The 288,358-nt window shown below is 40.1% G+C and overlaps 1 long non-coding RNA gene and 1 other non-coding gene across 5 annotated transcripts; both read right to left on the reverse strand.

The window, feature by feature from the left end:
- Positions 1-14,974: 14,974 nt before the first annotated feature.
- On the reverse strand, positions 14,975-182,468 carry LOC141580565 (uncharacterized). 4 transcript variants are annotated; one of them, XR_012512807.1, is made up of 7 exons: positions 181,569-182,468; positions 59,725-59,828; positions 57,230-57,278; positions 55,568-55,810; positions 46,757-46,907; positions 44,775-45,449; positions 14,975-25,897 (listed from the first exon to the last, which is right to left on the reverse strand). It is a non-coding gene; the product is annotated as an uncharacterized LOC141580565 (long non-coding RNA). The 4 variants fall into 4 exon arrangements; XR_012512806.1 differs by having other exon boundaries at positions 46,773-46,907; positions 181,466-182,468; XR_012512804.1 differs by having other exon boundaries at positions 181,466-182,468.
- LOC120367529 (U6 spliceosomal RNA) lies at positions 99,285-99,391 on the reverse strand. The gene has a single exon (XR_005581897.1). It is a non-coding gene; the product is annotated as a U6 spliceosomal RNA (small nuclear RNA).
- Positions 182,469-288,358: the final 105,890 nt, after the last annotated feature.

The following is a 288,358-nucleotide window of genomic DNA, read 5'->3' on the forward strand; positions in this document are numbered from 1 at the left end:
TCTAAAAAAGGGATAAACCAAAACAACAAAAAAAAATTAATGGTTACCTGTAAATAGCATGAAGAAACAGAAAGGCAGGCATCAAAGAGAAAAATTCCATTTCTTAGGTTTATAACTTTGACTGGAATTCTGTAAAATGTTTACAGAATTATTAAACAAAATTAAATTTAAAAAATTTTTAAAAGATGAATAAAACAAATAAGTATGACTTTATATTGAGTTGGTGTCATAACCTCCATGGAGATATAATACAAAGTATTTTTGATGATTTTAAAAGAAATAATTTGAATGGATGCAAAATAAACACAGTTCACTAAAATCCTTGTAGTCTTATATTTGAACCCATGATGATTTTAACTTTAAATAATATTTCCTATCTTTGCTCACTGAAAAAAACAGAAATAAAGATAAAGTAAATTGTGATGAACATCCCAGTCCTCAGATTGTAGTCTCTAATACTTTCCACTAAAAAGAAGAAAGGTTCTTGATTTCAGATCTAGAACAAAAATGTATAAGGTGTGCTGGACATTTTTTTTTAAATACCTGAAGCAAAGAATGTCTTAAAACCCATTGAGGGCTCGCCAAAAGAATGGAAAACCACCTTGAAGAGGTTCCCACTGATCCATAAAAGCACAACTAATTTAATGGTTTTAATCACTTCAAATACTAATAAATCCATGAGTTCAAAATTATAGACAAGGAAAAAAAATATCCTCAGTTGACAATTTTGGACGATTCTGTGTAACCAAATCAAATTTTGATATCTGACAATTAAAGGTAAGTAGTCAAACAGTTATCCTGCCTTTCCTATAGAAGATCTATTTCTGGATAAGAAAACAGTTGATGAGGGAAAAGTTTTCTTTAGAGATATGTTCCAGCTAGTAAATGAAGAAGGAATAACCAAGTTTAAAGGCACGATTTTGCAAAGCCCTGATGAAACAATGGATCTAGGAAATGGTCATCAACATATCCTAGCATCATAAAATGAGAATCAACTTCATGTTATGTACCTGGTGACAGAAATACACATCACCTCCTTGAAACTAGTCTTGCAAAAAAAAAAAAAAAAAAAAAAAAAAAAAAACTGATTTGATCATGGCCCTAATCTCTTACAAATTAACAGGAAATACAGACAACAGAGGAATGTGTAATCTGCAAAATTGAGACTACAGAAAATTCTATAAAATAAATGATATGATTTCTTCAAAAAATAAACTGCATAGGGGAAATCAGAGAACAAAAGCAACTATAGATTAAAACAGGAGTATGCAAGCTATGGTCAATAGGTGAAATCTGGCCACTATGTTGTTTTTGTAAATAAAGTTTTTTTGAAACATAGCCAAGTCCATTCATTTATGCACTGTCTACGGCTATTTTTGTATCATAGCAACAGAGTTGAGTAGTTGCAGCAGAGATCATATGTTCCCTAAGGACTGAGATATGTATGATCTGGGCCTTTCCAGTAAACATTTGCCAACCAACGGACTAAAAGAGACTTAAGAGACATATGAAGCAATCAAAATATATAGACCTTATTTGATTATGATTAAAACAATCAAAAAATTTTAAAATAAAGCAGTCAAAGAAAAAGTTTCAGAAAAAAATGTTAGAACACCATCAAGAGGATGAGAACAGTAAAAAACAGAGGTAAATAATAGACAATGAGATTAAAAGACAGGAAGTGCGTGGTCACAGTGTGTATTAGTCCATTTTCGTGCTTTTATAAGAAGAAATATCCAAGACTAGATAATTTATAAAGGAAGGAGGTTGACTTGACTCATAGTTTTGCATGACTGGGAAGGCCTCAGGAAAATTACAATCCTGGCAGAAGGGAAAGCAAATATGTCCCTCATCACAAGGCAGCAGGAGAGAAATGCCGAGCAAAAGGGGAAAAGCCTCTTATAAAACCATCAGATCTTGTGAGAATTCAATCACTATCAGGAGAATAGCGTGAGGGTAATCACTCCTGTGATTAAATTACCTCCCACCAGGTACCTCCCACAACACGTGGGGATTATGGGAACCACAATTCAAAATGAGTTTGGGTGGGTTCACAGCCAAACCATGTTACAGTGTGACTGTGCCAGGAAGTCAGCGGGAGACAGATCTAAAATATCTCAGTAGGTTAGTGACTAGACACCATGCGTCACCTTAGTGTGAGCACTGTCAGTGGAGCAATAGAACTCAAAGTGTGCAAGTACTACATGGACGAGTACTACATTGGAAAAGAAGAAGTACAGGCTGCTCCTGTCAGGGTTTCAGCAGCTGAGAAGGAGAGGGATCATCTGTAGCTGGAATGAGAAACCCACCTAAGACTAAGAGGGACTTGAAGCAAATGAATATTGCATCGGTAAACTGATTTTACAGTGCATATTATAGACCCTGAGGCAGGAGAATGCTGCCTACTTTGGTTGTGCCAAAGTCACAACCAATCAAAACACACACACACAAACACTTTTGAATTTCAATCTTTTCAATCACTTTGGGTATCAAAAATAAGCCCTGTCAAAGTATCTGAAGTGGACAAGGGAGCCAGTAGCTAGCACAGACACTAGTACATAGAAAGTTGGTAAATCTGAACTGGAAGCCCAGGTGATATAATTTAGATATTTGTCTCCAATAAATCTCATGTTGAAATTTGATCCCCAATGTTGGAGGTGAGGCCTGGTGGGAGGTATTTGGGACGTGGTAGCAGATCCCTCATAAATGGCTTGGTGCTGTCTCTTGCAGTAATGAATGAGTTCTTGCTCTATTGGTTTCCACAAGATCTGATGGTTAAAAAGAGCTTGGCATCTGGGCACAGTGGCTCACGCCTGTAATCCCAACACTTTGAGAGGATCATGAGGTCAGGAGTTCGAGACCAATGTGGTCAACATAAGGAAACCCCGTCTTCACTAATAATACAAAAAATTATCTGGGTGTGGTGGTGTGCACCTGTAATCCCACATACCTGGAAGGCTGAGGCAGGAGAATCTCATAAACCTGGAAGGTGGAGGTTGCAGGGAGCCGAGATCATGCCATTGCACTCCAGATAGGGTGACAGTGCGAGACTCCGTCTCAAAAACAAAGAAACAAACAAAAAAAGAAGAGCCTGGCAGCTTTCGCACCTCTCTCCCACCATGTGATGCCTGCTCCCCTTCCTCTGCCACCATGAGTAGAAGCTTCCTGACACCCTCACCAGAAGCTGGTGTTGGTGCAACACGTCTTGTACAGCCTACAGAACTAAAAGTCACATAACCCTCTTTGCTTTATAAATTACCCAGCCGCAGCTGTCTCTTTATAGAAATGTAAACAAATGAAGATACCAAGAAACTGCATACTTCTACACACATAAGAGAATAAACAACCTATCTGACACCATTTGGACAGACTTCATGCAGTGAGAGTCCTCTAAGTTAAACCTTGTGAACTTCAAAATCACAGAGACGGGCCATCTTCAAGCTTTTTTTATCCCCTCCAGGGACATCTGATCTTCTCTTTAGACATAACTAATAGAGACCTCTCTTTGCATCCCAGCTTTCTTCCTCTACTATCCAGGACAAACTGCAGCCTAGTAAGGTCCCAGAACACCTTCTACCCTACAAAGGTAAAATAGAAAGCAATTTGCAAATGAATGGCTCTGCTTTGATGATTTGGGATCCCTCTTAACATTGCCTTTGATGGGCTTCTTTCTGTCAGCAGCTACAATACCACTTTCTCTAATTAACTCTGATGTTTCCTTTGAGCTTCTCTTTCCTGAGAAGGAAAATCATGTTTAATTCAAAAGGGCTGTCATTGTTTTGATGAATGGAAAACAGCTATAAGCCACAGGTTTGGAGAGAAGTAATAAACTCAAAACGATTACATCCCTTTAACATGGCTCCATTCCAGAGTCCTTCCTACAGGTAGTTCTCTGAATAAGAAGTAGAAGTATTGGCGTAGGAGGCATAGGTGGGAAGGAAAATGTTAATAAAGGTAGCATCTTCTGCACCAAGGTTTGGCCTGGAGGTGTAGGGCCTCACTAATAAAACAAGTGATTTTTCTTTGTAGTACGGTACCTCTGGAGCAAAGTTGTGACCCAACACTAGATTCAAATCCACACTCTTGCCACATATCTGCACACAAGCTCTTAATCTCACTGTTTCTTTACCTCAATGAATTCTTTTGGGAATATATTGATAAATAACCTAGTTGGTGTAAAGTACTTGACATCAGATAGACACATAGTAAATATTATCTCACTGCTCTCTGATTGAGTACCTTTACCCAAGCAAGCCCTGCTGGACCTTCCTTTTCATACACACGGCATGCCAATTCATTGAAGTGTCACATCCAATACAAATCAAATTCATACCTTAGTCATCAGTATTTCCAATTTTAACCATGCATAAAGGGAGTAGGAGTATGGATAATTTCAAAATCAGATTACAAGGCATCATCTACATTTGGCTTAAAAGACTATATGAAAAGAACCTTTTCTTAGCCCAGAATTCCTTGACTCATCTTTTGGGTAAGAATTGTAGTCTATTGGAATAATCTGAATAGACTAACTGCCTAAAAGAGATAGGCCAAACTCCCACTGGAGCAGCCACAGATGGCTCTGGGAATGTTTAACCATTATCCTATGAAATTATAAATTTCTTCACCTTGGAGGGTTACTGTTCAAGATCTGTGTGGCAAAATCAAATTTTGCTCTCTCATTCACCAGGCCAAAAATGTCATCACAGAATTTTCGACAGCACTGAAGGCATGAGCAGGGTTTCTAGATCGGATTACTGCCAGCATTTCCTTAGGCCTGGACCCCAGACCAGTGTAAAGGGTTTGGCAGACACACCAGAGGCACTGTGTATGTTCAGTCCCCTGGGGGAAGGGTGCTTTCACTCTGCAGAATAAATATGTCATTAGAAATATATTATGACATGAAAACTTCGAAATGACCCTTTTAAAAAATATCTCTTCCTTCAGCATCTAGTTTTCAATTTGAAACCAAGACCACGACTTCTTGCAATGATCTGCCAATTGCCCAGTCCCTGCAAATTTGGATTTTTCACATTAGAAATTACTTGTCCACTTCCTTCACCGGAGGATTTGACCATACTGCAGGTTCCCAGAGCCATCTGGCTCCCAGAACCCTGCTATAGGGGAGGGGTGTGGTGTCTCACTATTACTCCTACTCTAACCTTGCTGTCGCTGACACCAAAACCTAGATTCAGATGTGATTTTACAGATCAGAATGAAATTACACCACGCCCCCTCTCTGTTTCTAATGAGCTGTGATCAGCCTCAGTTCTATGAAGAACTAACAGGTCAGTTCTCTTGCTTTCTGTACTTGAACAATCACCTATTGTTGATTTGCTAAATTGTTTAATTTTTAAATTCAATGAACACTCAGCCTCATTTAGCATATTTTTTTAGAGGTACCCAATGAAGCACTGTTTTTTCTGTATATTATTTCCTGAGACACTTTGAGGTTAGTAATAACCTGGGGACACAAATTAGGAAGTTAAGACTCAATTCTAGTTAACTTTTACTGTATATTCTTTGGTTTAACCTGCAGTCACATAAGTATGAACTCAAGCTGCTCAAAAAACTACTGTGCAATTTTGCAAAGCAGCATATCACTATTTCACTGTGGAACAAAATTTCCTCAGAGGACACTGAGCCTATTTTCCTCCATTTCTCCCATGGCTGTGTGATGATTCCTGCCATTATCCAGCTAGTTTAGGTCCAGGTCAGCTATTCCGCAAACACAATCATTTTATAATTTCTCCATTTTTTTTTAGTCATTAATTTTGCTTCATCTTTAAGTCCAATGGGGTGTGTCTTCAAGTATTTTTTCATGAAAAATATACATATGTTTTAGATTTTTTGAAACCTTTCATATCTAAAAATATCTTTTGGCTATGTTCACATTGACAGAAAATTTGGTTTGATTTGAAATTCTTGGATTAAAAAAATATATTCTTCCCTTAATCCTCTGCAGACACTGTTCTATTGTATTCTAAATTTCATTGATGTGAAATAGTGCTTTGTGCCAGGGGCTCTCAGACCTTTTACCACAGATTGAAGGCTGCTCTGTCGGCTTCCCTGCTTTTGAGGTTTTGAGACTCAGACTGACTTTCTTGCTCCTCAGCTTGCAGACAGCCTATTGTTGTACTTTACCTTGTGATCATGTAAGTCAGTACTCCTTAACAAACTCCCCTTTATATATACATCTATCCTATTAGTTCTATCCCTCTGAAGAACCCTAACTAATAAAGGTATATGCATTGTTTTTAAGACACAATTCTATTGCACACTTAATAAACTATAGTGTTGTAAAAAACATATATGCTCTGGAAAGCCAAAAATATTGTGTGACTCACTTTATTGTGATATTCACTTTATTGGGAAAAAAATTCTGCAATATCTTTGAGATATGCCTGTACAATGAAATATAATTCTTCCTTAACAAAGGAATGAAATTTTGACACATTCAACATGGATGAACTTTGGGAACATGATGCTGAGTGATATAAACCAGTCACAGAAAGACAAAATACTGTACTATTCCAATTACACATGCGGTATCTAGAACTCAGTGGTCAAATTCATGGAAACAGAGTAGAATAGTGACTGCTAGAGACTGAAAGGACAGAGAAACAGGGCTAAATGGGCACAGAGTTTCAGTTTTGCAAATGAAAAAGTTCTGGAGATGTGTTACACAACCATGTTTATGTGCTTCATATTATTGAACCACACCTTTAAAAATAAAGTAGTGAATTTTATGTTATCTATACTTTAACCCTCCACACAAAAAAATAATAATTTTAAGATGAAATAAAATTCTGACACAGGCTATAACATGGATGAACCTTGAAGACATTATGTTATGTGGAGTAAGCCAAACACAAAAAATAGCTATTGCATGATTCCACTTACATAAGGTATATAGAATAGACAAAGTCATAGAGACAGAACATAGAATGGTGTTTTCTGGGGGCTGGAGAAGGGGAAGATGGGGAGTTATCATTTAATGGAGTTGGGGAAGAAGAAAAACTTTTGGAGATGGATGGCAGTGATGATGGTACAACAATATGAATGTACTTAATGCCACAGAACTGGACACTTGAAAATGGTTAAGATGGTACATTTAATGCTATGTATATTTTGCCACAATAAGAAGAAACAAATAAAAGAAATAGAATATGTTGCCAGCATTTAATAATCAACAGATTTAACATAAACAAAAACAGACTATCTGATAAGAGTGTGCCCATATTCAAAGATAGTGACAACTGGACTGAAGAGTGGCTACCAGACTTGGACAGGAATCGTGATTTTTTTTAGCATCTTCATTGCAGTTCCTCTCTGCTATACTTGACTCCAGATATTGCCTGCCCCGCCCCTGGAGTCAGCTGAGTTTATCGCACTGATACAGAAAGATGTAAGTAGGAGGCAATAACTTTTGACTGTTTGACCACATGGAGTCAGCCTCCTTGCTGGAAATTGACAGTGACGGCTCAGATGTTTTCAAATTTGGTCAAACCTAGTGTAAGAGTGAAAAAGCAGGGCAGTGAAGGCACTATAAAGAGTCTTCTTACCTTTTATTAAGTAGTCATATCCCGAGGCCAAACTGGGATAGTTTTTCAAAATAGTTTTCTTTGCTTTGTGGTTAGTGGCAATTCTCATCAGATTGTGTCTTGCTGTTACAAGTTATTGTCTTCCTGTGTATATGGCTGTGATTTTTGTGTCTGCAATTGACATTTTAAATGGTTTTTTTCCTTGCATATTTCAATTCATTTTTACTATCAATTGAGGATATCTGGATATTATTTCTGTCACCCAAATATGTTCTATACCTTCTAGTTTTATGTCATAGATAATGTTTATAATGTCCTTTTAGAACTTTATTTAACATTACGAAAGTATTTTGAACAGGATGGGAGAGGGGGAAAAGCCCAGGAGCAATTTCTCAGAGGCCTCCTCCAACATTGCCATTTAATGAAATAAAGCCTTGAATATCATTGGATCACCAGTTATGGTGCAACTAACCACTGTCTGAGCCTGTTCTTATTTCTCCAAAGTGTCCATAAGAACCATATGGTCGTATTTGTCCACTGTAATTTTCTGCTTTCTTAGTGCAGCATTCCTATCAAAGTCAGAGATTTTAAAAACGTAGTAACTCAGCAGCATTCTTGGGGTACCCATGCTGTGATGGGTAAGTCTGGACATCCGGAGCAGTTGTGTGTGGCTGTGGCTGATGGAGGAACTGTACAGACTTCAGACTCAAGAATTAAGGGAAGCCAGGTGGAGGGTTTATCGAGGGAATGGAGATTTTATCATTTTATTTTGTGTTTTGGAGGCTAGAAATATGTCTTGGTGGTAACAAAGAAAAGCTTTTAGAAGTTTCTTTAACATTTTTTTTCCAGTGGTTAAAAACTCAGCAATTTTGAATCTGTAAGAAACTGTGAATAATGCTTTCAGCCAGAACATTAAAGCTGCCTCTGGATGGGATTAGCATTTATTAAATAACGGCATCCTATGACTCTTACCACCAAATATCCAGCCTTATTAGATGCAGCCATCTACTCAAGAAAGAAAAACCAGAATCCCACCATGCAGGCCTCTTTTCCACTCACTCTGCTGCCAGGCAGCCCCAATAGTTCCACAGACCTGGCAAACATTCAAGCAGCCAGAAAATAAACAGAGCCTTTGCTCCCCATCCTGGAAGAATTACACAGAGAAAGAATTAGAGCCCAAAGGAGTCTCTCAGCTGAGAAAGCAGCTGACATCTCATTCTATGAGTGTCAGAGACCTAGAGACCCACTGCACTAGTGTTGTTCCCAGACCAGGGAAGCCAAAAGTTCCTGTTCAGATTAGAACATTATGTCAAATGGCAAATTAGAGATGTAGCTGAAAAGCAGAGAGTCATAGCCCTAAATGAACGTGTTCATGGCAGAGAGTTGCCCAGCCAACAGTCAGGATGGCTGACGGGCCAGATGGGAACATCTAGATGAGGCAGTAGCAGACTCAGTGATCCCTGGTCCCTACAGGGGGATGATCAGAAAAGAAACAAACACGTGACTCTCTCCCACATACACATGTACTGAATGTGTGTGTGAGTGTGAGTGTGTGTGTGCGTGTGTGCGTGTGTGTGTGTTTTCAGAAGAGACTATGGAATTAGGTCTGAGACACACTAGTGATGGTTTCCATCAGCCCAATTCTGGAAGAAATAGATGACATGTCCAGACTAGAATAATTCAGAGTGCTTAAAAAACGGACCGTTGACCAGAGTGTTAGTAGAGTGTACAGGAACCACAAGTGGAAGCATAGTATAATACCTTAAGAAAGTGGAGTTACCGATTTGGGGCTGAAGAAGCAAAAGGAAGGAGCAGTTATAGAAACTCAGGGGCAGAAAAGACCCCCTGCAGAGGATCTAGTATCACAGCTGAGACCTGTAGATGAAGGATGCGGGCCCCTCTGGCCATCCTGCAGGGAGAGAGCTGAGGAACGTATGTCCTTCCCCTGCCTCTGCCAGTGCTCCACATCAGCCCCAACCAGAGGATTGGGGGCTGGTGGTGTGACCCATACAGTCTCTCTGGTCAAGAGCAAAGTGGACAAGGGCAAAGAAGAGGTGCTAGGAGCAAAGAGAAGATATCACAGAAATAGAGACCTTTTCCTCTCTAGTGAATACTGTGCATCCCCCAAATTCGAGGCAGGTCTTAATTAATTAAAGTTCGGCCCAGAATGGTGGCTTACGCCTATAATACCAATATTTTGGGAGGTGGAGGTGGGTGGATCGTCTGAGGTCAGGAGTTCAACACCAGCCTGATCATCATGGAGAAACCTTGTCTCTACTAAAAATCCAAAATTAGCCAGACGTGGTGGTGCATGCCTGTAATCCCAGCTACTCGGGAGTCTGAGGCAGGAGAATTGCTTGAATCCAGGAGGCGGAAGTTGCAGTGAGTCAGGATCGCGCCATTGCACTCCAGCCCGGGCAACAAGAGCAAAACTCAGTTTAAAAATAAAAATAAATTTTAAAAATTTTAAAGAAGGAAGAAAGAAAGTTTATTTTGCCAAACTTGAGGATGCACATGCCTATGACACAGCCTCAGCAGGTCCTGACGACATGTGTGCCCGAGGTGGTCAGAACACAGCTTGGTTTTATATAGTTTAGGGAGACATGACACGTTGATCAACATATTATAAAATGAACATTGGTTCAGTCCAGAAAGGCAGGACAACTTCAAGCAAAAATGGGACAACTCAGGTAGGGCCCTTCCAGGTCACAGGTAGATGAGAGAAAAATGGTTGCATTTTTTTGAATTTCTGATTAGCCTTTCTGACAGTCAGATATGCATTTATCTCAGTGAGCAGAGAGATGACTTTGAATAGAATGGGAGGCAGGTTTTCTCTAAGCAGTTCCCAGATTGAATTTTCTTTTTAGCATAGTGATTTTGGGGACCCGAGATATTTTCCTTTCACCATACAAAGGGAAGCAAAAGGGGTGGGGGGTAGTATTGAGAGCTTACTCCTAAATTCGAAATATCCTGAGATTAGTTTTACATAACTTCTAGCAATTTTATTCCTATTTTGTGCCACACACTTTTAGATACTTTACACGTTTTAGTTCTTTTAATCTTTACAAACATCCTGTGATATAAATATTAGTATTGGCACATTACAAATGGGGAAAATGAAACTCAGAGATGCCAGGAAAACAGGTAGGAAAAGTTGCATGTAAGCCTGAAGCTACTGGACTCCAGGGTCTGTTGACTATTTTTTCCAGTGCTGGTCTACCACAGGCCACCACTGGGAAGGAAAAGAACCAAAGTGGCTATTAGCAGTAGGGTCTGTGTGGCCTCTTTTAATCTAATGAAGACCATGAACTCTCTGCCCAGATGCAGGAAAATGACCTGGCTCCAGTGAGCTAGTTTTCATCCGCAATTCTGGTTGGAGAGAGTGGCCAGCAGTCTATCGTTGTAAATGGTTGAGTTGCTTGGAAACTGGTGGTGATATTCTTGGATGGACCACTTGCAGAGCCAATCTTTCTAATCTACTTTCTAGGCATAAGAGAGTTTCATGCTGCCTTCATTTTTAGGAAATGGAACATGTCGCCATGTCATGTGTGAAATTAGGTTTAGCCTAAGGCTGCCTTCTTACACATTTTAAGTTCTACCTAAAGGTTTCTCCGTACGTAGTAAACTGTAACCAAACTGGTTGTGTAATAGACTATAACCTATGCCTGTACCAATCACTGAGTTTTGACAAAAGGTGGCCAACTATTTAAACCATGTTCACATAAGGCAAACAAACACTGAGTTGTAACCAATGCAGATGTTTTTGGACCTTATTTCGTTTTTACTATATGTCACTTTTTCTGTCTATAAATCTCCACTGACCATGCACCAGCACCTGAGTTACTCCAAACGTACTTTGGTTTGAGGGGTTGCCCAATTCGCCAGTCGTTCCTTGCTCAATTGAACTTCTGCTAATTTTAATTGGTCTGTTTTTCTTTTAACATATGAGATCTCTCTTACATATTGGTCTACTTTTTACTGAGTTTACCCTGAACGATGAGCATGGAAATGATTGAAAGCTGGACTGCTATCATGGGACTTGCTAATTCAAAGAATATTTATTGAACATCACTACCTGCTAGACACTGTCATAGATCTTGGAGATGCAGTGGTTTAAAGACAGAAAAGGTCACTACCCACACAGATGTTAGAGTCTAGCTATGAAATATGTGAAAAAAAACCTTCAAATTCAATTATTAATAGACAGTAAGCAGCATGAAATGATAGGCTGTAACTGGAAGGCAATGTGGCTACTTTACACAGATAAGGAAAGATCTCTGTGAAAAAGTTGTGTTTAAACTCAGATCTGGGACAGGCGTGGTTGCTCACGCCTGTAATCCCAGCATGTTGGGAGGCCTAGGTGGGTAGATCACCCGAGGTCAGGAGTTTGAGACTAGTCTAGCCAACATGGTGAAACTCTGTATCTAAAAAAAATACAAAAATGAGCTAGGCGTTGTGGCGCACACCTGTAATCCCAACTATTTGGGAGGCTGAGGCAAGAGAATCGCTTGAACCAGGGAGGCAGTGGTTGCAGTGTGCCGAGATCGTGCCATTGCACTCCAGCCTGGGCAACAAGTACAAAACTCCATCTCAAAAAAATTAAAAATAAATAAATAAACTCAGATCTGTAGGATGATCAGAACCAGCCATGCGTGGCACTGACTGGGCATCCTGGTCAGTGGCACCAGAAAGCAGTGGGCCAGAAGGGGTACCGTGTGAGATGATCATGAAGATGTAGGGTCTAGGTTGTGTGGGGCTCCAGATGCCTTTTTTGTTCTGTTAATGGAAGTCCTTGAAGATTTTAAGTGGGGAAACACATGATATAATTGACATTTTTGGAAGTTCACTTATGCTGCTATGTGAGAAATGGGATTAAGAAAGAGGAACCAAACAAGGGAAAGCCTTTGAAAAGCTATCTTTGTGGTCTATGTGAAAAGCAATTTGTATCACAGCCGTGGGCATGCATTTTGGGTGAAAATGAGGGATCTGAGGGTATTTTGCAGGTAAAACCTCGAGAATTTTGATTGGGTTGGATGGGGTAATATAAAGGAAGAAAGCAAGAATTACATTTAGGTGTTGTGCTTGAAAAACTGTGTGAATAGCAGTGATATTAACTGAAAAGAGGAAAACAGGTTTGAAACTGCAAGAATTCCATTTTGCGAATACTGAGCTTGCAATTGCTTTTTTGGGCATCCAAATAGAGTTGTCAAATCATGTAGATGGTTTACTAGTCTGGAGTGCAAGTGAAAGCTGGAGACACACATTTGGGAGCTGTTTCATTTTATATGATACAGAAAGCATGAGGCTGGATGAGATTCCGGAAAGAGAGAGGATAGACAGGAAAAAAACAGACCCACAGCTAAGTTCCGAGGTTCTCCAGAGCTTGAAGCCTAAAGACAGGGAAAGCATGATTGTCATTAAGCTACATTCTCACAGTTTCAAATCCTCCGCTTTGTGATGCTAGAGCTAAAACCCTAGAAATAAAATGTCTTCTTGGCCAACTGTTTCCTTTCAGGTTCTGCCAATAGAAGGCACAAGAAGAAAACTATAAAGGTAGAGAAAAGAGAAGGACCCTCTACTGAAATATCTGGTGTGGTTACTGTGTTCCATGACTGATAGGGAGCCAGCAAAGTATCCTGAAATGACAAGGAAAGAGGAAAAACAAGTAAATGTGGCTTATAAGCCAAAATAAGTTGGATATATTAATTTACCTCACTCCAGGAATCATTTTGTTATCTATATGTATCTCATAATATCATGTTATATACTATAAATACACACAATAACATTTATTTAGAAAAGGAAATGTCAGGCCGGGCGTGGTGGCTCACCCCTGTAATCCCAGCACTTTGGGAAGCCGAGGTAGGCAGATCACAAGGTCAGGAGATTGAGAACATTCTGGCTAACACGGAGAAACCCCATTTCTACTAAAAATACAAAAGTTAGCCAGGTGTGGTGGCACACACCTGTAGTGTCAGCTACTCAGGAGGCTGAGTCAGGAGAATCGCTTGAACCTGGGAGGTGGAGGTTGCAGCGAGCTGAGATCGCACCACTGCACTCCAGCCTGGGTGACAGAGCAAGACTCTCTCTCAAACAAAAAGCAAAACAAAACAAAACAAAAACAACAACAAAAAAGGGAAATGTCTCCAAAAATTAAATTAATGTGATTAGGAGGAGAATTTTGCCTCAGAGGTCAAAAAAAAAAAAAAGGGAAAATAAGCAATTTATTGACTTTAACTAAATGTTAAAGACCTTGACTCTAGATATTTAATGGATTTGTTTCCTAGGTAAGGGTAGGAACATTACACTCTGATTCATACTAGCTGCCTTAAAAATTGGCATAACATGTTTTGCATTAGATTTGGAGCAACTTTTTAACAAAACCTAGAAACATAATTGACTGAGTCATTTATTTTAATACTTCATCTTCAAATATGTTTTATTTTTAAATAATTTCACATATGGAAGAGATAAAACATAGCAATTAGATACCCATGAACTCACCACCTGATTTAAGAAATAGAACGAACTTTTTTATATGAAAATCTGCAGTTATATACCTACAAGTAACTACATTCTCTAATTCCTAATTTTTGTATTTACCACACCTTTGTTTTTCTGCATAGTTTTAATACATGTGCATACTCCTAATATTTTGCTTACTCTAAGCTTTGGTTTCTTCTCATTTTTCTAGTTCTTGTATGTGCAATTTTAGATTGTTATTTTGAGATCTTTCCATCTTCTTGATGTAGATATTTTGCACTATAAACTCTCCTCAGAATATTGCTTTTACAATTTCTCAGAGGTTTTGGTATGATGTTTCTCTCATAGAGAACTTTTACCTCCTTAGTCAGATGTATTCATTTCAAATAATTTTTTGCTTTCTGCCTTAATTTTGTTATTTAACCAAAACCAATTCCAGAACAAGTTGGTTAGTTTCCATGTAATTGTGTGATTTTGAGAGTTCCTATTGGTATTGATTCCTATTTTTATTCCATCGTGGTCTGAGAATACGTTTGATATAATTCCTTCTTTTTAACATATTAAGGCTTGCTTTACAACTAAGCCTGTTATCAATCATAGAGCATGTTCTGCATGCAAAAGAGAATAATGTATATTCTGTAGTTGTTGCATGAAGTGTTCTTTAGATGTCTATTAGGTCCTATTGGTCAAGTGTCAAATTTAAGTCCAGACTTTTTTTGATTTTTTTTTTTTTAAATTGTAGTTTAGGTTCTTCCATACATGTGCAGTCATTCAGGATTGTTGCATAGGCACATACATGGCAATGTGGTTTGCTGCCTCCATTCCCCCATCACCTATATCTGGCATTTCTCCCCATGTTATCCCTCCCCAAACTCCCCACCCCACCACTGTCCCACCTCTAGCCACTCCCAACAGACCCCAGTGTGTGATGCTCCCCTCACTGTGTCCATGTGTTCTCATTGTTCAACACCCAACTATGAGTCAGAACATGTGATATTTAATTTTCTGTTCTTGTGTCAGTTTGCTGAGAATGATGGTTTCCAGATTCATCCATGTCCCCGCAAAGAACACAAACTCATTGTTTTTATGGCTGCATAGTACTCCATGGTGAATATGTACCACATTTTCCTTGTCCAGTCTATCATCGATGGGCATTTGGGTTGGTTCCAGGTCTTTGTTGTTGTAAATAGTGCCACAGTGAACATACATGTGCATGTTTCTTTGTAATAGAACGATTTATAATCCTCTGGGTATGTACCCAGTAATGGGATTGCTAGGTCAAATGGAATTTCTATTTCTAGATCCTTGAGGAATCGCCACACTGTCTTCCACAATGATTGAACTAATTTACACTCCCACCAACAGTGTAAAAGTGCTCCTATTTCTGCAAATCCTCTCCAGCATCTGTTGTCTCCAGACTTTTTAATGATCGTCATTGTAGGTTTACTCTAATGATTGTTTCTTTTGCTGTACAGAAGCTCTATTTTGTTGATCTTTTCAAAAAAACAGCTCTTTGATTTTTTGAAGGGATTTTTATGTCTCTATCTCCTTCAGTTCTGCTCTGATCTTAGTTATTTCTTGGCTTATGCTAGCTTTGGAGGTTTTTTTTTTTTATCTTCCTCCTCTAGCTCTTCCAATTTTGATGATAGAGTGTCAATTTTAGATCTTTTCTCACTTTTCATGTGGGCATTTATTACTATAAATCTCCCTCTAGACACTGCTTTAAATATGTCCCAGAGATTCTGGTACATTGTGTCTTCATTCTCGTTAGTTTCGAAGAACATCTTTATTTCTGCCTTCATTTTATTGTTTATCCAGTGGACATTCAGGAGCCAGTTGTTCAGTTTCCATGAAGTTGTGCAGTTCTGAGTTAGTTTCTTACCTGAGTTCTAATTTGATTGCACTGTGGTCTGAGAGACTGGTTGTTATGATTTCTGTTCTTTTGCATTTGCTGAGGAGTGATTTACTTCCAATTATGTGGTCACTTTTGGAGTAGGTGCAATGTGGTGCTGAGAAAAATGTATATTCTGTGGATTTGGGGTGGAGCATTCTGTAGATGTCTATTAGTTTCACTTGGTCCAGATCTGAGTTCGAGTCCTGGATATGCTTGTTAATTCTGTCTTGTTGGTATGTCTAATATTGACAGTGGAAAGTTAAAGTCTCCCACTATTATTGTGTAGGAGTCTAAGTCTCTTTGAAGTTTGTTGAGAACTTGCTTTATGTATCTGGGTGCTCCTACATTGGGTGAGTATATATTTAGGATCGTTAGCTCTTGTTGCATTGATCCTTTAACCATTATGTAATGCTCTTCTTTGTCTCTTTTGATCTTTGTTCGTTTAAAGTCCATTTTAACAGAGACTAGGTTTTCAATTTCTGCTGTTTTTCTCTCTCTCCATTTGCTTGGTAAATATTCCTCCATCCCTTTATTTTTAGCCTATGTGTATCCTTGCATGTGAGATGGGTTTCCTGAATACAGCACACAGATGGGTCTTGACTTTTTATCCAATTTGCCAGTCTGTGTCTTTTGATTGGGGCATTTAGCCCATTTATATTTATGGCTAATATTATGCGTGAGTTTGATCCTGCAATTTTGATGCTAGCTAGTGGTTTTGTCCATTAGTTGACACAGTTTCTTCATTATGTCAATGGTCTTTACCATCTGGTACATTTTTGGAGTGGCTGGTACTGGTTGTTCCTTTCCATGTTTAGAGCTTCTTTCAGTAGTTCTTGTAAGGCAGGCCTGGTGGTGACAAAATCTCTCAGCAATTGTTTGTTCATAAAGGATTTTATTCCTCCTTCACTTATGAAGCTTAGTTTGGCTGGATATGAAATTCTGGGTTGAAAGTTCTTTACTTTAAGGATGCTGAATATTGGTCCCCACTCTCTTCTGGCTTGTAGGATTTCTGCAGAGAGAAGCGCTGTGAGTTTGATGGGCTTCCCTTTGTGGCTAAACTGATGTTTCTCTCTGGCTTCCATTAGCATTTTTCCTTCATTTCAACCCTGGTGAATCTGAATATGCCTTGGGGTTGCTCTTCTTGAGGAATATATTTGTGGTGTTCTCCGTATTTCCTATATTTGAATGATGGCCTGCCTTGCTAGGTTGGGGAAGTTCTTCTGGATAATATCCTGAAGAGTGTTTCAGCTTGGAATCCTTCTCTCTGTCACACTCAGGTACACATATCAAATGTAGATTAGGTCTTTTCATATAATCCCGTATTTCTTGTAGGCTTTGTCCATTTCTTTTTGTTCTTTTTTCTCTAATCTTGCCTTTTCGTTTTACTTCATTGAGTTGGTCTTCTATCTCTGATATTCTTTCTTCTGCTTGGTCAATTTGATTATTGAAACTTGTGTATGCTTTGCAAAGTTTTGTACTGTGTTTTTCAGCTCCTTCAAGTGGTTTACATTCTCTAAGCTGTTTGTTCTAGTTAGCATTTCATCTAACCTTTTTTCAAGGTTCTTAGTTTCTTTGCATTGGGTTAAAACATGTTCTTTCAGCTCAAAGAAGTCTGTAATTACCCAAATTCTGAAGCCTGTTTCTGTCAATTCATCAGACTCATTCTCCATCCAGCTTTGTTCCCTTGCTGGTGAGGAGTTGTGATCCCTTGGAGGAGGAGAGATGTTCTGGCTTTTGGTGTTTTTATACTTTTTGCACTGGTTTCTTCCCATCTCTTTGGATTTATCTACCTGTGGTCTCTGTAGTTGGTAACTTTCAGATGGGGGTCTCTGAATGGACATCAACAAAGCTATTTCTTTCTGTTTTTTTAGTTTTCCTTCTAACAGGCCCCTCTGCTGTAGGACTACTGGAGGTCCACTCCAGACCCTGTTTGCCTAGGGATCACCCACAGGGGCTACAGAACAGTAAAGGTTGCTGCTGGTTTCTTCTTTCATTATCTTCATTCCAGAAGGGTATCTGCCAGATGTCAGCATGAGCTCTTCTTTATGAGGTACCTCTTTGAATATATAGGGGTCAGGGAGCTGCTGGAGGAGACAGTCTGTCCCTTATAGAAGCTCAAGTGCAGCGCTGGGAGCTCCATTGTTCCATTCAGAGCTGCCGGGCAGGTACATTTAAGTCTGCTACAGCGGAACTCATAACCGCCTCTTTTCCCAAGTGTACTGTCCTGGAAAGGTGGGGCTTTATTTATAAGTTCCTGATATGCTGCTGCCTGTTTTCAGAGATGCCCCATCCAGCAAGTCTAGTCACAGTCTATCAGCAGAGGTGTTGCTGAGCTGCTGCAGACTCTGCCCAGCTGCTGTGTAAACTTCCTTGCCATTTTGTTTACAGAGGTACAGTTAGCCTTGGTAATGGCAGTCTGCCTCAGTAATGGTAGAATGCCTCAGTAATGGTGGACTGACTCAGTAGTGGTGGACTGCCTTGGTAATGGCAGATGCCCTTCCCCCTACCAAACTAGATCATCCCAGATCCAGCTGTGCTTGCTGTGAAACTCTCAATCCAGAGCATTTCAGATTGCTAGTCTTGTGGGGCTTTGACCCACTGAGCCAGATCACCTGGCTCCCTGTTTCAGCCCCCTCTTTTTCAGTTGAATGTGTGGCTCTCTCTCCCAGGTATTCCAGGCACCAGTTGAAACAGCCACCCAGATTTGTGTGAGTTTTTGTGTGTAAACCCATGGCACCAGCTGAAACAGCTGTGCTGGAAACTCATGGTGCTTTCGGCCCAGGAATCTCCCTTGGTCTGCGGGCAGTAAAAACTCATTTGGAAATGCGGTGATCACTCGCCCTCTGCATTGTTCTCACTGGGAGCTGCACTGCAGAGCTGTTTCTATTTGGCCATCTTGGATCCTCCCTTTTGTTAATTTTCTACCTCAGTGATCTGTCTAATGCTGTTACTGGGGTGTTGAAGACCCCACTATTATTGTGTGGCTGTCTAAATATTTTTCTAAGTCAATAAGTAATTGTTTTTTGAATCTGGGTGCTCCAATGTTGGGAACATATATACTCAGAATAGTTAAATCTTTCACTGAATTGAACTCTTTATCATTAAGTAATGTCCTTCTTTATCCTTTTTTTTTTTTTTTTTTTTTACTGTTGTTGGTTTAATGTCCATTTTATTTGGTACAAGGGTAGCGACCTCTGCTCTTTTATATTTTCCATATTTATGATAGTTTTTCCCATCCCTTTACTTTGAGCCTATTTGGGTCATTACATGTGAGATAGGTCTCTTGAAGAGAGTAGAAAGATTAAGTCTTTTTAATTCAATTTGACACTCTATGTTTTTTAAATGCAGTGTGTAGGTCATTTGCATTCAAGGTTAACACTGATATGTGAAGCTTTATACCTGTTGTAGTGTTGTTAGCCAGTAGCTTTGCGGTCTTAATTGTGTAGTTGCTTTATAAGGCATGTGGACTGTATGCTTACATGTGCTTTTGTGGTGGCAAGTATCATTCTTCTGTTTCCATGTTTAAAACTTCCTTAGGCATCTTTTTTCCGGCCAGTTTGGTGGTGACAAATTCCTTTAGCAATTGCTTGTCTAGGAAAGATTTTATTCCGCTTTCATTTATGAAACTTATTTTGGTGAGATATGAAATAATTGTCTGGCATTTATTTTCTTTAAGAATGCTAAAAATGTGCCCTAAATGTCTTCTCATTTTTAAATTTTCTACTGAGAAGTCTGCTGTTAGTCTGACAGGCTTTCCTTTATAGGTAATATGGCCCTTTTCTCCAGCCACCATAAAGACTTTTCTCTTTGCATTAACCTTGGATAGTCTGATGATTATGTGCCTTGGGGATGCATCTTGCACAGTATCTTACATTCGTAAAGCTTCTGCTGAGAAGTCTGCTGTTAGTCTGACAGGCTTTCCTTTATAGGTAATATGGCCCTTTTCTCCAACCACCTTAAAGACTTTTTCCTTTGCATTGACCTTGGATAGTCTGATGATTATGTGCCTTGGGGATGTATCTTGCATAGTATCTTACAGGAGTTCTTGTGATTTCTTGTGTCTGCATGTCAACCTCTCTATCAAAACCAGGGAAATTTTCCTGAATTATATCTTCAAATATGTTATCCAAGTTGTTGGATTTATCTTATTCTCTCTGGAGTAACAATAAGTGGTAGATTTGATCGCTTTACATTATCCCATATTTCTCAAGAGATTTGTTATTCTTTTGTATCTTTTTTTCTTTATTTGTGTCTGAATGGGTTGATACAAAGGACAGGTCTCAGAGCTCTGGAATTCTTTATTCTGCTTTCTCTAGTCTGTTGCTAAGATTTCCAACTGTATTTTGAAATTCCTATAGTAAATTTTTCAATTCCAGAAGTTCTGTTTGATTCTTTCTTAATATAGCTATGTCATCTTTCAAATCCTGAATCATTTTTCCGTTTTCTTTGTGTTGGATTTCAGCTTTGTCTTGGGTCTCATTTTCTTGCCTCCCAAGTTCTGAGTTGTGTATCTGTCATTTCAAACATTTCATTTTGATTAGAATCCATTGCTAGGAAGGTATTGTGTTCCCTCAGAGGTGAAAAAACACACTGGCTTTTTGTATTTTCAGAGTTCTTGCACTGGTCCCTTCTTATCTCAGAGAGCTGACATTTCTATTTTGAATTTGCCATCATTTGGATCGGACTTTTTGATTTTTTATTCTTTTTTCTCTTGAGGGTGTAACTGTGGTGTGTGTTGTATACGATTGATAGGCTTCATTTCTGAGCACTCTCAGAGGCCCACAGCTATTTTTGGATTCCTTGGTTTCAGATTGTTCACTATGTTGACTTTCTCAGACATTGCTTGGTGTAGGAAAATATTTTTGCTTGATGGTGTGATTCAGGCTGCAGTCCAGTGGATGGCACTTAAGAATAATAGCCAGTTGGAGACTTACTCTGCATGTGCCTTAGTGCAGATGGTGGTGCTATGGGAGAAGTCAAAAATCGCCCTCCCCAGCACAGCTGGTCTTCAGCAGAGATAGAGCAACTGGAAAAGCCCAGTAAGTGCCTCTTTCAGCTCACACTCCTAGAACTCTAATGAGAAGAACTGCTGCCGTGTCCATAACAGTATACTTGCCAGGAGGGCTGGGGTCAAGAGATGACCCCCACTGCAAGTCTGCTCCTGGCCTTTGGTGTTGCATCTTCAGCAGTTGGTGCTGTGCTCTTGTTTCCTTGGGCTTTGGTGGGTTGTGTCCACCTCCCACCCTTAGAGACAGTCCTCACAAGGATTAGATTTCAAGAGAAATGGGATATGCCTCCCTCCCTCTCCTGATAGCTGGTGCAGCACTCTCCCCCAAACAACCAAGGGAGCAGGCTGGCGTACCCAGCAGTGGCACATGAAGACTGGCTCCATGTGGCAAAGCTGTCCCTGACTGCAAGTCACACCACCTAGGAGAACCATCCTTTATTATCTCTCCTCCCTTTCCAGTCCTGCAACAGGAAAGAGCCTAATTCCATACGTACTACTGGGACACTCTCCATACTTGCCACTCAATTCTGACTGTAGGGGTCCTTCCCTGCTACAGAGCAAGCACTCTAATCTCTGGCCAAAGACTAAAACGTCTGCAGTGGCCACCATTGCCAAACATTGGCTGTATGATCCCAGATTCAAAATGGCATCCTTCTCTCAATCCGTATCCACGAAAATGCCTGCAGCTTTTTCTGGTATCTTTTCCTCTCTGTGTCTCTCAGCCCTTCCCCATGCTAATTCTTGGGCTTGGGAGAAACAGGGTGTTCTCCCTTGGACTGGGTTGCACCGATCCCTAGTGAGACTGGCTGCTCCTCTCACGTACTGAGGCTTCACTCACTTTGTCAGTGAAACACTATACAGTGGTTGCATTGCCCATCTTCTCTTTACAAGCTTTGAGGCGTCCTTCACTATTCTGATGAATTTCCATTGTCTTTCTTGAATTAAGTCTTGTAGAGTTGATCTTTACATACTATTTTGCTATTTCCAAGTGGCTGAAGCACACTGAAACCTCTAATTTGCCATCTTGGGGAAAAAAAAAATACTCTAAGCTTTCTTAAAAGTCTGAAATGCTGACTCTATCACAATTCAAATTTTTCTGTTTCTGGACTCTAAATTATATTCTGTTGATTTTGCTGTGTATCTCTTCACTAGTAATACTTATTGCTCAAGCATACAAGTTGTAGTATCTACTAGGGCACTATCCATCAACATTTTTCTTCCTTTTGAAATATGCTTTAGCTTTACATGACATTGTTCTCTTAAAAAAAAAATTAGAATCAGCTTGTCAGTTTCTAAAAAAAAAAAAAAAATGATCCCAGGATTATTACTTAGGTTAAAAAAAAAATGTATGTCCTTTGTGGGTGAATTGACATTTTAAAAGTATTGAGTCTTCCTTTCCATAAACTTGGTATATCTCTTCATTGAATTTAATGTGATTTAATATCTTCCCATAAAATTTTATAATTTTGTCAGTGTAGATCTATATAGTCTCTGTTAAATGTATTCTTGGTTCATTACATTTTTGGTGGCTCTTATTAAATCCATCTTTTAAAATAATGACTTTTTTATTCTTTGTTGCTGACATAAAATATGATTTATTTTTGGATCTAGAATATATGTATAGCAAATTTTCAAAATCATTCTTATTATTTATAAATATTCACCTATAGAATCTTTAAGGTTAGCTATATTTACATTTATATCATATATAACTGGTAACAATTTTCTTCTGCTTTTATAAATTTTAATTCTATTCTTGTCTTACTGTACTGGCTAGGATCTCCAGAAGACTAAAGCTATGTATATTACTTCTGATTTTAAAGGAAACTGTTCTAGATTTTTATTACTGAATAACTTACATGCAGTCAGTTATTAATAGATATCCTTTATGAGATTCAGGAGCTCCCTTCTATTATTAGTTTTCTAAGGATTTTATTACTGACTACATGTGAACAGTATGGGTAGATTCTCTGAATCTATTGATGTGTTTTTCTCCTTTAGATCTTCATGTGGTGAAATACAGTAACAAGTGCTCTAATGTTAAGTTATCCATGCTTTCCTGGATAACCTGTATCAGACATGATACATTATCTTTCTATATACTATGGATTTATTTGACAAATATTTTTAGACTTTTGCTCCCAATTCATCAGTGGGATTGGCCTATAATTTTGTTTCTTATACTGTCCTCATAAGGCTTTGTTGTTATTCTTATAAAATAAGATTACATTCTCTAGTGGAATATGTTTACTCTTAGAATTGTCTGTTACTTCAGTATTTGGTAGAATTCAAATGCAAAACTGTCAGTGTTTTGTTGCTGCCATTGTTTTTTGTTTCTGTATTTTCAGTGCAGATATTTTTTAGTCGCTGGTTTAATTTATATTTTTTTCATTTTTGACTCAATTTTAATGAATTGTACTTTCTAGTAATTTTGCTTTCTTTTTTAAGTTTATAAAGTACCCTGTGTGACCTTATTAATTTGTAATCTCTATTATATATTTTGGCATGCCCTCCTTTTTTAAAATCTTAATATTAATTTTATTTCTCCTTTATTCAATCTTTCTGAATATTTTCAAGTGATGTTTTAAAAAAAACTAAGTGGGCATTATATTTCTTTTCTTTTTTCTTTTTCTTTTTCTTGGTCTATAGTTTGACATTTACTTTCAAATTTCTTAAGTTGAATTTTTAGTGTACAGATTTTCACATTTTCTTTTTTCCTAATATGAGCATTTAAACTTTCAAGTTTCTCTTGAATTACTGCTTCTCTGCATTTGACAGACTTCAATATTTAGTAGTTTTATTTTTCCACTCTAAATATTTTCTAATATTTATGATTTTTTTGACCTATGTATTATTTAGAAGTGTGTATTTTTAATTTCTAAACATGTAGGACTTTTGAAGTAAAAAAATGTTTTTATTGTTGAAATATAATGTAATTGCATTGTTGATAGGAAATAAGATTTGGGTGCTAATCATTCTTATACATTTGTTGGGTGAGGTTTGATTAATATCCCAGTACATGGACAATTTTGGTAATTATTAATGTGTGTTTGAAAAAAAAAATGTAGTTTCCAATTACTGAGTGCATAGTTCTGTTTCTCCATCTGACTGAACTTGTTAATTGGGCTATTTGCATCTTCTATATTCTTTCTATCTTTGCCCATTTGTCGTCTCTTTGACCTTGTAATATCAGTTTATACAACACTAGAAGAATTATTGACACAGAGCTTTGTTCTCAACTGGCTACGCATGAAAATCATCCATGAAATTTTTATTTTCATTTGTTTACTATTTATTTTTTAGAGACGAGGTCTTACTTTGTTACCTAGGCTGGAGTGCAATGGCACAATCATAGCTCACTGTAGCTTCAAACTCCTGGGCTCAAGCAATTTTTCTGCCTTAGCCTCTTGAGTACCTGAAATGTGTATGTCCATGTACTCAATGCCTAGACAACCCCCATAAAATGAAGATAATTGTTACCTTCCCCCATTCTGATTCAATATCTCTGAGTTGAGGCCCAGAAAACTGCATTTGTAAAGTCCCCATATTATTATAAAAATGATCAAGATCAAGAAGCCCTATTTTGGGAGAAGCCCTATTTTGGGTCTGGTGCAGTGGCTCATGCCTATAATGCCAGCACTTTGGGAGGCTAAGGTGGACAGATCATTTGAGCTCGGGAGTTTGATACCAGGCAAAACCCTATCTCTACAAAAAATACAAAAATTACCTGGGTGTGGTGGTATGTGCCTGTACTCCCAACTACTCAAGAAGCTGAGACAGGAGAATCACTTGAGCCCAGGAGGCAGAGGTTGCAAAGAGGTGAGATCACACCATTATACTCCTTCCAGCTTGGGTGATGGGAATAAAATTGTATCTCAAAAAAAAAAAAAAAAAAGTGGCCATATATATATATATATATTTTTTTTGCTTGTTAGATTATTCTTGATTATACTCCTACTGATGTCCTGCAAAATAAATTATCCTATACATTAAGAGCCAGCCCTCTCTTAAATCTGTGCTACAAACAAGATCATTAAACACTTCAGGATAGCTACGGGCAAATGTGATTTGTGACCCTTTGTGAATTCCTAATAATACCAGCAAAGGGAAATCTAGTCTAAAACAATCACAGCAGACAGTACCTAGGCCTGGGTCCTCAGAAGAGTAACAGGAGAGTCTCTCCAGTTATGGCACCTTATTACTCTTGTTAGGTATTTATAGAGAAACACAGGACACTAGTTTGCCAGGGGATATAAGAAAAGTCTTTAACAAATACTCAGGAAGGGAATTGAGCATAAGTAATCTGGTGTGGTACAAAGACCTGCAGGAATGAAATCACCTGAGAGCTTGTTAGAAATACAGAATCTCAGGCCCCACCCTAGACTTCTGAACCAAAATCTGCTTTTTAATAAGATCCCCAGACACTTTGTATGTATATTCAAGTTTGAGACACACTTTAAAAATGCAGACAGATTTCACATTTCTAACAAGCTCCCCGATGACGCTGATTCTTCTAGTACAAGGACACACTTTATATAGTAGGGTTTATAGTACATGAAGTTAAACAGAGGGATTTACTTAAAACCATTCAGGATTTTACCTGAATATTACCAGCACCAAAAAATGCTATGTGGGCTTTGGATGTTTATGAAATCCAAAGAGCACATCCTCCTGCAAATTTAATATAATATGGAAGGGTACAGAATGCTGTCTTTGTCAACCAGTAGAGGGATTCAAATACCCAAGGGAAGAATGCCAAAAACAATTAGAATCTCTCACCTTCTTTGTTGATTTCTCTGCACAAGACAGTCTGCTCCTGCCTGTCTGCCTGAAATTCACAAATTCTCCTCTGCAAATTTTCATGGGCAGGCTGCAGCTTTCTGCCCTCTTTGCTTTTCATTGCTGTCATTGGACTGTCTGCTATCTTAAGCAGCCACAGCTGGGGAAGGAATCCACGAAGAACATATTTTCCTATAGAAATGAGCAATATGTTTTTAGTTTGTTTTTTACAACTGAGCAGCTTGCACACAGCCTGCACTCACATCCCTGCCTGGTTCATCCTAGGTCTGTTCGTTTGGGCTGCATTTCTGAAAGTCAAGCTGGTTTAGAGGTCAAGCAAAACAGAGCCTAGATCTTCCTTGGGACAGGTTCAATGCTCATGTTCCTCACTGGTCTTTTGCTGAAGTACAACCTATCGCTCTTGATAAAGGCTTATCTCTCAAGGTGTGTTCAGGAAGAGCTCTGTGATGGTATTCCTGGAGTTTTGAATATTTAAAAAAAAATTTTTTTAAAGCTCTGATAACTTGGAGAACAGTGTATGTGGACATAAAGGCTTTGGCTCTTTCTTTCCTCATGTTTCTTGAACACATTGTTCCTCTTTGTTCTTGCTTTGCACATTTCTGGAAAGCATTTTGATGCCAACATGATTCTCATTCCTTCCTTCGCCATATGATCCCTTTTGCATGGAGGCCCAGAGGATTTTTTTTTATCCTTATCTTTAAATTGTAAAACTTTCACAAGGATATATCTCAGAGTTGAACATTACTGGTTAATTTTCCAAACATACAAGGTAACATATTGATATACGGATACAGATCTCTTTCATTTACAAACTTTTAAAATTACAGTTGTAAATATTAGTTGCATTTCATATTTTGTCTTTCTGCTTAAGAGATTCCAATAATAGGTATTCTGGATCTTCTTTGCCTATCTTCCATTTGTATTTTTTTCTGATCCTTTTAACCTGTATCTTAATTGTATTTATTTCTTTTCATTCTGTTTTATTATTTCACTTCATATCCTATGAAAACATATTATTTATTCTTCATTTCTTAGACCGTCCTCTTTTTACACATTCTGTCCTGAATTTGATCAGTTCTTATTTTACATATATATATATATGCCATTTTTCTTCTGGGTTTTTAATTTTAACTCAAAGTCTTAAATTTTGAACCAAGAAGCTCTTTAATATCTGCAAATTCTTGTTTAATAGTATTTCATTTTTGTTAAAGTATTATGTTACAGTTTTTTTCTGTTTCATTTTTGTTTTAGGGAAATATTTTATCATTTATTTAATGATACTGCATCTCACTTTCTATTTATGCTTGTTTGTGTGAATTCTGCCTCTTATTTTCTTTCCTTTTAAAATGTCTCCTATTTTACTAAATCAGCAATGGATCCCCTCTAAATGGGAAGATTAAAAACTTTTAGAAAGGTTACTAGGTTTCCCAATCGAAGAGCATTCTTCTCTCTTAGTACAGACAGAATTCCTTTGGGGATAAAATCATGAATGGAGGAAGCTAAAATGTCTTCTGATTGATCAGTTCTCTCTCTCTCTCTCTCTCTCTCTCTCTCTCTCTCTCTCTCTCTCTCTCTCTTTCTCTCTCTTTCTTTGATAGACTTGTGAACTCCCTCTACCTGCTTCCTTCTTCATTTACCACCAACCCACCTAGAGGTAGCTTTCCCTTTCTAGCCACCTCCTCTTTAGTAGAACAGCGTCTTCCAGGATTACTTCTTTGATTCTGCACATTTTCAAGTCTGTTTATTTAAATTATTTAGTAATCAGTGTTCCAATTTATGAGGACTCTGACCTGTTTTATAATTTCTCACCCATGGCGAAGTCCTCTTTCTAAAAATAATATTATCATTGTCCATTGCCACTGCGACCTGCTGCACTCAACTCTTTCCTATTGATTTTCTGCCTACCCACACTGAGCTGGGCTCCAGACAAGCTCTAGGGTGGATGTTTATTCCCCCATTTGCATTTAATTTTCTCTCTAAATTGTGCTTCTAAATAATGCATGGGTAAAAAAGAGATCGAAATGGGAAATTGGTAATTTAAAACTGAACGATGATGAAAACACAGCATATCAAATTACAGTCATGATGGAAAACAGTATGGAAGCACCTAAAGAAATCAAAAATAGAACTACCATAAGTCCCAGCAATCCTTCTTCAGGGTTTATGCCAAAAGGAAATGAAATCCTCTCCTATCATAAAGATATCTGGACTCCTGTATTCACTGAAGCATTATTCACAATAGCCAAGATGTGGAAATAGCCTAAATGTCTCTTGAGGAATTAATGGATAAAGAAACTGAAACTGGGCAGGGCATGGTGGCTCACACCTGTAATCCCAGCACTTTGGGAAGCCGAGGCAGGCAGATCAGAAGGTCAAGAGATCAAGATTATCCTGGCCAACATGGCGAAACCCCGTTTCTACTAAAAGTACAGAAATTTGCTGGGCGTAGTGGCGCTTGCCTGTAGTCCCAGCTACTCGGGATGCTGAGGCCGGAGAATTGCTTGAACCCAGGAGGCAGAGATTGCAGTTAGCCAAGATTGTGCCACTGCACTTCAGCCTGGCACCTGGTGACAGAGAGGCTCTGTCTCAAAAAAAAAAAAAGAAAGAAAAAGAAACTGAAACTGTAATACATATATAAAGAATGTGAGCTTACCATGTACCACATCATAGATAAACCTGGATGGCATTATACTAAGTGAAATAGTGAAATAAGCTGGACAAAGAAAGAAAAATATTGTATGATCTCATTTATATGTGGAATCTTAAGAAAAATCAAATATACAGAGATAGAGAACAAAACAGTGGTTACCAAGGATGGAGAGGGAAGGAGTTTTGAAAGAAATGGGGAGATGAAGGTCAGAAGATAGAAAGTAACAAATATGTAGGGTGAACAAGTCTTCCGGTCTAATGTACTACATGAGGACTATGGGTAATAAAATTATGCTGTATTTGAGATTCATGCTAAATGAGTAGATTTTTGCTGTTCTTGACACAAAAACAAAAAAAGGCAACTATGTAAGGTGATAGATATGTTACTTTGTTTCAATAGTAACCACGTTACTATCTATACGTATACCATAACCTTATGTGGACTATCTTGAACATACACAGTAAAATTTATATTTAAGGGCAGTTTATCATTAAACACTGATATTTTAAAATAAGACAGTTATCAATTCAATGATCACAGCTTCTATTTTTTTTAAAAAAAAAACAGATTAAAAAAATAATCAAAGTAAAAACTAGAGTTAAATCATTTAAATAACTGAAAAACAGAGAAAACAACTAGTGAGCATAGTACCCAGTAGGCAGTCCTTCAACTCACACTCCTCTTCCTCTGTCCTGTCTCTGACAATCTTCAGTGTCTATCATTCCCATTGTCATGTCTATGTGGGCTGAATGTTTAGCTCCCACTTATAAGTGAGAACATGCAGTATTTGGCTTTCTGTGTTAGTTCACTTAGGATTATGTCCCTCAGCTCTACCCATGTTGCTGCAAATGACATGATTTCATCCTTTTTTATGACTACAGGGTACTTCACGGTGTGCACTGGGCACTATGTTCACTACCTGGGTCCAGTATTCCCATGTATCAACCCTACTCATGTACTCCCTGCAACTAATATAAAAGCAGCTGAATTTTTTTTAAAAAAGTTGAACAAATGATAACTCAAGCTTTCACCTTAGCAAATGACAAAAATAAGAGCACACAAAACTCAAGGCAGGTAGAAGAAAAAAAAAAAAAAAAGACTAAAAGCTTCTTCGAAAAAGTCAGTAAAATTAATAATCTTTTAGCCAGACTGGCCTGATGAGGAAAGAGGAAGAAGACATAAGTTACCAATTTTAGAAGAGGAAGGTGACATCACTATGTGTTTTAAAGGGGTGCTAAATATTTTGACAAGTTACTGCCAGTAAATCCAGTGACTTAGATACAAGAGAGAAATTCCTGGAAAGACACAAGCTGCCAAAACTCACTCAGGAAGAAATAGATCATTTTAAAATTCCCATATTTTTTAAAGAAATTCAATTTGTAGGGTTTTTTTTTTTTTAACATTCACACAGACACTCACACACATGCAAACCCAAGCACTGATGATTTCATAAATTTTATCAAACCTTCAAGCATAAAATCATGACAATTTTGCACAAACCCTTCCAGAAAATTGAAGGAAAGCGAATACTTCCTAGCACATTCTATGAGGTCAGCAATACTCTGACACTAATACCAGATAGAGACATCATAAGAAAAACAAAAGTTGCATACCACTATCCTTAATAAATTTATATATAAAACTTATTAACAAAAATTTGAGTAAAGCAAATACAGTAATGCACAAACAGAAAAATGTGTTATGACCAAGGAAGCTTTTCACAGGAATGCAAGTTCTATTCATATTTAATATCAATTAATGTGATTCACCATAATAACAGACCTATAAAAATTATCTTAACAGATGCAGAGAGAGCATTTGACAAGAATCAGCATTCATTCCTGACAAAAGTAGGATAGAAATGTTTTCAAGAGGACAATGAAATGTATTAAAAACCTACAGGTAATATCATACTTAACGCTGAAAGACTGAAAACTTTGTCTAAAATTAGAAACACAGTAAAGATGTCCATTCTCACCACTGTTTTTTAAAATAGTGCTGAAATTTCCAGCCAGTACAATAAGACAGGAAAAGGAAATTAGAGGCAGCAAAATTAGAAAGGAACAATTAAAATTATGTCTCTCTGCAGACCTCATCTATTCGACATTATTCAGGAGACTCTAGTTAATGCAATAAGTCAAGAAAAAAATTAAATACATCTTGATTACAAAATAAGTAAAAATGTCTTGTTTACAAGTGACATAATGATTTATGTAGAAAATTCTGTGGAGTTGATACAAAAGTTTCTAGAATTAATAAAGGAGATAAAAAATTTTGCAGCATAAAAAACAATTACTTTACAAAAATCAATGATATTTCTACAGACCAGCAGCACATATTTAGAAATTGAAACAAAATATAGTATCACTTATAATTACATTAAAAATATGGATACATCTGGAAAAATACATGTAAACTCTGTGCACTGAAAACTATAAAATTTGGTTGAGAAAATGTAAAAATTTCAATATGGAGATATATATAGGGCCTTGAAATGGAATATTATTTATTTATTTATTTATTTATTTTATTTTTTGAGACAGGGTCTCACTCTGTCACCCATACTGGAGTGCAGTGGCACAGGAACTGCTCACTGAAGTATCAACCTCCTGGGCTCGAGCAATTCTCCCACCTCAGCCCCCTGCATAGCTGGAACTACAGGTGGGCACCACCATGCCCAGCTAAATTTTTGTATTTCTTCATACAGTTAGAATTTGTCATGTTTTTCAAACTGGTCTTAAACTCCTGAGTGATCACCTGCCTCATCATTCTTTTTAAGACTTAAATTCGTGTTTAAAAAAATCTGTAGATTTACTGTGTTCCAAACCAAAATCTCAGTAAACTATTTAAAAGTATAAATTGAATCCTGAAACTTTGCTGAAGTTGCTTATCATCTTAAGGAGATTTTGGGCTGAGACAATGGGGTCTTCTAAATATACAATCATGTCATCTGCAAATGGAGACAACTGGGCTTCCTCTTTTCCTAACTGAAGACCCTTTATTTGTCTTGTCTGATTGCTCTGGCCAGAACTTCCAATACTATGTTGAATAGGAGTGGTGAGAGAGGGCATCCTTGTCTAGTGCCAGTTTTCAAAGGGAATGCTTGCAGCTTTTGCCCATTTAGTATGATATTGGCTGTTGGTTTGTCATAGATAGCTTTTATTATTTTGAGATATGTTCCATCGATACCTAGTTTATTGAGAGTTTTTAGCATAAAGATCTGTTGAATTTTGTCAAAGGCTTTCTCTGCATCTATTGAGATAATGACGTCACTTTTGTCTTTGGTTCTGTTTAAGTGATGGATTACATTTATAGATTTGCATATATTGAACCAGGCTTGCATCCCCGGGATGAAGCCTACTTGATCGTGATGGATAAAGTTTTTTGATATGCTGTTGGATTTGGTTTGCCAGTGTTTTTTTTTTTTTTTTTTGAAGATTTTCACATCAATGTTCATCATGGATATTGGCCTGAAATTTTCTTTTTTAGTTGTGTCTCTGCCAGGTCTTGGTATCAGGATGATGTTGGTCTCATAAAATGAGTTAGGGAGGATTGCTTCTTTTTGCATTTTTTGGAAGAGTTTCAGAAGGAATGGTACTGAGGGAATGTGTTCTCTTTCTCGGTCTACAAGGGGACATAGTTTTAAGGACAAGAACTTCCCAGTGCCCATGGCCCTCCCCCATCTCTCTCCATCCCAGAGATTTAACTGCCTTTGTTTAAATTTGCACTGGCTAGGGAAAGGGTCAAAAGTCAATCACCCCAGGAGAAGTTCTAAAAAACTTCTTTCATTGACCAGGTGTCTTGGAGAAGGTGAGGGTTCCTCCCAGGTTAAAAGTCCCCTTCTTCCACACCCCTTTGGACTCCATGTTTAAATCCCCTTTGACACACTCTCTCTCTCCTGGAAGCTCTCTCTCTTCCTCTCCTTTTTCTCTTTATCTAAATAAATCACTTTCTGCAAACTCTGTTTGGAGTCCAGTGTTTACTTTACAAGCACACTGCACCATAGTCTCCTCTCCCATTCTTAAGAGAGTAATAAACCAAGAACCTGAAAAAAAGTCCTCTCAGGGGAGCTAAGGGCACCCCTGAACCCCTAAACCCCTCAACCCCAACATTTTGGTGAGCCAGCCAGGAGAAGGGTACAGCCAGAAGAAAGGTATAGCAGAAGAAAAAAAATTCAAACCATGAGTAAAACCAGCCCCATTCTGTCCTGTCTCTTTAAAAGCATTGGAGCATCTGGGCGCAGTGGCTCACACCTGTACTCCCAGCACTTTGAGAGGCTGAGGCGAGTGGATCACGAGGTCAAGAGATCGAGACTATCCTGGTCAACATGGTGAAACCCTGTCTCTACTAAAAATACAAAAAATTAGCTGGGCGTGGTGGCACATGTCTGTAATCCCAGCTACTCAGGAGGCTGAGGCAGGAGAATTGCCTGAACCCAGGAGGCAGAGGTTGTGGTGAGCCGAGGTCGCGCCATTGTACTCCAGCCTGGGTAACAGAGTGAAACTCCATCTCAAAAAAAAAAAAAAAAAAAAATACTGGAGCAGTGCGGGTCAACCAAAATTAAAAGTGCGGTTTTTATCTCCAAGCTCTCTCTCTGCTTTCCCTCTATCTCTTTCTCTCTCCTTCTCTATCCTTTGGCTATTATTTCTGGGACAAAGACCTGGGGAAGTCTGTGGAGCAGAAAGGGTGAGCACGCCCCCCAGCCCTTTCACACCTTGCTGGCCTGGAACTGGGAACTGGGGCCACCCACAGCCCAGCCCCACAGCAAGCTGCAATCCGGTGGGGAAAAAAACAGCAGGAAAGGGGTGGGTTATAGCCTAAGCTTGTGTAAAACTGAAGCCTGCATGGGACCAGGGAGTGTGGTGGCCTGGTGCATGGTTCTGGTTCCTCTCTGGCATGCCCTAGTTGCAGGCAAAAGTGTAAAAAAGGTTCCCCTGGGGCATTCGCCCACTGACTGCAGGTCCCTGTGTGGGCAGTTGTTTGGGGAGTGGCCCAAGTGCACACGTGGTTCTGGTGGGGTCAACATGGCTACCAAAAGCTGCGGGGGCAGGGCACAGTTCCCAAAATGCATAGCAGCTACAAACATGGCTTTTAAACTAACAGCGGCAAGCAACTTTTTTTCTCTGGGCCCGCCAGCTGAAAAAGGAAGGGCGGCTGCTAGCCGTCAGTCAGCTTGGCCCAGCTTTCAGCAGGCCACACCACCCCAGGGTGCAGCATTCGCATTCAAAACACAGCTTTAAAAAGCTTTCTGTCTTACCTTAACACAAGTGGCCTGTTAGCACGGTTGGTTTAGGTGTAAATCCTGCAACTGCAAAGCTGCTGTTCAAATCCCCGGTGAAGCCAGTCTTAAATTGGAAAAATCTTTTGGGAAATTCAAAAGCTAAAGATGATGGGACTTTGTGTTTTGTGGATAATTTGCCTTACTTAAAATTGGTTCTCTCTCTCTATGGCAAAACTTTTCCATCTGGAAAATCATAGTTAAACTGGTTCCAGGGCCAAATAGTCAACAGCAGGTCTCACAACCTTAAGAGCATTTTCCTGCAAAGGAAAGTGGATTGGGGAGAGGAGGCTCAGGTTCTAAGGGTATTGCTCCAGCCTCAGCCACGCCCAGCCCACCTTCTTTAAATTGTGTGCTCTAATGGCCCCTGCCTAGAAGTTGACTCTTCTAGGACAATTTTATAAATTGGCTTGTGTAAATTAAACATTTGCTGGGGAATATTGGTACTCATCTCCTAAGCCTCACTAGCCTGGTTCAGGGGCACGCTGGTATAAAACACTCAACCCAGCAACCCTTCATGCCTCTGTAGTGGTCACTGAAGGTCATGCAAACAGTAATTGAGTGATCCCATAATACCAGTAGAGCGTAATTCAAATCCAGTACATGAAAGGCACCACCTCTCCCCGCCAAAAAAAAAAAAAAAAAAAAAAAAAAAAATCACGCATCTCGGGCACCAAAATTTCAAAATGCTAACTGAAGAATGCTCCAAGTATCTTTACCTGGGGAATGCCTCAGGTCAAGCGGCTGTAATTATTCATCAGGAATGCTGGCATTTCTCGTGTTCAATTTCAAATGGGTGCCAATATTCCCAAGATCAAGTCCCCATTTAAAGTGTATACTGGAAAATTGGGACCAATTTAACATACAACCTTTAAAAAAAAAAAAAAAAAAAAAGGTAGCTCATCCTCCTCTGCCAAACAGCATGGTCAAATTACCCCCTGCCAAGTAAAAAAATACCTGGCATCCAAAAAAACCATAAGGTCACAAATGATCCTGCTGCTAAAACCCCAAATGTCCTTGGCTCATAAGCTCTATTGTAAACCTCTAAATCAATCTATGCCCCTAAAAGGCCCCCCTTCTGGAGAAAACCTCAACTGCAGGACCCCTTCTATGTCCCATTTCAGCAAAAAGTAGTTAAAAAGCAATCAACACCCATGTTCCAACAGAAGTTAAAACTTTCCTGTTCAAAGAGGAAAATGAGGGAATGTGTTCTCTTTCCAGGTCCACAAGGGGGCGTACTTTTAAGGGCAAGAACTTCCCAGCACCCATGCCTCTCTCTCATCTCTCTCCATCTGGGAGATTTAACTGTCTGTCTAAATTTTTGCAGGCATGGGAAAGAATCAAAAGTCAATCACCCCAGTGGAAGTTCTAAAAAACTTAAAAGTTCCCTTCTTCCACACCCCTTTAAACTCCACGTTTAAATCCCCTTCCACATACTCTCTCTCTCTCTCATGTAAGCTTTTTCTCTTCCTCTCCTTTTTCTCTTTATCTAAATAAATCACTTTCTGCAAACTCTGTTTGGGGTTCAGTATTTACAAGTGCACTGTGCCATAGTCTCCCCTCTCATTCTTAAAAAAGTATAAACCAAAAACCTAAAAAAAGTCCTCTCAGGGAGCTAAGGGCTTCCCTAAACCCCTATATCCCTAAACCCCAAAAGTACCATACGTCTGGTAGAATTTGACTGTGAACCTGTCTGGTCCTGGACTTCTTTTGGTTGGTAGGCTATTAATTGCTGCCTCAACTTCAGACCTTGTTATTGGTCTATTCAGGGATTCGACTTCTTCCTGGTTTAGTCTTGGGTGGGTATAAGTGTCCAGGAATTTATCCATTTCTTCTAGATTTACTGGTTTATGTGCATAAAGGTGTTTATAGTCATCTCTGATGGTAGTTTGTATTTCTGTGGAATTGGTGGCAATATCCCCTTTATCATTTATTATTGCATCTATTCAATTCTTATTTCTTTTCTTTTTTATTAGTCTGGCTAGCAGCTTATCTATTTTTTTTTTTTTTGATCTTTTCAAAAAGCTACCTCCTGGATTCATTGATTTTTTTGAAGGGTTTTTTTTTGTGTGTGTGTGTCTCTATTGCAGCACTGTTTACAATAGCAAAGACTTGGAACCAACCCAAATGCCCATCAAGGATAGACTAGATAAAGAAAATGTGGCACATATACACCATGGAATACTATGCAGCCATAAAAAAGGATGAGTTTATGTCCTTTGCAGGGACATGGATGAATCTGGAAACCATCATTCTCAGCAAATTGACACAGGAACAGAAAATCAAACACCGCATGTTCTCACTCATAAGTGGGTGTTGAACAATGAGAACACATGGACACAGGGAGGGGAACATCATACACCGGGGCCTGTTTGTGGGTGGGAGGGCTAGGGGTGGGATAGTAGGGGGTGAGAGGATTGAGGAGGGATAACATTAGGGTAAATATCTAATGTATGTGACAGGAGGATGAATGCAGCAAACCATCATGGCATGTATATACCTATGTAACAATCATGCGCAATCTGCACATGTATACCAGAACTTAAAGTATACTTTCAAAAAGAAAGTAGAAATTGAATACTTGTTGCTAAAATGTATATGAAAATGTAAAGGACATGGAATAGCACCCCCCAAAAAAACTGTAAGAGTTATACATGTAGACCAACAAAATATAATGGTGAGCCTATTATATATATATATATATATATATATATATATATATATGATTTCTTAGATCCAACAAAAAAGCACAATCCAAAATAGGAAAACGTGATAAATTGGATTTCATCAAAAGTAAGCATGTCTGCTGTTCAGAGGACACTATTAACATAATAACAGAATAAATCACACAACTAGGAGAAAACAGTTCAAATCACATAAAGAATCTCCTATATAATATTGAATTATATAGAATTTATATAATTCTATATAAGACAAGGTCTGCAGGTAGACATCTGATAAAGAACATGCAACCAAAATACACAAACTCTAATACAGTGAAAAGGAAAGATTTCTTTAAATCTTTAAAATAAAAGACATGCAAACAAGATTTCACTACACACCTATTGGAAAGTCTAAGATTAAAAAGCTGACCATAACAATTGTTATCAAGGATGTGGAGCAACTAGAACTCTCATTCATTTCTGAATGTAAAATGTGCAAACACTTTGTAAAACAGTTTGGCAGTTTCATTAAAAACTTAAACATATACCTACCATTCTACTTCAAGATATGATAATTTCCCAAGAAAAATTAAAGCATATGTTCATAGAAATACTTGTATGTTAGTGTCAATAGTAGCTTTGTTTGTGGTAGTCAACAACTGGAAACAATACAAATATCCGTCCACAGAATAAAGGAATTGTAAGTCTGCATGATGGAATGCTACTCAACAATAAAAATAGGGGAAAAAACTACTAATATACTACACAATGACACAGGTGCATCTCAAGATAATTATGGTAAGTGAAAGAGCCCAGAAAAAAACAGTGCATACTATATAATTTCATTTATGTTAAATCCCAGAAAATGCAGAGTAATTTACAGTAACAGAAAGCAGATTACTTGCCTGGAGATAGGGAGTTGGAGAGGCAGAGGATGAAATGATTAACAGGTAGAAGGTAACCTTTAGGTTTGATGGATATGTTCGTTACCCTGATTGCAAAATGGTTTCTGGATGGTTTCATAGGTATATACATATATGCAACTTACCTTTTATACTTTTTGTATACTTTTGTATATGTATACTTTTTACATGTGCAGTTTATTGTAAATCAAATATACCTCCATAAAGCTGTTAAAAAGTTTGAAAATGCAGTAGCACTCATTCTGATGTTGTAAATGTAAATAAAGAGGCAATTTAAGTTAAGTGATGATATAACTCTATCTGCTGGGACAAGTCAATCTGCACCTACAGTGATTTAGTCAAAGTAGCTAACAAGTAAAATATGGCTAGAAAATACAAACATCTGAAATTTGGATTGATTGAAGCAAGCACTATTAATTCCTAGACTTCAGTGTGTTATTCCACCTCTGGAAATGGGTTTTGAATTTGTGAGCAGAGAACACACATGCATATATTCATATGCCTATATAAATTCCTAGCTTTCATGGCATAGAGTACAAACCTTAACAGAAACATAGTGGTGGCCCCAGGTCAGAAACAGGCACACTCTGTCATTGTTGGATCTTGACAAAAATACTTACACAGTTGATGATTTCCTGCCTCCTGAACCCAGTTAAGCAAGAATTGCAATTGCAAAGACACAACAAGTTTATTGAGGGTAGAAGGAATAGTCAGCAGGAGCAGTTTCTAGCACACTTCTTTCTCCAGCTCCCCAGGGACCGGGAAATACCATCCTACAGCTGTGAGGAAACCTCATCTAATAGTGGCACAAAGTTGTCAATGTTTTAAGTTCATTTTCAAGGAAGGTAAAATGTCTCCTTTGAAAAAAAAAAAAAATGACGCTTTATGTCCTAAAATTAGTCAAGTAAAACACCTAGGAGACCAAAAGTAAAGAGACATTTTTCAAAACCATATATCATATAAAGAAAAAAGATAGAAACCATTCAATTTCTTGGTAAGACTCTTGAAATTAACACAGGACATGTGCTCAGAAAAATCAGAACAGGAGTTTGGTAAATTTTCTATAACAAATAAAATCACACAATATCAGTCACTATCATGTGTGTATGAAAAGGGAAATGCCTCATACTATTGGATGAAACTGACAACTTTTAAAGGATGAATGGGTTCCAGGCATACGTGCGTAATATTTATAATGGAGAAATACTTGGCAAATATTTGTGTTCTTTCAGAAGAAACAGTTGTTTTATTAAATGATTTTATAAGACAAAATATAGACAGAAAAATATGTTTGGCTTAGCAATGTGAAATTTGAAAGTACAAATCTTCTGTTACTTAAGAAAATTAGAAAATCAAATACTAAAATTGTCTCTCTTTGACCAAGAGAAATATTTTTTGAAACAGTGAATTTTCCTTCTAAGGAGAGAAACAGCATCTGTAATAGGAAAATTGTAAAGAGTCTGAAGTACTTTGTTTGTTCAAACCCCATTTTACGAATTGCTTTTCTTTGCTGATAAGAAAAGCTAAGAATTCAGAATATTCATGATCCAAGAAGGTAAACAAAAACCTGCCCATGAACTTAATCAGTTTGAGTCAAATATGTAAAACTAAAATGTGATTCTGTTCAATCATAAGTTACGAATTCCCTAAGTTGTGTTTTCCTGTCATTCAATATAAAGAGAGAAGTATTTTCTTGTCAATTTTACTAATTAAGACTGTTACATCTACAATGCAATCTTTATCTTTCAGTCTTGAGAGAATTGTTAGGCATCGCAAAAACATTTTCAGAGGAAAAACAGCACTGTGAGTTCAGGAAGGGCCTATTCTATTTTTCTCTTTGTTCATTTGTATTACAAAGCTATCAGGAAGTATTTTTCCGTCTTCCTTTACTCCAAAAAGATACAAAGAACAGAGCAGATTCTAGTTTAGAGAACGGCCATCAGAATCAATAATCTTCTTTTTGCCAGAGAGTCAAAAATAATTAAAAGCATTCCTAACAATATTAAAACCTAAGTATATTAAAAAAAACATTGCTTACTGTTTGAAATTCCCAATGGACCATACCCTAAGTGTGCAAAGTCATATAAGAATTTGCTCTTAAATTCCAGTACAGTCTCACTTTGTTTTACTCTTAGAGCAGAGTTGGGATTAATGTTGTTTCCTGATCTTGATTCATCTTGAAGAAACTATGAATCTGATGCTTCCAAGCACTAAGGTACATGCCCTTTTGGTGTTCTACGTGAAGGAAAGGGCAAGATAGAGGATTCTGTTTTCTAAAGAGAAAGATGCTCACACAAGTCTTTAAAATGAAGGATGTGATAAAGTGGCTTTTTCATGGTACTGATAATGCCAGAGAAGAGGAATGCTAGGACTTCAGGTGGCTCACTCAACTGGCATATCTCAGTTATCTCAAATAGTCTGAATCTAGCATATCAGGGCTGAAAGAGCTTATGTTTAATGTGGAGAATGAAATTTCCACGAATTCTTAGAGAACCAAAATGTGGTGTAAGTCATTCACTAAGGGTCTGATTCTCCCTCAAATATTTCAGTGTCTTTTTTCCTCGGGTAGGGGAAGAGAATTAGTGATGTCATTTTTGTAAATTACATGGGAATTCTGCAGTAGACTATGACAATGTATTCCAGGGCTGAGCAAAAACAACAAATGGATTAAGAATCCATGACCAATTCCTTCTAAACTGGAACTCTGAATTTTCCAGTATTTGAAAGTAATGCACTTATTATGAAAGCACAGAATTTCTGGATTTACTCATTCAACAAATATGCTGAGGACCTGCAATTTTCTAAATCCTTCTCAATGCACTTATGACACAACAGTGAACAAAACTAATAAAAATCCCTACCCATGCAGACTTTACATTCTACTGTGACAAGGGGAGAGGAGGATCAAAAGGAGACACACAATAAGCATGGTAAACAGCAAAGAAATGTTAAGTTAGAAACTGACCGTTTCTATGTTTTTAAAAAAAGAAAAGTCCAACTGCTGGTCCCCCAAGATGAAACGAGGGAGGTGGAGGTCTCAGAATTCCTGGTGCTGAATTTGTAGACCACTACAACATAAATGGATCACCCATTGTGTGTCCTGTGTCATTGATTCCATTCTGGGTAGATTTCAAGAAGAAGCTGGCATCGACAACTGTGACTTGCTTCGTTGTTATGTTGACTCTACTCCTTATTAGAATGAACTGGTGAATTGCACATAGAGCACACATGAGGATAACCCTTCGGTAAGAGTCCGTGGAAGTCTTCAGTATTGCTACCTGGAGGAGCGCCCCTCAATGAGAGATTTCCCTTGTAAGGGGCCTGGAACACATCCCGTTCTCTCATACTCACTGTTAAATTTATGACAGTTACGTGAGGTCTCACCAAGAAAAGGATCATCCCTACACCTTTCTCCGTCTCTTAAATTTGTTGTCTTCATAATCCATTCTGTCATAATAACCAGATTGTTGAGAACAACTTCCGTGATCATAATCAAGCACTGGATTGAGACTAGGACCTCGATCATCAAAACTGTCTCTTCTAAAACACCTTTTTCTTCCCAGTCATCCCTAGATACTCTGTATGGTGGCTCCTGCGTAGCAGACCTGCCATCTCTACCGTAACTCAAGGTAGGGCCTTCTTCAGTTCTCCTCCTTTTAAGCTGTAGAAGGATTTGGGGCAAATTCTCAGTAGTAATCTTGTCCTCCAGATAACAACTCAGTTCATGTAAGTCTCTAGCAGGCAGACCAAAGCTGGCCAAAATGTTACTGGCCTGGTCTCTATCTCCATGGTGTTGAGAAGATAAAAGTATCAAACTGGACCATATTAGTCCAACATTCCTGTTGGTATAGACTATGTGATACCTAAAACAGGATTTTACTGTAAGCTGTGTTCATTCTTTTATACACATGAAGAAGTTGCAAAGAATACTCATTGCAGCAGCCTTCCTCATTATCAGAAATTAAAGAAATTTCTGAATAAATTGACAGAAGAATGCAGATAGAAGAAGGAAACTTAAGATGTGCAAGAAGATTAAATGATTTCAAAGAAAATAATGGTTCTTTGTTTTTAATGTTAACCTTTTAAAAATACAATACTGACAGAAGAAATTTATTGTACTCTTTTGTTTTAGTAGAGAAATAATAGATTTCTGTTCATGTGTTAAGTGTTATAGCAAAAAAAACTACACATACAGTTAAGTTAATGAATAGTTTTCGTTTTATCAGAATGGCAACAGACTGAAGTACTCTGTAGAGATTGACTTGTAAGCTACATAAGACAACTTGCACCACTAAGAAAAAAATGTAGAACCATTTGGAAAAATGAAATTTAGTGGTTCCAAGTTTCAAAGAAATGTCAACATTTCATTCCATTCAATAAAGAACAAAACCATAGAAAACGAAAAGAAGAAAGAAGAAAAAAAGTCAAGCAAAGTACCAGCAATCAGGAATATCTGGCAAAGAAGGGTGGTGGGGAGAGGGGATGCAGGTTGCAATTTAAAATCGGGTAATCTAAGCAGGGCATATTAGGAAGTCGACCTCTGAGTAAAGACAAGGAGGTAAGACAGGGATGTACGCAGATAACGGGAGAAAAGCAGAGGATATGACCAGTGCATAGACGAGTAGGAGGCTGCCTGAGGCCTGCAGGAGCCAGGGAGATGGAGTGGAACCACTGAGCCTGAGAGCTTCAGGTTTGAAAGGTCACTAAGACTGGATCATCAGGTCCCTCATAAGGCCACTGGTTTTAAATGAGAAAGAAATAATGTCATTGCAAGGTTTTTAATGGGTGGCATGACTGGCTGAGATATTATTACAGGATCAACAGATTTGTTGGCCTGCTATGCAGTAACAGAACAATTACACGGAGACAGCAGGATATACAGCAGAGAGAGGGTTTAATGATTGCAGGGTACTGAGCAAGGAGATGGGAGGAGACCCTCAAATTCATCTCCCCAAGAAGTTCAGGGCTGGGGTTTTAAGAGGATCATGGAAGCTGAGATAGGCTGGGAAATTGGGGTCATTAATTCATCAGGGAAAGTGGGATGAAATTATCAGGACATGAAAACTGCATTCTTTAGTGAGTCAGCTCCTCGTGAGGTCCTGGAGACCAGGTGAGTCAGTAGTTTCATCAGTATGCAGGACCTGAAGGAATAGCTCAAAGTTAATGTTTTATAACGTTCAAATTTCTACCGATAGAACATTGAAGAGGAACTATAATCTAGGCTCTATGTGATTCCAAGACAGGAGGCACTAGGCAACCGTGAGGAAGCAGGTCAGAGCATAGGCGGACCTAGTGATTAAGGCTGAGTGTGCTGAAAGCGGAGTTTAGTTTCATCTCTCCCACTCTCTTCTTCACTGATCCATTTTATATAGTTTATAGGGACAGTTTCAGTATTATCTGAATAATTCTGGCTATAGGATTGAAAATTATGTAGGAGGGGCAGAGCAAGAGGCGATTCGGAAGTTATTGGCATAATCCAGGCCAGAGATGTGGATAATTCACCCGAGGGTGATGTCAGAAGAGATGGTGAAAAGTGTTGAACTCTGAATATATTACAAAGGTGGAGCCAACAGCATTTCCTGACAGATTGGATGTCTGTGTAAGAGAAGGAGAGGAATCAACATGGCTTCATGGCTTCTTTCTCTGAGCAACTGCAAGATCAGATTTGGCATCAACTGCAACACAGAAGGTTGCAGAAGGAATAGGTGGAAAGGAGTTCTACGTGAGCCTGTTGAGTTTGAGACACCCCTGTGGGATGCTGAGAAGCCTGCAGGCTAAGTGAGTCTGCAGTTCAGGACAGAAGCCTCGGTTAGAAATGGACATTTGACAGCTGCCAAGATATAGATGCCCTTCCGTGCCAAGAGACTGAATAAAGGAGTGAGTGTCAACAAGGAGGAGAGAATCAAGTACTGAGCTCGGGGTATTCCAGCATTAAAAAGTTAAGAGAGAATGAGGAACCAGTAAGGGAGAATAGGAAGAGTAACTATTGAGGTAGAAAAGAAAAAAAAAAAGGAACTCAAGGCATTTGTTGTCTCAGAAACCAAGTGAAGTACATATATGAAAGAGGGTAGAGCGATCACTGCAATGAAACCATGCCCCAACCCCTACTTCTTTGAACAGGATGCTCAAAGTGACATTTATATATAATCTACATTGGCCCTTGTTTCAGGAAACAGATTCCTGGCTCACTAGCCCTAACCAATAGCAGGGGCCATGTCTACATAAACAAATCATGTATTTCAAGGTATTCCCATACATAGAACATCAGGGATCAGCCTGGCTTAGAGTTACATTCATTTGAATACTAAGTACAAGGTATTGGAACACCTTCCATGCAATATAATGCAATGGTGGCCAACTATTTAGAGAGGAATATCCCACAGCAAGTTCACATCCATAATTTTAGCCTTGACTGGCTCCCTTTCCCCCATTATGACTCTCTCCCTTTCTCCACGTGCAACTAAGTCCCAGCATGTCTCATGTCAAATCCACTCAAGTTATGAAACCAAATGCACAGGGGCTGTCTTATCTCTTAATTATCTCACCAATCCCAGTGCAGCAGAGTCTTAATAAGTGTTTTATCAAATTAGACTGAATGGTACTTTGATTATCATTTTTCTCTCTACTGCTATGACAAAGGGAAAAATAAATTGTACAGAAGAAATCTGCAATTCATACATATGACCTTGCATGGTTAAAGTAAATTTTGCACTTCTATATTGGCCTGTGATCAGTGAACTTCCCTACATAGAGGCAAGCAATTGAGAAAGAAGCAGAAATGCCCCCAAAGCATGCCAGCAGCCCACTTTGGTGTAAGGTCATTCAGCACCACTGGCTCCTTGACAACAAGGAGTGTCAGTTTCAGCTGGAAACATACAGGGAGGCAGCCACATCTCTGAGATTGATGCCCTTCACACATCCTGAATGACACTCCTGCTGAGTCACCACATAGCCATGATGGAGCCACAGCAAAGCCATGTTCCTTAACAGCTTGGAAGCTTGACTCACTCTCAATCCAAAAACTCACTTTCATTTTCATGGAGACAACACAAAGGTACCTGGAGGGCAGCATTTTTCAAAAGTATCAGCCTCAGTTATCTAAGACAAACATTTCTGCTCTGTGATTTAGGAATAGATTGTAAATGTCATTTGCATGGCACAGAAAAAAATTGCCTTTGTTCCATCCCTAACAAAACTCAATGAAGAAGATTGGTGTTAGGAAAACTGTTCGTCAGAGAATATGGCTGAATTCTAATTTAGTAAAAGGTATATGATCCCTGAGTTCTAGCAAAGGCAAAAAGGAGACAAGGCCATAGTAAAGAAAAATGTCACTTGTGTTTCTCTCAACTAATAGGATCATATAAAAATGAAATAGAGAATAAAAACACTGTGATGTTGATGGATTATGATAAGAATTGAGTTGAGAAAAATAAATGCTTTAAGTCATCCTATTCTCTAAATAACATTGGAAACCAGGGAGTCAAATGTGTTCAAGCTTATCTGCACCAAATCTGGAAAATATTGGCAAGCTTACCTAACTGCAATTTCACGATGACAAGATGGGGCCCCAAAAGCAGTTCTGAAGACAGCTGGTCTCCTTGCAGAGATAACAGATTCAGACATAATCCAGGTTCCTTCAAAGGGTCAATTCAGGTGTCACAGCCAAGATCAAGTTTGTAATTATTTTAATTTCACCTTCTGCTGCAGAGAGCATCAAGTCAGATGAGGCATTGCCTAAAGAGGAGCAATTTTCTCTATAAAATTATTGTCATTAATAGAGCTTATAAGTAAGGTGACCAAGCCTGTATTATTTTTGAAGGTCTAATTTTGTGCTACCATATCAAGTAGTAAATCACAAAATTTTAAAGTCTAAGCTATTACCATGTTGCCAGCTTTACAACTTTGCAGTCCTACAAATACCAACTGAAAGACCCACTCATAGCAACATATCTCTTCTTTTCACACAAGAATATTTAGGGGAGTATGTTAGTGAGAGCCCTTCCTGGACAATTCTTTCTGTTGGTTTGAGACAGAGGTGTTCAAACTCTTGCCAATGCTGTGTAGAAGCAGAGCAAATGTTCTAGTCCTCATGCGTCCTCGTGGTTAGGCAGGGAGGCTATAGCACAATCCTGCTGGCAAGGGTCTCCCTTGTCCATCTATAAAGGAGGCATTTGCTATGGTCCTGAAGGCAAAAGGGGAAACTTTGCACCTGGAAAATCAAAAAGAAAACTTGTGATTAATTAGTTCAGCTTTCTCATAATATCGGTGGTAAAACTGAAAGCCAGGCAGTACAAATGACTTTCCCAAGATTAGACAGTTAATTAGTGGCTGGGTCCATATTAAGTCTTACATTCTGACCATTTTGCAACGCTTCCCACTTTAATACAAATGATGTGTATAATCATTCTGCCAACCACCATTTGCAGAGTGTGATATTAGAGGAGAGAGCTGTGTGGGGACAGGTATCTGACTAGGGCTTGATGTTTCCTGTTTTTACTGTGCTAATTACCACAATTACTGTTACTATACCAAGAAGGGGTTTCTTAGAATAATCTTTATCCAGGGCCATGAAATATACATACTTTGGGAATCTGTATAAATATTGCTCTGCAATTCAATCAGTGAGGCTGAGCAATATCTGTGCCTTTCCATATCAGTATCGTTCGTTTCTTTGCCACAAGTAAAGATATGATAATTAGCAGATGCAATCAGATCCAAACCATAAAATGCAATTTTCAAACATTGCAGAAAACCAAATGTAGTAAAGTTTGCTACATTCTTATGAGCCAAACTGAACTGGAGAAGTAACAACACTATGGTTTCTGCTGACCTACTTATGATTTGACATTTAAAAGAAAAGTAAAAAGAGTAGGATGCTCTGAGCTCAGAAGTCAAGGAGACACCAGTCTTTGATTCGCAACGTGGGGAACTGGATTTTCAACTGACATTTGGATTTTCAACTGTCATTTGACTGCCTAATGGGTTGGGTAAAGACAGACTTGATTGGAATGGGCTTTCAGCTCTTTGTATGTGTCTGACATTTTTCATGAACACTGGAGCCTCAGTTCCCAATCTAGTTTGAATTGGTGTTCCCGGCTGGGCACAGTGGCTCAGGCCTGTAATCCCAGCACTTTCGGAGGCTAAGGCAGGCGAATCACAAGGTCAGGAGTTCGAGACCAGCCTGACCAATATGGTGAAACCCTGTCTCTACAAAAAATACAAAAATTAGCTGGGTATGGTGGCACATGCCTGTAATCCCAGCTACTCAGGAGGCTGAGGCAAAAGAATTCCTTGAATACAGGAGGTGGAGGTTGCAGTGAGCCGAGATCGTGCCACTGCACTCCAGCCTGGGTGACAGAACAAAACTGTCTCAAAAAAAAAAAAAAGAAAAAAGAAAAAGTAAGTGTTCCCATCTCTCAGTCAGTCATATCTATGATACAAGATATGTATGTTTCTTCTGCAAAATATAACTCAAAAATGTCATGTTTAGGTACAAATAAATACATATACACATACCTATCTATATACATACATTCAATTGAAAGCAAATAGCAACAGCCAGTCTTGAAACCAGCTTCTCTTTAGAGTGTGATTTCTGTGTTGACCACTGATTTGTGTTCTTAGGGACAGTCAGATGCCAGCAACTGGCCTCAGATGGCAAGTCAGCCTAAGGAAAAAAAAATATGATTCCTTATTCTTCAGCATGTGACATTTGAAGAGACTGATGTCTAATGAAGTTTTCTTTTCTAAGCTGCCCCATTAAAAGTGCCTATCAGCCAGTCAGTGTAGGTGCAAAATCCCAAAGAACTCTCAGGGATCTAGTTTGAGAGGCAACCACAGGAAGGGGCCAGCAGGACCACCCACCCACACTGTGATGGAAATAAGGGCCGGAGGACTGAAGTGCCTCTTGAACAGCCTGAATGAACCACCATCGGTGACTCTCCTAATTGTGTTTCTGCTAAACACTGGAGGGCCTCACTTTTCTCCTTTAATGTGGAGAAAGAGAGAGAAAAAAATCTGCCCTGTCAAAGCCACACAAGGGAGTTCTCTTAAAATAAACAGCTAAACTTAACCGCAGGCTTTTCTTCCCATGGAAATATTTTAAATGTATATAATGTTAGATGGCTGCTAAAAAAAATGACAAGTGTCTGTCTTCATTAAACTCCCCAAGAGTATGGATCTAATTGACAGCCTTTCCGAGGCCGGGAGGAGCTTCCACCTTCAAGGTTTCCATAGCAACGTGTCCCCATTGCTAGAGCTCTGCTGCTCACAGTCACCATTCACAGGGACCCACATTTTAGACACTCCTTTAAGTTATCCAGGAATTTCACTATCCCAAAGGGTAACAAATTCAATTTTCCAAGCAGGTAAAATTTCCCACTTTGGGGGCTAAGCTTCCACTTCCAATTTCTAAGAATTCTTTATTCAACTTGTGATTGAATGAAGATCAGTCTGATTTTTCGATTTATGCATTTCTTTCTTCCAGTCTGGCTCTGTAGCATACTTATTGTACACTTTAGGCTATAAGTCTTAAATTTGATGGCTATCTTTCATCTTCTTCCAAAGGAGTAACATTGCACCAGGACCTGTCCTCTTGGGAAGTAACCTTGCCATGCCTAGTCGTCAAAGTCACAACAAACTCCAGGTTCACCAGTCCTCAGGTAAGGTAGGGAGAGGCTAAAGGCAGGACTTCCACCGGAGTGCCTGGCCCATAGGCTTGTAGGGGCTGCATTCCAGCCCATTCTCCACTCACAGGTCAGTCTGAGGGGCTGTGTCAGCCCAGAATGATGTCCTATTCTAATGCCAAGGGAAGTGTGCAGACCCGACAATATGTAATGTACTCAGCGTACATTATTTCATTTAGTCTTCAGAGCCTGATGACAGACTTCTTATTAATCCTGAATTATATTGAGCAAAATCAAGGTTAAGTATTACACTCAGGGCCACACAGCTTGTAAATGGCAAAGTCAGGATTTCAAATGAAGTAGGCCAACTCTCATACTCGAGTTCTCCCCATCGCACTGGGCAATAGAGAAAAATATGCAGACTGTGAATGCCTTGACCTTTCCAAAGCGGAAGGCCTGCCGGACACAGAAAAAGTGGGCTCTGCTCTTCAAGCCATCCAATTAGAGGATTTTTTCTCACAGATTGCTACCTGCATAGGGCTCAGTGGCATTTAAATGTCGAGTGTCCCTTATATGTGTATGGCGCCACCTTCTGGGCCGTGGCGCACACAGGCGCCTCAGATTTCTCCAGTAAGAAGTGACAGCCACCCTGGTGGTTATTTTTATACAATGCTCTGTGTTCATTCAAACAAGATGGCCTGGATCTGCTAATGGATTCTTATCAGTTAATTGAATCAGCCTCTGCTCATTTACCTGGACACCTCTGATGGGGTCTACAAACAGCCCTTCACAATCAAGATCTTCCCGAAATCACAGGGAGGACTGGATGGCTTCCCTCACACTGTTGCCCAACCACAATGGGAAAGGAAAGTTCAGGTCTCATATTCCCATGTGGGAAAACAAACAGATAAACAAAAACTTGGAAGCACGGGGCAAGTGCCAGTTTGGGATTTGTTCAGTTTCATTCTGTTAATTGAAATATTTTCTTACAAGGACTTTGTATTCATTGCTTTAAGGAAGGAGTATTTTTAAATATTAGAGAAATATGTAGATCTGAATTCAGTGACTCAGTGAATTGGGGAGATTCACCAGTAAGTAACTGGTCCTCCAAAGTGACGGTGTGTAATCCTATGGCCAAGCAAAGGGCTGCTAATCACTGTGAGTGACAGTTCAGCTCCCTCCTTGTAATTCACACATAATTGACAGTGATGAGGTTAAAGGCAAAAGGGCTATAGTCACAGAGATCAGTGTCCAATGCTTTGATATATGACAGCTCAAATATAGCAGAGGAAAAGTTTTCTTTAAAAAAGATTTAAAAGGAACAAGCCAGAAGATTATTTACCCCACTCTCCTGGGAACATGGGCTTTGTCCAGACGTTCTTTCAAAAGTCCTATCTCCCCCACTTCTCCCAGGCAAGCAACCAAACCAGCAAGTCAAGAACATACTACAGGGTATGCTGTCTCCAGTTGGAAATCCCAGCCATCAACCACAGCCAAACAGAGAAAAGTATGGAAAGAGAAAGTACTTGCAGATGTAAAGCAAGAAAGCAAATAGAATTCTTTCATTATTCATTCTTTCAACAGATATTTATTTGGTTTTTACTCTGTGCCAGACACTGGGGATAGGGTAATAGGCCAAATATTTCCATGGGACATACATACCGGTCAGGAAAGACATAGTAAAACAGAAAATCTTTGTGTCAGATGCTCATATGGGTTCGTGGGAAATGAAATAAGGTAACGAGCAAAGGGTTTTCCTTTTATGTTGGGAGGCCTCAAAGGCCTGCTTGATGAGGTGATAGTTGACCAGAGGCTTGAAATGAGAAAGCCGGACACCATCCTATGCAAAGGGAGAGCAAGACTGCAAAAGACAGAGCTCATGCAAAGGCCCTGAGGTTCTCTCATGCCTGGCATCATTTGAGCCAAGCAAGGGGGCCAAGGGCTGAGGGAAGTGATCAATTATGTTGCCTGGGATCCCTAAGAGGCAGACTCTGAGAATGACATTATCATGCCAGCAGTTTAATTAGGGGGTACTCTCGGGGTCAATACATATAAAGAGAAAAGGAAGAAACAGGACTGAACAAAAGAAATTGGGCCATGATATAATTTCAACCGAGGACTCAGCTCCTCAGGGAACTCTCAAAGTAGGATGGCTCTTCAGGGTTGTTCTGATTTTCAGCAAACAGGCCAGACTCCATGCCCTTTCATTCACCATTTGCAGGATATATCTGGGATCTTCCTGGGGGCACAGCCTCAGAAGAAGCAGCTTTCTCCATCTGTGGGCAATTTTCACAGGGGCCTGATAGCCACAGGAAATAATTATTTCAGTCTTTAAGTGGGATTTGGGCCGCACATCAAAGCATCCACTACACCAAGGGGGGACATGTTGGCAGATAAGGACAGAAATACATCAAGTACCAGATTATTTCAAAATTCGAGATAGAGTTTGGGCGTATCATATGTAGTCATTGGAGAGCTTGAGGAGACATATTTTCAAAGGATTGTTATAGCTGTTGGTTTGAGACTAGACTGCATGGGTGGGGAGTGGGGGTAGAAGGTTAAGAATAATGACATCAATAGCACAGAACTTAAAGGAAACAAAAATTGCAAAAAAAAGAATAATTTTTCAATAAGGGCAGCAAAGTCACCACAGTGTGCCAAGTGTCATCGGGGAGCCCCTGCCAGCAGCACACAGATATGGGAAGAGAAAGCCAAGAGCAGACCTAGGCAGAGAAGACACAAGAACAGGACTCAGCCATTCACATCTGGAAAGACATAAAAACAAGTTGACTCTTTGATGCCGATGAATCAGAGTGTCAAACTTCTAAGGATGTTTGGGGCAAGAAAAATCAAGAGGAGTAGAGTCTTTGAGGGTTCTCAGGAGAGCTTACAAGGTAGATCATGGTGGTGTTCTGGAAAGGTGAAATTCATCAGAGAGTTGATAAAAGAGAATGGGACATCCTTATGACTTAGCAGTGCTTCTCAGATTTGAGATGCATCACAACCACCTGGGGAACTTAATACTAAACACAGAGGGCCAGGTACATTAACATAGGATAGGTTCAGTGTTTTGTACATTTACTGAGCTTTCCCGGTGCTGCTGACACCCACCAGAGTAAGAGAACGGCTGACGCCGAGGGTGCCGCCAAGTGCACCAGAACCCGATAGACTCCCTACCAGGGAAAGACCAGCCAGGAGTGCCATTCTCCTTTTGTTTCCATTCAAAATGGGTGTGCATTAGCATTTCTGCCCTCTACCTGAAGGTGGATCATTATTTACAAGATCCTGAGCCAAACTGGTGATCTCCTTGGTGAAAGGAGCAGATGAGAGAAGAGTTGCCAAGGCCCGGCAGCAGAGCGTTCATTGACACAACCCAGGGACGCAGGGATTACACTCAGGGAAGGGACAGCAAAGCTTATGTTCTGAAGCTTTTTAACAATTTATTGGGGCAAAAGTTAAATTAAATTAAATTAAATGGACCACAGATACCCCTCCAATCATGAAACTATTTTGGGGGCATGAAGTGAAAATTTCTCCTTATTCTTTGATAGAAAAATAAAGCTCAAACACCATGATTGCTAAGCAGAGGACTCACAGCAGATCATACAAGCTTTTCTCACATTTTACAATTGCAGCAACTTTAAAGAACTGGAAGCTGGGCAACAGCCCACTCATCGTACCCATTCCTATGAAAAAGTAACACTCCTACCTGGTGGTGCCATGGGTCTCAGGCTGCATAAATAAATGTTCCTGATAGGTTTCCAGTAATAGGAATGCACCTTGCTTTTTTAATTGACAAAGGTGGGCATGTATTAGTGAGGGCTCTCTGGAGAAACAGAACCAATAGGATATTTGTCTATATTAACAGGCCTGCAGATACCCAAAGATTCAACCAACTGTGAACCAAAAATATTCAGAAAAAAATAACAATAAAAATAACGATAAAATAGTACAGATGGAAAACAATAGCGTATAACAACTATTTATATAGCATTTATAGTGGATTAGGTATTATAGGTAATTGGAGGTGATTTAAAACATGCAGGAGGATGTGTGTAGGTTATATGAAAATAATACACCACTTTATATAAGGAACTTGAGCCCCACAGATTTTGGCATCAGAGGGGAATTCTGGAACCAAACCTACATAGATCCCAAGGATGACTCCGAGTGTGTGTGTGTGTGTGTGTGTGTGTAAAAAGAGGTTTATTATCACAAATAGGCTCACATGATTATAGAGGCAGAGTCCCCTAATCTTCTCTCTGCTAGGTGGAGACCCAGGAGAGCCCAAGGTGTAGTTTGAAGACAGAGTGGAATTTCAGTCTGAAGCTTAAGGCCTCAGCACCAGGAGCACTGAGAGCAGAAGATAGTTGTTCCAACTCAAGCACCAAACGTTTCTCTACTTTTTTGGCCTAATCAGGCCCTCAGTGGATTGGATCATGCCCATCACAGCAGTGGAGGCCATTTGCTTTTCTCTGTCCACCAATTCAAATGCTGATCTCTTCCAGAAACACCCTCACAGACACCTAGAAATAATGTTTAACCAGATATCTAGGTACTGCATTGGCCCATTCAAACTGACACATAAACCATAAAATAAACCATCACGGGGGGCTTCAAAAGTTTATAACTGATCTAATTTAATTTTCGGAAAACCTAAAGGGGAAAAGTTTTGACCCAATGGCTACATTGTGGAATCAAACTGGCACTGGTAAGTAAAGCTTGCAGAGAAGAAAGTGTTCACATTAACTTCAGAAATATATTAACCAATTATCCAGAAGGCTATGGGCTAAATTAAAGCAATGTTGCCTTGGAGACTATTTTGATAAGCAGGTAAAGAAACTATCCAGTACAGACCAAAATCAAGATGAACATAAACAGAAGACAAGGGTTTTTGCCAAGGGGTATAACTATAATGATTTTAAAACAAAAATATCATGCAAGAAAAAAAATTCAACAATTTAAGCCAAATTAAATGAGCAAAGAATGGGAAAGAATCAGGAATTACAGAAATAAGCTAAAAAGCAAGAGCTTCTAATATTTGATACAGGGGAGTATAAAATTATTGTGTTTTCATCACACCTGGCTGATTATATAAGAATCCTCATTAATGTGAAATAATCATTTTAATTCTTAAAAACAAGCATATTATGTTCCAACCTTTCCTATGAATTCTTTAAAAAGTACCACACAACAGAAGACAGACTAGAAGAAAGAAAGAACGTTAAATAAATGTGAGATGGCTTATGGGATGTAAAATGTATACCATGTGTAGAAAGAAAGAGCTGTCTAGGTACGGGGAGGTTGTGCTCCATAAAGAAGACATCCGAATAAATGCACAATACAAAGAAAATACCAAAGACAGCAGCAGTGGATAGAGGAGCCTAGCACAAAGTGCAACACCTCTGTAGAGACTCCTGCATTCATAGGCAGTACCTCCGCCACGCCAAATACTCAGAGATCCTTCAGTGTGCCCAAAGGAACTTCACCATGAACACATAAAGTGGTTTAAACAAAACACTTCCCATGGATCAGCTACCCAGTCCTTACTTTACACTTCCAAGCAAGGTCACATGCTGGTTAGTATAGAAACAGGACTCTAACCCAACCAGTCTTCTGATAAAGCCACACTTTTAACTTTCATGCTATACTGCGTAGTATAGTGCAGAAAAAAGTACAGTAACTGTAAAGTTATAACTAAAATAATTTTTAAAATAGCAAAATATGTTGGATCCTGATATAGCAAACCTTATTTGTAAAACTAGAGCATTAGATGATTCTACAAAATTTAAAGAAAACATCAAAAATGATGGTTCTAAGCATTCCACTTAAAAATATTAGGGAAAAATAACACAGAATTATAACATAAACAAAAGTAAACATAAATGAAAAGCAAGAGAAGAAATCACAATGGGGTACAATCTGCTCTGCTGCTTAGCCTTGGAACCCTAAGGTCTCTCTGGGCTTTTCTTCAATACAGGAACCTAACTGCCAAGAAAGGGACAGTGGGAGCTGCCTGCATTTGTAGCATGACAGTCTGACAGTTACTGGGTGGAGAGGTGGATGCTGGACTCTGCCAATCCCAGACTCTGAACAGAAGAGTAGCAGGAGACATGAATAGCAGGCAATCATTTTTCTCAGCTCTTACAAAATGTAGAGAAATAAAGACCCCCAAATTAGATTTTCAGTCAAGTTTCTGAGTTGTAGACAGTGGGAAGCTTTTTCTGGAATTAAAAAAAAAATTATCTACTCTTTGGAAAGGCAGGGACAACAGGCACTAGGTGAAACTTTCAGGATTATCACGCAAAACCACAGTGGTTCCAGTACATACGTTGCTGCTGCGGGAATCTACAACCATGTTGCATCTGACCACATTCCCACCACAAAGTGGGTGTCACAGAGCCTGCCTGGCCTCCCAGATGGCTAGCATCTAACTGGTAGAATCTAAGCCGTACACTTGTACCCTGGCAGCAAGGAAGTCTGGAACAGTGAGAGATTGGTGGTGGTGGTTTCAAGACTCTTGTGTTGGAAACGCAGGATTTACAAAACAGGTAATTGTCTAACAGGGAGGGGAGTACAAAAGATTTAGCGCACCATGAATAACTAACGTCAATGTCGGTGGCTGCAGGCAAGTCACCTCAGTCTCCTGTCCCATAAAAAGAAGGATGAAATCATAACTTCTTTTAGGTGCTGTAAGAATTAAATTTAAAAAACGTATGCACATCACAGAGGCTGGCACATAATTCCCCCTAAGCGTCAATTCACAAAGATACCTGCTTAAATATGTAGGTAAGACTGTTTGCTACATCCTGAATATGTTCCCATCACAAGGATGCTGAATTTGAAAATGTGGATTCATATCCCGTTCTGGTGTGGGACCAAATAATTACCAAAATATTTGCAGCATGTCTGTCTCAAAAATCAAAATATCCAACTAGTGACTCAAGAAAACACCAGGAGCTGAGTGAGAAGCCGAATCTCCTCTCCTTTAAGAGCAGGAAGACAGTATGAAGCCAAACCTCTTTTCCTTTGAAGAGCAAGAAGACAGTGTGCTGAGATGCTCCATAGTTAGCTCATGTCTGGTAAAGACACCAGAACAGCACCGTGACAGCAATGACAAAGACCCAAGCAGTCAGCCTGTGCTGAGACTGTCTGTCTGCCAAGCACATAGGCACTTTTTTTTTTTTTAGACAAAGTTTCACTCTTGTTGTCCAGGCTAGGGTGCAATGGCATGATCTCAGGTCTGCAACCTTCACCTCCCGGGTTCAAGCAATTCTTCTGCCTCTGCCTCTCAAGTAGCTGAGATTACAGGTATGCACCATCACTCCCAGCTAATTCTGTATTTTTAGTAGAGATGGGGTTTCTCCCTGTTGGTCATGCTGGTCTCGAACTCCCAACCTCAAGTGATCCACCTGCTTTAGCTTCTCAAAGTGCTGGGATTACAGGTATAAGCCACCACACCTGGCCTACATTTTTAACAATATTACAATTTTGTGGCACCAATCATATGGAGTGGGCATTATGGTTCCTCCTTTGACAGATAAAAAGAGAACCACTAAGCAGAGGCTCATCACACTTGAGGATCACCCAAATGAATTCATTTAAGTCATGCTGTGGTCAACTTGCCCCCAAGCCTCTCTTTTTCTCCAGGTCCTGGGCTCCTGGCCCAGCTCATGCCTTTCTATGGTTGGACTGTTCCTACCTTTGCCTTGTCCACGTTCTACTTGTGGCTTGGCAGGGCCTGTGTGCCAGCCCATTCCTTCAGCTCCCGCTTCTTCAAAACTCCACTCGTATTCATTTTTCTGTTTGTCAATGTTGGTGTGAGCATGATATAGTGAGCCTGCCCCTTCCTTGAAGTTGATCTCAGTCACCCTTCTTTTCTGAGTTCCATCAGGGCTCCACCTTTGGCCTGGACCCTGGATGCAGGGACACCCTTAGCTGGCCGCTGACAAAAAAAAAAAAAAAAAAAAAAAAAAAAAAAAAAAAAAAACGATGGATTAAAACATAAAAAGGGCAAAGTCCCCAGGTGTTCTTCTGATTCCAGGGCATCTGCATGTAAAACAGTTAAGGACACTGAGTGGAACCTGTTGGTGCCTTTCCAGGTTCAATCACTCCCCTACCAGGCAAATGTTCAGTGCTTTTTCTCCTTGTGATTTCCACCTTATTAGGACTGTTGTGATAGCAGTCTGTGCTTCAGATCATTAGCTACTTGCTCTTTAAACGGAATCCATTAGCTAAATATAACCAGGAGCCTTTGGTAGTTTGCACTAATTGTGTTGAGTTGCTTTGTTAAGGTAAATAACAGAAGAAACTATCAGTGTATAAATATGAAAGCCGTAATTTTCCTGCTTGCCCCAGACAGGAAGTGCTTTGGGCATTGTCTAACAGGCTTATTCAGTTTTCAGATAAATGGGATGATTGATCAGGGGGTCCTGCTCCAATCAGAAGCCCACAGCTGGGCAGCATTCAATCACACCCTCCCCTCCTGTTGAGCAATGAGGAGCCGGGCTTCATCAGTGCACACATTTCAAGTTGAGAATCCAGCCACATGCTTCTCCTGAGTGAGGCCATGCAGTAGGAGACTGGTCTGACTGTCACAGCTCTACCCGGTACTGGAAAAGCCCAGACCCCATAGAAAAGGAAAGGGACATAGGTCCTCAGCTCTCAGCTCTTCCGTGAAGGGCAACAACTGAAGAATTGCCTGGGAGAGCTCTCTTTTCACCGGACCAGTGGTTTTTCAACCTCCTTTGAGCCATAGAATCATGGGGTGTCAGGAACTCATAAATGAAAGAGCAGAATGTAAAGAGACAAACTGCACAGGGCGAGGTGTGGGTGCCACATCAATCTATAGGTCTTCTCCACTTTGTCACTGAGTAGACTCCACAGGGCAACCAGTTTAAAAACTAGCATTTCATCCAATAGTTTGTGTGAAAAGAGAAAATTAGAGTCAAGCTTTTCCCAAATTTACACAGAGGTCAAAAACTGTGACACTACACAGCCCATCAAATATTTTGCCAGTTTATTTCACTGGCCTCATATTTCACACATACGCAGTGTCTCAGGAAGCAATGACTTAGGTTGGTGCACAAGTAAATGGGATTTTTGCCATTGAAAGTAATGGCAAAAACCTTTACTTGTGCACCAACCTAATACTTAGCTGGTTTATGTTCAGTCACAATGCAATCAGATCAGTCTTGTATTACTGATTTGCACTGTACCTGTTTAGATCAGTTACATTTTCTATCTGTCCCTGCATCCTGTGGGAATAAGAACAGACCCTATGTCTCCCTCAGAGCCTCCTCTCCATCCAACTTGCAAAACTGTCTCTTGATTTCTGGAACCTCTATATGTCTTGTGAACTCACCCTGCTTCAGTTTGGCCCACGATTGCTGAATAACTCCTCTTTTCCAAATCTGCAATAGATATAAGGATATAAGAGATACTAAGGTGCTGTGAGAATTTTTGGTTTTTGTTTTTGAGATGGAGTCTCACTCTATTGCCCAGGCTGGAGTGCAGTGGCATGATCTCCTCACTGCAACCTCCACCTCCTGGATTCGAGCCATCCTCCTATGTCAGCCTCTCAAGTAGGAGTTATTACCGGCATGTGCCACTACACCCAGCTAATTTTTTGTATTTTTAGTAGAGACTGAGTTTCACCATGTTGGCCAGTCTGGTCTCGAACTTCTGATCTCAAGTGGTCTGCCCACCTTAGCCTCCCAAAGTGCTGGCATTACAGGCATGAGCCAATGTGCCTGGCCCACTGTGAGAATTTGAAGAGTCGCTTTACATGGGCAGAAAAATGAGTGAGAAAGCCACATCCTGTGTCCCGCCAGAGGCTAGCATTGTACCTAAAGCAGACTGTGGGCCTTCCTGAGCACTTCATTCTCAGTAGATTACACTAACAAATTAATTTTTTTTTACTAGACTCGACATGGTTTGTCATTATGTAAGAAAAATTGTGTAATTTTTAGAGACACATACAAAAGGAAATGGGGTGAAGTGATATGATATCTGGAATTCACTTTAAAATATTTCAGCCACAGGAAAAAACATCAAGGGATACATTAAGTAAATGTGAGCAAATCTTGATAATTGTTAGATCTTGGAGATGGATAGGGAGGGATCCTTTTTAAATTTTTAATTTCTTTTTAAATATAAAATTTTAAAATCTTCCTTCAATGACTACATGTGTATACCCAAGCAATTCTTGGAAAGGTTAATCTCACCTTTAGAAGTGAAGACTGAATAATCTGAAATGCACATGGGCAAAATACTTTGTGAAATGCTCGTGAACATTTGTGCCTCTGAAAACTCAAATGGTTTTGAGGTGGATTTCAGACCAGGCAACCAGTGTGTGGTGAAGAGACCAATGTGATAAAGCAGCATTTCCCTAAAGCTCTTCTGCACATCAGACTAGTACATGACATTGGGACCAAGCAAGAAATGGTCCCAGTGTTGTGTACGCTTAAGAAACAGCTACACACACGGGATCCCTGCTCAGCAAGTCAGCACATACATTAGCACTTTAAAGTCTCTGTTGAATCCTACAAAAAAAAAAAAAAAAAAAAAAAAAAAAAAAGGAAAACATCCTATTACTTTACCCTGTTAGTTTGGAATAATAGGGAGAGATCCAGGCATGAGCAAGGGAAGAGAACTGACATCAATCCATCCTAAAGGGTCTTCTGTATATTACTAGACATTGCGCTAAGTGACTTTCCTGATACCTACAATAGGTCCTCATATTATGCAGTCTTACAGCACTCTGTACTTCCCAACTTTAACATGCATGCTCCACTGTGGCTGCTGGTTCAATAATTTATCGTTCCTGTCATACTGTGAATTCTGCATGGGAAAGTCTGTATCATCACTTATTCATCTGTTACCTACCACCTGTATCTTTTTCACTTAATATGATTCTTAGCAAATTATAGATAAATGTTTGTAATGTAAATAGATCTGCTATCTCATTTAATCATCAGAACGGTCATAGAGTTATAACTCTCCCAATTTTACAGATAAGGACATGAGACAAATAGAAGTCAAATAATTGTTCCTACTCTTTAAAACTAAAAAGTGGCATATTTGGCATTCAAAATTAATTTTGTTGACTCAAAATTCTTGCATACCTTCAGTAATGAAGACTGTGAAATAAAAATTGCAGCAATTCTGAGGAATAGAGTTTAGAAAGGGAAATAAAAGAAATTTACAGTGGGGAAACTTACAGACACTATCCTATCCAAAATAGAACATGTTGATATTACGTAATATCCTCTGATATGATGTGATGAGATGGGCACATCCCCTCTGTGGTTTTCTTTCTCCAGGTCCACACTTCACTCGAACCACAAGAAAACATCAGACAAACCTAAACTGATATATATTCTAAAAAACAACTGACATGTATTCTTCAAAAGAACCAAGATCATAAAAGCAAAAGACTGAGAAGCTCTTAGGAATAGCATAGACTAAAGAGACCTAACATTTGAATACAATGCAGTATCCTGACTGGATCACAGAACAGAGAAGAACGTTTAGTGGGAAAACTGGGGAATCTGAAAAAAGTTTTCATTAACAATATTGAACCAATGTTAATTTCTTAATTTTAATAATTGTACCATGCTTATGTAAGATTTTAACACAAGGGAAAGCTGAGTGAAGGGTATTATTTTAGTTTCCTATTCGTGCTGTAACAAATTAACACAAATTGCTTAAACAATAAAAACATATCTTACAGTTCTGGAGATCAGGAAATATTACTGGGCTAAAATCAAGATGTTGGCAGGTGTCTTAGTCTACTTTGTGCTGGTATAACAAAATACCTGAGGCTGAGTAATTTATAGAGACGGTTTGATTTCTTACAGTTCTGGAGGCTGGGAAATCCAAGGTTGAGGAGCCCACATCTGGTAAGGGCCTTCTTGCTGCATCATCCCATCCTATCCCAAAGCAGAAGGGTAAGAGAGCAGCTGCAGAAAAGAGATAGAGGAAGGGGGTCAAAGTCATACTTTTATCAGGAACCCACTCCCACAATAACAGCATTAATCCATTCATGAGGGTAGAGCCCTCATGACCTAATCACCTCATATAGGTCCCACCTCTCAACATGGTTGCATTCGGAATTAAGCTTCCAGCACATGAACTTTGGGGGACACCTTCAAACCATTATATTACATTGTTGCCCCCCAAAATTTATATCTTTCTTACATGCAAGATACATTTATTCCATCCAAATAGCCGTAAGGTCTTAACTCATTTGAGCACCAACTCAAAACTTCAAAGTCCAGCATCTCATCTGAATCAGATATGAATGACAGCACTAGTGTTACAGCACTAATAGGAACAGGTGAGATTCATCTGAGACAAATTCCTCTCCAGATATGAGCCTATGAAATTAACAAGTATGTGCTTTCAACATCCAGTGGTGGGACTGGAATAGGACAGGCATTCTCATTCCAAAAGTGATAAATCGGCAAGAAGAAAGGGGTAACTGGTCCTAAGTAAGTTCAAAACCCAACAAAGAAAACAACCTTCAGTCTTCAAGCTGGAGGATAATATCCTTTGAGTCTATGTCCCAATTTCTGGACACACTGGGGCAGGGCTGGACTCTCAAGGCTTCAGGCAGCCTCATCCCTAAGGCAATGTTCACAGGTTGAAGTCATAGGATGAAGTCACATGCCCACATCTTTCCCAGGCTAGAGTTGCATGTTTTTAAATTCTTTACATGATCAGCCTAAGAGTTTTCCAGATCTTCCCATTCTGCTTCCATTTTAATTATAAATTCTATCTTTAAATAATTTTTCTCTTCCCCCTTTTTACTATTAACAGCCAGAAGATATCATGAAGAACCTTGAATGCTTTGCTACTTAGATATTTCTTCTGGGTAATATGCTAGATTATTGCACTTAAATTTTGCCCTTTATGAAGTCCTAGGACATGGACACAACTCCACCAAGTTCTTTGCAACTTTATAACAGTGATGATCTTTACTCTAGTTTCCAATGCTATGTCGACAGGTACACAGGAACTCTTCATATTACCTTTGCAACTTTTCTATAAATTTAAAATTATTTTGAAATAAAATGTTAAAAATAAGAAATCAGCTGGGCACGGTGGCTCATGCCTGTAATCCCAGCACTTTGGGAGGCTAAGGCGGGTGGATCACAAGGTCAAGAGATCAAGACCATCCTGGCCAACATGGTGAAACTCCATCTCTACTAAAAATACAAAAATTAGCTGGGCATGGTGGCATGCGCCTATAGTCCCAGCTGCTCAGGTGGCTGAGGCAGGAGAACTGCTTGAACCCAGGAGGCGGAAGTTGCAGTGAGCCGAGATCCCGCCACTGCACTCCAGCCTGGCACCTGGTGACAGAGTGAGACTCTGTCTCAAAAAAAAAAAAAAAGAAGAAGAAGAGGAAGAAATCAATAACTCTATGTTAACCTATAATAGACACATTGCATGAAAATCACAAATCCATAGATTCTCAAAGTTGAAAGAGAACTTAAGGACATTACTCCTGTTGATGAAATTTTAGAGGCCTTTATGAGATATAATCTGTTACATACTAGATAACTTTATCTGAAAACATACCTGGAGATCTTTCTGAAAAATGCTTGACGAGCTAGCTGACAACAAGATCCCCTCCAGCACACCAATGGTAGGTGCTTGGCCTGAATCCGATTGTCCATCTCCTCTCAGTAATAAGACCTACAGCTTGCCACAGGTTCCCAGTATCTCCAGATTTATATCCCAACTCTCCCCGAAACAAATGGTATCTAACCTCAGATTTTGTGACACTAGCACCCAAACATCTTATTCCTGTAGTAACAAGGCTACTATCAAAGCTCATTAAAAGTGTTAGCAACAAGAAGGTGGTAACTCTGCTGAAGCCTCCCCTGCAGCCAAGATGTATCCTGAATGCCCTGGGCCAAGTGTGTCTTGCTACAGGAAGTAGAGATTAGGGACAAAGAACCTTATATTCCTGATCTTTATCTTATAACCTTCCCTAATAATATCTTTTTCTTAACTAATACCCTATAACCTTGTAACATTTACTCTCACTTCATCCTATAAACATTATGAGAAAGACACTGTGGAGAAAAGTTCTACCTGTTCACTACCTAAATCATGCATTCATTTGCTAACAATGAAGAAAAACATAACTCAGTAGTTATATTTATGTTTCTTTTAGCCTCAAGCATCACCGTTTGAAGACCATCCCTTGCTGAAGGCTTTAAAAAGGGCACTAGGGGGTGTCTTGCAATCTAGGATGAATTAAACTCCGATGAAAATGACAGATTCAGGAAATTCATGTGTCACCTTTTTTGCCGAAGGGTGTTCTTTTTATGAACTGTACCTGGACAAAAATGAACTGAATGTTTTCTTGGCAAAATGCTGGGACTGAATAAATGGCTTTGCAGTGAAGAATAAGTAAACAGAGAGAAAAAGGCAAGGAGGGAGGTAAGGTGGGGGAGGGGGCACAAAGGTCTTTATAAATCGTAAGAGAATTCAAGGAAAACCAACTCTCTAAAAATAACACTCTATGAGAAGGAAAAGCTTTTAAATTATCTGGTGTATGTTCCCAATAGAACCCCAAATATATGGTTCTTAAGAAATGATAACAAGCTTCCATAAAGAGAAGGATGAGAATCTACTTTTTTCACAAGACATTTGTCAGTATAATGAAACAAGAAGAATGTTTGAATAATTTTTGGGTCATTGAAGGCAATTTCTTCATGCCCCAAAACTTATTTTTAAAATTTCAAGAATATAGACACTAGCTAAAAATTGGATTGACAGAGAAATCAAAGTAGTAAAAAATAGATCAAAACAACAGAGATAAACAAAATTTGTTCTAAGATAACCCAGGGGAAATTCAAAGCTCAAGACTAAACAAAAATACACACACACACACACACACACACACACACACACACAGCCACAGTAGGCCAAGGTGCCATCAAGATAATTGATTTAAAACATAGATCTTGCCCATTTGCAGAGACCATTCTCTCCCAATAAACCCTTAAAACAACAGAGCCTCTGGAAGCAGAGGACTTTGACCTCAGGCCGAATCCAAAGAAGAACTCTCTTTAAAAAGGTAGTACATCTGCGGGAGACACCTCCTAATACAAGGGTGGTATATTAGAGAAAGAAGCTGAGCAGAGGGAACCCACCCCAGAGCTCTCCAGGAGATTTTGAGAAAAGAAAGAAAATGAAAGCCCCAGAACAGCTGCATTGAAGGAAGTTCACCTCCCAAGCAAAGCCCATTTTATTATTTTGGCAGTTGAGGGCTTGTGTCCAGCCTGCCAGCCCTCTCTACTCCCACAGACCCAACGAGGTAGCCAGCCTAGGCAATGGCCTCTCCTGCTTCTACAGAAGCCATTGTCAGTGCCTCCAGTTTTTTTTTTAAAAAAAGATGCTTGTTGAAAAAACAGATCCACCTTTCCTCATAAATCTGTATCAATATGGCTGTGTGGTAATACAAATTAAGGAGGTAAGGAAGATGAGGGTGTAAGGCCAGTTGCCTAGCCAGGAGCTCGGACACACCCACCCATCTCTGTGCCCGATACCTACGTCACATCTCTATGCCCGGAACCTACCTCAGGAGCACACACTCTCCTGGAGGGATCCGGTTAATGTAACCCTAGCTGGATCTTGCATTAGGGAAATCCTGCCCAACAATCTACCTACCAATAGCAGCTTTCCCCGTCTACATACTGCTCCCCCATAACCAATCAGAGCACCCTGCTTCTCCTCACTCACTATGACTATAAAGACCCTAGGCCTCAGGAAGTCAGCGCGGCTTCTCTGGTCCCCCCTTTCCAAGACCATAGAACCTCGCAGGGGAGCTGAATAAATTGGAATTTAATTGTTCTTATACTGGCCTCAGTTTCCTCTTTTTAAACTCGGCAATAACCCTTACAGAGGGAATATTAGTTTCAGGGAAGTGGTAAGACTTGGGGAAATAGACAGAGGAAATCCAAACTATTTTAGACCGTTTAATATGGGTATGAGGCAACACCATATGTCCACTGTGGAGAAAATGCAACGGTTTTAAACTCTTCTCTTGAAATCAAAATCTCTCAGATTAAGTCGCAAACCAAATATAGATATGTGCTGCTTTTATAAGACATAGCCAAAACCAAATGACACTGAAACATTAAAATAAAAAGGTTACTCAAAGTTATAGCAGCGGCCCACAAATAAAAGTAATCCAGCCATTTTAGTAACGAAATAGAATCCAAGGCAAAATGCATTAAGTAGAGAGAAAGTTACTTGACATAGATAAAAAGTATAGCCCATAATGAAGCCCTAACCATCACGATCCTTTGGAAATGAATTACATGGCATCAAAGTGCAGGGCACAGACCATTTAGCACGCAGGAGAAAACTGACAGCAATTACTACGGTAGAAGGCTCTTAGTGCTAAGAATGGTCAAATACAGATTATGTAGGCCAAAAATAAATGAGGAAGAAAGTAAATAAACAAGCAGACAAATAAGAACATGGAAGTTTTAAACAATATAATGAATATGTACAGAACATTTTTATGGCATGCACTTTGGATTTTAATCTTAACCCAGCTCCTTCTCTTTTCTCTTATCCTGTTTAACCCTGACCCTCTTTCTCTTTCACTTCTGGTTTTCTCACTTACTTTTTTTTACTCCGCTTACTTAACTAGAGCATGTAGATATGTATTCAAGTCACCTCACATCCCTTTAGAATAATGAAGAGCGTAAATAAATAATCAAGTCAGAAGAATGTCCTGAGGTTGTGCAGGAAGTCGGTCTTGCTGCAGGAGGTGTGAGCTGCAGACCCTCAGGAGTGCCTTTGTCCTTGCTGGAGGCAAAGCCCCGAGCCTTTGAGTAATAGTTTTAGAACATGTCTGTGACCCCATTATTTTTATTAAAGAGGCACAGCCTGCCTTGCCCACTGATGGAGATTCACAGCCCATCAGCCTTTGACTCTGGCATAGTTTGTTAATATTTTAGACTTGACTCCCTTTTTTTCCTCTTATTTTTATGTTTTGTATGTATTTTCTAAGCATTCTGGACAGTTCTTCTCAATCTAGTGTCATCCCACATGAGACCTGGGAAGGTATATTTGGGGAGTTTTAAAGTAAGACAACTGGAAAATTTGAGAGAAGAGTTCACAGGGCCACACTCACTTCTGACACCAGTTGCTAGTTGGAGGGGTTCTCAAAACAACTCTTGGGTTTGATAATTCACCGGAAGAACTTAGAGAACTCACTGAAAGTTATTATAGTCATAGTTAGGGTTTATTACAGAAAAAGGATACAGACTAAGACAGCCAAGGGAGGAGGCACATAGAAGAGAGTCCAGGAAAATTTCCAAACACAGAGCTTCCAGTTGTCCTCCACCTGCAGGGCTAGGAGGCTGTTACTCTCCAAGCAATCCAGTGCAGCAGTACTCACGGAGTATCATCAACCTAGGAGGTTCACTTGAATTCCAGGGTTTGGGGTTTCTATGGGGGCCCCAGCATGCGGACATGATGACTAATTGCCTGCATAGTTGATCTCAGCCTCCCATCCCCCTCCAGAGGCTGAATATACTGCATGACCCAAAGCCCCCACACATCACATTGTGGGTCTTTCTAACATGGCCATTTCCCAACCTAAATCATACTGTTAAACTTTCTGGCATAACCTAAGGCCCCCAGGTAAACAAAGAAACTCGTATCAGTCATGACCTTCCAAGAGCTTAGAGTTCACCTCCTACAAACCGATGACAAATGCCAGACTTCCTTTTGGGTAAAGTTAAATTCTTTACTACATAGATGCTGAGCCTTAGGCTCAGGAAATTTTTATGGAGAGGTGAAAGAGATCAGGGCCAGATGATAATAAAGTGACTATTAATAGAACGAGCTGTCTTACTAGGAGCTTCTGGGTGTCAGGCACCGTGCTACACCCTTAATCAACTACCACACTGAGGAGTTGAACCCCCAGTGGAACAGGTACAGAGGAGTCAGGACACCATGTGTTCTGTGTATGCCAATGCTGAAAAGTGACTCCTCCCTCCGTTGCCTCCAGTTTTAAGGAAGGCAGACTGAAAGTGACGAAAAGCATGGATCAGCCTCAAAATTCCACTACAGGCCACTTTGGGAAGCTCCTAATAGAATGAAAATCCACGAAAGCAAGTAGTTTAATCTGTTTTGTTCATCACTGTATCTTCAGCACTGAACAGCTGAATAAATGAAATATCTATAATAAACCTCATTCCCTAGTATTAAAACAGTAGAAAATATGTCTACCTCCCAGGGATGTTGTAAAGATTAAAAAGCTGATGCAGCAAGGCCACTGGTTCCTAGTAAGTGCTTAGTAAATATAGCAATTACTATCATTTATTATCATCATTATTCTCAAGCTCAGCAGGACAGCAGTCTTAGACACTGACAGAAGCCCTGTACAGAAATAGAATGTGTATCTTATTAAATGGGTCCATCTTTGTGGCCCTCAGGGCCTGCACTTGAAAGTCTTGGCAGGGCCCTGGCAAGGTGCTCCGGGAATGCAGAGAACAAACCACCCCCCACACAGCACAGACTTTGTTCCTCCTTTGTAAATTGTGCTTCATGCAACTTCCATTTGGTTTCTCTTTCATTCATTTCTGCTAACATCTTAATGCTTCCTTCCATTTTACCTTGACTTATCTTGTTCTTTGAATTTTAGATGCATAGTAAGTTTATTGTTAGTTTCACTTTTAAAACAATGTAGATGTTGGAGGCTATACAATTTCCTCAAAGTATAGCCTTAGCAATCTACCACAGGTTTTATCACGATAGGTTTCCATTGCTTTCTAGCTTAACTGCATATTTTATTTCCCATCTTATACTGTGATTGACTGGATTAATTTTTTAAACTAAAAACTCATATTTCCTGATGATACGGCATTTGGAAGTATTGACTGAGCTGGACTCCTGGTATAAATTGTAAGTCTTATGAAATCTAAGTATCTGAAATTAAGTTTAAGAAAAATGAGGCTTTCCATATTCTGAAGCATAGCCTCTGGTTTTGCAGTCTGAAAAGCCCGTGTAACTAGGTTGGCAAATGCTTTGTGTAGATTCCTCCTCCAATCCCTTTCTTTGACAGCACAGACACCAGGCTCAGCACCTCTTTCTAAAGTGCTCCCGCATTACATGCAACCTTCCCCACCATGGGCATTCCTAGATTGATATCTCAGCTCACCCTGGTGCATCTGTTAGTATTTACAGTTTGCCACTGGCTGTGAGAGCCAGAGAGACAGCCGAGAGCCACTCTGCTAAACCTGAAGAGCATTCTTACCTTATGACTTTGCCACTGTAAGTTACCACTTTTTAAATGCAAGAAAGTTGTGAGTTTATTGTTACGTGTTTTAAAAAAAAAAATGTTTAGGAGAGATTCCAGTAATCTACCTTCTCTATGATGATATTTCATTTCTGGGTTTGTTGTAAAACAAGTTATTTCCTTTTCCTGCAAGGCTTCATTGTATCACACCAACCCTAGGTGGGCATGGACTCTCTGTTAGAGGAAAGAGCAGCCTTGCAGTTACAAGGCCACTCAGGAATCACGCCCCATGAAATCGGCACAGCTCATCTTGGCAAGATCTTCTAATTTCCAAAGCACGTGGACCTAGGAGTGGAACCATGAAATGATTCCATCATTGCCTCACACTGAGAATATCCCTCACCTCCATAGCTCCCCCGTTTACTCACTGTGTGAGCTTGAGTAAGTCATATAACTTCTCCAGATCCCAGTCACCCCATCTGTGAACTAGGGAAAATACTAATCCCACTGAACTGCTGGGACAATCTAGTGGGAAAATGGATGTAAACACTCAGCCCAGTATATGGCGTATAGTAAGCAGTAAACATGAGTTTCTATTGTTGTTACTGTGCTGGTGATGGCTATGAGATTGCTAGACATTCTTCAATGTTTTCTCAGATACTGACTATTGGGAACAAGCCTGATAAACAATGTAATAGAGGAAAATGGAAGCATAGGTGTGCCTTCCAGGTAAAGAAAAAGAAAAAGAAAGGTACCTTGTATTTCTCTCTCTAAATATATAAATATTATATATATGTAATATTATACATACTCTATATAAAACCCAGAATAGCATATATAATAATATAATTAAATATGTATTAATATATAAGATATTAAAGCTCTCTCTAACATGTTTTTACTTTATAAGCTTTATATCTAAGTGATTATCTCAGTGAGGAACTGGGGATAATTGGTGTTCTTTAAGCTGGTATCATGTGTAAGCCTCTGGCAGGCTGGGAGTTAACGTAGATTATATCTGTTCACCTTGTGTTTGTTCTTATGGACACCAAGCTCTGTTTCTGACCCTCACATCCCATACTTCTGTGGGTGACGGGGAGGGTCCATGCTGCAGCACCAGCTCCGTGCCAGACAAGGCTGCTTCTGTTAGCTGGTGACTCACAGACACATTCCGTTCCCAAGTGTATTTGATCTCAGAATGTACTTGAAGAATGTTTTATTCATTTGCTAACATAAAAATCAGACTTCACTTAATTAGTAAAGCTTGTTGTTGTGATTGTGGTGGTGGTGATTATTTAATGCAAAATATAAAATTTAAGAAAATAGGTTTGGATAGATAAATGTATAGGACCCTTTTAGAAAACAATTTGGTTACACACACACACACACACACACACACACACACACACACACCTCTTGTTATGTCAAGAATACTTAGTGAAAGGCAACAAAGTTACAATTATATAAGATGAATAAGTCTAGAGATCTGATGTACAGCATGAGAAATATAGTTAATAATACAATATTGTATACTGGAAATTTGCTACAAGAGTGGATTTCAGGTGCTTTCACCACACACACACACACACACACACACACACACACACAAGTTAACCATGGAAGAAAATAGATATAATTAGCTTGAATGGAATGATCATTTCACTATGCATATGTACTTTGTGTTTGTATATGTATAGATGTTTAGTATGTATACATGAAATATATCAAACATGTTATACACCTTAAATATACAGAATTGTTGAAAAGAAGAGAAAGGAAGAAAAGAGAAAAGAAAAGGAAGAAAGAAAGAGAGAAAGAAAGAAAAAGAAAGAGAGAGAAGAAAGAAAGAAAGAGGAAGGAGGGGAGGGAGGGAAAGGAAGAGAAAGAGAGAAAGAAAGAAGGAAAGAAAGAAAAAGAAAGGAAGGAAGGGTAGGAGGGAGGGAAGAAGAGAGGATGGGAGGAAAGGGGGGGAGGGAGGAGGGGAGAAAGGGAGGAAATAAAATGGAAGGAAAAGAGACAGTAGTAAGTATATTTATATACTTAAGCAGAGTAATTGTACTTTTAGCACTCCATCCTCAGGGAATATTTTTAAATACAGTGAAGTATTTATTTGCAAAGATATCTATTGTACTCCTATTTATTTATGAAAATGAATGTTGAAAATCCCTAAATGTTCAACAATAAGAGAATTACTAAGTAATTTATATTATTCCCATCTGTTGGACTATTTTGTAGCCATTAAAGTTGTTTATAAAGAATTCATAACATATAATGTGCAGTAAAAATCAGGTAAAAAAAAGATAATTAGGAAAAAGTAGGCAGAGCAGAAAACCAAAAAAGGCTCAAATATTATTATTGCTTGTCTTTGTATAGTAAGATTATGAGTAACATTTCTCCGCTTCCTTTTTTCTAAAGTTTATAAAATACTTTAAAAAATTAAACAATAGCTTTAGTTTAAAAAATGAAAGAAAAAAGCATAAAAACTGAAGAAGAAAAGATGAGAAAAGGAAGAAAAAAGAGAGGACATTTATTTTCTTCTCTCTTCTTTTCTTGACCCTTAGACTTATCCCGAGAAAGGTAAATTATGCCTTGTTGGCTTATTTCCTGTCACCAACAGTGTTCCCTCCACATCTAGCTACTAAACTCTTAGCGTCTGGACAGGTAAAGCATAAATTCACTGCCTACCAGCCCGAGTGCTGAATACTCAATAAATGTTAGACTAAACTGAGCAAGACCAAACAACACTGGCCTCCTCCAAGTCCTTTCTCTCCAAGGGTATCTTTAGTTTCAGTCTTCATCGCACATCCCTCTTGCAAGACAGGATCAAAATTTCTCTCCGCTTCTTAAACTTCAGCCTTATTCATCGAAGAACTCTGATGTTTAATCTCTTAAATGGTCCAGTGTCCTAAGACTGCAAACCAATCCAATCAGTTGGAGCATACTGTGAAAACTACAAACTATGGTTTGAGGAGGTTGAATATAAACTCGGGAATTCAAAAAAGGGAGCAATTCACTGTATTTCAGAGTTGACTCCACTGCTCTCTCACAAGGTAAACCTAAGTTCCTTCTCTCCAAATCTGATAGTTACCACACTTTTGCCTCTGCTCCCCAAGTCAAAAGCTTCCCTTGGACTGCTCACATTCTGCAAAGTGGTGTCTATTTGTAGCAATTTGGTTTATTATCACTGGTTCAGGGACAATTTAGAGCAGACCTTGGCAAGCTCTTATGATAACAATCTGCCCCGTTGTGCTCCTTATGGAAGACACCTTCTTTGCCAGGAAGTTGCATTAGCTGTGGGTGACTAAGTAAGAACACAATTAAGCTGTTGAAGTTTCCACTGGCCCCTGCTGGGCCTGGGCACAGTAAATCTCAGGCCCACAAATCTTGCTTGATGGCCACTGTGCCAAACAGGCACAGTGGTCAGAGGGCCCTAGTGCCTTCCTTCCTGCATTTGGTATCAAAATGTCAATGACCTATCACATAGATCACTTATGAAAGAAACCAGGGCTTGAGAACCATAGTAATAGTCTCTAGGTTGGTTATTTTGCCCCCATCCTTTCCAGAATTATTCTAACCCAAGAGAACCCTGGAGTCATCCTGTAGCTGAAACAGTTCCCAGAAGGCTCAGCACTGCTGGAACAGAATGGTCTTCATGAGGATCTAGCCTTGCTCCAACTTGAGTCTTGTTCTATTGATGGTCAAAATGATAAAATAGAAATGTTCATCTATCTCCTCAATAGAGAATGACTGTCCTGGAGGTAGAGGAGGTAATATGTAAGATTTTATGTACCAATAAATTATGTTTCTCTATTCACTAGGCCAGTCTTTCCCACCAAGAGCTATTGCAATTATAATTATAGAGAACTTTAGATTAAAAGTCAGGAGACAACTGTGGTCCTTGGTTTTATCCTCTCTCACCAGTGCCAAACTCTCCAACCACTGCAGCTCCTCTGCCCCTGGCCTATCAGCCCTCTTTCATAGGTTATTATGAGATTTGATGGAAAGAACAGACTTTGAACCTGCACCCACCTGGCCACAAATTTGGTTCTGACTCATAAGCTACAAGACCCTGGGCAACTTACTTAAACCCTGTGAGTATGAGGTACCACCTTACACCTTGTAATGTGAGTTAAATAAAATTACATCCATGAAATACCTGACAATGTCTCAATAGATACTAATTCCTTCCTTATTCCTCTACCAAGTCATTACAAAGTCATTCAGGTCATTCAGGTCTCCAGCACGGTCTTCTAAAAAGAGACTTCTCTGACCACTCACTCTAAAGCACCTGCCAATTCAGTCACTCATGAGGACATCACTTTTCAGATCTTATTTACCCACTCATCTACTTGATCACTTGTTTTTCTTCCTTGCCAATTTCTAGGAGCTCCCTGCCCTCACAGAGCTCTTCTTGCTGACCACTATCTGCAGTGCCTAAAGCAGTTCCTGAAATACCACAGTAACTTAGAAACATTTGTTGGATCAATAAATTCTTAGCACAGGCTCTAGCTGAGAGGATCTCACGGTGTGGAGAGGGCAGCACTGACTCGGCTTTTCTGTGGGTCAAGGGCTTCAGGGAGGAATCACAGGCAGACCATGAACTTCCGGCTCCATAGGTGGCTCAAAGTGCAGAAGGAAGAGCTTTTTAGCACTGAACTCACTTCATGTGTATCCACAATCTCTCAAGTCTCTGGTGGGCAGCTGAGCAAGGTCAGATGCTTCCATCAGGGCAAATCAGGCTGGGCATCCTCCCCCGGTTGGTTCCTCATAGGACATACTCTGGACTCCCTGGAGAAGCCCAGAAGTGACATGGAAAAGCAGGGGGAGTCCTTCTCAAAAGGAAAGGTGAAAAACATGCAGAACCAATTACATGTTTTCCCAGCGACAGAGACTGAAAGCACAAGTCTTGGGCATGTGCCGTGAAACACCTTCTGTCTAGCTTGGAGCCAGATCTGGCCTTAGTAATCCACTTCTGCTTAGCACCTCTTTGTTGAAAAGAAAAAAACAAATCCTATCTCTGGTATGAGTGTTTTGTTCCTTAGAGAAAGCTACAACAAATACATTGACTACTTTAAAACTCATTAATAATCTAGCTAAATATAAATTAAGATAAAGTGATATTTCCCTTATAAAATTAGAATAATATAATTCTCCACATGGGTTAAGGTGAGATAAAATGGCATACCCACAGATCCCATTAAGAGAATAAATCACTATAAAAATTTTGGAAAGAAATTTGGAATCTTAGAAATATTTACATTAGGTCTGCCACTTACAGTTGCACAAGTTGTGTTTTGTACAACTCCAAGAGGCACCATTCACCACCCAGGAACTGTAAGCAAAATTATGGAGGCAATTTTCCTGTAGATGGCAGCTGAGTGTCTAGTGGAAAGGGTGCCTCTTTCTAATTTGCACAGTTGCTGTATCAGCTACTGGCAAGGGTGATTTACATACACGAACAGAGTGGCTCCATTTCCATGAAATATACACTGAGCAAAAAATCCCCAACGTGGGAAATGTTTTATTTACAAAGATGTTCATCACAGCATTTTTCAAAAAGTACAAACAATCTGTATGTCTAACAGTAAGGAAATGATTCAATCAAGTGTGCTAAACACAGTTGATATTTATGAACTGCTTATAATGATATGGGGAAAAGCTTCGGCTGCGTTATCATTATAATTTTATACTTAGGGATACAAAAGTGTGGATACAGCATGATTACTACTAAGTAAAGCAAACAAAAAAAATTTAAAAGCTATTCATAATAAAATTGCAAGATGATAATAAGCCAAAATATTAGCAGAAATTGTTTGGGGGTATAGAATTACTAATGCTATTTTTGCCTCTCTAATTTACTGTATTTTCCAAATATTTTAATAAGCATGTCATCATTTTTCATTGAAATTTCCACCATTAAATTTTTAGAAGCAGAGAATGGTTAGAAATGAGAAGCAGAACTAAAACCTTTTAAAATTCTGTTGCTGAGACATGAAGTCATTGAAAAACCTGATGTGGTATTTCAGTATTTGTGGAAGATGTTTCAGTATCTGGGCCAAAAAAATTTTTTACACCACCTGCTCCAGAAACTCTCATCAAGAGCAGAAACCAGGGGCATGGAAAGTTCTAAAGAAGGAAAGAGAAGAATCTCTGCCACCAAGAATGAGTCTTATGGTTGCCTACAGAAATGCCTTATTCTCTCCAGACCCCCAAACATCTCAGGGACAGTCTTTGACAGGGCAGAAAGGCCTCCTCCCAGTCAACATATGACGGTTATGTTATAAACGTTCATAAATATCTCCATTTCATGTCTATAAGTGATAGATAGCAATCATGAATTTATCACAAGTTTATTTGAAATCATTGGTCTTCATATGTCCTCTGTCTGTACTTTTACTACCCCCGACAGACAGTAAGATATTAGTTACTTGGAGCTAAAGTGATTTATTATGTTTTCCTAGGGCTCTATTCCCAGTGACAAGGGTGACTTTGAGAAGGCTTAAAGGTTGAGAGAGAGGATTCTTGGCAAGATGGCCAGCTATAGGCAGCCAGGAGGGGAGCATCTGCCACCCAGGGAGGAGGATGTTGGAAAGACTGGTGCACTCCTAGCAGATCATTGGAAGGAAGATATTGACAAGGGACAGAGGGAGGACACAGATGCTGGTCTGAAGGAGGAGGAAGCTAGGAACTCTGCCCAGGGCTACCATGCACTGGGACTCGTTCCTGATCCTCAACCACTCGTGGGGAAGAGGTCAGTTCAACAGGCAAAGAGTGACCTGCTCTAGCCATAGACCTCTGGAATCCTGGCATCAGGAGACCCCATGATCCCCATGCACACTTGAGCTGGCATGAAGAGCTGTTTGGAGAGGTGGTAGGAGCAGGAATCCAGCCTGAGCAGAGCCCAAAGAGCTTGGTGTGAGAATGTCTGCAGTGGAGCATGGCCAAGGACACTGATTCCCCAAAGCTCTCTATCCTTCCCTAGGAGGCGTTAGCCTTAGGCGAACTGCTGGGCCTGAACAGAGCAGGGAAGTCTTGCTGGTGAGATGGTGCCAGTCCAATCTGGGACTCTCCTATCTGCTGACCTCCCCCAGGGCCTAATCCTGTCCATGCCTACCTGCAGTGAAGCCTCAGGTGCCCAACTGGAGTGATTCCTTGAGACCTACATACCAGCCAACTGCACCTGGCTGTCAGAGAGCTCCAACAGAACAGCCCCTGCTAACACACACCAGCCCACCCACCCCCTCCCCCCATTGCACCTGCCCCCATTCTATGGCTAACCCCTACCACCACAATCCCACCACCTTGCTAGTGAGTACATGCTTGCAGGGATCTTGCCTCTACTTCCCTACTGGTGCACATGTGAGTATTCACGCCACTGCACCACCGCTGCTGGCCTGAGCATGTCTCCCTCCCCTTGCCACCATTACTCTCATGAATGTGCACATGGAGGCCAATGGCCCTGCACCCCACCCCATGCCACCACTGCTGCCAGTACAAACACATGCAAAGAGGCCAGCACCCTGCACCTGCTACCACCCTGCACCTGTGCCAACACCGTAACAAGCACATGGATGCCAGCAGCCCTGTCTCCTGCCCCAGACCTTGCACTGCCACTGCCACTGACGTGATGGATGCATGGAGACTGGCAGGACCACACTCTCCAGCACCAAGCTTGCTCACCCATGCTGCTGCTGCTGCTGGAAACTGGGAGTGAACATGGACCCTGCTGCCACTTCCCTGATGAAAAACTTTGGCTGGCACAACCCATCAGAGTGTTGTGACCAATGGTCCAGGAGCACATAGGTTTCTCCAATGTAGCAGATGCTTAAACTCCAGGGACCAGAGAAAAAACCTCGGGCTTGATACCAGCCCCTCAGAGTTATAGGATGGATCCCAGAGGGGCTGAGCTAAGCGTTGGGTCCCTAAAACCTTCAATAAATGAGCCCAGTTGACTGAATCCACTTTGTACCACAATCAAACCCCCAACAACATCAAAGAAGATAAAGGAGAAACCCATTCAAAGGATAGCAACTTTATGGACTGAAAGAACGTAAGTCCACACAGATAAGAAAGAGCCAGTACAATAACTCTGGCAGCTCAAAAAGCCAGAGTGTCTTCTTACCTGAAAACAACCACACTAGTTACTAGTTCCCCCACAAAGTTCTTAACCAGGCTGAAATGGCAATAATAGAGTTCAGAATATAGATAGGAATGAAGATCATTGAGATTCAGGAGAAAGTTGAAACCCAATCAAAGGGTTCTAAGGAATACAATAAAACAATACAGGAGATCAAAGGAAAAATGGCCATTTTAAGAAAGAACCATATTTAGCTAATAGAGCTGAAAAACTCACTTTAAGAATATAAGAATACAATTGCAAATATCAATATCAGAATTGACCAAACTGAGGAAAATATCTCAGACCTCAAAGGCTAGTTCTCTGACTAACTGAGTTGGACAAAAATGCAGCAAAAATAGTTAAGAATAAACAAAACCTTTAAAAATGTAAGATTATGTAAATAGACCATATATGATTTATTGGTATTCCTAAAAGAGAGAAAGAGAAAACAAGCAACTTGCCCATAAAAACCAGGCTGCATAGCAGGAAGTAAGTAGCAGACAAGTGAGAATGACCACCTGAGCTCCAACTCCTGTCAGATCAGTCATGGCTTAAGCTTCTCAGGAGCATGAACCCTATTGTGAACTGCACATGCAAGGAATCTAGGTTGCCCACTCCTTATGAGAATCTAGCTAATGCATGATGATCTGAGGCGGAACAGTTTCGTCCCAAAACCATCCACTTACCTGCATCCATGAAAAAATTGTCTTCCACAAAACCAGTCCCTGGTGCCAAAAGGTTGGGGACAACTGAACTAGGTAATCAAGACCAAACCAACCCTAAAACTAGCAGAAAACAAGAAATAACCAAAATCAGAGCTGAAATGAAGGAAACAGATGTGAAAAATCATACAAAAGATCAATGAATCCATAGTTGGTTCTTTGAAAAGGTAAATTAGACAAATAGACCACGAACTAGACTAATGTTTTAAATAAAAATGAGAAGATCCAAATAAACAAACACTAATGACAAAGGGGACGTTACCACCAATTCCACAGATACACAAAAACCACTCAAAGACTATTATGAACACCTCTATACAGACAAACTAGGAAACCTAGAAGAAATGGATATATTACTGGAAACATACAGTCTCCCAAGATTGAACCAGGAAGAAATTGACACCATGAACAGAATAATGAGTTTCAAAATTGAATCCATAATTTAAAAACTAACCAGAAAAAGCTCAAGACCAGACAAATCCACAGGCAAATTCTACCAGCTATATAAAGAAAAGCTGGTACCACTCCTACTAAAACTATTTCAAAATATTGAGGAGGAAGGAATCCTCCATAACTTATTCTGTGAGGCCAGCATTATCCTGATACCTAAACCTGGCAGACACACACACACACACACACACACACACACACACACACAGACAACTTCAGGCCAATATCCTTGATGAACATACACACAGAAATCCTCAACAAAATCTAGCAAACCAAATCCAGCAGCACATCAAAAAGTTAATCCACCATGATGAAGTAGGCTGTATACCTGGGATGCAAGGTTGATTCAACATACATCAATAAGTGTGATTCATTACATAAACAAAACTAAAAACAAAAACTACATGATTATCTCAATAGATTATAGAAAAGGCTTTTAATAGAATTCAACATCCCTTTATGTTAAAAAAGAAACCCTCAGCAAACTTGACAATGAAGGAACATATCTCAAAATAAGAGCTATCTATGGCCAACCCACAGCCAACATCATACTGAATGGGCAAAAGCTAGAAGCATTCCCCTTAGAAACCAGAATAGAACAAGGATGCCTTCTCTCACCACTCCTATTCATCATAGTACTGAAAGTCCTAGCCAGAGTAATGAGGCAAGAGAAAGAAATAAAAGTCATCTAAATAGAAAAATAAGAAGCTAAACTATTTGTTTGCAGATAATATAATTCTATACCTAGAAAACAGCAAAGACTCTGTCAAAAACGTTCTTTATCTAATAAACAACTTCAGCAAACTTTCAGGATACAAAAATCAATATAAAAAATCAGTAACATTCTTTTATATCAACAACATCCAAGCTGAGAGCCAAATCAAGAATGCAATTCCATTCACAATTGCACAGAAAAAATAAAATACCTAGGAATATAGCTAACAAGGATAGTGAAAGATCTCTACAATGAGAATTTACAAACACTGCTCAAAAAAAAAAAAAATCAGAGATGACACAAACAAATGGAAAAACATTCCATGCTCATGGATAGGAAAAATCAATATTGGTAAAATGGCCATACTGCCCAAAACAATTTACAGATTCAATACTATTCCTATCAAACTACCAATGACATTCTTCAGAGAATTAGAAAATACTATTTTAAAACTCATATGAAACCACAAAAAAGTCTCAATAGCTAAGACAATTCTAAGCAAAAAGAATAAAGCTAAGCACACTAAGCATGATCAAGCTAAGCATGATGATCTATTGAGATGATCATGTGGGTTTGATTTTTAACTAAAAAGAATAAATCCTAAGCAAAAAGAATAAATAAATAGAATAAAGAGGCATCATGTTACCCAACTTTTAAATATACTACAGGGCCACAGTAATCAAAATAGCATAGTACTAGTATAAAAACAGACACATAGACAAATGGAACACAATGGAGAGCCCAGAGATAATGCCACACACCTACAACCATCTGATCATTGACAAAATTGACAAAAAGAAGCAATGGGGAAAGGACTCACTATTGAATAAATGGTGCTGGAATAACTGCAGCCATTGCAGAAGGCTGAAGCTAGACCCCTTCCTTACACCAAATAGAAAACATGAATTCAGATGAATTAAAGTCCTAAAGCTATAAAAATCCTCAAAGACAACCTACGAGATACCATTCTAGGCACAGGACCTGGCAAAGATTTTGTGAAAAAGATGCAAAAAGCAACTGCACAGAACAGAAATAAACAAGTGGAACCAAATTAAACTAAGGAGCTTCTACACAGCAAAGGAAAATACCAACAGAGTAAACAGACAGGGGAAAATGTTTTCAAATTATGCATCTGGCATCGGTGTAATATCCAGAATCTATAAGAAACTTAAACCAGTCAATAAGCAAAAATACCAACCAACAACTCAATTAAAAAGTGGGCAAAGGACATGAATAGACACTTCTCAAAAGAAGACATACACATATCCAACAAGCATATAAAAAATGCTCAACATCACTCATCACTAGAGAAATGGATATCAAAACCATAATGAAATACCATTTCATACCAGTCAGAATAGCTATTATTTAAAAGTCAAAAAACAACAACAACAACAACAACAACTACATGCTGATGAGGTTGTGAAGAAAGGGAATCCTTATACCCTGCTAGTGGGAATGTAAATTAGTTCCATCATTGTGGAAAGCAGTTTGGTGATTTCTCAAATAATAGAATTACCATTCGACTCAGCAATTCCATTCTGGGGTATATACCCTCCCAAAATATAAATCATTCTACCATAAAGACAGCTGCAAGTTTATGCTCATCACAGAACTATTCTCAATAGCAAAGACATGGAGTCAACCTAAATGCCCATCAACAATAGAATGGATAATAAAAATGTAGTATGTAAACACCATTGAATATGACACAGTCAAAAAAAACAATGAGATCATGCCTTTTGCAGCAATAAGGATGGAGCTGGAGGCCATTATACTAAGCAAATAACACAGGAACAGAAAACCAAATTACCTTATGTTCTCACCTATAAGTGGGAACTAAACATTGAGTACATCTAGACACAAAGAAGGGAATAAAAGACCTACTTGAAGGTAGAGAGTGGGGGGGGGGGGTTAAGATCAAAAAACTATTTATCAGGTACTATGCTTACTCTATGAGTGATAAAATAATCTGTACACCAAACCCCCATGACTCTCAACTTACCTGTATAACGAATCTACACATGTACCCCTGAAACCTCCTTTGCTTCTTTTTTTTTTTTTTTTTTTTTTTTTTATGTTTTGCTTCTAACCTCCAAGCTGTCTTTATTCATTCATGGTCATAAGATTAAACTAACTTTGGGAGAAACTCAGTTTGTAGTACGTAGTTTAAACAAAGACGGTAACAGCCCTTTCCCAAAGCAGATCTTCTTCTTGCCTAAGGACGATACTAACATTAGCTATAGGATTAGAAATTACATTTTAGGAGTTATCCAGTTGGAGGTTACAAGATTCTGATCCTCCCTAAACTGCTCCTAAGATCAGTACTTGAGATATTTTCCAGACCCTGCACTTCATGGATCAGCTGGCACCACCTAGATCGATAAACTGGCTCAAGTGAACTTGTGGCCCCCACCCAGGAACTGACTCAGTGCAAGAAGATAGCTTCAACTCCCTATGATTTCATCCCTGACCAATTAGTGCTCCTAGCTTACTGGCTTGTCCCCCTCCCCCATGCCCACCTACCAAGTTATTCTTAAAAACTCTGCTCCAGGATGCTCCAGGAGACTGATTTGAGTAATAATAAAACTCTGGTCTCAGCTCAGTGTGGTGGCCGACGCCTGTAATCCCAGTGCTTTGGGAGGCCTAGCTGGGTGGATCACAAGGTCAAGAGTTCAAGACTATCCTGGCCAATATAGTGAAACCCCATCTCTCCTGAAAATACAAATATTAGCCAGGCATGGTGGTGTGTGCCAGTAGTCCCAGCTATTCAGGAGGCTGAGGCAGGAGAATTGCTTGAACCCAGGAGGCAGAGGTTGCAGAGAGCTGAGATTGTGCCATTGCACTCCAGCCTGGTAACAGAACTAGACTTTGTCTCAAAACCACAAAAGCAAAACAAAAGACACACACAAAAACACTCTGGTCTCCTACACGGCTGGCTCTGCGTGAATTACTCTTTCTATACTGCAATTTTTCTATCTTGATGAATTAGCTCTGTCTAGGCAGCAGGCAAGGTGAACCCCTTGAAGTGTTACAAATTTGTGGCTACCTGCCCATAGTCCAGTGGCCCATCTTCAGCGATGAATCCAGAAGTCAGCCCAAGTTGCTGGCTGCCTAATTCTCTTGGACTGGGGACTGACTCTGGTACTCTCTCTAATGGCAGGGCACTGCTGATCCAATGTGCATGGATTTACTTGCAATGGAGAAATAGTCATGGGGAGACGTCCTTTAAGTAGCCCTATCATAGGGTAACTGTCTGTAGCCCCATGGTGGGGTTGGTGAGTATCTTAGGTGCTGCCAACAACTCCTTCCTTCTCCCAACTGGTTCTGTAGCCCTATGGTGTGGTGTCTGTAGCCCCATTGCAAGGTGTCTGTTTGTAGCTCTGCCATGGTGCCTGTAACCCCATTGTGGGGTGTCTGTTCAGCTCCTGGGGGGTCTCAATTGGTTCTTTCTAACTAGTAGGAAGATTCTTAGTTTGGTACACTTAGCCTCAATCAGGAAGGTTTTGAGGAGGTTTCTCAGATGGAGAATAGTTTGGAAGGGATACTCTTGAACTTCTTGGTTAGGGATCTGATTTGGAAGACCTTCTGTCCATCTCATCTTTGTGTGTGTTTGTTTATGTGGAAAGGATCTTAGAAGGGATTGCTAACAGAAGTCCAACAGGCCTAACTCAGAGAACCCTCCTTATCTGTCTGGTTACATTCAGTGAGCCCTAAAGAAAGCTCAACAGGCCTGTCTCTCTCAGGGTGACCCTCGGCTATTCACCTTGCCCAGAGACTCCATTGTGAATTACTGTTCAGAGGTCATCCCTCCCCACCTGGAGTGGATCAATAACAGGGACCAACAGGAAAAAGTTTGAGCCTTACCAGGTTGATATTGGATCCTGAACGAGATGACTCATGTTTGTTTTGTTATTTGTATTTTACTGGGATGAAAAATGTTAATCTGGTTCCCCATGGAGCCTGTTGGGCAGCATCTTGCAAATTAAGAATCTTGCCTATGGTTCCATAAAACAAGAAAGGGTGATTTTCCCTTGTAAAGTGGCTTGAACCCCACACAGCTACGACATAATGAGCAGGGTCATCGGAATCCACTCTGTTCTTCTGGAAGCTGCAGAGAGAGGGAGCCCAGAAACCTGGCATGCCAACAAAAAGGGAAAGAAATTCTTACCAGCCAATTTTCTGGTCTCTCTCTCTTTCTTTCTCTGCCTGGGTAAACAGTAAATGTCACTATTTGTCTACCTGGGTTTGATTAATAGAAAAAAGATTCATATGACTAGTCTTAAGCAGTAGCAAAGCTGTTGTACTTTATGCTAGTAATTTGTCTTTCTCTGTTCCGTAATTTAAAAAAGGAGTATCATAGGGTAGAACGTGGGTTTAGGACCCCTATAAGCCTGCTTTTCAAGCCAGCCTGGCATGCTGGTCAGTTACAAACTTTGCTACGGTTCCCCGAAACCAATACTGGATGAAATTTCTCTGCCTTTTTTTATGTCCTTAAGAGCTTAACCTCGTGACGATGTGGGGATACTTTCTCTTGGTTTCTGCCATCTAAAAGACAGGAATTTGGGGATTCATGTCATAGCCCGAAAAATGTTCTTAAGCAGTTAAAAGCCTTTGCAGGCTTGAAATTGGCTTCTCTAGGCTCCTTCTGGAGAGAACAATACAAATTGTTGTAACTCACTAGCTAAGGCTTTGCCTTTTAACAATGGCACCCTGGGTTCTGTTCTTGACTTCTGCAATGATTCCTTTCTGGTTATTTCTTTATGTAACTTCACCATTTATTAAGATTCCTCCACCTGTCCCCCAGCATGGGTAGCTTCTGATTTTACATCCTGAATTTTCCTTTCTCTAAACTACACTGGGGGAGATTCTAAATCTTGGAAAAGAAAAACAAAAAACAGAAACTGCTTATCATCTCTTTGAGACACTTACTTGTCCATGGTTAAATTATAACCTTAGTTAAAACATGAATTTCATGTTGGAAGTTACCTGTAGTAAAATTCAAAAACCAAATATATTGGCAGCTTGACATGGCTAAAGTCAGATAATAAAAAATTTGAAAGGATTTTTTAAAAGAAAACTATGGTTAAAAGTCAGCTTAATTAAAAGTGGATAAACAAGCTATAGATATATTTAAAAGGCTTTTATGTTTTTCGATTCTTGAATCTTGTTTTTTCTGGAAAAAGTTTTTTTCTTCTCAACTGAATTATTTTTCTTCATTTTCTTGTCTTGCCAATCTTAATGCACACATGAGAGGCCCTAAGACAACTTTTCTGGTGCCTGGGACTCCTTGGAAAAAACAGGAGGCACCACAGACCCTGTTTTGGTGAAAAAAAAACAAAACAAAACAAACAACAACAACAAAAAAAACTCTATTTTTCTCATAAAACTCCAGGAATTAAAAGCAGGTCCATCCCTTTCATAATCAAAGGCTTGGTTCTGTTTCTCATCGTGTTATCTGACAGTTTTGAGTTTTAGAGGTATCAGAAATTACTTCTTAAGAGAGCTTTGGTGTGTAATAACTAGTGTAAAATATACTTTAGAAGAAGATTAACATTAGTTATGGTGGGATCTTGACTCTTGGCACACTTGGATCAGAGAAGCATGCTCTTGGCCACCTGGAAGATATGGAAACATCTGCACCCCCACTGAGAGATGAGACTCCATATGGGGGGTGGCCTAATTACAAAATGGACTGACTGACCTAAGGTTGCCTTGCAGTAAAATGCACAGCTGGTAAAAGCACTGCAGTGTCTTCTCCTGAAGTATTTCCCTCCTTTTGGGGATTCAGCATCCAGTATAAAATGGCACACTTAATTTTGGGGCTCTGTCTTTGCCTTCAGGTCTGATTAGGCCCTAGAAACGCATGCTTTCCAGATCCTATTCCTCCAACGGCTCCACCCTGGCCAGTAGCCCAACTAGGAAACTGGCAAATGAAAAATATTGCAAGTGCTAAATCTTCTGTCTGTCTGTATTTATATGTGTTGTGTGTGTATAATGTTGACATATTAAAAAGTTCTGATTAATTGGCTTAAAAAGCGCTTAAATCAAACATTTTGCCAAAAAAATAAAAACTTTTGTGCCTTTTTGTTCACATGACTTCAGTAATCTTTTGGAAATAAAGACAGTTTTAAAGATTATTATAAAATGTCTTGAAAATATAGACATTTGGTCTAAATTAAGGTCAGATATCAGATTTGCTAAATGCTTTAAGGTCAAACTCTTTCCTTAAATTTTGAAAATTGTTCAGTTTACCTACTTTAAAGCATTAGACTATAGATAAGACCTGGGGACATGTGGAAAGCCATGCCCCTACCTATGTTGAAAATAAGTCAGATCTTATCTTCATTTCTGTCTGATGTCCTAGGCTCCACCATAGTATGTAATTAAAATAGCTTACTTATCAGGTTTTTCACTAAAAATAAAAGTTGCTAAGAGTTAACATTATAACATGAAATTAAGGTTACTAAAGAAACAGTTTTACATACAAGGTGTATAGGGATGTGTTTTTAGCAACAGATTATAAAAAGGCATGAGAATATGGTTTTTGTTGAGGTGAATGTCATTTTACCTAGTTTAGAGGATATTAAAGACCGCCTTAAAGTAACAGAACAAAACTGAAGGTTTAAGCAAAGTAAAGGGTTTATAAAGGGTTAATCTTGAAAAAAATTCTATGGGTATAAACAAGTTGGCTAAGATTTAAAAAAAAAAAAATAGCTTTTTCCACAGGTTAAAACATTAAAATAATACTGACATGGGCCAGAATCTGAGCCCATGTGTCTGAATAATAGGGTTTTCTTAAAAAACTGATCTGCTATTTGATGGAAAATCATACAGGGTTCTAAAAAGTTTATGAAAATCTTACCTTATAGGCAAACTAATTAAAACTAAATAAAGATATAAAATTTTATTTTAAAAAACTAGCTTTAACACTGAAGACACCTAATGCAAGCATAAAATTTTGTTTTCTCTTTTGAAGACAATTTTTTTGTAATATTAAAAAATAATGAAAGGGATTTGTTTTCTCCTGTGGATAAATGGCAGAGGGGAAAGGAAGAAGAAAAAAGAGACAAATTCAGTTAGCTTCATGTTATCTTGGTTGGGTCTTGTTTGGAAAGCGAAGTCTCCACTATCAGAGTAAAGGTTTTTCTTTTTAAGATTTTGAAATTATCATTTTGGTCCAATGAATGACTTATGGTGACCTGAGATTCTGTTTCATGATATCCAGTGTTTTAAACCTTTGATATTGACAAACTTTCCAAAATCAAATTATAAATTATAACTCTTTCTAGCCTAATCTTTTAAATATTAGGCCCTCTAAAACCCAGAAATAACATCTGGCTTATTTCATGTAAATTCATACAGGAAACATTGGCAAATATGAAATGATGTTTAGCTTTCTTTGGGCTATATTTGTATAAATGTATTATTGGCATATGTTCCAAAATTACGTCAAACTCCTTTAATTCTAATATGACTTAGTATATGTTATCAGTAATAATTATAATTATGTTAAATGGCTGTGTGCCACAGAGGTAACAAATTTCCATGTTAATCCTGTCCTTAACTGTGGCTGCCCTAAAGAGTTTTTGTCTCATTTGTTGTCTTATTTTGGTCCTCTTAAAAAATGGTTTTATGATCAGCTATAAAATTTAACAGGTGCTCTTAAATGCAAGTTTCTGATTAATAACTCTGGAGATTGTGACACTAAAATAAAAGGAAAACTTTCAAATAAAAAAGTGAATGGTGTTTGGTTTTCTTTATATTTGTATAAATATGTTATTAGTATTTACTCTAAAAATTATGGGAAACTTCTATAATTTTAATATGCTTTAGTGTACATTATTAATCATTATAATAAATTGTTGCATGCCACAAAATTAGCCAAAATTTCTAGTCAATTGTAGCTTTAATAGTGGCTATAGACTTTTGTCATCCACAGACCTTTTGTCTTGCTTTGGTCCTTTTCAAAAGGCAGTTTATAATCACCTATAAAACTCTGAATGCAAGTGTCCAATAACTTTAAAAATTGTGCTATTGAAATAAAGAAAAAAGAAAAACTTCTAGAACTCTCATGGAGAGCTAATGTGTTAAACATTGCTCATCCTTTTGTTTTCAGAGTCAAGATAACTTATTTCTTTAAAGTTATTTGCTGCTTTTAACAGGTGAGTACTATATACTCTTGTGAACAATTTTGAAGCACTTGTTTTCTCTCTACTTAATTTCTCTACAATTTGGAAATCATTTATGAGTATTCCAAATTTATGGCAGTATAGTTAATTGCATAAGTGCAATAAGAATCTGTTTGTTTGCTTGCTTGCTTGCTTTTTGTAACAGGACACCATTAAAAACATTGGTCATTTTACCAAGGCTTTGACTAAAATGGCATGCATCCTTTAAAGAATCAGAGTTGACTTACAAAGCTAATTAAAGCCCATTGAGAAATCTAGCCTCATACCTTGTCCACACAGAGTCCCTGTACAAGGTTCCTGACTTGTGGTAAGTAAAAAATGTCACTTTCTAACAGGCCCAGGAACCCTAAGTTATCTTGGGACGTCAAAAGAAAAAGACTTTGCTCAACTCCTAGGTATTTAAGGATACAAATACATGTCTGGGATTGGCTTTTAGAAAGTCTTATCTAAAATTCTTTATGGAATGGAGTTCCATCAAAGCCAATTTTAAAAGCCTAGGCTGCAATTCCCCTGTCTTGATGAATCAGCTGTGTCTAGGCACTAGGCAAAGTGAACCCCTTGGGCGGGTACATGCCTCAACCAAAAATAAAATATTTTTTTAAAAAGGTTGGGAGAATTTTCTTATGGTTCCACACTGAAAACTATATACTTCAGGCTTTGGCCTATGCATTTTTTAATTGACTTAGCCAAATAGAGTATGTAGGCACAGCCTAAGCTAGTCAGAAGCACAATGACATCTCACCTAAATCCACCATCTAGCATGCTGTGGGCCAGTCCAGTTTATTTTTCCCATAATCTCTATTACATTTCTTCAATGGCCTCTGACTTGGTTCAGACCTCTGCTTGGCTCAGAGCTCTACCCTGGATCCTAGCCACTCAGCTATTCTAAGTGGTGCCTGGACACTGTTCTGATTTTCCCACAATTGCTGAGGCTTAACTTCAAACAATATAAAGAATTTCAATCCACAAAACCAACTGGTGTCAGCCTTTAGGTCATTACCAGAAGGTTGCTATAGACATACCTCTTCCACTAGATTATTTGTGCATTTTTTGGCAAATATTTTTGAATATCTGTAATATTACAGATGTGTGTTAGGCTCTGTGAATGTCATGGTGACTTTCCTCAGCAGAGTCAAAGCCCTTCTTCTCCTCATGGAATTTAGCTTCTAATTGGATAAGCAGACAATTAACACATCAAGCAAATAAATAAATAAATAAATACATATTTGAATAAATACTATGAAGGAAATAATAAAGATGATGAAATAAACTAGAGCAGACTACATAAAAACTGAAGGATGGGAATGGGTCAGTCATGCCAATTGCTGTGCCAATTTAGAGCTTTTCTAAATGAGCTTGAGTTTCTCACACATTATAAACACAAGTATGAACTTCACATATTGCTTCTCCTTGGCCATGCCTGTTCTTAGATTCTTCCTTCTCCACTGAATCTCCTTTAATTTCACCATATGTCATACTGTTTAGCCTATAAAAATTATGGCTGTTGTAAGAACAATAAGGAAATGACCAAAGAATTGAAGACAAACATGAAGATGGGAAATCCTCCTATCCCCTGAACAATGATTCTCAGAGTTTAGTGAGAGACATATGATTCAACTCTACTCCCAAAGTTTCTGATTCAATACTTCTGAATAAAGCTCAAGAATCTGAATTTTTACCATAAAACCCCACGCAATGTTGTCATAGGTGGTCCTTGAACTGTATGTTGAATAACAATGCTCTAAAAACAGAAAAAATGGCTTTAATATTGAATACTTGGTAAATTATTAGTGTCAAAGTGCTTTGGGAGTCAGGCAAATCCAATTCAAATCTTGGGTTTGCATACAATAACCTCAGCCTCATGATTTTCATTTGTTAAAAAAAAAAAAAAAAAAAAAAAAAGAAAATAAGGAAACCTGCCCTGTTGTGAGATAAAATGAGATAATGTTTTATTATTAAGATAAAATGAGACAATGTTTAGAGGCACTTTCCAAGGCCCTGGCACATGTTAAGTACTCAAGAAATGAGTGTATGATTATGACCATGATGATGATGATGTTTACAACAGTGATAGCGATGATGGTGGAGGAGATGGAGATGATGATGAAGATGATGATGCTGTTGATATGCAAGAGGAATGCATAAAGCTACATTTACTACATTTGGTTCCAAACAAGTCTTGTGCATTCTAAATGTATTACACTTTTCCCAGAAGAGGCACAGCTCTTCTGACATTTGCAATCTGGGGACAAGAAAGACATAAATAAAAGAAACAAGAAAGCACAGAAAACAAAGACTCAGCATTAAGTCTAGTGCTCAGATAACTCCAAACATTGCCCCAGAAGACAAATGGTCAAAGCTGGATAGAGTCATTACACTGATTATCTGTTGTTTTGTCTGCCAGTCACTAGGTATCTTCTTTTGTAGTGTAAGAACTTTCATTTTCTTTTGAAAAGTCTTCATCTCCCACATTCTTGTTCTAGATGTTTTAATGGCACTAAGCACACTTCCAGATCAAAGTGAGGGTCTTCAAGTCAGTCCTGATTTATCTGAGTCAAAGGTTAGGGCTGGCCAGAAAACCTAAGCCAAAGGTTTTCTGGATTAAGCTTCAGCACTCTTGATGATATTTTAGGAAAATAGAATTGCTACTATCTGTGGTTGGATTTGATTATAATAAGCCTAAAGATACAGGAGCCCATCTCTGCCACAAAGCAGAATATGCTTTCCTGAGTAGGGCAACAAGTATAGAAACAGAAAGATGGAAAAAGAAAAAAAAAAAAACTTGGCTCATTTTGAGCTTTTGATTTGTTTCCTAACGATATATTGATATTTTGATCCTATTTCCATCCAAGTCAATTCTATCCCTTGACTTCCCACATGCAAAAGCTACTAAATCCCACTCCCTATTTGTTTTTAACATAAACTGGTCTAGGGAGCATCTATTTTACTTAAAACTAAAGTATTCCTGCCAAATATTGAAATTATAAAGGAGAATAAAGACAACTGAGGATAGAATGGATAAGAATAAGAGCCTGCAATGTTGCAGATTATATAGAGTTATTCATTGCTTAATGATAGGAATACATTCTGATAAATGCATCGTTAGGTGATTTAGTTGTGTGAACATCACAGAATGTACTTATATAAACCTAGATGGTATAGCCTAATACACATAGAATATATATTATGGCCTACTGCTCCTAGGCTACAAACCTGCACAGCATGTTTCTGCACTGAATACTGCAGGCAATTGTAATACAGTGATAAAATTTGTGTACCTAAACAAACATAGAAAAATACAGTAAAATTATGGTATAAATGAAAAAGTGGTACACCTGTATAGGGCACTTATCATGAATGGAGCTTGTAAGACTAGAAATTGCTCTGGATGAGTCAGTGAGTGGTGAGTGAACGTGAGGGGTTAGGACATTACTGTACATTATGGTAGATTTTAAAAGCACTGTACACTAGGGCTACTGTATATTTATTTGGAAAAAAATCTTTAATAATAAATTAGCCTACTATAAATTTTTGGTTTATAAACTTTCTTTAACTTTTGACTCCTTTGCAATAACATTTAGCTTAAAACACACATTGTACAGCTATACAAAAAATATTTTTTCTTTATATGCTTATACTATAAGCTTTTTCCTTTCTATTATTTTTCTTTTTCATTTTTTAACATTTTTGGTTAAAAACTAAGACATAAACACACAGATTTGCCTAGGCCTACACAGGTTCAGGATCATCAGTATCACTGTTTTCACCTCTACATCCTATCCTGCTTGAAGAGCTTCAAGGGCAATTACATGCATGGAGCTGTCATCTCCTATGATGGCAATGCCTTCTTCTGAATACCTCCTGAAGGAGCTGTCTGAGACGATTTACAGTTAACTTTCTTTTTTATAAGTAGAAGGAGTACACCCTAGAATAATGATTAAAGGTATAATATAGTAACTGCATAAACCAGAACATAGTCATTTATTATCATTACCAAGTATTGTGCACTATACATAATTGTGCTCTCTTTTTTTTCTCTCTCTCTCTCTACTTTTTAAGCCTTGCAGTGCAGTAGGTTTGTCAACACCAGCATCACCATGAACATGTGAATAATGCCTTGCGCTGGTGACTAAGACATCACTAGGTGACAGGAATTTTTCAGCTCCATTGTAATCTTATGGGACCACTATTGTATATAAAGTCCATCATTGACCAAAACATCATTTTGTGGCCACTGTCAATGGATGAAATTCAAACCCACTTGACTAGGCTTCAACACTCACACTTTGACCCTTGCTCAGACAATTCCACCCTCCGGACATTAGAGAAAGTTGGTCAATGGGCTAGAGTGATGAGGAATTGTGCCATGAACAGGGACGTGAGAAATGGGTAAGGTTTCAATGGGCAAGTAGTGCTGGGATGGACTATGTAAGTGACACATCACAGGGTTAGAAATGGAACAGTGGACTTGCACTTTTTGAAAGGGAGTCTCAGATGGACAGGAGACTGAGTTAGACAGAACATGTTTCAGCTCATACTTTGATTCAGCACACATTTGAAACTTTTAAGAACTCCTTAGATGTCTCTCTATAGGGATTGTGAAACAATCTTTAATAATACTTCAACCTATCAGAGATCAGATAGATATATTCTAGAGAATAAGAAGAAATACATTCAATATAACGTAATGAAAGTCTACTAGATCAGAGTTTTGCTTTTTAATAATAGAATAAAATAATTTTAAAGGATTTTAAATGATTAAGCTCAAAAAGGAAAATTGGCAGTGTAGTGACAAATAAAAAATCAGTGGTTCTGCTGCAGTAAATATCTCAGCCTTTTATTTGCACCTGTGTTGAGGGTCATTACTTCCATTCAGCTCATTCCCTGACCCGACCACCACAACGCTGGCCAAGAAAGATCAACAAAAGAAATCCCATAAAGAGAGATAAGCCAACACTCTAGAATGTCTGTTCTGATGCTGACTCAGCCAGAGAAACAAGTTATTCTTCCTTACGTCTAACCTAAATCCTAGTCTTTGCAGGTTAAGCTGTAGCTCTTCTCCTTGATCTGTACTCCTGGATTCAACAACATGACCATTGCATCTGACCAGAGTAACTACAGACCCCACTGAGGCTCTTGCTCAGTGCTGCTGAAGATGTAAGCACATGCATGTACATGAACCTCCATGAAAGGTGTGCAGTGACTACCAAACATGAGGAGCAGCCCTTGTGAGAACAGTGTGAACCACCTCTCAGAAAGAACCAGGTGGAGGTTCCTGCCCAGTCACTTGCCAGTGAATGAGTCATCAGGAGGGGCCACATGCTGGCTTTTATCAAGGTGGGAGGCACCGTGAGAGCCTCTCCTATCTGCTCCAGCAGCCCTGTTCTACCTGGCATGAAGCAACAGCCTGTTAATTGCTTCAATCTAGAGGGAATGGAAATTCAATATGCACAATTCCAATTTAGGGTACCACGGCAAGGCTTTGGGTCAGTGGATCAGTTGCAGCCAAACACAAAGAAAGGGGACAGGCACTTTATCTGCACGTGACTGTCACTGTACACAGGGCAGGCTTATGTTCCTCTGGCCAGGTCAGAGTGCTTCAAATCCATGAACCAGGAATTGCAATCTGTGTTAATAGCTCCTCTGCACCTTCCTGCTTTTCTTGTGCATGTCACCAACTAAGACAATTTTGACTGCTTTACTTTAATGGATATCATGAGGACAGCAAGTATGTGAACACACTTTCACAAAACTCCATAAATTGCCTACTATTCAACCTATTGATATGCCTGTTTTGAGGGCCATTTGCTCCTCCATCAATTGAGAATAATGACACAAAATTTGAGGTATGCCTTTCCGTTTTCAGGGAGAGGGAGCAGTGTATAACGAAGGAGAGCTGAAATATTTGTTAATTGCCTTTTCTGTACCAGACATCTGCAGATGCCTTATATTAATTACTACACATAATCCTCACAAAGATGCCTGTGAAATAGGATTAATTATTTCTATTTGCAGATGAGAAAACTGTGGCTGAAAGATGTAATGTTGCTTGCTCTGCTCAAGATCACAGGGCTAATAAAAAGAATTTTCTGGCCGGGTGTGGTGGCTCATGCCAGCACTTTGGGAGGCTGAGGTGGGCAGATCACATGCAGTCAGGAGTTCAAGACCAGCCTGGCCAACGTGGTGAAACTCTACTAAAAATAAAAAAATACAAAAAAAAAATAGCCAAGTGTGGTGACAGGAAACTGTAATCCCAGCTACTCAGGAGGCTGAGGCAGGAGAATCGCTTGAACCCAGGAGGTGGAGGTTGCAAAGAGCCAAGATCACACCACTGCACTCTAGCCTGAGTGATAAAGTGAAACTCCATCTCAAAATAAAAATAAATAAATAAATAAATAAAACTAAAATCCAGAAGCCTTTTACCTATGTACATGCACACACACACAATTTGTACTTGTGAACACATGCAGGCACCCACTTAGATGTATACACAGAACACATGAACAGAAGTCTGCATCACTTTGTGTATACACACTAGTTAGTGTATACATTCTCTTCAAACTGACCAATGGGAACATGGATGACTCAAGTTCTTCATCTCTCAAAGTATTATTATTAGCAAGCGGTTCCAGTTAATTCACCCAGTACCAGAAAAACAAGTTAGGAGTGGACAAAGCAGCCCCTCCATCTACAGAGTCCTGGACTCTTGGCTGTCTGAGTTGGCAATTGGCACAGGGGCTCCAAAGAGCCCTTGAACATCTGCCTGCTTGATGGCAGAGACTAGATCAATGGCCAATCAGAGACTTTCCAGGACCCTGGGTTTGTCATTCTCCAATATCGTGTAACCCAATTCCTGTCCTTAGGGAAGGTATGCTTAACTTCTGAGTGTGGATGATGAGTTAAGGTGAGGATACTGAGATTGAACGGAAGAATAGCATTTTAGAGATACCATCTCATGCCAATCAGAAAGATATTATTTAAAAGTCAGAAAACACCAGATATTGGTGAAGCTGCAGAGGAAAGGGAATGCTTCAACACTGTTGGTGGAGATGTAAACTAGCTCAGCCACTGTGAAAAGCAATTTGGAGATTTTCCAAAGAACTTAAAACAGAACTACAATTTGACTCAGCAATCCCATTATGGGTATATACTAAAAAGAAAATAAATCATTCTACCAAAAGATACATGCACACACATGTCCAAGGCAGCACTCTTCACAATAGCAAACATGTTGAATCAACCTATGTGCCCATCAGTGGTGGACTGGATAAAGAAAATGTGGTACATACACATCATGGAACACCATGCAGCCATAAAAAGACAAAACTATGTCCTTTGCAGCAACATAGATGTAGCTGGAGGCCATTATTCTAAGTGAATTAACACTGGAACAGAAAAACAAATACCGCATGTTCTCACTTATAAGTGGGAGCTAAGTATTGGGTGCTATAAACATAAAGATGGCAAAAGTAGACACTGGGTGCTACTAGAGGGGGAGGGAGGAGGTGAAGGTAGAAAAACTACTAGGTTCTAAGATTATTACTTGAGTGAGAGGATCGATCATTCAAACCTCAGCACTACACAATATACTCATGTAACAAGCCTGCACACGTACCCCCAAAACTAAAGGTTGAAATTGTAAAAAATTAAAAATTAAAAAAAAAGCATTTCAACCCTTAGGCACCTTTATCCCTTTAGCACTGGCATGAAGTGAAAACTTTTGACTGACTGACTGATTGGGTAACCAATAAGGAAAACCAGAAGATCCAATGACAATTCCACTTCTGTGAATAAAGACGTTTTACATACATCAAGCCTGTTACTGATCAGAAGAAAACTTTTGCAACCAATTTATCCTTAAACACATCATTTCCCTCTGGATGGGAATAAGCCCCAGCTCAGCAGCCTGGCTGGCTCTTCCACTTCCCAGATGATAAAGGGATTCCTTGGAGAATCAAGGGATTCAAGGGCATCCTTGAGCTTGATTTCCCCGAGTAAATGAATTCCACCAGTCACACAGGCACCACTCCCAAGAAGCAGGCTGCAAATGTGAGTCTTTTCTCGAGGTAAGGCTCTAATCTGCATACCATATACTGCTCCTATCTTCCTCATCCTCAGACTGCTGACTCCCTCTCTGTCATGTCATTGCCAGCGCCGTACGTTTGTCTACCCTTCCCATTTCCTTTAGGCTTTGCAGATTTGGCTTTCTATTCAGATCAGACTCTGGTTTGATGCAATTTACAGCATCTGTTGAGAAACTCGTAATTCAGGCCTGACCCCTCAAAATCTCACTGGAAAAGGCTCTTTTTTCTGTTCCTGATCAGAATCTCAGTCTTCTGAATATGTTACGGGCTGATTCCACACCCTTTCATCCCCGCTACACACACACAAACATTGAGAAAGGGCAGGAGGCAGGAGTCTTCCCAACATCCCGCTTGCAAAGGGAACACATGTTCATCCATTCTCTGGCAGCCGTTCTTCATTGTGATGCCTCCAATCTAAATGTCAGTACAATTTGCCCTTATAAAAATACAGCTCCCTCCCCTTCCTCCACCAGGGACTGCATCTGTAACCACGGTAACAAAATCCAGGTGCAGCAGCACAACCACAGTTTCCATGAGGATGGAGAGCACAGAGAGGCAAAAGGGAAAAAACGGTGCTGCAGTGTTCACATACAACCTGGGGTCTGCCGAGGGTCCACGTCTTAGCCCTGCCCAGAAAAGGTGCCACTCACATCCATTTTATAAGGCAAATATTACCCCTTACTAGGAGTTACACTATTCTACCTATTCTTGTACCTAATGTCAAAGCCTCTGCTTTATACAGTCAGTTCAGCAAAAATAAATGGTCACTTTCAGGAACAAAATTGTCAAAGCAATATGTTGAAATGCCTAAAGCCAAGGAATTCCTGTTTTTGGAGTGTTTTGTTTTTGGGGTTTTTTTTTCTTTGAGGTTTCTTTTTCAATTGAATGAGTTACTACTGCCTTTCTCTCTCTGACACACACACATACACACACTCACTCGCATGCACACACACACGAAAGCAGAAGGCAAGTAAGAGGGAGAAAAAACTAAGAGGCTCTCATTCTTTGAACATCACAGTACTAGCTCTTTACAGATAATGTATTTGATAATTGCATCAGCCACCCTCTAGTATATATGTGCCAGTATATGCATCTACGTGTAGGTGTTCATGCTTACATGGCTAGTATACATGCATACGTGCATATGTACACACATAGAAGTTTAATGACTTGCCTAAATTTCAGCAGCTTTTAGAGGTAGGTGTGCTCAGAGTTTAGGAATCCAATGGCTTCTTTTTATTATATCATGTTGTACCCCAAGCGGAATCTCAAGAACTTCCCACAGGCAATACATACATACATGCATACATAAATTTCCAAGCAATTTGGCTGGCATACAAGACACACCACAACCTGAGAAGAACAAACAGGAAGGTCCCTTAGTTGAGTCTCTTCTATGAGCTGGAGGCAGTGCCAGACACTCAGCCAACTTGGGCCCCACAGGTTCAGTGTGGCCAAACACAGGCATCCACTTTCTGCAGGCACACAGGAAAATCCCTGATTGTTAAAAGTCCTAGGTACTTTTAAACAGATAAAAACATCCTCTTGAGGACAGAGCATAAGTAAAAGCAGCCCAAAATAAGGTATTGGGAAGGACTCTGCCAAAATCAAGGTACACTCCCAGAAAGAATCATTTCCTTTGACTTGGGGGATTTCCTGACCTCTACTTTGACAACTACCCAATTTATCTTTGACACAGTGATATCCATTGTCCCCACTTAGTTTTTCATTTTCAACCCCACCTGGACTACACTGGCCATGCTGACTTCAACAAGTTCAATTTCTACCTTTATTATTGACCTATAATTGAGATCCACTCAGCAGACATTGATACCTAATCAATCCTGTGACTGGACAATACCCCCTAGATTGACTCAGTCATGCCCAGAGCTCAGCTGCTGCTTCCTTCTCTGCCTGCTGTCATCTGATTCATCATGACACTTCAGTAACAGGATGTTAAATGAGAACTTTCCTTTTGATTTAGCACTTTAGCTAAGGCTCTCAAGTTGAGAGTAATGAAGGGAAGAAATGTCCCCAACAATTAAAGCCAAGCAAGGAGCCAGTAAGGGAGCTCCCAGAATTGAAAAACTGTATAGTTTTTAAAAATTTAACTTATTTTGTTTTGAGATAATTGTACATTCTCATACAGTTGTAAGAAATAATACATATCAACAATAATAGTCGGAGACATCAATACCTCCACTTTCCATAATGGATAGAACAACTACACAGAAAAATAATGAGAAAAGGGAAGACTTGAATAGCACTATATACCAATTAGACCTAACAGACACGTGCAGAGCAGACTCCCTTATTCAATATTAGCAAAATACACATTCTACTCAAGTATGCATGAGACAATCTCAAGGATAGACTCTATGTTAGGTGATAAAACGAGTCTCAGTAAATTTAAAGGATTAAAACCATATAAAATACATTCTCCAAAAACAATGGAAAAGTTAGAAGTTAATACCAAATGGCACCTCAGAAATTCAGAAATATACAGAAATTGCATGAAACACCCTTAACTAACCAGTGGGTAAAAGAAAAAATTTAAAGGAAAATTGGAAAATATTTTGAGATAAATGAAAATATAACATACCAAAACCTATGAGATTCAGCAAAAGTGGTACTCGGAGGAAACTGTATAGCTATAAATGCATATATTAAAAAAAGAAATCTTAAATCAATAAACTAAACTTTTACCTTAAGGAATCAGAAAAGCAAACTAAATGTAAAGCAAGCAGAAGGAAAGAAAAATAAAGATTGGCGCTGAAATAAGTAAAACAGAATAGAAAAGCATTATAGAAAGCCAATGAAACAAAAGTTGGTTTCTTAAAAAGATTAGCAATGTTGAAAAATGTTTAGCTAGAATAAACAAGAAAAATGTCAAATTGCTAAGAATCAGAAATGAAAAGAAAGGAAATTATTAGCAACCTTCTATAAATAAAAAGGATTTTAAAGGAATACTATGAAAAATTATGTGTCAATGAATTAGAACCTAGATAAAAAGATTTTTTTTAAAGTCTTATGAAGAAAAGTACAAGAATTCTACATAGCTTCATTGATTAGCTCTTTCAAACATTTAAAAGCTAATGAAAACTAATCCTTTTCAAACTGCTCCAAAAAAATAAATGAAGAAAAAGAACGCTCCATCTTACTCCACTTACTACTTGGATGCCAAAACCAGACAAACACATTATGAGTGAAGAAAATTTCAAATGAATATCTCTCATGAAATAGATGCAAAAATTCTCAACAAACATTACACAATTGAATATAGAAGTATACTAAAAGGATTCTACACTGCGACACGACCCACTAAGATTTATCCAGGAATTTAATGTTGGTTAACACACAAAAATCAAACAAGGTAATAACGTTAATAGAATAAGAACAAAAAATTCACAAATTCTCTCTATAGACATGGAAAAGACATTTGACAAAACTTTCTTCCCTTTATGATTAAATTTTAAAAAACCTCAACAAAGATAGAAATAGACTTTATCTATCTACAGAGTGAGAGCATGTAAATGATAAAGTACATGGTGTAAAAAGTTAACAGTAGGTGAATCTGAGTAAAGAGTATACAGGTGTTCTATTACTACAGTATATAGTATACAGGTGTCCTATTATACAGGCATAGCACTTTTATTCTAGCAATATCTCTTTTTCTTTAAGGAAGAATAAAAAGAGATCCAAGGCTGTACTTCCATGAAAAGGAAGTTATCATCTTATTCTCTGATTAAACAATACTTTCTGAGCTGCAGAAATACAGCAGTTTGACTAGATCAAGCCTGGAAAATTCTTGGAAGAACTTAACATGTACCCCCTAAAGTATGGGTTGCCACAAATAGTTTGTGGACTCTGACCTGGAGAGATCTGAATCAACCACAAGGGTTGAACATGGAGAGGGGAAAGCAGGGAGTCAGCTCTCCACCAAGCACAGGAAAGAATGCAAAATTCCCAAGAGGCATGTGAACGCTCTGGGAAGTGTAAATAAAATAAAATCTCAAGTCACTTTGAAAGGATCCTGAATAAGGTGGTGTCCTGCCAAGATGCAAGATCCCAGAGTTGTTTTGTCTCATAGGGATTGACAAGAGTCACAAAGGGGATGAGTGATATTAGATGTCCCCATACAGGAGTCTCCAAAGAACCCATAAAATTATGTTTTGGAAAAACTGTTCCACACTCAGGCAGCAGAATGTCACCTAAATAAAATGAAGTCGACTTGTTTTTGTTTGAATTCATGACCACTGCCTCAAGGGTTCACTAGGACTGCTGCACTTCTGCAACCATACTTCCCTAGTTCCTTCCCTTCCCTACTCTCTTCCTTCACATTTTCTCCCTGCTCCTTAAACCTTCACCCTCCTGTTTACCTTCAGAAGATAGTCTATCATGGATCATGCCAGGCTCTGTGCAGATCTCCTCATGTTCCTAGATTACTGCAATAATCGCTCAACTGGCCTCTCCACTTCTGACCCTGACATCTACATGACATTGCCCCATCTCATCCTCACCGCTTCTCTGCCTCAATGTTCACACCTTGTGTCCTTTGCATATGAGGTCTCCTCTGCTTGGGTTTTCTTTCCAATATTTTTACATGGCCCACTCACTCATTTCCCTTAGATTTTTTTCCCAGATGTCACTTAACCAGAAAGTCCCTCATTGACCACTCTATATAAAATGGCAACCCCTTCCCAGAAATCCCTCTTCCCCTTTTCTGCTTTACTTTCCCCCACACCTCCTATTGTCTTAAGATTCAATATATTTTTATGAATATATTTTGCCTCACGCTGCTTGAAAAAAGTTCCATGAAGCAGGACATTGTCACCCAGGTTGATATCCAGAACCCTGAGCAGTACCTGACATAAATTTAAAACACAATGAATATTTGTTGAATGAGGGAATGACTCCCTCCTCCAAGCCCGAATCCAGCAGGATGCAGAGGCACTCAGACCACATGAAGGATGTAAGACAACGATTGTGCAGGGCGCAGGAGCAGACCCAGCCCAACCCCAACTCTGATCCATGAGCAGAGCCAAGCCTGCGCAGGTGAGGAGGAGAGGTTTTCCTCTGCATCTGGGAAGGAAGCTTTAATTTAAATATATCTCACTTGCTAATACCTGAAGACATGACTATTCCAGTATCTAAAACAGACCAGAAACGCTGTGAGACCATCCCTAGATTCGGTCCTGTGGTGGGGAAGGGAGAGTAAACAGAATGGAATTGTATGCAGTAAAAGAAAATAATAAAGCCATTTCCTGGTCTCCCTACATAATTAAGTCTGTTCAATAAACACTTAAATGAGATGCCCTTAGTCACTGCTGGCACAGATGGCTGTTCTGCAGGAAAGTGGTGTAGCCAATTGGGATATGAGCAAGTCCTCGCTAGAGTGAGAAGATCCCTTTTCTTCACAAGGTCAACAGCATCTTGCTCAGTGTGAAATAAAGGTATGTATGTGAACTGAGCTCATGGGGACAGATGCCTGCCCTCATCTTCCATCCAAGGCAAAGCTGGGATTTGCCCACAAAGCCCTGGATCTGTCTTGAGCCTCCAAGAACTACAGGCAGTATCCCGGCTTGCAATTAAAGTATCATGGCCTTAAAGGCGCCCAGGGAAGAATGGCTTTATTCTGCTGATGACCCAAGAAAAGCATTCCCCAAACATGTGGGAAGAAAGAATGACACAAGGAAAGGGAGTACAGTGTGCACAGAGACACCCAGGCGGTGTAGCCTAACATTAAAAGGAGAGCGGTGTTAGGAGCTGCGGTGAGACAAGCAAGAAAAGTTTAAGCTGAATGACACCTTTTGGGATCTGAATTGGTTGTTTTTTTTTTTTGTTTTTTAGTTTTTTTTTTCAAAAATATAGAATGCTTCACAAATTTGCATGTCATCCTTGGGCAGGGGCCATGCTAATCTTCTCTGTATCATTCCAATTTTAGTATATATGCTGCCGAAGCGAGCACCTGAATTGTTTTAAACAAACATGTACTATATACATGCTATATACATATACTATATACAAACATATACTATATACATACATGTTTGTTTAAAAACATGTATGATCACACCCTTTATATCTTCACCCTGGTCCCTGAAGAGCCTGTGTGGTAGGAGAGCGGCTGTCAGAGACTGCACAGAACCCCTGGAAAGCCTTCTCCAAGTTGATCTCAATTAGTTATTATAGACCATGTGGAGTGGACGATCTATATAATTCCCTTGCAACTTTAAGTTGCAGTATTTTGCTGAGTATTGCACTTTTGAAATCTCCTCAGTGACAGGACCAAACTTTACATCTATACATTTGCATCAGGCACCTCCATACTCACAACATAATTCAGAGCAAGAGATGCACAATTATGTAAAATAACATTCATGTACTTGATAGTGCTGACAACATGACAACATACCAGGCAGTATTCTAAGAGCATTATAGGTATTACATAATTTAATTTTCATAATAACTCTAAGAACAGAGTAGTTAAGTAACCTGTCCAAGGCTAAACAGCTAATAAGTGGAAGAACTGGTTTGAATTCTTAGCATTCTGGCTCCTGAGGATATACTGCTAAGGATAATTAGGCACAAGATTGAGAAGCAAACCTTGGCTTGTTTATTTCTCTTTTTTTCCTTCTGAATTACCTTCCTCTGAAGGTGATGCATGTCCAACTCACTTCCAAGTTCGCACCAACAACTAGGCTTTTTTCAATCAGCCACAAACCATGCCTTATTTTCTTACCTTTATTCATTCCTCCTTTGCAAGATATCTGCCATTCCCTTCCACTCAAAGTCAATGCAATGCCTTCTCTTTTTACTATTTCCTTATTCAAGGATCTTGGATACTTAATACTATATTTAATAAATTACTGAAGCTCTGAGCAAAAAGGCTAGAGTTAGACTGGGTAAAGATGCAGCCTGGATCTTATAACTAGATTCCTGGGATCCTTGGAGGGCCAAGCACTGAATAACAATTGCTAATCTTTTTAAGTTTTGAGTTTGCACAAGACAGTACACCATGGTAACTGAGATTCTAAGGACACATGTTTGTCTCAGTGTTAACAGTATCACCCATCACAGTATCACCTGTGATCAGTGTCCAGGCTGTTATGGCTCCATCATTAGACAATGTGCTGGCCTCCACAGAGGCATGGCTCTGGCATTGCCATTTCAAAAACCAAGACTGCTGACTCACTAGGCTGCAGCAGTTACTTCTGAATAACATCCCACTAAAGCCAAAAAAGGAGACCTTATATGTTCATTCTGTCTACAGCAAGATCCCTGTGAAAATTAATGAAGACTGAAATGGTTCACAAGAGTATAAGCAAAGCATATTAACAACAATGGAAAGCAATGCCCTAAACGCTAACATATCAAGTGAAGGGATACTTAGTAGCTTCCAGTCTGTCTCCTATACAGTTGTATCAGCACTTGGTAAGTGAGTAAATCATCCCCACAGGAGAGTGACCTTCAAGTAGTGACCTTCAGAAGGGATCCCTGAGAGCCAAGCCATCCTATGTTTGCCCTACTGTTAACACAAATTAAATGTACCGTAAGATCATGAAAGGTTCTTTCTTTTGGAGGGGATGGATGTGTTTATGCATAGATTGTGGTGATGATTTTACTGGTATATACTTATCTTCAAACTTGATCTTGTCATCAAGTTGTGTACATTATATAGGTATAGCTTCTTGTATGTCAGTCATTCTTCAGTAAAATGTTTTTTTTAATAAGAGATTATTTGAAGAAAGAAAAAAGATAGTCTTTCTGATTCATTATGTAAAAGGTCTGGGACAGGCTCCAATATGATCATCAAGGTGATTCCAACACAATGCACCTGTCTGGTACACCAGTACAGCCAGCCTAAAAGGGGATGGGCCACTTTTCCCCTAGCAGAAATACCAATACTGACATGCCTGAACCAGAGAAGAAATCTCCCCAACTCTTAACACAAGGAAAGAAAAGAACAAGATGAAAGGAGAAGGAGAGAGGAAATAAAGGAAGATGAGAGTAAAGAGAAGGAAGAGGCAAGAGGAAGAGAAAGATGAAAAGAAAATAGATTCGTATTTTTGATTAGGTCAAAATATAATTCTAAGCCATCATCAAAGGATGAGAATTTCCTTTCTTTATTTCCGTTTACTGATCCCATTGATCATCTTCCTTCTGTCTTTTTAACAAGGATTTTTTTGGTATTAATTTCTCTCCTTTGCTTTCTTTGGGGCTAAGTGTATAATGATCTGAATAATTTCCCATTGAAAGAACTTTAGACCCTTATTTCTAATCCAGTATGCAAAGAGCTTGGAAGTTGCCACTTCCATCTTTGCAAGAAAACCTGAAAAATCAACAAATCTTTGGCCAGTTGAGGGAACAGGGCAAATTGCTTCCCACAAATCTGGAGATAAAGGTGAATACAGAAAACAGGAGCTTCTTAGGGGCAGAAACCACATGTGGAGCCTGTGGGTAGGAGCACTTAAAGAGTAATTGACTAATTTCTTGAGGCTCAGTATGGAGTAACTTGAGAGATAAAACCTCTTGGGGGGCCACGGGGTGGGGATATGTTCTTGAGTATTGTCTCCAGGAAAGTACTCTTCTGGAGTATATTTCTCCAGGAAATATATCAGGGCAAAGATAAGAAAACAAATGCCCTATACTTTACACAGAGAAAGGAGAAATGTAACCATTTTTAAATACACTCAAATCCTTCTGTTCCTGTTAACTAAGGCCAGACCTCAAAAGAACCTATTTCGCCAGAGTCAGACCATCATGAGTTTTACCTTAACTGAATCAACAATAGAAGTGGGAAATACCCAGCCATTCTGTATCAACTAAGAAAGGAAAGGAGGGAGCTGAGAAGCACTTAGAAAGGTCACAGCATAGAGGCACACACCACCAGAAGACTGATACTTGGGACTTCTGCCACGATGTCCAAATAGGAGCAACTCCAGAGTTCAGTTCTCAGTGAGAAGGTTGCAGAAGGCTAGTGATCTCCGTATTTACAACTGAGGTACCAGGTTCATCTCAATGGGACTGGTTGGACAGTGGGTGTGGCCCAAGGAGGGAAAACTGAGGCAAGGTGAGGTACTGCCTCACCTGGGAAGTGCAATGGGCTGGAGGGCACTCCCTCCTACCCAACGGAGGCCGCTGGGGATGTCTGGCCACTCCGGAGCTCCGGTTCCAATGCTGCGCTCCTCTTGAGATCTTTGCCACCCACAGACCAGAAGATCCCTGCATGCCTACAGGTACCACAGGTTTCCAGGGCAAATCTAGGTGGCTGATTCAGCTGGTGATGAGTTCCCAGCACAAATCAGAGGAACCATTTTGACTGGCGCCTGGAGCCTCTGTGAGACAGACTTGCCCACACACCTGAAAGAAAGGGGGCTGAAGGCAGGGAGCTAGGTGACCTGACTCTGTGGGTCCCACCCCCATGGAGACCAGCAAACTGAATACCACTGGCTTGGGATTTTCACAGCCAGCATAGCAGTTTGAGTTCGACCCTGGACAGTCAAGCTTCATGTGGGTAGGGGCGTCGGCCATTACCAAGGCAGCTCTAACCTTACCTGTGTAAATAAAAGCACAAATAACTTTACACAGCAGCTGGGGGGAGCCTATGGCAGCTCAACAATGCCTCTGCAGGCAGATTATGACTAGAATCCCTTCTTGCTGGGCAGAGTATGAAAAAAGGCAGCAGCCTGTCAGATACTCATAAATAAAGTCATACCTTCCTGAGACAGAGCACCTGGGAAAGGAGCAGTTGTGAGTTCCACTGCAGCAGACTTAAACATCCCTGCCTAGCAGCTCTGAAGAGAGCAACGGAGCTCACAGCACAGCACTAGAGCTCTGGCAAGGAATAGACTGCCTCCTCAAGTGGCTCTCTGACCCCCGATATGTCCAAAGAATTACCTCATACAGGAGAGCTCTGGCTGACATCTGGCAGGTACCCTTCTGGGAGGAAGCTACCAGAGGAAGGAACCGGCAGCAGTCCTTGCTATTGTGCACCCCCCACACATGATTCCTAGGCAAGCAGGGTCTGGAATAGACCTCCAACAGTCCTGCAGCAGAACAGCCTGTTAGAAGGAAAACTAAAAAACAGAAAGAAATTGTGTCAATATTAACAAAAAGGATGCCTGTACAGAGACACCATCCAAAAATCACCAACTTCAAAGACCAAAGGTAGATAAGTTCATTAATATGGGAAGAAACCAGTGCAAAAAGGATGAAAGCACCAAAAACCAAAATGCCTCTTCTCTTCCAAGGGATCACAACTCCTCACCAGAAAGGGAACAAACCTGGATGGAGAATGAGTTTGACAAATTGACAGAAGCAGGCTTCAGAAGGTGGATAATAACAAACTTCTCTGAGCTAAAGGAACGTGTTCTAACCCAGCAAAGAAACTAAAAATGCTGGAAAAAAAATTAGACAAAATGCTAACTAGAATAACCAGCTTAGAGAAGAATATAAATGACTTGATGGAGCTGAAAAACACAGCACAAGAACTTCATGAAGCATACACAACTTTCAATAGCTGACTCAATCAAGCAGAAGAAAGGATAACAAAGATTGAAGATAAACTCAATGAAATAAAATCAGAAGGCAAGATTAGAGAAAAAAGAGTGAAAATAAATGAAAAAAGCCTCCAAGAAATATGGGATTATGTGAAAATACCTAATCTATGTTTGATCAGTGTACCTGAATGTGATGGGGAGAATGAATCTAAGCTGGAAAACACTCTTCAGGATATTATTCAGGAGAATTTCCCCAACCTGGCAAACCAGGCCACCATTCAAGTCCAGTAAATACAGAGAACACCACAAAGATATTCCTCAAGAAGAGCAACCCCAAGGCACATAATCGTGAGATTCACCAGGGTTGAAATAAAGGAAAAAATGCTGAGGGCAGCCAGAGAGAAAGGTCAGGTCACCCACAAAGGGAAGCCCATCAAACTCAGAGTGGATCTCTCGGCAGAAACCCTACAGGCCAGAAGAGAATGGGGGCCAATACTCAACATCTTTAAAGAAAAGAACTTTCAACCCAGCATTTCATATCCAACCAAACTAAGCTTCATAAGCGAAGGAGAAATAAAATTGTTTATGAGCAAGCAATTGCTCAGAGGTTTCATCACCACCAGGCCTGCCTTACAAGAGTTCCTGGAAGAAACACTAGACATGGAAAGGAACAACCAACCAGGGTCAACCACTGGAAAAATGTACCAAATGGTAAAGACCATCAAAACAATGAATAAACTGCATCAACTAATGGGCAAAACAACCAGCTAGTATCAAAATGGCAGGATCGAATTCACACATAACAATATTAACCTTAAACATAAATGAGCTAAATGCTCCAATCAAAAGACACAGATTGGAAAATTAAATAAAATGTCAAGACCCATCAACATGCTGCATTCAGGAAACATATCTCATATGCAAAGACACACATAGACTCAAAATAAATGGATGGAGGATTTACCAAGCAAATGGAAAGGAAAAACAAAGCAGGGGTTCCAATCCTAGTTTCTGATAAAATGGACTTTAAAGTAACAAAGATCAAAAGAGACAAAGAAGGGCATTACACAATGGCAAAGGGGGCAATGCAACAAGAAGAGCTAGCTATCCTAAATATATATGCACCCAATAGAGTAGCACCCAGATACATAAAGCAAGTTCTTAATGACCTACAAAGAGACTTAGATTCCCACATAATGATAGTGGAGATGTTAACACTATACTGTCAATATTAGACAGATCAACAAGACAGAAAATTAACAAGGATATCTTGGACTTGAACTCAGATCTGAACCAAGCAGACCTAATAGGCATCTACAGAACTCTCCACCCCAAATCCACAGAATATACACTCTTCCCAGCACGACATTGCATTTACTCTAAAATTGACCACATAATTGGCAGTAAGTCACCCTCAGCAAATGCAAAATAATGGAAATCATAACAACCAGTCTCTCAGACTGCAGTGCAATCAAATTAGAACTCAGGACTAAGAAACTCACAAAAAACTTCACAACTATATGGAAACTGAATAACCTGCTCCTAAATGACTACTGGATAAATAATGAACTGAAGTCAGAAATAAAGATGTTCTTTGAAACCAATAGAAACAAAGATACGCCGGGTGCGGTGGCTCAAGCCTGTAATCCCAGCACTTTGGGAGGCCAAGGCGGGTGGATCACAAGGTCAAGAGATCAAGACCATCCTGGTCAACATTGTGAAACCCCATCTCTACTAACGGTGCAAAAAATTAGCTGGGCATGGTGGGGCATGCCTGTAATCCCAGCTACTCCAGAGGCTGAGGCAGGAGAATTGCCTGAACCCAGGAGGCGGAGGTTGTGGTGAGCCGAGATCGCGCCATTGCACTCTAGCCTGGGTAACAAGAGCGAAACTCCATCTCAAAAAAAAAAAAAAAGAAAAAAGAAAAAGAAACAAAGATACAACCTACCAGAATCTCTGGGATAAATTTAAGGCGGTGTCTAGCAACAGATTTATAGCAATAAATGCCCACATGAGAAACAAGGAAAGATCTAAAATCAACAACCTATTATCGAAATTAAAATAACTAGAGGATAAGATCAAAAAAAATCAAAAGCTAGAAGAAGACAAGAAATAACTAAGATCAGAGCAGAACTGAAGGAGATAGACACAAAAAAATAAACCTTCAAAAAAATCAATAAATCAAGGAGCTGGTTTTTTGAAAAGATCAACAAAACAGAGAGACCACTAGGCAGACTAATAAAAAAGAACAGAGAGAAGAATCAAATAGATGCAATAAAAAATGGTAATGGGGATATCACCGCCAATTCCACAGAAATACAAACTACCAACAGAGATTACTACAAACAACTCTTAGCACATAAACCACTAAATCTAGAAGAAATGGATACATTCCTGGACATGTACACCTTTCCAAGATTAAACCAGAAAGAAGTTTAATCCCTGAATAGACTAATAACAAGGTCTGAAGTTGAGGCAGCAATTTATAGCCTACCAACCAAAAAAGTCCAGGTCCAGACAGGTTCACAGCTGAATTCTATGAGACATACAAAGAGGAGCTGGTACCATTCCTTCTGAAACTATTCCAAACTATACAAAAGAGGGAATACTCTCTAACTCATTTTATGAGACCAACATCATCTTGATACCAAAACCTGGCAGAGACACAACTAAAAAAGAAAATTTCAGACCAATATACATGATGAACATTGATGCAAAAATCTTCAATAAAATACTGGCAAACCAAATGCAATGGCACATCAAAAAGATTATCCACCACAATCAAGTCAGCTTCATCCCAAGGATGCAAGGCTGATTCAACATATGCAAATCTATAAACATAATTCATCACATAAACAGAACCAAAGACAAAAACCACATGATTATCTCAATTGATTCAGAGAAGGCTGTCAACAAAATTCAACAGCTCTTTATGCTAAAAAACTCTCAATAAACTAGGTATTGATGGAAAGTATCTCAAAATAATAAATGTTATCTACCACAAACCTACAGCCAATATCACACTGAATGGGCAAAAACTGGAAGCATTCCCTTTGAAAACTGGCACTAGATAAGGGTGCCCTCTCTCACCATTCCTATTAACAAAGTATTGGAAGTTCTAGCCAGAGCAATCAGGCAAGAAAAGGAAATAAAAGATATTCAATTAGGAAAAGAGGAAATCAAATTGTCTCTATTTGCAGATGACATGATTGTATACTTAGAAGACCCCATCATCTCAGCCCAAAATCTCCTTAAACTGATAAGTAACTTCGACAAAGTCTCAGGACAAAAAATCAATGTGCAAAAGTCACAAGCATTCCCATACACCAATAACAGACAGAGAGCCAAATCATGAGCAAACTCCCATTCACAACTGCTATGAAGAGAATAAAATACCTAGGAATACAACTGATGTGAAGGACCTCTTCAAGGAGAACTACAAACCACCGCTCAAGGAAATAAGAGAGGACACAGATGGAGAAACATTACATGTTCATGGTTAGGAAGAATCAATATCGTGAAAATGGCCATACTGCCCAAAGTAATTTATAGATTCAACACTATTCCCATCAAGCTACCAATGACCTTCTTCACAGAACTGGAAAAAACCACCTTAAACTTCATATGAAATGAAAAGAGAGCCTGCATAGCCAAGTCAATTCTAAGCAAAAAGAACAAAGCTGGAGACATCACGCTGCCTGACTTCAAGCTATACTGCAAGGCTACAGTAATCAAAACAGCATGATACTGGTACCGAAACAGAGATATAGACCAATGGAACAGAACAGAGGCCTCGGGGCAATGTCACACATCTACAACCATCTGATCTTTGACAAATCTTACAAAAACAAGCAATGAGGAAAGGATTCCCTGTTTCATAAATGCTGTTGGGAAAACTGGCTGGCTATGTGCAGAAAGCAGAAACTGGACCCCTTCCTGACACCATAGACTAAAATTAACTCCAGATAGATTAAAGACTTAAGTGTGAGACCTAACACCATAAAAACCCTAGAAGAAAACCTGGGCAATATCATTCAGAATATAGGCATAGGCAAGGACTTCATAGCTAAAACACCAAAAGCAGTGGCAACAAAAGCCAAAATAGACAAATGGGATCTAATTAAACTCCAGAGCTTCTGCATAGCAAAAGAAACAACCATCAGAGTGAACCAGCAACCAACAGAATGGGAAAAATTTTTTGCAAACTAACCATCTGACAAAGGCTAATATCCAGAATCTACAAAGAACAAAAACAAATTTACAAGAGATAAACAAACAACCCCATCAGAAAGTGGGCAGAGAATATGAACAGACACTTTTCAAAAGAAGACATTTATGTGGCCAACAAACATGAAAAAATGCTCATCACCACTGGTCATTAGAGAAATGCAAATCTAAGCTACATTGAGATACATCTCATGCCAGTTAGAATGGCAATCATTAAAAAATCTGGAGACAACAGATGCTGGAGAGGATATGAAGAAACAAGAAACTTTAACACTGTTGGTGGGAGTATAAATTAGTTCAACCATTGTAGAAGACAGTGCAGTGATTCCTCAAGGATCTAGAAATAGAAATACCATTTGACCCAGCAATCCCATTACTGGGTATATAACCAAATCATTCTATTATAAAGACATATGCACATGTATGTTCATTGCAGCACTGTTTACAATAGCAAAGACTTGGAACCAACTTAAATGCTCATCAATGATAGACTGGAAAAAGAAAATGTGGCACATATACACCATGGAATACTATGCAGCCATAAAAAAGGATGAGTTCATGTCCTTTGCAGAGACATGGATGAAGCCAGAAACCATCATTCTCAGCAAACTGACACAAGAACAGAAAACCAAACACTGCATGTTCTCACTTGTAAGTGAGAACACTCATAAGTGGGTGTTGAACAATGAGAACACATGGACACAGGGAGGGGAACATCACACATCGGGATCTGTTGAGGGGTGGGGGGCTAGAGGAGTAATAGCAGGGTGTGGGGAGGTTGGGGAGAAATTCCTAATGTAGGTGAATGGGGGATGGAGGCAGTAAACCACCATGGCATATGTATGCCTGTGTAACAATCTTGCAAGATCTGCACACGTACCCCAGAAATTAAAGTATATTAAAAAAAAAGACTGATACTTGATCATTAAGTAAACAGGCTCCCTCTCTCCCAATATCTTACCACATTCTATATTCTCTTATATAATAACAGATTACTGCTGAAAAGAACTGCAAGGTTCAGAATCTATTCAAGAAGGAGTCTCCAGGGAAATTTGAAGGCAATGGTGGAGATTAAAAAGAGAGAGAGAGAGAGAGAGAGAGACAGAGAGAGAGAGAGACAGAGAACACTAGAGGAAATGTTTGCCTCTGACACTTATAGCTATAGCAAACAGCCTAACTGCTAGCCATATAAACATAAAATCTTGTACTAATAGTTTATTTACCTTAATTTCTTTTGCCCAATACATCAGGTGCAGCCTTCAAAAAAAGATTATAGGGCATGCTAAAAGGAAAAAAGAAAAATTAAAAAAAGGTTCCAGTTCGATATGGTTGACTACAAGTAGCTAGTGCATGCCTCTCTCACAGAGAGAAAGCAAAGTAACAAGTAAATACTAACTCTTCAAGTGGATCTTCTACGAGATCACACTGGGATTCACCAGGGAAGCAACAGGACCCACAGAGAGCAGAGAGGAGTGAAGCAGGGCAGCTGCTTACCCAGAACCACGAGGGAGGCTCCCTAATGTGGAAAATGAATAAGCGAATGAGAGACCCCCAGGGATATACATCTTCGTCATGGACCTTTATAATCCTGGGCATAGAAAAGTACACTCATTCCCCATGGGCCTCCAGACCAACACAGAGCTCCCTGGAGCCTGTGCAGAGGCACCACTCAATCCCACAGGCCTTTGAGAAGCATAGCACCAACTGTCACCAATCCATCAAGAAGGGAGGACAAGCATTTTTGTACATTCCCAAAACGGATGCTGCAGCCACAGTACTGAGGAGCTTCCAGACTGTACCATGCAGCTCCCCACCTGCACTTTTCCCTGCCAAGTGTGCCTTGCCAGCTTGGGACCACGGAGCACCTGCCTCACCTCTGCCTGAACACTGTGGCCACAGCTCTGCATCACTCTAAGACTGTAACTCCCAGAGGTCACAAGCCCTTTGCAATCATTGCCACTGCTGCATCCTTCCTTGCCATCCCTGGGCCAAGGAGGGAACAGGGAGAGTGGGCATTTTTTTTAATGCCTCCAGTACAGATACTGTATGTAGCACAAGAGCAATAAGAAGATTATGCACCCCATGACTTCCCACCTCCATTGCTCCCTAACAAAAGGGACTTGCTGGCTTCAGTGGCAGGCCCCTAATGCAGCCTTCTCATCCCTATCTGAACACTATGGCTATGGCTCAGCATTATTCTGAGAGCCCAACTCCCAGAAACCAGTGACAAGCCTTTCATAGTTGCTGCTGCCACTGCCTCTGCCCCACCATCCCAGGTCAGGGAGGGAATGGGGAGGCCTGGCACCTTTGTGTGCCCCTTCTCATCTCCCACCACCTGAGCATTTTGCCTTTCTCGGCCCGAGAGTTCTGCTAGAGACCCAGAAACTAGTCCACCTGTCTCCACCTCAGCCAGCACCTGAACTCTGGGCTAACCTGACCCTGGTGCAGCCCCTTCCTGACTCATACACACCAACCAGTGGGCTATCTAGGGCCCTGGGAAGTAAGGAACTACCTAGCCCATTCCAACGCTGCTCACACCTAACCACTTCTCTCAGGGGCTGAGGTTGGACTGGTCCAACCAGTCAACAACACCACAATTAACACCCATCTGTATGGGCCAAAAGGCAGAAGCCCTCCCTAGAGAAAGAAGCAGTATTTCTGCAGCAGGTGAGCCATAAAGCTATCTATACCATGCTGAGTGAAGAAGTTTCACCCCAAAACCACTCCCATGGAGAGATTCAAGGACAGCCATTTATTTTCCAAGGTTCTCAGCTATACTGATTTCTAGAGATAGGATGCAGTGTGCATCTGAACTGAAAGTGATGAACCCTGAGACACAGACGTGATAGAGATACAGATTGCATTCCTGCCTGTCTAGGAGATTGAGCCAGTGAGGCCACCTCACTCCCCTCCCCACAGAGACCTCACCACATTTCACCAGGGTCTTTCCCCAGCCACCCTCCTTAGGGCTGGTGACTGCACTTGTCATTGGGGAATTTGTGGCCAAGCCAAAGGGTCCACCTCCACCCAGCTGTGTCCTCTGCTCTGCTGAACAGGAAGCTCAGGACACCAGGCACTCCATTGTCCAGCCCGTCACATGAAACAACAGAAAGCACCTCACAGTAAACAGAGATTCCATACATACCTGTCTACTTGTGGTGCACTTGGCTCTGATTTTTGTCAATCAGGCAAAAATAAGGGAAAAAGAATTTTAAAGAATAAACAAAGACTTTAGGAAACATGGAATTATGTAAAGTGACCAAACCTATGACTTATTGGCATTCCTGAGAGAGAAGAAAACATAAGCAACTTGGAAAACATATTTAAGAGAATAATTCAAGAAAATGTTCTTAATATTGCTAGAGAGGTAGACATTCAGATACAAGAAACCCATAGAACACCTGTGAGACACTATACAAAATGAAAATTACCAAGGCATATAGTCATCAGACTATCCAAGGTCAATCCTAAAGAAAAAAATTTTAAAGGCAGCTGGAGAAAAGGGTCAAATCATTTACAAAGTAATACCAATCAGAATAACAGTAGAGTTTTCAACAGAAATTCTGCATCTAGATAATATTGGAGGCCTATTTTTCACCTCTTTAAAGAAAAAAAAAGTGCCACCCAATAATTTTACATCCTACTAAACTAAGCTTCATAAATAAAGGAGAAATAAAGTCTTTCCCAGACAAGTAATTGCTAGAGAATTTGTTACCACCAGACCAGTCCTACAAGAAATGCTCAAAGAAATGTTGGTTCTTTAAAAAAAAAAAAAATAAGCAAAATTGACTGATAACTAGCTAGACTAACCAACTCCCCCCACCAAAAAAAGAAAAAACTTAAATGAGTAGAATCGGGAGTGATAAACACGACATCACAACTGACAACTGACACACTCTGACGATATCAGAGACCAATATGAACACCTCTATGCACAAAAACTAGAAAATCTAGAAGAAGTGAAAAAATTCCTAGAAACATACAACTTCCCATGATGGAACCAGAAAAAAAACAAAAGCCCCGAACAGACCAATAATGAATAATGAAATCAAATCATTAATTTTAAAAAGTCCTTCTTAAAAAATTCCAGAACCAGATATATTCACAGCCAAAATTTTATCAGATATACAAAGAACACCTGGTACCAATCTTACTGAAACGATTCCAAAAAATCAAAGAGGTTAAATTCCTTCCTAACTCTTTCTACACAGTGTCACCCTGATACAAAATCTGATAAGAACACAAGACAAAAAAGAAAATTACAGGCCAATATCCCTATTGAACACAGATACAAAAATCCTCATCAAAAAACCAGCAAACTGAATCCAACAGCATATCAAAAAGATAATTCTCCATAATCAAGTGTGCTTAATTCCAGCGATGCTGTGCCTCCCAACTGTTGATTGGATAAAGAAAATTTTATATATTTTTATATATATAATTATTTCTGTCTATTCTTTCAGAATGATGAAATATACATGATATTGAATATATCATGTATATTTCATTGGATATACAATGATTGCATCCTGGTGGAAGGGGACAAGGTAGCATTGGGGCATAAGGAAACATAGGACACTGGCCCAATCCCACTCACTGCACTTGGAGCTGAGAGAATAAATGTCTGCAGATTTAGCCACCTTCACACTTTCTGCACTCATACTTCCTAAGTTAAACAGAAGCAATCAGAAGGCATCTCGAATAAAAGCCAACATCTCTATGCCTTACCAGAATCAGGGCCTAAGTACTTTGTCTTCCCTGCTGATACCAGGAATTAACTGCTCTAATTCCTAGCTAGTGACAACCCCTTTACTTTTGCACCAGATCACTGCCCTTCTCACCTGTTCACTAATGGAGCTCAGTGCTTCTCCTCCTCTCCTCGTCATTACTTTCTACCTCTCTAGTGGATCATTCATAAACCTGATATTATTTCTTTCATATTAAAAAATAAATAACAAAATCAAAGAGCTACCTTCACACTGATTCCCCTTCCAACCACTACTCGATTTTTTCTGCTTATTCTTTAGTATGCAGTTCACAAAAATAATTGTATTTGCTTGCTGTTTAAAAATTTCTGTCCTTCGATTTTCTTTTGGACCCTCCACAATCAGTTCTGCCATGTCCAGCACTCTTGTCAAACTCACTGGTGACCTCTAGGTTGCTAAAACCAATAGTCAATTCTCAGCATTTTACTTGACCTTTTAAAAAAAATCTACACACATTCCTTTAGTGTTCTCATTCCACATCATGGGTTTAGATACCATTATTATGCTGATAACACTCATATTTAGAGCTCCAGCCTCGATCTCTTCTTTGACTTCAAGACTCTTACATATGATTGCCACAAGACCTCTCTACTTGGATGCCCAAGAGGCAGCTCAAACTCAGCAGTTAAAAAGCTAAAGTGGGGACTCCATGTTTGGGTCCCCTTCCATGAACATTGTCTCATGGAAGCTGCTTTCCCTCTCCTAAACTCCATCTCTCTCAATTCTCTACCACTCAGTGTGGAAGCTATCTTTCCTCTCTTGGATTCCATCTTTCTGGATTCTCTCACTCAGTGTGAGAGGAGTTTTCCTTCTCTGGTTTTCCCCCTCTGGGAACCCTTCTCATTCAGTGTGAGAGTTAGCTGTTTCTTTCTCTCTCCTCCTATCTCTCTCTCTCTCTCTCTCTCTCTCTCTCTCTCTCTCTCTCTCTCCCTCTCTCTCTCTCTCTCTAAATAGGTCACTTTCTACAAACAAAACAAAACTAAACTAAAAAGCTGAAGTGATCTTCTCTATCACCCACAACTTCCCAGTTTTCTCTAGTCAATGAATGGCACTTCCACTCTTCCAGTGGTTCAGACCTAAAAGTTCAGCCTCATCTTTAATTTCTCTGCTTCTCTCACTTCTCATCCCCATCTGTCAGCAAATACTCATAGATCTCCACAAAAATATACCCAGAATCTTATCCCTGTACCCAACTTCATTGTTACCACCTTAGTCCAAAGCAATGATCATTTCTCACCTGGAACCTTTCCATAGCTCCTTAATAGGTCTTCTTACTTGCACTCCTGCTGGCTTACAACCTAATTGCAATATTTTATCCATAATAAACCTATTCAACGAAAAGTCAGCTTAAGCCACTGCATCCGAGTTAGAGAAGCCATGAGCATTTTACAATGACATGCAAGGTATAAGGCTCAGTGCATGCTGCTCCCACAATCTCTCTGTCCTCTCTCTTACTGCTCCCACCTCATTCCACCAAACCACAGTGTCCCCTTGCTGGTCTGCGGACGCACACAGCATGCTCCAGGGTCACAGCTTTTGCAACCTCTATTCTCTCTGCCTGGACCATCCATTCTTCAATATCACTTACTTCCTTGCATTGTGACATCATTGCTCAAACACTATTTCCTAGAATCACTTTTCCTTGCTACCCTATTGAAAACTGACTCCTTGCCCACATCATTCAGTATCCACATTTCCACTTAGCTCTTATCTACCCAATCTGTGATTTTCTCCTTTCTATATATTTTTCACAATCCATCTCTACTCACTTGAATGCAAGCTCCATGAGGACAGAGATTTCTGTTTTAATCACTGCTTTGCCCCAGCTCCTGGAATAATGCATGACACATGGATAAGAATAAGAAGAAATTCATTTAAAAATAATGAGTATTGGATAAATTAATGCCTCAATCCTTTGCTATTTATTTCTATATTCCTATCCCTCTATTCTAACATTTTTTCCTAAAAATCTCTTAACATTTTCCTGGATATTTCTGGCATCTGTTGAAATGCAAACAATTAGAAGCTGATAATTGCTTAAAATCCACATATTGATTCCTGCTCTGTGCAGGAAACTGATCACTGGTGTCAGTTCCAATTTTAAATGGAAATTATTTTGCTTCCACGAAGATGGTGCCATTGATGAGGGCCTAGGAAGATGCAGAACAGCCTGCTTACCTCTGCAGTTCAAGAAGTGTTCCCACATTCCATTGCTTTCAGACACACCCCGAAATTATTTACATTGGTTCTCAGTCACCTTTGGAACAACTCTGAAATCTTTTCCAAATATAGCAAACACACATATACACACAGTGAGAAAATTACAGAATCAAAATGATATCGTACTTCTCAAGAAATTCCATCAGAATCTGGTAGCAGGTGTTTCCAATAGAGCCTGCGGCTTTGCATCCACAGTTTTAAGTTCTATTCTTCCTTCATTCACAGCCCACGAAAGAGTCTATAAAATTTCATAGCGATTGCCCATAAAAACTTTCCCCACCCAAATTAAGAGCAAGTAAGGCAATTGCCCCACTTAAGAATGTAATTATAAAGTTGAAATTATATTAATATGGCCTAATTTCCATTCCCCAATGGTCACATACCATTTTATTACATGGTGTTATTCTTCTTTCTTTTCCTTTTTGTTGGCAAAGGAAATGCCAAGTTTAAATACATCCACTTATGGGAACACAAAACCCAGCTCTCACCTCCCACAGTGCCCTCAGCTGTAGCCTGTCATTGAGCATCCCTCCCCTTGTGGCGTCTTTTGCTGCTGGATTTACCAGAGACTTGCTCTGCCCTTGGAAGAGAACAGCCTCCAGGAATCAAGCCCTTACAGATGCCCCTCACTTCAGTACAAAGACATTTCTAGAATGTGTTCTGCTGTGTAAACACAGAATTTCCCCCAGAGAAGTCTATCCTGCCACTTCTCTCCATTTGGCCAGGTGTCACCATCAGCATCTAGTCTGACTTCACCCACATCAAAGCTAGGAAAGCTGCTGCAGGTTGGAAATCCTTCAGCCCCCTTCCGGAAATGTAATGAGAAGACATTATCCTGAATGTGACATAAACACATAAACACATTTTATTTAAATGTGTTTAAATAAAATGGACATAAACACATTTTAATTAAATGTGAAATCTTAAAAAGTTTCTTCATACGTTATAAACAAAGTTCCAGTCATACCAATTTAAATTTCTGAACAGATGTAATTTGGTCAGTGTATTTGCTGTAACGAAAGGAAATGGAAATTATGAGAGGTGAAATAGTCCAGGCACAGAAAGACAAACACCACATCATCTCACTTACATGTAAAATGTAAAAAAGCCAATCTCATAGAAGCAGAGAGTAGAAGAGTGGTCACCAGGGACTGGGGTGGGAGGAGGAACAGAGTCCGGGGAGACGCTGCTCAAGGGGCACAAAGTTTCAATTAGTCTGAAGGAATACGTTTTAGTGAGCTATTGCTCTGCACAGTGACTACAGTTAATAATAATCTGCTACTACATGTTTCGAAATTGCTAAAAGATTTTTGACATTATCACCACCAACAGTAAGTTGGTAAGAGTGGATACATTAATTAGGTTGATTGTTTTGGTGTATACATAGACCAAAACATTACATCTACCATATAAATATATACAAAATTTGCCAATTAAAATCAATCATCAATCAAGTCTACTAAAAGTACATTGAAAAAAATAAGTATTGAAAAAACTCTATCTTGACACACCATAGAAGGGACAGTTGACCAGAAGCCAACTACCTTGTTCTCCTGACTGCTACACTGCCCACCCTCCTGCCCCCTATATGGAGGAAAAAGGCCAACACCAAGAGGTGCTCAACCACCATGTACTCTCAATGGCCACAGCTCCTCCAGCCTAGGGAACAGCCTCTGTGACCACGATAACTCATCCTCCCATCATCACTAAATTCTCAGGCTTTGGCCTTTGGCTGAACTTTCCTTTCCTTGATTCAGCAGAATATGTCGTTTGTCTACTGTGCCCACCTGCAGCTCTCTTAGTAATGGCCACCTTTCTCTTCACAGCCTTGTATGCTCTGCTTGGAGGTGGGGTCAGGATCCTTTATTCTCTCCACTGATGCACCCTCTTTCCTCTCTCATAAACCTCCATTCTTTTGAAGTTCAAGTCATTGGACTTTACACTCAATGCTCTTTATAGTTATGGTCAACTGCCGACCTCATGGTCACTCTTCCTCAGGGCCTGGATCACTGTCTTCCTTTTCCTCACCAAGTACATTATCATTATTATCATACACATAGGTAATCCAACCAACAACCTAATCTTCCCTTCCACAGCATTTCAATCACACACCCTCCAGACCTGATTGCCACCAGTAACCACCCCACCTTCAAACGATCCCTCCTTTATGCACCCCTCTCTATCTCGCCTTCCCCTCCTGTCTTTCCAGGTCACTGATTTGGTATTGCCACTACTGACATTCTCTCATCTTTTTGAAACCTGGAATCCTTGTTCATCATTGCCCTTATGTGTTCACCTCCCTCCTTGCCCAACTTGAAGCCTGTAGTAAAACACATTTATCAAAATCTTAAGCCTTCTGAATCTCCTGGTGATCCAGGAGTGCTGAGAAGGGAAGAGCATGGTCCCTTTAAATGATAGGAAAGACAGAAAGGAAGTGTTGGGTAGAGAAAGTGGGTCCCTGTCTAGGCCTCCACCACCACAAACCTAGGTGAGAACAAGTATTTCTTCCTTTATGCCCAAATGTTGCATTTTCCAAGACCACCCTGGCCTGCCACACCCCCATCCTGAGCCTATGGTAACCTGAGCAAGGCAGAAACAGAAGCAGCTGGAGGTCTTGAGGAACACATCAGCAGAAGAAGACACAAGTGGCTAGCCGTTGAGAGCACAGCAGCAGAAGAACATGCCCACAGGCACCAGCAGGCCATCAACAGGTGGAATGACAAAGAGTTTGACCCCAGCCGCAGAGCTGTCAGAGAAGAGCAGGGCACCAAGCGGCCTGACTCCAGGAGAAAACCATCTCCCTTCTGGCTTCCCCCATCTACTAAGAGATACTTCTACTCAATAAGACATTGTACTCATTTTCCAAGCCCACATGTGGTCTGATTCTTCTGGTATATCAAGGCAAGAAATCCTGGGATACAGAAATCCTCTGTCCTTGTGACAAGGATGGGGGTCTAATTGAGCTGGTTAACACAAGCCGCCAACAGACTTATAAACCCCAAAAAGCACCCTGTAACACACACCCACTGGGGCTTCAGCTGTAAACATTCACACCTAGACACTGCCATGGGGTCGGAGCCCCACAGCCTGCCCATCTGCATGCTCCCCTGGAGGTTTGAGCACCAGGGCACTGAAGAAGCGAGCCACACCCCATCGCACACCTTTCGAGGAGGACAAGGAAACCTTTCCCATTTCACCGGCACCTCTTTCAATCCATATACTCACTTGGAGAAAAGACTATTGCTATCCACATATCTTCCTGCTTCACATGCACACCCACACGCCTAAACCAGGAATCAGCAAACTATAACCTTTGACCAAATATGAAACTCTGTCTGCTTTTATAAATAAGTTTTAATTGGAATATAGCCACATTTATTAATTTCTGTGTTATCTATTGCTACTTTCATGCTACAATGGTAGAGTTGAGTAGTGAGATGAAAACTGTATGGTTCAAAAAGGTTAAAACACTTTACTATCTAACCCTTTACAGAAGAAATTTGCCTGAGCTATTTATGCCCAAGTGTTTTAATCATTCTTTAAAAAAAAAAAAAAAAAACTCTACAACCATGTTACTGTCCTCACTTTTTATTTATGTCCTCAAGACTCATGTTAACACCCAACTTCAGTCATGACTACTTCATTTCCCAGTAAGATATGTTCCCTCTCTCACCTAATGACCTAGCCTCAAAATAAAAAAAAATAAAATATTTATCATCAAATAAAACTAATCTCATCTTTGCATCATCTAATCCACCTCCTCACCTACATGCCTACATTCTTTCTCTCTCTTTCTCTGTCTTCTCTCACTTTGCAGATCATGCATTAATATTCCTCATCTTTAAAAATAAATAAATAAATAAATTAAAAAAACACTTCATGTGACCATGCATGCTTTTCCAGCTCTTTCCCACTTCTCTGTTTATCTTCATAGGAAATTTTCACAGTCACTGTATCTACTTTCTGTCTTCTATTACCTCTCCACCACTCCACTGAGATGGTTTCTATCAAGGTCACCTAAACCATTTATACCATAAATTCAAGAGTTTATGCTGAGTTCTCATTTTATAAGCCTTCTCAAGCAGCACCGGATGAAGTTGACAATAAAGTCCTTCAAACACTTTCTTTTCCTGGATCCCACAACTCCACAGTCTCCTGGATTTCCTCCTACCTCAAGTACAGCTCCATCTCAGTTTTTCTGTGGTCTAGATCTCTAAATGTTAACAAACACTTTTCTCCTTCTCTCTTCTCTCCCTAGATGATTTCATCCAGTCTTGTTGTTCTAAGTCCCATCTCTAGGCTGCTGACTCCCAATTCTATAACTCCAGGCTCAATTTCCACCTTCAGCCAAATATCCAAGTGTCAAATGAACACCTTCATTTAGACATGTAATCGTCTGTCTAAACTAGCCTAGACAAACATTAACTTCCACACCCACCCCCCTCATTCCAGTCTTTCCAGAGAATGTTATGGCCATAAACTCAGTTCCTTGAGCTAAAAAACTAATAGGTATCCTTGATCTTTCTTTCCCTCACTATTCACATCCAAACCATGTGGTAAATCCTACTGGTTTAACTTTACAGCATAGCAGAAGTCATATCACTATTCACCATCTCCATTGCTACATCTTAGAATCAGCCACCAACATCTTCTACCTGGACTAAGGCAGCAGCCTCCTGATTCCAAACTTGTTTCTCTACAGTCCATTCTTCACGCACAGCAAGAATGACATTTCTAAATTCTAAGATAGCACTGCCCTCACACTGAAACACTCCAGTAGCTTTTAATTGTTATTAAAATGAAACCAATCTCTTCACTATACACAGCCAAAAGATACTGTGGTACTGCAACCCTATCTACCTCTCCAAAATCCTCCCCCTCCCCTCACTCCCTTGTTCATTGTCCGCAGCCAGCCTATCCTTCCAAGCTGCCATATTCATCTCACCAAGATCTTCTCCATGGAATGCTTCTCGTTCAGGTCTCCCAATGGCTATTTCTTTCTCAGACACCACTCTTCGGAGAAGCCCGCCTGATGGCCTGAGTTCTCTTCTATTATACCACTAATTTTGTTTCCTTCATAGCACTTACCAGTTTCTTAATTTATTTAATTTATATTCATATTAATGTTTGCACATATTTGCATGTTTATTTTCTCACCAAATTAGTCTGTAGCTTCTCAAGGGCAGAGACGTGGTTATTTTTCCACCAACTGTCCCACATCTAAACTAGCATCTGAAACAGAGAAAGCTCTCAATAAATACTCCTCTGACTGCCTGACAAGTATAATTAAATAAAAGGTAAAGTTTGTAATTTAGCACCTGAGCCTAAGGAAGCTACTATTTATACTATTTTATGTTGAAGTGATGCTTGAATTTTCTAATTTTTTTTGGCCGACATGTAGAGATTTTGCAGCTTTGAAAAGGCACAGAATCATACTCTCTCAGGTTGTTAAGATCCAAGAGGAAAAACCACATATCTAAAGTGCAATTTACTCTGCATACCCACATATTCCTCCCAACCAGGGGCAGGCCCTCACAGGTACAGATACACTTAACACCCCTGAAAGCTGATTTTCCCCACTGAGCCACAGTAGCTGTTTAAGAAGTACCAGTTTCTTAAACAAATGGACCATGTAATTACTGATTCACAGGGCATTTATCATTCCCATGGCTGTGAACTTCCCTAACCCAATATTCTTCTCCATCTTACTTTTTCTCTTGAACTTAAAAGCAAAAACAAAAATTATGTTTATGGAAATAAAAGTTAACAGTTTTAAAAAGTCTTAACCTGGCCTCAGCTCCATTTTACTAGAGCTGTGGCTTCCCAAGAGACAAGGGGAAACAGCTGTCACCTGAAGCTTCTTCCTGCCCACAACAGACCTCATCAGGCTCAAAGGCATGGATGAACTTCTCTATGGCTCCATCTATAGCATTATTTTTGTTCTGTGGGCTCTAGGGCCTGAACTTTTTTGTCCCAGCATCTGGGCAATGCCCAGATCTTCCCACATTGTTGAATCAGTCCCAACAGCTTACAGTTTGTAGCAATTCCTGGCCTTTATATACTCCAACAGGTCTGTGGTTAGTATCACTCACTTTCTGGAAGGCATGGGTGCAGACACACAAACACACACACACACACACACACACACACACACACACTCATGACATTCTACACAAATTCTTTTAAAAAAAAATAGAGTCAGGGTCTCCTTCTGCTGCCCTGGCTGGAGTGCAGTGGTGTTATCACTGCAGCCTGGTACTCCTAGGCTCAAACGAAACTCCCACCTCAGCTTCTGGGACTACAGCTATGCACCGCCACGACTGGCTAATCTACACAAATTCTTTAGGACTTCTTCTGCCATTTCTCCAATTGGAAGAGGCCTCCAGTTCACTCAGACGAGACCAGAATAAAGACAAATTCCAGAATTGTACCAAAGCGGTAAGGAGATCGCAATAAGCCATTAATCGGGCTACCTCTCTCTCCAAAAGTTTCACTGCTCTTAGCAAAAACCATGCTACCTTTTCTGCAAGCTTTTCCAACATCAGTTAATCACCTCGTGGGAATAATAATCCATTCAAGACAAAGCAGAGATCCTGAAGCCAAAGTCCAGGAATACATTTTGCAGCCTCTTCTCTCCTTTGGACTCTCGGTTAGCTCTGCTGGCAGACTGCATTTTCTAAATATGGCCACACCAATGTCTTCCATCCCACATGCTCTTCTTACCACATGATTTTGACACCACTTTCGCCAAGAACTGAGATCTACGTGACCTCTCCTTGAATGAAGTGGGGCCCCTGTGACTTACTCCACAAGTCAAATGTGGCAAAAGTGACGTTGCAGAAGCCAAGTCACCAAAGGTAATGAAGCCATGCCTGGTTGTTTGGGACACTCACTCTTGTAACCCAACCACCATGCTGTGAGGAAACCAAAGCAGCCTGTGGAGGTGCCTGTGAAAAGAGGCCTACAGAGAAAGGATGCAAGGTCCCAGCCCTGAGCACCACTGAGCTCCCATCTGACAGCCAGCAGCAGCTCGCCTGCCACATGAGGGAGCCCCTCAGAGGTGGAAAATCCAGCTATGGTCCAACCCCAACAGGTGGTGAGTCAACAAACACAAGCTTCCCCCACTATCTCCACTCAAGCTGCAGGTTTTTGAGCTACATAAATTATCATTATTTTGAGCCACTCTACTTGGGGCTGAATTGCTACACAGCGACAGCCAAAACAGCTGCTGCCTCTCCCACATTCTCTTCCTCACACAGCTGAGCTAGTGCCTTCTTTATCCCCTCTCTCGGTCACACAAGGGGATGTTTCAGCCGGCTCACTTACTCAGTCAATACATCGCTTGTCCTTTCACTTAGGAAGCTCGGCTCTGCTGCCCGGTCTCTCTACATCCACGGCCGCTCTACTACCGTCTCAGGAACCCACCCTTGCCTATTTACACACTCAAAGTAGTTGTCAGGTTTATCTAAGAACTTACAAGTGATGCCGTCCTCAGCAGAGTCTGGAAGAGAGAGCAGTCTTCAAAACGGGAAGGGTTCTTGACAGTTACAAATGCAGAAGAGAAGCCAAAAAAAAAAAAAAAAAATGTCGGGAGGAAGCAGTGTTAGTCATGAGCAATGCGTCAGGAGCTGGGACCATAACACAGACTCAAACTGATTCCAAGCAATCAAATCTAAGCCGGGTCACCAGCAGGCGTTCAGGGTCAAATAAAGTGAGGAAATGCTTGCAAAGGTGCAGGGATCAGAATAATGTTCTCCTGGTAATCTGCTCATCAGAAGCGATCTACAGCGACAATTGCTATGTGCGCTAACAATTATTAGGGTCACTCCTCACAACTTGTTATATTCAGTAACCTTACCAACAACAACAACAATAATAATAATAATAAAAGGTTAATCAAAAAAGGTTTGTTCTCAATTGACCCATCTGTGTCCTAGTAATCACTTTCTCTACAAATGTTCACAAGTCATTGTTTGTTTATGTGTGTGTGTGTGTGTGTGTGAGAGAGAGAGAGAGAGAGAGAGAGAGCAAGTTTATCCTATACAGAGGGTCATCGTTTGGTTAAGATTAAAGAGACAAGACACATTGATCTGCCCCTCCAAAGCATGGGCCGTGATGTCAGACCCAGGTTCTGCCACTCATCAGCTCTGTTATCTTGAGCTACTTACTGAGCCTTTCTGAGCTTTTGTAACTCAGTTTATGAAATTTGAGTAATAATAGCAGTTCTCATTCTCAAAGGGTTTTTTAAGAGTAAGTAAAATAGCAGGATTCAAGTACTAAGCCCCTCCAGGAGGTGACTAATGCATTTTGAATTCCCTCCTTCTTTCCATGGGTAGGATGTAGGCGAGCCTGCCCAGGGTTGTGGAACTAAGCCATTGTCCTTAGACATTATTTGGAGCTTAACCCAGGCATATCCTGACTTATGGGTTTGATCCAATTAGTCACTTATAGGCTGTAGCTTTAGGGTTCCTGACACCATGCTAAAAACTCTCATCAGAAATTTCTCTCCTTTCCTATTTTCCCTGATGGTTGCAATCTTATTTTATCACCAAACAAAACCACATTCTCCTTCTTGGCCATGTCTAAAACAATGGGTTTGCTACAAAGCCTCTTGAAATACATTCCTGCAAAAGCAATCCCACGCCAAAGTCAGGGGCCTGATTTGACTCGACAGGGACGTTCTTAATGAAAGTCAAGCCGCAACGCCTTCAGAGAGTCTTTTTCAGTAGCAGCACAGCAGGAAAGAGATTGGGTTAATCCTCTATATGGCTCCTGATTTTCTGAGCTTTAAAGCATAGCAAAGTTAAAAATAGCCCATTTCCTCATATTCTCACATAGGCATTCCCTTTTAAACCAGCTCTTTTCCATAAATGTTTCATCTCTAGGGACATATATGGAAGGTGAGCCAGGAACACTCTGATATAACCTTCACCTTCTTCACCTCCTGAGTCATACAGCCACATTCTGCAGGTATTGGGACAGGACCATCCTAAACAAGTTCTCTTTTAGGAAGAGAACAATTACATCTTAAAGTAAACATCATATAAAATGGAAAATAGAAATGCGATTTGTCCCTGGCAGTGTGCAGGACTCAAGCCTGGACCTTAATAAGGAATCTCTTTAACCCCTGCCTTACATAAGAATGAAATCCAAAGGTCAGTTCAGATGGTGCTTTGCATTCAGGGAAACCCTCCAATGGTACACTGACTTTCTGGAGAAACTGACAGCTTGTGCTCCCTGGAACAATGATAAGACCCTCCAACAGGAAAGCTGCACAAGGTTGTAAAAACAGCAGCCCCTTTGGTGTAAATTTCTCCTAGATCGAAACTCTAGCTTCTTCAGAGACTAGCTAGGTCACTGGCGGAAACTCAAAACTCACATCAATAGAATGAAGAGTACTTGAGTAGGACCCTGATATCTAAAGACAGAAATGAGACTCCAAATCACTAGGAAGGCATGCTTAGGAAACTCCCTCCAGAAACAGTGCGAGTCTTAAGAAAATAAACTGGAAAAAAACAACAACTTATGGTTCGGTAAGGTCTACAATAAGAAGGCAGGTGGTCTAGAAGGCTGGGTGAAGGTTTGAAGCTGGAAAGGAGAGAAGAACACAGGAACTGTATTAATGAATATAATTTGGATTTCTGGAGCAAAACTTAAGATAATAAAACTGTAAGCTCTTAGCCAGGGTGATACTTTACTTCCAAGCCAGCTATTCTCCACAAGAGGATGTTAAGCTGAAAAAGGAGGAAATGGCTTCAATGATCAGAGAACCCTGTCTTTGCTAATGTACCTGTGTGTATATGCATGCACACGCCTGAGCGCACGCGCACGCACACACACACACACACACACACACAAGCGTGCACACCATGGAAAAGTTCAGATTTTTTTTCTCTCATAAACACAACTGTGCTACCCCTTCCTTCCCTGTTGCTGAATTCAGATAACAGACATGATAGCCTTATCCCATGTCAGAATATTTTAAAGCCCGTGAACCTAAATCCCAATGTTTATGTATCTTTTTCACATTTCTCTATGTCAACGTGAAAAAAAAATTAAATAAATTAAAAAAAAAAAAACCTGCAATGAAGGATAAACTTGTGATAACCATCTGGACTGCCCTCTAGTGTCCAGCATCTTGCAAAACCCACTCCCAACTTGGAGAAGGAAGCAGGGAATCAGCCATGTAAAGTCTTGATTCTGAGCTGGTGTTAAATACCATTCTTTCCATCTTCAGACTGTTTTAGTTATGGGTAATGGAATTGTTGTTTTTGGTAATCCCAAAAGCAGAACATTCAATTTAAAAATCCAAGTACACTATGGGGAGATAAGTCTTTTAAATGGTTATTAATCTAAGACCAAAAGAGAAATATCTAAAAAAAAAAAAAAAAAAAAAAAAAAACTCATGAAACAAGCACCTACAGAAGAAAGCAGCTAGGACTTTTAAACAGTGGCCATGATTTATTCAAATAAATCCACTGATTTGGTAATAAACAATATTGCTATCAACATCCATAAAACAAAACACCTAACATGTTAGGAGAACTTAAAATAGTACAGGACATATGCTTATATGGTATCCCAAAGTTTAACAGAAAGGAACATTGAGAAAGAACAGTGTAACCTACACGAAAGATACCGAATTGGAGAGAGGGGGTGGCAGATGGTGAAGGAAGTGATCAAAAGTGTCACCTTAGCCTTTCTTCTGACCACCAAGTAGAAATGGTTAGTGAAGTGGAAATTACAAGAACTTGAAAGAACATTACCATATTACTCCGTGGTAGCAAAAAGAGAAAGAGCTCAGCAAAAGTGAATGTATATGCTATGTTTGGGAAGGCATATTTCAGACATTTAAGAGAAAAAGTAGGCAGGATTATAAACCATGATACTTTGCGAAGGAAGATAATTTTCAAAACTGCGATTCTGTGTTGCATTTGTAAATGACCCTGGTGAGAAAGAGGGGTTGGGTGTTCAACATAATGGTCATACTTAAGACGCCGCAGTGAGTAAGACAAAACAGCATAGTGTCTAAGAGTCTGGTCCTGGACTCTAGCCAATAGCATTTAACCCCAGCTCCACCACTTCACATTTGGGATCTTGGGCCTGTTTACCAACCTCTCTGCATTAGAGATATTTAATACATAAAAATGGAGCGGTAACAGGATTTATTCCATGGGATTACTGTGATGATGCAATAAAACAACATACTTAAAGTGCCTGGCACCTAGTGAAAGCTCAGTAAAATGGTGCCTGTCATTATCTTTAAGTAACAGGCTTCATTCTAGGTAAAGGAGATATACGAATGAGGCTTGGTACCTGCCCTCAAACAACTGTCTGCTATTTAAAATGACTAAAATGCAATAGGTCATGATTAGTACAATATAGCTGTAGCTGCTTCAAACTCTACCCAGAATCAGATGTGGAATAAGTAAATTATTTCACCAGTTAACTAACAAAATTGTTAACTAAAGGAAATATTGGGCCTGCCTGCTGAGCAGTAATCAATTCAAACTGTAAAAGAAAACACTCCAAAATGCAAAGGAGGCACATGGTGGACAGAGACATGAAAGACAGGAACCATGGTGAGCTGTGGTTTATGAAAACACTAAGACTCCCAGGAAAGGAGAGCTGGAGATGTCCAAGAGTTAAACTTGGGATCAACTATGTAATATTGACGGAGAAAGGGAAGTGAATTCCCTTACATTCCACTGGCTTCTTCAAGAGCCTGGTATTTGGACTGAAAAGAATAGGACTGAACCACTGTGAGAGAATTAGAGCCTTAAATTTATTAGGAGATGGTACAAACATCCATTTTCTCTTAGTGTTTTCAATTCTCTTGGCTGAGACATCAGAGCTCAAGGCACAATGAGAATTTGCAAATAAAATCAACAAGCTTGTGTCAATGGTCTTTGAGAAGCTAATGCAAAATGGAAAGTTTTTGATAGACTGAAAATGCACAAATGCTATTCCAATTTTCAAGGAGCAGAATTCTTCAAACCAGACAGGGGCTTGGCAAAGGCAGTGTGCTACTGAAAAAAAAAGTAATAAAGAAAGGAAGCCAGGAAGAAGAAAAATAGTTCTAAGGACGAGGGATAAATCGGTGTCCAGTGCAAGAATATAATAGACTATGGCTCAAAATTATTTGAGTGTGTGCCATATGACAGGTACAATTCTGGGTACTTTTATATATATTATCTTATTTAATTTCCCCATAGCCAGAGGTATCATTATGTCCATTTGTTAGAGATAAGGAAACTGACATGCAGGAAGAAGGATTAAAGAATAAAGAATCTGTGACCTATTTTAAAGCTAAAAACCACATATTCAAGATTCTGCCCTTGGAGGATGAGAACATTCTGGAAAAATAGAAACAGTTCAAATTCTAAGCAGGAGTTGGGTGAATAAACTAGAGAAAAAATTACACTTGCCATGTCCAAGACAGCTTGATAGTCAGTGAAGTTCTAAAAAGGATACATTGTGGCAGATCCTTTTCTTAATTTCTTTCCAGCCTACATACTTCTATTTCTAAGAACTACCACCCTACTCAGAGATGCACCTTTGAACTCCTATTTGATATAAGTGATTGGACCCAATCTAGGCCAATAGACTTTTCCTCCCAGGAGTTGGGAATTGGTATTCTTAGTCAATTTCTGCTGTTCATTTGAACTAGAAATTGATGAGAAACTCAGCTGGAAATGGCCACTTTGGGGCCTTATTCTTATGCACAAAAGAGAGGGAAATGTCTGGATAATAGACAAGCACAGAGGTGAGGCTATACAGTCCTAAAGAGAAGAAAGAAGAACCCTGGCTGCAGATTAGGTCTTGATTCTAGTCTCCTGTGAGAATATACATATATTTCTTACTCTTGGGTGCTCCTGAGATATTATTATAGATCCTCTTACAATTTTATCTTTAGTGCTTAAAGTAACCTGGCCAAGTTTGGGGAAATAGTAACCTAAATGCCTCATTTAGATGTTCATATATTGCTGTGACAGACATGCTTTCCTCTTGAAACGTGAGTCTGGTACATGATGGAAAGTCTGATGATGTGACCTCAGCACTTGGACCATGAATTTCTCCCACAGCACCTGGGAGCAAGTTAAATCAAAATGAAATGAACAGCACATATAGAAATTTTAGAGAGCTAAGGAAAAACTGAAGAACATAGCAATGTTTGTTATATTTCAATTATTGTCTACCTAACCATCATAACTTTATAAAAGAAAGGGGTATGGAATGTCAAGAAAGGAGAAACTAACATAAGACTCAATCTCCCAACTCTCAGTGACTTTACATAGAGAATAGCAAAAGGCAAAGGGAATTTTATAAGGATAGGAAAGAATGTGAGACAGTAGATTCACATTCAAAAACAGAATAAAAAATGATCATGGGGAGTATTGTCCAAAAGATGAAAACATCATCAAAAAAGTATAAAACTGAAAACTAAGAAGCCATCAGACATGACACAGAAAGCATTCTCAGATAAAAATAAGAGGCATGGAAGTTAAGATAGAAATATATTATCATTCCAAAAAGATGGCTCTCAGAGGGAATTTATATAAGGCCTTTTTTCTCTTAAAATATCCATGACATTTTCTGTCAAAGGGTAGGAAAAAATCCACATTAACACCCAAAATGTTTGACAAGATTTTGAGCATATTTCATATTCTGCAGCAAATGTATAATCTCTCTGACAAGACTGGAGAGAATTAAAAGTTGGCACCAGCATCCTACCCAAGCCTAGAACCCTGTACAGAAGGGACAGTAGACCAAGAGAATAATCTTCTAGGCCACTTCTGCAGCCAGCTCACGGTGTACATTCTACCTACAGAGAAACAACGAGGCCAGGGCTGACTGGACCCTCACAAGGATGAGTTCCAACTCAGACCCTGATCCAGTAGGGACATGTTTTGTCTCAGCTGAGAGGCTGAAGGGGCAAATGTGCCAACTGGCCTGAGCCCCAATCCCAGCCCTAATACAAGGGTAGGAAGGACTTTGACAATTTGATAACAAAAGACAAATGCTTTTTGACCCTCATTCCAAATGGAAAGGAGCTCTTTCTCATGAGCTCTATTCCTTGTTTGCAAATATTTGATACCTGAAAAGTGGGAAGATAGAAATAACAAACTTCTTCCATTTGGCACAGACATCAAACCTCAAATTTAGAAGCAATATTGATGATCATTTTTTCTGATTATGAAGGAAACTGAAACCAATCACTTTAGCAGCCCAGAGAAGCCAACATCACTCAACCCCAGTTGGACATGAAAGTTAAGAATGTTCCTTCAAGAATGTCCCAATCACAAATCCTGGACTTAGACAATTTAAGCTCTTACCATAGATAAGCAATGAAAACAGAACTGCAAAACAGCCTGTCTGGAAACCTGATCTCTCAGAAAATTTGAACAAACATGTAAAATCTTAAAACCACAAGGAATTATTTATTTGGCACCTTTGAAAGAGAAACAGAATAAACTTGAATCTCACTATGGAACCATTTAAATTAGTATGGGAAGTAGTTAAAAATACAACTGATGTTGCAGAAAAATCAATTAGTAAGATAAAAAATAGATTTGAGAAACATACAGAATGTCAAAGAAATTAACACAGTGGAAAATAATATGAATAAGTATTTTTGTATCCACATTCTGCCTGGTTGTTCTGGCTGCTGACAATATAAACATGAAGAAACTATTTCCACCTGCTTCAAGGTGGTCACAGCTCAGTAAAGAAGATAGAGAAATAAATACATAGCAATCTAGATGTCATTAATTGATACCAACTCACTATCCCAAAGTCACAAAAATATATTTTTTTTATAGTAGCCACAGATGGTATATAAGAAGAAAGATAAAAAACAAGACACATTAAGAATATTCTATTGCCTTAAAAAGAAAAAGATGTATAGGCTTTATTCTCATGATACTCACTAGTACATCCAAAAATCTGAATATATTAGCATTAGTCTCCTAAATAAAAGGATAAAAATTAGAATTGTTAACAATCTGTTTTGAGAGAAAAGATGAAATGTATAAAACTACATATTACCATATGTGAGATAAAGGACAGCTATACACAGAGAGAAACATAGTTGCCTTCAGTGTTTTTGCCATTTCAAATATTATGGTCCCATTAGGATATGGGGTAGTAAATAAAGTATTGGAAAACAGAAACACAGGAAATACTACAATGTGAATAAAAAGACCATAGCAAATATAGTCAGGATTAAAGGAAAAATTATTTTAAAATTATAAAGACTTCTTTTATGTCTTGGTTGCAAAAGTAAGTCTTTACCTGGTTGAAAGGTAACATCATTTATATTAATATTATAAACTATTAAAAAGAAACTAAAAAGTCTTGGAAGAAATGAATATCTTGAAAATATACAAAATGTTGAATTGTTGTACTAAAAATTAAATAGAGGAATTACGGTTTGGGATACGATAGACTAAGTTTAGTACCCCCTGTATCTCCCACTGAATGCAACTGTAAAACCTAAATGAAGACTTGAAAAAAAAAAAATCTGAAATCCAGAATTAGGCACCAGCATGTAAAAATAACTCCAGGAAAAGCCCTCTAGTTCTGGTTCAATAAGCAGAAAAGGGATTTCTTAATGCCTAGAGAAAGTATGGAAATCTTCTTGGGTTAATTTTTTTTTCTTCCATCTTCTTGGGTCCCAGGCCCCATGCAATCCTTGGTCATGGCAGCAGAGATGGAAATGAGAGCCCACAGAATCCAAGCTCTGAGGGAGGAAAACTGCCTTTTGCAATCCATGGAGATCTGATCCCAAGAAGGGGAGTCAACCCCCTATTGACTTTCTTTCTCCTTCTATCTTTTTGCTGTTTGTCTCTGGATGCAGAAGTATATGTGGAGAAGCAACTAAATACCCAGTTTTTTGGCACAATAATTAAGAATCAGAGACCCAGGAAACTACATGAAAAATAATAGGCAGAAATAGCTTGGGAAAGAGACACCATAAAGTTGTTAATGCATTTCTACTCTCACCCCAAAGTTGGCCATGGGTGGATCTGATTTAATTAATATAGCAAAGAATTCAAGGATGGAACTCACATATTATTGCTCAGGTCTCAGACTGGCCACTGGGTGGTACACACACACACAGGACAACTGCAAATAGCATTGCAAAGATTTTGAAAACAGAATTAACTTTGGGATAGCAGTCCGCAGAAGGCAGGCTGGACTGTGTGTCCTAAACCTAAATGGGTTGATTGCTTGCCAAAACAAAAATAACATTTTCCATAAAAATTTTTAAAGACTCAGAGCCTCATGACATAATATTCACGCCTAGGAAAAAATCCAAAACTACTCAGTATATGAAGAACCAGAAATATATCACTTCACACAGGGCAAAAAAAAAAAAAAAAAAAAAAAAAAATCAACAGATGCTAATGTTAAGATAACATAAATTAAAAATATCTGACAAAAAAACTTAAAGCAATTGGCCAGGCATAGTGACTCACACCTCTAATCTCAACACTTTGGGAGGTTAAGGTGTGAGGATTGTTGAGGCCAAAAATTTGTAACCAGCCTGGACAACATAGCAAGACCTCATCTTAATTTTTAAAAAATCAACTGGATATGGTGGTTTATACCTATTGTCTTAGCTACTAGGAAGTCTGGGGCAAAAGGATCCCCGGAGCCCAGACGTTTGACATTACAGTGAGCTATGAACACAGCACTGCACTCTAGGCCAAGCGTCAGAGAGGGACCCTGTCTCAAAAAATAAAAAAGAACCTAAAGCACCTATTATAAAAATGTTCCACCAAGTAATTTCTAATATTCATGAAACAAATAAAAAATAGACAGTTACAGCAAGAAATCAAATTGGACGGAAATATTAGAACGGAACAATACAATACTATAATTAGGAAAAAAATCTCACTGAAAGGTCTCAATATTTAAATGGATATGAAAGAAGAAGGGATCAGTGAACTCAAAGATATTTTAATAAAAAACTATCCAGTCAGAGTAACAGAGAAAAAATAGATTGAGAAAAATTAACAGGGCCTTCAGAACATGTTGGATAATAAAAAGGTCTAACATTGTATCATCAGAGTTCCAAAAGGGATGAGAAAATAATGTAGACCTGAAAAAAAAAAGTTTGAATAATTAATAGCTGAAAAATTCCTGTTTAGCAAATGACATAAACTTAAAGATTCAAAATGTTCAACGAATCTCCAAGAGAGCAAACCCAAAGAAACCCATACTCTGTGACATATATGCAATCTGCCTTAAGAACAAAGGGCAATTAAAAACCTTTAAAAAGAGACAAGCAATGCATTTCTGCAGGAAAACAATTATTCAAATGACAATGAATTTTTTATCGGAAAGCATGGAGTTCAGAAGAAAGTAGCACACATTTTTTAGGTGCTGAAAGGAAAGAATCATCAGCCTACATTTCTTTATTCAGTGAAAATGTTCTTCAAAAAACAAAAGAGAAATAAGATATTCTCAAATAAAGAAAACCTAAGCGAATTCTTTGCCAGCAAATCTGCTTTAGAAAAATATAGTTAATTCAACTTTTTCGGATAGAAGCAAAATAATACCAGAAAGAAAAATGGAACATAAGGAATGAAAGAAGAAAACAAAATGGTAAATATCTAGGTAAATATGAGAGACTATTTGCTCCTGGGAACCTTAAGATCTGTTTCATGGTTGAAAGTTAAAATTATAACAAAGTAGACTAAATATTTTATGATAAAGTTAAGTAATTATCTAGAACAATTACTAAAAAAAATTTCAAGGAGATATAGTCAAAAACTCAGTGGGCCAGTAAAATAGAATACCGAAAAGTGTTCAAGAAGTACAAAAGAATGCAGAAAATAGAGAATAGAGATACAAAACTGAACGGAGCAAACAAACCCAAATAATAAAATGGTAAAGTTGGATACAAATATATCAATAATTGTATTAAATGTAAATGATCTGAGCATACCAATTAAAATACAGAGCTCATTAGGATGGATAGCAAAACATAATACAACTATATGCTGTCCATGTAAAACTCACTTCAAGTCTAATGCTTCAGATAGGTTAAAAGAAAAAGCATAGAAAAACATATACCGGAATGCTGGGAAGATGGCCGCCTAAGAACAGCTCAGGACTTCAGCTCCCAGTGAAGGTGCAGAGGGTGAGTGGACGCCGCATTTCCAGACGAACTCTTATTGCCCACAGACCAGGAGATACCCAGGCAGAGGGGTTGCCAGTGTCGCAGTCCCAGCCGGTGCGGCTGTTTTGGCCCCCGTGGGGCTGATTCCACCCGTGTGGCTGCGGTGACCACTCCCTGTTGCTGCGGTTCTCCGGACAAAAGCCACTGGTCTGGGAGCCCTCTTAGCTGGCGAGCAGAGCCCTGAGACGGCAGAGTTGCCCATTCATCTGAAATAGCGAGTCAGGCCAGGAGATTCCTAGGCAAAAAATCCACCAGGAGCCGGCGCCGCAGTTCGAGCCGACTCCGTGAGTCGCAGCGCGGGAGATCCCGGCGCCTTTTCAGCAGGTGACCCGAACGCGGGGTCATTCAACTTACAAGAAAAGACTCTGAGTCAGGGAGCCAGGTGATCAGGCTCGGTTGGTCCCACCCCTCCACCACCAACAACAAGGAAAACAAAAACAGTAATTGGAAACCCTCTGGGTTGAGCCCTCCAAACCAAGCACAGCTGAACCAGGATGGTCCCGCTCGGTGGGGGAGGGGCTTCCGCCATTACTGAGACTCTCCACCGCTACGGAGGCAGGCTGCCGTTGCCGAGGCAACCTGCCACAACAGAGAGAGTCCGCCATAACAGAGGCGGGGCCACCATTGCCAAGACAGTGCTAACTACGCCCATATAAAAAGGACTACAGGGAAGAGCTCAGGGCAGCTGGGCGGAGCCCACAGCAGCTCAGCAAAGCCCCTGCGGGCAGGCAGTGGCTAGGCGTGCTGCTAGCTGGGCAGGTCAGACCTGAAAGAAAAATCAAAAAAGGCAGTAGTGCAACGGAAACTCATAAAGCTCCAATTCCCTGGGACAGAGGCAGACAACAGGTGGATAAACCCACAAAAATGGGAAGAAACCAGCGCAAAAAGGATGAAAACTCCCGAAACCAGAACACCTCTCCTCCTAAAAGGGATCACAACTCCTCACCAGCAAGGGAACCAGACCGGATGGAGAAGGAGGGTGATGAAATGACAGAATCAGACTTCAGAAGGTGGGTAGTAAGAAACTACAATGAGCTAAAAGAACATGTTCTAACCCAACGCAAAGAAAATAGGAACCTTGAAAAAAGATTGGATGAACTGCTGACGAGAATGGACAGCATAGAGAGGAGTATAAGTGAATTGATGGAGCTGAAAAACGCAACACGAGAACTTCGTGAAGCATGCACAAGCTTCAACAGCCGAATTGACCAAGCAGAAGAAAGGATATCAGAGGTCGAATATCAACTCAATGAAATAAAAAGAGAAGGCAAGAACAGAGAAAAAAGCGCAAAAAGGAATGAACAAAATCTTCAAGAAATGTGGGACTATGTGAAAAGACCTAATCTGCGTCTGATAGGTGTACCTGAATGTGATGAAGAGAATGAATCCAAGCTGGAAAATACTCTTCAGGATATTATCCAGGAAAACTTCCCCAACCTAGCAAGGCAGACCAATATTCAAATCCAGGAAATACAGAGAACACCACAAAGATATTCCTCAAGAAGAGCAACCCCAAGGCACATAATCATCAGATTCACCATGGTTGAAATGAAAGAGAAAATGCTAAGGGCAGCCAGAGAGAAAGGTCGGGTTACCCACAAAGGGAAGCCCATTAGACTCACAGCAGATCTCTCAGCAGAAACCCTACAAGCCAGAAGAGATTGGGGGCCAATATTCAACATCCTTAAAGAAAAGAACTTTCAACCCAGAATCTCCTATCCAGCCAAACTAAGCTTCATAAGTGAAGGAAAAATAAAATCCTTTGTGAACAAGCAAGCACTCAGAGATTTCATCACCACCAAACCTGCTCTACAAGAACTCCTGAAAGAGGCTCTACACATATAAAGGAACAAACAGTACCAGCCACTCCAAAAACACACCAAATGGTAAAAGAGCATCAACACAATCAAGAATCTGCATCAACTAACCAACAAAACAGCCAGGTAGCATCAAAATGACAGTATCAAATTCACACATAACAATACTATCCCTAAATGTAAATGGACTAAATGCCCCAATCAAAAGACACAGACTGGCAAATTGGATAAAAAGCCAAAACCCATCAGTGTGCTGTATCCAGGAAACTCATCTTACATGCAAGGATACACAAAGGCTCAAAATAAAGGGATGGAGGAAGATCTACCAAGCAAATGGAGAGCAAAAAAAGGCAGGAGTTGCAATTCTCATCTCTGATAAAATAGACTTTAAAGCAACAAAGATCAAAAGAGACAAAGAAGGACATTACATTAATGGTAAAAGGATCACTGCAACAAGAAGAGCTAACGATCCTAAATATATATGCACCCAATACAGGAGCACCCAGATACATAAGGCAAGTTCTTAATGACTTACAAAGAGACTTAGACTCCCACACAATAATAGTGGGAGACTTTAACACCCCATTGTCAATATTAGACAGATCATCCAGACAGAAAATCAACAAGGATATCCAGGACCTGAATACAGACCTGGAACAAGCAAACCTAATAGACATTTACAGAACTCTCCACCCCAAATCCACAGAATATACATTCTTCTCAGCACCACATCACACCTACTCTAAAATTGACCACATAATTGGCAATAAATCACTCCTCAGCAAATGCAAAAGAACAGAAATCATAACAAATGGTCTCTCAGACCACAGTGCAATCGAGTTAGAACTCAGAATGCAGAAACTAACTCAGAACCGCACAGCTTCATGGAAACTGAACAACTTGCTCTTGAATGTTGACTGGATAAACAATGAAATGAAGGCAGAAATAAAGATGTTCTTCAAAACCAATGAGAACGAAGACACAACATACCAGAATCTCTGGGACACATTTAAAGCAGTCTCTAGAGGAAAATATATAGCAATGAGTGCCCACATGAGAAGAAAGGAGAGATCTAAAATTGACACCCTATCATCAAAATTGAAAGAGCTAGAGGAGCAAGATCAAAAAAACTCAAAACCTAGCAGAAGACAGGAAATAACTAAGATCAGAGCAGAACTGAAGGAAATAGAGACACAAAAAACTCTTCAAAAAATCAATAAATCCAGGAGCTGGTTCTTTGAAAAGATCAACAAAATCGACAGACCACTAGCCAGATTAATAAAAAAGAAAAGAGAGAATAACCAAATTGATGCAATAAAAAACGATAAAGGGGATATCACCACAGATTCCACAGAAATCCAAACCATCATCAGAGATTATTACAAACAACTCTATGCACATAAACTAGTAAACCTGGAAGAAATGGATAAATTCCTGGACACTTGCATCCTCCCAAGCCTAAACCCGGAAGAAGCCGAAACCCTGAATAGACCAATAACATGGTCTGAAGTCGAGGCAGCAATAAAGAGCCTACCACCCAAAAAAAACCCAGGTCCAAATGGGTTCACAGCTGAATTCTACCAGACATACAAAGAGGAGCTGATACCATTCCTTCTGAAACTATTCCAGACAATCCAAAAAAAGGGAATTCTTCCCAAATCATTTTAAGAGACAAACATCATCCTGATACCAAAACCCGGCAGAGACTCAACAAGGAAAGAAAATTTCAGGCCAATATCCATGATGAACATAGATGTAAAAATCTTCAATAAAATACTGGCAAACTGATTACAACAGCATATCAAAAAGCTCATCCACCATGATCAAGTAGGATTCATCCCGGGGATGCAAGGCTGGTTCAACATACGCAAGTCCATAAACGTAATTCACCACATAAACAGAACCAAAGACAAAAACCACATGATTATCTCAATTGATGCAGAGAAGGCTTTTGACAAAATTCAACAACCCTTTATGCTAAAAACCCTCAATAAACTAGGTATTGACGAAACGTATCTCAAAACAATAAAAGCTATTTACGACAAACCAACAGCCAATATCATACTGAATGGGCAAAAACTGGAAGCATTCCCTTTGAAATCTGGCACTAGACAAGGGTGCCCTCTCTCACCACTCCTATTCAATATAGTACTGGAAGTTCTAGCCAGAGCAATCAGGCAAGAAAAAGAAATAACGGGTATCCAAATTGGAAAGGAGGAAATCAAATTGTCTCTATTTGCAGATGACATGATTGTATATCTGGAAGACCCCATCATCTCAGCCCAAAATCTCCTGAAACTGATAAACAACTTCAGCAAAGTCTCAGGATACAAAATCAACGTGCAAAAATCACAAGCATTCCTATACACCAGTAATAGACTTCAAGAGAGCCAAATCAAGAACGAACTGCCATTCACAATTGCTACAAAGAGAATAAAGTACCTAGGAATACAACTAACAAGGGACGTAAAGGACCTCTTCAAGGAGAACTACAAGCTATTGCTCAACGAAATAAGAGAGGATACAAACAGATGGAGAAACATTCCATGTTCATGGTTAGGAAGAATCAACATCGTGAAAATGGCCATACTGCCCAAAGTAATTTACAGATTCAACGCTATTCCCATCAAGCTACCAATGACCTTCTTCACAGAACTGGAAAAAAACACCTTAAACTTCATATGGAACCAAAAGAGAGCCCGCATAGCCAAGTCAACTCTAAGCAAAAAGAACAAAGCAGGAGGCATCACACTACCGGACTTCAAACTATACTACAAGGCTACAGTAATCAAAACAGCATGGTACTGGTACCAAAACAGAGATATAGACCAATGGAACAGAACAGAGGTCTCAGAGGAAATACAACATACCCACAACCATCTGATCTTCGACAAACCTGACAAAAACAAGCAATGGGGAAAGGACTCCCTGTTTAATAAATGGTGTTGGGAAAACTGGCTAGCCATGTGCAGAAAGCAGAAACAGGACCCCTTCCTGACACCTTACACCAAAATTAACTCCAGATGGATTAAAGACTTAAACATCAGACCTAATACCATAAAAACCTTAGAAGAAAATCTAGGCAAAACCATTCAGGACATAGGTGTAGGCAAGGACTTCATGACCAAAACGCCAAAAGCAATGGCAACAAAAGCCAAAATAGACAAATGGGACCTAATCAAACTCCACAGCTTCTGCACGGCAAAAGAAACAGTCAGTAGAGTGAATCGGCAACCAACAGAATGGGAAAAAATTTTTGCAGCCTACCCATCTGACAAGGGGCTGATATCCAGAATTTACAAAGAACTAAAGCAGATCTACAAGAAAAAAACAAACAAGCCTATTCAAAAATGGGCGAAGGATATGAACAGATACTTTACAAAAGAAGACATACAGGAGGCCAACAAACATATGAAAAAATGCTCATCATCACTGGTCATCAGAGAAATGCAAATCAAAACCACATTGAGATACCATCTCACACCAGTTAGAATGGCGATCATTAAAAAATCGGGAAACAACAGATGCTGGAGAGGGTGTGGAGAAATAGGAACACTTTTACACTGTTGGTGGGAATGTAAATTAATTCAACCATTGTGGAAGACAGTGTGGTGATTCCTCAAGGACCTAAAAATAGAAATCCCACTTGACCCAGCAATCCCATTACTGGGTATATATCCAAAGGATTATAAATCATTCTACTACAAGGACACGTGCACAGGAATGTTCATTGCAGCACTGTTTACAATAGCAAAGACCTGGAACCAACCCAAATGCCCAACGATGATAGACTGGATAGGGAAAATGTGGTACATATACCCCATGGAATATTACGCAGCCATCAAAAACGATGAGTTCACGTCCTTTGTAGGGACATGGATGAACCTGGAAACCATCATTCTCAGCAAACTGACACAAGAGCAGAAAATCAAACACCGTATATTCTCACTCACAGGTGGATGTTGAACAATGAGAACACATGGACACAGGGAGGGGAGCACTACACACTGGGGTCCGTTGGGGGGAAATGGGGGAGGGGTGGGGGGTGGGGAGGTGGGAAGAGACAGCATGGGGAGAAATGACAGATACAGGTGAGGGGACGGAAGGCAGCAAACCACACTGCCAAGTGTGTACCTATGCAACAATCTTGCATGTTCATCACATGTACCCCAAAACCTAAAATGCAATAAAAAAAAAAAAGTATACCATGCAAACTCTTACAAAAGAAGTTGGAGTTGCTATATTCATATCAGACAACATAGATTTCAGCACAAAGAAAATTGTCAGAAATAAAGGGAAACTTTACATAATTATGCAACGGTCAGTTCACCATGAAGATATAATAACTCTAAATGTGTGTGCACTACCAACAAGCTCCAAAATACAGAGCATAAAAACTGAGAAAACTGAAGGAGAAATTGACAAATTTATTGTTACAGATAGAGATTGTCATAGATTGTCTACCAGAAAAAAATATAAAACTCAGCAATACCATAAATCAATAGGATCTAACCAACATTTATTGAACACTTCATTCAACAATAGAAGTCACATTCTTTTCAAGTTCACAAGAAACATTCACCAAAATATACCATATCCTGGATAGTAAAACAAATCTTAACAATCAGTTTTCTTTTTTTTTTAAGAGTCAGGGGTCTAGCTATGTTGCCTTCTCTGGTTTTGATCTCCTGTGCCCAAGCGATCCTCTTGCCTCAGCCTGCCAAACTGCTGGGATTACAGGAATGAGCCACTGCATCTGGCCAAACCTTAACAAATTTTAAAGAATTAGAATCATATGAAGTATATTCTGTGATTATAATGTAATTAAAGTAGAAGTCAAAATAGGGAAAATTCTCCCTGATTTGAAAATTCTCCCTGTGTTTCAATAAACACTTGAAAATTTAAAAGTACCCTTGTAAAGCCAGTCAGGCAACAAAAGAGTAAAAAAGCAGTTAAGAATTTGCTAGAGGGGTATGGTAGAGAGCACAGAGAGATCCTTTCTGAACAGATGCATAGGGAAGGCCTAAAACCAAAGGTGAAGCTGCAACAATGTTAATATTTTTCTAGTATCCCAGTTTCCACTCTATGCACAAGATAAGATCAAAGTAATTTCAAGACAGTGGTACATTGAAGGTAACCAGAGCAAATCAAACATATCTCAGTTCCTAAATATAACTTAACTGTTTATACTTCCATGAAAATATTAATCAAAAGAAAGACAGATAAGCTCCATTCCTATTAGGCAACACAGATTTCAGAACAAGGAATGTTACCAGGAATAAAGAGAGGTGTTTCATAAGAAAGGGATCAGTCACAAAGACAACAGAACAATCCTAAATATCTTTGTGGCTAAAAACAGAGTATCAAAGTAAATAAAGCAAGAATTGATGGAACTAAAGCCTAAACTCTAAAATCCACAATTTTAGTGGCAGACATCAAAATCTTCTCTTAGTGATCAATAGAAACAAAATCAGAATATACATTAGACTTGAAAACATTACAAGTTAACTTGACGTAACTGACATTTAGAGCAATCGTTCATGAACAACTACAGCATACACATTTTTTTCAAGTGCACATGCAACATTTACCATGATAAATTATAATCCAGGTCATAAAACATACCTCAACAAATTTAAAATGATTAATGTCATGTAAAGCATGTTCTCTTATAAAAACAAAACTACACTAGAAATCAACAGCAGAAGAATAGCTAGAGATATCCAAACATTGAGAAATTTCAAAACATACTTTTACATAACCTGTAGGCCAAAGACCAAGCCACGAGAGAAATTAGAAAATATAACTTGAACCTGGAACCAACCCAAATGCCCAACGATGATAGACTGGATAGGGAAAATGTGGTACATATACACCATGGAATATTACGCAGCCATCAAAAACGATGAGTTCACGTCCTTTGTAGGGACATGGATGAACCTGGAAACCATCATTCTCAGCAAACTGACACAAGAGCAGAAAATCAAACACCATATATTCTCACTCATAGGTGGGTGTTGAACAATGAGAACACATGGACACAGGGAGGGGAGCACTACACACTGGGGTCCATTGGGGGGAAATGGGGGAGGGGCGGGGGGTGGGGAGGTGGGAAGAGATAGCATGGGGAGAAATGACAGATACAGGTGAGGGGACGGAAGGCAGCAAACCACACTGCCAAGTGTGTACCTATGCAACAATCTTGCATGTTCATCACATGTACCCCAAAACCTAAAATGCAATAAAAAAAAAAAAGAAAAGAAAAGAAAATATAACTTGAAAGAAAATGGAAACACAGCATACATAAGTTTGTGAGATGCAATACTTGGAAATAACTTTAGCATTAAATGCTAATATTACAAAGGATGTATGCCATTTATTTATTTATTGAATCTCATCTTCACATTTATTTTTAATGTATGTTTTGTGATAATAGAAATAACTAATTTAAGCATCTTTCCTTTAAATTCAGCACATTATACTTTCTCAATAGAAGTCACTGGAGGGACATTGCAGGAGGAAATCCCTCTCCTGGGAGGAAGACACTCTCCAGCTGCCGCAAGGGAGAAAGTAGGGGAGTGGGTCAAGTGTGTACCCCAAGTGTGCAGAGTTTACAAAGTTGAGTGTATTACAGCAAAAAATAATAATGAAATAGAGACCAAAGGGAAAAAAGTCTCAATTTGCTAAAGACATGATTGTCTACACAGAAAATCCAAAAGAATCTACAACAAAGCTTCTAGGAATAAGAAAGGACTCTAGCAAGATCATGGGGGAAAAGAGAAATGTAAAAAACTTAATCGAACTTCAATATACTAATAATGAACAAACGGAATTTGAAATAACATTTAAAATAACATGAAACATAGGTATAAATCTAAAGGACAAAATACATAGGTTGAACCTGTAAGACAATAATGAGAAAATTTGAAAAGATATAAGTAAATAAGTGAATAAAAGAACAGACTATGTGCAGGATTGGTAGACTCAAAATTGGTAAAATATTATTTTTCTTCAAACTGATCTATGGATTGAAAGCAATAAAAAGAAATTCCAGCAGGATTTTTTATTCAGAAGTCAGCAACATAATTATTAGATGGAAAAACAAAGACACTGTAATAGTCAAGCTGGTTATGAAAAAGAAAAAAGTTGGTGAAAATACGCTATCTAACATCAAAACTTACAATGACTTTACAGTAACCAAGACAGCTTCTATTAGTGAAAGAACAGATGCACATGTCAATGAAGGGGAATAATGAGTCCAGAAATAAAACTCAGGTGAAAATACGTAAGGCAACAATTGCTAGAACCACAAAAAGAAATAGACAGATACATTACTATATTTGTAGGCTTCAACACACCTCTATGATTAATTGAAAGATCAGCAGGTAGAAAATCAGTAAGGAAATACAGTCATGAGCCTCATAATACTGTTTTGGTCAATGACAGACCACATATACAATGAAGGTCCCATAAGATTATAATGAAACTAAAAATTCTTATTGTCTATTCATAGCCATAATGTCATTAATGTCACAGTGCAGCGTATTACTCTTATGTTTGTGGTGATGCTGGTGTAAATAAACTTACCACACTTCCAGTCGTACATGAACTTTTAAAAAATATATATCTCTGTTTCTTACAGAAAGTCACTGCCTCTCTTTCCTTGTCCTTTTCTATTTCTAATACTGTGTATGTGAACTTTATCCTTTTTATTGCATATTTTATTTTTTATTTTTATATTTATATTTTTATTCTTATTTCTCCCTTTAAATTTATTTATTATTTCTGCTACCTTCTGTTTTATAAACATAGTTATTCATTGATATCCACGGGGGATTGGTTCCAGGAGCTCCTGTGATGCTAAACCCTGCAGATGTTCAAATGGTATAGCATTTGTGTGTAACCTACACACATCCTCCCATATACAGTACTTTAAATCTCTAGATTACTTTTAACACCAAATAATATGTAAATGCTATGTAAATAGTTATCATACTATATTGTATTGTAGTTGTATTATTTTTATTGTTGTCGTTTTTCCGTTTTTTTAGAATATTTTAACTCCACAGTTTGTTGAATCCACTGATATGGAACCCACAGATATAAAAGGCCAACTGTAGTTTCAATCTTCAGCCACATAGCAATCTTTTGGTCATGTTAGACCACATATGTTATGGTGATCTCATAAAACTATAATATAGCTAAAAATTCCTCTTACCTAGTCAGTCACATGTTTGTCATATAAAAGTATAGCATATATAATTATGTGTGGAATATATTATTTGATAATGATATTAAAAGACTATGTCATTTGTTTATGTATTTATTATATCATTTTTTTATCATTAAAGTATACTCCTACTTACATAAAATAAGAAATTAACTGTAAAGCAGCCTCAGGTAGGTCATTCAGGAGGTATTCCAGAAGAAGGCATTGTTATCGTAGAAGGTAACAGCTCCATGTATGATATTGTTTGGGAGATCTTCCAGTGGGACATGAAGTGGAGATGGAAAATGATAATATTGATGATCCTGACCCTGTGTAGGCCTAGACTAATGAATATGTTTGTGTCTTAGTTTTTAACAAAAAAAGCTTAAAAAGTAAAATAATTAAATGGAAAAAGGCATACAGAATAATGATATCAGAGGAAAATATTTTTGTACAGCTGTACAATGTGTGCTTTAGCTAAGTATTATTATAGAAGAGTAAAAAAATTTAAAAATACTAAAAGTTTATAAAGTAAAAAAAATACAGTAAGTTAAGGTCAATTTGTTATTGAACAAAGAAAAATATTTTTATAAATATATTGTGGCCTGAATACAGTGTTTATAAAATCTACAGTCGTGTACAGCAATGTCCTAGACATTCATATTCACTCACTTTTCATTCACTGACTCGCCCAAAGTAACTTCCAGTCCTGCAAGCTTCATTCATGGTAAGTGTCCTATACAACTATACAATTTTTTGTCTATTATATTGTATTTTACCTTTTCTATGTTTAGATGCACAAATTCTTACCATTATGTTACAATTTCCTACAGTATTCAGTACAATAACATGCTATACAGGTTTGTAGCCTAGGAGTAATAGGCTATACCGAATAGCCTAGGTGTGTAGTAGCCATACCATCCAGCTTTGTGTAAGTACACTCTATAATATTTGCACAACAAAATCACCTAACAATGCATTTCTCAGAATGCATCTTTGTAATTAAGGAACACATAACTGTAGTTGAACTTAAAAGCACCATCAATCAACTGGATCTAATTGACATTTGTAGAATGCTTCACTCAAGGACAGTAGAGTACTTACTCGTCTCAAGCTCACAATGTACCTTCACCCAGATTGATCACATTCTTGACCATAAAACATACAAGGACAAGTACAAAAGAAGAGAAATCACGTAACGTTCACACTCAGACCACAATGCAATTAAATTAGAAATCAATAACAGAAAGACAGCTGGAAATTCCCAAATGCTTGGAGGTCAAACAACAAACTTCTAAATAAAACACACTTACAGAAGAAACTTCAAAATAAGTGTAAAAATATTTTGAACTAAATAAAAATGAAAATGCAACTCATCAAAACATGTAAGCAGAGAAAGCAGTGCTTAGAAGAAAATTTATACTATTGAATGCATATATTAGAAAAGAATAAAGAACTAAAATCAATAAGCGATACATTCACCTTAGAAAACTAGAGAAAAAAACAAAGTAAGCTTGAAACAGGCTAAAGGAGAGAAATAATAAAAATTAGAAGCAGAAATCAATGGTATTAAAAACAGTAAAAATTATAGAGAAATTAACAAAGCTAAAACCTGATTCTTTGAAAATATCTAAAAAATTTATAAACCTGTAGTTGGGCTAACCAAGAATAAAAAAGATATAAATTGCTAATATCATAAATGAAAGTGGTACCATCATTACTGATCCCCTGGACAACAAAATGATAATGAAATATTACCAACAATTCTATGCCCACAAATTTGATAACATAAATGAAATGGAGCAATTTCTTAAAAGGCATAACCTAGCAAAAATTCACACAAGAAAAAATAGATAATCTGAATAGTTCTATAACTATTAAATTTATTCAATAATTAATAACATTCCAGAATAGAAAGTGCTAAACCTAAACGGTTTTACTGGTGACTTCTGCCAAACATTTGAGGACAAAATGATTCCAGTTCTCTATAATACCTTTCCAGAAACAAAAGCAGAAAGAAGACTCATTCAGTGAAGCCAGCATTATCCTAATACTAAAACCATGTAAGGACATTAAAAGAAAGGAAGACTGCACAACAGTGTCTTTCATGAACATACATGCCAACATTATTAACAAAATCTTATCAAATTATTAATAAAATCTTAGCAAAATCAAAATTAAATATAACTACATGTAAAGTGAATAATACACCACAATCAAGTAGAATTAATTTCAGGTATGCAAGGCTAGATCAAGATTTCAATTATCAGTTTATAGAATTTATCAACAAGCTACAGAAGAAAAATTACATGATTACATAGATACAGAAACTTATTTGCCAAAGTCTAACATCCTTGCGAAGTGAAAATTCTCAGCAAATGAGGACTAGAGAACTTCCCCAACTTAAAGAACAAAAGCCTACACTAATATCATACTTAATGGTAACAAACCCGATAATTTCTCACTAAAATCCGGAAAAAGGTACGGATGTTCCTTCTCACCACCCCTATTGACTATCATACTGGAAGTTCTAGCTAATGCAATATGACCAGAAAAAGAAAGAAAATTTGTACAGATTAGGGAGGGAGAAATAAAATTGTCTTTTTCACAGGTAGCATAATTGTTTATGTAGAAAAATCTCAATCAATGAAAAAAGAAACTCCTGGAATTAATATGTAGTTAAAGGAAAGTTGTAATTACCAAGTTAATATGTGAAAGCCAATTACTTTTCCACATAAAAGCAATAAACAATTTTTACATTAAAGATATAATATTTATATTAGCACCAAATAAAATGAAGGGCTTTGGAAATACATCTACCAAAATATATGTAAGTTCTATACAAGCAAATTTACAAAACTCTGACGAAAGAAATCAAAGAAGACATAAATAAATGACATTTTATGTTCATACATAGGATGAATCTATTTTGTTAAGATGTCAGTTCTTTCCAACTTGACCTGTAGATTCAAAGCAATCTCAATCATAATATCAGCAAATGATTTTGTGGATATTAACAAAGTGGTTCTAAAATTGATATGGACAAGGGATCCAGAATAGCCCACACCTTACTGAAAAAGAAGAAAGGCCAAGGACTGACACTACCCAACTTCAAAACTTAATAGAAATTACATTAATCATGATGGTGTAGTATTGGTAAAATAATAGACAAATAGATCAATGGAACAGAAGAGACAGCCCTCCCCACTCCCTACCTCCACCCCATGCACACACAAACATGCAAATAGAGTCAAATTACCTTTGACAAAGAAGTTAATTGGATGGGAAAATGGTAAAGGGTCTACCCTGTCTTCAGTCCACAGAAGCCAGATTTAAGGTGGGTTCTGGGATCCACGGATGCCCATGGACAGGCAGTGGCACAACTCAGCTGGCCTGACAGAAAACAGATGCTTGGTCTGCCATGGTTTTCTCACATATGTACATGCATCAGAATCATCTGGAGTAACAGATTCAGTAGGTCTGAAGTAGAACCCAAGAATTCAGATGTCTCACAAGTTCCCTGGATATAATGATGGTACCAGGACAAATGGTGCTGAGATAACTGGATATTCACATGCAAAAAAATAAGTCTAGACACTAAACTTATTTCATTCACAAAAATTAATTCCAAATGAATTATAGACCTCAGCATAAAACATAAAACCTTAAATTTCCAGAATATAACATAGGGAAAAATCTAGGTGACTTGGGTTTGGTGGTGAGTTTTTAGATAAAACACCAAAAGAACAATCCATGAAAGAAAAAATAGGTAACTTGGACTTTGTTAAAATTAAAGACTTCTGCCTTGCAGGAGAGACTGTTAGAAGGAAAAAAGCAAGCCACCGACTGGGATAAAATACTTGTAAAACACATCTGAAAATATTTTTTAAACATATTGTATCCAAAATATGCAAAAGAAAACTATAGAGAGGGGCGGGGGAGAGCTGTTAAAACTCAATGTTAAGAAAACAATCTTTTTTTTTCTTTTTTGTTTTTTTTTTTTTGAGATGGAGTCTTACTCTGTCACTCAGGCTGGAGGAGTGCAGTGGCATGACCTCAGCTCACTGCAACCAGCGCCTCTTGGGTTCAAGTGATTCTCCTGCCTAATTTTAAAAATGGAAAAATGATATAAATATGTATTTCACAAAAGATGATATACAGATGGCAAATAAGTATATAAAGAGATGTACAATATCCTATATGATTAGGTAATTGTAATAACATATGACTACACACCTATAAAGATGGCTAAAGTTTGAAAAAAATACCAATACCAAATGACGGTACCAATGTGAAGCAATAGGACCAGAAACTTCTCATTCATTTGGTGGGAATCCAAAATGGTATAATCACACTGGAAGACAGTTTGGCAGTGTCTTACACAGCTAAAAGTCTTACCACACAATTTAGTCTTTCCACTCTGAGGTATTTCCCCTAATGAATTGAAAACTTACATTCATATAAAACCTGCACATGAACATTGATAGTAGCTTTATTCATAATTCTCAAAATCTAGAGGCAATCAAATAGTTCTTAAAAAGATGAATGGGATATATACACATTATATACCCATGGTAATTGAAAATTAATATTTTCAAATATGAATGGATAAACAAACTGTTAGACATTCATACAACGGAATATGATTCAGTGATAAAAGAAATGAACTATCCAATCCCATAAAGACCTGGAGGAAACTTAAATGCATATTGCTTGGTGAAAGAATCAATCTGAAAAGACTATATATTATGTTTCCAACTATCTGGAATCCTAGAAAAGGCAAATATGATAGGCACAGAGATCAGTAAATACCAAGGACTGGGGGAAAGAGGGAGAGGGATGAATAGTTAAGAGCACAGGGAATTTTTAGGGCACTGAAACTATCCTATATAACACTATCATGGTGGATTCATGACATTGTGTATGTGTCAAAACCTATAGAATGTACAACACAGAGTGAACCCTAATATAACCCGTAGGCTTTATTTAACAATAATGTATCAAATATTGGCTAATCAGTTGTAACAGATGTATCACTCTAATGCAAGATGCTAGTATCAGGAGCATCTGTGAGGTGAGATGGGAGTATATGGAAACTCTCTATATTACTTGCTCAATTTTCTATGTACTTAAAACTGTTCTGAAAAAAACCTCTATTAATTAAAAAAGAAAAGCATAGACAGAAAATGTTTGTAAGTCAGAGACTTGATAAAGGAACTGAATCTAGAAAACATAAAGAACTCTTGAAACTCAATAATAAGAAATTAAATAGCACAATAAAAAGAGAAGAGGTATTTAAACAGATAAGTCACTAAAATATATAATCAAATGGTAAATGAAAACATGAAAGGATTCTCATATTATTCATCATTAGAAAAAATTGATTAAAGCAACAATAAGACCCCACTATATACCTATAAAGATGGCTAATATTTCCCAGAAGGAAAATGACAATACAAAATTCTAGGAAGATTATAAAGCAACTAGAACACACATACGCCATTAGTAGAAATTCAGAAGGACAAAGCCACTTTAGAAAAGGGCTTGACTATTTCTTTTAAAATGAAACACATTTGGTAAACAACCTTGCAGTTTCATTCCTAGATGTTTACCTAAGAGAAATGAAAACATATTCACAGAAAAACTGGTAACAAGGGTTTATAGTGGCTTTATTCGCAATCACCAAAACCAGGAAATGCCCAAAAGTCTCTAAACAGGAAAATGCATAAACAAGCTGTAGTTCATTATATAATGGAATGCCTCAATTTAATTGAATACAATATATAATAAAAAAGATTCATCTAAGTCTGATAAACAGGATGAAGATGAATCTCAAGTGTATTATGCTACATGATAAAAACCCAGGCTCAAAAGATTATATACAGAATGGTTCCATTTATTACACTTTTTAAAGTTAAAAATAGTCAAACAGATCACTGGTTTTCAGGACATGGAGGTATGGGGAGAAGGTGGCTATGTATGGGCACAGGACAGCTTCTTAAGGTGACAGATTTGATCTTGACTTTATTGGGCACAGGATAACTTCTTGAGGTGACAAAAATATTCCTTATCTTGGTTTTATTGGTGGCTACCACAACCACATGCATTTTCATCCTTTAGTAAACTTGATTTGAAAATATATGCTTAGTCAAATCCTGAAGGAGACCACATTTGCTCATCTAGAAGGAAGTCCTCTCTTTCCAGGCACTCTGAGTGGCACACCTCAATGTCTACCAATGTCCACCTTTTGTGCATTGCACTTTCACTTTTCCATATATGTCCGGAGAGCCATTCCTTCAGGGTTCTAGTGAGCCTCTCTTCCTTAGAAGAAACTTAGGCAAGGGAAGAAAGTAAGATGAACCATAGACTTCATTGCTAAAGTTAGGCTTCAGGTTGCAATTGGTACTCATCAGCTCCCTTCTGTATTATCCATTCTAAATTCTCTTTGCCCTCAGTTATTACTCCTGTTGACTTCTGGATAGCCTTGAAGATCAGAATCAATTACAAGACCAGGACTCCCTTCCAGCCTGCCGATTTCTGGACACAGTTAACCCAGAGGGTCCAGACATCATCCATAGATTTTAGTTCAATTGTACCCTCCCCGGTGATATGTATCTTTTTGGTGGACAGAGCTCTCTAACTCTAAAACTCTGAGGTACTCATAGAAATCACAAATTCCTCCACTGAGTCATTAGCAATGGTATCATGTAGGGCCTCTCCTTCTTCCACCCCTTATTTCTCTGACTTATCTGTTGCTCCTATTGAGGTCACAGCATTGCATAAAATTCTCTGTTTCAATGCATGTACCGCTTTCTGGAGAATGGTACTCCATCTCTGCAGAGTATTTTTCTTGAACAGTGCTTCATCTGTGCCTTCAGCAGGTCATTCCAACAATCTATCAGGATGAAAGCTTCTGAGTGGTGATGTATGTAATACAGCTGGTAGATCCCAAGGTCAGTGGTCTACTTCCAAACCTCCTAGATTAGAAAGTTGGTTCCCTGGTCAAATGTTATTTTATATGAAATCCTATGGATAATTATCTGACAAAGGCTTATGAGTTGCAAAGACTCTCCTTAGATATCCACTCCTGAGAGGATGAAATTCCAGCTCTTCCAGAATAGAAGGGAACAATGCAGTCAACTTACCACCAAGTGGAAAACTGATCTCTTCAAAGAATACCATCATCTCAGGAGCAGGGAATAGGTTCTCTTGCTTGCAGGACATCCAGAGAAGACAGTTTCTTGACTGGCCATTTTAAATCTTAGTCCATGACACCGTATATAGCCTCCATGTCTCTGTCATTGTGGCCACCTCATTTGTGTTTCCATTGTGCCAGCACTGTGGTCAGCTGCAAATAAAACTACATCAGCTGGCTGAGTAATTTTGTCCAATTAGTGGCCCGGTGTCTTTTCCAAGGTGGAATATCCTGTTTTAAAGAGGAGCTATGTAGAGATTTTGGATATATTGATGGCCACTCAGACCCTTTTTCCAAAGTTCCTCAAAATGCCCGGGTATTTCCTTTCTCCCAGTATACAGTCATTGGCAACTGTATAGCCATTGGCCCTTTGGAGAGGATACAAGATGAATTTCAGTGCCTATTTGTTAGTGTTTCACTGTCCTTCTCCTGGTGTCCTGACTACGTCTTCGGTAAAGAGGTCTAAAAACTGAAAAGCTGACTCAGAACGAGAAATTGAAAAAAGATTAGTGTTGTTTATTGCAGCAACCTCAGGTTCCCGCTTCTCTATTTTTGTCTTCTGGTAAAGAGGTCAAACAGTGCCCTTCTCAGCTGCCCAACTACCTTGGCTTTAAAGATGCAATTAACGCCGGGTGTGGTGGCTCAAGCCTGTAATCCCAGCACTTTGGGAGGCCCAGGCGGGTGGATCACGAGGTCAAGAGATCGAGACCATCCTGGTCAACATGGTGAAACCCCGTCTCTACTAAAAATACAAAAATTAGCTGGGCATGGTGGCGCACGCCTGTAGTCCCAGCTACTAGGGAGGCTGAGGCAGGAGAATTGCTTGAACCCAGGGGGCGGAGGTTGCGGTGAGCCGAGATCGTGCCATTGCACTCCAGCCTGGGTAGCAAGAGCGAAACCCCGTCTCAAAAAAAAAAAAAAAACAAAACAAAAAAACAAACAAACAAAAAAAAAAGATGCAATTAACATACCCTGTTAACCATATCCACAACTTTCTGTAGGTCAAGTTTTCTTAGCTGCCCCTCCTACCTTCTAATTGTTATGTTAACTAAAGCTTCACCCACCCCATACCTTTCATAGAACATAATCCTCTAGTGACCTTCTAGCCTCAGATAAAGCATGCTTACTTCCCTGATCATTCAGTCCCTTTCTGTAACATCTGCTACAGAAGTCCAGGTATTTCAGTATCATGCGTGGTGGGCCACTGCTTTTTCCAGACTTCTAGGAGTCACGGTAATAGGAGTTCGCATGAATTCCTAGTTTCTTTCCAGACATTGAACTCTGTATCCCTTATCAAACCTTATGCTCTACCTGCCCATTGGATCAAGAACATTCAGAACTCAGTCTCACAGATATTCCCCTGGCTCTTGACCAGGCTACACAACTCCCTAGGTATAAGTGCTTCCTTCCTTTCTGAGGTGCAGCACATCCCTACTGATGATGGTGCAACTCAGTGCTGGTTATAGGCCTGGAAGCTAGGAAAGAAAGTGAATCCGTTCCTGAGGGAGTAATTGTTTCATTGAAGGGGAAAGAGCACTGTATTTCCATCATACCTTGGGTTTGGCAAGGACGGGTAGTAGCTTTTAATGAGTAGCATTGGGACGCTTCTACAAGCTCAGAAGATTTATAGAAATCGGGAAATCAGTCTTCAGAGGCATCCATCCAGATTGTCTCAGAGTCCTAGGTTTCCCCAGTCAGGGTCCTGACTTCGGCATAAGAAACCTGCTTTAGCTGAGCATTCAGTCATCTTTGAAATACAACCACTCTTAGATCTTGAGTTTGGCCTTTCAGCTTTTTCTTTGCTCCTTGCATGAGATAAAAGCTTTTTCGTAAACTACCAAGGAGACTGTCTAGCTCTAACATTTAATATTCAATTGCTTGTCAATTGTTCAGTCTTTCATTATCTATCTGTTGGGTGTCCATAAAACTTAGTAACAATGACTCAATTCCCTACCCTAATAGTTATCATTCCTGAATCATCACACTGATATCAGTGCATGCTTATACACTGGGGCAATTCTCCCAAGTAGCCACGTTGAAGTTTTAACAATGTGTCTGTCATTATTCTGCCTACCACCCAGGATGGAGCATCAGTGGTTTGGTCACAAAACTCCATCTACTGCTTGATTTCTAGTAGGCAATAGGGTCAGTTAGAAAGCAGATACTGAGATGGAGATAGAAGTGAAAACAATGTGTTGGGCAATCACACTTAAGGAAAAATAAAAGAGAAAAAAGTGAGATTGGGCCTGGGGATTAGGCAAGTGGCAATGCTGAGGTGAGGAAGTCTCCACCAGCCCGTTAAGAAGTTGCAGAACAAACGTGCATTAGAGGAGTCCCAGGCTAGGCAGAAATTTCCAGGCTCTTGTACAAATGTCTTGCTTAGTCATTGGCCAGAAGTTACCCCAAGAACAGCATGATCTCAGCTACCACTGCCTTTTCCATTTATTGGCTGAGGCTGTTGAGAAGAGTTATGATCTCAGTTCAAAAGCTGAGGTGGGACCTAACAGAGCTAATAGCTGGTGGTTGTCTATTCACCACACTCCTCCCAGATAAGCAATGAATCTTTTACAGAAGATCTGAGCAGCACATTTCCATGTCTATCATAGCTGAAAATTTTAAAAATGTAAAGAACAAGAATAAAGCTGTAAGACTTAGAACAGTGAATTTGCCTATTATTGTTAATAGATTTGTTATCAAGACCCACAATAAATCTATAAAATAAGAGAGGGTAGTATAGAAACAATAGTAGTCAAATAGATTAGTGAAACAAAATAAGTCCACTTATACTCACAATTGATTTATTTAAATGCACTAATGTATAGCAGATGAGAAAAGAAATTTTTTTTTCATCACATGATGATGGAACAGTGGATATCCATTTAGAAAAAAATAAGTCTAATCTCTACCTCAATCTTGCACAAAAATTATTTTGAAATAGACTAAAAACCTAAACTTAAAAGCCATAAAGCTTCCAAAAGAAAGTATAAGGGAATGTCTTTGCAACTTCAGATAAAGCAAGGATTTCTTACACAAGATCCAGAAGGTGATAGATAAACCATAAAATGAAATCTTGATAAATTATACTACATTAAAATTTAAGACTTCTGTCATCACAAACACTGTAAAGAGGAATAGAAAACTGACACGCTGGGATAAAATGTTGCAACATACATGCCTGATAAATCGCTCATATCCAGAGAATAAAGATATGTAGATATACCAATAAAAAGAAAAAATAATTAAAAATGGACAAAAGTCTTAGACACCTCATGATGGAATATATGTAAAAGACCAGTAAGCACAATAAAAAGTTATCAGCATCAATAGTCATTAGAGGAAATGCAAATTATAATCACAATGAGATAATATTACATACCCACTAAAATGGCTAAAATAAAAAAGACTGATGATATTGAATTTTTGCAAGAATGTAGAGCAACCAGAATTCTATACATGACTGGAAGGAGTGTAAAATGGTACCACTTTGTAAAACAATTTGGCAGTTTCTTCAAAGTTAAATATACACCTACTCTGACATCAAGACTCACTGAAACAACTAGGTTCACCTGCCTCTTACAGAACTAGTTGTGTTAGGAAGAAAGAATGCTTTAATTGGCTAGGTCTCCAGCATGTGCTCACCCATGGCATCTCATCCAAATCCCATGAGCTGAGAGTGGAGGAGGAATAATTTTCCGAAAGGTAATAGAGGTGCTGTTACTAAACACATAAGAAATGGGATATCAATGATTAGAGTCTACTATTACCCAAGAGCAGGTATGAGTCTGACTACCTTCCAGAGACTGGGTGTAGCTTGTCTTGCTTTATTTGGTTTTATAAAAATTATTTATGTATTTGTTTATCTACTTGATTTAATTGACAAATAAAAATTGTGTATATGTATGCTATAACATGATTATTTTGAAATGTGTATACATTGTGACTAATAAACATGCATTACCTCACGTGCTTATCATTTTTTTTCTCGTGGGAACACTTAAAATCTACTCTCTTAGCAAATTTTATATATACAACACATTGTTGTTAACTACAGTCATTGTGTTGACAATGGAATTTATTCTGCCTATCAAACTGAAATTTTGTATCCTTTGACCAACTTCTCCCCAACTCACTCCCCCATTCCAGCCCCTAGTAACAATCATTCTACTCTATTTACATGAGTTCAATTTTTTTTTAGGTTCTACATGTGACCGAGTGATGCAGTACTTGTCTTTATGTACCTGGTTTATTTCATTTACCATAATGTCCTCTAGGTTTAACTACATTGTCACAAATCACAGAGTTTCCTTTTTAAAGATTGAAGGGTATTCTGCTGTGTGAATATATACCACATCATCTTCATTCATTTATTTATTTGTGGATACTTAGATCAGTTCCATATCTTGGTTATCGTGAACCAGGAAGGTAGATACCTCTTTGACATACTAATTCTCTTTCCTTTGGATATATGCCCAGTAATGGGATTGCTGGATCATATGGTAGTTTTATTTTTAATTGTTGAGAAATCACCACAGTGTTTTTCATAATAGCTGTACTAACTTGTATTCCCTTCAACAATGTACAAGCGTTTCAATTTCCCCACATCTTTGCCAACACTTATCCTTCTTCATTTTGATAATGGCCATCCTAACAGGTGGGAGGTTATGTTTCATTGTGGTTTTAGTTTACATTTCTCTGATGATTAGTGAGGTTGAGCATTTTTTAAATATATCCTGGCCATTTGTATGACTCCTTTTGAAAATTTTCTCCTACTTGTTTGCCCATTTTTAATTGGGTTGTTTTCTTACTATTGAGTTTGAGTTCCTCATATATTTTGGATATTAACCCCCCTATCAGATATATAGTTTGCAAATATTTTCTCCAATTTTATAGTTTATCTCTTCACTCTCTTGATTATTTCTTTGGCTTTGCAGAAGGTTTTTATACTATTCTGTTGAAGATTTTTGCATCCATGTTCATCAGGGATATTGCCCTATAATTTTCTTTCATTGCAGTATCCTCACCTGGCTTTGGAATTATGGTAAGTGCTGACCTCATAAAATAATTATGGAAGTATTCCCTCTTCTTCAATGTTTGGAAGAGTTTAAAAAGGATTGGTATTAGTGCTGCTTTAATGTTTGGTAGAATTCAGCAATGAGAAGCCATCAGGTCCTGGGTTTTTCTTTCATAGAAGACCTTTTATTACTGATTCAATTTTTATATTCATTATTTTTCTGTTCAGATTTTCTATTTTTTCATGCTTCAGTCTTAGTAGGTTGTATGTGTTCAGAAATTTATCTGCTCTTCCATGTTATCCAATTTTTGATATATAGTTGTTCTTAATAGCCTCTTATGATCCTTTGCATTTCTGTGGTATCAGTTATGATATCTTTTCTTTCATTTCTAACTTTATTTACTTCATTATCCTATCTTCTTTTCCTTGTTGGTTTTGCTAAGAGTTTGTTGATTTTGTTTACTTTTTTTAAAAAACTAGTTTTATTGATCTTTTCTCATTTTATATTTTTTGTTTCATTTATTTTGGCTCTGATCTTTATTATTTCCATCCTTCTGCTAACTTTGGACTTATTTTTTTTTTCTTATTTTTCTAGTTTCTTGAGGTGTAACATTTGGTTGTTTATGATATTTCCGTTTTTTTAATGTAAGTGTTTATTGCTATAAACTTCCCTCTGGATCTGCTTTTCCTGCATCCCATAAATTTGGTATATTGTGTTTCCATTTTCATTTGTCTCTTTTTAACTTTCCTTTTAATTTTTTCTTAACCCATTAATTGTTCAGGAGCTTTTTGATAAATTTTCATGTATCTGTGAATTTTCCAAAATTCCTCCTATGTTGATTTCTAGTTTCACACCATTGTGGCTAGAAAAGGTACTTAATATAATTTCAGTCTTCATGATTTTCTTAACACTTGTTTTGTGTCCTGACGAAGGATCTACCCTGGTGAATGTGCACTTGAGAAGAATGTGCATTCTGCTGCTATAGGATGGAATGTTTTATCTATGCCTGTTAGGTTCATTTCATCTAAATGTGCAATTTAGAACCCATATTTTCATTATGGATCTTCTGTGTGGATATGTCCATTGCTGAAAGTGGAGTGTTGAAATCTCCAACTATTATTGTATTACACTCTATTTCTGCATTCAGATCTATTCATATTTGCCAGACACATCATGTGTCCCATTGGTGGATACATAAACATTTAAAATTTTATATCCTCTTGATGAATCAACTTGTCAATGGTTACATAATGACCATCTTTGTCCCATTTCACAGTTTGACTTAAAGTTTATTTTAGCTAATATATAGCTAAGGAGAATAGCTACTCTTGCTCTTTTTGGTTTGCTTTGGCATGAAGTATCTTTTTCTATCCCTCCACCCTTTTTTATTCATTCAGCTATTCTATCTTTTGATTGAAGAATTTAATGTATTTACTTTCAAGGTTATGTATTAGTAGAAAAACAAACTCAGTGTCTCCTATTACATTCTCATAACACAACTGTGACACCAGAAGTATGTGTGTGTTTCCCCTACATTAAGGAAGCAATTAAGCCTGCAGCAGAGCACCAGCTGAGTGTTCTCCCATTCATGTTCAACACTACCTACCTGGAGATAGCATCAGATCTCTTAGAGGTTGAGGGCTCAGTCCCCAAGACTGCCTCCCACTTCCCATGCTAATCACAAGCCCTAGGTTGTTTATCTGTGCTTCTGACCAACCGGTTATAAATCAGGATTCTCATGACTCTCTCCTAGGGGTTGAACAACTTGCAAGAGCAGCACACAGACTCAGGGAAGCACTTACATTAACTTGTCTATCAAAGTATATTTAAAAGGATAAAAATGAAAAGCCAGATGAAGACATACATAAGGTGAGATCTGGAAGGGTCCCAAGAAAAGGACATTTCATCCCATGGAGTTCAGGTGTGAACACTCTCCTGGTGCATGGAGATGTTCTTGTTCACCTTCATAGAAGCTCCTTGAATTCAGTCCTTTTAAGTTGTTATAGAGGCTTCATTATGCAGGCATAATTAATTAAATCATCATCCATTGGTGATCAATTCAGCCTTCAGCCCCTTTTCTCCTCCCCTGAGGTGAGGATGGTGCTATGACTTCTAATCCTCTGAGCACATTGTTGATTCCCCTGGCAACCCACCCACCATCCTATGGTTATCAAGGGAATTTGCAAAAATCATCTCATTAACATAAACTCAGATGTGGTTGAAAGAGGTTTGTGATAAATAATAATAAAGGACTATATCTTACCTATATTGCTCTGGAGCTGTTCTAGACCTGTCTGAAGAACCAAGGACAAAAGACCAAATATTTTTTTTTTTTTTTTTTTTTTGAGACGGAGTTTCGCTCTTGCTACCCAGGCTGGAGTGCAATGGCGCGATCTCGGCTCACCGCAACCTCCGCCTCCTGGGTTCAGGCAATTCTCCTGCCTCAGCCTCCTGAGTAGCTGGGATTACAGGCACGTTGCACCATGCCCAGCTAATTTTTTGTATTTTTAGTAGAGACAGGGTTTCACCATGTTGACCAGGACGGTCTCTATCTCTTGACCTCGTGATCCACCCGCCTGGGCCTCCCAAAGTGCTGGGATTACAGGCTTGAGCCACCGCGCCCGGCCAAAAAGACCAAATATTTTAAGAAAAGATTTTTTTTTTTTTTTTGAGATGGAGTTTTGTTCTTATTGCCCAGGCTGGAGTGCAATGGTGCAATCTCAGCTCACTGCAACCTCTGCCTCCTGGGCTTAAGCAATTCTCCTGCCTCAGCCTCCCAAGTAGCTGAGATTACAGGCATGTACCACCTTGCCCAGCTAATCTTGTATTTTTAGTAGAGGTGGGGTTTCACCATGTTGGTCAGGCTGGTCTCAAAACTCCTGATCTCAGGTGATCCATTCACCTCAGCCTCCCAAAGGGCTAAAATTATAGCTGTGAGCCACCATGCAGGAAACAAAAGATACTCTTATTGCTCTCATCACCTGGGAAATTATGAGAGTTATAGGAGCTGTGAGCCAGAAACCATTGATAAAAACTAAAACATTTATATATAGATGCCACAAAGGTGATTATCAACAGATAAGAACTTGCTACTGCCATTTTGTTCATTGTTTCCTGGTTATTTTGTAGATCCTTTTTTCTTTTCTTCTTCTCTTGTTGTCTTTCATATATATATATATATTGCATTTTAGATTTTGGGGTACATGAGAAGAACATGCAAGATTGTTGCATAGGTACGTACATGGCAATGTGGTTTGCTGCCTTCCTCCCCATCACCTATATCTGGCATTTCTCCCCATGTTATCCCTCCCCAATTCCCCACCCTCCACTGTCCCTCCCCTAGTTCCCCACCCCAACAAGCCCCAGTGTGTGATGCCCCCCTCCCTGTGTCCATGTGTTCTCATTGTTCAATACCCGCCTGTGAGTGAGAACATGCGGTGTTTGTGTCAGTTTCCTGAGAATGATGGTTTCTAGAGTCATCCATGTCCCTACAAAGGACACAAACTCATCCTTTTTTATGGCTGCATAGTATTCCATGGTGTATATGTGCCACATTTTCCTTGTCCAGTCTATCATCAATGGGCATTTGGGTTGGTTACAAGTCTTTGCTATTGTAAACAGTGCTGCAATGAACATTCGTGTGCATGTGTCCTTATAATAGAGCGATTTATAATCCTTTGGATATATACCCAGTAATGGGATTGCTGGGTCAAATGGAATTTTTATTTCTAGGTCCTTGAGGAATCGCCACACTGTCTTCCACAATGGTTGAACTAATTTACACTCCCACCAACAGCGTAAAAGTGTTCCTATTTCTCCACATCCTCTCCGGCATCTGTTGTCTCCAGATTTTTTAATGATCACCATTCTAACTGGCATGAGGTGGTATCTCAATGTAGTTTTGATTTGCATTTCTCTAATGACCAGTGGTGATGAGCATTTTTTCATGTTTGTTGGCCTCATGTATGTCTTCTTTTGTAAAGTGTCTGTTCATATCCTTTGCCCACTTTTGAATGGGTTTGTTTGGTTTTTTTCTTGTAAATCTGTTTTAGTTCTTTGTAGATTCTGGATATTAGCCCTTCATTAGATGGGCGGATTGCAAAACTTTTTTCCCATTCTGTTGGTTGTTGATTCACTGTAATGATTGTTTCTTTTGCTGTACAGAAGTTCTGGAATTAGGTCCCATTTGTCTATTTTGGCTTTTGTTGCCAATGCTTTTGTTGTTTTGGTCATGAAGTCCTTGCCTATGCCTATGTCCTGAATGGTTTTGCCTAAGTTTTCTTCAAGGGTTTTTATGGTGTTAGTTCTTACACTTCAGTCTTTAATTCATCTGGAGTTACTTTTACTGTAAAATGTCAGGAAGGGGTCCAGTTTCTGCTTTCTGCACATAGCTAGCCAGTTTTCCCAACACCATTTATTAAACAGGGAATCCTTTCCTCATTACTTGTTTTTGTGAGGTTTGTCAAAGATCACATGGTTGTAGATGTGTGACATTGCCCTGAGGCCTCTGTTCTGTTCCATTGGTCTATATCTCTGTTTTGGTACCAGTATCATGCTGTTTTGATTACTGTAGCCTTGTAGTATAGTTTGAAGTCAGGTAGCATGATGCCTCCGGCTTTGTTCCTTTTGCTTAGAATTGACTTGGCTATGCAGGCTCTCTTTTCATTTCATATGAGGTTTAAGGTGGTTTTTTCCAGTTCTGTGAAGAAGGTCATTGGTAGCTTGATGGAAATAGTGTTGAATCTATAAATTACTTTGGGCAGTATGGCCATTTTCACGATATTGATTCTTCCTAACCATGAACATGTAAAATGTTTCTCCATCTGTGTCCTCTCTTATTTCCTTGAGCAGTGGTTTACAGTTCTCCTTCAAGAGGTCCTTTACATTCTCTGTTAGTTGTATTCCTCGGTATTTTATTCTCTTTGTAGCAATTATGAATGTCAGTTTGTTTTTGATTTGACTCTCTTTGAGTCTGTTACTCGTGTATAAGAATGCTTGATTTTTGCACATTGAATTTCTATTCTTGCTGTCTTTCTTTATGATTAATTGATTTTTTTCTAGGGGTATGCTTTGAATCCTGACATTTATGTTTTGCGTATCTACTGTAGGACTTTGCTTTGTGGCTACCATAAGGCTTACCAGAAAACATTTGATGGAACAGACTATTTTAATCTGATAACAACTTAACTTTGATGGCATAAAAAAACTTTACACAGTTCCTCCACAACTCTCCCACACTTTAAATGTTTGATGGTGCAATTTATATTATTTTCCATTGTGTATTTCTTAACAAATTATTGTAGCTATTGTATTTTTAATTGTTTTATCTTTTAACCTTCAAACTAAGAAAGTAGACAACCTTTTAAGAGGCCGGGTACCACTTTCTTGCTTTTACTCCGTTTTGAAGTGGCTCTTTTTTCCCTGAATAATACATTCTCACCTACTTCTCAGGATAGCTGGATACCTTTTCTTCAATGATATAACAGAACAAATGTGTTAGACTCCTTATCTATTATAATGTTCCTTGTTATTTCTTATCTAAATCATAACTCTCTATGGTAAATTTTCTGAGTCTTTTCTCAAAGAGAAGCTCCCAAGGGAACTCTTTCTGCCCTTCTACTTAATAGTAGAAATTCATGGAGTTACTTAGGATTTACTGTTTAAGCTATAAGCATCCAAAATTAGAATAATGCCAGGATTCAGTTCTGTAATTAATTAAGGGCTCAGCTCTCTTTGCCCTCCCACAGTCACTCTACCTTCATCAGGAATGTGCATGTTTCACAAGACCTGGCCCATCCTTAGAACTTTAAACCAAGGAAAGGTCAGAATCAGTGCCAGGGGTCATTGATGAAGGCATGACCCACCTAGGAATTTGTGGAGTCACCCAGGGTTGAAGATGAATAAGTGCTTCAGTCTGTTTGGCTGTTATAGCAGAAATACCATAAACTGGATCACTTATAAAACAACAGAAAAGTTTTCCTCACAGTTCTAGAGGCTGGGAAGTCCATGATCAAAGTGCCAGCAGATTCAGCATCCACTATGAGCCCACTTCCTGGTTTATTAACGGCATCTTCTCATTGTGTTCTCACATGGCAGAAGGTGCAAAACAGCTCTCTGAGATATCTTTTCTAGGGGCACTAATATTCTCTAGTGCTCTTTTATAAGGGCACTAATCCTACTGATGATGGCTTTGACCTCATGACTAATCACTTCCCACATTGGAGATTACATTTCACCATATCAGTTTGGGGGTGACACAAACATTCACACCATAGCACTCAAAAATCTAACCTGCCCCTTTTCTAGGGAACACCAGTCCTAAAATTTCAGAACAGTAACTTTAGAAAGAGTAATTCTGTCTCCACTGGCTCCTAATTGTTAATTTTGAATTCTCAAGAGTTTCTATAGGAATGCTTTGGCATTGATTGCCCCTCTCTCAGTTGACTGTAGATTGCAGGGAACCACCTCCTTTCTTTCTAGGGCATTCCCAACCTAAGAGCTGCATTCAGGAGTAGGAAGAAACAGTCTAGTATGCTCCACACTTCTGGGCATATTTTTTCAAAAGTACTGATTTTTTTTTTTTTTTTTTTTTTGAGACGGAGTTTCGCTCTTGTTACCCAGGCTGGAGTGCAATGGCGCGATCTCGGCTCACCGCAACCTCCGCCTCCTGGGTTCAGGCAATTCTCCTGCCTCAGCCTCCTGAGTAGCTGGGATTACAGGCACGCGCCACCACGCCCAGCTAATTTTTTGTATTTTTAGTAGAGACGGGGTTTCACCATGTTGACCAGGATGGTCTCGATCTCTCGACCTCGTGATCCACCCGCCTCGGCCTCCCAAAGTGCTGGGATTACAGGCTTGAGCCACCGCGCCCGGCCAAAAGTACTGATTTTTTAATTGTCTCCTCTGTGGGGATTAAGACCTGACATTAACATCCCCCTTTGAGCCCCCAGTTAAGGCAGAATGGAACACGAATGAAAGTTTGGGCATGCTAAACACTCTGCTGGGTGCATCACGAACATTTTTACACTTACTCCTCACAATGACTCTATGAGGCAGATTATCCCTAATTTATAAATAAGCAAAGGCTTAGCGTAATGATTATAAATTCATGCATGAGTGGCAGAGCAGCAATTCAAGCATGGGCACACCTAACACTAAAGACATGCCTTTGCATTTATCAGTCAATACCTATTTATATTTCTCTCTAAGGGCCAGACATTGTTAGAATGTAGTAATAAACCAGATGAACCTAGTGCCTGCACTGGCCTCATGAAGTCCGCTGGAGAAGGTAGAAAAAAAAAAGAGGAAAGGCATGATTTAGATATGAGGACAGATGGAGCTCAAGGAAGTCTGCTTTCATGTTGGATTTTTAAACAAATTTGTGTTGTGATATCATTCACATACCACAAGCTGCACATGTTCAAAATATAGTTTCATAAGTTTTGACAAGTGTTTACTCCCCTGAAACTATCACCACATCAAAATTATGAATATATTCAACATCTCAACATCCTCCAAAGTTTCTTCTTGCCCCTTTATAATTTCTTCCTTCATCCCTTTCCTGGTCCTCCCTTTTCTGTCATCACCAGTGTTCTGTCATAGTAGCTTAGTCTGCATTTTCTGTAACTTTATGTAATTAGAATCACAGACTATGTACTCTCTTTTTGTCTGGCTTCCTTCACTCAACACTAGTTTGCAATTCATCCATTCTGTTCTGTGGATCAGTAGTTTATTCACTGTTATTACTAAGTAATATTCCATTGTATGGGTGTACTCCATTTTCTTTATATACTTATCTATTGATGAATATTTGGATTGTTTCCAGTTTGGGGTTATTCCAAATAAAGGTACTATTGGACATTTACATATATTAAAAATGAGATGAACCCAGGAAGCCAGAGGTGAATTCTCTACTCTCAAAAACTGTAATCAGGATAATGCCTGGCCATTGTTTAATCACTTCCCCCAGGTCTCATCCCATACTATGTTCAGGTAATTCATATCTTCCTCCCAGCCAGAGCACCCAACATGTGTTGTTGTGAAGGTTTTGCCAGTTAACACAGCCACCAATTCCCATGGTGTGGTGATTCATGTGTTAACTTGACTGGGCCAAGAGATTCCCAATAGCTGGTAAGACATTATTTCTGGGTGTGTCTATGAGGATGTTTTTGGAAGAGATTAGCATTTGCATTGGTGGACTAAGAAGATCCACCCTCACTAATATGAATGAGCATCATCCAATATGTTGAGAGTCTGAATAGAACAGAAAGGTAGCGAAGGTTCAGCTTCAGTCCCTCTGCTTAAGTGAGGCATCCATCTTCTCTTGCCTGAAGATATGGGTGCTTCCCATTTTCATGCTTCAGATTTGGTCTGAATTATACCAGCAGCTTTTCAGGGTCTCTAGTTTACAGACAGCAGATTATGGGACTTCTTAGTCTCCATAACCACATGAAACAATTCATGTAATAAACCTCCCCATATGTATATCTGTATACGTCCTATTGATTCTGTTTCTCTGGGGACCCCTGACAAATATACGTGGTAGTGTACATTTATGCATCATAATTTCATTTCTACCATCTCACAGAGATACTCCTATGAACATCTCCCATTAGGAGCATGAATCCAAGTTAAAGCAGAGTCAACATCCAGTCACTTATGTGGGCAAGATCAGGGCAGTCAGAGGCCAGAGCCAAGCAAACTGTCAATCTAAAGATGGGAGAGCTGGCTGTAGGTGTCAGGATCTTCTCCAGTCGGCCTCAGCATGGAGTCTAATGATTTTGATCAAGAGCTGAGTGTACACTCCAGATTCTGCTCCTGCTTGCCACACACATGTCCTGGAAATTCAGTGAGCAGGCACTGCAATAATCTTCAACAACAGAGACTTGCTAGAAAGTGCAGAGGAAGTTACCTGGTCAGCCACAACCACAACCCCACTTCCCACCTAGTTCTTCCATAACTGTCATCTGTCAAACTAGCTTCCTTGGAAACCAGAACACATTTTCACATCCTTAAAGATAAGAATCTGAACTCCAAAAAAATTTTTTTCTCATGGTACACCTAACATTCATTGTCCCCAAGAGAGCAGATTTGATCAGATCTGATGCTTGCTACTCCGCCAGAACCATCAAAATTTCAGCTCACCCCTCATTTCAGAGTTGGTAGGCCTGCCTTCTGATCATCCCATACATGGTTTCTTTCTCGTTTATTTTACATATAGTCAGTCCCTGGTTTGACCAGCTGATACAGTACAATGCAATTGATTTTAATAATAAATCAGGCAAACTGCAAATGAGAAAAGAGCTTGTTGGGAGCACTTCTGTAAAAGTTGGCTCTGTAGTAGTCACATAGGCATTTGGGTTTCATGGACTCTCTTTCTACACAGCCCTCTCTGAATATGGTTGCTCCAAAGGTTGAGCTGCAAGGAGTGGGTAAGTTAGTTCAACTACGAGGAATGGAGAAATACGGGTCTGCAAAAAATCTATGACATACCCGACACTCAGCACAAAGACACCTTACTTCATTCCTACCAATAACAGCTGCTCTAAGTTATTAAATCATTGGCAGGACTTCCAACCAGTTACCTGAGCCAAGAGCTTTTGGTTTTGTCAACCCTTTAGTGCTTCAAGTGAACACAAGAGCATCTCAGCCCCAAGTACGTGCACCCCTATGTGGTCACTGAATACAGACATAGCTTCTCTCATGTTCTAGTATAACAACTTGAAAGAGAGCTAGTTTCACACTTAAATTTCAGCATGAATGTTTGACAGCAGTGTCATACATTCCCTCACATGTAGAAGAGACTGACCTCAGTGCCACAGAAACTTCATTTGCAGATGTGCCAAGTAGCAGGCATGTCTCAGTGAGAGGTAGAAAGAATTGCACAGGTCTTAGTGTTATCTTTCTGGGATTTTATTGCTGGCTACCTCTCATGCTAGCCACATAGCTTTGGGCAAAATATATATCGTCTGATTCTTGAGAAAGACAAAAACAATAGCATTTCCTCAAAGATTCTAAGGATTACATGAGATAGCATGTGAAGGGCCTACCAAAGGGCGTGGCATCAGCAGGTGCTGGCTGCCTGTGAATTTTCTCCCCTGCTACCCTTCCTCCTCTTCTCAGTTCTCCTAGATCTAAGCTGGAATCAGCCTAATGATATATTCCTGTTACCTTGACTATGAAAAGAAAAATGTTCAAAAAACAAATAGGATGCTGAGCACACTTGATGCTCTGCACTAGACAGCTTGTTTACAGCATGTACAAGCCCAGCTGGGGTTGGGAAGAACTGCTCAGGCCCCTCTCCCATCGATCTGGCACTAGAGATCTCCCCAAGATGCATTACACTGATAAGCACCCTGCTTAGGGAAGCAGAGCCATGAAATCAATGCCAGAAACGGGCAAGAATGATAGGATTTCATCAACTCTTGATGCCACAGGGCTGAGAAGGACTCTGGAAATGCTGTACATCTATGCAGAAGGGCAGGGGTGTCAAGAGTGACTCTGAACAGCTGCCCTACCTTGATCATGCAAAACAGATTATAGGCAAAGTAAGAGATTATTTTCCATGCTTGCTATGTTGACAATAACAAGGAATTCATAAAGCTCATGAAGAAGGGTGAGAGACACTTAGCAGTGAGAAGAGACCACCCTCAATTTTCTTGTATTTTTCCCTCATTCCAGTTCTGCTATCTTTTCCCAACCAGCCACTAACCTCCCTCTCTCTCTGTATTCATAGTTATGTTTCTCTTAGCAGGGGTAAGCAAACTATGGCCCATAGGCCAAATTCAGCCCACCACCTGATTTTGTAAATAAAGCCATACCCATTCATGTCTACATTGTCTATGCCTGCTTCTGGCTACAATGCCCGAGTTGAGTAGTGGTGATAGAGACCATACAGCCTGTAAAGCCTAAAATATTTACTATATGACCCTTTGTAGGGAAATATTTGCTGATCCCTGCCCTTGTAATAGACTGCACAAGCTAAATTCAATCTGTGTTCCAAAGATTGTAGAATGCTAAAATCCTTGGAGTTGAATTACTGTAATATTAAAAAAAAAAAAAAAAACAGAGTCTCAAAGTTTAATAAGCTTAGGGCCCTCTGGATTATGCAGAGGTTTTTCTGGAAGAATTCTTAGAAACTATATTATAGTTACATACTCTGTGAATCTCTAAAGGAAGGATTATTATGGCCTGCATGTATGAGCTTCATTTCCAAAAGAAATAAGCCTGAGGCAGAAGCCGTCTGCACTATTTAGGAAGACTTATGTGCCTTGTTAGGAAGCACAATCCCAAGAAGCACGACAGGGATGAGGGGGAAAAGCAGGGGAAGCAAAGAGGGAAAATGAGGCTGCACTACCAAGTTGTCTGCTACCAGTGGGCAGATGCCGACTTCTGCGCACACCTCATTGCACGATTGTGTGGAGTGCAGGAGTCAGGAGGAAATGCATCCAACAACCTGTGGGGGCCCAGAGAAGAGACCCATCAAGCACAGGTGCATGTTTGAGGTGAGGTGCTGTTGGGTTGCCCCTGCCTGCAGCCAAAACCCATGCAGAGCTGTTGGCCAGCGATGCAGCTCCAATAAGAGAGGGTAAGGAAGGAAACAGCTACTGTTGTGCACATGAGTTCTGATACCAAAACACACAGAATGCTGGACTTCCTAGAGCTATCCGATCATAGAGTCATCTTTCCCAGGAGTAGACAACATGTCAGAGGGCAACTACATTCCTCACAATGGTCTAAGATTTGCCAGGCTGCCCTTCCGTACCTCACCATGTAACCCACACCCTGAAGCCTACGCTTCTTTTTCTCACACCACCATTGACACATCCCTAACCAGCCACTAACCTCCCTCTCTCTTTTTAGTCACAGTTATGTTTCTCTTAGCAAGGGTCAGATAGACCTTGGGCCTAATTCAGCCCAGCACCCTTTTCTCATACCATGATTGACCCATCCCAAAACTCTTCCAAGCCTGTGACCTCTTCTGAACATCGACCTTCCACCAGGAGGGCAACTGAGCACAGTGGAAACAACAGACACCTTGGGATCAGAAACTCGCATTTGAAAACTGGCTCTCCACTAATCAGCTGGGGAAGCTCCATCACATTACTCAGCTTCTACCAACTTCAGTTTCCTGAACTCAAAAAGGGAGCTGACCGCACAGGGAGACATGAGGAATGATCAAGCAACTCATGTAAAGGGCCGCCCACAATAGTTACACATGGCATTGTAGCTCTTTTTTTATTATTATTATTACTGCATCATTTGACATTGTTGGCCTTGCATTTTCAAGAACTTCTCTCTTCCTCATTTCCCTCCTGTCCCTCAAATTCTCCCTTACCTCTTCTTTCTATTTTTCTAAGTCATATTCTGCTATGAGCTGAACTGGGTCCCCTCTCCTCTAATGTGAGTTAAGGGAGAAGGTACACAATTCAAGTTCCAACCTCCAATGTGACTGTGTTTGGAGATAGGAACTTTATGGGGATAGTCAGTGTTAAATGAGGTCATAAGGGTGGGGCCCTGATCAGACAGGGTTAGTGGTCTTATGAGAAGAGACATCAGAGAGCTCTCCCTCTCCCTTTTTAGTTTTTACCCTGATTCTCCCTCCCTCTGTTTGCACACAACGAAAACAGGTCATATGATGATATAGTGAAAAGGTGGCCATCTGCAACCAGGAAGAGAGTCCTCAACAGAAACTGACCTTATGGACCTTCATTTTTGGACTTTCAGCCTCCAGAGCTATAAGACAAGACACTCTTACTGTTTATGCTACTCAGCATTTGGTATTTTGTTAAGGCAGCCTATGTAAAGTAATATACTTTCCCTCTCTTCTCTTGCTCTTTCTACTTTGAAGTGGAGAAGTTCCTCAAGGTACTAATGTCCTGGTCTTCTTTATTCTCAATCTCATCTCCCATTCTAATCTCATTCCCTCCATTTACTTCACCTGTCACTCACAAATCTATGTCTCTAACTCTGACCTCTACTCTCAACACCTGGAACTAAATTTCCAAAATCTCTGCTTGACATCACCACTTGAATATCACACACACACAACAGCAAACTCATAATGTCTAAAATTGAACTCATCATACCCTCCCTGAGAGCCCTTCAATACCTTTTTCTTCTGCCAAATCCTTTGTACAAAAGAGAAGACATAAAGAAAAGTGGATGGTTGTATAGAAGGATGAAAAGATAAACAGGTATGTAAAATTAAAGCCAACATTGAGCATTTATCCTATGTGTCATATACTGTGCAAAAATATTTGCATGAATCAGTTTATTTGTATAATCTCTCCTGTTTTACAAATAATGAAGCTGAAGAAAAGGTGTATTAGTCCATTCTTGCACTGCTATAAAGAAATTCCTGAAACTGGGTAATTGATAAAGAAAATATTTTTAATTGGCTCATGGTACCACAGGCTGTATGGGAAGCATGGCTGGGGATGCCTCAGGAAACTGACAACCATGACAGAAGGGGAAGGGGAAGGAGGCATGTCTTGCATGTGGCTGGAGCTAGAGGAAGACAGCAAAGCAGGAGGTGCTACACAATTTTAAACAACCAGATCTCATGAAAGCTCACTCATATCACAAGAACAGCAAGGGAAAATTTGTCCCCATGATCCAATCACCTCCCACCAGGCCCCTCCTCCAACACTGGGGATTACAAATAGACATGAGATTTGAGCAGGAACCCAGAGCCAAACCATATCAAAGGGTAAGCAACTTTCCAAGAGTCACAGGGTCTGTAAATGATAAAACTAAGTTTGCAAACCAGGTAATCAAACTCCAGAATGTGGCTTTGACCAGGTAACCAGCCTATGCTCAGCCAACCTTCTCTCTTCTACCAGGATAACCCCTTTGCCACCACGCCTATCTATGTTCCTGACATGCAGAAAATAGCAACACATGTTCACTGTGCTTCACTGCCTACTCTCCCTCTTCTCCCACTCTCCTACATAATTGCCCCTTTGCAAACACTATTTCCATAGCCTAGAACATTCATACTTTCCCATGAGAACTGACGCATGTACCACAGTGTGTATGAAGCTTTCCCTAATCCCTCCAGGCAAAATTCATCACTCATTCCCTGCATTCCTTCCAGCACATTTTATTTTCACTGCTATCAAAGAACCTATTTCTTAGTATGATACTGAGCTCTGTGTTTGTCTTCCCTGCTGGATCACTAGCTTCAGGACAGCAGGCACTTGACTAGTTCATCTCTGTGTGCTGCATGTGTTAAGAGAGCACCTGCCACCAAGTAGGAAGTCAGTAAGTGGCTGTAACTGAAGTTGAATTCAGCACAAGACCTGCCAAGACATTAGTCTTTTACACCAGTGGGATGAGAAGGAGTGTGACAGCTGGCAATGACCTGTGTCTGTGCCCAGAAAACAAAGAGGACACACATGGAAAACCTCCACCAGAGGGAAAAATTGCAAACATGGGGTGCACTATATCCTAAGTAACCCCACAGACTCATAAAATCAACCATGCCACTGGCAGAAATATGCCAGATGCATGGGCCAGTTTCTTCCTTAAGGAAAAGAGGATATTCCCAGTAAGGAAGCTAACACTATAGAGATTAATACTCTTCGCAAGATCAAGTAGCTCATTAATGTGTATGTGGCGGGGGTGGGGGGTTGAGGAGTCATTTTCTGCTTAGGAAAGATGCACATATTCCCAAAATCTCCACATTACAGAGAGACATGTGTAAATTCCTCAGAGACATAAGAATATGTATCAGAACATATGAAATAAGTTGTATCCACAAGTTTAGTAGTACAAGAAACATTCATTTCTCCATAACCTATGATTCAAATTAAATCTGTATTCACACCAGGGTGGTGAAAACTTACATCCCAAGATTTTAAGGTAAAGATGGCACATTGAATACATGCCTCTAAAGCACCCTCTCTTGCAATCCCACTGAAACTACAGCGAGACGATTTTGTTTTAAAAGAGTAAACTCAAAAGGACAGGGAGACAAGGAGAGAAGATGACATCCCCCTAATATTGGAGGCTGGAAAGCAGATGGGTGAATGGTAACTGACTAGGCAGTTCTAAGCCAACAGTAGGGAGAGCCAAGAAACAATCCAAAAAAGAATGCGAACCCTCAAAAGGCTTCAGAGTTGGCAGCACCAGGTATCACCTCTGGAAGTGGGGTAGAATGGAGGAGGTAGCTAAGAAAAGGAGGCTCATTTGAAAGTTGTGTAACTGTCAGACCTGGAGTTGACTGTGCAGTATTGTCAAGACGACACATTGAGGAGCCCAATTCCAGCTGGCCAATTACTGGCTGAAAAGCGTTGGACATGTTATTTTACCACTCTGTGCTTTAGTTCTTGTATCAGAGAAATGGGGTGTTAACACTTCTCTCTTTGAACGTTAAGATTTATAAAGTATGTATACTCATGCCTGACACCTAAAAAATTCTTTAAAAAAAAATAGGTCCCGACTCCCAATTACAAACCATTGGGAAATTGCTTCTTCTCTGTCTCAGCTGGTCTGAAGAATTTTTATCCAGGGAGAAGAAAAGAGATTGTCTGTGAAGAGAAAACACCATGCACAGTTAAGGGCAGAGTAGCACAAGGGAAACAGATGCGTTAAGGAAACTCACAACTAAACATTGACCACTGTTCCTGGTCTCCAGAACTCTGGGCACACCTTCCCTGCAGAAGTTTGGAAGATCCTTTTCTGGATAACCCAATCAGTCCATAGGAAGACACTGATAGCACCAATCCCAGAGGTTCCTAGACAAATATTTCAAGCTGATCCTTCAAGCTCCCAGTCCAGAACTACATCCAAGTATTCAAAGCATGTGATTATCTCTTAAGTCACTTGACTCTCAAGCCTGAACAAACAACCAAGGACTACCAGATGTAAGAAGACAGCCTCTAACATGGAATGCAAAGAACTAAGTGGCAAGCAAACAGAAAGAAGCAACTGGTGGAAAAGGAAAAGACATTGTATTCATCTTTGAAGAAAAAAAAGACATGAGAAGAAGAGAAAGAGGAAGAGAATCAAGAGGAGGAAGAGGAAGAGAAAAGGAAGAGGAAGAAGAAAAGGAAGAAGAAGAAGAAGGGGAAGAAGGAGGAGGAGGAAAGAGGAGGAGTAAGGAAGAGGAGAAGGAGGAGGAGGGGGAAGAGGGAGAGGAGGAGAGAGAGGAGGAGGGAAGAGAAAGAGGAATAAGAAGAAGAAAGAAGGAGGAGAAGAAGGAGAAGAACGTGAATAAAGTGAAGAAGGAGGAGGAGAAAAGAGGAAGAAAGAAGAAGAAGAGGAAGAGGAGAAGGAGAAGAAGGAGGCAGAGGAGAAGACAAGAAGAGAAGGAGGAGGAGGGAAGAAAACAAGAAGAAGAAGGAGGAGGAGAAGCAGGAGGAGAGGGAGGAGGAGGAGAAAGAGAAGGAAAAGGAGGAGAAGAAAAAGAAGGCAAAGAAGAAGGAGGAAAGGGAAGAGGAAGAAAAAGGGGAGAAGGGGAAGAGAAAGAAGGAAGAAGAGAAGGAAGAGGAGAAGGAGGAGGAAGGAAAAGGAGGAGGAGGAGATTAGAAAACAAAAGGGAACTCTTAGAAACTGGAAACATGATAGCAGAAACAAAGAAACTTAATTCATTTCCCGTTCAGAAATAAAAGAAAATGCAGCTCTCTGCCAGTGCCGTTTTCTCAGGGCAAATGGGAAATGAGGTAATAGAAAGTTTAGAAGATAAGTTTTTAAAATCACAGAAATTAGAAAAGAGATGAAAATATCATTTCAGTTTAAAAAGATAAAATTATTAGGTCATGAGGTCTAATATCCAAACAATGTGATTTCCAGAAAAACAAATGACATTAAAATTATGAGCAAAAGAATTCAATCAAATTTTTAAGAACTAAAGGACATGAATTTCAGATAGAAAGTGTTTATCAAATGCTCAAGGAATGTGTAATAATAGAAACATACCTAGATTCAGTATAATAAAATTTTAGAAAAGTGAGAACAAATAGACAATTCTAAAACATTACAGGAAGAAATAGCAGGTCACACACAAAGGGTTAGGAAGCAGATGAATTTGGAATTTTTACAAGCAGCACCAGAAGCTAGAAGCAATAAGATAATACCTTCAGATCTTGAAAGAAATTTTTTCCAATTCATACTAGAGCTTAGGCCCAGAAAAACTATCAGCCAAATATAAGGGTGGGAAAAAATTTGTTTTAGGATATGTAAGTTCACAAATACCTTCCCTTCTTAGTAAACCACTGGAGGATGCACCCCATCAGCGTGAGAAGGATAAGCTTGTAATTCACAAGACATACACAGAAGAATATGACCTCAGCAGTGGAGATAACTAGTCCTAGAATAAGTTCTAATCTGTCTGGTCCTACCTAACAAACATTAAAAGCAAAAGAACCAAAAGAATCAAATGCTTCCAAGTAATTTAACCACATTCCTGAAAAAGCTTGGGACATTTATAGGTACATAAAAATTCCTGGTTTCCACAGACAAAATATACAACTCCTGACATCCAATAAAAAATTATCAAGCATTTAAAGAAGCAGAAAAATAGAACCCAAAATGAGCAGAAAAGTCAATTAAAATATAACTGAAAAATGATGATGATAGAACTAGCAGTCGATGACATTAAAATGGGTATTGTGATTGTATTTCAAATGTTCAGTGCAACAGAGGAAAGATTTGGTATGTTAAGTAGAAATACAGAAGTACAAAAAAGCCAAATAAATATTCTACAGATGAACACTAAAATGACTGATTTGAAAAATCCATTAAATGGACATAACAGTAGATTAAATTCTAGGGGTCGAGGTGTGAGACACAAAGGGTGAGTGATTTGAAGATGTATCAGTAGACAATGTCCAAAATGAAACCCAAAGGGAACAAATACTGAGAAAATGAATATCATGTTAATAATCTGTGTGACAATTTCACATAGAATAATACTCATGTAATTAGTGTCCCCAAAGAAAAGGAGAAAGAATTGTAGATAAAAATATATATTTGAAGAAATAAAAATCAAAAATTTCCAAATTGATGAAACTACCAATCTACAGATCCAAGAAGCTCAAAGAACTCCAAGCACAAGAAAACTACACCATAGCACACTACTATTAAAAACCAACAATAAAGATGAGATCTTAAAAGTACCCAGAGAAATAAAGATGTACACATAAAGAGAAACAAACATAAGGTGGCAGTGGGTTTTTAAGTCAGAAAAAATACAGAACCCAGCAAACGATGGAGCAACAGATTAATTTTATTATTATTATTATTATTACTGAGATGAGTTTCATTCTTGTTGCCCAGGCTGAAGCACAATGGCACTATCTCGGCTTACTGAAACCTCTGTCTCCCAGGTTCAAGCAATTTTCCTGCCTCAGCCTCCCAAATAGCTGGGATTACAGACACACACCACCACACTAGGCTATTTGTTTATATTTTTAGTAGAGATGGGGTTTCATCATGTTGGCCAGGCTTGTCTTGAATGCCCAACCTCAGGTGATTCACCCACATCAGCCTCCCAAAGTGCTGGGATTATGGATGTGAGCCACCACACCTGGCTGGCAATAGCTTTATAGTACTGAAAGGAAAACAAAAATAAGTCAACCTAGAATTCCATAACCAGGGAAAATGGCCCTCAAAAATGAAAGCAAAATGAAAACATGTTAAACATACAAATGCTGAAAGAATCCATTGTCAGCAGAGCTGCACTGTAATAAACATGAAAGAATATTTTTCACACAGAAGAAAAATTATTCTAGATAGAAATCTGAATGTACACGAGGGACCAAAGAGCCCTGAAAATAGCAACCATGTGGAAAAACAATTCTTATGATTTAAATCTATCTGAAAGATTACTGATTATTTAAAGTAAAAAATATGCCACTGTACTCCAGCCTGGGTGACAAGAGCGAGACTTGTCTCAATAATAATAACAGCGTAGTAGGTGGTTTTAACATAAGTAGAAGTAAAATGTTTAACAACCAAAGTACAAAGGCTGGGAGGGGGAAAATGAAAGTACTACAGTGTCATAAGGTTCTTATACTATCCATGAAGTGATATAATATTCTACTTGAAGGTAGAATGTGATGGGTTATAGATGTATACTATAAATTAATTCTAAAGTAATCACCAAAATACTATAAGAAACAGATACAGCTAATAAGATAACAAAGAAAAAAATGGAATCATAAAATATGCTCAACCAGAAATAAGGCAGAAAAAAGAGAACAAAGAACAGATGAGAAAAATACAAAATCCCAGGAACTACCAAATGCTTGTCATAAAGCCTGCAGAGCGGGCAGGGTGACCACCTGGCAGCCAGCAATGAGGAAGTGTACAGCATAAGGAACCCCACCCCACCTGCTCTCACTGAGTGTTGCAGACCAGAGGCAGCTGTGGTTCGAATGTCCATGATATACATGGACCCCCACACACAGGTCAAATGCAAGAATTAGCAGTAGGCAGTCAGCATTCTAGATCCCTGAATTCATCCTGTATGAGTGAGAGTCATCCCAAATCAGCATTTTCATACCATTCTGGTACCCCAGTGCCCATAAAACAAGCAGACCTCTTGAGTGGTGGCCAGCTGGAGTGTTCACTTTCCAGACCTGTCTCCTGGAACCTGGGCCTGGCTGCTGAGTTCAGCACGACCCCATAGGTGCAAGGCTGAGGTGAGATGGTCCTTGGGGCATCTGGTTGACCCCATAAACTTGATAGATGGTCAGCAAATACTCTCACAAAAGGAAACATAGACTGGGACCAACATTCATCTCAGAGGTGTCCCCAGAATACACCACCAAGATAGCTCTTCCAGCTCTGGCCCTGCCTGTCCTAGGTACTGCATGGGGACTTAGAAAATTTCAAGGTATGCATTTCCAACAACTGGGACACACGTGGTAGCAGATTCAAACTCAGGGAATCCTGCCAGCCCGGGCTGGTCACAGCCACCCGAGTGAGACACACACAATTTCAAGGAAGGCCCTCAAAAGCTTGGAGCTCTCTGAAACTTAGAAAGCAGAACAGTGGTCCACTTCCCAGGGAACTATGAAGAAGGAACCTCCCTCCCTGCCTGAGTGAGGTTGACACAAAGCAGAGCCTCCAGTCCAAGTGCAGTGGGGATGTCACGTGAGAGAGAAACAAATGTTATTGTTTTAAGGCACTGAGATATGACGTTACTGTTACCACAGTAACTTAGCCCATTCTGACTGATGCTCAGGGCTGTCACTGTGGCCCGCACAGAGCTGTCAGCACACAGAAACACGGGGAATCAAAAGGAAGACACGTGGAGAGTGACAGCACCAACGTGTCTTCTGTTGCTGTTGATTCTTAAATATTTTTAGCTGATAATGTTTGGCTGAGCCTAGCCCAGATTCTTATTCTTATTTTACTTGACAGAATCATGAGATGATGGAGTTCTCTCATTAGAATGTTAATATGGCACATATACACCATGGAATGGTGATGAATTTATGTCCTTTGCAGGGACATGGATGAAACTGGAAACCATCATTCTCAGCAAACTGACACAAAAACAGAAAACCAAACACCTCATGTTCTCACTCATAAGTGGGTGGTGAACAGTGAGAACACATGGACACAGGGAGGGGAAGATCACACACTGGGGCCTAGGGGGTGGGGTGGTAGGGAAGGAATGCCAGTGGGTAGGGGGATTGGGGAGGGATAGCATTAGGAGAAATACCTAACGTAGATGACGGGGCGATGGATGCAGCAAACCACCACCATGGCACCTGTATACCTATGTGACAAACCTGCAGGATCTGCACATGTACCCCAGAACTTAAAGTATAATAAATAAATTTTTTAAAAAGAACTTTAATTTCACCCCCACTGAAGTGTTCTGCTTTGTCCTTACCCTGAAAGCCCATCACTAGCCATGGTGAATTTAAAAGCTGAACATTGAGAGCAGTCCAGTCCTCCTGACCACATTCCTGAGAATGCCCTGCACCTTTGCCATGTGCCCCTGCAGGGCCTGGAGCCTCCTGTGTGGCCTTTCCCATTGACTTCCCCAGACGGTCCTTTTACAAAACCTCAAAGACATAGAAGCCAAACGATGAACCAGAAACCCCACTCAGCTGGTCTCCTCCTGGAAGCCTTTATCTTTTGGGAGTTTAAATACCTTTCCTCACCCAGCTTGCTATTCCATATTTCTGTTAATTGGCCTTCACATCCATTTAAATATGCTTTTGAAAAAGTAAAAAAATAGTTATTGACAACAAATTTAATCTCATTTGTTACTGGAGTCTCCTTCCTTCCCAAATTTATAGTAAATGGACAAATAAATGATGTTTCTAAAATAGCAGGGAAACCTCCAGCTCCCATCATGGTTGCTACTCATATCTTCATGGTTTCATGCCAAAAAGTAGGTCCCTGGGATCCAGCAACTCTTCCTTCCATGGTACATGACAGGGTATGGGAGTTTCTGCTAAGGCTGGAAATTCCAAGGCTAATGGGAATTGTCTGCCATTTTTTCTGGTCATACAAAGCAACAATTTCCTTTGAGGTCTTGCTCTCTCTACAGAGCTGCCACCAGGCTATGGGCACTCCTACTCTCACTAACCCTGTCATTCCAGTCCTTACCTACTGATCTCTGATCCCATTTCTTGGACTCCGGAAAACACTTCCCCCCTCCTCTTGTTACCCTGAAAGGTCTTTAACAACATTTCTTCACAGCTTCAGGCTACAGAAAATTCAAGGCCAGAGAAGGCAATGTCATCAAAGCCACTTCTGCTTTAGGCCCTGGAATGAACTCTCTCTCCTAACTGCCACATTCACCAATTAAGTCAGGGGACAGAATCTCCTGTCTACCTTCATACATTGGTGTGCAAGGGTGGAAAAACGTGGAAAACTCCGAAATGAATATCCCATTCAGCAAGTAAATAAATAAAGTAAAAGTACCTGAGATTAGCATACATAAAATATACACAACTTGGGGACCCACACAAACAAGCATGAGAGAGGAAAGAACAAACCATTTGTACCCATAATTTCCAAGGGCAGTCAAAATCAAGCAGAGTTCCTTGTACTATCTCCTATGAATTTACATAAAGAATCTAAGTGTGGCTGGGCGCCGTGGCTCAGGCCTGTAATTCCAGCACTTTGGGAGGCCTAGGAGGGCTCTTGAGGTCAGGAGTTCGAGACCAGCCTGGCCAACATTGCAAAACCCCGTCTCTACTAAAAGTAGAAAAATTAGCCAGGTGTAGTGGCAGGCTAATCCCAGCTACTCAGGAGGCTGAGGTACGAGAATTGCTTGAACCCAGGAGGCTGAGGTTGCAGTGAGCCAAGATCGTACCACTGCACTCCAGCCTGGGCAATAGAGTGGGACTCCATCTCAAAAAAAAAAAAAAAAAAAAAAAAGTAAGAAAGAATCTAAGTGCTCAGCACATGTTCTGGAGGATTCAGAGCATTTAACAGCTACCTATTATAAGTGGTTCTAGAAACCAGTGTCCCTTTGTCTAATGCAGTTACTTCCCTGGATTGAATCCCATTTGGGGTCTGTGAAATGTAGAGCCAACAATGTAAAATGTGCCTGCAAAGTGAAGTAAAATAAGGTTTATTCAGGGTCTTCTGAGCCCAATGGTCTATAATGAAATGCTCGCTTCTGCCTCTCCCTGGCCTCAGTTCCGACTCCAGAACATCACTAGCCTGCGAGCTGTCTCTGCGTTTAGGCTATCATTAGTTACAGCCGTTTTTGCCTCAAGTTCTGTACTTCTGGGCTTCCTGCATTTCCCAGTGAATGGCTCAAAGAAAGAACATTTTGCAAATTACTACTCTGTAGGTCAAAATTGTCAATTCTTCCTTAAAAACAACTGCAGTACCCCATTTTGAAAATGACTATTGTTATATAGCACTGTTAGGAAAAGACCAACATTATTGAATAGAGCCATCAAGAGCAATTTAGACTCATTTCATGCCTGCCATATTTATCCTTGCTCCTTGGCAGAGCTGTGGTGTGTGAGTATTTAACACCATCCACAGAGCAGAAGATCAGACTGGCTATGCATTCTTAACAAGCCTGCCTCTAGAGTCCCAGGAATGAATGGAGAACCTCATTTCCAGTGAAAGCACTGTCTTTGATACACACAGAAAATGAGCTGCCACGAAGCTAGGCAGAGCCTGGTGAGTGTCTATGTAGAAGTGTATGCAAATAAACACAACTGACTCTGTGTATGGAAGCAGGAATGACTGGGCAGGTGTGCAAGGGTGTGCATGCAAGGGAGCCTGAAGCTCAGGAAAAGCAGAGGTTGTATGGGACTGCTGTCTGGACAGCACAGTGAAAGTGTAGCACATTGCCTGGTCCTCATAGCAAATTACTGCACAGAGTCAACCTACCCTTTGCTGTGTGCAGACAGACAAGTCATGGCAGAGAGGCCCCACGAAAGCCATGGCAGATTTAATTTATTCCCATCTTTAGGAGATGAGAAGGTGAGAAAGCATGTCCAACAGCCAGGTCCCTGGGGAAGCATGTGAAGGAAACCCTGATGCTTCTCTAATTTTAGAGAAGAAAGCTCTATGTATTTGTGGTCATGGAAAGTCAGCTGGGGTCTGGTTTGTATCTGATGCCTCCCCTCATTCATGTGTCTGGCAGTTGTGGTAGGGCTGGGGGGCATCTCAGTTCTCCATGTGATCTTTCTGCATGGCTGCCTTGGCCTCATCACATGCTAGGCCCTGGGAGGGCTTGCCGTGCACACATATCAATTGAACCTCTGCTTACATCACGTAGGTTGGCATCCCAATGGCCAAAGCGACGTCATACACCTGGGAGGATTCTACACAAGGACATGAATATGAGAAGGTGACTCACCAGAGACCGTGAATACTAAAATAATCAGTCCTTCAAGATGGATTCTGAGTGGCTAATGGGACCTAAATTCAAAATAGAGCCAAGAAGCCATTTGCTTCCTAGAGGTCACACATGTACTCTGCATTCAGGGTAAAAACTCCAGGATTGCTTAACTTTGGGACTTTCATAGCTATCTGTTCCTATTTATGATTCCTTAATCAACCAAGACTATGACCAATCAGAAATCAGCAAGCCTCAACCAATCACCAAATTTACATCCCTCATTTGCATAAGCACACCAGAGTGGGAACCTGGGTGGGAACTTTCTAAAAGACAAACCCTGGCTTTGTTCACTTGGAACCCACCTTTGTTTTGTACTGAACTGTGCATCTTTCCAGTTTGCAAACAGTTCACTGGAATAGTCTTTTTCCTTTTTTTTTTTTTTTTTTTTTTTTTGAGACAGTGTCTTGCTCTATTGCCAGGCTGGAGTACAGAGGCGCTATCTCAGCTCACTGCAACCTCTGCCTCCCAGGTTCAAGCGATTCTCCTGCTTCAGCCTTCCCAGTAGCTGGGACTACAGACACCTGCCACCACACCCAGCTAATCTTTTGTATTTTTAGTAAAGGCAGGATTTCACCATGTCGGTCAGAATAGTCTTGATCTCTTTACCTCATGATCCGCCTGCCTCAGCCTCCCAAAGTGCTAGGATTACAGGGGTGAGCCACCACATCTGGCCTCCTTTTTTTTAAATGAAAATCATTTTCAGGGCATTTGCTGATGACGCCTCTCATGTAACAACCCACACTGTATGGTGCTGTCTCCCATTGCCTGGGAAGCCCCTTTGGAACAGGCCTGTGCCTACCTCCTCCTTACCACTCAACACTTGGCTTGTTGTCCTGCTGTCTGGGGACTGGCAGAAGCTGCTGCAAAAAGCTAGAGTTTTTCCAAGGGGCTGTGCAGAAGAGGCTCTCTGTAATGATGTTTCCTGATTCCTCTGTCACAGCATTTGGGTAATTATTAGCAAGGAGAGATATTTCCACGGCATTTGTCCAGGGTTGCTTCCAGCAGAAGCAAAAGTAGCCCAGAACAACAACTTGCTACAAAGGCTGTAGCTTCCTGCACATCTCAGTAATAAGAGCTTTCAGCCATTGAGCTTTCATGATCAACATTTGAGGTACCATATTCAGTGTTTGTTATTTCACACAAAACCCTGCAAAGTAGCAGTTATTAAGCCCATTTTATAGATGGGTGAACTGAGGTTCAAAGTATAACAACTCTTCCAGAGCCACAAGGCTGATGATTTCAAAGCATGTTTGTCTCACTCCAAAACTTGTGTTCTATATTGCACCCCTCTTTACTTTTGACAGGCTGCTCTGGATCAGAGTCCCTAAGCTCCAGGAATGCTTGACGTTCTCCTGTCCCATGGCCCAACCTGCATTTGTGCAGGATTTATGTGCAGGGAAATGGAGCAGACAAAAGTCCTGGCCTGGGAGTAAGGCTGCCAGGGTTTGAATCCTGCCTCTACCAGATCTCAGCTGGATGACCATAGGCAATGTTCTCGTCTGTAAAATGAGGATCATCAGTGCCTGGAGGCTGCAAGAAGTTAGATGACAAAGTATTTAGAAAAGGCCTCAGGAAACTCAGGAGAACTCAATAAATATCTATTATTACAGTCATTATAGTCAGAGTTCCATCCTGTCATTCAGGGCAGGTGAATGGCATCATATCCCAAGACACAGCCAAGCTCAGCAAGTCAGCAGCAAACGAATTGGTGCAGAGCAACAGTGTTTATGCGGGTGATGTTGAAAATAGTTTCTGACTGCAGCATGGGCAGGGCCCATTCTGAATGAACCTCAGTGTTCACAATCAGCATGTCAGGCTTCTGCTGACCACTAAACTTGAACTTCAAGCTACAGATCTGACCTGGAGGAGGAACTGGAGGGCAGGGCTGGCCAGTGGGGTTGGGAAAGGGATTTCTCAAAGGCTTCTGTAGCTCAGCGCCAGCCCCAGTAAAGGAGAAAGGGTTTGGGACCAGAGCCCCAGGCCTGAGAAGCAGGTGTCCTGGGCAAGGACCCTTTTTAAAGAAAGGATGGGAGAGCATCAGCAAAAGGCAAGTTCCACTCACCTGACCTGAGTCCTGGGTGAGTCTCAGACTGAGAACAAGGCTGGAACGACACCAAACAATATCCAGAAATGAGCCCCGAGGCATGGTGAGTTATTTGTCCTACCTGGCTCTGGATTGCCTCCAGATGGAGGCAACGCTTGGTGGCAGAGACATGGAAAAATGTGGGCTTCAGGGCTGGAAATCCTCTGAGAAAACAGATCCATGAGATGCAGATCTCCCCCTCTGAGGAGCCACTGTGGGGCAGCAGATCTTGTGCAGGTGGGGACCTCAGTGGCCCAGCTTAGCCAGGACAAGGTCCACCATGTCCTTTCCTTCCTCCTTCATGTAAATAAGCCCCAATCTCCCAGAGTAGAAGCCTTCTGTGAGACATAAAAATAACAGGAGCTTCAACAGGACAGCTTCAGAATTCCTCCTGACCACTCCCCTTTGCCTACTCTGACCCTTCCTTCTCCCTCCTGCTGCGCTTCAACTCCCACCCATCATCTGATCTCACTTAACTGATGACCCTTCTCAGAGTCTTTAGTCTTTCCAATGAGGGCAGGCCTCTGGAGCCCTGTCAGCCAGCACTGTCAGTCTCTTCATTAAGCTCATAGGCCTGAAGACTCTTTAATGCCTCAGGGGGCCCTTCCTTCCAAAGTTAACAGCTGCTCAGCCTCTTGCCAGGAAGGGTATCCCACCATCCATTTGCAATGAGGTTGAGTGGAAGCTTCCTGCTCTAGCAGAGTTGCCTCGGCACTGCTTAGTCCTGGTTGCCTGTCTTCTGCATCCTTTCCACCTCGTCTTCAGGCTGACGAGGTATTCGGGTAGAGAATAGAGTTCGCCAAAGAGAAGAAGACCCAGGGATGGGTCTTTGCATTTCCGTCTGGATGCATTTAGGAAAACCTGCCGTGGCTGAGCTCCTCCCGCTGCTGCAGATGCTGATGATAACAACCGGCAGGTGCTGGAGCCCTCGAAGATCCTTCAACCACCATCTCCAGGAGAAAATGCAGGGCAGCCTCGCCAGCAGGCCAGCCCTCAGCAAATGCAAAGGGCCCAACCTCACATCCTCTACTCATGGGGCCGCACTTGGAGTCATATGCATCTGGGCTCTAGGCCAAAGCAGTATGACCTTTAGCGTGCTACTTAGCTCTCAACCTGCTCCTTTGTCAGCAAAATAGAGATAAAAATGCTACCCTCCAAGGATCTAAGGAGGATTAAATAAGATAACCTATAAGAAGTATCTGTTCTGCAGTGGGTACCCAATATAGTTTTACTCGCTCCCCTTCCCACCCCTACATCAGTGGCAACAAATCCTGCCCTTTGTCTCCTGGAAAGTGCCATGGAGCCAGAAAGTTAAACAGTGTCTCGAGCTTATGCTGGCCAGTATTCCACTGCCCACGCTATTCATCTGGCTCAGCGGAGGCTCCTGCACCCCTCCTCCTCCCATTATTTCGCATAGTTTTCATCTCCCATCCAGGCCATTTATGCAGTGCCCTGTGAATGCATCTTACCTCCCTAACCCCTCCTAAGCCACAAACCAAAAAGAACTGTCTTTTTTCACTCTCCCTGATCACCTCTGAATGTAAAAGGCACTTAGCACCAGGAGAAATAATGAATTTTCTCCTATTCTGCTGAGGTTACCCACTATGGGCCATTAAAAAGATACTCATTTCTAAAATATACTTGACAGCCTGGAAGATATATTTGAGATATCAGAAAACTGAGCCCATTAGGTGACATTTAGAATATATAGTATGGCGATATATTTCTAAAATGTGCAATATACCTTATGAATTTATATTGCATACATGGCACTTAGATATTTGTATTATTTTCCCTCTGTGAATTCAAAGTCTCCAGATGATTTCCCTGTCTTAGCTACTTATTATTGAGCACCTTGCCAATATAACATAAAAAAACTAAAAAGACATGAATACAGAGTTCAAGGTCAGTTAGTTCTCTACTTCACAGCAAATAGCACCACAGGAACCCAGAGGCACAGAGAATACAGGGAGGTGCTTCAGTTTCCCGGGCACACTCACATGCACACCATCACTGACCATACATGTCAAGTGGATGCTGATTTCCCCATTTTAAAGATGAGATCACTGAGGCTGGAGCAGTGACATCCTTGCTTATGGTCATGAAGCTAAAAACGAGCAAGGGCAGGATTACAGCCCAGGTCAGCCAGGTTCCCAACCTGCACATCTGCCCACTGCACTTCCCTGCCTTTGAGGAAGAACCCAGGGTGTGAAGGCCATCAGCTTGTAGAAAAGATGGTGATAGTAGAATAGGATTCAAGTCTGAGACACAAGGGCATAATAAGACCACTCATCAGGACTTATGGAGCAGGAAACTTCCTCCCAACAGAGTAGATGGAAGGAAACTGATGCTGCGGCTAAACATGAGATGCAGACTCCTTCACACAGCATGCAAAGTCCTTCCCCATTTAGCCCCAACTTTCCTGTCTACGTCCTCTCTCTTCTGCATCCATTATGCCCAGATGGGTCTTTCAATCTCTCAGAAATGCTTTGTCAAGTCCTATGACTGAGCCTTCGTTGGTGTCATTTCTACCTCTGAAAGGTCTCTTCTACCCTCTCCCTATGTGGGTCCAGCCCATCATTCTCCTGCTTCAGATGAGAAGAACCTCCAACCACAGTTGCAATGTTTGTCCTGCTAAGGTGGCATCTACACCCCATTCCTGTTGTCAGTACTTAACTTTCACACATTGATGGGTCATAACCCTGAGATCCCATTCACCCGTCCAAAGACCACAGTTATAATGTGTGCTCAGTAAACACAAATCAGCTAAAATGAATAAACTTCTGGAAACTGGCAAGCTTGTCTTCACATTTTTGGCTTCTCTCTTCTCTCTCAGTTTTTCAGAATTGTTCTCCAGGGCTGCCTTGAGCAATGTAGATATTTTAGCAAGACCTTTTTTCTCTGGGTGGTATATTCAGCTCCAGTTTCTTCCTTGGTTGCAGCGAAGACACTCTCTTATCCCACAGGGACTAGAATCCAAGGCTAACGAAAATGGAGAGATGGAAGGTATAGTATGCAGTGGGAAAACCTGTCTGCCCCACATGGTTCTGCTATTTCACAGCCACTCCCCAGCCCAGTGGAAGCTGCCTTGCCCTGCAGAAGAAGAACTCAGCCACTAGTTCCCGTGCTCCCCCAGCAGTTCACTCCATCTCTGCTTGTTGTATATGAACCCTACGTTATTGGCCCAGCCTCTTTCTCCCTGAATGAGCCTGTGTCGTTGAGGGCTCAGGATGCCTTCAGGGTCCCTGGCCACCTGAGTTGTGACAAATGAGCTGCTTCATGATGTAATGAACTCTCCATCATTGGGGATCTGGAGAATCTGTCATGGGACATAGATCGCATAGAGAAGTCGAGTTTTATCAAATTCACCTTCAAGCTCCTTGAGACTCTTGGCTGAAACAGAGATGGGACTCAGACATTTCTGGAAAGTGGAATCAGGTTTGATATCTTGAATTCCTAATGAGAATAGAAGCTCCATAAGTGCAGGGTCTTTCATCTTAACCTGCTTAGAACACCAGGCAGCTTTAGACAAGAAGAAATCACCTCCCTCTTGCCTCTTCTGCATCCTACGCAACATTCGGGCTTTTGCTATTTTCCCTTTGTCTCTCCCTGAGCTTCATTATGTGACTGAATCAACATACACACATCTTCATTCCCACTCCTCTATTGGTGGTTTTCTCAGTTATATTTAGCTAAACCATGCTCTCTGCTCCTAGAAGCAACACTGCTGAATTCACAACAGGGCCTTGGTTCGTGGCATCTACCTGATTCCCTTACTTTCCCCAGCTTCAGATATTCGCTGCCCTTTTCTAGAGCAGTGAGCCATCAGTAAGTAGCTCAAGGCCATGTCCTCCCAGACTCAGTTCTCACCAAAGGTAGGCTCCAGCTCATGCCTTCCAAATTCAAGTACTAGATAAACTAACTTGCTGAAAAGTCCAGTCTGTGCTGTTTTCTCTTTCTCAATCTCTCTCTCTCTCTCTCTCTCTCTCTCTCTCTCTCACCTAGCACTTTTCTTCTCAACCCCACTTTTCACAAGAACAGCCTATTCCTAAAGGCTAGATCATTAGCCCCAGCTCCCTGGGGTCTATACCACTCATGGCCAAAGCCACAGGAGAGGAATGCTAGGGCCTCTGCCATTCTCAGAAGGGCCCTGCTCACCCCAGGGTCCACCTCTCTAAGAATGTTCCCTGGCTTCAGTCTGGTTCTGCCAGACCCTGACCTGGCCTACTTTCTACTTGGTTTTCCATAATCAGAGATTGCAGCAGTTTAGACATTGGCACTAAAACCTAAGATTCTCAATTCAAATGGACCAAGATAGCACCAGGTAGACACTCCACTCTCAGCCATAAGCAGATACAACTGTCATTTCCGGTGGTTTTAAAAAAAAATCCAAATTTCCCAAATATAACATTGAGCCCAAATCCAAAGCTGGACACTTCCTAAAGATCTCAACTCCAATAACAGATCAATTTTAACACTCTAAAGTGCGTAGGAACTGAGAATTCAATTGCAAGAGACTTGCCACAGGTGACAAACCGCTTACTACTGACTATGTGCCAGGTACTGTTCTAGAGCTTTGGACACAGCCGTGAACAAGATACACACAGCATACAAAATCAACAACAAAAGTCCATCATGTAGAAACATTAGAAACATTAAATGTATAGAAACATTATTTCTATAATGTTTTCACATGTAATAACTATATATTACATTATACATGTAATGCTTCTATTAACAACACACTATCCAAAAAAGATATCAAAAAACAATCCCATTTGCAATAGCTATCTTCACAGAGCTCCCATTTCAGGAAAGTGCCTAAATCAGGCTGCTCAAGCTGAACCCAGGATAAAGAAAGGAGAATAACTCTTGTAAAGGTCTGCTCAGCCCCCAGGAGGGTGCCAACCAAGAGAGGTAGGGGCACATCTGAGGCCATAGGTAGCTGCAGACAGGGCAGGAGGCTGAGCAGCGCTGAGCCCCTCAGATATGAGAGCTGCGGGGGCACACAATGACTCTTAACTCACATAGAGGGCTTTGCCTGGCACCCATCCCAACACTTGAAAAGGCCTCAAGTCTCAAAGGATTTCCTGCTGCTTTGTCCTTAAAGTACACTCTGCTACTATTGCTGTTTACAAAGGATGGAAAGTAAAGCTAAATGCCCAGAACTGGTACTCAAAAAGCTTTTAGGACTTCTGTGCTGCACAATTGGCAGAGCTTCGGGAAAATGCAGGCTTAGTTTTCAGCAAAACCACTCATCTGAAGCTTCGGCAAGAAGCACTGTGCTGACCTGGGGAGTCTCATTACATTACTAAAAAGGAGAGGAAGGACAAACGGACAAGGTTGGCTTTGAGGCAGCTCCCAGGCTGCAAGCAGACGGGTAGATTTGTCCTAATGGGACTCTCTCCCACAGGGTTCACAATCTCAGATCTGAGCCCCGGGGATGGCAGAGGGGAAGTGGCCCCATCCTCCTATCCTATGGCATTGTTCTAACCCCAGATTCCAAATGCAACATCCAGAGGCATAATATTAAGCCTTCTTATCCATGAACATGTGTCCCTCGACACAGAATTGGAGTCACAGTTCAGCCCAGGAATGGGGGTATTGGGGAGAGGACCCTGCACCAGCTCCAGAAAAAGAAGCCATGGCTGGTGTCGGCAGGATCCTATAAATAGCCAGAGAGGTGTCAGCCAAGAGAAGTATGAGACACAGCTTCAAGAACAGAAGCAAGACAATGCATAAAAATGCCATGTGGAACAATAGTCCATGAAGCGCAACACTGTGGAGCCATCAGGAGCTGCTGAAGGATCTGACAGCAAAAGGGAAAGACTCTGAGCTGTCCTCCCAGGGGCTCACAGCTGAGCACGTTACTCTCCATGACATGTTCTCTGTGCAGAACTAGGGTGAGCAGATCTCCTATCTCTGGGACATAAATGGTTTCCAGGAAGGATTTCAACAGAGCATTGGAAAGATCTAATTAGTGTACCAACGTTGCATATTACTCATTTTAAGAACCTAAGCACACATGTTTACATTGATCTTTCTTAAGCAACATTTTAAAAAATTATGCTCATGACCTCCAATCATCTCTAACCAAGACTCTTACCCATATGTGTGTAAAACCACCCTGCTGAATTTTTGTTGGTTGTTCACAGGGAATAGTCTGGAAAATCTCTACAAGTGGCAGCCTTCAGTTTGCAAAGACTCAGTATCACCTGCCCCTTCTAGACCTCTAATTTCTATGGATATGGAAAAGGAACCTGAGATATTTCTTGAGTAATTCAAAATCCTGATTAAGTCCCAGAGGCCATGAGCAGTGCTGGTAAGTTGTATCTCTGTCCTTCATCAGCCCTGAAAGAAAAATAAGGCTGGGGAGACTCAATGGCCAGCTTTGGTTTTCTAGAGACCTGGATTAAAATGCTGAAATAAGGGGCACCTAATGCTTTGGGATGAAAATATTTCTCAGAAATTCATCAAGCAGATCGAGGGGAATTAAGCTAAAATTTGAGGAGGATGAAGAAAAATACAGTCTAGTAAAACTAAATCTAAAGCTCTGGTAGGATAAAAACTTTGCCAGAGAAAGAAAAGTCCACAGTTATCTTCAACTAAATTAATGTTGAATTGCTTAAGTTGGATGGATACCTGCATGGTCATTCATTGCACAATTTTATAGTTTGCAAAGACCCAAATATTTCAAAGTAAAACTTCAAAAGAAAAAAAAAGTTTAAAATAAAGAAAAAATTAAGAAAAGAAAGAAAGAAGGGAGGAAATGGCTGAAGGTTTTGAGGAAAATATCACTGGTTGGAAGTTTTGAACCTCCCATAGCAATGTACTCACACCCAAAATGAGTTTCAAACCTCACAGATGAGGCAAAAATTCTTGTTAAACCTACTCTCCCACTATGCACCTCTTCTGTTTTTCCTTATTGCTAATTAATTCAAATACCACAAAATTTACCTAAAGTATAGAGTTTAGTAAAGTTACAGGATACAAAATCATGCAAAATCAGTAGCATTTCTACACACTAGCAACAAACTCTCTGAAAAAGACATCAAGAAAACAATCCCATTTATAGTAGCTACAAAAAAAATTCTAAGGCATAAATGTAACCAAGGAATGAATAACCTGTACACCAAAAACTATAAAACACTGAAGAAGTATCCAGATAGAGGGATCCAAGATGGCTGAATAGAAACAGCTCTGGAGTGCAGCTCCCAGTGAGAACAATGCAGAGGGTGAGTGATCATCACATTCAAAATGAGTTTTTACTTCCCACAAACCAGGAGATTCCCAGGCTGAAAAGTGCCACGAGTTTCCAGCATAACTGTTTCAGCTGGCACAGCGGGTATCTGCACAAAACCTCACACAAACCTGGGCGACTGTTTCTACTGGCGCCTGGAACAGCTGGGAGGCAGAGCCACCCATTCAACTGAAAAAAAAAAAGGGGGGCTGAAACAGGGAGCCAGGTGATCCGGCTCAGAGGGTCCCACCACCACAAAGACCAGCAGTCTGAAACGCAGAACAGAAAATCAAACACTGCATGTTCTCACTCATAAGTGGGTGTTGAACAATGAGAACACATGGACACAGGGAAGGAAGCATCACACACTGGGGTCTGTTGGGAGGGACTAGTGGAGGGACAACGGGGGATAGGGAGGTTGGGGAGGGATAACATGGGGAGAAATGCCAGATATAGATAATGGGGTGGATGGAGGCGGCAAACCACACTGCCATATATGTACCTATGCAACAAACCTGCAAGTTCTGCACATGTACCCCAGAACCTAAAGTTCAATAAAAAATACATATATATAATTTTTTTAAATGATAAAACATTAATGAAATAAATTGAAAAAGGCATAAATAAATGAAAAGATATTCTGTTTTCATGGGTTAGAAGAATTAATATTATTAAAATGTCCATATTACCTAAAGGGATTTGCAGATTCAATGCACTCCTATTAAAATTTCAATGACATTATTCAATTAAATAGAAGAACAACCATAACATTTGTACAGAAGCACAAAAGACCACAGGAAAAAAAGGGCAGCTAGAATTTTTATATCATGTTGAATCTATAGTTTATATGAGAATGTTGCCATCTTAATTAATATTGAGCCTTCTGATCCATGAACATAAAATGTTATTTTGGCCTTCTTTAATTTTTTCCAACAATGTTTTGCAGTTCTCAGTGTATAAGTCTTGTAGTTCTTTTTATTAAATTTATTACTAGGTATTCTGTGTATATAGAATATACTAATTTAATCATTTTCTTACTGTAAATAGAATTATTTTTGTTCCATTTTCAGATTGTGTATTGCTATTATATAAACATATTGGGGTTTATATGCTTATCATAAGCCTACAACCTAGCTAAATTTGTCTTAGGCTCGTGATCATTTATGATATGTCTACATTTTAATTTTTTCATCTTTAACCTGGAGTTTGTTGAGTTTCTTGGATGTGTGGATTAATATTTTTCATCATACTTGGGAAGTTTAGGGCCATTATCCAATTATGCTTTCTCCCTCATTTCTCTCTCCTCTCCTTCTGAGACTCCTGCTATGCATTGTTGTACTCCATGGTGTCATATGGGTCTCTCTAAGGATCTGCTCCTTTTCATTATTTTATCTTTCTTCTTCTCAAACTGTGTAATCTAATTGTCCTATTTTCACATTTGCTGATTCTTCTGCTAACTCATGTCTGATGTTGAGCTCCTCTAGTAAATGTTTTCAGTTATTAAACTTTGCAACTCCAGAATTTCTGTTTGCTTCTTTACAGTTTTTGTCTCTTTATTGATATTTTCTATTTGGTGTGACACAGTGCTTGTGATTCTTTTTAATTCTTTAGACATGGTTTTCTTTATTTCTTTAAACATACTTATGATAGCTGATATAAAGTGCTTGCCTAGTAAGTCTAACATCTGGGAACCATCAGAGACAGTTTCTATGATAACTATTTTTCTTATATATAGACCATAATTTCCTGTTTCTTGCCTGTCTCATAAGTAATTTTTGGTTGAAATTTGGATAACAGAACATGACAACTCTGGAAATGAGATCTGACCCACTCTCCCAAGCTTTACTATTACTGCTGTATTTTGTTGTTACTATTGTTATAGCTGTTTGTTTGTTTGGTGACTTTCCTGGACTAATTCTTTAAAGTCAGTATTTCCTATACCATATAATCACTGAACTCTGCTTGTCTAACTTAGTGGTCAGATAATGAGAGAACACAAATTTTTTTTTAATGCCTCCAGGCAGTAAGTCTTCCACCTTTGCAGAGGAGCTCTGTGTGCATGTTGAGTCATGCCTTCAGCACTAGGGCAGTTTAAAACTCTGCCTTAGCCTTCACTTCCTACTTGAGCAAATCCTTTAGGTCTGCCAGAGTTGAGACATGAGAACTACCTCAGATATTTTCTGAGCATGTGCACAGTCTGGGCCATGATCGTGGCATTCTAGATCTGCAGAAACGTATCAGAACTTTTAAAATCCTCTATGGACATTTCATTTCTTAAATTTTTCTTCTTAGTTTTTTGGTCAGCTTCTTGTTTGCCCCAGGTTGTATCTCTACCTCAGGCAGCTTCAATATTTAAAAACTAGCACTGATAATTTTTGAAAAATGCCCTGGAAATACAGTGTTTCCTTCTGAGTAAGCTCTGAATTGGGGAAAATAATAACAACATGCAAACTGGTCATTTTTGGAAAATTGTCAGACATATCAAATAATGACAATTCTCTAGGGATGGAGCTTTTGCGGGAGCTTTAACTTAGTCTGCCCCATCCAGTGGCTGATACTGCTAGTTTTCACACACCCTGTGGTTACAAAGACTCTAATTTTCATGCTTCTGTGGAAAGAAGTTTGGGAATAGAAAAAGTTCAAATGCCATAGAGCTCACTGTTCTTCTTGTCAGTCATTTTTTTCTGAATATACGTTCCTTATAACCTCAATAGCTTTTGGTTAATCTTCAGAGTTCTAAAAAAGTCAATGTTGACAGTTTTTGTCAGTGATTTTGCTGCCTTTATAAAAGAGTGGAGTTATGAAAGTCCTCACTTCACCATTCTATATGTTTTGTCATAAATAGCTTTTATTTTTTGAAATATGTTCCTTTGATACCTAGTTTCATATATATACCTATGAAACTACATGAATTGGATGGCCAGTAACCACAAGAAACACGGATCACTTCTATGGGGGATGATCACAGAAGTCTTCAAAAAAGCAGTAACACTTGAAAAGTCCTAGGAATTTTGATAAGCAGAAATGGAACAGAAGAGCACCTTGGAATAAACATTCTGGCTGCATTAATAGCATTTAAAGACGCTTCCAATGAAAAACTCTTGTTGCTACTGTATTTCTGTGCCCATTCTCTTTTGGCTTGTATGGTTTCTGCTGAGAGATCTACTGTGAGTCTGATGGGTTTCCCTTTGTGGGTAACCCAACCTTTCTCTCTGGCTGCCATTGGCATTTTTTTCCTTCATTTCAATGCTGGTGAATCTGATGATTATGTGCCTTGGAGTTGCTCTTCTTGAGGAATATCTTTGTGGTGTTCTCCCTATTTCCTGGACTTGAATGGTGGCCTAGCTTGTTAGGCTGGGGAAGTTCTCCTGGATAATACTGTGAAGAGTGATTTCCAGCTTGGATTCATTCTCTCCATCATATTCAGGTACGCCTATCAAACGTAGATTAGGTCTTTTTACATATTCCCATATTTCTTGGAGGCTTTGTTCATTTCTTTTTACTCTTTTTTCTCTATTCTTACCTTCTCATTTTATTTCATTGAGTTAATCTTCAATCTCTGATATCCTTTCTTCTGCTTGGCTGATTCAGCTATTGAAACTTGTGTATGCTTCATGAAGTTCTCATGCTGTGTTTTTCAGCTCCATCAAGTCATTTATGTTCTTCTCTGAGCTGTTTATTCTAGTTAGCATCTTCTCTAACCTTTTTTCTAGGTTCTTAGTTTCTTCTCATTGGGTTAGCACATGTTCTTTTAGCTCTGAGAAGTTTGTTATTACCCACCTTCTGAAGCCTGTTTCTGTCAATTCATCAGATTCATTCTCCATTAATCTTTAATCCCTAGCTAGTGAGGAGTTGTGATCCTTTGGAGGAGGAGAGGCATTCTGGTCTTTGGTGTTTCCATCCTTTTTGCTCTGGTTTCTTCCCGTCCTGTAGCTTTATCTAACTGTGGTCTTTGTAGTTGGTGACTTTTGGATGGGGTCTCTGAGTGGACATCCTTTTTGTTGATGATGAAATTATTTCTTTCTGTTTTTTATTTCTCCTCCTACCAGTCAGGCCCCTCTGCTTTAGGACCATTGGAGGTCCACTCCAGATCCTGCTTGCCTGGGGATCACCCACGAGGGCTGCAGAATAGTAAGGGTTGCTTCCAGTTTCTTCTTCTGTTATCTTCATCCCAGAATGGCACCTGCCAGATGTCAGCCTGAGCTCTCTTTTATGAGGTGTCTCTTTGGGTATACAGGGGTTGGAGAACTGCTTGAGGAGACAGTCTGTCCCTTATAGGAGCTCAAGGGCTGTGCTGGGAGCTCCGTTGTTCCATGCAGAGATGCTGGGCAGGTACTTTTAAGTCTGCTGCAGCATAACTCATAACCACATCTTTTCTCAGGGCTTTATTTATAAGTTTCTGACATGCTGCCTTTTTTCAGAGATGCCCTGCTCCACATGGCATCTCCACATGGAGTAGTCTAGTCACAGTCTGCCAGCAGAGATGTTGCTGAGCTGCTGCAGACTCTGCCCAGCTTCAGTGTGAACTGCCTCAGTATTGGTGGACTATCTCAGTTGTGGTAGTTGCCCTTCCCCCCACTGAGCTGGACTGTCCTGGGTCCAGCTGAGCTTGCTGCAAAACTCTCAATCCAGAGTGTTTCAGATTGCTTGTTTTGTGGGGGTGGTACCTGCCGAGCCAGATCACCTGGCTCCCTGTCTCTGCCCCATCTCTTTCAGTTGAATGAGCTTCTCTGTCTCCCAGCCATTCCAGGTGTTAGTTGAAATGGCCACCAAGATTTGTGTGTGTTTCTGTGCACCAAGTTGGCACTAGCTGAAACCGCTGTGCTGAAAATTCATGGTGCTTTTTGGCCTGGGAATCTCCTGGTCTGTGGGCAGTGAAAGTTTGTTTGGAAATGCGGCAAGCAGTCAGTCACTCTCTGTGTTGTTCTTGCTGGGAACTGTATTCCAGAGCTATTCCTATTAGGCCATCTTGGATCCTCTCCCCCCAATAAACTACATTTTAAATAAATCAGTCTAGATTTTATTCACTGGCCATCAACACTGCACTTACAATGTGGCCTTTGAAAAGGCCATCAGTCTCCCTGGAATCCTCTCAGTGCAAGGATCTATCAAGTTTTGTAGCAGCATCCAGAGCAGGCAGGGGAGACACACCAGGCACAACTTTAGTCCTTTGCATTTTCCTCCTAACCAAGTCCTTGGGCATTTGAAGACATGAGAGTAAGAGCAACATCCTTCTTGGGTGGCCTGCAGGACACTCTTACTGCATATTTCAAGAAGAATTCATTATCCTCATCCTGGACACCTGCCCAGGCTCCTGTACCTATCATCTCAGCAGCATTCCTTCTACCTGGAAGCCCACACAGACATTCTGGAGTGGTTTTTACACTCTCCCTCTATCCTTACCTGCCAACTTTTAATCTGCCACTAAATCCTGTCCAGACTGCATCAGCAGTCCTGAGGGAGTAATCTCCATACTCACTGGTGGTCCAGGGTGTTATCATCTCTCTGCAGGGCTCCTGCTGAGTGTGCCCGGACTGTGTCCTCCAGGGCCTGCTCTTCCACACCACTGCCAGCAGAACCCAGTGCCATCACTTCCCCAGAGAATGCTGCCTACCCCAGTGCTATGAGATGAAGTCTCAATTCTTTAGCTCTATCCACATGACCCTTGACACACGGTCTGGCCACAACCCTTTTTACCACCTCATCTCCCAGTACTTCCACTCTAGGTATTTGCACCATTTGTCAGACAAACCTGGTTTCCAATCCTTGCTTATACATACAGCTGCTTATTATCTCTGTCTGAAAATATGTAAGTTTTTTTTTTTTTTTGATGGAGTTTCACTCTTGTTGCCCAGGCTGAAGTACAATGGCATGATATTGGTTCACAGCAACCTTTACCTCCCAGGTTAAAGCAATTCTCCTGCCTAAGCCTCCTGAGTAGCTGGGATTACAAGGTGCCCACCACCATGCCCAGCTGACCTTGTATTTTCAGATTCAGGGTTTCACCATGTTGGTCAGGCTGGCTTCCTGACTTCAGGTGATCCACTAGCCTCAGCTTCCCAAAGCGCTGGGATTACAGGCATGAGCCACCATGCTGGCAAAAAATATGACTTAATTCTGCTTTACCTTGCACATGCCTGCATGGTTGCAGATCTAAATTAAATGTCATCATCTTTTGTTTTGTTATTGTTATTATAACTATATTCAGAAGTATTTTTTGAGATGGTTTCTTATTATGTTGCCCAGGCTAGTCTTGAACTCCTGGGCTCAGGCAATCCTCCCACTTCTGCCTCCCAAGTAGCTGGAACTACAGGCATGTGTGATTGCACCTGGTTGTATTCAGAATTACTGAGCACTTACTGTGAACCTATGTGCCAAGTGCTGTATGTCATCTAATTTAAGATCACACCAACCTTATGGGTTATGCACATGAAGAACTGAGCTGAGACTTGGAGAGGTAAATTTGCTCATTTCACACAGATGGAATTTCAAAGACAGTGCCTAGTGCTGGTGCTCCTAACCCCATGAGCCCCTGGAGATAAATCCAGAGAGCCCCTCCTGAGGCTCTGTGCCATAAAGCTCCACTCCATGCCCTCTGTCCACCCTTGTGCTATAGCACCATTCATGGAATAAGATGTACCTATTTAATCTTGTTTGAATCCTGATCTTTAAAAATCAACTGTTCAGAAAGACACATATTTATAGGACAACCAAGGCAAACTTGAACTCTCACTACATATTTGATGATACTGAGGAATTATTAATTATTAATACTGTGATTATTTTTTAAAGCTGTGATCATATAGAGGTACGCTAGACTATTTAGGGATTAAATTATATGAAGTCAAGAAATGATTGAAGGAGCAATAAAAGGAGATAGATAGAAAACAACTTATGGCATTATGTTGATAACTATTTTAAATTGGTGGCATATTTATGGAGGTTCATTCTCTCTCTTTTTTTTAACCAATGGGGTCTTTCTTTGTTGCCCAGGCTTGAGTGCAATGGTGCTACCAAGGCTCACTACAGCCTAGATCTCCCAGGATCAAATGATTTCCTCACCTCAGCCTCTGGGTAGCTATGTCTATAGGTGTGCACCACCATGCCCAGCTTTTTTTGTTGTTGTGTTGTTTTGCTTTGTTTTGTTTTGTTTTGTTTTGTTTTGTTTTTTGGAGAGACAGGATTCACTATGTTGCTGATGGTGGTCTTGAACTCTTAGACGCAAGCAATCTGCCCACCTCTCAAATTGCTAGGATTACAGGTATAAACGACCATGTCCAGGCTCATTTCATTATTTAGCCTACTTCTGTATGTGTTAGAAATTCTGTGTAATGAAAATATCCTATGGACTCCCTCAAACAAAGGGGTTTGAGTGTTTGTTTATCCTCCTGCTTTTCAGTTCTTGAAGAGCAGAGGATGTCTGCATCTCAGTCAGCTTTGAATCTGCCCCATCAGCACAGTAACTGGCATGAAGTAGAAAGTCATCGTCTCTTGAATGATGAGGTGGTTATTATGAAAGTCCCTTCCAAAGGAGGGGAATGATGCTTCTTTTCCTCCTGACATTCCTACTGCAGCCACTGGCACAATGGACGGGCCCTCAGGGAGAGCTGAGGCCAGCCGCTAAAGGTGGACACACTGTTCCATCCCAGCTTCCTTGCTTTTAAGCTATTTCTATCTGGCTCGTCTTGGGTTCCTGCGTAGGACTTCTCTTCCTCTGGACACTGAGCCAGCTGCTTCTCAACTCAGTGGCTTGCATTTCTCTACATGCTCTACTTGCTTTTGTGAGGTAGCCCTCAGGTCCCAGCCAGGCTCAGCTAACACCACAGTTTAACAAGGAAGGGATTCGGCCTTATCCTTTAAAATGTGACTGCTGGCCCCATGCCTATGGCTTGGTTTGACAGCTGGACCTATTATGGATGCAAGTAATTTGAAGCTGGGTGTATTCTTTAGAGTGACACAAATTTATGAGCAGAGACTGAGTTTCAGAGAAGAATAGGCTCATTCAGCACATCCGTCCCCCACTTTCACCTCCTGCTGCTAGTCCTTTGTCAGAAGGCCAAAGCCCACTTCTCTGGTGCATGGGACTTCCCAAGGCTCACAGCTGAGGCTGCCTGGGGAATGCAAGGCAGCCTTGGTGTTTCTTCAGCAGTCAGGCTTTTGCTGCACACAAGTCTCTATACTTCCTGGTCACCCACAGCCACCCTGCAGAGAAAGGCAGGGCCCTCACTGCTAAGTAGGAAGTGGTGGAGGGCAACGACAGGCCAGCTGGCTGGGGTCAGAGAGCAAGGCACTCCTCCAACCCATCAGACTCTGAAGAGTATTAACATTTGATCAAGATTCACAACAGTCTCCAAAGCAGGAGGAGATAGCCTCAATGGGGGAGAGAACTGGCAAGCTGAAAAGCACCCAAATCAGTTAAGAAACCCAGGCAAGCGAGGCATTCTCAGGATCTTCCACAGTTTGAGGCTTCGTCCTCCTTGATGCTGGGCAAAGAACATGTGCTCTAGTTGTATCAAGTCCAAATCTCCCTCTAAGAGAGACAGTGGCAGCTCGGAAGTGGCTAAAGAGATGGCATGAGCGGGGAGCGTGTTCTAGAGAGAACAAGCTACATGGTGGTACAGACGTGGTAGAGGCCGTGAGGCACCACCAAAAATCTTCCTGAATGAAGGACTTACTTCTCCAACTGCTGGGAACGCTGTAACCCAATGTCCTCAGCTGTCAGCCTCTTCAGAGAGTGACTCCACTGAAGGAATATTCCTTGCTCAGCACGTACCCCCTTCTCAGGGTAGCGCACATCCCATGACTGATACATGTGATGGTGTAAGAGCTTCACTCAACTGGGTCACTCTACCCAACTGAGCACAACCCTGCAGACTCATCCCACCTTCAGAACTCCCTGTAGGGTCAGCAGCTGAGGTCTTCATCAGGAGACTGAATCACAGATTGACTTCTCCTTCTACCCAATCCTGCTTTCTTCCCTACCCTTTCCTTCGCTGCCCTTCCTTTCTCTTTTTTTCTAAGAATGCACATGGTGGGGACATGGCATGGTACAGTTGGTGCAGCCACAGAAGGAGATGAGAAAAAGACTTGGAAAGAAGAATTTTATTACACTCACAGGTCCCAGCGAGAAGCCCGGGCATGAAGTCTCAGCAAGAGCCCTGCAGGGAGATGATGACACCCTGGACCACCAGTGAGTGGGGGGATTACTCATTCAGCATTGCTGATGCAGTCTGGACAAAATTTAGTTACAGACTAAATGTCAGAAGGTAAGGATAGAGGGAGAGTGTATAAAAACCACTCCAGAATTTCTGCCAGGTGGAAGGGATGCTGCTGAGATGACAGATACAGGAGCCTGAGCAGGTGTCCATGATGAGAATCATGAATTCTGCTTGTTATACGCAGTAAGAGTGGCCTGCAGGCCACCCAAGGAATCTGTGAGTGTAATAAATGCCATGTAGGGCCACAGAGAAAGCAGCAGGCTTTGGTCAAGTAGGAGAAGGTAGGAATGAGACAAAGTCCAGGCCACAGCCTTCACTGGGCTTTCCATGGCAAGGCAGAGTGAACAGCGTAGGGCTGGCTAATCTGAATAATTCTAGTGAGCTGTGGGTTATAGGAGTGGTTTCTACTTGCCTGATTCCTTGCCCTGAGATGATTCAGGGCAGAGAAAATGTGGGCTTGAGGGTACATTAGCTAAGAAGGTGGCAGGGGATATAAACTTGGGATGAATTGATTTGCCTATGAAAGGAATGTTCATAGGTAAATTGTGATTGTCCTTAGGAATTCGCTAGCCCTGGGAGAAGCAGTCTCTCCCCAGGTCTGTAAGGCCCCCAAAAACCAAAGCATTGAGAACACAGAAAATAAGGACACAGTTAATACATTGGCTCTGCAGTGAGTGGATGCCAAACGGACAAAATACAGAATCTAAGAAAACACAACTAAAACACCCTTCCCCTTCCCCTCCCTAGCTGTTGATGCCCAAAGTACTGCCTAACAAACCTTCTGAGCTCCACATTCTCATCCTGCATGTCTCCTGTGTGCCAAAGACTGCGAACAGATCAGGTAAGTGAGCAAGTTCACCGTCAAGACGCTCTACAGAGACACACATATGTACGTGCTCACTTGTTTGATACAGTACATAGCATGCTGATTAAGAGTAAAGCTTTGGGGTGAGAGAGACCTAATTTCAAATACCACCACTACATTTACTAGCTGTGTAATTTGGGGAAAGTCACTTAACCTTTCTATGCTTCAATTTCCTCACCTGTAAAATGTCAACAATTACACCAACTGAACTGATCGTCCTAGAGATTAAATGAGATGTGTATATGAAAAGAGTTTATTACAGTGTTAGGTCTAATAAATGATGCTATACAACAACAAAAAAAACCTGAAGTATTCCTGAAAAAACAATAGCACAGACAAAGGAAGGTTTAATTCTGTCAGAGGGTAGGAAAGGAAGACTTCTCAGAGGCGGTAAGGCCTGATCTTGGAAATGAAGGACAAATATGGATTTGTTTATGCAGACACATAGGAGGAGAATGTGGTGGTAATTTTAGCCTAAAATGCCATTAGGTTGTCCATGATACAGCTTCTCTTAATCCAGGATTAAAATCCCATGAAAGTGGAGAAAAGCGCAAAAATATAGAGCAAGGGATTCCAGGGTACCACAGAGTCTGAGAAGAATCCTTTCTTGGTAGTAGTGACACAGAACCACCACCATCAATGAGGCCCAGGCTGGTGAAAGACTCTCATGCAGATAAATTGGAATTGCAGCAAAGGGTCTGCATCGGTTAGGAGGTGCTCAGCTGCAAGTGACAAAAGACCCCACAATGACTCCAAGGCTGAGGAGATGCATTCCCACAAGACAGTCCAAGGGCTGGGCATCCCACCCCTGTTCCACAGTGGCCCTAGCTTGGCCTCGTACATACATTGGCTCTGTCCTCAGGAAGCCTTCCCTAACCACAAGGCAGCTTCAGCAACTCTATGCATTGTGTCTGATACAGCAAAGTCCGGAAACGGAGAAAGGGAGCTGTTCTTCCTTGGGTCTCTTTTTCCAGGACAAAGAAATCTTTTCTGTAAGTTCTCCACACCCCACTGATCAAAATTATGCCTCCTGCCTCTGTCAATAACTGCTAGTAGTAATTTAGCATGTGTGTATGCCATCTTTTTACCTTAACTAGCCATGTCTTCCTTTATTGAGCCAGCCCATTGTTTGTTAACAGCTGCACAGAGCTCCATTAGTGGAATGAAAGTAAAATTACCATTATAGACAAATCAAAATCCGCCTTCCAGGATTTTGAGCCCATCTTAACTAAAACAAAGATCTTGTGCAGAAGGGGGTAGACATCTGCACAAAACCAGAAACCTGAATATCAAGAAGACACTGTTTTAAAAAATCAGCCAGCTCCAACATGGTGAAACCCTGTCTCCACTAAAAATACAAAAATTAGCTATGCATGGTAGCATGTGTCTGTAATCCCAGCCACTCAGGAGGCTGAGACAGGAGAATTGCTTGAACTCAGGAGGCGGAGGTTGCAGTGAGCTGAGATTGCACCAGTGCACTCCAGACTGTGCAACAGGAGTGAAACTCCATCTCAAAAAAAAAAAAAAAAAAAAAAAAAATAGCCAGCCCAATACATAAAAACAGAAAGTTAAGGGGAAATGTAACTTAAGACACATGCTAAGTTACCTTTTATGTAAAACACAAACAGAATTCCATCTCTCTCCATGTATATATACGTATATGTAAGAACGTCCATGTATGTGTGTAAGTATGTGCATTCATGTGTCTAAGTGTATATGTATATGTGTGTGTATATTTCCATAGTAAAGAATGAAATGAAGTCTTGAATGTCGGGCAAAGGGGTTTGATTGAAAAATGATAAAATGAGGAAATCACTAGAGCATAGCTGCACTTTTCAAATAGTTGGTATGGAAAATTATCCAAGTTGAGGTTGGAATCAGGGAGACTGAGGATTGTGAGGCACCTGTAGGGTGTAGTGAGTGTTGATGAGACGTGATGATTTGGATGAGAAACATTTAGAGGAGAGATTTAGAGTGATCTTGGTACCTGTATAGAGAGTCTCAGAAATAAATAAATAAATAACAATGACCAACATTAACCAAAAGTGGTTATGTAGTGCCTGATGGTAGATAGAGGATAGAGAGATGATGATAGATAGATAGATAGATAGATAGATAGATAGATAGATAGATAGATAGATGATAGATAGTAGCTAGATAATAGACAGATAGATATTCATTTGAACCTTACTCATATTCCTAGACAGAAGGTGCTATTTTTGTCCCATCTCGCAAATGAGGAAGCTGAGGCACAGATAGATTGAACAACTTATTCAAGGTCACAGCTAAGGAATAAAATTAGAAGCTCATACCCACACAGCCTCCCACTTGAGCCAAGCGTTTTCATGTTAGGGAGTTGGTCTTTGAAGATTGGAGAAAAGATAGGGCCACAGCTCTCATGGGGCTCCCTCTGGAAAATGTCCTATCTCTGTGATTTTTGTTTACTCACTTATTCATTCAGGTATTTCTTTACAGGCTAAACATTCGCAAAACACAATTCCCCACTGGCTACCACTGACTTTTTAGAGTGTATGCAGTGCTGACTTCAGAGTGAATTGTGAAGTGTGATCCTTTCGAAGGAGCAGACTGCCTGATCAAGCACCAGCAATGTCACAGGCACCTCAAAGTCTTTTGTGGGGCCCAAACCAGTTTCTCCCTTGGCCTTCAGCCACTCTTTCCCTGAACAGGTATTCTGTATTTCGGGCCTCGAGGCCTCTTTTGCTCCCTGTGGATGGGGGGTGCTTTCCCCTGGGTTCTGACATACCTCTTAGGGAAGCTGAGCTGTTTCTCTCCCACTACCAAAGGATTTCTTACTAGGATCAGGGTGACTCGAAGCCGCCACCCCTAACCTGGGTAGATTGGTCTAACCCAGCCTGCGTTAGACTTATAACAGAAATGGCACCCCACCTCCAAGTCCCATTCCCCACCCCCAGTCCACACTTCCCATTCTCTACTCCAGCTAGAACTGCTGAGCTGAGTCCCATTAACTTGCATTCATGAGCAAAATAAATGATGGCTGTTGTTTCCAGCCACTGGGGAAGTTCATTTTATACCAATAGGTGTAATTAGAACATGTCATCATCAAACACAGTCAATCAATTAATATAATTATATGTGATAATATTCATATGTGACCCCCCCCCCCAACAGGCATTTGAGACAACTAAACATTTATTCCTTATTAAGGACTCTTTGTAAGTGATGAAGAAGAGTCCCTTATTATGGTCATGAATCTCTGTCCAAAGCTGTGAATTAATATTAATATCCTACACACTGTGTATCACTGTAGACATTCATTCCCATTGAAATCTGAAGAAAAAAGACATCAAAATTACATGATAGCATCCTGGAAGTCTGAGCCAATATGTTAAAATGTGAAAAATAAATTAGAGGTATAATATCATCAAGGAGATCAAATTAACAATAATCACAGATTATATGGCCGTCTACCTCAAAAACTTAAAATCCTGTGGGAAAAGGACCAAAGTGTCACAATTTGCAAAATTTTTAAAAAAAAATTTAAATCTGTACTTTTGGGCTTACAACTAGCATATGATCTATCATTAAGTCACATGCATCTAAGGACCATTGATTGCCTTAAACACCAAATAAGCTATACAAGGTTTCAGAATTACTGCTTAGAAGAATGAGCTCAGTCTGCTTGGTAATGTAGCAGAATGCCTAACTGGTTAGGCTCTGAAGCTAGACAGTCTGGATTCAGATTCCAGCTCCCCAGCTCACTGCCCCTAATGGCCTTGGGCATTTTATCTAAACTCTTAGGCCTCAGCTTTCTCTACAGCAACATGAAAATGTTAACAATGATACCTAGTGTATGCAGCTGTGATAACAATTAAATAATTTTTAGAGGGAAAGTGCTCAGAATATTGAGTAGAACATAATAAGCATTACAATTTGTCAGGGTTCTCCAGAGAAGCAGAACCAATAGGAGATAGAGAGATAGTGTTAAATAAAATTTGTGACAGGCCGTTGATTTGGATTAGACTCCTGTACTGGGCCCAAGACATCTCCAATCACAGGAAGTCAGCTGATTCAATTAAGGCAAAACACCATGCCGTAACCAATTTGGTTGTACTCTTCACCCCACTGCCATTGTCTGTCCATAAATGCTTCCTCGCCATGTAGCAAGGAAGAGTTTTTAGAGCCTAATGTCTCATTCTGAAGGCTGCTCGATTCACAAATCATTGTTGTCAGAGGGTTTTTTTTGCTCAAAAACCTCTGATAAATTTAAACTTGCTTAAGGTTTTCCCTTTGTAACAATAGACAGAGAGATACATGGATAATAAGGAATTGCCTCGTACAACTATGAAGGCTGGGAAATTCCATGACCTGCCATCAGCAACTGGAGACCCAGAAAAAGTAATTTCTTTTAAAAGTGATATAATTCAGTCTGAGTCCAAAGGCCCTACACTCCTGGGGATCCAATGGTGTAAATCCCAGTCCAAGAGCAGAAGATGAGATGCCCTGGCTCTAGCAGTGAGACAGGGAAAAATGGGGTGAATTCCTTTTCCCTCTGCCTTTTGTTCTAATCAGGCCATTAACAAATTGCATGAGCCTCCACGTTGGTGAGGACGATGGATACTTTTCTGAGTCCCCTGATTCAAATGCTGATCTTATCCAAAACATCCTCACAGGCACACCCAGAAATAATGTTTAATCTGGGCACCCCACAGGCCAGTTAAATTGACACGTAAAATCAGTCATTGCAGCCATTACAATTAGAATTAATTCTTAGGCTAGGGTCCCCATCTGACTCAAGGAAGAAGTAGGTAGTTGCTTTATTCTAATAAAAAGCACTAGTGACTTTACAGTTAGACTAAAAATAACTGTGCATGTATCTGTTAAAATGTAATATACATAAAATCTATGCTTAAGCTCTTCTAATTCTAGGAATTTATCTTAGACATATACACTTACATCTGCAAAATTAGTAGACACAAAGTTACTCATTACAGCATGGATTCTAATAACCAAAAACAACCTAAAATGACCATCAATAATGGACCTGTTAAATAAATCATGGCAATTGGCTAATATATGGAAAGTTCTCTAATATACATTGATAAAAGGATTACAGAATGGTTTGCATAATATTCTACCCCTTGGTAAAAATTATAAATTTATGTGTGTTTATATTCACATATATTCATATACATACACTTTACCTTATATAAATGTACATCTCTGGAGTATACACTAAAAACAGGCAAATGATTGCTTCCTGGGAGATAAACTGATTGACAGAAGAAAAAGGGTGAAAGGTCAGCCTTATTTCTCACTGTCTGCCATTTCGTTCATTTTGAGTTTTGTCCCTTGAATTTATATCACCTGTACCATAATAAGTATTTTTAAAGACATGTGCAAAATCTAAATAAAGAAAATCACGCAGTAAAACCAAAGAAATGCAAAACCATGCAATAATAGAATAATATTTGCCTATAAAAATGGCAGTCTTTTTGTTCAGTTTGGTTTGAAGATAAACAGTTTGATCTCAGTGTTCATAAAGTGGCAGAAAACAGGAACTCTCATATGCTGCTGGTGGTAACTAATCACTCCAAACATTTGGTACAGCAATTAATTTACAGTTTTAGATGAGTTACCCACTTCTAAAAACCTATCCTAAGGCATTAACTAAAGTTGGGGATCAAGATTTATGCACAAATGTTAAATCCACATAACTAAATAATGTAGGGCCTTTAAAATAATGTTTTTGAAATATATATGGCAAAATGAATATTATACACTGGATTTTTTTAACAGCATTAATATTTTTCCAAGTTTATTAAGCTTATTTTTCATGATAAAAGTAATACTTGAATATTTTAAATAATGAATACTAGAGGGAACATTGGGAGATAACATCAAATAAATAAATAAATAGTACATGAAGCTGTCTGTTCTGTACCATCCTAATTTTTTATATATTTTCATGCAGTGGCAGGTTTGCTTCTCTTACTGATACCGGAAAACTTCATTCATGCCACACATCCCATAGCTTTAGGTTTTATAGTGCCTTAACAATGTACAAGACATGACAATCAGATAAAGAAATATAAGGATATTTTATCAATGTAGCATCACTGGAAGAGGCTAGGCCCCTTGTCAAATCTAATGCTAACAAAGAAGCTTTAATAATTGACCCTCTGCCATATTACAATATCTTCTCTACTATCTCAGTCATATCCCTATTCTCAGCACCTTCTGGGGCTGCAGAGCTGAAAGCCTAGAATCTACTTTTCCAAGACTACTTTTCCCACAGGATTTTAGTTAGATTTGGCTACTAAAGGGCATTTATATGAGATCCGGGAAGCACAAGAGGAGGCAGGGTCATTGTCTCCACCTCATCCTGCAGCAGCTAGAGACAGGCTCACCAGTGCCAGCACATGGCAAATATGCTGAGAGCCAGTAGCTTCCAAGTTTCTTTCTAAAAATGACTCATACTGCTTCTACAAGTTATTGAGATTATCAGTAGCAAACCCTATGGGATTCCTGCAACCTTCTGATCTTCTAGAGAGCTTTTCCATGAGTCCAGCTTTCCAGATTTCCTGAAAGCCAGTGGTACCCTCCCTGGCCTTCACTCTCCTGCCCAGCTCTTCTAAGGGTTCTGAAAGCTCCTAGTACCCTATATAAACTTCCTTTCTGATTTAAATACCTAGAGTGGTTGCTCTGCCCTTTACTAACTCCCAACTGATAAGAGTCACATTCAGGCCTCTCATGTCTTCATAACAATGTGCATCTCATTTAAAAAAAGAGAGAGCAGTAGGAACACAAGTTATTATTATTTCTGTTTGCAGAAATTCTATTAAAATGTTTATCTTCATGACATTTCATATCTAAAACATGATCAAGTGAAAGTCTAGAGACTCTGGCACTTCTAACTTCTAGGTATGCAAGACAGTGGTCCTCTCCAGGGGCAATTTCACCCCCTCCCACCCGGTAACATTTGGCAACTTCTAGAGGCATTTTTGATCATTATAAGTCAAACAAAGAGGTTTTGCCACTGATATCTAGTGTGTAGGAAGCCTGAGATGCTGATCAGCATCCTACAATGCACAGGGAAGTCCCACAACAAAGAATTCTCTGATCTGAAATGGCCTTAGTGCCAAAATTGAGGAGAGCTGCCTTAAACCTGATTCATTAATTCTCCAGGATCACTACATCAAAAACGCAAGTTACATAAATTTTATCTTCCATATGATGAGGGAAGAGAAATCTTTGCAATTAATTCCAAAAATGTGCCCTAGTCAAGACCTATGATACCAATGAGGGTATCTATAACCAAGTTGCAGAAGAGAGTATGCTCTTTCAAAACTGCTTTTAACCTGGGTAACCAAGGAACCAGAGGAAAGCTAGTAAGAGAAAAAAGCGAAGAGAAAGAGACTCGAGCATAGAAATTAGGCCTTCTCTCTCCTGCAAAATAATGAGATCAATTATGGATGCTTTTTCTTTCACTCCTTACCTTTGCGATATTTTCCAAATTTTATATCACGGTCATACATTTCTTCTGTAACTACAGAAAAAAAAAATCAATGCATTATATTTTAAAATAGACAGAATGAGAATAAGCAACCATTCTGAGGAAATTTGCTAGTCACATTGCTGCAAGCACTCTGCATCCTCTCTAAAATCCTCTTGGGGAAATAGCGACAAATAGAAAAATTATTCAATGCCCACCAGCCTTATTGTTCAGCTTTAAAACTGTGTACTCTCCCACCAAATCTTATTAACAAGGTTTCTTAAAGGTGCTCAAGATGGCCAGGAGTGCATTGTACATTTTCCCTCACAGCGACAATGGTTTGCAGGAGCAAGGATTTCACCCTGTTTAGATCAAAAGCTTGCTGTTCAAAGGACACAGAACCCCCAGGAGAGAAGGAAGAAGGCAGCCTCCTCCCCAGCATTCCACATGAGGCAGTCAAGCTGGATTATGAAGGTCCCTGAGTATGAAATTTTGTCAACTTTGAATTATGTGTGCCCACTAACAGCTACGTTTTACTGCGCCATGGTATTTGTGACTAAATTCTAGTTTTTAATCTGTGGGCTTCAAGGGTACAGCTCATTCCTGAAATTTAAAGACTCATAAAATATTTATTTTGTTATTTTAAATATATGAATTATTTAAATACCATTGGGCCATACCTAGAACTAGGCCAACTGCTGCTCTCTCTTCTCTTCCAGCAATTTCATCTTAACTCTGACAGGGAAAGATTAGCCATAGCAAGAGTTCCTAGCCATGAAACGTTTCATAAGACCCTTTACAAGCACTGCTAATACCAACTTCAGGCCCTCTTGAAAACTCACAAGAAGTGTTATAGTTTAAATATTTGTTTCCCCAAGCCTCAAGTTAAAATTTGATCCTCAATATGGTGGGTGGAGCCTAATGGAAGGTGTTTGGATCATTGGGGTGGTTTCCTCATGAATAGATTAATGCCCTCCCTGGGGGTGGAGGGGAGCAAAAGAGTTCTTGCCAGGAGAGCTCATTGTTAAAAAGAGTCGGGCATCTCTCTTCCCTCGCTTCCTCTCTTACCACATGATTTCTGCACATGCCAGCTCCCCTTCCCCTTCCACCATGAGTGGAAGAAGCCTGGAGCTCTCACTAGAAGGAGATGCTGGTGCCATGCTACTTTACAGCCTGCAGAACTGTGATCCAAATAAACCTCATTTGTTTAGAAATCACCCAGCCTCCAGATAAACCCTTGAATATCTTTACAGCAATGCAAAGGGACTAAGACGAATAGTGTTTAGCCTGTCTCTGAAAGGTAACTGCACCAGGGACTTCGTGTTCTTGTACCCATTGTACCACATGGAGCTTAGAGAGGTCCGAGATCCAAGATAACCAATATTTCCAACTAGGTGTCTTGCCCCAGTTCATATCTATACCAGGGTAGTATAAGTACTGTGGCAGAGAAACAAATTTGTTATTTACAATTTCTCTACTGCCTTTCAAGAAAAACAAGCTCTAGAAAACATTTTTGGCAGGGCACAGTGGCTCACATCTATAATCCCAGAACTTTGGGAGGCCAAGGCAGACAGATCACTTGAGGTCAGGAGTTCGAGACCAGCCCAGCCAACATGGTGAAACCCCACCTCCATTAAAAACACAAACATTAGCTGGGTGGTGGCAGGCACCTGTAATTCCAACTGCTCAGGAAGCTAAGACAGGAGAACCGCTGCACCCAAAGGGTGAAGGTTGCAGTAAGCTGAGATGACCCCATTGCACTCCAACCTGGGCGACAGAATGAAACTCTGTCTTGAAAAATTAAATTAAAATTAAAAATCAAAATGTTTTTGTTTACTGAAGGGACTATGCATATGAGGATGCAAGACTGATGGAACTTTAAGAATGATAGATAAATTGCTCACTTAAGACAAGGAGTATAACGAGATTCTAACTGATGGAAGGGGGAAAAGGTAAAGGTAGACCACAAGGGAGGAGAAGTTTTTAAGAACATTTAATTTTAAGAGTAACTTTGTAAGGGGAAACATAGCGAATGAGGCTATCTCTAAATCAAATGTTGTATATTGAGTGATATAGTCCTGTCTTCCATTTCCTCTGGAAATCTTAATTAAAATATAGACTTCTTGCTAATGAGCAGAGCTTTGTACATCATAAGTATTCAATAAACATTTGTGACCTAACGAATGAATAAACAGAAGAAGGGTTGTTTAATGAAGCTGTATTTTCTCTTTGAGGGTGCAAAGAAAGTACTGAGTCTTTTTTCTTTGAGACTATTAGACTGTCTTCATAATCATGGTTTTTAAGACTGCATAAATTTCAGCTCATTGGCATGCTATAATTTACATATTAATTGTAATTTGGTTGTTTCTTCTGCTTTTTTATCTGAGGCCATACTGCAATGAACATCTTGGGAAAACAGCCTGTTTCATCATACATACTGACAAAATTGCTTTCCTAAAGGTGTGAGTCCCAGCCTAAGCTGACAGAGCCATGAGGTGGTTGGGGAATCACAGTTTAAATCAGATAGGAAACCCAGAGTAGGTAGATTTGATTTAAAAAACTCAGAGACGGCAGGTATCGTTTGAGCCCCCCGTTCTCACTGGCACTCTTCAAAGCAGCTGGGTAGACCCAGGCATTGGTCACTGTGTAAATCTTTCTGAGCTCCACCCCATGCTGAGCCCAGTGCTGTGCCTTACAGAAATGCCTTCAAGAACCTTACGGTATGATGGGAAGGCAAACATGTAACAGGTTATTAAAATGTAGTCATATCGATGCTATTATGGAGATACTGGTAATGCTTTTGAAAATTCAAGATACCAGCATCTAATCCAACCAGAAATTAAAATAAGTTAGAATAGCAGGGATGATTCTTGGAGAAGGTGATGTCTACACTCTTTCTTGGAGGAGAAATCAAAGGACTGAGTTGAAGAATGGGAAAGGCGAAGATTTTCAGGCATGGAGAAGGCCATGTGTAAAAGCACATTTGTGAAAGAGAAAGCATTTTGATGCAAAGAGCATAAAATGTCATGTGTGTAAGGAAGACTGGAGAAATAGATGGGGATGGCTGAAAAGATAGATAAGCAAAAGATAGCAATATAAAAGTTTCTAAACAGACCAATGGGAGTTTGGTCATCACACTACAGGCAAAATACATTTCAAGCTGGGGTTAACTGTCATGATTAGATTTGCCTCGTATAAAGATCACTAGAAAGCAAAGAAAAGCTGGAGGCAGGGAGGCAAACAAGAGTAATCCTGGAGATTAATGTTGAAGGATGGCTTCTGTAACAAAAATATCATGGAAGGCAGAGACCTCCTAACAGTTCCGAAGAAGGCACACCCGGCTTAAACAGAACTGCAAACCTCAGCCTCACCCACAGAAAGTAGTTTTCTCAATCTCCATAAGGTGAGTATTTTTCTCTCACTTTTCTCATTAAGTTCTAGCATAATCCCTCAGATTTCCAGTTTTCTGGATTTCTGGCTTCATTCCTATATTCCATCTTCTGCTGATGGCTTCTGGATGCCACTTTGTTACTTGGATCACACTCCACAATTAGCTCCTAATTTCTCCCTGGACTCAGGGTAGCTCAGAATGCTGCCTGTGTTGCACTGACATATGAATATGGGATCTACTGACTGGTATCTTCATAATATGTTTGGTCATCAATGTTATATTTCCTTGAGCTCAACCTATGAGAAGTCATATTAGTCTGGGTTCTCCAGAGAAACAAACCAACAGGACGCATGTGCACTAAAAGAAATTGGCTCATGTATTTACAGAGGCTGAGAAGTCCCAAGATCTGCAATCTGCAAGCTGGTGACCCAGGAAAATCAATGGAGAAGTTTCAGTCTAAATCTAAAGACCTGAGAGCCAAGAGAGCTGATGGCATCAGTTCCAGTCTGAGTCCAAGTCCGAAGCAGGAGAAAACTCATGTCTTCTTAAAGACAGGCAGACAGAAGTAATTATTTCTTAGTTAGACTTACATTCCATTCAGACTGAATGCTGCCCACCCACAATAGGGAGGCCAATCTGCTTTGCTCAGTTCACCAATTCAAATACTGATTGCATCCACAAACACCCTCACAGACACATCCAGAAATGATATTTTACCAAATATCTGGGAGCTCCTTTACCCAATCAAGTTGACACATAAAATTAACCATCACAGAGGTCAACATTACCCCAGCTAGGATTTTGAGGTCTTATAGATGCCAGCATCTATGGCTGTGTTCAGTCGGATAGCCACATGCTTGAAATATGTGTAGTCTGAATTGAGAAGTGCTGTAATAGCAAAATATCAGATTTCAAAGACTTGGTATCAAATCAAAAAAGGTAAAAATCTCTCATTGTGATAGTTGGTTTTAGGTGTCAACTTGACTGAATCAAGGGATACCTGAATAGCTGGTAAAACATTGTTTGTCTCAATCATTGTGTTAGTTATTTTCAGTGCTTCAGTAAGCACTGAGTTCATCCCTCTTCTGCCGAAAGAGAAACCCAGCTTGTCTGGCATTTGATTAGAATGACTGGACTTCCCTGGTGTGCCTATGAGGGTGTTTCTGTGGGAGAGTGGCATGTGAGTTGGGGGACTAAGTGTGAAGATCTGCCCTCAGTATGGGTGGGCACCATCCGTGTGGCTGGGCACCCAAATGGAACAAAAGACAGAAAAAACGGAAATGTTTTCCCTCTCTCTTCCAGAGCCCAGGCACCCTTCTTCTCCTGCTGGTGGATGTGAAAATTCCATGTTCTCTGGCTCTTGAACCCTGGAACTCATACAGCATCCCTCTAGACCTTTGGTTCAGGTTGAGAGTTAAACCACTTGATTCTTAGTTCTGAGGTCTCCAGACTAGAACTCCTGGCTTCCATGTTTCTCCAGCTTGCAGAAGGCCAATCATGGGTGGGACTTCTCAGCCTCCAAGATCAAGTAGGCCAATTTTCCTTTTTAAAAAAATCCCTTCTCATATCTATATTCTATTGGTTCTCTTTCTGGAGACACATGACTAAATAATAATTATTAATTATTTTATTATTATTAATTATTAATAATAATTATTAATAATTTTATATTGATTACATCTTGAATGACAATATTGTAATATATTTGGTTAAATACAATATATCACTAAATTAATTTTACCTGTTTTCTTTTACTTCTTTAATATGGCTGATAAAAAATTTCAAATCACTGATATAGCTCTCATTTTCATTTCCATGAGACATTGGTGCTCTGGAAGGCTGGATATAGGTATCAGTTAGCAAGGGTTAGCGATAGGCCCAGACAAAAAAGGTTTTAAGTCCAGGACACAGTTTTAGTCTTTTTTTTTTTCTTTAGTAGTTGAGCGTTTTAATTGGTTAACTGTTTGTGTTCTTTTTTATTTCATTTTTGAACTTTTATTTTAGGTTCAGGGATACATATAAAGGTTTGTTACATAAGTAAACTCGTGTCACTCATTGTTCAGAGTATTTCATCACTCAGGTATTAAGTTCAGTACCCAATAATATGAGGTCTGGAGACCTCAGAACCAAGGAATCCAGTGGTTTAACTCTCAATCAGAGCCAAGGCCTGGAGGGATGCTATGTGAGTTTCAGGGTCCAAGAGCCAGAGAACATGGAATTTTTACATCCACGAGCAAGAGAAGAAGGGCACCCAGGCTCTGGAAGAGAGAGAAAAAGAATTTCCCTTTTTCTGTTGTACTTTCTGCTCCTCTCCCTCCTCCCACTCTCCCTCCTCCCACTCTCCACACGCAAGTGGCCCCCAGTGTCTATTGTTCCCTTCTTTGTGTTCATGAGTTCTCATCATTTAGCTCCCACTTATAAGTGAGAACATAAAGTATTTGGTTATCTGTTCCTATGTTAGTTTGCTAGGGATAATAGCCTTCAGCTCCATCCATGTTCCCACAAAACACGTGATCTCATTCTTTCTTATGACCAAGTAGTATTCCATGGTGTATTTGTACCACATTTTCTTTATGCAACCTGTCACTGATGGGGATTTAGGGTGATTCCATGTCTTTGCTATTGTGAATACTGCTGCAGTGAACATTCACATGCATGTGTCTTCATGGTGGAACAATTTATATTTCTCTGGATATATACCTAGTAATGGGATTGCTAGGCCAAATGGTATTTCTGACTTTAGATCTTTGAGGAATCACCACACTGCTTTTCACAATGGTCGAACTAATTTAAACTCCTATCAACAGTGTATAAGTGTTCCCTTTTATCCACAATCTCGCTAACATCTGCTTTTTTTTGACTTTTAAGTAATACCCATTCTGGCTGATGTATGAGATAGTATCTCACTGATTTGCATTTCTCTAATGATAAGTTATAGTGAGCTATTTTTCATGCTTGTTGGCTGCATGTATGTCTTCTTTTCAAAAGTGTCTGTTCAGGTTCTTTGCCTACTTTTCAGTGGGGTTGTTTTGTTTGTTTTTCTCTTGTAAATTTAAGTTCCTTATGGATGCTGGATATTAGGCCTTTGTCAGATGCATAGTTTGCAAATAGGTTCTCCCATTCTGTAGGATGCCTGTTTACTCTGTTGATAGTTTCTTTTGCTGTGCAGAAGCTCTTAAACATAATCAGATAGTTTTAGTCTAATGAAGCCCAGCTCCACTACTGGAGAAACTGAGGCATTACCTAATGACATGGGTTAGGCTCACATTGCATTGTTGGGGTAAGGGGTCTCTGTGACACCCTAGCATGGGACTCACTGGGTGAGAATTACATAGGCTTTCACTTCACAACAAAGATCAGATCCCAGTCCAGGAGAAATGGAAACTGGCCTGGCTCAGGAACAGCCCTGGCTATACTTCCAGGAGGAGTCTCCATGGCAGCACGAGTGCCTGCCATGGAAGGGAGGTGCTGGCACTCCTGCTCTCAACTTCCTTTCTTCTTTGAGTCAGGTAAATTCTACTCAGGAGAAGTAACAATCCTCTCTGAAGCAATTCTCATTCTCTCTGATAAAATACATTCTAAAGTTTTTATTTCCAAATGGATAAAATCCTCAGGCTGCCTGATTTGGACCAGAGGCCCTATTGCCCACATCACTGGACAAACATAAGCCTTCTTTCTCTTTTGTTTGCTTTCCTAGGCACTAAGAGGTAAGAGAATTAATTCCCTTTACTGAGAACATTTCAAATCCATTTGTAAATACTGGGTTGGTTCTTAAATGGTCCTTGAGAGGTGACATATAATTAAAGCCTGTTTAGATTTCACTTAAGCGAGAAGTTTCCAAGGAAGGCAAGAGTGATGTTGCTGGAAGTGCATGTTTACAGATCTTATTAAGGTCGTTAAGGTACCTGGAAGTGCCCACTAGGCAAACACGCAGAGCATGAAGCAGGAGGATCCAGAGGGAAGGCAGGCTGGAGGTGGAGGAGCTTCCCCAAAGAGTAGGAAGAAAGGAAGAAATGAACAAATAGCAGATGAGACTAAAAAACATCACCAGAAAGCCCTGTTCCAGCTCACCCCTGCCATTATGGAGAGGCCTGAGCCATGGTGATCTGGACAGCCTGAGTCCTGCTACAATGGAGCTCACAGAGGTCTTGGTGAAGGACGTCCCCAAGAGGCCCTGACTGTCTTCCTTGTCAAGCAGTCATCATCACAAAAGAGATCTCCTTAGCCTCTTCAGTGACTCCCTAGCCCTGCTGGCTCTTCCCTGACAAGCCTCTGTCCCTTTTCTTGCCACTTCATTGAGGCTTCCTTGATTGAAACTATTAACCTGTCAGCATTTCCAGCTTTACCCCTTGCCGTGTTTGCCAAAGATTCAGTGTCTATGCATCGTACTCAGATGCCTACAATCAATAACCTGCTTTGCCAGGCCAATCCTTCAGCTACTGTGCTAGAAAATTAGAAGGCAGTGGAGGAAGTCAACAAGATGCATTTGGAGTGAGTACCAGAGGAGATCAGAGCTAAGGGAGCCAGTGGTGATGGGTCCAATGCTGAGAGGTTGAGCTGGGAACTGTGCACACAGCTGGACTTTAAATTAAGAATATGAATGGGAAATGACACTTTCCCAGGTAATCCCAGCAGACTTTGCCTTGTGTCTCATTGGGCAGAGCTGTGGCATCTAGCCACTCTTAGCTGCAAGGGAGATTGGAATGTAACATCTAGCTGGTACATTGCCCCCTCCATAAAAAAGATTTAGTTATAAGAGAGAAGGCGGGTAATGAACACTGGATGGGCAAACCGCAGTGTCTGTTAAAACTCTTCTTGTTAACTTTTCTTTAACTTCTTGTTAAAACATGTAAATTTGGTGCCTTGAGTGGAATGTGTCAGTCTGGACATTTCAGTCACCCCCTGATTTTACTTCCACCTTAAGGGAAATCAAGAGTGTCCTTGTGACTCTGGGAATATTCTAGGAGTTCTCACGGCCAAAGCTGGGTCAGCTTGGCCTCAGGTCTTTACCTCTTGAATGCAGCTTTTGTGCACTCATGGAGAACACAAACTTTCTGGCCATGCAAAGTTGGATAGTCTTGATTTCACTTAAGGTGGAAGTAAAATTAGGGGGTGATTGAAATGTCCAGGCTGACACATTCCACTCAAGGCACCAAATTTACATGTTTTAACAAGATGTTAGAGAAGAGTTAACAAGTAGAGTTTTAACAGACACTGTGGTTTGCCCATCCGGTGTTCATTACCCTCTTCTCTTTCATTACTAAATCTTTTTTAGGGAGCGGCAATGTACGAGCTACATGTTATATACCAGTCTCCCTTGCATCTAAGAGTGTTTAGATGCCACAGCTCTGCCCAATGAGACACAAGGCAAAGTCTGCTGGGATTACCTGGGAAAATGTCATTTCCCAACCATGGCACTGCCCCATCCCATACACGTCTTCCTCTTCCTGCCTGGGATATGAACAGGAGGCTGGAGAAGGAGCAGCCACTATTTTGCCACCTGATAGTAACTTGAGAATGAAAATGATAAACTCAGAATAGCAGAGCGGAAGGAGAAGGAGTTCAGGGCACAAATGCCAGTTTGCGGGGCAACCCCCCACCTAGACTCCTGTCTCAGATATCTAGTTCCAAGAAAAATAACTATAGTCTTACCCTACTTGAAGCCATTTCTTTTTTCTTTTTAGATTTCTATAGGTGCATCTGACAAATAGACATGACATTGTGTGAATTCACTAAGCAGAGGAAGTCTAAAATACTATTTAAATTGCCAACCCCACAGACACCCCAGTTCTGTAAAATTCAAAGTTATTTTGGGCTGCTGGGAGTTAGTCTATACAAAACAAATTTTAGCCCCCAAATCTATGACCTGGGAATATCAGCCAGGTCCAGATTCCCTGGAGGCTTGGCTGTGGCCATGTAACTCTCTATGGAAGCCTTGGCATGAAGTTAAAAAAATCAATGGGAAGTAGAATACCAGGGTCTATAGAAGATTTAGAGTCATGCTTAGAATGCAGGGATGAAGTGACATGGAGGCAGCAATATGCCACCCCACAGCACTGCTAATGGGTCTTGGTTCTCAAGGATGTCCAAGGACATGAAGCGATAAAGACTGCAAGTTCTGTGTGTGGACAGCTCCTGTGGCTCGTCAGACAAACTATTATCTGTATGAGGATCCCATTAAGACCAAACCCACACCAGTCATATGAACAGAGATAATATAGCATAAAAAATTGCTAACTAGGTGTAAAGTCATTAACCAGGTAACGGAAAGGGTAAAAAGAGAACCCTAAGGTATTATAGAGATAGTCACTACAGGAACAGCTAATTTCTTTTTTTTTAAATATATATTTTATTGCATTTTAGGTTTTGGGGTACATGTGAAGAACATGCAAGATTGTTGCATAGTTACATACATGGCAATGTGGTTTGCTGCCTTCCTCTGCATCACCTATATCGACATTTCTCCCCATGTTATCCCTCCCTAACTCCCCATTCCCCGCTGTCCCTCCTCCAGTTGCCCCCTCAGAGACCCCAGTGTGTGATGCTCCCCTCCCTGTGTCCATGTGTTCTCATTGTTCAACACCTACCTATGAGTGAGAACATGTGGTATTTGATTTTCTATTCTTGTGTCAGTTTGCTGAGAATGATGGTTTCCAGATTCATCCATGTCCCTACAAAGGACACAAACTCATCGTTTTTTGTGGCTGCATAGTATTCTATGGTGTATATATGCCACATTTTCCCTGTCCAGTCTGTCATCTATGGGCATTTGGGTTGATTCCAGGTATTTGCTATTGTAAACAGTGCTGCAATGAACATTCGTGTGCACGTGTCCTTGTAGTAGAATGATTTATAATCCTTTGGATATATACTCAGTAATGGGATTGATGGGTCAAATGGAATTTCTATTTCTAGGTCCTTGAGGAATTGCCACACTGTCTTCCACAATGGTTGAACTAATTTACACTCCCACCAACAGTGCAAAAGTGTTCCTATTTCTCCACATCCTCTCCAGCATCTGTTGTCTCCTGATTTTTTCATGGTCACCATTCTAACTGGCGTGAGATGGTATCTCAATGTAGTTTTGACTTGCATTTCTCTAATGACCAGTGTTGATGAGCATTTTTTCATAAGGAACACCTATTTTCACTAGGTCCAGAGAAACAAAGGGAAAGAGGTTGGAATTATTAAAACAGAAATGTAGAGAAGTCCTTTGAGATGAAACTCAGACTTTAGAGTAGAAGGGACCAGACAGTGCTGGGTCTCAATGACAGTGGAGTGATGTTGGAGGTGTGGGATGCAATAAGTCTAGCTCCTCTAGGGTGGGGAAAACTGCCGACTGAGTTCAGCTGCCTATAGAGGCAGGGAGCATTGCAGGCTGTGGTGGAAAGGAGCAAGCTCCCCTCTCCCACCTCTCCTCCTGTTCTGCAAGCACCTTCCATCGCCCTCTACTGGCAAAGCCCAGCATAACGAAGCAGGGGGCAAAGCAAGAATGTGGGGCTTGTAGAGTCCTAGATCCAACAGAGACAGCTGAGAGACATTGGAGCTGAGAGTCAAATATTCAGTAACTTGCACAAGATCGCTGTAGCAGATATTCAGTGAACACTGTTTTCCTACATATTCAGAAAGATACTAATTAGCAGAAGCCAGAAAATAGATCTCAGAGGCTCAGAAGTATCTAAACACATTGAGGGGATGGGAGAGAGAGCTGTTTATAACCACCCCCCCACACACACACACACAATGGAGTTTATAGCCAGGCAGAAATTAATAAAGAGTATTCAACTTGATTCCCAGAGCCCAGCCCATTCTCACTACTGACAGATCAAAGCAGGGCTGAGAAAATGGGAGAAGGGATGAACCTGCTGCAGGAAATAGCCTGTCATAGCACACGTGTGAATTTCTTCTGGGAATGTGGCAACTAGAGGCTTCAGGTGGTTGCTCCTTCTCAGGGTCCTCTTTTCCCCTCACCTTAAAGACATTGATCTCAGAGGGGAAGAGGATCAAATGCTTCATCTCAGGAGTATGAGGCTGCTCATTCCCTGGTCCTGAGATTTGTAACAGGAGTCCAAGTCAACTCAGCCAGGTTCCTTGGGACTCCCAAGATGCTAACATGCTCTCAGAGTAAAAGGAGGCCAAGCGGGGTAAAGGGGGACAGGCAGGTGAGCAGAAGGAATCTGGAGGGGCTCACTGAGGGATTGGACTTCTCTGCATGTTGTCCCTCACATTGCTTAGGCGGAAGGTGATAGACTAAAATGTTAATGTAACTATGTCTCCAGCATTGCCCTAACTCCCTGCCCATGCCCACTAAACAGCATTTTAGCCTGGCCTGATGCCGTTTCTTACCCTTTTTCCTCCAACGTCACCATCCTTGCTTTTTTGTTGCAGAATGGAGAGAAAGGGCATAGAGAGGGAAGTACGCAGGGGTGAGAGCCCATAGCTATGTACAGGGGGGCTTTGAGCACCATGTCTTGGGGAGCAGCTGTGGTGAGGGAGGCAAAGTGAGGGAGAGTGAAAGGGAAATTTAAAAAGCGTTGGCAGAAACCAGATTTTCCCTTCACGGGCCTATAGAAGCACAAGCAAAGCATGTAAACTGGTTTGAAATTATTTTGGGTTGTGTACGCTGTGTTCTTTTCACCACAATTCTGCTTTGAGAATAAACCTGCGGTGACTCTTTAAAAGTCATAAAAATAATCTCAAAATTCCCCTCAGAGATATAGGGACTGTCAGAGGATCCCTGAATCCTTTTCTACTTCGATTTTCAGCATTTCTTTGCCAGATCTGTCCTGGGCTTGGCCTTCCTGCAATCGCTCCCTCTCACAGACTTGGCTCCTTCCCCCTCCTGTAGGAATGGGTGGTTTCTGGAATCCAGAAATAGCAGAGAGGTTGGCAGTATTGAAACACAAAGCCTAGTCCATAATTCAAGTATCAAGCATAGTTAACCTCATCCCCTGCTGTGCCATTATTCATTTATTGCCTTTTGGCTCCATTATCTTAAGATATTTCAATATCCACACTCTACCCTACACGCTACCGTTACATTCCTTGATCTCTTCAACTCCAGAAATCAGTATCTGAACTCCACAAGCAATCATTCTTGCAGCCTTTACCCATGACCACAGGAGTTTTTGTCCTCAGGACAAAAAGACTCCCAAGTCTTTTGGAGACTTAATTTTCTTCGAGTCCCGCAGCCATCTGCTATCTTCGTTTGCTTCAAAATGCAGCTTATTCTCATCATTGACTCCCTGAATCATTTTCTCCCTTTGGAATCAGAGAGATTGCCTGGTTTTGCATCCTGTCTCTAGTACATTCTACATAGGTGACTTTGGGCACATTTGACTTAGACCTGAGACTCAGTTTCACCACTTGTTGAATGAATTTATTACTAATGTCAACCTCCTAGAGTTGTGACAAAAATGAAACAAAACAATAGACATAGAGAGCTTCGATATTTCTGTCTGGAACACAGAGTGTATTCAATAACTGCAAGGGCTTACCATTGCTGCCATTTCCCACCTTTGTCCATCAAAACCCCAATCCTGGCCCAAAGTCACAGCAGTGCCTTTACCAGAGCCCTGTACCTGGCAAACTGAATGCTGCTGAAGAAAACCTTGCAACCTGCAACTTCATCACTGCCAATTAAACGTGAGTATTCTCACTTGATTCTTGGCTCTTCTGGCCATGCCACGTGTGTGGTTAGCTCCCACATTCATATTCTCTAATTTCCAATCCATATCTTTCTAATATTTCTCAAGCCCGCTTACACAAGCCCTGTACATGACCAGCATAAAGCTTTGTCTCCTGTTTCATTAAGATAGGGAAGCATAATTTCCCTGACTTCTAACTCCTATCACCTATAAACTGACCTAGGTCCACACGTGGAACCAGCCCCTTCCCTCCATTTGCCTTCCATCAATTGCTGTTCCTCTATCCGCAGCGGCCCACTCCACCAAGCCTCTATACTCATTCTATAAATGGGCATGTTCTTTTCTTCATCTTCTACTCCAGGAATAAAATCCTGACATTGTGTTCCCTCTAGTAAGATTTTTCTTCTCTTTCACTAGAACTTCCACAAAACGTAGCCTAACTCAGTCTGCATACCATAAGTCTCATTCAACTCCCAGCTTCCTACAACCAGACTTCCAAGTCATTCCAAGGCCAGTCCTTCCCTGTCTTTAACTCTCCTCCTGGCACTAACAACCATTCCTTCTGATTTCAGCACCTCCATTCCCCTCTCTGGCCCTTGCTACAACAGCCTACCCTCCAGGTCTTCATGGTTCCCCTCTGACTAACCCTGCTCTGTCATGTGTATGGAACCTCTTTCTCTAACTGTTCCTTAAAGTTTGGGGTTCCTAGAGTTTTTCTTCTGACCCACTGTTCTTCTTACACTCTAGACCCTCTCTGAGAGACTTTGTCTTCCTACATGGCTGTATATTTCAAAATCTCTAGCTCTAGTTTTAACTTCTCTCCTAAACATCAGATCTTTACTGGTTGTTTGAAATCTTCCTCTGGGTGTACCCAAATATGTTAAATGTGTGTTCAGTTCTCATCATCTCCCCAGGCCTCCATTTCTCAGACTCAATAGTCCTTACCCCAGCCAGTGACAATGCCTTCCACATTGCCCATAAGTCATGAAACTAAGCCATCCCTTCCCTAACAGCCATCCTATCACATTACTTGCTAACTTTTACCCCTTGAATATTGTCCAGTACTCCCCTCCGGCCTGATTACTGCCATCTCCTCCTCATAGATGTCCACTTCTGATTTTATTCTTTTGAACCCTCCCCTACACGTGGTTCCAGAAGGAGCTAACAGACACAAATCTGATCCATTTGTCACCCTGCTTAAAACTTGCAAGTAGACAGGCAGAGACTCAACAAAAAAAGAAAACTTAAGGCCAATACCCATGATGAACATAGATGCAAAAATCTTCAATACAATACTGGCAAATGAATTGCAACAGCACATTGAAAAGCTTATCCATCACTATCAAGTAGGCTTTATCCCTGGGATGCAAGGCTGGTTCAACAATATGCAAGTCTATAAACATAATCCACCACATAAACAGAAGCAAAGACAAAAACCGCATGATTATCTCAATAGATACAGAGAAGGCCTTCAACAAAATTCAACAGCCTTTATGCTAAAAACTCTCAATAAACTAGGTATTGAAGGAATTATCTCAAAATAATAAAAGCTATTTATCATAAACCTACAGCCAATATCATCCTGAATGGGCAAAAACTGGAAACATTCCCTTTGAAATCTGGCATTAGACAAGGATGCCCTCTCTCACGACTCCTATTCAATATAGTGTTGGAAGTTCTAGCCAGAGCAATTAGGCAAGAAAAAAAAAGGTATTCAATTAGGAAAGGACGAAGTCAAGTTGTCTCTATTTGCAAATGACATGACTGTATATTTAGAAGACCCTATCATCTCAGCCCCAAATCTCCTCAAACCGATAAGCAATTTCAGCAAAGTCTCAGGATACAAAATCAATGTGCAGAAATCACAAGCATTCCTATACACCAATAACAGACTTAAAGGAAGCCAAATCAAGAATGAACTGCCATTCACAATTGCTACAAAGAGAATAAAATATCTGGGAATACAACTAACAAAGGATGTAAAGGACCTCTTCAAGGAGAACTGCAAACCACTGCTCAACAAAATAAGAGAAGACACAAACAGATGGAAAACCATTCCATGCTCATGGTTAGGAAGAATCATTATCCTGAATATGGCCATACTGCCCAAAGTAATTTATAGATTCAATGCTATCCCCATTAAGCTACCAAGGACCCTCTTCACAGAACTGGAAAAAAACACCTTAAACTTTATATGGAACCAAAAGAGAGCCCGAATAGCCAAGACAATCCTAAGCAAAAAGAACGAAGCTGGAGGCATCATGCTACCTGACTTCAAACTATACTATAAGGCTACAGTAATCAAAACAGCATAGTACTGATACCAAAAAAGAGATATAGACCAATGGAACAGAACAGAGGCCTTGGAGGCAATACCACACATCTACAACCATCTGATCTTTGACAAAAACAAGCAGTGGGGAAAGGATTCCCTGTTTAATAAATGGTGTTGGGAAAACTGGCTAGCTATGTGCAGAAAGCAGAAACTGGAATCCTTCCTGATACCTTACACTAAAATTAACTCCAGATTAATTTAAGACTTAAACATAAGATCTAACACCATAAAAGCCCTGGAAGAAAACCTAGGCAAAACCATTCAGGACATAGGCATAGGCAAGGATTTCATAACTAAAACACCAAAAGCATCTGCAACAAAAGCCAAAATAGACAAGTAGGACCTAATTAAACTCCAGAGCTTCTGTACAGCAAGATAAACAATCATCAACATGAACCAGCAACCAACAGAAGGGGAAAAAAATTTTGCACTCTACCCATCTGACAAACGACTCATATTCAAAATCTACAAAGAACTAAAACGGATTTATAAGAAAAAAACAAACACCCATTCAAAAGTGGGCAAAGGATATTAACAGACCCTTTTCAAAAGAAGATATACATGAGGCCAACAAACAAATGAAAAAATGCTCATCATCACTGGTCATTAGAGAAATGCAAATCAAAACCACATTGAGATACCATCTCACGCCCATTAGAAAGGCAATCATTTAAAAAATCGGGAGATAACAGACGCTGGAGAGGATGTGGAGAAACAGGAACACTTTCACACTGTTGGTGGGAGTGTAAATTAGTTCAGCCATTGTGGAAGACAGTGTGGCAATTCCTCAAGGACCTAGAAATAGAAATTCCATTTGACCCAGCAATCTCATTACTGGGTATATACCCAAAGGATTCAAATCATTCTATTATAAAGACACATACACACATATGTTCATTGCAGCACTGTTTACAATAGCAAAGACCTGGAACCAACCCAAATGCCCATTGACAATAGACTGGACATGGAAAATGTGGCACATATACACCATGGAATACTATGCAGCCATAAAAAAGGATGAGTTTGTGTTCTTTGTAGGGATATGGATGAATCTAGAAACCATCATTCTCAGCAAACTGACACAAGAACAGAAAATCAAACATTGCATGTTCTCACTCATAGGCAGGTGCTGAACAAAGAACACATGGACACAGGTAGAGGAGCATCACACACTGAGGTCTGTTGTGGGGGGGGCAGGGGAGGGACATCAGGGTAGTGGAAAAGTTGAGGAGGGATAACATGGGGAGAAATGCCAGAAATAGGTGACAGGGTGATAGAGGCAACAAACTACATTGCCATGTATGTACCTATGCAACAATCCTGCATAATCTGCACATGTGCCCCGAAACCTAAAGTACAATTAAAAATTAAAAAAAAAAAAAAAAAAGAAAAAAGAACTTGTGGGCAGATTTCCATTTTCAAGCATTTTATGACAGCCTCAAAGGACCCATGTCTTCCAGATTTCAAGAAACTCTCAGATCTTCCACTTTCCACTCCCAACCTTGCATATTATGCACCACCTAGACCAAAAGGTAATGTAGTTCCCTGTGCACTGTGCATTGTACTGACATTTATGCATCCTCTGAGCCCTAGCAGATGGAGTACATCTCCTTATCTGTTCCCTTGGCAACCCTCTCATACTGACATCTGAGCTTTCACCACACATTGCATTTGGGCAATTCTTTGATTTCTGGCTCTCCCAGAAGCATGTGAGGTCCTTGATAGCAGAGCCATGTCTTAGCCCTCTCTGTATGCCTGGCACCTTCCCAGCTCCTGGCCTATGCTGGGTCTTGAGTAAATGATGGCTGAACTGAACTGAACTGACTATCTAAGTTGGTCACTCTGGCACTCATTGTCAGAACTCTCCATCTCTGGCCTACATCAAAACTTCCTACAACTGCCTCTTCAAAGGCAGGATCATTCCTTCCAGATGAAAGTCCTCGATTCCACTGTTACAAGCTCTTTTCCTAACTCTCGTTACATGAGTTTCCACATCACTCATATGGTCCCAGAAGTGGAAGTTATTTTCTGGTTTTAAATAAAATAAAAGTAATCTGACACCCCCAAAGTCATTCAAAATGACCTTTTTGCAGTGGAAAGGACACTCAGTGGGGCATCAGCAGGTGTGAGTTGCAGCTGCTGCTCTGCAGCTGCTATTCATTCTGCTGGAGAGCAACGCACTGTCTCTTTCCAGCTTCCTTCTCCTCCTTTACATAATGCCTAGGTGGGGAAAGCTGAGGCTGGGGTCCTGTTGCCTTATGCGTCAAAGACTTTCTTTATTTAGAGTTTACCTGGCATCTTTACAAGCGTGATAGTGAGATGACTTGGTTGGTGGGAGTGCCCAGAAAGAGACCCAGAAGCTGGTAAGTGGAGGGGTGGGGACGAGAAGAGGAAGAAAAATCTGGCTGTGAGCATCTCATCTAAGGATAAACCCAAGACAAGGGGACCCTGAAGGAAAATACTGGCCTGAGATTCAGGCTTTGACCTGCTTGCCTGGGTGCTCTTAACTCTTGGGTTCGTTCTTCACAGTGCAGACTTATCGTGCTGGAATTTGCTCACAGACCTCACTTCCTCTCAGCCAGTTCTTTTCAAATAGATGCTTTCCTATAAAGCTTTCACTTTGGTCTGCTCTGTTTCAGATGGCCCTAAAGCCAGAAGAGCCACAGCAATGAAAAGTTGTGCCCTGCCCCAAATCCTACACGGCGCCTCATCTCTCCTCCGGGAGCCTGGGCACTTCCAGCCGTCCCTACACGGGCTGCCCTGTGCTCTCCCTGACTCAGTAAATCTTGGAGAAAAATGAGAGCCTGCCTGGTGCTGTACTCCCCACCTCCTCAGAGGAGCCTCAGAAAAGAAGTGGAGCCTGCTTGTGTTAAAAACAGCCAGCGACCAGTCAATGCTTCATAGCAGGAGAGGAGAGGAGTTGACTTTCAGTAACTCAGCAACCACTCGCTTGCCAAGAACAGAGTGCATGGTCTACTCTATGGGGAGTGTGAAATGATTTCTTTCACACTCTTCCTTATTGGAACATTCCCCATCAACAGCAATCACTCACCCTCCCAGAGAGCCAGGCTCAGAGAAACAACGAAGGATGGAGAATATGCACAGAGGCACCGATACACACATATACACATCCAAAACTCACGCATGAACACCCAGGTGGTCACACACTTAGCACACACAAATCCTCAGTATCTATTTGCAGAGACGTGTAGATATGTACAAACATAAAGCCGGCTTTCATCCATTTGGTCCTGCACAGACTCAGACACATGAATGTTCAGTTCCAGACTCATATATCTATGGACAGACACATCACACTCAGGCCCATGGGAGCCCAGAGAAATGTGCAGACGCTCAGAGAATTCCTTTTGAAGTGTAGAGATCTGCATAGCCCCCTCTACCTGGGTGGGCAGTCAGGTGTCAAGGCAGCAGAAAGGCTTTTAGGAGGAAAGTGACCTGCAGTTGAAGGATTAACTCTGTGGACTTTAGGAGGGTGGGCTGATGGGGAGAAATTGGCTCTGGAGTTGCTTAGTCAGCAGGGCTGCTAGTGCACTAGAAATGAAGAAAATTTGAGCTGGGCCTGCAAAGAGATGGATTCCAGAATATTTTTAGGTCAAACTGAATGAACTTCATGACTAATACCATCTAGCTAGAACAGGAGAAGAGGAGGAATGCCTCTTGGTATATCCCGTGGCTTGGCTTCACTCACTGTGATGGGTAATACTGGAGGAGGGAGGATTGCCAGAACGACCCCCTTTGGTTCTGTGAGTTATAAACTGAAAATATCCTGAGTACCAGTTCCTACAGCTGAGCCCCAGTGGGCTTTCAGAGCCCCCACCCAGGCAGTTTTGTCTGCCAGGGGAAGATGAGTACACAGGGGCCAGATAATGAGGAGAGCAAGGAACCTGCCTCGAGACCAGAAAAGCGATGAAACTTCACTTAGGCACGACCTGGAGCTTTCCTGCCTGCAATGCTTTTGATTGGTCAGTGTCCTCCAAATCTTCCAATTATTCGGGCTTCCATTAATTGTTATAATCTGATAGCCCAATCCTAAACTTCCCGTAGACCCAGCCCTCTCTGGAACCAACAAGACACTTTTGCAGGCGAATGTCACCCTGTTCCTCGGCTCTTCTTCCAAGTGTCTTTGCTATGGGCAAGAATTGAGTGTGTACCACAGGGTTTTGTTTCCACAACCTCTTTAGCCTTAAAAATGTGATAGTTTTTGTAATAAAGGGGCACTTGAGGTAAGCCTTATAAATACGTCTGTGCCACCTGGCACTATTGACAGCCCAAGCAAACACTGGCGAGCATTCTCTGGAGAAAGTATCCCACCTTCAGGCTGAGCTGTGATGGTCAAGGTCAAGGTCAAGGGACAGCCTTGCAAAGGCAGCAGCTAAGCCAGCTCTATCTCCTTCATTAAATCTTTCCTGGGGAGAAGGAGAGAGAACTTTTATCAACGGCCCAGTTCATGGGAACTGGTATGACTTTAACAGAAACAGGTCCTAACAGAGGAAACACTGGAGAGATTCTGAAGGTTTGAGATACCCACAGCTCTTCCTAGGATAATTGGTTTCTGTTCCGCATCTTCACTCTCACCTCCCCATTTCCAGGTGCCCTTAACTGAGAGTGTTCACAGGGATTACAGAGACTAGGGTCTCTGACATGTCCGTCCTACAGAGGACAGCCACTTACCAGCTCTGCCTCCAGCCACCAACATACCAAGCAAGTTCACCCAGACAGCTAAGGGGAAGGGAAGAAGGAGAGCAGGTCAGCGGATAAACCTCTGGGAATTACAGGGTCCTCTTTTCTCTCCTTCCTTCTTTACTCAATAGACCCTTACTAATTGACAACAATGCAATGCATGAGAGAGAGAGAGAGAGAGAGAGAGAGAGAGAGAGAGAGAGAGAGAGACCAGGAGAGGTTCACCATATGCTGGTTCAGACAGGCTCATAAACTGATATTTTATGAGGTGCGTGATTGCACTGTATGCAAGGAGCTCTGGAATTGCTGGAGAAATGGTTACCCCTCCTGTATTTGTGTGTGATGGGGAAGAAGAAAGTTATTTAGAAGACTCATGAATGCAGAAGGGAGTCCAGGCAGGGGAGACATGTTGAAGAGCAGGGGTTGGGTGGTAAATGCTGAGGGGTCCAAGCATCTGGAGCTTTGGGTGGATTACAGCCAACTGCAGGACTGCAGCCCGGACCCACCCCACTTCTGGGAGCTGTCCCCAGCTCCATCCAGGCAGTTTGCATGGAAGCTGCCGTGGTCTTTCTCGATTGCTGCCTAGATCTGGTGAGGCCAATGAATCACTTTCTTGAGAGTTTGGGTCTTGGGGTGGACAGAATTTATTCACTGTCTGTAGCTGAAGCTAAAAAAAAAAAAAAAAAAAAAAAAAACTCAGGAGCCATTGTTGTCCATTTTCCTCCATATGGGGAAGAATGATCTGCAAGAGAGAGAAGCCAAGAGTGAAACCCAAGAAAAGAGCAGGAATGAAAGGTGGAAGAGCCCTAACCTGACCCACAAAGACTTTGTCATTTTAGGAGATGCCACAGGATCCTTCGAATAAAGTCCCATCTTGAATAAAGCAAGGTCCAGGTGGATTTCTGCACTTGGAACCAACCAAGAGGACTAGAGTGGAGAGGTGCATGGGGGAGGGGAAGCTGATAGGAGGCTGAGGACAAGAGTGTGAGGGCTCCTAGATGCTACCTGGAGTGTTGGCGCGAACCTCCAAAAGGAGTCCCTGAGTGTTTCTGAGCCACACACAGAGGTGAGTGGCCTTATTGAATCTTGACTGAAGCTGGTGAGACCAGAAAAGGGGACCATGTAGGAGGCAGAACTTCAGGCAATTTCCTTGGGGTAAAGCGAAGAGGGAAGAGTTTAAAGATGTTTCCAAGGCAGGAATCAAAGTATCAGGCAGAGGGGAAGGATTAATGAGGAAGGAGATTCTGAAGCAATATCATGAAAGCCAAGGAATGAGTTAAGTCTAAGGGAAAAAAAAAATTCGTACTTGACAATAACTCCCGCAAAAGAGGCCAACAGATAGAACAAGGCAATAATTGGAAAGCGGGGATGGGGTGTGGCAATTCAGAAGCTCGTGACCAGAGGGCAATGGATTATACAGGAAAAGTGAGGAAATAAATTATGGAAGTGATTACTGATTCTTCTGAAGTCCACCAGAAATAACCACCAGCAGTATTTCCATCACATAACTCTGGTGTCCAATATTGTTATGACAATTCAACTTGGTGGAAGTAAAACTATTCTATTTTTTGACAACAGTTTTATGACTCCTATTTTATAAATAAGTTAAATATTTTATTTTATCGAAGAAAAATGTGCCTTTTTTCTCCTCAGCCACAATAACCCTACAACAATAACTCTTTCTTCAATGTATATATTTATTATGTTTTTATTTTTGAATAGTTAATGCATACACATGACTTTTAAAGAAAAATTCAGAGTACAGAAGACTATGAAGTAAAAAGTGAACTTCTTTCCCTCTCCTGTTCTCTCCTCAAAAACGCTTCCAGTTTCTTGCCCATATTTCCAAGGGTAGTCCATGCAAACACAGTCATAGGGCATATACATTCCTTTTTCTCAAGGAGGTTCTTGTCTATCCATGCTGTGCCATTTCTTGCTTTTTCCATTTAATATGGCTCTGAGGGTATTACACCTTTGTGCATGTAGATCTGCTTCCCATTTTAAAATGACCGTATGGTATTTCTGTGAATTGATTTACCATATTTTATTTTATTTAGCCCCTGTAGATGAGCTTTCAGGTTGTTTCCATTATTTTGCTAATATAATTAGAGCTGTAGCAAATTCCCTTATGCTGTTCTTTGGATACATCTATAAAACAAATTCCTATAATCAAAACTGCTAAAGTAAAGAGAATATGTATTTCTAAATTTTACTAGGAATGCTCAAACTACCCTTCCAAGTTCCCACCAACAATGGACGGAAGTGACAGTTCCACTACACCCTCACCCAGCACAGTATGTAATGACATCTGTGCTCCTTGGCAATCAACAGTACTGTCTGCAAGGTAAGGACGAACCTCAGAGCTGGGCTAACCCAGGAGTGCCTGGGACAGTGACCTCAGAGTCCTGTTTCCTTAGAAAGTACAATGGTAAGTAAAAGTGGAACGCTGCATCTGCCTCATCTACAGTGCTCCTAGGGAAGCTGTGAGATGGCACACAGTTTGGCCCACCATAAACACAAAGGCATAAAAGAATGTCAATGTGATGCATGCACCTTGGTGCTTGTCCACGACATCCACACATGCCTTGGGTGAGTAAGAGGGCCGAAGAAGTTACCTACATGGGAACTTGCTTGGTCTCCCAAGGAGATGAAGGTGCTGTGCAGTTTTACTTGTCCCTCCACCCTTTCAAGAAACGAAGTGGCCCTAATATTAGTTTAAAGCCTTTTGTATCTCGTGAATCTGGGTCTGTGCTGTACCATTCATTGGTTTACATTTACATTTATTTTAAGTGAAGATGAGCATTTTTCTTCAAATTACAAGAACATTTTTTCCATTTTTATGAATTATTGTGTTCTCTGCCTTACTAGAAAGGTGATATTTATTTTATTATTGATTTTTAAATACTCTATATATTATAGAATGTGTCCTTTATCATATGTGTTACAAATATATTTCTAGGTTTTTAATTGTCTTCTAATTATCTGTATAATATTTTTTCCATAAGGAACCATTTTTTTTATTTTTTTATTTTATTTAGGTAGAGAAAAGAGAAGGAAAGCAGAAGAGGAGAAAGGTTTCCATGAGGAGTGTGGAAGGGGATTCCAGACGGGAAATCCCAGAGGGAGCTTCCACCATGTGGGAGGGGATTCCAAAAAGCTGGAAAATCCTCCATTTTCTTTTTATGGAGTCATATTTATCCATTTTTTTTCTCTTAAGAATTCTGGAATTTGTGAGGTCCTTTCAAACATCTTTTCAATTTTGAGGTTAAAAAAAAAAAGTTTACTTTCACGTTTCCTTCTTTTTCTTTTATTTTTTAAGTTTTAGTATTCCATATATCTGGAATTTTTATTTTGGTGTAAAGAGTGAGGTAGAGACCCAACTTTATTTTTTCCAGATTATTACCTTAGTCAGTGTCTTGATAATAAAGGCTTTCATACACTATTACAAGGCACTGCTGTAAGCTCTTTTTCAAAGTTAGCAGTATTAGCTCTCAAAATACTTTAAATTTCCCTTAGCAATATAAAACAGATTTTGCCAGTGGAAAGTTTGAGATATCTAATGCTCTATTCCCGCACTTCATTAACCATTTCTAAAAATACACGGTATGAAAAGATTGGTAAAATTTCAATAGAAATTGAAAATGTAATTTAGGCAAACATCTGCCTGATGTGCAAAAGATTATCAACTAGCCAAAGAAAATAAAGGTAACCAATTTCCTTTTGTTAACCAATTTTGTTAACCAATTTCCACTGGATATTGTTCCCTTAAAAAGAAGAGGTGTTGGTGGCTCACGCCTATAATCCCGGCACTTTGGCAGGCAGAAGTGGGTGGATTAGGAGGTCAAGAGATCAAGACCATTCTGGTCAACATGATGAAACCCCGTATCTACTAAAAATATAAAAATTAGCTGGGCATGGTGGCGCACGCCTGTAGTCCCAGCTACTTGGGAGGCTGAGGCAGGAGAATTGCTTGAACCCAGGAAGTGGAGATTGCAGTGAGCCAAGATCGCACCATTGCACTCCAGCCTGGGTAACAAGAGTGAAACTCTATCTCAAGAAAAAAAAAAAAAAAAAAAAAAAAAAAAAGAGGGGATTGCTGACCAGTAGAGAAGCCACAACCAGAAGAAAAGGAAGCTACTCATAAGGGCTGCAAGGAATCAATGAACAGTCTTTCTCTCCAGGTGTGCAACTTTTTCTTTTTCAGAGAGTTCTGTACCACTGAGTTCAACACTAATAAACCCAGCTACATAAACCAAAGCTATCAGTAGGTTCAGTGTTAAAATCTCTGCCTGTGATAAAGAGGTCAGCAGTAGGCACAGGCTAGGCTTTGAAGAACACAGTGGGTAGTACACAGATGGGCATGGAGCTAGGGACATCGCGGGGAAAGGTGAGTGTGAAATCTTCATTCCTGTTTTTGGACACAAAGCCACCGTCTCACTCATATTATCCAGGAGGAAAAAATTACTCTTTTCGGCAAATAACAAAGAAGTGGAACCAAAAAGATCTTTTTAGTTCAATAGACTTGCACTAAAAAAAAAACTTTACAAACCTCAGAAAAAGTGGTTGAGGCTGTGTGTGTCAATCATCCTACAGCTTAAGATCTGAGATGATCATTTTAACAGTAGCAAAATAAATGTTAAATAGTCAAGCAAAATGATCCACCAGGCAACAAGAAAATGCCAGACCTGGATAGGCCTTTCACCTTCGAAATAAACCAGGAAAACATTAGAGTTTTTACAAAAACACATGGTATTGGTCAGGGATCTTGGTTCCATTGAATGGAAAACAATTGTGATTATGTTAAGCAAAAACTTGGACCTTAGACTTAATAGGTGGCTAGGGGATAAGGGTCAAAAAGGCACAGACACCAACCAATTTAAGATCTAAAGAGTAGGATGTAGAATGCATCAGGCAGGCTCTTACTTAAATGCTAGACAAACTGCCTCTGGCTCATTTAAGTCAAAATAAATTTGCCAACAGCATCTTTGTGAGCTCCAGAATCGACTGAGAAGACTGGAGAATCAGGCTCAAAAAAATGGTCAGAAAAGGTACTGCCAGAAACACATGAACTTGGCCCAGCAGAATGGCCCATGCCTATAATCCCAGTACTTTCAGAGGCCAAGGTGGACAGGTTTCTTGAGCTCAGGAATTTAAAACCAGCCTGGGCAAAGTGGCAAAAACTTGTGTCTACAAAAAATTAGTTGAGTGTGATGGTGCACACCTCTGGTCCCAGCTACTCAGCAGGCTGAGGTGAAAGGATCACTTGAGCCCAGGAAGCAAAGGTTGCAATGAGTCAAGATTGCACCACTGCACCACTCCAGCCTGGGCAACAGAGCCAGACTCTTTCTTAAAAAAATGAAGAAAAAAAAAAGTGAACTCTTCCCACAAGATGAGTCTAGGATAGCATGTGTGCTTCAGAGGCTGAACACTGGGTGGTGGAGCATTGCCAGACCCAGGTGAGAACAATTCAGATGCTGCCCCAGCACCACCACTTCTGCCCTTGGAACTAGGCCATGGTTATTACCAATGCAGACAGCCAGTATATTCTCTGCTGGCCCATGTCTTGGCATTTCTATGTTTAGATTGAAAATGCCAAGTAAGTTCATCTCATTAGCCAGCCAGCCACTGGTTTGTGCAGGATCTAAAATTTCATATCTGGCTTTTCAGCTTCCATGGGGGGGAGTTAATTCAGTGCCCCAAGAACACCACACAATGAACAGTGAAATTAATGACAAATGACCACCCCTAGTCCACAACCTACCATGAATGTTCTGGGCAGGACATCCTGGCCACCCCTGCTAAACACAAACACTGCTAACACAACAGGCCACTGATACTGTTGCTGCCTCCCAAAATGAATTGTATACCTCCCTTTAAGATCCCAGGAAGGAGCATTCAAGGAACCAAGTCTTGGCTGCCAGAGAAAGAGACGAAGGAAGCCCCTGGACCTACAGACTTATATATAGTTACAAGAAAAGAGAATCTATCACCCAAAGTTCAAGAAGAAAAGTTTTTAAATATTTGAAAGCAATATCATCAGAGAAATGAAAATTAAACTCATGAGATATCACCTTATACCAGTTAGGATGGCTATTAATAAAAAGTCAAAAAACGACAGATAATGGCAAGAATATGGAGAAAAGGGAATGTCTATATGCTGTTGGTAGGAATGTAAATTAGTGTGACCTCTATGAAAAAGAGTATGAAGATTTCTCAAAGAACTGAAAATAAAAATACCATTCAATCTAGAAATCCTACTACTGGGTATGTAGCCAAAGGAAAAGAAATCATTATATCAAAAACACACCTTCATATTTATCGTCACACTCTTCACAATAGCAAAGTCATGGAATCAACCTAAGTATCCATAAGTGGCTGACTGGACAAAGAAAATGTGATATGTGTGTATATATATGCACACATACATACACACCATGGAATACTACTCAACCATAGAAAAGAATAAAATCATGTATTTTGCAACAACATCATCATAACTGGATGGGACCATTATCTTAAGTTAAACAACTCAGAAACATAAAATCAAATACCCCATGTTCTCACTTACAAGTGCGAGCTAAATAATGTGTACACATGGACATAGAAAGTGGAATAATAGACACTGAAGACTCAGAAGGGTAAGAGTGTGGGAGGGGTATGAGGAATGAGAAATTACTTAATAGTTGCAATGGGCTTCCCCAGGCAAGATGGCCAAATAGGAACAGCTCTGGTCTGCAGCTCTCAGTGAGAGAAATGCAGAAGGTGGGTGATTTCTGCATTTCCAACTGAGGTACCTGGCTCATCTCATTGGGACTAATTAGATAGTGTGTGCAAGGGGTCAAGGAACCCGCTCTCATACCCAAGGGAAGGCATGAGTGAGGGACAGTGCTATCCAGACCAGATACTGCACTTTTCCCACTGTCTTTGCAACTCACAGAGCAGGAGATTTCCTTGGATGCCTACACCGCCAGGGCCCTGGGCTTCAAGCACAAAACTGGGTGGCCATTTGGGCAGACACCAAGTTAGCTGCAGGAGTTTTTTGTTTTTTGTTTTTTGGACCCAAGTGGTGCCTGGAATGTCAGCAAGGCAGAACCATTCACTTCCCTGGAAAGGGGGCTGAAGCCAGCTAGCCAACTGGTCTTGCTTACCAGATCCCACCCTCAGAGAGGCCAACAAGCTAAGATCTACTGACTTGAAATGTTCACTGCCAGCACAGTAGTCTGAAGTTGACCTGGGACACTCTAGCTTAGTTGGGTGTGAGGATCTGCCATTCGTGAGGCTTGAGTAGACAGTTTTCTCCTCACAGTGTAAACAAAGCCATCTGAAAGTTTGGACTGCGTGGAGCCCACAACAGTGCCACCAAGCCACTGTAACAAGATGCCTCTCTAGATTCCTTCTCTCTGAGCAGGGCATCTAGGAATGAAAAGCAACAGTCCCTGTCAGGGGCTTATAGATAAAACTCCCATCACCCTAAGGGAGAACACCTGGGGGAAGAGGCAGCTGTGGGCACAACTTCAGCAGATTTAAATATTCCTAGCTGCTAGCTCTGAAGAGAGCAGTAGATCTCCCAGCAAAGTGATCAAGCTCTGCTAAGGGACAGACAGCCTCCTCAAGTGGGTCCCTGACCCCCTTGCCTCCTGACAGGGAGACATCTCCAAGCAGTGGTTGACAGATACCTCATACAAAAGAGCTCTGGTTGGCATCTGGCAGGTGCACTTCTAGAATGAAGCTTCCAGAGGAAGAAGCAGGCAGCAATCTTTGCTGTTCTGTAGCCTCCACTGGTGATACCCAGGCAAACAGGATCTGGATTGGACCTTCAGCAAACTCCAGTAGACCTGCAGAAAAGGGGCCTGTTAGAAGGAAAATTAACAAACAGAAAGCAGTAACATCAACATCAACAAAAAGAATGACCACACAAAAACCCCATCTGAAGGTCACCAACATCAAAAATCAATGATAGATAAATGCACGAAGATGAGAAAAAATCAGAACAAAAAGGCTGAAAATTCCAAAAACAGAATGCCATCTTCTTGTCCAAAAAATCACAACTTCTTGCCAGCAAAGGAACAAAACTGGATGGAGAATGAGTTTGACAAATTGACAGAAGTAGGCTTCAGAAGGTAGGAAATAAACTCCTCTGAGCTAAAGGGGCATGTTCTAACCCAATACAAGGAAGCTAAGAACCTTGATAAAAGGTTATAGCAACTGCTAACTGGAACAGAATAACCAGTTTCGAGAAGAACATAAATGACCTGATGGAGCTGAAAAACACAGCGTGAGAACTTTGTGAAGCATACACAAGTATCAATATCCTAACTGATCAAGCAGAAGAAAGGATATCAGAGACTGAAGATCAATTTAATGAAATAAAGCCTGAAGACATGATTAGAAGGAAAAGGAATGAACAAAGCCTCCAAGAAATACAGGACTATGTGAAAAATCAAACCTATGTTTGACTGGTGTACCTGAAAGTGACAGGGAGAATGGAAGCAAGTTGGAAAACACACTTCAGGATATTATCTAAGAACTTCCCCAACCTAGCAAGACAGGCCAACATTCAAATTCAGGAAATACCGAAAACACCAAAAAGATAGTCCTTGAGAAGAGCAATTCCAAGACACATAATCGTCAGATTCACCAGGGTTGAAATGAAGGAAAAAATGTTAATGGCAGCCAGAGAGAAAGGCCAAGTTATCCATAAAGGAAACCCATCAGACTAACAGCAGATCTCTCTACAGAAACCCTACAAGCCAGAAGAGAGTAAAGACCAACATTCAACATTCTTAAATAAAATAATCTTGAACCCAGAATTTCAAATCCAGCCAAACTAAGCTTGATAAGTGAAGAAGAAATACAATTCTTTAAAGACAAGCAAATGCTGAGGTGTTTTGTCACCACCAGGCCTGCCTTACAAGAGCTCCTGGAGGAAGTACTAAAGATGGAAAGAAAAGACTGTTACCAGCCGCTGCAAAAACACACCAAAATATAAAGACCAATGACACTATGAAGAAACTGCATCACGTAATGGGCAAAATAACCAGCTAGCATCATAATGACAAAATCAAATTCGCAAATAAAAATATTAACCTTAAATGTAAATTAGCTAAATGTCCCAATTAAAAGACAAAGACTGGCAAATTGGATAAAAAGTCAAGACCTATCAGTGTGCAGTATTCAGAAGACTCATCTCATGTGCAAGGACACATATAGGCTCAAGATAAAGGGATGGAGAAAAACTTACCAAGCAAATTGAAAGAAAAAAAAAAAAGAGTTTGCAATCCTAGTCTCTGGTAAAACAGACTTTAAACCAACAAAGAACAAAAGAGACAAAGAAGGGCATTACATAATGGGAAAGGGATCAATGCAACAAGAAGAGCTAACTATCCTAAATATATAGAGAGAGACACCCATTACAGGAGCACCCAGATTCATATAACAAGTTCTTAGAGACCCACAAAGAAATTTAGACTTTCACACAATAATAATGGGAGACTTTAACACCACACTATCAGTATTAGACAGACCAACAAGACAGAAAATTAACAAGGATATTCAGGACTTGAACTCAGTTCTGGACCAAGCGAACCTAACAGACATGTACAGAACTCTCCGCCCCAAATCAACAGAATATACATTATTCTTAGCACCACATCACATTTATTCTAAAATAGACCACTTAATTGGAAGTAAAACACTCCTCAGCAAATGCAAAAGAACAGAAATCATAACAAACAGTCTCTCAGATCACAGTGAAATTAAATTAGAACTCAGGATTAAGAAACTCACTCAAAGATGGGCACAGTGACTCATACCTGTAATCACATGTTGGGAGGTCACGGTGGGCAGATCGCATGATCAAGAGTTCAAGACCAGCCTGGCCAATATGGTTAAACCTCGTCTCTACTAAAAATACAAAAATTAGCCAGGCATGGAGGCAGGCACCTGTAGTCCCAGCCACTCAGTAGGCTGAGGCAGGAGAATTGCTTGAACCCAGGAGGCAGAGGTTGCAGTGAGCTGAGATTTTCATGCTACTGCACTCCAGCCTGGGCAACAAAGCAAGACTCTGTCTTGAAAAAAAAAAAAAAGAAAAAAGAAAAAACCTCACTCAAAGCAACACATTTACATGGAAACTGAAAAACCTGCTTCTGAATGACTACCAGGTAAATAAATTTAAGGCGGAAATAAATAAGTTCTTTGAAACCAATGAGAACAAAAATACAATGTACCAGGATCTCTGGGACACAGCTAAAGCAGTGTTTAGAGAAAAATTTATAGTACTAAATGGCTATCTCAGAAAGCTGAAAAGATCTAAAATCAACAATCTAAAATGACAATTAAAAGAATTAGAGAAGCAAAAGCAGACAAATTCAAAAGCTAGCAGAAGACAAGAAATAGCTCGGATCAGAGCAGAACTGAAGGAGACAGACACAAAAAAAAAAAGCTTTCAAAAAAGCAATAAATCCAGGAGCTGGTTTTTTTAAAAAAGATTAAAAAAATACATAGGCCACTATCCAGACTAATCAAGAAGAAAAGAGAGAAGAATAAAATAGACATAGTAAAAAATGATAAAGGGGATATCACCACTGATCCCATAGCAACACAAACTACCAACAGAAAATACTGTAAACACCTCTACACAAATAAATTAGATTATCTAGAAGAAATTGATAAATTTCTAGACACATACACTCTCCCAAGACTAAACCAGGAACAAATTGAATCCTTAAATAGACCAATAACAAGTTCTGAGATGGAGGCAGGAATTAATAGTCTATCAACCAAAAATCACCTAGGATTAGATGGATTCACAGCCAAATTCTACCAGGGGTACAAACAAAAGCTGGTACCGTTCCTTCTGAAATTATCTGAAACAATAGAAAAAGAGGGACTTCTTCCTAACTCATTTTATGAGGCCAGCACCATCCTGATACCAAAACCTTGCAGAGAGACAACAAAAAAAAAGAAAATTTTAGGCCAATACCCCTGATGAACATCAATGCAAAACTCCTCAAATAAATACTGGTAAACCAACTCCTGCAGCACATTAAAAAATTTATCCACAACAATCAGGTTGGCTTCATCCCAGGGATGCAAGGCTGCTTCAACATATGCAAATCAATAAACATAATCCATCACATAAACAGAACCAAAGACAAAAACCACATGATTATCTCAACACATGCAGAAAAGGCCTTTGATAAAATTCAACAGCCCTTCATGTTAAAAACATTCAATAAACTAGGTATTCATGGAATGTGTCTCAAAATAATGAGAGCTGTTTATGACAAACCCATAGACACTATCATACTGAACAGGCAAGAACTGGAAGCATTACCTTTGAAAACCGGTGCAAGACAAGGATGCCCTCTTTCACCACTCCTATTCAACATAGTATTGGAAGTTCTGGCCAGGGCAATCAGTTAAGAGAAATAAATAAAAGGTATTCAAATAGAAAGTCAAATTGTCTCTGTTTGCAGATGACATGATTGTATATTTAGAAAACCCCATCTTCTAAGCCCAAAAACTTAAGCTGATAAGAAACTTCAGAAAAATCTCAGAATACAAAATCAATGTGCAAAAATCACAGGCATTCCTATAGAAAAACAGAGAGCCAAATCATGACTGAACTCCCATTCACAATTGCTGCAAAGAGAATAAAATACCTAGGAATACAACTTTCAAGGGACATGAAGGACCTCTTGAAGGTAAATAACAAACCACTGCTTAAGGAAATAAGAGAAGACACAAACAAATGGAAAAATATTCCATCCTCATGGGTAGGAAGAATCAATACAGTGAAAATGGCCATACTGCCCAAAGTAATTTATGGATTCAGGGCTATTCCCATCAAGCTACCATTGACTTTCTTCACAGAATTAGAAAAAACTACTTTAAATTTCATATGGAACCAAAAAAAGACCCTGTATGGCCAGGACAATCCTAAGCAAAAAAGAACAAAGCTGGAGGTACCACGTTACCTGACTTCAAACCATACTACAAGACTATAGTAACCAAAACACCAAGGTACGGATACCAAAAAAGATATATAGACCAATGGAACAGACCAGAGGTCTCAGAAATAACACTACACATCTACAACCATCTGATCTTTGACAAACTTGACAAAAAACAAGCAATAGGAAAGGATTCCCTATTTAATAAAAGGTGTTGAGAAAACTGACTAGCCATATTCAGAAAATTGAAACTGGACCCCTTCCTTACACCTTATACAAAAATTAACTCAAGATAAATTAAAGATTTAGACATAATATCTAAAACCATAAAAACTCTAGAAGAAAACCTAGGCAATACTATTCAGGACATAGGCATGGACACTGCCTTTATGATTAAAACACCAAAAGCAATTGCAACAAAAGCCAAAATTGGCCAATGGGATCTAATTAAACTAAAGAGCTTCTGCACTGCAAAATAGACTATCATCAAAGTGAATAGGCAACCTACAGAATGGGAGAACCTACAAGGAACTTAAACAAACTTACAAGAAAAAAACAAACAACCCTATCAAAAAGTGGGCAGAGACTATGAACAGAAACTTTTCGAAAGAAGACACTTAGACAACCAACAAACATATGAAAAAAGCTCATCATCACTCATTATGAAAGAAATGCAAGTTAAAACCACAATAAGATACCATCTCATGAAAGTTAGAATGACAATTATTAAAAAGTTTGGAAACCATAGATTCTGAAGAGGATGTGGAGAAATAGAAATGCTTTTACACTGTTGGTGGGAGTGTAAATTAGTTCAACCATTGTGGAAAATAGTGTGGTGATTCCTCAAGGATCTGGAACCATAAATACCATTTTACCCAGCAATCCCATTATTGGGTATATACCCAAAGAATTATAAGTCATTATACTATAAAAAACACATGAACATGTATGTTCATTGCAGCACTGTTTACAATAGCAAAGACTTGTAACCAATCCAAATGCCCATCAATGATAGACTGGATAAAGAAAATGTGGCACATAAACACCATAAAGTATTATGCAGCTATAATAAAGAATACTTTCAGCCGGGCGCAGTGGCTCAAGCCTGTAATCCCAGCACTTTGGGAGGCTGAGGCGGGTGGATCACGAGGTCAAGAGATCGAGACCATCCTGGTCAACATGGTGAAACCCCGTCTCTACTAAAAATACAAAAAATTAGCTGGGCATGGTGGTGCGTGCCTGTAATCCCAGCTACTCAGGAGGCTGAGGCAGGAGAATTGCCTGAACCCAGGAGGCAGAGGTTGTGGTGAGCTGAGATTGCGCCATTACACTCCAGCCTGGGTAACAAGAGCGAAACTCCATCTCAAAAAAAAAAAAAAAAAAAAAAAAAAAAGAATACTTTCCTGTCCTTCGCAGGGACATAAAGAAAGCTGGAAGTGATCATTTTCAGCTATACTAACACGGGAACAGAAAACCAAACACTGCATGTTCTCACTCATAAGTGGGAGTTGAACAATGAGAACATATGGGCACAGGGAGGGGAACATCACACACTGGGGCCTGTCAGGGGCTGGGAGGCAAGGGGAGGGATAGCATTAGGAGAAATACCTAATGTTGATGAGGGGTTGGTGGGTGCAGCAAACCACCATGGCACATGTATACCTATGTAATAAACTTGCATGTTCTGCCCATGTATCCCAGAACTTAAAGTATAATAATAATTAATTAATTAAAAATAAATAAATAAAATCTTCAGGCCAATGCAAAAAAAAAAAAAATCATTGCAATGTACACTCTTCAGGTTATGGCTACACTAAGAGCCCAGACTTTACCGCTATGCAATATATCCATTAACAAAACTACACTTGTTCTACAAAATATATTTTAAATTTTGTAAAACTTTTTAAAATATATGCTTTAGTTTCTCATTTAAACTAAGAAAACATAAAGTCTGAAAACCAAGAGATATAGAGAATATGAATGGGTTAATGGGAGAATATGAAAGTGTTAACAACTCATAATTGAATTTAATATTGCTTTAGAGATTGCAGAAGTAAAAGACAGTAAAGACGAGGAAGGGCTCCAAAGCCTTTTCCTTGGTGCAGAGAAAAGAAATAGGTGAAAATTGTAGATGCCATGGAATGAAAAGTCACATAGACAGAAGCAATGCACCTGAAAGGAACTGTAATGCATTTAAAATAAACAATGATTAGAGACAGAATAAAAGAAAACCTTTCTGAACAGAGGCAATACCTTCTGAGAACTCAGATTTAAGTTTTTCTGCCATTACAAAACATAATTAGTGAAAAGGAATAACTATACCCTGGTGACCTTTAAAATTACAAGAACAAAACTATATATTCTGTAAACATGAAAGCAGGAAAAACTGATGGCATGAAAGAAAAAATAAAATAAAATATCAAGCCAGACTCAGACTTTTCCTTTCAAGTACAACTAGATGACTAGTGTATCTTTGGCAAAAGACTTGTTTTAAATGTATTGGAGCCTAAATAGAAAAGAAATGAAGAAATTCAAAAGTAGAGAAACTAAGATATAAAAAAATTGGTAGTGAGCAATGAAATTCCATAAGTAATGTGTCTAAATACTTGCTGTAAAATGGCTTAAAGAAATGCCAAAATATATTCTAAAACAGACAATAAAATTTGCAAAACTAATAGTAACCATCTTAATCATTATTTTTTAAGAAAACATGAAACTTAAGGGAAAGTAAATGTGTGTTTTTCCTCATGCCAAAGTTGAGAAAAAATAGGAATATCTAATTTTATGCCAATAATTAAATACACCATAATGAGGTATTTTAATTAAATACATTTATTTGTAGAATTCCAAACAAGTTATATAATATGAAAATCACTACAGGGGAAATTTTAAAATTAAATAAGACTCTATACATAGTGGAGAACGGAAAGTGGAAGCTATCAGTAGATTTTCCACAAAGAAAAAAAACAGACTAAAAAATTGAGATTGAACACACAACTTGACAATAACTGTAAATCAGTTAAATTGCCATCTTAAAACAAAAAGACTACCAAATGAGCACCAGAATGAAAGTGCAGCTACAAGTCGTTTTTAAGAATCTAAAACAAAGTAATACCAAAAACATTAAAATACTAGACAAAGGTAAATCGGACAACAAAAGTAAGACATGGTGTCCATTGCAAGACAATGCCTCCACTTTTATTCCAACATAAATTCCAAATTGATTTTAAAAAAAAAATAGCACAGAGAAGATCCAAGATGGCCGTTTAGGAGCAGCTCACGATTGCAGCTCCCAGTGAAAGTTCAGAAGGTGAGTGGACACCGCATTTCTAGACAAATTTTTATTGCCCATAGACCAGGAGATTTTCAGGCAGAGGAGCCCCACCAGTCACCAGCATGGCTGTTTTGGCAGGCATGGCTGTTTTGGTCAGTGTGGCTGTTTTGCCCGGCATGGCTGCTTTGCTGGTGCCCTGGTGCAGCGTTTCTCTGTACAAAATACACTGGTCTGGGTGCCCTTTTAGCTGGCGATTGGAGCCCTGGGAAGTTGCCCAGCCATCTGATTAAAAAGGGGACTGAACAGGGCGCCAGACCAGGAGATTCCTGGGCAAAAATAGCACCACGAATCTCAGCGCTGCTGTTTAAGCCAGCACAGTGAGTCACCGCACTGGAAATCACACAGATCCCAGCACCTTTTCAACAGGCAACTGGAACACCTGGGAGAGAGCCCACCATTCAACTAAAAAAAAAAGAGACTCTGAGGCAGGGAGCCAGGTGATCAGGCTTGGCTGGTCCCACCCCCACAAAAGAACAGCAATCAGAAACTCTCTGGATTGATAGCTTCACAGCAATCACAGCTGAACCCGGCATGGTCCAGCTCTGTGGGGGAAGGGATTCCGCCATTACTGAGGCACTCCACCACTACAGAGGTAGTCCACCATTGCAGAGGCAGCCTGCCATTGCCAAGGCAACCCATCAATACAGAGAGAGTCCGCCAATACAGAGGTGGGCCACCATTGTTGAGGCAGTTCTAACTACACCCATATAAACAGTACTGCAGGGAAGTTCACATGGCAGCTGGGCAGAGCCCATGGCAGCTCAGCAAATCCTCTGCAGGCAGACAGCAACTAGACTACCTCCTTGCTGGGCAGGGCAGCCCTGAAAAAAAAAAAAAGGCAGTGGCACAACAGAAACTCATAAATAAAGCCCTAACTCCCTGGGACAGAGCACCTGGGAACAAAAAGCGGTTTATGAGTTCTGCTGCAGCAGACCTAAACATACCTGCCCAGCAGCTCTGGATGAACAATAGAGATCACAGCTCAGCACTTGAGATCCTATAAAGGACAGACTGTCTCCTCAAGCAGCTCCCTGACCCCTGTATATCAAAAGAATCACCTCATAAAGGAGAAATCAGACTGACATTTGGCGGGTATCCTTCTGGGACAAAGATAGCAGAAGAAGAAACTGGTAGCAACCCTTACTGTTCTGCAGCTGCTGCAGGTGATTCCCCAGGCAAACAGGGCCTGGAGTGGACCTCAGCAGTCCTACAGCAGAGGGGCCAGATTTTTAGAAGGAAAACTAAGAAACAGACACAACTTCATCATCAACAAACAGAACGTCCACTCAGAGACCCAACCTGAAAGTCAGCAACTACAAAGATGACAGGTGGATAAAGCCACAAAGATGGGAAGAACCCAGTGCAAAAAGGATTAAAACACCCAAAACCAGAACACCTCTCCTCCTACAAGGGATCACAACTCCTCACCAGCAAGGGAACAAGGCTGGATGGAGAATGAATGTGATGAAATGATAGAATCAGGCTTCAGAAGGTGGGTAATAAGAAACTTCTGTGAGCTAAAAGAACATATTCTAATCCAATGCAAAGAAACTAAGAACACTGAAAAAAAGATTTGACGAAATGCTAATGAGAATGGACAACTTAGAAAGGAATATAAGTGAATTGATGGAGCTGAAAAACACAACACAAGAACTTCGTGAAGCATGCACAAGTTTCAACAGCCGAATTGAACAAGCAGAAGAAAGGATATCAGAGGTTGAAGATCAACTCAATGAAATAAAATGAGAAGGCAAGATTAGAGAAAAAAGGGTAAAAAGAAATTAACAAAGTCTCCAAGAAATGTGGGACTATGTGAAAAGACCTAATCTACATTTGATAGGTGTACCTGAATGTGACGAAGAGAATGAATCCAAGCTGGAAATTACTCTTAAGGATATTATCCAGGAAAACTTCCCCAACCTAGCAAGGCAGGCCAATATTCAAGTCCAGGAAATACAGAGAACACCACAAAGATATTCCTCAAGAAGAGCAACCCCAAGGCACATAATTATGAGATTCACCAGGGTTGAAATGAAGGAGAAAATGCTAAGGGCAGCCAGAGAGAAAGGTCGAGTTACCCACAAAGGGAAGCCTATCAAACTCACAACAGATCTCTCAGCAGAAATCCTACAAGCCAGAAGGGGGGGGCCAATATTTAACACCCTTAAAGTATATCCAGCCAAACTAAGCTTCATAAGTGAAGGAAAAATAAAATAAAATAAAATTCTTTGTGAACAAGCAAGTACTCAGAGATTTCATCACCACCAGGCCTGCTTTACAAGAGCTTCTGAAAGAACCACTACACATAGAAAGGAACAACCAATACCAGCCACTCCAAAAACATACCAAATGGTAAAAAAGCATCAACACAATGAAGAATCTGCATCTAATGGGCAAAACAGCCAGCTAGTATCAAAATGACAGCATCAAATTCACAATATTAACCCTAAATATAAATGGACTAAATGCCCCAATCAAAAGACACAGACTGGCAAATTGGATTAAAGGCAAAACCCATCAATGTGCTGTATCCAGGAAACCCATCTCACATGCAAGGATACACAAAGGCTGAAAATAAGGGGATGGAGGAAGATTTACCAAGAAAATGAAGAGCAAAAAATATCAGGTGTTGTAATTCTCATCTCTGATAAAATAGACTTTAGGGCAACAAAGATCAAAAGAGACAAAGAAGGACAATACATAATGGTAAAAGAACCAATGCAACAAGAAAAGCTAATGATCCTAAATATATACGCACCCAATACAGGAGTACCCAGATACATAAGGCAAGTTCTTAATGACTTACAAAGAGACTTAGAGTCCCACACAATAATAGTGGGAGACTTTAACACCACATTGTCAATATTAGACAGATCAACCAGACAGAAAATTAACAAGGATATCTAGGACTTGAACTCAGACCTGGAAAAAGCAAACCTAATAGACATTTACAGAATTCTCCACCCTAAATCGACAGAATATACATTCTTCTCAGCACTACATTATACCTGCTCTAAAACTGACCACATAATTGGAAGTAAATCACTCCTCAGCAAATGCAAAAGAACAGAAATCATAACAAACAGTCTCAGACCACAGTGCAATCAAGTTAGAACTCAGAATTCAAAAACTAACTCAGAACCGCACAGCTTCATGGAAACTGAACAACTGGCTTTTGAATGTTGACTGGATAAACAATGAAATGAAGGCAAAAAAAGAAGATGTTCTTCAAAACCAACAAGAATGAAGACACAACATACCAGAATCTCTGGGACACATATAAGGAGTCTCTAGAGGAAAATATATAGCAATAAGTGCCCACATGGGAAGCAAGGAGAGATCTAAAATTGACACTCTGTTGTCAAAATTGAAAGAGCTAGAGGAGCAAGTTCAAAAAAACTCAAAACTTAGCAGAAGACAAGAAATAACTAAGATCAGAGCAGAACTGAAGGAGATAGAGACACAAAAAAAACCTTCAAAAAATCAATAAATCCAGAAGCTGGTTTTTCAAAAAGATCAACAAAATAGACAGACCACTAGCCAGATTAATAAAAAAGAAAAGAGAGAATAACCAAATTGATGCAATAAAAAACGATAAAGGGGATATCACCACAAATTCCACAGAAATTCAAACCATCATCAGAGATTATTATAAACAACTCTATGCACATAAACTAGTAAACATGGAAGAAATGGATAAACTCCTGGACACTTCCTCCTCCCAAGCCTAAACCAGGAAGAAGTGGAAACCCTGAATAGACCAATAACAATGTCTGAAGTTGAGGCAGCAATTAAGAATACCACCCCAAAAAAGCCCAGGTCCAGACGGGTTCACAGCCAAATTCTACCAGACATACAAAGAGGAGCTGGTACCATTTCTTCTGAAACTATTCCAAATAATCCAAAAAGAGAAAATCCTTCCCAAATCATTTTATGAGACAAACATCATCCTGATACCAAAATCTGGCAGAGACTCAACAAGAAAAGAAAACTTCAGGCCAATATCCATGATGAGCATAGATGCAAAAATCTTCAATAAAATACTGGCAAGCCGATTGCAACAGCACATCAAAAAGCTTATCCACCATAATCAAGTAGAATTCATCCCAAGGATGCAAGGCTGGTTCAAGACACACAAGTCTATAAATGTAATTCACCACATAAACAGAACCAAAGACAAAAACCCCATGATTATCTCAATTAATGCAGAGAAGGCCTTTGACAAAATTCAACAGCCCTTTATGCTAAAAACCCTCAATAAACTAGGTATTGATGGAACGTATCTCAAAATAATAAAAGCTAATTATGACAAACCAACAGCCAATATCATGCTGAATGGGCAAAAACTGGAAGCATTCCCTTTGAAATCTGGCACTAGACAAGGATGCCCTCTCTCACCACTCCTATTCAATATAGTACTGGAAGTTCTAGCCAGGGCAATCAGGCAAGAAAAAGAAGTAAAGTGTATTCAAATAGGAAAGGAGGAAGTTAAATTTTCTCTATTTGCAGATGACATGATTGTATATTTAGAAGACCCCATCGTCTCAGCCCCAAATCTCCTGAAACTGATAAGCAACTTCAGCAAAGTCTCAGGATACAAAATCAATGTGCAAAAATCACAAGCATTCCTATACACCAATAACAGACTTAAAGAGAGCCAAACCAAGAACAAACTGTCATTCACAATTGCTATAAAGAGAATAAAATACCTAGGAATACAACTAACAAGGAACGTAAAGGACCTCTTCAAGGAGAACTACAAACCACTGCTAAATGAAATAAGAGAAGACACAAACGGATGGAGAAACATCCCATGTTCATGGTTAGGAAGAATCAATATTGTCAAAATGGCCATACTGCCCAAAATAATTTACAGATTCAATGCTATCCCCATCAAGCTACCAACGACCTTCTTCACAGAACTGGAAAAAAACACCTTAAACTTCATATGGAATCAAAAGAGAGCCCGAATAGCCAAGTCAATTCTAAGCAAAAAGAACGAAGCAGGAGGAATCACACTACCGAACTTCAAACTATACTACAAATCTACAGTAATCAAAACAGCATGGTACTAGTACTAAAACAGAGATATAGAACAATGGAACAGAACAGAGGTCTCAGAGGCAACACAGCATATCTACAACCATCCGATCTTTGACAAACCTGACAAAAACAAGCAATGGGGAAAGGAGTCCCTGTTTAATAAATGATGTTGGGAAAACTGGCTAGCCATGTGCAGAAAGCAGAAACTGGACCCCTTCCTGACACCTTACACTAAAATTAACTCCAGATGGATTAAAGACTTAAACATAAGACCTAACACCATAAAAATTCTAGAAGAAAACCTAGGCAAAACCATTCAGGACATAGACGTAGGCAAGGATTTCATGACCAAAACACCAAAAGCATTGGCAACAAAAGCCAAAATAGACAAATGGGACCTAATCAAACTCCACAGTTTCTGCACAGCAAAAGAAACAGTCGTTAGAGTGAATTGGCAACCAACAGAATGAAAAAAATTTTTTGCAGTTTACTCATCTGACAAAGGGCTGATATTCAGAATTTACAAAGAGCTAAAACAGATTTATAAGGAAAAAACAAACAAGCCCATTCAAAAGTGGGCAAAGGATATGAACAGACACTTTACAAAAGAAGACATACATGAGGCGAACAAACAAAAAAATGCTCATCATCACTGGTCATTAGAGAAATGCAAATCAAAACTACATTGAGATACCATCTCACACCCGTTAGAAAGGCGATCATTAAAAAATCTGGAGACAACAGATGCTGGAGAGGATGTGGAGAAATAGGAACACTTTTACACTGTTGGTGGAAGTGTAAATTAGTTCAACCATTGTGGAAGACAGCGTGGCAATTCCTCAAGGACCTAGAAATAGAAATTCCGTTTGACCCAGCAATCCCATTACTGGGTATATATCCAAAGGATTATAAATCTTTCTACTATAAAGACACATGCACACAAATGTTCATTGCAGCACAGTTTACAATAGCAAAGACCTGGAACCAATCCAAATGCCCATTGATGATAGACTGGACAGGGAAAATGTGGCATATATATACCATGAATTATTATGCAGCCATCAGAAATGATGAGTTCTTGTCCTTTGTAGGGACATGGATGAGCCTGGAAACCATCATTCTCAGCAAACTGACACAAGAGCAGAAAATCAAACACCGCATGCTCTCACTCATAGGCGGGTGTTGAACAATGAGAACACATGGACATAGGGAGGGGAGCACTACACACTGGGGTCTGTTGGGGGGAAATAGGGGAGGGACAGCAGGGAGTGGGGAGTTGGGGAGAGATAGCATGGGGAGAAATGCCAGATATAAGTGTTGGGGAGGAAGGCAGCAAATCACACTGCCACGTGTGTACCTATGCAATAATCTTGCTTCACATGTACCCCAAAACCTAAAATGCAATTAAAAATAAATAAATAAATAAATAGCAAATTGAACAAACGGGATTATTTTACATTTGGTGAAGTTGCATTCTACCATGACATTCTAGTATTAACAGAAAAAGTATATATGCCAAGTAATATAGCATTAAATGTAATGAAGCAAAATCTGTTGGTAATAAAGGGTACTCTTAAAATCTATTTTACACTGTGTTAAATTCTATACCATTTATAGTCTTTAAAATGAAAAATAAATAAGTCTGAAAAGCAGTGGATTTCGAACTGTCTCAAAAGTGGCCATAAAAGAGGGTGATAAAGCCAATTTTGAACTGTCTATCCTGTGTACATCAGCATTCCACATGACCCTACATTTGAAGAATCCTTTGAGAAAGAAGAGAAGGGGGTTGAGTATGTTTCATTGTTTTAAAAAGATCTATCTGGTACTATTTCAAAAGTCAGGTTCTAAATTTAGTTTATGTCAATATTTGGGTTTAATGGCTTTCATAATCAAAAAGCTATTTACAGAAGCCTGCAGAACCACATTGAAGAATCACACTGTTGCCTTTCTGAATCTATTATAAACAGTTTTTTGCTGAAATTCTGTTAGTAAATTTACAGCATCCCAGCTACCAACCAGTTATCATACCAAATAATTGGAAGGCAATGCGTTTTGATTTGCTTTAATTTTACTTTAAACTCTGGGACACACAAGCAAAACATGCAGGTTTGTTACATAGGTATACAGCCATGCTGATTTGCTACACCAATCAACACCTTATCTAGATTTAAAGCCCCACATACATTAGGTATTTTTCCTAATGCTCTCCCTCCCCTTGCCCCACATTTCCCTATAGGCCTCCATGTGTGATGTTCCCCTCTCTGTGTCCGTGTGTTTTCATTGTTCAACTCCTACTTATGAGTGAGATGATGTGGTGTTTGGCTTTCTGTTCCTATGTTAGTTAGCTGAGAATGATGGCTTCCAGCTCCAGCCATGTCCCTGCAAAGGATATGAACTCTCTTTTTTATAGCTACATAGTATTCCATGGTGTACATGTGCCACAGTTCCTATTTTTTTTTTTTTTTTTTTTTTTGAGATAGAGTTTCTGTCTTGTTGCCCCAGCTGGAGTGCAGTGGCCCAATTTCGGCTCACTGCAAACTCTGCCTCCCAGCTTCAAGTGATTCTCCTGTCTCAGCCTACCAAAGAGCTGGGATTACAGGTGTGTGCCATTATGCCCAGCTAACTTTGTCTTTTCAGTAGAGATGAAGTTTCACCATGTTGGTCAGGCTGGTCACAAACTCCTGACCTCAGATGATCTGCCTGTCTTGGCCTCCCAAAGTGCTGGGATTACAGGTGTGAGCCACCACACCTGGCCATGCCACATTCTCTTTATCCAGTCTATCATTGATGGGCATTTGAGTTGGCTTTAAGTACTTGCTATTGTAAATAGTGCTGCAATAAACATATGTGTGCATGTGTCTTTATAGCAGAATGATTATAATCCTTTGGATATATACACAGTAATGGGACTGCTGGGTCAAATGATATTTATGATAATAGATCCTTGAGGAATCACCACACTGTCTTCCACAACGGTTGAACTAATTTACACTTTCACCAATAATGTAAAAGCATTCCTATTTTTCCACAGCCTCACCAGCATCTGTTGTTCCTGACTTTTTAATGAACGCCATTCTAACTGGCATGAGATGGTACCTCATTATGGTTTTGATTTGCATTTTTCTAATGGCCAGTGATAATGAGTTTTTTTTTTTAATGTGTTTGTTGGCTGCATAAATGTCTTCCTTTGAAAAGTGTCTGTTCATATCCTCCACTCACTTTTTGATGGTATTGTTCGTTTGTTTGTTTTCTTGTAAATCTGTTTAAGTTCCTTGTAGATTCTGGATATTAGGGCTTTGTCAGATGGGTAGATTGCAAAAATTTTCCCCCATTTTGTAGGTTGCCTGTTCACTCATGATAGTTTCTTTTCCTGTGCAGAAGCTCTTTAGTTTAATTAGACCCCATTTGTCAATGCTGACTTTTGTTGAAATTGCTTTTGGTGTTTTGTCATAAGGCTTTGCCCACGCCTACGTCCTCAATGATATTGCCTAGGTTTTCTTCTAGGGTTCTTACGGTTTTGAGTTTCACATGTATGTCTTTAATCCATCTTGAGTTTATTTTTGTATAAGGTGTAAGGAAGGGGTCCAGTTTCAGTTTTCTACACATGGCAAGCCAGTTCTCCCAACACTATTAAATAGAAAATCCTTTCCTGTTGTTTGTTTTTGTCAGGTTTGTCGATGATGAGATGGTCATAGATATGTGGTGTAATTTCTGTGGTCTCTGTTTTGTTCCATTGGTCTATATCTCTGTTTTAGTACCAGTACTATGTTGTTTAATCACCATAGCCTTGTAGTATAGTTTGAAGTCAGGTAGCATGATGCCTCCAACTTTGTTCTTTTTGCTTAGGATTGTCTTGGCTGTACAGGGTCTTTTTTTGATTTCATATAAAATTTAAAGTAGTTTATTCTAATTCTGTAAAGAAAGTCAATGGTAGCTTGATGGGAATAGCCCTGAATCTATAAATTACTTTGGGCAGTATGGCCATTTTCACCATGTTGATTCTTCTTATCCATGAGGATGGAATGTTTTTCCATTTGTTTGTATCCTCTCTTATTTCTTTAGCAATGGTTTGTTGTTCTCCTTCAAGAGTTCCTTCAGGTCCCTTGTAAATGGTACTCCTAGGTATTTTATTCTCTTTGTAGCAATTGTGAATGGGAATTCACTCGTGATTTGGCTCTCTGTTTTTCTGTAGTAATGCTTGTGATTTTTCACATTGATTTTATATCCTGAGACTTTTCTGAAGTTTCTTATCAGCTTAAGTTTTTGGGCTGAGATGATGGGGTTTTCTAAATATACAATCATGTCATCTGCAAACAGTGTTAATCTGACTTCCTCTCTTTCTATTTGAATACCCTTTATTTATTTCTCTTATCTGATAGCCCTGGCCAGAATTTCCAATACAATCTTGAATAGGAGTGGTGGAAGAAGGCAACTTTGTCTTGTGCCTGTTTGCAAGGGGAATGAGTCAAGCTTTTGTCCAATGTGATATTGGCTGTAGGTTTGTCATATATGGCTCTTATAATTTTGAAGTATGTTCCTTCAATACCTAGTTTTTTTAAAATGACTGTTTTTTAACATGAAGAAATATTGAATTTTATCGAGGGTCTTTTCTGAATGTATTGAGATAATCGTGGTTTTTGTCTTTAGTTCTGTTTACATGTTGAATTGCATTTATTGATTTGCATATGTTGAACCAGTCTTGCATCCAGGGTGTGAAGCCTAATTGATCATGGTGAATAAGCTCTTTGATGTGCTGCTGGATTCAGGTTGCCAGTATTTTATTGAGAATTTTTGCATCAGTGCTCATCAGGGATGTTGCCATGAAATTTTATTTTTTGGTTGTGTCTCTGCCAGGTTTTGGTATCAGAATGATGCTTGCCTCATAAAATGAGTTAGGAGGGAGTTCCTCTTTTGATATTGTTTGGAATAGTTTAGGAAGAAATACTACCAGTTCCTCTTTGTACCGCTAGTAGAATTCGGCTGTGAGTCCACCTTGTCCTAGGCTTTACTTGGTTGGTAACTTGATTGTTAATTCCTTCCTCAATTTCAGAACTTGTCATTGGTCTAACTTCTTGGTTTAGTCTTAGGAGGATATATGTGTCCAGGAATTGTTTTCATTTCTTCTAGTTTTTCTAGTTTATTTCTGTAGAGGTGTTTATAGTATTCTCTATTGGTAGTTTGTATTTCCATAGGTTCAGCGGTGGTAATCCTTTTATCATTTTTTACTGTGTCTATTTGATTCTTCTCTCTTTTCTTTTTTATTAGTCTTCATAGCGACCTATATATTTTGTTAATCTTTTCAAAAAACCAGCTCCTAGATTCATTGGTTTTTTGAAAGGTTTATCGTGTCTCTATCTCCTTCAGTTCTGCTCCGATCTTAGTTACTTCTTGACTTCTGCTAGCTTTTGAATTTGTTTGCTCTTGCTTCTCTAGTTTTTTTAATTGTAATGTTAGGGTGTTCATTTTCGATCTTTCCAGCTTTCTGATATGGATATTTAGTGCTATAAATGTCTCTCTTAACACTGCTTTAGCTGTGTCCCAGAGATTTTTGTATGTTTTGTCTTTGTTCTCATTGGTTTCAAATAGCTTATTTATTTCTACCTTAATTTTGTTATTTACCCCATAGTCATTCAGAAGCAGGTTGTTCAGTTTCCATGTAGTTGTGAGATTTTGAGTTTTTTTTGTTTTTTGGTTTTTTTCTTTTTTTCTTTTTTGAGATGGAGTCTCTCTGTGTCACACAGGCTGGAGTGAAGTGGTGTGATCTCAGCTCACTGCAATCTTCACCTCCAGGTCCAAGAAATTCTCTGCCTCAGCCTCCTGAGTAGTTGGGACTACAGGCATGCACTACCATGCCCAACTAATTTTTGTATTTTTAGGAGAGATGTATTTCACAATGCTAGCCAGGCTGGTCTCAAACTCCTAACCTCATGATTCACCTGCCTCAGCCTCCCAAAGTGCTGGGATTACAGGCGTGAGCCATTGAGTGAGTTTCTTAGTCCTGAGTTCTAATTTGATTACACTGTGGTTTGAGAGACTGTTTGTTATGATTTCCCTTCTTTTGCATTTGCTGAATGTTTTACTTCCAATTATGTGATCGATTTTAGTGTTTTACTTCCAATTATGTGACACTGAGAAGAATGTATATTATGTTGGTTTGGGGTGGAGGGTTTTGTAAATGTCTATTGGGTCCACTTTGTTTAGAGCTAGGTTCAAGTTCTGAATATCCTTGTTAATTTTGTCTGTTTTGTTGATCTGTCTAATATTGACAATGGAGTGTTAAAGTCTTTGACTATTATGGTGTTGGAGTCTAAGTCTCTTTGTAGGTCTCTAAGAACTTGTTTTATGTACCTGGGTGATCCCGTATTGGGTGTATATATATTTAGGTTAGCTCTTCATGTTGCATTGATCCCTTTCCCATTATGTAATGCCCTTCTTTGTCTTTTTTTATCTTTTCATTTAAAGTCTGTTTTATCAGAGACTAGGATTTCAACTCCTGCTTTTTTTGGTTTTCCACTTGCTTGGTAAATATTCTTTCATCCCTTTATTTTGAGCCTATGTGTGTCTCTGCATGTGAAATGGGTCTCCTGAATACAGCCCACCAATGAGTCTTGACTCTTTATTCAATTTGCCAGTCTTGTGTCTTTTAATTGGGACATTTAGCCCATTCACATTTAAGGTTAATATGTTAGTATAAATTTGATCCTGTTATAATGATGCTAGCTTGTTATTTTGCCCATTACTTGATGTAGTTTCTTCATAGTGTCATTGGTCTTTATATTTTGGTGTGTTTTTTCAGTGACTGGTTCCAGTTCTTCATTTCCATCTTTAATGCTTCCTTCAAGAGCTCTTGTAAGGCAGGCCTGGTGATGACAAAATATCTTAGCATTTGCTTGTCTGTAAGGAATTTTATTTCTCCTCCACTTATGAAGCTTAGTTTGGTAGGACATGAAATTCTGGGTTGAAAATTTTTTTCTTTAAGAATGTTGAATATCGGCCCACTCTCTTCTGGCTTATAAGGTTTCTGCAGAGAGTTCTGCTGTTAGTCTGATGGGCTTCCCTTTGTAGGTAAACTGTTTCTCTCTGGCTGCCATTAACAGTTTTTTCTTTGATTCAGCCTTAGAGAATTTGACAATTACATGTCTTGTGGTTGCTCTTCTCAAGGAGTATCTTAGTGGTGTTCTCTGTATTTCCTTTATTTGAATGTTAGCCTTGTCTTGCTAGGTTGGGGAAGTTCTCCTGGATAATATCCTGAGGTGTGTTTGCCAACTTGGCTCCATTCTCTCTAACACCTTCAGGTACACCAGTCATAGTTTTTGTCTTTTCTCATAGTCCCATATTTTTTGGAGGCTTTATTTGTTTCCTTTCATTCTTTTTTCTCTAATCTTACCTTCACACCTTATTTTGTAAGGTGATCTTCAATCTCTGAGATACTTTCTTCTGCCTGATTGATTCAGCTACTGATACTTGTGTATGCTTTACAAAGTTCTCTTGCTGCATTTTCCAGTTTCATATGGTCATTTATATTCTTCTCTGAGCTGGTTAGTCTAGTTAGCACTTCCTGCAACCTTCTATGAAGGTTCTGAGCTTTCTCACATTGTCTTAGATTATCCTCCTTTAGCTCAGAGTTGTTTGTTGTCCACCTTCTGAAGCCTACTTCTGTCAATTCATCAATCTCATTCTCCATCCAGTTTTGTGCCCTTGCTGGACAGGAGCTGCAATCATTTGGAGAAGAAGAGGCATTCTGGTTTTGGGAATTTTTCAGTATTTCTGTGCTGGTTTTTCCTCATCTTCTTGGATTTATCTACCTTTGATCTTTGAGCCTGATGACCTTTGGATGGGGTTTTTATGTGTGGATCCTTTTTATTGATGCTGATGTTGCTTTCTGTTTGTTAGTCTTTCTTCTAACTGTCAGGCCCCTCTTCTACAGGTGTGCTGCAGTTTGCTGGAGGTCCACTGCAGAAGTTGTTCACCTGAGTATCACCAGTGGAGGCTGCAGAACCACAAAGATTGCTGCCTGTTCCTTCCTCTGGAAATTTCATCCTGGAGGGGCACCAGCCTGATGCCACCCAGAGCTATCCTGTATGAGGTATCTGTCGATCCCTGTTGGGAGATATCTCCCAGTCAGGAGACACTGGAGTCAGGGACCCACTTGAGGAAGCAGTCTGTCTCTTAGCAGAGATGTGCTGTGCTGGGAGAATCACTCTTGTGTTTTAATATTTTTTTAACCAAATTAGCTCAAAAAGCAACAAAATTGTTTGAATTTTTTTAAACAACTGCATTTCTTTTATTCTAAAGCTTTTAAGTTTTTATATACAAGAAGTATTGTAAGTGACATTGCTTTCAACAACAAAATTAGGTAAGAATGAAACATTCCGTCTGTTTTTGAAATGTTCTCTCATTAGCACAAGTTTCTGTATAAATCAATATCCCACTTGTTTAAACATTACCATTACCTTGAAGGGCAGATTTAATGTGTTTTTATTTTCAAAATGTCGCCTTGGACAAAAAGTCATTAAATTTGAATTGCTTATCTTTTTGTATTAAAAAAATGTATTTTACTTGTCTCTTAAGTTTGAGGAATCTTGGAAACATTCCAGAAGATAACCATGTGTTCTCTACCACTTTTTTTTTTTTAACAGATCAATGAACTTTTTGCCATTACTTTTAATGGCAAAAACTGCAATTACTTTTGCACCGACCTAATACAATGGTATGAATGGATAAATTCCACATATGTAGGTTGTGACTTATTCTAGCATCCATTTTATCCCAGTAGAAGGAGCTGTTCTATCTGTAACTACACTTAAGCAATATTTTCCCTATCTCACCCATAGAACAGTGGGAGCTTAAACATCATGATTAAACAGGTAATATACTGTTGAAAAACTATCTTCTCTACTACATTTAGAAAATGTATGGCTTAACACATGCATATGCAATGTACTTTGTACAATTAATTGCTGCAAGACCATCTAGTAAACACTCAAAATTGAAGCATCTTAGAGGCATCTATACTTTCATTCAATATAGCAAGCCTTCCATATTAGAGAATTTATTCTAGCAGGAACAGAAAACCAAATGTCAGATGTTCTTCCTTGTAAGTAGGAGCTATACACTGAGTACAGATGGACATAAAGATGGCAACAGTAGACACTGGGGACTACTAGAATAGGGAGGAAAGGTGGGAGGCAAAGGCTGAAAAACTAAAGAAAATGAATTTATTTCTGACAGTTACAGAGGCTAAGTCCAAGGTTGAGGGGCCACATCTGGTGAGGACCATCTTGCTGCTGGGAACTCTGCAGAGCCCAAGACAGTTCAGGGCATCACATGGAAAGGAGGTTGAGTGTGTTAATATACAATCTCAGGTCTCTTTCTCTTCTTATAAAGCTACTCGTTCTCCTCTCATGAAAAGCCATTAATTTATTAACTCATTAAACTACGAAAGGATTAATCTATTTATAAGAACAGAGCCCTCATGATCCAATCACCTCTTAAAGTCCCCCAGCACTCAACACTGCCACATTGGGGATTAAGTTTCAACATGAATTTTGGGAGGATACATTAAAACTATAGCACCTGTCTTTAAACACTTTTCTTTATCAAAGGAATTCCCTCTTAGTTTGTTGTGATTTTCTAGGGACAACTTCAGTGACTTTTACCTTGAAAGGAAGAACAAGTCTATCTCCTATAATGTGTGCATTTTGGGGTTTTACTGTACAAAAAGAAATCTCAAAATGGGTTATATATTTTTGATACATTTGGATTAAATATCATATATCTTGAACATGCTCAAAAAATACTAACATTTATCTTCAGACTCTGAATGTTTAGTTCTTAAATGCTTTAGCATCACAATGGCTACCCATTACATGGAGATAGTATTCCAAGGTACAGTATACACCTAGCCACACTTCTGGTGAAATCTGTTTTCACCATCATTGCTGTTACCTCTTAGGATTCATGAAGACTTATACCAGGGGTAAGAAAAGCACAGCTCTTCCATTTGAGGAACTTGTTTTATTTTTGCTGTTGTTTACTTTTGCTTCTATTATTGGAATCATCTTCAACCTCGGGTCATTTTGTAATAGTCTTTATAATTCATCTTTCCATTTAGGGGAAACTACTTTTATTAAAGCTAGAAAATTACCTTTAAATCTACCTAGCTAGTAAGAGTAAACTGTAATGCATCACAACATGCTAAAAGCTGATAAAAGCAGAATAGAGATTCAGTGAACCTTCTGTTTAGAAGCTTCCACAAATAGTAGAAAACTTATAGACAACACTTAGCATGCAGTATTTCAGCGTCAGTTACTTGTAATCAAATGAAACAGTGCAATAAACAACCACAACCCCTTAATAGCATACAAGACACTTTGCTCAGAAATCTGAGGGGATCAGCTGACTTATAGCTAAGGCCACTCATGCCTCCAAGATGAGCGAGGGGTCAGCTGGGAGGCTCTGCTGACCTTGACCAAGCTTGCTCACATGTCTAAGGGTTGACTGTTAGCTTGTCTATGGCGGCCTCAGCTGGGATAAACCAGGCAGCTCAGCTCTTCTGCGCCTGTCTCTCATCTTCCAACAGGCAAACCCAGGTATGTTTTCATGGCAATGACAGAGGGTGAGAGCAGACAAACCCAATCCTGTAAGAAATTTTCCAGCCAACATTTTTTTTTTTTTTTTGAGACTGAATCTCACTTTGTTGCCCAGGCTAGAGTGCAGTGGTGAGATCTCAGCTCCCTGCAACCTTCACCTCCTGGGTACAAACAATTCTCCTAACTCAGCCTCCCAAGTAACTGGGATTACAGGTGTGTGCCACCATGAGTGGCTAGTTTTGTTGTTGTTGTTGTATTTTCAGTAGAATCAGGGTTTCACCATGTTGGCCAGGCTGGTCTTGAACTCCTGACCTCAGGTAATCTGCCTGCCTTGGCCTCCAGGAGTGCTGCGATTACAGGTGTGAGCCACCTCCAAGCCAGAAATTTTCCAGCTTGCTTTGCATAAGGTTTGCTTACATCCCATTGGCCAAAACATGGCTGAGCTCAGAGTCAGAGCAGCAGAGTAACAAAGCTGTCAACACAGGGATGGGTGAAGACTTGGACTATCATTGCCATCGATCTGCTGGAACTAGAGTGAGAGTGGCCTTATCACGAGGATAGTAAATACTACTAAAGCTTAATTTGTTTTACTAAAATAAAAATATTTAACTGCTGACTTTCTAAAACCTGCATATCTTCTGAAGCATGTACAAATCACTTTTGATATTCCTCATTCTCAAGAATCTAAGTAATTTTAATGATTTCATAGATATATGGGTTTATTTTTGCCCCATTAATGATATATGTTATATTTAAGACCAAAAATGCAATTTCAATAAATGCTACTAAGCAATAATTCATGAAACAAATTCCCTGGCAACATAAAGAAACCAAAAATTAGTGGCATTCTTTTTAAAAAAATAAAAAGACTGGATCACTTTAAGAATAATTTTTCAGGAGAGAGATCCAAGATGGCTGAACACTAGCAGCTGGGGATTATAGCTCCCAGTGAAAGCACAAAGAAGGAGAGGACGCCACACCTTCACATGAATTCTTGTTACTCACGCACCAGGAGATTCCCAGCGGAGGAGCCCCACGGGTCACCAGCGTGACTCTTGTGACCGGCCAGGCGGTTTGGCCGGCACCTCGGAGTGTCGGTTCTTGGTGCAGAGTCAGAAAAGCACCATCGATCTTAACGCCTCTGATTTGGTCGGCGCAGTGGGTTGCTCAGATTTCGGCGCTGAGAATCAGTAAGTTGGACGTCCACTCAGAAACCCAATTACAAAGATGGTAATTATAAAGACCACAGATGGATAAATCTACAACGAAGGAAAGAAAACAGCCAAAAAAGGCTGAGAATACCCAAGATCAGAACGCCTCTCCCTCAGCAGTGGATCACAGTTCCTCATCAGCAACGGCACGAGGCTTGATGAAGAACGAGTGTGTTCCAATTACAGAAGCAGGCTTCAGAATGTGGATAATGAGAAACTTCTGTGAATTAAAAGAACTTTTTTTAACACAATTCAAAGAAACTAAGAACTTTGAAAAAAGATCTGACGAAATGTTAACAAGAATACACAATTTAGAGAGGAATATAAATGAATTGATGAAGCTGAAAAACACAATACGAGAACTTCGTGAAGTATGCACAAGTTTTAACAGCCGAATTGATCAAGCAGAAGAAAGGATATCAGAGGTCGAAGACCAACTCAATGAAATAAAACAAGAAGACAAGATTAGAGAAAAAAAGGATAAAAAGGAACGAGCAAAGTCTCCAAGAAATCTGGGACTATGTGAAAAGATCTAATCTACGCTTGATAGGTGTATCTGAATGTGACAAAGAGAATGAATCCAAGCTGGAAAATATGCTTCAGGACATTATTCAGGAAAATTTTCCCAACCTAGTAAGACAGGATAATATTCAACTCCAGGTAATACAGAGAACACCACAAAGATATTCCTCAAGAAGAGCAACTCCAAGGCACATAATTGTCAGATTCACCAGGGTTGAAATGAAGGAGAAAATACTAAGGGCAGCCAGAAAGAAAGGTCAGGTTACCCACAAAGGGAAGCCTATCAGACTTACAGCAGATCTCTCGGCAGAAACCCTACAAGCCAGAAGAGAGTGGGGACCAATATTCAACATCCTTAAAGAAAAGAACTTTCAACCCAGAATTTCACATCCAGCCAAACTAAGCTTCACAAGTGAAGGAAAAATAAAGTTTTTTGTGAATAAGCAAGCACTCAGAGATTTCATCACCACCAGGCCTGCTTTACAAGAGCTTCTGAAAGAACCACTACACATAGAAAGGAACAAACAGTATCAGCCTTTCTAAAAAAAAATACCAAAAAGAGCATCAATATAATGAAGAATTTACATCAAGTAATGGGCAAAATAGCCAGCTAATATTAAATGGCAGTATTAAATTCACATATATTATTATTAATTCTAAATTTAAATTGACTAAATTCCCCAATCCAAAGACAGACAGGCAATTTGAATAAAAAACTAAAACCCATCAGTATGCTGCATCCAGACCCATCTCACATTCAAGGATACACAAAGACTCAAAACAAGGGATGGAGAAGGATTTACCAACCAAACAGAGAGCTAAAATAAATAAATAAAAAGCAGAAGTTACAATTAAGCAACAAAGATCAAAAGAAGCAAAGAAGGACATTATATAATGATAAAAGGATCAATGCAACAACAAGAAGAGCTAAAGATTCTAAATATATACGCACCCAATACAAAAATACGCAGACATACAAGACTTATAAAGAGACTTAGACTCCCACATAATAATAGTGGGAGACTTCAACATTAATATTAGACAGACCAATGAGACAGAAAATTAACAACAATATCCAGGACTTGAACTCAGATCTGGAACAAGTAAACGTAATTAACATTTATAGAACTCTCCACTTTAAATACACAAAATATACACTCTTATCAGTACCACATCATATCAACTTAGAAGTTTAAACAAAATGTTGGTTGGCTCCTTGTTTGTTATTCTCTTCCCTCATTTTCTTTTATATCTCCATTATTAGGACAATTATAGGCATACCCATATTTAGACTGCATTCTAGCCCGGGCAACAAAGCAATACCCACATCCTCTCTCCCTCTTCCTCTTTCTCTTTCTTCCTCTTCTTTATTCTTTTTCTTAGTTTAAAAAAAGAAAGAAATAGAAAAAGAAAAAAGAAACTACACTCAACATCATTTTGAGGTTTCTTCAGTGGATCTGATTCATTCATTTGAATTACTTTATAGAGTGTACTCTTTATAAATAAGCAACATTTATTTATCTGACTTTCTTATGAGGGATAATGAAGTTGTTTCCACTTGTTCAGCTTTGCAAAAAAAAAAGAAAAGAAAAAAAAGAATTTTTCATAAAACAAAACAAAAAAAGAATAATTTTTCAAAATAATTAGTGTCAAAAAGAAAATCAAAATCTCAATTATAAACTGCTTTTTAAACAACATTATAATGGAAAATATTATTATACATATAAATATACATGGGATGTGGTTAAATTTCTACTTCAAATTTACTGCTTTAAAAGAAAGAAACTGACTTAAAAATTATGAAAAGCACAGTTAACAAATGCGTTTAAAATGAAATAATAAAGATAACATAAAATGCAATAGACGTCACTTAATGATGGGAATACGTTCTGAGAAACGCATCCTTAGGTAATTTTGTTGTTGTGCAGACATTAGTGTGCTTACACAGATCTAGATGGGATAGCCTACTGCACACATAGACTATGTAATATATTCTGTTGCTCCTGGGCTGCAAGCCTGTATAGCATCAATAGTACTGAATTCTGTAGGCAATTGTAAAACAAAGATGACGTTATCAGAAAGGGGTCCCAATCCAGACCCCAAGATAAGGTTCTTATATCTTGCTTATCTTGCTCAAGAAAGAATTCAGGGTGAGTCCACAGAGTAGAGTGAATGCAAGTTCATTAAGAATGTAAAGGAATGGGAGACAGCTAAGCCGTAGACAGAGCAGGGCATTCCGGAAAGTAAGAGGAGGCCGGCGCCGGGGCTCGCACCTGTAATCCCAGCCCTTTGGGAGGCCGAGGCGGGCAGATCACGAGGTCGGTAGATGAGACCATCCTGGCTAACACTTGAAACCCTGTCTCTATTAAAAATACCCAAAAAAAATTAGCGGGGTGTGGTGGCACCCGCCTGTAATCCCAGGTACTCAGGAGGCTGAGGCAAGAAAATCGGTTGAACCTGGGAGGCGGAGGTTGCAATGAACCGAAGGTTGCAATGAGCTAAAATCGCTCTGCTGCACTCCAGCCTGGGCGATGGGCGGGGAGGGGGGAAGGTGGGGGAAGGTGAGGAGTAGGGGGGGTGGGGGGAGGCGAGGGGGTGGGGGGAGGGGGACGGGGTTGGGGGAGGGGGGGTTGAGGAAGGTGGGGAGGTTGGGGAAAGTGGGAGGGTGGGGGAAGGTGGGGGAGTGGGGGGTGTGGGGGTGGGGGGTGCGGGGAGGTAGGGGGGCGGGGGAAGGAGGAACGTGCCCATCTTAGGCACAATCCTTATTTATACATAAAATAAAAATCATGAGGAAGAAGTGCTCTATCACAAGAGTTTGTGACAAATGGTTGCTAATCTTTGTATAATTACTGCCTTTGGCAAGAGCCTATAATATTTAAAGCAGGACTGATTCTTGAATCAGGAATGCTTTTGTTCTTAAGATATTGATATTGGGACATAGGATATTTCCTGGGTCTGTCATGTCCTGGGTCTGTTTCTGATTCCTTAACCATAAACACAGTGTGACTGAGAATAGCTGACCTCCTGAGAATGCCACCCAGCAGGTCTTAGCCTCATTTAACTCAGTCCCTATTCGAGATGGAGTCGCTCTGGTTTGAGCACCTCTGACGGTTAGTATTTGTATAGCTAAACATTCAAAAGGTACAGTAAAAACGCAGTTTAATAGATTAAAAATAGTTACCTGCATAAAAAATAGTTTTTCACAAGCTTCTTTGAAATCTTGGTCTTCATATGTCCTCCGTCTCTACTTTTACTACCCCCGACAGACAGTAAGATATTAGTTACCCTGAATGGAGCTTGCTGGAAGTTGCTCTGGGTGCGTCAGTGAATGAAAGTGAAAGCCTACGACGTTACTGTACACTACTATATACATTTTCTCAACACTGTACACTTAGGCTAAATTCAATCTTTAAAATTCTTTCTTCAATAATAAATGAATCTTAGTTTACTGTAACTATACACTACTATATACATTTTATAAACACTGTATGCTTAGGCTAAGCTAAATTTTTAAAATTCTTTCTTCAGTAATAAATTGACATTAGCTTGCTGTAGCTTTTTTACTTTATAAACTTTAATTTTTTTCTTTTTGATCCTTTTGTAATAACACTTAACTTAAAACACATTGCACCACTGTACAAAAATATTTTATTTCTTTATTCTTTATTATATAATCTTTTTTCTACTTAATTTTTTTCACTTTTTAAACTTTTTTTATTAAAAACTTAAGATGCCACTTTGGAGGCCAAGGCGGGCAGATCACCTGAGGTTGGGAGTTCAAGACCAGCCTGACCAACATGGTGAAACCCCGTCTTTAAAAAAAAAAAAATTTAATAAAATAAATTTTAAAAAAAGATGCAAACACACACATTGTCCTAGGCCTACACGGAGTCAGGGTTGTGCATATCATCATCGTCTTGCCCCTCTGCATCTTGTCCCACAGAAAGTCTTCAAGGGCAATAATACACGTAGAGCTGTCATCTCCTGTGATAACAATACCTACTGGAATTCTTCTTGAAAGACTGGCCAGAGGCTGCTTTAAAGGTAACTGTTGTTTTTAATAAGTAAAAGGAGTATACTCTAAAATAATGATGAAAAACTATAGTATAGTAAATATATAAGCAATTAACAGTGTCAATTATTATCATTATCAATTGTACCTAATTGTACATGCTATACTTTTACAGAACTGGCAGTGCATAGGTTTTTATTACACCAGCACCACCACAGACAGCTGGGTAATGCATTGTACCATGACATTACAATGGCTACAATGTCACTAGGTAATAGAAATTTTTCACCACACTATAATCTAACGGGACCATTACGATATGTTAGGTCCATTGTGGACAGAAGCCTTCTTACTTGTTGCACAACCGTAATTACAGTTGGCCCTCCCTATGCACAGGTTCCATATCTGAGAATTTAACCAACTTCAGATCAAAAACATTAATAAATAAATAAAAGATAACAATACAATAAAAAAGAATGAAAACCAAAAGCAATACAGTATAACAACCATTTACATTGCATTAGCTATTAAAAGCAATCTAGGACGGATTTAAAGTACTGTATATGGAAGGCTGTGCATAGGTAATACATAAACACCATGCCATTTTATATTAGAGACTTGAGCATCCTCAGATTTGGTATGGGCAGGTAGGTAAGTCCTGGAACCAATTCCCCAAAGATACCATGGGACAACTGTATTTGCAAAGCAGAAAACTGTAAAAGTAACAAATAAATTCAAGGGCTGAATTTAAGGGAGAAATAAAAATACAAAATATGCAATGAAAAAGAGCAAGAAAACTCACATGCATAGTATTAGATTTAGAAAAAGTAAAATAAAGAGACAGAGACATTGTTTTTAAATAGAGAATTATATTATTTAAAAGGTCCATGTATTTGTATTTAGAAATTTTTTTAAAATGGGAAAATTTTAAAAGCAAATATAAATTATCAAAACTGACCAAGACTAAATGAGAAAATCTAAAAAGTTTCATCGATGGGAAAATCTTGAAAATGTTGTTAACAGATGAATTCCATAAAAGATCACAGGCACAAATAATTTTCCAGGTGAGTTCTTACAAATCTTTTTTTTTTTGAGACAGAGTTTCGCTCTTGTTACCCTGGCTGGAGTGCAATGGCACGATCTCGGCTCACCGCAACCTCCGCCTCCTGGGTTCAAGCAATTCTCCCGCCTCAACCTCCCGAGTAGCAGGGACTACAGGCACGCGCCACCATGCCCAGCTAATTTTTGTATTTTTAGTAGAGACGGGGTTTCACCATGTTCACCAGGATGGTCTCGATCTCTTGACCTCGTGATCCACCCGCCTCGGCCTCCCAAAGTGCTGGGATTATAGGCATGAGCCACCGAGCCCGGCCTACAAATCTTTTAAAAAGAAATACTTAAACTACATTCCAAACAGCTGAAAATAGAGTACAAAATAAAGGAAAACCATAAATCAGTTATGAATACAAACGCAATTATTGGTAAAGTTAAATTCACAATATATTCAAATAAATATACAGCATGACTATGTAAAGAATAGTCTATGAATATAAGGGAGATTTAGTATTTGTGAATCTATTAAAATGTTGTGGTATATCAATATTTTACAAAAATAAAAACCAATTTATTACCTGAACAGAATCAGGAAAAGACTTTGATTAAGTCAACATCCTATTCATGGTAGGGAAATATATCCTCTTAGTAGAAGTAAAAATTAAAGCACATTTCTTTTATGTGACAAAAATTATTTACTTCAAGCCAAGACCAGACATCATTCCTTATGATTCAGTTTAGAGGCATTTCCATTAAATTCAGGAGCAGAAAAAGAATGCCTGCCAAGATCACCATTATTTTGCCACTGTTTGAGGAATTTATTCTTTTTTTTTTTTCTAAATAGACATATTGTTATCGTACATATTATTGAGATACATGTGATATTTTGATACATGTATACAATGTGTAATGATCAAATAAGGATAATTGTCATATCCATCACCTCAAACATTAATCTTTGTGTTTGGACACATTACAATAATTCTCTTCCAGTGACATTAAAATATATAACAAATTATTGTTAACTATTGTTTTCTACTATATTACCGAATACTAGAATTTATTCAATCTAACTGCATTTTATACACATTGACCAAAAGTGAGAGAATAAAGTATCATAAATATATACATATATATTATATATAAACACATTTCTGTGTAAAATTTCTTATTTTCAAAACTCAACAATAAAAAGAGCTCAACAATTTGGATGGTTATAAAATAGAAATGCAATACTCTATTACCTTTTTATACACAGAAAAAAAAAGCCAATAACTTAATGTGAGAAAAAATAATTCATAATAGCAACAAACAATGGAAAACAATTAATTTTCAATTAATCATGAAATATGAAGGAATTATGTGAAGAAAATTATTAATTTTTTATAAAGATAAAAAAGCTTGAATAACAAACATAAATGTATATGGAAAACTAAGAGCAAAGTTATTTTGCATTTTAATAGAATTCTAATAAAAATTGCAATAAAGTTTTTGAAGAGCTCACCAAAATAAAGATATTTCATTCTAAGAATCAAGAGAGGAGCGTATCTACTGTTTTAAAGGAGAATACTATACATAAGTACATTTCCAGTCACACAAATATGGCACTGATAAAGAATTAAATGACACTAATGAGAGAAAAAATTGACAAACTCAGCTAGTGACCCACGTATTTGTAAATACTACTTATATAACAAGAGAAGAATTTGGAAGCAGTGTAAAAGTTTTATTTCATAAATAATACTGAAACAATTGTTTAAGCATTTACAAATAATATATTAGATCCTCATCCTACATCACATTAAAATAGATTGTGAACAATTGACAAGGTACATCTGAGAAAATAAACCATCACAGAAAACAGAAGTGAATCGCTATTTGACAGAGTAGGGAAGGGCTTTGTAACCATAAGAACAAATGAAGAAACGGTAAATGAAAAGCCTGATTGATTTTACTAGATAAGATGTTTAAACTTCTGAGCACCTAAAAATACCATACACAGAATTAAAAGACTACTGAAAAATAGAAAAAAAATGGGTAACCTATCCACCAAATGAAGGCTTAATATATTTTATTTATGAGAGAGAGAGAGCTGCTACATGCTAGTGAACACTCCAATAAACAAATGAGCAAAGGGCATGAATAAGGCAAATTATAAAATAAGGAAATCGATGGAAAATAAACACTACATAAAATAGTCAAGTTTATGTGAAATCAAAGAAATAGAACATAACACAGTAATGAGATGATACGCTTCACACATCAAACTGGCAGAGCTGCTTTGTTTTTCCTTTGCTTCGTGTTCCTTGTGCCCACGTTGGTGAAGCACAGAGGAAGTCCAGCTGTCTCAGATGAGGGTGCATATTACTGCTGGCTTTCTGGAGGGCCATCTGGAACCAGAGATCCAGTGTGTTTAATTAGGTCATGCTCTTTAGGAAATAACTTCAAGGAAATCATTAGAGAAGTGCACAGAGATAGGTGAAAATGATGTTCATCACAGTGACATGTATAATCTCCCCAAAATTAGCAGCCACCTAAACATCCAACAATTGACATATGCAACAATAATGGACAGGTCAAAAAATCTGTAGTATACCTATGTGGTAAACTAGCCTTTAAGATCATGAACAGGAGATGATTTAATGAGGCAGAAATTCTCCAAAATATAATGTTAAATAAATGAAACTGACCCCATGTATGCAGTCTAATCATCTGTTGGTTTCTGAGAGAGGGGAGAGGAAGACAGAGACAGAAGAGACTTAGAAAATAAGAAAATATGCCATAAGGTAATTTTTTTACAATACATAGTTGCATTTCTAGTTTTTACAATGAGAATATATTACATGTATAAATCTGAAAGAAAATAAGTTTTCAAATTGTATTCATTCAAGATTTTTTAAAGCACAGTGTTCTCCAACTCAGTGTTAGCAGCTCACCTAAATATTCCATTGATATTCCATCGTGTATTCTGATAGATTGAAGTCATCTGTCCAGAATTCCAGAAGCTGACAACAGCCCTTTTAGACCCAGCTTTCTTTTACTCAGATGTAACAGGCAAAAAAAACATCATGTAACATAATGGCAGCATATACAATGGAAGTCTTGATTCCCATTTTAAAAGAGAGCAACAAAAAAATTCAAGTGGCAAAAAAAATACCATATACATATCGTTTAAAAATTTCCCAAGGTTGCACTGCCAATAGGTCCATCATATAGGAGTTAACTTTCTCTTTAAATCTGTTTGGCAGAATACAATGTTGCAAAGCAAAGCAGATCTACCAGGAAGAGCAGCCATAGACCCACCAGAGGACCAAGTGCTACATGCCTGGCCTGTGAAACAGCCTCTGGCAAGCAGGGCCACATGGTGTGGGGAGTTGGCACCTTTCGCCCAGCTTCCAATTTTAGTTCTAACCATGTTAGGAACAATTAGTTCTCAGAGCAACAGAGTCCCAGTTATAAGGAAAGCGGTTATCCACGATCAAGGTTTAAATAATTCCTAAGCCTGAAATAGAGAAAAGAAGAGACTTAGAGGAAGAAACGAGGCCAGAGGGGCAGAAGGCAAAGAGGAAAGTAAGGCATATGACAGATAAAAGGCACTCTGAGTCCCAAGCCGCGCTAGCCGCTGATTAGATGGTACCCACTGAGATTGCGGCTGGGTCTGCGTTTCCCAGTTCACTGACTCAAATGTTAATCTCCTTTGGCAACGCCCTCACAGATACACCCAGGATCAATACTTTGCATCCTTCCATCCAATCAAGATGACACTCAATATTAAACATCATAGATGCAGTAGCTCCTTGAACCTTCTCAACAGTTCTTAGCAGTCAAGAGATGAGTTGAAGGAATGTACTCAAACTTACAAACCAGGAATTAGTGAGCAAGATTTGAATGCAAATCTGGCCGCAAAGCCCCGGCTTATTTAACTGCACTCTTGCTGGGCAGCAGCCCATGTGGTACCCAGCGGTAAGAGGCAGTCTGAACATGATCCTTTGCCGGGCAGTGGAGGAAAACAGTACAGCAGGCTCACCCTCTCTCATATTTTTGGCCTGTCCATTTATTCTCCACTTTACTGCAAGAATCTCATGCTCCTGGTTTGCCTTATCATTCTCCCCTTATCCGGATTGCTACTCCCTCATCCTTTTCTCTGGATACATTTGTTCTTCAGGCTGTGCATCCTGCTCCCCACAGCTCAACCTGCAAACTCCCAGAGTCCAGGCCCTTTTCCCTGCCCTTCTCTGCCATTCTGTGCATGGGACCAACAAAATTCTGAGCTACACAATGTGTAAAAGCTCTCGTAATGCAGAATGTTTTCAAGAAAAATAAAAATAAAAAGACCTAAGCCCACTTTATAGAATGAACTACATATACAATTCACTAAATGAAGGAGACCTATATATGAATTCACTACAGCTGCAGAGACCGTCTACTAAAAAGATGGGGGTGGAGGGCCATTAAGATCCAGTAAATTTAGGAAACACAGTATACTTTATCTCCTCTTTGTCATGCATGAGAGCCTATTAAAGGATTGGAAAGGTCCTCCTGTAAAAGGATCATCTAACCCAAATTTCTTTTTAGGATATTTCCTAATATTTCATGGAGTACTGGTAATATAGTAATAAACTTAAGAGCATGGTGTGAGAAATATTGGTTTTGCTGATGTGTATAATAGTACATGTAACAGTATGCAAAGAGAGGCTGAGGAAGGTGCTTGCCCTGCTAATGTTCTCAACAACTTCTTCAGGTGTCTGGTCGGCCTGCCCCCCTAGTCCACCTCCAGGCTGCATCCAACCCCCATCTGTGAATGGGCAAGGTGGTTTAAATTCTTACAGACATGGATTCAATTTATGACAGAAACAAGTTGGCTAACTTCTCCAGGCATCAGATTTCTTACCAGTCAAATGCACATAATGACACCTATATTTATAACATTCTGGCCATGGCTTAGACCACAAGAATACAGCCTCACAGACACACCTATCCCCCCTCACATGCACACACACTTTTCACTGATTTGTACTACATTGGACTATCTCCTCTATCAGGGTTGATATACTCACTGCAGAGTCTCTGTACTCTGTGTCTAAAATTGCTTCAAGTTTAGCCTTGCAAGCACTAACTTCAACAAGTCTATTTCTTGAGCTATTTCCATTTTCTATTTGTTAGTGACAGATGCTTGCAATTACTGGAACTTCAGGAACAAGACTTCCTTCCAAATCATTTTGCAAATATATGCAATAGAACACCTTCTCCTTTTGGCTGCTACATTGGGGTGGAGAATTAGGGTTACTGACAGACCTACCTTTGATATAAAAGAACAGCTTCAGAGCTGAATTGTTTTGAAAATCTCCCTACTTGGGATGTCTGTGCACAGTGATTGTGTCAGGTGTCCCATTCTCAAATCCTCCTTTCCTTACCAATTTTCTTGAAAGATATGTCTCCAGCTTCACTGAGTTTGCTGTGTCATCCTTCTGAGACCAAGAGCTCCTGGTATACCTGCCCCATCTCATAACAGCCTAGGCAGTGGTGACTTAGCTTGCAAAGTATAGTAGCTCATTTGCAACACAGATCCAAAAAGTCACCTTTTGATCTTGGAAAATATAACATTGGATGTAATTGCCCAAAGAGACTAGAACTTGGAAAAACAATCACATTTTTCTTGTACTTATTAGAACAAATGAGACCTCACCTGGCTTTCCTGTGCTCCCCAATTTTCAGCTTTCTCTCCTGCATAAATACAAAGCCTCTAAACTCACCACTACGTGCCGTTCTTTCTTTGGCATAGGAAAACACCTATTCCAGATATAAGATTAATGTTTTAAAACTCCAAACAAAAGGACAGCTGGAGGCCTGGGGTTACCCAGGTACCTGCTTGAATGAGCCCTAGGGCTTTGCTTTCCAACTTAAGCCTGTGGGGTTGACAGTTTGCTGCAAAACCAAATTGAAAGCAGCTCCCTTGAGAACTTAGTCTGAGCCTCTGAGTAGGAGCAGTGGAGGAGTGTGGGCTTGAGCGAGAGAGACTGGGATGAAAACGCCTGCCCTACTATTTATTGTCTGTAGGATTCTGGCTCTAAATAGGAGTGTATTTGAAAATGGCTGGCTTCTTTTCTCTGTTTGAAATTATTCAGGTTATGCAACTCCTTCAGCCACCACCACCACAGGAGGGGCCTATAAGACCATTACAAGAGGAGTTGTTGTCAAAACCAGATTGGATCTCTGCTTGGTGCAGGAGACACCTGGAACAGCAGAGCATGTGTCCTCTTACACGGAGCTGCCTCAACCTCCCCAGGTATTTCTTCAAGGGTTCCTTTTGTTCCACTTGGAGGAATACGCAGACTGGGGGCGGGGGGAAACGGGGAGAACAAGGTCTGGGTGAGAGCTGTTCCTCTCTGGCTGGGCACTGCATATGGAAATGAAGCCTCTGATATCAGAAGCACTCATTAGAAGCAGCATCTGAATTATCTTCTTTAAGCTCCAGACGTCATTCAATCCATTTCTTTGTCCCCATTCTTACTGTCTAATCTGGAGTCTCGTCAGTTCTCTCTTGCCCTCTGAAGTGGTTCCTTAACTCCAGCCCCTCTCCTCTCTGGGGCTCCAGCCTCCAGCTAACAAGGTGACCTTTCAAAAACAGAAACCTGGTCATGCTAATGCCATGATACAGGCCCCACCATCTCTCACAGTCTTCCCAAAGCCTTCCCATTCTGCTCTTTTTGCTGGCTTCTCTTGGTGTGTCTCTTAATCCAGGCTCCACAACAGTCAAAATGATCAGCTGAAAAACTGAAATTAGGTCACGTCTTTCTTCCAGCTTAAACATCATCACTCTAAGAATTTAGATCATGGGGCCCTGTATAATCTCCGTTCCTGCTGCTCCTCAGATTCTCAGTCCGTTCAACAAACTGGCCCTGTACTTCCACCACCCATGTCATCTTTTTATTCCCATGACTCACTCAGTTAATTCGAATCTTTGCCTTATTTCGCCGTGCTGGAATCTACCTCCCCAGATCCTGTATAGCTGGTTCTTTCCACTTTTACTCCTGCAGAGGTCTTCCTTGACCACCCTAAGATTGACCACAGCCAGAAAATTAATATAATTATTGTGTTTCTCTCTCCACTAGATAAAAACTGCACAAAAGTAGAAACATGCTTGTCTTGTCTTATTCACCCCTCTATTCCCAAATCTGGGGCTAGTACTAGGCACACTCAATTAAGATTTGTAGAAGAAATGGATGGATGGATGGATGGATGGATGGATGGATGGATGGATGGATGGGATAAATCATACCATTTCTCTGATCAGAACAGGTCAGTGACTTGCACTGGGATGAAGTTCACACTCTACCATAGCAGGCAAAACCCCCTACACCAGCCCTGCCTACCTCACCAGCCTTATCTCTAAATCCTCTATAATTCCAGCTTCTGTTATTTAGAAAAATACATGTCCAGCATGGGAATAAGGCAAAAAACTTCCAGTTTCTGTCAATGTCTTCTTAGCACACTGTCTAGCAAACCTACCTAATGATCTCCTGATGTTCCAGGGGAGAGTAATTTTGTTTCGCTTACTATTCACTATTCATAAGACTAGGACTGTGTCAAAGTAAACATTAACTTTAAAATATCAGTAAGTTGCAAATGGGTAGAGATCTATAAGAATTCCCACAATAATTGTTATAGTTTGTATTAGGTCCTTATTGTATTGCTATGAAGAAATACCTGAGACTGGGTAATTTATAAGAAAAGAGATTTAATTGGTTCTTAGTTCTGCAGGCTGTACAGGTCCAGCATCTTCTTCTGGGGAGGCTGCAGGAAGCTTCCAGTCATGGCAGAAGGCAAAGGAGGAGCAGGCATTTCACATGGTGGGAATGAGAGCAAGGAGAGAGGAGGTGCCGCACACTTATAAACAACCAGATCTTACAAGAACTCACTCACTATTACCAGGAAACACCATGGAGATGGTGCCAAGCCATTCATGAGAAATCTACCACCAAGATCTCATTACCTCCCACCAGGCCCCACGTCCAACACTGAGGATTACAATCCAACATGAGATTTGGCAGGAACAAGCACACAAACTATATTATTCCAGTCCTGGCCCTTCCCTAAGTCTCATCCTTCTCACATTTCAAAATACAATCATCCTTTTCCGATGCCCCACCCACCCACCAAAGTCTTAACTCTTTCCAGCATTAACTCAAAAGTCCCAAGTCCAAAGTCTCATTTGAAACAAGGCTAGTCCCTTTCACCAATGAGCCTGTAAAATCAAACAAGTTACTCCCAAGTCATTGGGCAAACATTTCCATTCCAAAAGGGAGGAACTGGCCAAAGGAAAGGGGTTATAGGTCTCATGCAATTTTGGAACTCAGCAGGGCAGTCATTAAATCCTAAAGCTCCAAAAGAATCTCCTTTAACTTTATGTCTGATATCCAGGCACACAGGTGCCAGGGGTGGGCTCCCAAGGCTTTGGGCAGCTCTGCCCCCGTGGTTTTTCCACACTGAGGTTGCAGGCTGATGTTGGCTCCATCTATTCTGGGTTCTGATGAATGGCAACCCTCTTTCCACAGATCCACTAGGCAGTGCCCCATCGGGGACTCTGTGCGGGGGTTCCAACCCCACATTTCCTCTTGGCACTGCCCTAATAGAGGTTTCCTGTGAGAGCTTTGCCCCTGCAGTGAGCTTCTGCCTGGGCACATAGGCTGTCTCTTACAGCCTCTGAAATCTAGGTGGAGATTCCATGCAAGCCTTCACTCTTGCACTCTACACAACCACACGTTTGATATTACATGGAAGCTACTAAGGCTTATGGCTTGCATTCTCCAAGGTGGCAGCTTAAGCTGTACCTGGGATCCTTGGAGCCCTGGCTGAAGCTGAAGCAGCTTGAGTGTGAGAAGCAGTGTTCCAAGGCTGCACGGGGTGACAGGGCACTGGGAATGGTCCACAAAACCATTATTCCCTCCTAGGCCTCTGTACCTGTGATGGGAAGAGCTGCTTTGAAGGTCTTTAAAATTCCTTCAAGGCCTCTTCCCCAAAATCTAGAGAGAAAGCTATAAAAATCAGGGAGGTGTGTATTTCATGTCTATGTGTGTGTGTGTGTGTGTGTGTGTGTGTGTGTGCATGTGCATGTGTTTTTGGGGTGTGTCGGGAAAGGCTTCCTAACTAAAGGCTTCCTATAGTTTAGCTGACAGAGATTAGCAGAAGTTAACTTGGAGGAGAATAGGTTTGGGGACAGGTGGTGAGGTTAGAGGGTGAGACTGGGAAGGGCCATGTTGTACAAGCAAATGGGGAAAACATTGCCAAGTTGTGAAAATGTGGAACAGTTGCATAAGTGTTAGTAATTCAGTGTCAATGGTAATATCCAAAAATTTATAGTGAGCAGGTGTCGATGATTAATTTAACATGCTAAAGAGGGAACCAGCAGAACGGTAAAGCTGATTTAAAGGAGAATATGAGAGCTGAAAGCATGTGATTAATTAAAAAAAAGAGTGCTGAAATAAGATTTGACACCAAACTTGTTAATATTCCACGTGGTAACAAAACTATGATATACTTTGCCACCACTTGCTAGAGATATATGTGTAACTAAAAGGGAGCCAAGTGCCTTAACACTTGAATTCTTCCCCTGAAAATGGGTTTTTCTTTTTTACCACATGGCCAGGCTGCAAATTTTACAAACTTATAATAATTAATTAATAAATTAATTACTACATTCTGCTTTTCTTTTAAATGTAAGTTCCAAATCCAAGCCATTTTTTGCTCCCATATCTGAGTTTAGGCTGTTAGAAGCAGCTAGGCCTCATCTTGAATACTTTACTGCTTGAAAAGTTCTTCTGCCGGATACCTTAAATCATCAAGAGCAGAAAATCAAACACTGCATGTTCTCACTCATAGGCGGGTGTTGAACAATGAGAACACATGGACACATGTGTTCTCCTAGGGCACTGGAGATTTAATAGAGACAGAAACCCTTCTGTTTCCCTTCTGGAAAATCTCTACTCCCCAGAACCCAAATGCATGCTTGTTTTAGTCTGTACCTTCTGCTATTAAAAAATATCTGGGACTGGATGATTTATAAAAAACAGAAAGGGAGGGGAGCACTACACACTGGGGTGTCTTGCGGGGAAATAGGGGAGGGACAGCGGGGGGTGAGGAGTTGGGGAGAGATAGCATGGGGAGAAATGCCAGATATAGGTGACGGAGAGGAAAGCAGCAAATCACACTGCCATGTGTGTACCTATGCAACAATCTTGCATGTTCTTCACATGTACCCCAAAACCTAAAATGCAATAAAATAGATAAAAGTTAAAAAAAAAATCATCACTCTGAAGCTCAAACTTCCACTGATCCCTAGGGCATCAACACAATGCCATCAATCTCTTCGCTAAGCATAATATGCGTGACCTTTGCTCTAGTTCCCAATACGTTCCTCATGTCCATCTGAGACCTCAGTAGCCTGAAATTTGTTGTCCACATCATTGTCAGCATTTCGGTTACAACCATTTAATCAGTCTCTAAAAAGTTTCAAATTTTCCCTCATCTTCCTGTCTTCTGAGCCCTCCAAACGCTTCCCACCTCTGCCTGTTATCACGTTGCAAAGTCACTTCCACATTTTTATGTATCTTTATAACAATGTTCCACTCCTCAGTACCAATTTTCTGTATTCGGCCATTCTTGAATTTGTATAAATAAATAACTGAGACTGTGAAACTTATAACAAAGTAGTTGTAATTGGCTCATGATTCTGCAGGCTGTGCAGGAAGCACACCTTTCTAGCCTCTAGGGAGGCCTCTGGAAGTTTCCAGTCACAGAAGAAGGCAAGTGGGGAGCAGGCACCTCCCATGGCAGGAGCAGGAGCAAGGGAGGAGCAAGGAAGGGGGTCAAGGTGACACAAGCTTTTAAGCAACCATATTTGTAGAGAACTCATTCACTGTCTTCAGGACAACACCAAAGGGATGATGCTAAGCCATTCATGAGAAACCTACGCCCATGATCCCATCACCTCTCACCAGGCCACCCTCCAATACTGGGGATTACAATTCAACGTGAGATTTTGGAGGAGACAAATATACAAAGCATGGCATAGTTTTATTGCCATGTGGAATAGTAACCAGTTTGGTATCTAATGGAATAGTCTTACATCAGTATTTTTTCTTTTATTGATGATATGCTTTCAGCTCTCATATTCTCCTTTGAACCAGCTTTACCATTCTGCTGGTTCCCTCTTTAATGTGTTAAATTAATCTTCGACACATGCTCACTATAAATTTTTGGATATTATCATTGACACTGAATTACTAACACTATGCAACTGTTCCACATTCTCACAACTTTGCAATATTTTCCTCATTTGCTGGTACAACATGATCCTTTCCAGTCTTACCCTCTAACCTCACCACCTGTCCCCAGACCTATTCTTTTCCAAGTTATCTTCTGCTTATCTCTTTTGGTGAAACTATAATGTCAACTCCTTAGGAAGCCTTTCCTGACACACCCCAAAACACATGCACGTACATGCACACACACACATGACATACACACCTCCCTGATTTTTATAGCTTTCTCTGTAGATTTTGAGGTATAATCAGAAAAAAAAAAAAAATGATAAGAGAGGGCATGTCCACTAGGCATGTGCAAAGGCTTGAAGAAGCATAAGGGCCCTTCACCTGTGAAGGGAATAACCCAGCTTCTCCTAGGGCACTGGGGATTTAATAGAAACAGAAACCCTTCTGTTTCCCTTCTGGAAAATGTCTACTCCCCAGAACCCAAGTGTATGCTTGTTTTAGTCTGTACCTTCTGCTATTAAAAAAAATCTGGGACTGGATGATTTATAAAAAACAGAAATTTATATTCTCACAGTTCTGGACACTTAGAAGTCTAAGATCAAGTCACCAGCAGATTCAGTGTCTGGTGAGCACTTCTCTCTGCTTCCAGGATGGCATCTGCTGCTGTGTCTTCTCATGGTAGAAAGGGTAGAAGGGCAAAAGGGGCTAAATGCAGTGTGAATCTCTTTTACTGACACCTTAATTCCATTCATAAGGCCTCCACGTGGACGATTTAATCATTTCCTGAAGGCCCTACCTTTTAATACTGTCACATTGGAAATTAAGTTTCAACAAGTAAATTTGGCAAATTCAGACCACAGCATTCTTCCCCTGGCCCCCAAAATTCACATCCTTCTCATATGCAAAGCACCTTTATTCCATCTCTTATTTCTCTAAAGTCTTAACTCATTCCAGCCACCAAATCAAAAGTCTAAGGACCATAGTTTCATCTAAATAAATATAGGTGCTACTCACATCATGGATCATCCTGAGGCAAATTCTGCCTGCAACTGGGAGCCTATGAAATCAAACAAGTTATGTGCTTCCAAAGCATAATGACAAGTCAGGCATAAGATAGGCATTCTCTTTCCAAAAGGAAGACATAGGAAAGAAGGAAAGGGTAACTGGTTCCAAGTCTAAAACTTGACAGGGCAAACAATATTAAATCTTGAGGCTTGAGAATAATGTCATTAGACTCCATGTCCTGTCTTCTGGACCCACGGGTCGAGCAGCTCCTATGCAGCTCTCAGAGTTTTTGAGCCAGGTGCCTACAGCTCTCCCAGGCTGATGTTGCACACTGGTGACTCTTTGTAGGTCTGGATTCTTTGCAGAACCCATTGCAGTGGTAGCTCTAATCTCAAGGCTTCACTAAGCATTTTTCTAGTGGGGAGATCTCTGCAGTGGCTCTGCTCTGGAGCACTTCACTGCCTGGGCTCCGAGCCTCTCCAAGGCATCTTTTGAAGTCTAGATAGAAGCAGCCATGCCCCCACAGCTCTTACATTCTGTATATATACACATGGATGTCACCAAGGCTTACTGTCTTGTGCTCTCTGCAACAGTGGCTCAAGCTCCACATGGCCTACTTGAGCCACTGCTGGGGTAGCCAAGATGCACTGCATTGAAATACAAGGAGCAGAGACTTGAGGCAGCCCTGGGCAGTGAGCCCTGAAGCCTCACACCCCTGGGCCTCTCTCTTGAAACTATTCTGCCCTCAAGGTCCTGGCACTCCAGGCCTGTGATGAAAGTATCAGTTTGGAAGATCTCTGAAACATCTTTTGGGCCATTCTTCCATTGTCTTGATGAATAGCATCTGGCTTTCTCCTATCTATACTAATCTCTTTATCAGAAATTCACTTGGCCACACCCTTAATATTCTCTCCTGAACACTCTCAAATTATTAGGTTGGTGCAAAAGTAATTGCAGTTTTGCAGTTATAAAACCAGGCTAAGAATACCAAATCTTTAAGTTATCTTCCCTGTTTGATCATAAATTCTTCCTTTAATTCATTTTTCTTTTCTTTTTCTTTTTACATGGTCTGGCTGAGAATTTTCCAAATCTGTAAGTTCTCCTGCCCTTTTGACTACAAATTCTTCCTTTAATTCATTTTCCTTTTCTCAGATTTACTATAAGCAGTCAAGAGAAGCCATGCTGCACCTTCAACACTTTTCTTAGAGATTTCTTCCACTAAATATGCTATTTTATTGCTCTTAAATGTTGTCTTCTACAAGGTACTAGTACATGGACACAATTTAGCTAATTCTTTGCCACTTTTTAACAAGGATAGCCTTTCCTCCAGTTTTCAATAAGACATTCCTTACTTACATCTAAGACCTCATGAGAATGGCCTTTACCATGGATATTTCTACCAGCATCTGGATCACAACAATTCAGATAGTCTCTAAGAAGACCAAGGCTCTCTCTATGGCTCTTCTTATCTCCCAAGCCCTCATCAGAAGTGCCTTTGATGCTCCATTCACAGCAAATCTAGATTTTTTTTTAGCACCCACCTCTAAACTCTTCCAGCCTTTACCCACTACCCAGTTTCAAACCTGCATCTACATTTTCAGGTCAGATATTTGTTATAGCAATGCCATGCTTCCTGGTACTGATTTCAAAGTTTACTTATGCTGCTGTTTTCTTCCACAGAGGTAATATTGTTATATTACTCAGCATAGCAGAATAGTTAAGTGCACAGCCTCTGTAGTTGCACTCTCCAGGTTCAAATTGTGGCTCTGCTGTTTGCGGACTGTGTACCTTGAGCAACTTACTTAAGTTCTCTGAGCCACAGTTTTCCCCTCTGTAAAAAGGGAGTAACAATCATTGTAAATCTGTCCTTATAGGCTGCTAAAAGTATCAAATGGATTAAAATATAACTAAAGTGCTTAGAAGAATAACTGACATGTAAGTAAATGACATATGAGTACTACCATAGTACTAATGTGTTTATTCCAGCCTCATACAAGCTTGTTAGGGTCACTTCTTCCCCAAGTCAGCTAGGGTTGTGCAGATAAGACCTGGGACACTGGGACTCTAACTGTGTGAATAGGAATTACTGCAGCAGAAATAGTCTGTATGTTCACATTTCAAAGATATTGTCAACAATTGGGACACTTGAGTGCTTAACACAGCACCTGGCAAAGTAAAGCCGTCCTTCCCTCTGCCATACCTTTTTTACCCATTCCTAATCCCAACTTTAACCCTATGGTCAAGTAACATTTTGGATGCTTTTAATGCTTTCGTATAATGTTGAATCAAAGGGAAGGGTCTGTTTCAGATCCTTATTCATCTTTTCATTACTGTCATATATTTTATTGATTTTTCACTGAAATGTTTTTTCAACATTTTTAAATGAGGCTCTGGCTTCGGCAGACCTCAGATCCTGACATCTGGTGAATTACAAACAATTGTTTAGGCTTCTTCTTAATTTTAATTTCAAAAAATCAATAAGTCATTGTGATGTCTTTAGAAGTTATTAAATAACACCATCCATTTGGATTTTATTATAAAAATGATATCTTCCCAAAAAAAGATATTTTCAACAGTGTCTGTGCAAAATCACATTTGTGAGGCCTTAAGGTGCTAGGCTCTCTGGAATGGCATTAAGATTCAGAATAGAATCAAGAGGGCCCACAGAGAGCATCCCAGCTAGAAAAAGTTTTGTGAAGAACAAATTCAAGGAAAATTAACATATTCACTGGAAATTACTTTTTTCCATTCAAAAATTTTAAAAATAGCTTTTGAAGTAATCCTAACTTCACCTGCTATTGAATGAATAGCAGAACATCCATGAGAACACTGATGCTGGTTTTGGCCACTAATATATTTGCAACTAGGTCATTTGAGAAGATACAGGGGGAAGACGGCTTTCTAATCATTCACATGGAAACAGAGTGAGGCCACATGCAGAAACCACAGCCTTGGGGATCAGGTAGCTCACTGCTAATCCAGGTAGCCCATCTAGGGGAAGTGGGAAGTCTGTTGCTTGGAGGCTTGGAGAAGCATGTGCCTCCCTTGAGTTTTTAATCCATCATGAGGCAGAGCCAGGACAGATTCAGTGCTTCCGTGCCCAACACCCGTCTGACAGTCCGAGCTAGAGGTGAGAACTCAGAAATTCTGTCATTCTGTCATCCACTACCAGTAGGAGCGCTGCTCCTGGCAGTGCCCTTGGACTTGCTGACTGGAGGTCAGAGCTGAGGATGGCAGTCCCCCAGCTCTCCCAAGAAAGACACGTTGCCTCTGTACCTTGATAAGACCCATGATCAGCAATGAATTCAAAGCACCTACTTTGTTGGCTGTTGGATTTGAAGATAGGGCAAAAGATAACACACAGACACACACATTTTATTTAAATTGGGCTTTGCCCAACTCACAGAATTACCCTTTCAGACCCTACAGTCCTTTCAATTGGACACATGGCAGGGTAATAAGTGGCCTTTCTATACCTCTTCAACTTTGCTAACCTATCTCCCATATTGAATGTGGCCTAAGACTACTCACTGGCATGACCTTGTGTGCTGCCTTCCCTTTGATGTAGTTCCGCCTTCACCCTACTGTTCATTTTCACCAGATGGGCGGGGAGGAGCTTTGGTCTCACCCTGTCAGTTTCTTGGAGAGCCCAGCTCCACCGGCACCAGGCAAGGCATAAGAGCCACAGCCCTGGCTGTCCCTCTGTGGCTGAGACAACACTGACATCTTGTGGTCTGGAATTCAGCCAGCCCTAAGCATCACAAGCCAGAATCTAACCAGCCTTGCCAGGAGGAGCTTTTCCCAGCCCTACACGTGGGAATGGATCCATTCCGTGTGGACTCTGCCTGCAGGGGACTCGTGGATTAGCAGGACACCCAAGTAACCAACCACATGTACACACTGGATGATACAGACGGCGCCCAGCATTTGACTAGGCTCAACCCAGACAGCAAATACCCAGCATGCAACACCATGGGCAGCTCCAGAACTGGTGTTAAATAAGTAACATGCAGACAATTACAATACAGTGAGCAAGGTGCCGATTCAGGTATGGATAACAGCTGTGGAAACACACAAGCAGGGTGGACAGAGAGTCAGAGGATACGGTAAGACTTTAGAAGTGCCATGAGATCAGGATCACAACAGATACTTTGGAGTCATCAAGGAAGCAAGGTGGGGAATGAATAAGTCAGAATTTCTAAGCCTCGCAGAATAGATTCAATTTAGAGGTGGAGTGCTAAGCCCGAGAGATGACTTTGTAACAGCATGAGCGGGTAGCCACACGGTTCATTTGGAGAGAGGCAAGAGTGCAAGTGAGGGACACAGACAGGGAAAGCATAAAAGACAAGTCTGTAAAGATGGAGAGCCTTGAATGCCAGGATAAAGCATTTACCTTATTCAATTGCTGAGAGTCACATGATAAGGTTTTATTTAAGAAGAAATGATCTGGTGAAGATAAAGCATGAACTATGCGCACAACACAAAGACTGGAAAGATGTCCACCCTTGTATCAGCAGGGGCTGTCCCTAGGAGACCAGACTATCATGCTTATTCCTGTCATTTTTCTTTTTTCTTTGTTTTTCTATTGTAATGTATTTCAATACTTGTGTAAGGAGAAAAAATGACAAGCTATTGCCATATGAAGCAAATGGATGATGGGATTGGGAGCCTGGCCACTCGAATAGTAATTGTCAGTTTCCTTCAGGATGAAGCACTTTCCCAAAAGCAGACAGAATATCAGGGCTATGTGAGACTCTGGATCAGAATCTCAACATCTGTCCAACTGGGAGAACGCTTATGTATCTACTTTGCCTGCTGCAGACAAGAACTGGGGCTCTTGGAGAGGGTACACAGCCCTTCCTAGACCTCAGGATTCAGGCTCAGCTCCTGATCCCCTCTCAGGGCCCCTCTTCTTCCCTTCCCACTGCTGCTCACCTCCTCTCATTATCTGTGTGGCCAGAAGCCACCAGGGCATGGCCAGGACCCAGAGCTTCACGAGGGCCCTCAGGTAGTAGCTGAGCTAGGGCTGCAGCAGCGCATCTGCCTTTCCAAGGGTAACGATGAAGGCTATGACATACTGTAAAGCTCTACCTGAAAAAGAAAGCAATTAAATACCAGGACTTGCTTTTTAAAAATTTAAGGGCCGGGTGCAATGGCTCACACCTGTAATACCAGCACTCTGGGAGGCCCAAGTGGGTGGATCACCTGAGGTTAGGAGTTCAAGACCAGCCTGGCCAACATGGTGAAACCCTGTCTCTACTAAAAATGCAAAACAATTAGCCGGGCATGGTGGCGGGCACCTGTAATCCCAGCTACTCGGGAGGCTGAGGCAGGAGAATCGCTTGAACCCGGGAGGCAGAAGTTGCAGTGAGCCTAGATTGTGCCACTGCACTCCAGCCTAAACAACAAGAGTAAAACTCCATCTCAAAAAAAAAAAAAAATCAGTTCTTGAGTACATGTGCAAGATGTGTAGGTTTGTTACATAGGTAAATGCGTGTCATGGTGGGTTGCTGCACCTATCAACCCATCACCTAGGCATTAAGCTCAGCACGCATTAGCTATTTTTCCTAACGCTCTCCCTCCCCTCCCCTCACTTGCCAACAGGCCCCGGCGTGTGTTCTTCCCCTCCCTGTGTCCATGTGTTCTCATTGTTCAGCTCCCACTTATGAGTGAGAACATGCAAATACCAGGACATTTATGTTATTTCAGCCAGTGGTTCTCTAAGTGTGGTTCAGAAACGCATGGAAGTACCCATGACCCTTTCATGGGGTCTGTAAAGTCAAACTATTTGCACAATAATGCCAAGTATGGTCTGGCTTCTTCATACTCATTCTTGCATAAGCCTAGAGCAGGGTTTTCCAGAGGCAACTTGACATGAAATACCACAACAGATTGAATGCAGATTGAAGGCAATACCTGGAAGGATTGTTGGAAGATGAAAAGGTAGGCTCGAACTTTATTGAATCTATTCGACTGAATGCAAAGATGGAGATGAAAACCTAGCTGTCTTCTGTTCAGCCATTTTGAAAAAATAAAAAATAATGCTATTTTTCTCAATAATCTTTTGAAGTATAATGTAGTTATTTGAAACATTGTTGTATGTATAATATGCCATTTTATTAATTCATAAATATCTTTGAAATTTTTCAGTTCTAATTTATAATATGATAATTATTGATACTTATAACCCACATAAATAAAACCCCTGGGTTCCAAAAATTTGTTTAAAGTGCCAAGAGTCCAAAACTTTTAAGAACCACTAATTCCACTTTCCAATCTATCACTCGACCTCCTTCCATTCCCTGCCCTTGTCTGAAACTGCCGCGTTCCCCACCTTCAAGGGGCAGATCTCCTTTCTTACCCCCTTACTCTCACAGGACACCTGGCACAATATTTCCTACTGATGGGTCTGTATATCTATATTTCTTTCCACCCCCCCCCCCCCCCGTCCTCTCTCCCTCCTTCCCCAGCCTGTGTCCTTGGTCCCAGACAGGCCTGAGCACAGAGCATTTCTTCCCTCTCTTCTGCGTTCCTTCCACCTGTGTGACCTTGAATCTGGCTCCTATAAGACAGCTGTTCCTTCTAAGGGCTTCTAAAACAGCACTTCTCCCCAGAAATTGTCCCCCAAACCTTTTTAAGAGTATCACAGACCGAGGAACCTGATGAAATGGAGTTTGCCCCTGCCCTTTCAGCATTCAGTAATCATTTCAGGAGCCCTGATTCTGTGTCAGATGCTGCAGATCCAAAGATGAGTAAGACATATCCCTTCAACCTGCTCACAGTTTCCTGGGGAAATGAAGAAGGAACCAATAGTTCTGTGTAGGGAAGGCAGGAGATGCTTCACAGAAGACGTCACATTTGATGTGGATCAAACAAGATGAAGAGTTTTCTGATGAAGAACTGAAGATATTTTCCTAGTAAGGAAAGAATGCCTTCAAAGGCACACAGAGGTGAAATTGCATGTCATGTCTAGGGAACTGAATAGATCAATGTGGGCGTAGGCACACAGATGCATGTGTGTGTGTGCATGCACATGTGTAAGTTTGCATATGATGGGCACATGCATGCATGTGTGTGAGTGTAAGCCTATGAATGCATGTTCGTGCCTATGCATGTGTGTGCTTGTGTATGTGTCTGTGTGCATGCATGTACCTTTGCATGTGTGTAGGCATGCGTGTGTGTACGTTTGCATGTAGATGTACACAAGTGTGCGAGTGTAAATCTAGGAATGCATTCTGCATCTGTGTATGCGTGTGCCTGTACATGCACCTGTGTGTGAATGTGTGCCTGTGTATGAATGTGTGTGTGTTTGCGTGCCTACGTATGCATACGTTGAGTGCATATGTGTGTGTGTGTGCTTATGTGTGTGAAAGCTTAGTGATGACAAAATGAGAACGTGTCTTGAGCAGAGAGAGAAGGAAATGGGAGGGAAGGGAATTGTCCTAGGCATGTTATATGTGTGGTCTTATTTCATCCTCACAACACCCTTACCACATGGATGACATTGTACCCATTCTATGATAAAGGTAAGTGAATCACTCAAGGACCTAACGCTTATAGGTGATAAAGCTATAATTCAGGCCACATCTCTAACTAGTCCCCACCCACAGGGACCTGAGATTGGGGTACTTTGAAGTCTGGAAGCCCCGCTCTTTCCATGTATCCCCTTCTCAGGTGGAATCTGGCTGAATTCCTGAACGCCTGACATGCCACTGGGAGAACGTCAATGGATGGCGTGTTCATTTGCCAGATAATCTCTGTAGCATGTGCCAGGGTAACCCTGCTCCTCTGCCCACCAGGCAGAAGCTAGTACATTTTTCAAAGCTTTTTCTGCAATTCAGAGAGCCAACAGCAAAACACAAAAATCATAAATTCAGTCTTTAAGAACGGCCAGTTGGAAAATGAAATGGGAAGTTATGGGTTTGAGGAAATTGGGAAAAACCCATCAAATCCTCTCCCTGCTCAACAAGGCAGCTAAGAGCCTGGGTTAGCTCTGCGGAGAAATGACCAGAAGAGGTCAGGCACTGCCAAGCTCACTGACTTGGCCTTTCATGGCTTCCCTCCTCTGTGAAGTTTGATCCATGAAACAGCAGTGATTCCGAACAAGTTTGTTCATGCATCATTTCAGCTAAGTCAAAAAGGAGCACCCCTCATTCTAACAACTATTAGGACCTATTTTCTGTACCAGACACTGTTCTGATGTATTTCTATATTCTCTCACATAAGTTACATCTGTTTTCCGTAGCCTACACCATATTTTCTATATTCTATTTATATAGGTTGAAATTATACCGTATAGCATATATTACATATTTAATGTATTTTTAGTTTATATATTTAAATGCTTCCATGTTGCTTATAATATACTTTATGTCTTTAGTACAATCCTGTGAGTCAGTTAGTTATCATCCCATTTTTTAGATTAAAAAACTGAAGCCCAGCAGGCTTGGATAATTTGTCTGAAGTCCTGCAACCAGTAACAGTGACAAACAGAATGCAAACCCATATCTTCCTGTAACCCAGATTTGTACCTTTTCTTCTGTGTTGGCTCTTTCAGCTAGTTTCATTCCTAGTCACAATTGGGCATCACCAGAGGCTGCAGGACCCCTGGGCCACCTCCGGGCATCCTCCCGAATCACTGTGGTCCTGGCCACCACCACCCCTTCTTCATGTCCCACAGATGGTTGCATTGCTCTAAACATACTTAAAACCCTGGCCTAAAACTGTTCAGCAAATTGAGACTCATTCAGAAGTCAAATATTACAAAGCCCTTAAGAATTACAGTTCATGGCCATGGAAATAAATGCTTATATGTAAAACTAACAACATTTAAGGACATAATGCAGTCATCATAACATGAGATCAACATCGTGAAGAAATTCACAGAGAAAAGCCAGAAAGGAAAATCCAGTTGTTTAATGGGGGTTATTCTTGGATGAGGGGCTGATGGATGCCCTTTTTTCTTCTTTTGACTTTTCAGTATTTCACAACTTTTCCACAATAGACATGCATCGCTTTACAATGAGGAGCAAAAATATTTAAAACCTGACCATGGCTTGAAAACTGCTCATGCTGCCCAGTTTTGTGTACACTTCAAAGGGTGTGGGGCTGGAGCCAGGCTCCCTTCTGTAGAGCTGGCTGGAGCCTCACAGCAAGGGGGAGTGCGCCTGGGGAAAACACCTCCTCCCAACATGGGTAGCTGGGTTTGATGTCTCTGCCCTCCGGTTCTCCATTCTCATGTCGCCTGAATTTCCCTGGAGAAAGCACAGGCTGCAGCCTAAAGCTGACCTTTCCTTCCCCAGCCGATCTACAGCATTCAGCTCTGCAACCTCCAAACCCAACACCCAGCCCTAAAACACAAGCCTGCCAGGTGACAGGCTTCACCTCTGAGTTTTCATCAGAAAACTCCCCTAACGCTGTCTTGGCATGAATGCAACTCTCACAAAGGATGGTGCCCAAGCACACACCCTGTGCAAGTCAGCACAACTGTCTTCTCCCTCCCTGCTCCCCTCTTGGTCCATTGCTTTCATCCAGGACTGCAAGTGACACTGTAGCAACTACACTTGTCTACTCATTTCTTCCTTTCACATTGGAGCACTTTCTAGAGGGGACAGCCCCACCTAGAAGACAAGTTCTATTGGGGGAGAGGAGCACCTGACATCACATTGGATTAGTTGGGAGATCTGTACCTTGTCCCAAGTGGTAGCAGAGGCAAAGTAACTTCTGTCCCTGGGAAGGCTGCCCACAAGCAGTTGTGCCTGAGTGGACTTTCAGAAAGATGATGAGAGATCAAACAGAAGAGAGAAAGGTCTGCGTTTTGTGCAAAGCCAATGGCATGAGCAAACACCCAAGGAGGGCATTTGAGGTCTTTAGGCCAGAGGGTAAGATGCTTAGAACTGAACTGCCTTGCCTTCAGTGCCAGGGAGGTTGAAAATCCTCATTCTGGCAGATAAAGCCAGCTGAGCCGCTAAGCACAGGAGGTAGGACGAGGCTTGGTCTTAGAGAGATGCCTGCGGCAGTGCAGGAGAGAGAGCCAAGGCAGAGGGTGCATTGGGGATTGCAGTGGGCATTTTGTCTGCCCAACCCCTCAGCAATTTAGTAGGGATCTGCCATGGAGTAAGGAGTACATATTTATGCTGCTCTGCTGCAGAAATCAGAAAATGAAATCAGAATTTATGCAAACTGAGTTTCCCAGGGCCTTCTGCAGACCCAGGCCTGCATGGGAATCTGGCCTGAGATGGCCAGTGAGTTCCACTCCTGGGAACTTGGCATAGGGAACCAGAAATGGTTAATTCCATCTCCCTGGGGTCACTGGTCTGCAACCCAGGAAGAAGAGAGAAGCTGGTGATCTTACTTGCTAGGCTAACTAGAACATGGAGCTATTCTGCAAGAAATGAAGAAGCAAAGAGGAAGGCAAAGAGAGGTCACCAGTGAGAACTGTCTGGGCTCTGCATGGCCCCTGTCTCTGGGTCCATTCTGGAAGCCCAGTGTTAGCCCATCCTTCGTATTCCATGAGGTTGGAAGAAGAGTCTGATACGTTTCTGCATTTCTTTTTTTGTTGCTAAGGTTGCAAATTTAGTTTCTGTTACTTGCAACCAAAAAGTCCTAAGGCATATAAAACTTCTTGTAAAAGTTCTAGCCTGGACTAAGTCATTGTAGTGGGGTTAAAAAGAACAAGGGTTATTTATACTATGAAGTCAAACACGAGGACATTGCTTTGTCATCTAGCCAATCTCAATTACTCACAGACTGTCCCCATCGCATACCCTCTCCCAAGGCAACTGTGAACTTCAAAAAGGAATGCTTTGGCTCTGTGCTACCTAGAAGCCTCCTTTCCACAACCAGGCCTCAAAGCAGCCCCAGAAAGGAAAAGTAAGCAGGGTCTCTGCCACACAAGAAATGGATCTAGAAATGAATCCTATAGTGACCCACTTAGCAAGATAGTTGGGCAACAGCACTGCTGAATTGCCCCAGACTGGATTTTCTGAGGCCTGGGGATAAGACAACGTCATCACCTTTGTGGGGCAGCAAACTAACATCAACACAAGTACCACCACTGCCACGGACATAAAGAAAGGTGGTGACAGCTCCAGGGCGGGAAGGAGCTCCATGATTGCCCGCCATGAAACTGTTCATCTTACAGCCCTCATGGGCACGTGCGAATCCCTTCAGGATGGCGCCAAGCTGCAAACAGGCAGCTCCTTTTATCTCCTCTGACAAAACTCCTCTCCTTTTCACTTTCAGTGGATGTTTATTGAGCACCTAGTATGTAATGACATCCTCATCACTTCAACTTTTATGACCTTGTTCCTTTTTCCACTCCAAAGTCGTCAAAACTCCAAGTCTCCTCACGTTTCCAGCACCTGTAATAATGCCGTATCAGGAACAAGCAACGCTGCTTCCAGCTCTTTCCAGAATAGCCAAATGAGTGGCTTTTCAGGGTCAGCCACAAATCAGCAAAGGAAAAGGAATTAAAGGGTGGGGTTGGACCTGAGAGACAGACTGGCTTAAAGAAAGTTCCCTGCTGAGAGCCCAGCTTCCTCTCCAGCCCCAGATCTATCCTTACAGATAATCACCTCTTCCCTGAAGCTCAGGGGATCCCCCAAAGAGACTTATTCCAGCTCCTGTAGCTTCCCAGATGTGCAGCCTCTCCCCTCCCCCATTGCAGCTGAAGGACAGATCAGAGACTGCAGGAAAGAAGCAAGACATCAAGGTCATTCAGCACCTCCATGGGGACTGCCCCACCCTGCGGTCCTGTCTTCCTCCAGTCGACACCAGGGAGGGATCGGGGCCTCCCTCTGAAAAGCTGGAACAAGGGGGCCCATGGACCAGGAGCATGACCTGCCCCAGGAGGACAAGAGCCTCAGAGGGGCAGGCAGCCCCTGAGAGCCAGGCTAGGGAGGGGCTGAGCAGGTGATATTGAGACTGGCCTCACCAGCGCCCAGGACGTCATGTAACTTCTAGTCAGGCTAATGCCACAGAGCCTTCTGAAACCAATGTTTTAT

Source organism: Saimiri boliviensis, chromosome 12 (genome assembly GCF_048565385.1).
Source record: "Saimiri boliviensis isolate mSaiBol1 chromosome 12, mSaiBol1.pri, whole genome shotgun sequence".
NCBI lineage: Eukaryota > Metazoa > Chordata > Mammalia > Primates > Cebidae > Saimiri > Saimiri boliviensis.